Source organism: Atractosteus spatula, chromosome 18 (genome assembly GCF_055471065.1).
Source record: "Atractosteus spatula isolate fAtrSpa1 chromosome 18, fAtrSpa1.hap1, whole genome shotgun sequence".
Lineage (NCBI taxonomy): Eukaryota > Metazoa > Chordata > Actinopteri > Semionotiformes > Lepisosteidae > Atractosteus > Atractosteus spatula.
Genome location: NC_142723.1, coordinates 15650924 through 15853886, shown reverse-complemented (window position 1 = coordinate 15853886; position 202963 = coordinate 15650924). Strand labels below are relative to the sequence as shown.

Below are 202963 nucleotides of genomic sequence, written 5' to 3'. Positions count from 1 at the left end.
GGTGTATCCTGCCTTGTGCCCGCTGCTTGCAGAATAGGCTCCATCTCCCCCACAACCCTGAATTGGAGAAGCAGTTATTAAAAGTGATAAGATATATGATATACAATATACTTGTATATAACGTCTATTATTTACTTGCGTCGAATAAGATGCACAAATGTGGTCACCAGGTTCCAAAAAAAATACACTGCTGCTCTGGATTCAGTTCAAAGAAGAGTCACAAGGTTAATTCTGATGCTGAACACAGTCTCATAAGACAAGGAGCTAAATCTCTTCAGTGTTGAACAACAGAGGCTTTGCGTGAGTTTAAAATGGTGAGCTACATGGAAACAGTACACAACCGCAGGTGCCAGGGTCACAAGAGAAAATGGGAAAAATTCAGCATCTGGGTCCAAAGCCGGGAAGCATCTCTTTACCGAAAGGAGTGTGGGTGTCTGCAGTCCAACGGGACACATTTTCAAAAGATTCCCTGGGATCTTTTAAGAAAAACCTGGAAGAGATCTCCAGAGCCTTCCGCTTCCCAGTAACTCAAGAAGCGAAATGAGCTGTATCCTCAGACTTCCATTTGTAGCAGCATTTGTTCTGGAGGACAAATGTTTCTTGAGAGTTAATTGGTTTTAATCCCAACAGATCTCTAAGTTACCCCCCCCCAACTGGATAACTTCTAACCTGTTGCTCTGGAGTCCTCCAGGTCCAGGACTGGCCACTCCTGAACTAGACACCCTGGTCCTGGAAATCACAGCGCAGTTCTGAGTCTGAATGACTGAGCTGGAGCACCTGTGTACTCACTGACTGAAAGCTCCACCTAGGACTCGGGTTCTTCAGAGGAGGCAACGTCCCCTTCATCTCACACCAAGACAGACTGCAGACTTGTTAAAGAAGCCCGTTTAATTGCCAACTTATTTGGTTGACATGTTGATTCAAAATGACTTATGTTTGCACCCATTTAAGCAGCTGAGTAGTTCACTGGAGCAATTCCAGTACTTTGTTCAAGGGTACAACAGCAGTATCACACCTGGGATTTAAACTCACAACCCTCTATTTATGAGTCTAGATACTCACAGGTAATACAGGACAGGATGTTAGCAAATGTTCTAGATAGAAGAAGGAAATCACTTTGCACTACTGTGCACTGGAAAACCCCCTCCGAGACGGGTATACCACTGGATAAGATTCTGGGAGCAATTATCTACCGCCAATAAAACAAAAACATTAATCAAATGGCCTTCTCTCCTTTGTAACTCTTACCTAGTTGATGACTTAATTGTGTGACTTGATGGCTTAATTGTTGTCAACAATTAATGGTGAACCGTCCGTAGACAGTGTGGATTTAAGGTTTTCTTTAGAACTTGTAAATCCGGACGCCTTACATTTCCCCCGTATTCATTCTTTTTGACGGAAAGACACGGCTAACCTGCAGTACGTCTTTGTAGGTATCAGAGATCCGGCTCTATTTAGACCCAAGAACCGCTGAATTTAATGCGCTGACGGCAGTTTTCACTGCTACATTTTAAGAACGCAAGCGAGACAACGACGGGATATTTGCATCCTTCAAGTCAGCAGTGGTCCGTGAAGAGAATGTTTACAGTGTAAGAGCAACAGATACCAAACTAATAGAAAAACAAGATACACAAGGTGAACGTCGTAACTAAACTTCATCCTAGTAAGCAGGGCACAGGCTATAAAGGCTTTACAGTTTCATAACATGGCACGTATTATGCAGGCTTATGTCAAAAACCGTTTCATAGTCGTTAACAGGAAATAATGCTTTTTTTTTGCTATGCTACGGACAGCGTTTTTACTTACCTTGCTACGCCTTAGCTTAGGCGACTTTCAGTTATTTAAAACAATGTCCATAACTCGAAGCTTTAACACCGAACAATGGAGAAGCATTGCGATATTATATGTTTCTCGACACATTCTGAAGAAGACAGCTGGAGTACCAGTGATAGAAGGAATTTGTAACTGCGCTTTCAAACAAGATGTACTAAAACCACCCAGTCCTCCAGCCAACAGGAACGTGTGTGCTTTGTGATCAGTTGCACTAAAATATCTTTTGCAAAACCGCCCATTGTTTACCTAATTAGCTCGTTTTTCAGGCAATTTAGCCCAATTTAATCTCTTAATGTTTCTTTAAAAGAGCACCGCTGAACGTTTGCGAAATGCGTTCATTTCTCGTTTTTCATTACAATTTTGCAGTCGATACAGCATGAATTGAGAGATGAAGTCGAGACGCTCCCATTCCCCATCATATGTTGCATTTAAAGGTTATGCATTAGTTATGCAGCTTAGCATTGTTTTCAAAATGTAATAAGAAGAGCAGCTCAAGGTTTGTGCGCAGTTAGCCCCATAACAGTAACTCAAAACGTTACTCATAAGACAACTGTATGTTACTGAGATCAAAAACGAAATAGTTGAACAAAGTTTCCTGCTGTCCTCTTGCTCTGTTGACGCACAAGCGTCTAGATATCATTTTAACGACTCGAACTGCCTCAGCGCATTATTGGGCTTTTTAAAATAATTTAAAGCAAACCTAAATGGGATTCAGTGCGCCCCTCTCACTCTCCTTCGGTGCTTAAAATGACCCTTCTTTGAATATGCGAGGAGTAACTGTGCAGAAACGACGGATGAAAAATGAGGATTTTGTACAATGATTGTGAGCCCTCTTTTCTGCTGAAATTAATTGCCTCGTTTGTTACTAAAGAACGCCTCATAGCTTCAACACCGCTTGCGATTTAGAATCACCTCCACCTTCCCGTAAAAAACGTTCATGGGCTAATTCTGTTGAAAACCTATCAAATTATCTATATGCTACTGAAGATGCTGCTCAATACTACTGTAACCCAGGAGGGGAAACTGCGATCTCTGATGACTGGGAGCGCACCTTGTGAGCCCAGCTAAAGCACCGACTATAACTCCCACAGCGCCAGACTCAAAGCAGAGCCCAACCTGGATTTTGTGTGGGCACCTTTATTATTAGACTTCCCTGAGACCCTTCGTTATTGATTTTCTCCAGTTTTAAAAGTTTTATTTCTTTTAGAAAATAGCACCATCTTATCTATTCTTTCAGTTTAAAAAAAAAAACACTGGTTGTTTTTCATGTTTTTTATAGATTTACCTTGCAGAAGATCTTCCACTGGTGCACAATCATTCTGCGGATCCAATTTTGTGACCAATTCCCAGCCCCGATCTGGAGAAACTCTGCTCTTTGGGTTGTACAGCTGTGTGCTATCAGTGCCTTGACAAACCTTCACTAATCGAGCCAGTAATTAGTTAAATTAGTTAACTGAAAGCCTAGTTGGAATGACAGTCAGGCCATGCAGACCCTGTGACACCTAGGACTGGGGCACCTGTTCGGAAACATCCCTCAACCTCCGAAGCCGTTGAAGATAAATGAAAATCAGGCAGTTTAGTCCTAAGAACATGTTGGAATTCACTCGTCATCAGAAATCTGCTATTTTAAGACCATAAATACATGCAGGTGTAAAGACCTATAGATGCAAAAATTGGATCCATCCATTTTCTCACCTCTTCTTCCAGTTCAGGGTCGCAGGGGGAAGCTGGAGCCTATCCCGGCAAGCAACAAGTTGGGGTACACCCTCAAAGGGACACAAGTCTATTGCAGGGCACATACAGACACAAACACAGCCACGCTCACAGCAGGGCCAGTTTCCCCAGGAGCCAGTTAATCTGCCGGGATGTTTCTGGACTGTGGGAGGAAACCGGAGCACCCGGAGGAAACTCATGCAAACACCATCAGATTGCACCCCAGGAACTGCGCCCAGGGGCCCCAGAGCATCAAGGCAGCAATGACGATCACTGTGCCACCCTGCTGCCCAACACCTGAATCCTCTATGGAAAAATGATCTAACCCACAATGTGGGATTGGAATAGCATGAGGAGAGAGAACAGGCAACAGAGTTGACAAGGAGTGAAAAGACCACGTGACGTACTTGTGGGCGCAAACCCCAGCTTGGTCATGACCCACACCCACAAAGAGAAGGACAGATCTCCGCAGCTCCAAGGAAATGCACTGAACCAGAAAGCTGAAAAATGCAACAACCAAGATGAGCTGCCATCTTCAGCAGCCGTCACATCTGAGCTGATGCTCGAGTTACGATTGCTGCTATTGGTGCGTCTCGGCTGGCTGCGGCCCCTCCTGGATTTCCTTCCAACCCAGCTCTTTATGAAATAATTGGAACAATTAGTTGCTTAATTAATAGTTAACGCACTTCCTAGATCTCTGTGCGTTGGCCCTTTAAGACTCTCTCCAAACCATGGCAGCAAACCCCGGGTGAATATACATCCCCTCCTGCAGGTTAGCTGCTGGTCTGATGGGTTAAATAGCATACTCTACAGGGCAGGACAAGCAGCGAGCACTGAAGGAAGAAACACAAATGCAGATGTTAAAATGCAAGGCTGCTGCCAGTCCAAGGATTTGCCTTGCAGGCAACGAACCCATGAGGCCACAGCAATCCATCCAGAAACAGAAATGTAATGAAATCTGGATTTGATAAAAATGTTCTGCAACTGGCATCCATTTTTCATTAGAGCCACATTTTCATCTGAGTTTTAAAGAATTCAAGCAGCGATCTGGGATTATTTATTACAATCTCGGAGCTAAGAGATGTCTGGGAGCCTCTACAGTTAAACCCCTTTTCATGAGTCCTGTATCAAACTGTTTAACAAAGAACATTTTCTTAAGGTCAGTGAAGGGGTATTGTGCCATTACAGGGGCAGAGGGTGACTTCGGGGGGGGGGAGTGAATTCACAGGTTCGGGTGTAGCTGTGGTGATTCCTGTAGAAGCGGTGTGTAATGAGTATGTGTGGGTTGATGTCTTTTTATGGCACTGCAATGTTATATTTCTAATGTAAAGTAAATATGTACTGTCTGTTTTTTTTTGTATGTCTCTGTGTGTGTAAACTATAGCTGCTTGGATGCACCATAAATTTGAGAAATCTGACAAAGTCAAAGTGTTATCGTCTCGTCAATGAAGAAAAAGCCACAGCAAAATAATCCTGGAAGATTATTTTGCTATCAGCATTGGAAAGATCAGTGTCTGAATGCACTGGTGCTGTATCTACAGTGTGCTGTTGCTGTACCTGCACTGGACTGGTGCTACAGTATATCTGCAGTGCCCTGGTGCTGTACCTGCACTGGACTGGTGCTACAGTATATTTGCAGTGCCCTGGTGCTGTACCTGCACTGGACTGGTGCTACAGTATATTTGCAGTGCCCTGGTGCTGTACCTGCACTGGACTGGTGCTACAGTATATTTGCAGTGCCCTGGTGCTGTACCTGCACTGGACTGGTGCTACAGTATATCTGCAGTGCCCTGGTGCTGTACCTGCACTGGACTGATGCTACAGTATATTTGCAGTGCCCTGGTGCTGTACCTGCACTGGACTGGTGCTACAGTATAGCCCCAAGACGAAAGGTCAGAGTTTTCACCTGCAGCAAGACGACCTTCAGATGGAAGGATTTCTCATGCAGGCAGCTCTGGATGAGACGTAAAACCAAGGTCCTGACTCTCTATGGTCATTAAAAATCCCAGGGCTTTTCTAGAAAAGAGACGGGGTGTAACCCTGGCATCCTTGCCAAATTTCCCATTGGCCCTTACCAGTCATGGCCTCCTAATAATCCCCAATCTATGAACTGGCTTCATCACTCTGCTCTCCTCCCCACTGAGAGCTGGTGTGTGGTGAGCGTTCTGGCGCACTATGGCCGCCGCCGCATCATCCAGGTGGGGCTGCACACTGGTGGTGGTGGAGGGGATCCCCATTACCTGTAAAGAGCTTTGACTGGGGTGTCCAGAAAAGCACTATATACGTGTAAGCAATTATTATTATTATTATTGCAATAAAGCCATTGAAATTTACACACATTTACACTATCAGTTACAGATTATCCCCCCACACAGTCCAAACTACTTGCCATAGCCACAATAAAAGTGTTGATTTCGTTAAATAAAGGCAGAAAATAAATTGGAGGGTAACTGCCTCTTTTCTACACTCTACTCATCCTTGACACACATAAACCACACGAAGAAGTTTTCATTTTCTTTTTTATTTCTGTACCTGGACATTTGTTTTGGGCAAAAGGCAACAGACTAAACATTTAAGTGTTTTCACAAAATATGTTTTTGATGCCCCCTCCCCCCCCAAAAAAAACAATTAAAAAAGGCGGAAGAGCCCCGTGTCTCCGTTCCCTTCACAGTGCAGGTGGGTGAACGAGGGAACCTGTCACCAACGCAGTTTCAAGAGCTCTGCAGCCCACTGGGATGAGTGGAGGCTCTTTCACAAACATCTCAGCCATGGGGGGTGGTTGAATAAGCCTCCTCTACACTGTTGGGTGTTCTTAAAGTTAAAAAAAAAACATCAGATAATTCTTTAGTCTCAGAACCTAAGCTGTTCATTAGTTCAACACTTGCCACTTATCAGATTAGCTGTGGACAACACCTGCTGTGGTCAAAATCACTTTGAAGTACAACCACTCAGAAGGAAAGCTGCTTTAGGCTACAGTGCTGTGCAGCTCCCTGGACTCCCAGTTGTCCCTAAATATGTCTTTGAGGGGGACTGTACAGCACTGAGAAGAATGTGCCTTGTTGGATGAGATCGCATTAGCCCCATCTTTAGAATCTCATCAACGTGCAATGCGCTGAAATTTAATGGACCAACCCATTCCACACCCTCCTCCAGAACTGGGGTCAAAACTAACAGCACTAACTCCCTGCCAAAGGATTGTCACAGGTGATTGGACTCTTCTGGTGCTTGTTCCTTCCGAGTTGTAAGTTTCGCAGCTGAACTTGATGTCGGACCACCCCTCCTTCCTGCCTTCCCAGCTGCTGGTCTAAAACTGTGTCCCCCAAGAGCTGGAACTGGGAAACTATGAAAACCTACGTGCTTCTCAAACCCAGCACGCAGTGATGACCATCCACTGCATAGGTGAATGCTTCCCCTGTAAGACAAAGCTACATGGTAGATAGCCGCAGTATTGAAGTCTTGATTTCATCTGGACTGCTCTTTCTCTCTCCCCTCTCTCCCTTTTCACAGAGCTTTTGTTCAAACAAAAACAAGTTTAAATGGTTTCAGCTCTGAACAAGTCTGGCACTTGTAGTTTTCAGCACAAGTTTAGGTGGTGAACTGAAAGCTACATCCACTAAGTGCCGATTAAAAAAAAAAGTAACTTTAGTAATTAGTGATATGAAGTACCTGAAAGACCAGCTGGAAGAAAATCAAGAGGAAGTGTCCTTTAGGCTACCCGGAATAATCTGAAGCAGAATATCCAGTGATTCACTGGCCTGCATGTGCCAAGCAAGTTCCCTTATATACTTCTAAAGGATTGGCACTCTTCTACTGTCTTACACTCTAATGCTAAAGAAACAGTTGCTACAATTACCTTGAACTTTGAATGCAGTAATCACTGCCTTCTAATACAATGTACTGTACCTGTGTCCAGCAACAACCTTGGTTGCTGGAAAGAGGCAAAAACAAAACTCTTAAAACATGTTTGATCAGCAGAGTGAATTAAAAGAAGATCCTAAGGCATCAGGTTCCAACCCTGGTCTTGGAGAGCCCCAGCTTCTCAGGCACAAAGATACCTTCACCCCATGGTTAATAAGCACATCGATTTTGACTAGTTGAGCCAATAGTTGGTCTTGTGGATGTCTGAGCATTCCGCCAAGATCTCATTAGGACCAGGACTTGGGCCAAAGACCCATTTTCTGTAGCCACCATGGAGAGTTTAGAAACCTTTCCACAGTTCTGTGCAAAAGACCAATCAAAGCTTTTTAAAAAAAAAAATAAATCTTGCAATTCTTCTCTACTTCGGCATCCTTGTGTTTTACAAATGTTTATTGCTGCAGAAAAACTAGTTCTATACTACACGTCTACAGTACTGTAACTTGACCAAAGATATGCCTTTTGACTTCACAGAGGAGATTGTACTTCTGATTAAAATCGAATTCTGGACATCATTCGACCAGCCAAAAGTTCCGGGGTTTTTAGGGGGGGACCCCCTGACTAGCACTTCAAAAGAAACATTCTCGTCACCACCTCCCAACCTGAGAACAAGCACCAAGGGTTGAGCAAGACGCCAAGCGCTGATCGCAGCTCTGCTGGGTCTGAACGTCTTTTTTTGGGAAGGTTCCACCTGCAACCAAAGCCAAACCTGCAGCAGGCTGTGCAGAGAGCTGTACGCTCGGGACTGGACTGAACCCTCCCGCCAAGAGCACATTCCAACAAGTCACTTATTTTTTTGGACAGCTTTCCTCCTGCCTGGGACTCTGCTGGTTGTACTCCCTGGAAAGGTGCCCTCAAGTATCGCCACAGGAGCTTGCGATGGTGGAGTCTGGATTCGATCAGCGCTTCAGGATCAAAAGACAAAATCGAAAGCATCGATTGCTGCTAATGGAATATTTAGCTTCAGTTCCTATCGCAGCCACTGCATAGCACCTTGATACGACTTCCACTGTGGGGCTTTATATGACTACCCTGATTCTAGAGGCTATTTGTGTGAGGAAATTAAATCAGCACCTACATCCAGGCTGCATATGCACCTGGCTGGCACAATCAAACAATGGCATAGTGAAAACCACACAAGAGCAAAGACTGGTGCACATGGAGACAACGCACAACAGCAGGAGGCACTGGAGAGACTCCTGCAGCCACAGCACCTTGCTTCACCAATCCGAGGCGGCGATCCTTGGAGTGTACTGTCACTGCTCAGGTTTGCCTGCTGTACTGAGCAGACGTTCGCTCCCTCCTGCGCGTAGTTTTCACCACGTGTTCATTTGATTAGACCAGCTTCAACCTCCCCAGACAGAAGCCCAGACAAACGAGTCCAGCTTGGTAGCGTCCATGTGGAGTGTATGCCCACAGGCCTGGTGGATTTGAAAGAGCCTGTAGTCCAGCCCTCCCCACCACCCTCAAGCACACAATACCTCCAGATCACCATTGCGCAGAAGGTCAAATTCTGCACTGCTGGCTTCTCCCACGTCCCTTTTAATGGCAAACAGGGCAAGTGCATGTATAAATAATCTTAAAAAAAAAAGGCATGATATATATATACACACAAGGTGAGTACTTTGTGCAAATGTATACATACGTGTTTATAAATGATACATGTTGGTAAATGTGCACAAAAACAGCAAACGCACGCGCTGAAATGCAAAACTGAAATCTCGGACTCGGAACCATGCTCTTTGGTGTACTGCACGTCGCGGCGTCGTCACAGGATTGTCAGGGCACAGAGACACCAATGGCAGCCTGCACACACCAGAAGACTCACCCCGTTACAATTTCTGTTTCTCCCGATGGAGGCAAAAACAAAAAGACAAGAGGACATATTTTGTGGAAACACCAGGCTCCCCAGGCGGCGGCGGTGGCGGCGGCGGCGGCGGCTCCGTACGAGAGCAACACAAGTTTTCGAGCCGCCACGTGAAAAACTCCGCCGATTTCTGCTGCGTGGGTTTTCATCAGATCTAGTGAAGAAGAGTGCGAGCATTCTGCCCTTCACTAAACCTATAACATACAATCGGTTACAGACTGGTAGTAGTAAGTCAAAGATAATATGGATTTGTTATTAATAAATCTATGTACACATATAGCTTAACATTTCACAGACACTTCTCTAAACTCTTTAAGATTCTGTTTGACCACACAGCTAAGGTGCAGTATTTACAGATGCAAGTCTTGAGGAAACCCCTCTTCTTTAAGTCAAGTCACATGACAAGGGCGAAGAACAGGAGTGCCTTTACAGTATCACTGCTGGCAGCACCCATCTAGCACAGCCAGGTCAGCCCTGAAGCGCGCACATGGCCGACAGGGGCTTGGCATCCTGGCCTGGCTTTACCCCGATCCTGTGGCGCTCATTGCTTTACGGCAGCCCCGAGCTCTAGTACTGTCCAGTCTCAGTGCCCTTTCTTGAGATTCACCGAGCAATGCCCACGTGGACACACACACTCACACATACAGGCATAGACACACACACACACACACTCCCCAGTAGCCAGACAAACAGGAGGATGGAGTAGCAGCCAGATTCAATAAATTAGGCAAAGACTTCAGTGAGAATATCTTCCTTCCATCCTCACTTGGTAAATGAAAATGTGGCTTTGAGTTTTCACTTAAAGAAGGGCGCACCTTAAAGAACTGGGTAAGGACACTGAATTACTAGTTTCGGCATGATCTCTTTGGATTGGCCTATACGAAGCAGGAACTCTGTGTATATTTGGTAAAACAAAAAGTACCACGCCATCCAACTCCAAAAGCCCACAAAAAGGCAAGTGCAATTTTTCCTTTTTTTGTCAAAAGTCGTCCCTTTTTAAATCTTTTGTTCTCCTTTTTACATCCGATTCTTTTTTTTCCCCCAAAAAACTCTTTAACAGAGCAATTTTACTGACTCAAAAGTTGCGCTCAAATAGATTTCTGTGCTACGCAGAAAAATTCCCTTTTTTAAAGCCGAGTTACTTTCAGATTCCCAGGCACTGTCAGCTAGCTTCCTTATTGACCCTCTGTGGGGTTGTGCCCTTTGAGGAAATGCTTTAGGTAGAGATGGAAAAGATGGTGGCACCTTCAATATCTACCCGCAATAAGGCACACAAAAACGGCACCTTCATGGGATTGATCAGTGGCACCAAGCTAGCAATAATCTGAGAAACACTAAAGGTGCTAAAATCCATGTCGAAAAGCCGGCATTCATGTTTCAATCACACCAGACGTATCAAACAATATTGTGTGCACTGCAGAATTATTGCATGATAATTCACCTAAAGATGATACAATCAGATTGGCCCGAGAAGTTGTTCTGAGACAATGTAATACTTGAAACCCTATTTCTGCACTGTCGCAACAGTCCCTTGAAGCCTGGTTAGCGGCAACTATGATTTGATGAGATTTTTTTTTTGGCTCAAATTCTCAAAGAAAAGTTTTCAAACAACCTGTGCTTCGTTACCAGCTTTCTCCTCGGGTCAGTCAAGCAATCCAGCACACCCGTCTTCCTACAACTTCCTGATGTATCACCATGGAAGACATCTCTGACTTGGAACCCAAAACGCGTTTACCGTTGCTTTTCAACGGCAGACCGACTCGAGTCTGCGCTCTCGATTCATGAAAGATTTCGTTTCCACTTTGGAAACGAAGGAAGAAAATGGGGGGGCGTGGGGGAGAGGGGAGGAGCAGATTTCTCAGCGATGTTAATTGTCACAAAGGAGGAACCAGTCTATCGAAGGCAGTGCGTCTGTGTTTTTTTAAGTTGGAAATCGATTAGGAACTTTCCTCATTTCTCTGCGTTGCGGAACGAGTCACCTGCTGGCTACCCCACGGCTGAATCTCACAAGGCAGCCCCAGGGACTGCTCTCTGCTCATCTCATCCCCGTGTCCAGCACAAGGGTCTCCTGCCCCTCTTGTCAGGCTCCAGACTCGCACTTTGCAGCTCAAAACACTGCAAGGCCAGGCTGCACAGCTCCTCACTACGACAGCACGGCTGCCAAACTGGATTTAGAAGAGAAAAATTGCACCAAAAGGCAACACAAGGCTATGTTCTTCATTACTATGGGAATTTCCTAGATGCCACAATTGACTTAAAAGACTGTAGGGTCCTTTCTTCATCTTCTCTTTTTTTACAGCTGTGATGTGCGCTGAGGGTTGCGTGCCACTCTATTCACAAGGAAAACCCCACCTCTGGATGATCTACACAAACCTCTTAGGATATCCCCCCAAACAATAAATGAGCCTTTTTTATTGCGTTAGGACACCAGTCTAAAAACAAGACCCCCCCCCGCAGTTTATATCAGTTCTGTACAATACAAAAAATAAGCTATTAAAATAGAGAATTGTCCTAAAACTAAAAACTGCTGAGTACATTTTTACTATAGCACGACCGATGACGGGTGTGCACAGGCATTTAGATATGCACACACACACACACTATAGATTGGGTGATTTACAGTGGAAACACACTTATAAATTAAACCACAAAAAGGCTAAGAACCTTTCAGTCCCTTAACCACTTAAATCATTCATATAAAAATGTATAGTGCTCAAATTTATACAAAAACCTCCAAAGAATAAAGTTAAAGAAAATATATATCTATGTCTATTTATATATGTATATATATATTTATACTTATATTATATATTGTATACATGTGTATGTTCTGCAAGGGAATATCCCCAATATTTTCACCAGTAACTGTTTTACTGCAATTCAAAGCAAGTCAGAATCTGAAGAATGCAAAACATATTGATAAAGGCACTGACATTATATTTAATAACCTGTTGATCAACACTTTTTCTGAATGACAGCCAGTTTAAAATATTTTCTGTTTTACAGTAGGACATTATCCGAACTTGAACGTTAAGTGTCTTTTTTCCCCAAGATCAGAACCTGATGAGTCACTAATCCGACAAAAACAACCACAGCCACAGCCTACGAAGCTGAAGCAAATGATGACTAAAGAATTAATCGGATGTTCAGAGATGCCACTTGAATCACTGTGGCGAAGACTACTACACAGCTCGACAGAAGACAGCCACTGCGCCCCACAACCTGTGAATGAGGGTGACACCTGTGGCAGGATAAACACAATCTATTTAGGGGACATCAGATCTGGCCTTCATCAGCGAGACAGCACTGCATTACTGTGGCCGGTCAAATACCATTTTGTTGCGTTTTCAAAGATGCGCTCAAGCCTTTACTCACACCACAAAATCATGTGGTAACAAGCATTCCAACATCTTCTTCAGTCTAAGAAGACAGGAAAGGCCAACATCTGTGATACTTGCCATCTTCCTAGATTTCCAATTTTGGAATTTGGAGTCAGCAGGGACCTGGGAATTCGCTGACAATCCTTGAAGAGATAAAGGGAGCAGAAAGACTCAGGCCACTTGCTGCTTCAGGCACTGCTAGAGCTTGGGACTCATGCTAGTTTCCCCCCCCCCAAAAAAAAGTGTTCCAAACTGAGCGTATTGGGGGGAGAAAGCTTAGAGGATTCAGCTAAAGCACAAACAAAACAACACCAAGGTAGAACAGGCACAATGAGCGCTGGCCAATCAGTGCAGCATCGATGCAGATGCCCCGGTGAGCTGGCAGCAGCATAAGTACTGTCACCCACCTGGTGGGCACTGAGCAGAAGGACATTTGCAAGTCATACTTAACGAAGGCGCAAGTGGCCCCTGTCATCCACTCTGTACAACTCCCATTGAGAACGCTCTTCCATTTTAACTCATGCAGTGAACTAGGAGGTGGCTAGGATTGTCTAGTTGAAAACATGACGTAGTGCATGCAGCGCGAGACAGAAGGTATCGTCAACAGTGCAAAGGGGAGCAGTAAAGCAAAATCACCTGGTATTGAATGCGTTCATGAACAGTCCTCGGGGAGACGGCAACAGCCATCAATTGTTTTTGCACCGTAATCCCTAGACTCACTTATATCTTGGCACTGATGAGGACATTTCCCGAGCTGTAATAGTTGCCCACTGTACTGTCCTTCCCACTAGGAAAGCCGTGTCAGCCGGGAAGCACGTGTACGACTACGAAATCAATCTGATCAATATGCACATAATGTTTCTCGGCTTCTCTTAAGTGCCGCTCGTGAGGCGAGACACACATTCGACCCAGTTGCATTGTTGCCTTGGTGAAAGGAAGACATGCCAATGCATATGCTGTATCTAATAAAACACGGGGCAGTGCAAACATGCATTGACAAGCAGCTCTTAGATGAGCTTTCCACATAGAAATGCCATCATATCTACCGTTTCCACTGTTTTGATGTAAAAAGTGGCCTTTTTTTCAGTTAAATGCCGAGAGATCTCTGGTACCTGAAATAACTGTTGTTCCCATTCATTTAACATTACATGCTGAGGTCTACTCATCGAACCTTCACACCCACACTTTGAAAGGGGTGGCGTTTTCAAAAACAGTGGTTGCCTGAAAGACCACACTTTCAGCTGGTGCTTGCGTGATTTTGCTAATTACGTACTGCCACTGCAGACGGAACGGAGACCGTACAGCGTGGATTGGAACCTGCAAACCCCAGGCTGTAAGACTCATCGCACTCTCTAGTGAGAAGCTTTGATTTGAAGACATTCCAGGGAGTGCGGCCAAACGGATCTTTAAAGCTCTATCGCTACATGGGTTCGAACTGTCAGCCAGAGAACCAGCCTTGAGGTCACTAGAATGGGAAAAGCAGAGAAAAAAATAGCATCTGACAAACTTTCAACAAAACAAGTTCAGAAGCACTCCTGAAAGAGAGTATGACAATAAGTCAGTACTTAAAGTATGCAATGGTAAAAATCCTAAATCAAATGCAAAGCAAAATCGGACTGGATGTGAAATGTGGCACGCAACCCCCTTTTACAAATCACTCCTGTAAAAAGTCTTGGCTGTTGTCTGTTTGACTTCATAAGCCGCACGCTGGTGCAGTCTGGAGACACAATTAAGTATTTAAAACAATCACAACAACAATAAGATACTAAAACCTGCAGTGGGTAGCATTGCACCCAGTGACTAAAGTGGCACTTATGTAAATGAATACGATAGAACCTCTTTCACCTGACTAGAAGATTTGTTTTTAGAATAAATCCAGCCACAAGCTCCAGCAAAGATCCTTTATATTCTGAACAGTTAAGTATTGCTTTGTTAAGGGGCTGGACAGCAGCTGGAACACTTGATGTTCACATGTGACCTCCGGCAATATCGATTCACTTACTGCCAGATCTCTACCTGCAACTGGAGCACAGCTTAAATGTCTTAAATCAAACTATATCCTGAGCCTTTCGGCCTCTTTTAGTCACACTGCCTTTGTGTTGTCCCAGCTCTGTATTGCTTTTATGTAATATGCATCTTCGCTTTTACAAACGGTTTAATGTATTGATAATACCGGCTACATCCCACCTGGGCTGCTTTCTTCCAACCTGTACCTTATACAAAGTCGGGAAACCTCTTACTGAAATGGGAAAAGGGTAATGACTTTCGGATTCCCAGTGCAGCATGATAACCATTTGACAGGAGATGCACTTGGAAAAAAGCTTCTCAGTGCCGTCTTCCTGACTAGATGTCGGTAGTGACAGCCATTTCCTCTCAGCACTCCCTCTAGTTACACCAATGCTGATAAACCTCCCAGGACAGATCTCTAGGGCCCTTCACCGTCAGCGAGAGCTACAGAGCATCTTACCCTGCCTTGACACAATCTCTTCTGTCAACTCAATTCGCTAACCAGAAAACAAGACATTCGACTTCAAGACATCCCTCCTCGTTAACCTGAAAAGCTGGACGTCCACTGAAACTGCAAACAGCAGGTGCTATCCCTCTAGTATCATGTTAAAGCCAGGAAACTGTCTCCAATGCCAATGCAAAAAAACAAAAACAAACAGAAAAGCTGCTGACTACAGGATTAACTCAGCTGCTTGGAGCAGATTCTTTTCTTCTGATAAAACACCCAAATTTAAACGACATGATAGAGCCAATAAATACCCAAATAGTCTACAGATTGGCTCCACCTTCGACGGGACAAGAGCTGCACCACAGCGACACCACAGATGTCAGAGAGCAGCACTGTGAGGACAGGTTGAAGCGCCACTGTACACCTACATTACCGGCAAACGCCTGTGTCCACAAACTCTCTGCAGCTCCCCGTGACCCTGCAAACCTGCGAATGGGAACTGGTTTGACCAGGAGTCTTATTGCAACACTCACATCATCCGTTCATTAGCCGCACACCTTGTAATTAAGAACCGCAATGATGAGTTACTCCACGGTTACCCAAGACGCACTGATTTCTAGTTTTGGCATGGGGAGCTTCAGCGCAGAAGATGGTATGTCAACATACCTGGCTCTGAGCAAACTTCTGCTTTACAGAACAAACGAGACATGACCGAGGACGGACGTGAAACGGCCACACCCGCAGAGGAACCGTTTTTGGCTTTTTGTAAATGCTTTGACAAACGGGAAAGATGTGAATTCCGAGGGCAGTATGAGCAAGAAACGAAGTTCCAGGCCTGACTGGGCCCACACCGCGGATACAGAACACACCGCTTCAACGCAGAGAAAACCCCCCCGGCTGCTCATCCCAGAATTGGCTCCTCTCCCCCCTGACGCCCTGCCGGCACTGATCCACTGCAGCCCGCACTTTTCTGTACATTTGCTGTCGTCTCGCAGACGCCTCTCGACGGGGCTCAAAACAATATGCTAAATTAGTTACGACTGCATACGCCAAACGTGGTCTTCGCGACAAAATTATAACCCCAGCCTTTTCTGTCGTCTACGATGTAAAAGCCGTGCTTGGAGGGTTTTTCCTCCCTTACCCCCCGCCCCCCCCCCCCCCCCCACCAACCCGGCCTTCATTTCGATGCTTTTTTCTACCTCCATTATCTGAAAAGTTGTTCTGTATTTTTTTTTTCCTGAAGGCACTTCATCAAAAGAAACAAACAAAAAAAAATGAAGGAAAACAAAACAGACAGTGGCATTACAATTCAAAGAGACAATAAGGTGAAGGGCCACGGCCGGCTGGGCAAACTGAAGCCCTCGCCGGCCCACCTCCCCTCCCCATCCAAGCTTTCCTCACGGACTGCGATCCACACAGCGTCCCTATCCTCCCCCTTTCGTGAAAATGTAAGCCAAAAAAAAGGTAAAAAATACAAAGCCCACACTGATTATGATAGCGTCCATCGCTTCCATGCTGTCTCGGGAGAGGACGGCAGTAAAACCTCTCGGGAGCTTCTCCGAGGCTCCGCTCGGATCCACAAGAGCTGCATCATAGGCTCTCTGCCACTTTCAATTTCGTCAGCTCATTCACTTCCGGCTCTTCCTCCTCCGGTGGCCCCGGCTGGGGGGCAGGGGCAGATGGGACGGCTGCTGCCCGCGCCGGAGGAGGCCTCTGGTCTTCGCCAGGGCTGCCGGGTCCGGCGGGGGCCGAAGACCTGGGGGGCCCTCCCGATGAGTTCTGGGCTTCGGGTTTCTCGCCCGCCCCCTGGAGCCCGCGCTCCTGCCCCTGCAGGCTCGATGAGGGAACCATGCTGGCGATCTCGTCGGTGGGGGAGCGGCCGATGCTGCCGTCCACCTGCACGCGAATGTCGGGCGAGACGGAGAGCTGGTGCTGGGGCACCATCCCGCTGTCCACGCTCTTCGGGAAGAGAAAAGTCTTCATCTGCCCCTTGCCCTTGACGTTGACGGTGCCGCGGTAGTCAAACTCGTAGCCCATCTCCTTGAGCACGCGGTAGCTCTCCTCGCTCACCTGCACACGGCACTCCACGCCCGTGGTGTCCATGCGGCTGGCGATGTTGACCGTGTCGCCCCAGATGTCGTACAGCAGCTTGGTGGTACCAATGACCCCGGCAGTCAGGGGGCCGTGATTGAAACCGATGCGCAGCTTGAAGTTGAACCACAGCATGTCCTTGTTGAAGTCGTCGACCACGCGCATCATCTCCATGGCGAAGTCGAAGAGGGTGCGCAGGTGGCCGTGCGGGTGGGCGCTGTCCTGGCACTGCGAGGTGTTGAGGCCGGAGGCCGCCATGTACGTGGCGCCGATGGTCTTGATCTTCTCGATGTTGCTGAACGCCGGCTTGCGCAGCAGCTCGTCGAAGTCGCCGATCAGCTCGTTGAGCACGCGGTAGCACTCCTTGCCGCCCTCGTAGTTCTCCTCGTAGAACTCGCTGAAGTTGACGATGCTGGCGAAGATGACGCCCACGTTGTCGTGGTTCTTGGAGTAGCTCTGCGTGACCTTCAGCTGCTCGGCCACGTGGATGGGGATGATGTTGCGCAGGAGCCAGTCGGCTTGATCCCGCATGTTCTGGATCTTGATGCGGTGCTGGTCGGCCTCCACGTTACCGTGGTAATGCAGCCGGTAACTCACTTCGAACTCCCGGTTGAGAAACCACACCAGCAGCAGCAGCAGGAAGAAGGCCAGGCTGACGTCTTGGAGCACCACAGCTGGGGCGGACAAACTGTCAGAAGGGTTACTCCTGGAGGACGAGAGGGAGGAAGGGCAGTGAACGTCCCACACCTGCACAAGGTCTCCTTGTCACAACCACCAGGACTGACCGGGAATCGGGAGCTAACCCAGCCACCCCGGATCCAAAACTCAACACAGCCTTCATAGGCACATAATGCAAAACCCCCAGATTGAGGTGATCACAAATGATTGATAACTAATTTCTCTTGCAAGTGCCGAGTGAGATGTTGCCAGCTTTGTATTTGACACATAGTGAGGTAAGGTGCCTATCAAAACTGCAATATTGTCCCATTTTGGTGAAGCATAAATATTTACACTTTGTTATAGTGAATACTTTTAATCAAAATGTGAAACTAAATACTTTTACGGGTGAAAGAAGTCAAGAAAAACTGCAAAGAATAACCAATGGTCATTGGAAGGACATTGATACTTTTGTAAGACACTGTATTCAATCAGAGCAGAGCAAATAAAGCTTTAGAAATTCTCTGTTAACTCTCAGAATCAAATCTGGATCCCCTCCAACCCCATCTCTGCAACCTGGAGAGTAATTCCCAAATGATTTAACAGTTTCTGACACACATGTAGAGCTGAAAGAGAAGACTTACAAAATAACTGAGGACTGCAAATACACACAGGAAAGACATCCAGTTGTACACGCTATTACTTCATGTAGAGAGAACAGGTAAGCCTCTACCCTTCAATGTCTGCGTTTAGGCTGGGTCTACACTTACCCGAAGTATACCCGAACCACATCTGAGCTGTTTCAACAAACACACAAGGTATACCAGTAAAGTAGCACAGGTGGATAACGTCACATACACTAAAAGAGTATACAATCAAAATGATTAGAATGTGATGTGATTTGAAAAGGCTGGATGCTAACTTTAAAGTGGAACTGCTATGCTATTCTCATATTTCAGGGTTAGAAAGAATCACAATTTTGTTTGCAACCTGGAATTTGTCTAATTTTTCTACCCCGTCAGCGACTTTATTTTGTTACTGAGATTTAATAACCGGTCCGCGAACGCGGGGCTGCCGTCGGCCCTCTGAAGCGTGCGACCGAAGGATGAGCTCGGAGCGGGGCTGCGACTCACCCCTGAGTGCAGAGAGGCGTGTAGAGCACGGCGAGCAGCCCCGCCCCCACCACGGTGGCGAAGGAGGACCTCATCCAGAAGCTGAGCTGGCAGAAGTTACAGTACTGGATAATGGCGATGATGACCGCGCAGCAGATGAACATGGTGAACTGCAACAGAAGAAGCAGACAAGACGGCAGGATGAGGATCAGGGCTGGAGACCGGGGAGCAAGCGACTGAAAGGCTTAGGGAACCCTGCTGATTTCACCTCATATACAAGCACAAGTGCCGACACGTTTATCTGTAACTTTTCCTATGCGTCTGAATTTAGCTGGCCAAGCTCTCCTTAGACAACACAAGGAAATTCTTTAAGCATCTGTGCCAGAAGACTAATATTATATTGCAACTTTTTGACTTAAAATATCCACAGTTCTGTGGTTACACAGCCTACAGTGAAGAGCAGTTATCCGACAGGGGCTGTTGTACCTTTGCCATACACGCCAAGGCAGAGCTGCAGAGGGGTAATACGGACCACACAGGTGGCTGGCCGACTGCGGGGTTATCTCGCTCACCTGGAGGGACAGGTGGAACTGGCAGGTGATGTGGGTGAAGACGGACAGGGCGGGCAGGGAGATGAGAACGGCCCCTATGAGGTGCCGTGGGATCCAGCCCGAGATGACCTGCAGCAGCTGTCTGGTGCAGCTCATGACGTTGTCCAGGTAAAAGGCCATTCTGAGGAGATCAAAGCAACGCAGGTCTGGGGTTAGAGCAGAGTCAGCCACCAGGCGGGTCTGGAGCCATTCCTCGAATCCATGTGGTTTTATTTTGATTTCTACAGAGACTATTGAATCCACAGATGACTTTTTTCACTTGATTGCAGGATACAGTGTATTCACATTATGAAACGTGTTAATGTGCAGAGTGTAGAATAGGAAAGGAACCTACTGCCATCACAGTACAAAACAGCCAACAGGCTCGTGGCCCGAGAGTAAAATCGGACATACAGAACGGTTTCCAGACCCAAACTCCTGCGTTGAACTCGACCTGGATTATTTAACCTACAGCAGTTTGATAGCTCAATCAACAACTGGTCTCTAACTGAGTGAAAAGGAGCCAGGCACTTCCAGATACCAATGGGATACCAGTGTGCTGCTTGTCATGGGGTGAAGGGGGATCAGGGTAGGAGGCTGCCTTGGAGCTTCATTCCCCACAGATCAGCCATGGATCTTATCGACACCCCCTTGTCCTGTAGTCAGAACAAGGCTGTTTCCATAACCGTGATGCTTGAACATTTCAATTGAAAAAAAATGCATTAAAGTTCCCACATTTGTTTTATGCTCCAGGCACATACTCAACCTCGTGCTGAATGCCGCAATTTATTATCATCTTCTGATTCCAGGAGAGCATCCTGTTATTAAGTAGTTATTTTTGACCTTTTCAGATGCATCAGCCTTTAAACACCTGACTCAAACAGAGCCAAGGAAGGACCTGCCAACTGCATACTGGCTGCTGTTATGGTTACAACACTCAATCAGACAACTGATAATGATAAAAGATGGACTGACCACACACATGCATATTTGTCAGTGGAACATGTTAATACTTCATATACAAATGTACAGGCACTTACGCACCATAAACCTCACATGCAGTTACGAATACGACTGCACGCACTCCACGTTCTCCGACGCTCACTGGGGTCTGCTCTGAACGCGATGCCAGACCACTCAGAACAAACTACCATGCTGTTGAAAGTGATTACCAGAGGTCGTGCAGTAGCAGCTCCTTCTCATTTGTGATTTTTATGATCCTCCTGCTGTGAGGATCTACAGATACTGGTCCTCATGCACACAAGATCCCCCCCCACCCCCCACAGTGTCCCACTGCCACTCTCTCCCCCACCACAGCTGCGCCGGGAGCCCGTACCGCACAGACAGGACCAGGGAGATGCCCTCCAGCAGGACGGCCAGCACGCAGACTGCGATGGCAGCGGCGGGCGGGGGGCTGCCGGTGACCCAGGGCCGCAGGAAGCAGGCCACGGTGAGGGCGGCGAACACCGCCGAGGACAGCAGCACGTCCAGGAAGGAGCTGAAGGTGGGGCTGGCAAAGGTCTGCACCGGGGCCTTGGTTTGAACCTGAGGGCAAACCAGGGAGACGGGGAAGGAGAAAGACAGAGACTTACAGGCTTAGTCGACACTGCTAAGACACAACCAACTGCAGATGTATTACTTCACAATTACCACTAGAGGGCACTAAAGGACTTGAAGTCCCAACAGAAAGCTCAATGGGGCTGTGCTTTGCCGCATTGGTGACAGTATTCACCGTATTAGCCTAGCAGTTAATATGCTGCACAGCACTGAGGGACACCAGCAACACCAAGGGCTTAAATCAGAGCCACAGAACTGCACTGACGTTCAATCTGCTCGTCCAAAAACAACCCAGAGTGACTCCAAGTCTCTGATGTTGTGTCATTTTAAAGAAAACTGCATCCTTTGCAAGCCCTGCTTGTATTAACAGCTATCCGTACAGCCATCTAATGCGGATACAAAATAAGCTCCTAGTTCATTAGAAACTCACAGGACAGAAGCCACGCTTGCAATAACAATGATGAATCTGTACGGTCGTGTCTGTTGCAGTGAGACGTAACAAGGCATCCTGCCAAGAGGATGAAAGAACGATTTCAAGTGTGAAAGCATCCAAGAAATAAAGCAGTCAATAAAGCATGTCTATTAAGACCACGTACATTGAACCTTTCTGTGTTCCAGAGTCTCATGCACCAAAAACTGATCTATTGACATTGCCTTTAGAGGTCAGGAAGAACAGAATTTCCGGTTAATGTCTCCAGAACTCACATCACTTCTTCAGTCTCCCAACAAACCCCCAACAGAAATGGTTCGACCTTAAGTGACGCATTTGGCCAAGTCAGTAAAGCTAATTAACGGAGTCTCTGACAGGTGTTTTGAAAGGTTCTCTGAAATAAAAATTGAGTCCTGCCCTGCACAATTTCCCAAAACAGTGGTTATCTGGGGCTTTCTGATTGACCGCTGCAGTGCAGCTGAGCTCTGTGATCCAGGTGTCACGGGTTTGAGTCAGATGTCACCTGCAGCGCACAGCTGGAGGAGCATTGCGGATGTCAGGGTGAGTTTGTCTACCTGGGTTCCAATCTGTGGCGTGGCCAGGATTTTATATTTCTTCTAAAACAAGATGTTTTACAAAAAGGTTGACTATTATTCTTCTCTGCACCATAATTTATTTATAATTTAAAATAACAGAACCAACGGTGATTTTAAAGGATTGTCATTTAGCCTCTTACAGCTGACCCACGATCTCCATCAACTATTCATGTCCATATTTATTATGTGTGACTAACATCTATAAATAGTAAATCTGACTAAGACATCATGAGTACATCCAGCAAAATCAAGCATCTTAACATCAATGCACATATCTGTATCAATATCTATTCATTTCTGATGTCAAAGCTTACCTTTTCTAGCTCTCGAGTCCAAAATCACAAAAACATTCAAGACAATTTGGAGTTGTTTTCTACCTTTACGTTTTCTTCTGTTGGCAGACTTAATATGGGATTGTTGGACAATATAGGATTTTAGGTAACACCTAAAATGGGATGGCAGCTGGGGTGGAAAAGCCATATTTAGGGGCCACCCCCCTGGCTACGCCCCTGGCTCCCGCAGCTCTCAGAGACACCCCTGCTGCTGCCCAGGTGCCTGCAGGCCCATGCTGACCCATTGGTGAAGGATGTGCCTCTCCTCTAGGTGCTGCTGAACGTCCAGGACGGGGCTGTGTTGTCTTTGACGTGTTAATGGACTCGTTTCCCACTCTTCCTCATTTGCCGTGTGCGGTCACAGGGTTCATAGCCACCAGCCAAGATGCATGAACAGAACTGGCAACCCCATGTTGGGTTAGTGGTAAAAATGAGTAAAGAAATAATTTAACTAAAATGGCGGCGACGTTAAGGTAATCTCCTGAGACAAGAGTTATCTCGGGTCCATTTTGGGTGATATGCGTTGCTTTGTGGGAACACTCACTTTCAGAGCTAGGTGCAAAACATCACTTACAATGGAAAATGCTGAAAATTCTGGCTGTAGCACAGTTTATACGGATTATGGCAAAGTGACAGCACAGACACAGTAGACAGACTGTGGCACAGGAAACAGACTGATGCTAAGACAGGGATAGAAAGTTGCTGTCAGACGCACCTCCTCTTGGTAGCTGGCTCTGTAGGCTGATTCCAGCGGCTTCTCCAGGAAGTTCAGGCTCAGCTTATTGATGGGAGGTTTGAAGAAGTAATCTTTCATCAAACTGCAGGGGGAGAGAGGGAGAGAGTGAGTCAGACTGAGGCAGGCTCTGCCCTTGGATCCCCCATGGAGACCAGATCTTCTCGCAGGCGTACAGATCTGCAAGCCTTGTCTTGCATTTGCCTTCTTTTGCAACATGGACCTCAGTGCTGCTAGGAAACCACTAACTCAATCTTTGTGCCGACCAGCTGTAATAAATCTAAAATATATTTTGGTGCTTTAACTCAAAACGTACAAAAAAAGTAATGGCTTGTAAACTGCTGTGTTGAATTGTCCACATTAGTTCACATTAATTACAAGCAACTAGCCATCTATGTAATGTTCCTGACACAGGCACTGCTCTTGTTCGAATACACAGGGATGACATTGTGCTACCTATTGTCTGGAACTAGACTTGTATTACACTCAATCTTACACGGTTCATATAACATCATATTGTTAACCATTGTTTATTTCTAATCAAACAATTCATGTACTGGCTGTGTCCACTCAAGTCCATAAATGTCGCCTCTGAAAGTGGCTCCCGAGTGTCTCTATCAATAAAATAAAGGTGATCACTCCACACCAAGGTTAAGGTCTATGGTCCAGATGTCTTGTCATGTCAGCAGACTGATTTTGATTCCTCAAATTTAAGCACAGAATCAGCCGACTATTTCCACAAGCACAGTTGGGGTTAGTCAGCCAGGATCTGAGTTAGAAAAAAATAGAAGTTGGATGCAAACCTTCAAACACCGTGAACTATACAATCCTAAAAACCTTTAAAACTGAAAACTTTGAAAACTCCCTGAGTTAGAGGGAGGGGTGACCTCTAACTGTCATGGCCGCTGTCATCCAAAGGCTCAGAATCCCATTAGGATCACCAATGCAACAGGTGGTCTTGCCAATCAGACAACTACAACCCGATTCGGTAGAACACCTGTCCCACCCGTTCGCACTCAGATCAGGGCTTCAGACCTTTACAGACCTGCCTTTGCAATGCTCGGACGTCCAGTCACAGTGATTCGTTGCTTGTTTTGGCATTCTTATCACTGTGCTTCCACTGCGTTTACTCAACCCGTGTTCTGGATGTCCCTTGTACTGCTTTGCCGAGTTTCCTTGGCTTTGAACTTCGTTGGACTACCTCAATTCTGTCTACGGACTGTGCCCTGGTACTTTAACTTGTGTCCGCCAGTTCCAACCTCGGATTTCGGATTACAGCTCGGATCTGGGATGACAGCTCCAGACTGCGTTTTTTGTCGCGCCTTGCTTACCGCTCGCCTGCTGCCGTTTGCTTTTCCCCTGGCCGACTGCTTACCTTTGTCTGCTTGTGGATCCAGTCCACCGCTTCTGACCGCTGCACCTTCCCGCGCGTACAGAAATATTATTCTAACCAACTGAAAATCCTGAACACAAGGATCCAATTAGACCTGAGCTCTTCTGAGGTATAGAAAATGCCCACCAGGGATGTTTCTGCATCTGAGCCTGGGAGCTCTGCTATGGCGGCTGCAGCTCCCCACCTGTCCTCCTTAATGACGTCCACAAAGTGGGCGTCGCTCCGCTCGCGGAAGTTCTTGGAGCGCAGCGGGATGAGGGCCGAATGGTCCATGCTGACCCCTCCCCACTTCTTCTCCTTCTCCTGCAGCATCTCGCACAGGGACGTCTGGCTGTTGGTCATCTTGTCGTCCGCGGGTGGGCTCAGCAGGCCATTCTGCGCTTTGGGGCTCCGCCCTGGGGGAACCTGAGCAGGGAAAAAAATGGGCAAACTGATGTCTCGGCCTGTCCCTGATGGTCGACTGTTTAAGTAAAGAGAGGCTCAAGCTTTTGAAACTGATCAGGATGCCTCAAACACATACCTGAACTCAAAGCAAATATACAACACAGTGATGCTACCATATAGTTTTTGGATCATTATCAAATAAATCTCCTATATATATATATGTTTCTGATTTATATTGAATACAATTCACATTACTATTGAGATCACATTACATTTACTGTGGCCATTAAACGATAGTTTAGTACCTGGGCCATTTTCTGAAGCAGTTTTCACATTTTGCCAAGTAGATTTCACTCCGCTTTGATCAGTGGTTACATAAATATACCGTATCAAACGGAGCAAATTAAAATGAAACTTTTTTCCCCCTTTTATAGCCAATAAGAATGCCATGTCTAAATCAAATGATTTGTCTTGCCTGTCAGATGGCTTCCCAGCCTAACAAACAGGAATTCAGCTCTAGAGAAAAAACATTCATATTTACAGCAATGCCCCGCTTAGTGCTGAGGATGAGTTCCAGAGAAACATGTGAGAATCGTCACCAATAGAGGCAATTATATCTTGGGTTTTACAGCGCTGAACTCCCAGGAGCACTATTTCTGAGATATGAGCAACGTATCATATCTTCACTGGGGTTTTGGTAATGGAATTACTGACAGTTTTACCACAGAGTGTAATTAAAATCCATGTTATACAGAAAGGACAATTACAGTCGCAGGATAAATGCATGTCAATCGGCTCTGCACCCAAGTGTTCAGCGGGCGTGTGCTCAGACGAACCCGTGTCCGGCCTGGCGGTGGTGGGGGACTGCTGGGAGCTGCCCCATCTGCCCGGATCAGCTGGGCTGTGACTCATCCAGGGGGGATTTTAAGACTTCTTTCTGATGAGCCACTGCAAATGGGACTGGCTGTACAGTAAATATACGCTTCATGCCAGATTGCAATGTCTGAGAGGTCGTGTGTCTGTATATTGCCTTTAGCAGAAGGAGCAGCAGGACACTGCTACAGCCTGTGCTGAGTTTCCTCTTGGAGTTTCCACCTGGTGTGAACGCACATTACAGACACGCATTCTGCCTCTATACACCTGTATCTGCAGCAATTAAAAGAATGGCCACTGACTTACAGCTTTTTTCAGCTCGCCAGTTTAAAAAAAAAACGCCGTCATCAAGTCAAATGAAAACATATCAGGTCAGGGCTGGGCCTCCCAGCTGCTGACTCAGGAGTGCAGGATGGCCTCGCTCATCCAGGGTGACCCGCAGTAAAAACAGCCTTGTGCCTGGAGTCTGCCAGTTAGAATTCAGGCTATGCCTCTTGCTGGCAGTGCCCAAGCATAATGTAACGCTGGCTGCCTGTTATTTCACATGTGTGGGCTTCATTCCGAGGCCCGGCGAACTCAATAAAATCACAGATTTTTTTTTCAGTTTTCTGAGTGAGCACTTAAAACGGAAAAGAGTTTATGACTGAAGTGTAAGAAACTGTAGCAAATAAAACAACGGTTGAAGAATTTGTAAAACACCTCAGTCATCATCCAAGGATCTCCAATGCATCGCACAAGGCTTGCAGAGGCAAACCAAGGTCAATGTTTTGCATGGTCACCTTTAACACCAGCGGTAAGGTCTCTGCCCCTCACAGGAGCTGTGGTAGGGACTGGTGTTTACTGAGGGACATGGCACGACTCCTCTTATCCTGTGCCAGACGTATTAAACATTCCTTCTCATTAAGGCTATGATTAGCAATGTAATATACTGTAAGTGAAGAGCTTCACCACCCACTTAACGTTTGATGTGCTGAGTGTGTTTTATACCACCTATTCACAAGCATTTCGGAGATGCTGGGTCATTATAGTTTAGAAGAATCCCCAGCACTTGATTATGCTCATGATATGGATAATCAAGGCATCGCTGTGTGAAGAACAGATTTTATTTCAAATGAATTTAATATGCGGCTGCATTTGAATGCTGCTTTCCTTTGTCACTGGTTTTCATCTGAAAAACGTGACTGGTTGCAGTACATAACCTAGTTACACTTAAAACTGAGAAAACCAGATGCACAGGAGTGGAGCTGCTCTTGTCAGCAGGCACTCCGATACACAAAGGGGAGTGAGAGTATGGAACAAGCAAACCTGCCATGTTATTGAAGAGGATAGCAGAACAGCTCCCTCAGATTCAGACATGCTATGTTAATGGGATGGTACACTCATGGACTCATCGGATTTGTCACGGAGTGCAGTGTGGAAAAAAACAAACATTGATTCTGGGGCCTACCTTGGCGTTATTTTTGTGTTCCTCCTGGCAGCCATTCTGCACAGTGCCATCTTCCACAGGGGGCTCAGAGCTGGGGATCAGCACTACACTGCATGACGGGCACGGTACCTGCAACACAGGCAGAATATTAACTTACTCCAACCCCCTCCGTGCTGAAAGTAACACTTGCTTCCGGTTTATATTTAAATACTGCCAAGCAATAAACTAATACCATGTCCCGAAGTATTACAAATTGGTTAAAATAAAGTTCCATGCAACTTCAATTTATATAATACTGTTTTTCTTCATTTCTTCATTTTTCAACTATTATTTTGCTTATTCTAATGTGTGAGAAACACATTTAAGTCACAGGCAGGGCTCCAAATGACTCAGAGATGGCAAATAAATGACTCCTGTCTGTATGACAGCTCATTAGAGACGCGATCAACCCTGTTTGAACTGGCAATAGTGCGCTACCCCCTGAGGCCAGTAAATGCCTCCTCTCAAGCTTTAATGACAACTCCCCAGTCTGAGAGATGTAGGGGGTGCTGGAGAAGAGACTCTCGTTAGATGGATCTACCCAGTTAATTGCTGGTTTTCATTATATGGAGTGAAAAAACATGAGCATTTTGGGCATTCAACAGAGTTTTTTTTATTACCCTGTGCCAAAACTCAGCATTTCCAGCAAACCAAGCAATCACCCAAAACAAGAAATACACAGATATGCTACCATCATTGATAGATAATCACCTGGTAGACAACACTTCTGTTTACTATGTCCCTGTAGCATTTGTGAGGTGAAAAGGCATAACCCAAGTTAAAGAAACAGCTGTTACATTATGTGGTTTAATGCGTGTAATATGAGTGCATTTGCCACAGTAGTTAGCCTGGCTGCCTCACAGCACTGGGGCCCTGGGTTCAACTCTTGGGGTGCTGTCTGCGTGGAGTTTACATGTTCACCCCAAGTTGGCTTGGGTTTCCTCCAAGTTTCCTCGAGTTTCCTTCCACGGTCCAAACACATGCTGGTAGGTTAACTGGCTTCTGGACAAATTGGCCCTGGTGTGAATGTGTGCATCTGTGTGAGCCCTGCAATAGACTGGCGTCTCATCCAGGGTCTATCCTGCCCATTGATGGACTGCCATCCCATCCAGTCTTGTGCCTGCTGCTTGCTGGGATAGGCTAAAGCGATTAGAAAAGAGATGACTGGATGTGTGCTATTTACACTATATATATATATGCCACAGAACCTGTCTTTTTCGCCACCTTCAGTTTTACGCTGCGCGCGCGCGGACCGACCTTGACTCTGTCGGCCTGGCAGTGGGCGAGCCCGCTGTCCGGCCCAGCAGCAGGGGTGGCATCGGGGGTCTGCGCCCGGGAAGCTGCCGCCGGCCCATCCCCGGGGTCCAGCCCGGTCAGGCCCAGCTGGGAGCAGCTGCACTGAGAGTGCGCCACCCGCTGGCCCGAGATCAGGTAGGTCTTCAGCCCTGAAAACACATGGGGACAAACAGGAGCGTCAGGAGCCGGGCTGCAGGCGGGACCTCCGCAATGGCCTGTAAGCCAGGGCACAGCATCTCGGCGGGAACCACAGAGCCATTTATTACACACTAGATCGCTTAGGGCAATATAAAGGGGAGCAGCAAAAAGGTGGGTGACTTTCTAGACAGCCTCAACAAATTTGACAAAAGCAGCTCGGCTCATTTATACATTTTCTCAGTAGTGCAGCAACACTGCGGGTCTGATGCACTGCTGCACAGGAAGAGCAGTGGCACAGCTTTATAGAAGATGCTCTTCTGAGCGGGGTGATCGCTCACTTGGGTGTTTGAGGTCACCTGCAGAAACAGCAGAGCAGCCCAGTAAACACCCCGTCAGAGATACGGTGGTGATCGCAGTGTGGAGGAACCACAGTGTGAACAGTGTGCGGCGAACTGAGCTTCTTATAGAGGGGGCAAATATGAATCTCCCTAGGATGTCTGCAGCCGGACGGGCAGATTGAAAATCGATTGTCGCCACCGTTCCGTACAGAAGACCAGCAGAGAGCAAATCAAACCGCAACACCTTGGTTTTTATGAGCAAATAAAAAAACTTGAAAAAAAATCATGCATATCAGTCAAATGCATAGCAGTCTGTTTCAATATTTGACACTCTTACAAGGGAGCACCTGCAGGAAAGGAATCCCTTTGAGATCCTGAGTTCTTATGCCTGAAGAAACAGGTTGAAATAGTCAGAACCATTTTCCTTTAAATCAGAATTCCGGTGTAAAATCTCATCACAGAAACATCTCGCACACCGATGGGAGGATTATTGATCAGGAAACCGGTTTTTCACTGCACTCTATTCCTCTGACAGTTGATTTTTACAGTTAGTATATAGTGCGTTTACAGGTGGACATTCTTTAAAAGTGGGCACTTGGATAAAGTTCTGCTGGAATGACCCAACTTCATTGGTGTTGCCCTGGAGCACAAGTGTGCCAGTGAAAAAAGTCCACAAAGCCAGTTTTGCAAGAATCCGATTTTTAAAATAGTTATTTTCAAGCCAGTATATAGCAGGTATGACACTAATTAATTTGCCGGTTTAAATAAAACATGAATAGTGATATTGGGAGTTTATCAGGTACTGATCACTCCAATGATCTAATACTCCAAGATATAATAATCCGGCTCTCTGAGTCCCTGGAATGAAACAACTTGTCTGGCCTAGAGTCTGCATTTTATCAGCTTAAATCCATCTCCCATTTACTTACAGTAAGGCAGTTTCTTTCCTTAAAGAGGTACCATTTTAAATTACTTTCATATGATTCACAATAAATTAATGTCATACACATTCCACAAGTGCTTGATTTGAAAAAGACCGTTCTCGATCGTAAAACTGTCCATCAGCCTGAATTTAAGTTTGAAACCTAGAATTCAAGTAACCGAATACATTATGAAAGGTTATTTATGACCAGATTATAAAAGGCGAATACAAACTTTCCTCCAAGCCACTAGATGGCCCTATTGCCATTTAGACCAATGTTAATCTACAATGGTTCTGGTTGGCCACCCTCCTGGGCATAGATTCAGTTTTTGATGGCGAGATATGGACTATACACATGGAAGTTTCAAAACTATTTCAGCAAAAGTGAATACCTCTTTAACAATGCCATTTCCTTCATGGTGCTGCTGGGGGATCACGGATGCTTTTGGCAAAATAGGAAAGTTTATTTTGATATTATGTGGTTACGAGGGTGATAGCGGCCCATGCTTTGAAGGTAAACAGGATTGTTTGGCCTGCATTACATTGTCTGTTTCCAACACACTTCTTCCACCTTCTGATAAGGCAATGCCACAAATTAGATCGGCGTTCATCCCTCTCAGGTCTCACCTCACCGAGAACAGGTGTTGGGAAAGGGATTTCATGAACTAATTGTATACTCCAGGTCAGTGAGGGATCAGATAATCAAAAGGTTGCAATGACAGTTAAAGAAGGATGCTGGCTGTAAACCAGCCTTAGACAGACAGGTCAAAGCTCTATGAGCCGTCTCAGGTGTACACTGACAACACACAACAGGTAATAACGTAAGCTCTCCTTCGCCCATGTGTTGGCTAAGCACTCCCCAATAATGGAGTAGCGCGTGTTGTGCAACTAAACTGCACAACCGGCTGCTCGGTTCCACCCTGGAATTTCAATCCTTGCCCTCACAGACCTTACCACTGGCTGAGAGGACTGTTCTTTGAAATTGGCTGCAATACCAGCACCTGCAGTTATCCCATTTTTGGGACTTTCTGGGCTTCCAATGAATCCTGTTTCACCAGTAACGTGCAACTCTGTCTTAACCCTGTTTTCTAGCTGATGACCGATGATAGTCATTACAAACAACCTCTTCCCCACCCCTCCAGTGTTTCTTACCGAACGGCAACAGGTCCTCTGACCGGTCCCCCGTAAAGTAACACAAAAAGTGCAAAAGAACCGTAGATGCACAAGGCACAGCAATAGGTGAACATTAGATCATGGCGAAATCCCTCTCTCTGCCAGTGTCGTCAAGGCAGCAGTATGGTCTTGGGGGTCACAATTCAACTTAAGCAAGTCATTTATGAAATTATGCAACTGGTGACCTAGCTGTATGTACCATTAACCTAACATATTACTAGGTTAATTCATTAACATACAGGCTTTATCAGTCTTTAGAGAGTGGTTACCGATAATATTCATTGCATGGAGACCCCCCAGCTGTAAGGATGAGCTGACCAGCTCCCCTCCGCGTCACTAGATGGCGATGTTGCAGTTTACAACAACTTTCAACAGCAATAGTTTCTGATGGGCAGCCAAGAGAACAATGTTGTAGATAAGGTTGTTTGATAGCAAAATATTTTATATTTACAGGGAGGTTTCAAACATATTTCAACAAATTATTACCCGACTTTAAAAGATAATCATTTCCCTTTCCAGTGCTGCAATGGACGTCTTGGATGCTTTTGGAAAAATAAGTTTATTTTTATTTTTCACCGTAATGGGGGGACTGCGGGTAGTGGTTTGAAGGTAAACAAGAATTCTGGCCTGTACTGAACATCTGCTTACAAGCCACATTGGGGTTCTCCATTGCATGGAATCCTCACCTATCTCTGAGGAGACAGATTGTCAGAACTGTTTATGGGTTTCTGATCTCTTCATTTCTAAAAATAGTTATTTTAGTAGTTATTTCAAACAAAATTGCAAAGGCCTATGCACAGTATTACCCTATTGACTACACTGTCTGCTGATTTTCCATCTTTCTTGACTCTTGGTTGCTTAACTGAATCATTGAGTTAACTAAACGCTTTTATCTCTTTTTAATAGCATCTTTTCTTCCAAATTTAATCTCTACATATAAATTAAAATCTTTCACAGTTCCAGTTCAGAACAGATATTGCTGCTCTGGAATCAGTCTAGAGAAGAGTAACCAGATGCATCCTGGGGCTTAAGGGTCTTGCACCGCCAGGCTGAAGGAATGGCACCTGCTTAGTCCTGAACAGAGAAGACTGGAAGGAAATCTGACACAAGTATTGTAAATCCTCACAGACACGGACAAAGTCAACAGAGTGGACTTTAGAATAAAAAGTGAATCATGAAGGAGAAACGCCAAGTGGAAACAGAGGACGTGCATTTAAATCCAAGAACAGGAGGTACTTCTTTAACCAAAGAACTGTGGGAGTATGAAACAAGCCACCCAGCCACGTTGCTGAAGCCAATACCCTGGGTTTCCTTCAAGAATCAGCTTGATGAGACCCTTGGATCAATAACCTGCTAAGTACCAAACAGGGTGGTTGGGCTGGTTGGGCTGAATGGCCTTTAAACATTATGAAGTTCTTAACCGAAAACTACACTGAAAGTCTATTAAATTAAACTGTGGCTGATCCATCCATTAGACGAAACATGTTTACTACCAGTAAACATCACAGTAAATATGGGGTTAGCTCAGCTGCATCAAAAACTAAAAGATGCTGGTGTCAGTCTGAGCAGATTTTGGAATCTCTACCTTGAGATATTCAGGGAAGAATATGTACAGCAGCCTAAGCTGAACATTAATCATTATGGAGGGATTTCTTTCTTATTAGGCATTAAGTTGTGGCTACTGTATTTGTACCGACACTAGGGACTGGTGCACATCCAATCGTGATTGTTCTGCGTGATTATTATTTATAGTCACCTGACAACAAAAGGCTCTCATAACACACACTTTTACAGTTCATGCAACCAGGAGCAAATTAAATAACTTGGCAGTGTCAACTGACTATTCCTCAAGAGAAAAATCTCCTTCAGAAAGTAAAGAAAACAAGCTTTTGTAATGTTATCTTCCAAAATAATTTACTGATTGACTATTGGAAGGATTAAGCATTATAAATCAAAGGAAACTGATTTCTTAAGCATGGAAGTTTTTAGATGAGCATTTGTATTTTGAATGCTTTTGTTGCCCTTTTCATCAATTGATCACTGATGACAGACTGTCATGCACTCAGGTGACTGCTGCATAACCACTGAAACACTGCATTAGTGAGGAATGATGTGGCACAGATGATGAGGTCAATTAACTTCTCGAATGTCAATGTCAATGGTGAAAACCAAGAAAGCAAAACACAGAAAGGAACTGATATGCCCAGCTTCTCAACAGAACAACAATTTCATGAAATGGGTGAGGCCGGACTGTCCGAACATGTTTCTTTGCCACATGGGGTGTTCAAAACCAGACATTTTTAACCTGGCAAGACGATAGAGCCAAATAGTCCATCAACCATAGGCCCATGATCTGGGGGTCCACAAGTCACAGATCCACAATATGCTCCACTTTGTATGCCATGTGTTACTCTGATCAGCTCATGTTGACGTGACAACAGTTTCAGCGGACAACACGTCCTCATGCAGCTCATGTTACCCTGACTTCCCTGCAAGAGGAGAACACGACAGTTGTGCCACAGTTGTCCGGCCGCCCAAAGCCACACTGAACTGTTGTGGGATGGGCTAGGGTCACACGTGGGCACCTAAAGCTCAGGGAACTCAATTTTCTCCTCTTCATTAAGGTCTACAGCTGGGGTCCTAGTGGCCAATGTGTTTTCTTATGTTAAGTTCTAAACACCTTCACTGGGTCAGTCCCATGTGTAATTAAGCCTTTTTCTAGTTCCATTCTCAATGACTATTTAAGTTTATTTATAACACATGAAGAGAACCTTCAGTTTCAATGCAGCCGATTGTACTCACATTTGAAGTTTCGTATGCCAATTTTCCTAACCAGCACTAAACAAGGAAACATTCATAATCAGCATTTGCATTACATGCAAATTCTTGCCCACATGTGGCCTGATAGCTACAGATGTGTGAACAAGTGCATCGTTATGCCACGTCTGACTCTTTTGGCCCCAAAGGAAATGATATGTGAATGTTTTTCCAACGGGGCACAAACAGGGCTCTGGAGACAGGCTCAATCGGTAAAGGTTAGCAAATTTGACCCAATAATATTTCACTCCTACTCACTTTTGTACAAGAAAAAAAAGTATCCTTTTGCCAAAGTAAAGACAAGGTTATTCCGCCAGTGAGTCAGCACTCATTAGCAGGGCATTTGAGTTTGAGAGAGTGTCAGCTCTGTTTAAAGTCCACTGAGACCAGTGTGTATGAGTCACACTGAACTCTATAGTGCCTTTTTTTCTTCTGCATGCAAGTGTATGTCTACCACTGGCTAAGTTTCACCTTGGATGACTCTATTCGTATCAGAATGAATCACTGGCTACCAAACCAACCAACTCATGTGCATACTGGTAACACAACTACAGACTGCTACTACAGATGTAGACTGGTTTCAGTGCCTGAACCAGAGGAATCCCTTGAGATGAGTTTGAGGTTCGGAAAATCCCCTAATTAAGCACACAAATAAGATGGTGCCGTGCCGGCACAAGTCCATTCCGAAGGTCTTTTGACTGGAACAGAAGTCAGGGCACCTGAAAGCTGGGCTGCCTGAAGTCATGGAAAAACAAAGAGCTTTCCATCAACCTGTTTGGATGATGAGAATGACGAAAAAACGAAAAGGTACAAGTGCTAATATCCACACTCGGCGTTGCCAAGCCAACCGAAGAGAAATTGGTGACATTATCAATCACTGATGTGCAGCACAGATCTTGTGGAGAGTGGAGGGGTGCTCAGCATTTGAATCAAGGATGAACTTTGGGAAGTTCAGGTTGTGCAAGGCCAAAGTAGAATCTAGTTAGAACTCTCTGGTGAACACTTCTATTCTTATAACTAGTACCATGGGATCTGTAGTGACTACAAGCAGTTAGGTTAGGATCTTGCTTTAACACCTCCTCTGAAGAGACGTTATGCAATGTACACAGCTCATTTAGAAGCCACAAGATTTCTGAACGTCTGCTCAATTTGTATGCACCGCCAAACTTGACATATTTCTGTTCTTTAAGTCTCCTAACAGAGGCTCAAGAAGACATTTCCTGATGCGCCGTTGGGACTGCCTGCTGAACATCTCACTCCTCCCCGAGGTGCTTGTGATCACAGGCAAATCCGCAGGTGTAGAAAGGGGCAAACCTCACGACGCTCTGAGAGGCTGTCAAGAGGATGAAGGAATCAAGGCACAAGGCTGGCACCTCAACTACTTCAAATACAGCGAACTGGGGGGGAAGCTTCCAGTTTCACTCACAGGCGCCAAATGTTAATGAAAGCGTTTTGCTAGGAGGTGAGGCGCTGCTATCCCTTTAACACTGCGAGCTGCAGTTCTGCCCCCTGGCTGCGTGCTGCGCTGCGCTGGGAGTTTTTGCAGCAGGGTTTGCCTGGTGAATATTAATTGCAGGAGGTAGCCTGCGACTCGCTGCGTCGCAGATGCCGGTAATTAATTCAGGACTCATGCCGGCAGCAACAGCAGGGGAATCACGGCTCCTTAGAAAAGCACAGCTCCATAGCAGCCAGCTCCTCCCGGGGACGGACAGTCCGTCACCTGCTGCACGGCGCTCACCGCCGCGGGCTCCCCAACACTCCGCTCACAGCCCGGTCTGGGACGGCCGGTGGAGTCCTGGGGAACCGGCAGGACGTGCGAGTCTTCCGGAGATCAGGTGCCCTGCCCAAAGTCTGTGGTGTCGGCCTGGGTTCCAAAACAATAAACAGAAGCGGTGGCTATCCCGCGTGGGCAGAACAGAATTCCCAAGGGGGATTGTTCTGGGTCCAACAGAGAGTTAACCACCTCTCCCCAGCCTGCAAATTTCACACTTCAATCAGCTCTAGACGCACAAATTCCCTGCAGTGAATGGGAACAGCTACAGATTCTTCTATTAGAGATGCCTGGAAAGAGAAAAACAACGACACTAATAGACTGCAGATATGCATCAAGGAAAACTACAACTGTGTGACTCATGCAGACTTTATCCAGTAACTCGGTCAGGCAGCCGTTTGTAGAGTACGTGCCTCCTATATTGTGATGGAAAAACACCTGAATCAAAAGCAGGAGAGAATGACGAGACCTGAACACTGGCCCACAAGCCTGCTTTAAATTGCTCTAAGTTTACGGTTCTTTTCTTTTCACAGTACAAGCAGTTTGCCTTCTCAACTGCTATTACAGACTTTAAAACACTCCCTACTTCAAGGACTGGAGCAAAATACAAAATACAGGAATGCCAATACTTTTATCTGCAACTCTTCAACTTAGAATTCATTATTTCCCAGACTAAGATATTGTTATTTTGGATTTAGCCTGTGTTTATGGTATTCAATTAATTTGGATATATATATATATTATAATGAACCTTTTTAACACCTAAAGCAATTCAAGACTTTGTGTTACTAGTCCACATCGAATTTTATTTGCAATTAAGAGCAACCTGAATCATGCTTTAAAAGTCAAATACCAAAATTATGGTCTAACATTTTGTTGCTTCCATGTATTCCCTTAAAACGCGTGACAACTTTATCATCCGAGACTGTGTTGAAATACTTTAACAACTCTGTCCCCTTTAAAGCAGTTCTTAAAATTCAAGTCATTGAATTGCATGAGATACTGACTGAAAAGTGGCGCTCTATGTTTTCAATTACCCTTCTTCCACACTACACAAAGAACAAAGTGCATTCTGTGGCCATCTAATCACTGGCGTCTGATGACAAAAGGACAAAAACTTGAATGAAGAAAGCTGAGTTTCACAATAAAAAATCATGACAACATAGGACATTCTCCCTAGAGAGGTATAATGTCACTTAATGATGAGACGTGTGCTAAAATGCAGACGTATGCACCAAAACACAAAGAGCAATCGGCTGAGAAAAATGGGATGTTTCTCACACATTCTTCCTCTTTTCACACCATATGTTACATCTCTGTTCATCTACCGCTCACTCTGTTCATTGATAGCCGAATGAATAGCTGCATTCAGCTTTTGCCCTCCTAATGTAAGGGCACGTTCTAGACCTAAGGGAACTGTAACAATTGTTTGCTCAGACTTCTCATTTAGTGGTGATTTGCCCCATCAGGACTTCTTTTGGCTTGATTTATGGCTTCCTGACACTGCCTTAATGGGGGCAGGTTTAGCCACAGTTCTGCTTGTAGGCAGAATATACAGCAGTTGCCTTGAGCTCCTGAAAAACAAGCATCTCTGAAGACAAAAGTAGCACTGAAAAAGGCTCAGGCTCCCAATCGTCAGCACTCACATCTTCCTTCCTTCCAGAAAGCTGTCAGAGATATGGAGTGACATGGAAGAATGGAAGAGAATATATATATATATGCGCAGATGAATGCATATCTGTGATACATAAATGTCAGAATAAAAGTATGCATATGTGTAAATTGGACATGTGGGATTCTGCAGCCACACTCAAGTCTTGTCTTCAAGATTTCATCAGAGAATACTTCACCTTTGGTGGACTAGTTGAAGTCTGGCATGCTCAATTACTCCAGGAAACCAAATACTGTACATCCAGCACTGCTCTGCATCTAATTTGCCTTGGATGGGTAATAATTCCCACTAATTAAATAGCTGTATTCTTCAACGTACTGTGGTTTTCTTTCAGCGCACTTAAGTTGCTCACTCTTTGTTCGCCTTCACCTAAACACCCTTGTTTTGGAGATCTGGACTACAGTGAGATGCCTGCTTAAAAAATCATACAAAAAATCATTCCCACATTAACCAGTATTTAGTACAATAAGCGTACATTTTAAAAGTCCACAGGGGAAATTCAATAACTGAAATAACACATTAGTGGCTTGAAACGGGAAAAAATTAATTTAGCAGCACCTTTTGATCACTCCAGACTATGAGACTGATACTAACACTGTATATCCTCTTTCTGACCACATCAGGGCTGGAGGACAGCTGGTCAAGTGCACGGCATGCACAAACCGTTCTGCACCAGAGAAACACAAGGTGCCCCTTTCCTTTTCTACTGCCAGGTCAACGTGTTAGTCTGGAAATAGAAAAGCCCGTGAAAGACAATGGCAAGAAAGTGCACAGAGGAAAAGAATCAGCATCACGCCATGGTGAAAAACAGATTTCATTTACTTGCTCAATCACAGTTCCTTTACTTTGGCTTTTTAAGACTCGTTTTCTCAAAGCAGGAATAGTTAGTATTTTAAATTCAAGGGCAGAAGAATTACACTGATTAGGGCTTACTTGCGCATTCATATGCTACAAGAACTGAAATAAAGAGACATGGATAACTACATTTCCTGACAATCCCCAAGCCCTACACTATGAGGGGGAAAACGGAGTTAAACACCAGCAGTAATTCATTACAACCAAGGTTAATCATTTTTACAAGCTGTTTTTTTTAATAGTAGGCTCTGACTTAAATGCCCAGCCTACATGGTAAGACAACAATGCACAGACTGGCCTTGGGAACACACAATAAGTCAGCACCCATTATGCAGAGATGATATGAAGCACGTCAGAAATAAATCAGTCACCGATTCTGAATAATAGGGGCTTTTCAGCTCAAAGTATCACAGGTGATCTACAAAGAGGAGGGGGGATTCATCATCATCCGCCACTCATGCCTCCACCTGGGTGATGCGTGGTAGCCCCACAACCACAGCAGACACAGGAGAGAAGGGAGAAACTGCTGCAGCAACTTTAGGAAGGCCCGATCGCACAAGATTTTAACCAGGACACCAGTGTCAACACCCTCTGGTTTGCCAAACGGCAGCAGAGGATCTTTAAAGACGGAATGTGGACCTGTGTTTCACATTTCACATGAAGGATGGCACAGCACTCCTGACCATCACAGTTGGGCACCGGTCCTCGGGGAAACAGTACCACCTCCAGCAAGTGGTCCATCAACACCGTGTGCAGCAGTGACCTGGTCCTACCCTGGCATTCTCCCCTCCCAGTTCTGACCTGACCCCTTCTTCCTTAGCTTCTGTGAGCTGAACACAGGTGGTAATGCTGTTGCCATAATGCCACTTAATGAACAGGGCGCGAACAGGATGGCTTGTCAAATGTGCCCAACCTCTCACCAGGGAAAAAAACCCTATCCCAACCTAATAAAGATGTGAAAATACTTGCCAAGATGAAAGCATATTGTAGTTTGCAATGGCTCCTAGGATTTGCTACCTAAATTGCCCTGGCTTAACGCTGGTACTTCACTTACCATACCCTGCATTTTCCCTAGATGAATGTCCTGTCATGCTTGACATGCCAGACTTCTAGAACAGCAAAAAGTGCAGCCCTGCAATTGAACAAGCCACGTCTATTCTTTGAAAAATGATTCATTCGTGACTGCAGAGGGAGTGAACACGACAAGCACGAGAGCTACAATCCTGAGCCACACAGATAACAATATGCACGCCTTCAGCACGCCCCCGCCCCCAGCACAGCATCTCGAGAAAACACAAGCAGCTCACACCCCCGACCTCCCACCTGTCCCACTGCACCCTCGGTTACAATGTTTTCCCACCCCGGACTGCCTTGTCTAATGAAATGTTTCTAAGCCCGTTTACTCAGGAATTCCTGCTCAATGCCAGAGAGACTGGCCTGTTCTAATTGCTCAGTGTAAATCACTGCACCCTACAATGAGTGCAGACAGCAATATGCTTTTCGTTTTTGTTCGCCCCGTCTTCTTCCCCTGCCACCCACCCCTTTATCAGTATGCATTTCCCCACTTGTTACAACAAGATGAGAACGAGGACCAAGTCGAGCGCCGGCTCTTTCAAGACTCAGAGCACTTCGCCGTTTCTTCACTCTGCTCCACGCACACAAGCGCTGTCAGTCGGGAATGGGGATTCATTCTTGCGCCGGTGGTTCAAGGTTCTACAAGACTTTCAGGGATACTACATTTCGCGACGGTCACGCCCAGCTGCAAATCGGAGATAAAAAGCCGATTCCAATATTCTGCAGCTAAACACAACCAAAAATGTTATTTGTCACAATGGTTCCCCCTCATTACTTTCATTACTGACAAACGAGCAGCTACCCCACCTGCAACGATGCCTGGTCCTATCAGGTCAGCTATGGAAAGGCTCCATTTCATTAAGGCTTGTAGATTAAAAACACTTTCAGCCACGACTCGGGCAGTTTTCATGCCTCTTCACCAAACACAGCTCTCCTGCCAAGAACATTAGCAGATCAGCACGTTCAACCGGCCGTTTCTAGCCAACTTCGTGATTTTACATATTTATGACTGCCTTTTGTTGAGCTTTTTCCAACTCATCGGCCATGACTCAGCTTGGCTCAGCACTGAAACACCTGCCCCAGCACAGAAGGAATGTGCATCTGTCCTTTGCAATACGTGTTCACACCATGAGCCACGCATCGGCGAACTCGGAGTGAAACCCTCCGGGCGCTCAAGCTCGTAAGTGACCACTATGGCAATGCTGAGGAGACTGACTCAGCAAAACCCAGTTATTCTGTTGGAGAATGATCACCTAGAATGGTCACTTATCAACAATGTCCCACCTCTGAAAATGTAAGCTAAGCAAATCTGTTGTGCGCAAATGGAGAGTACATACTGTACACCTTTGTACTTTTTCAGTCTGTTAAACATTGAATCGTAAAAGTCAGATTGTTTGATTTCACAGTTTCTCCCCTTTAATGTAAATCACATGACATGCTATATCACATCATGCTGCTCATAATGTCCTCGTCATGTTTACAAACTATTTGTCCACATTCTACTATGCTGGCACACAAGATACTACATGTCCACACAAAACATTTAGAAGAACCTCATTCCTTTTATAGGAGGCAGTACGTTACAGGGTTTAGCTTCTAAAAAAGAGATCGCTGGGGCTGTAAAGTGCTTTGATTTTTTTTTAAGAGAGAACATCTAACTTGTGGCTTGTGTTACTGTCAGCAGTGAAGGAGCAAAAGGGTTTTCATGCAGGTGTGTAACCAAGCTCGCTGCTTCCCTAACTATCCCGAAACAAGCCGACTTGTCTTTAGAAAGGCTCTTGGAAAAAGATCTGCTGCCCATTACTTTGGCAACAGTCTACACATGAGGGATTCAAGATTTGAAAGGTTTCTGGATTTCCTGCAGGAGGTGTGGATGAGCATGACTTGGTGCTGAAGGACTGGGGGGGTAGTGGGTCACAGTGTGGAAACACAGCCCAGTCTCACACTACACATGACATTAACTGGTTCCAACGCGTCTCTCTGCTTCCCTGAACCCGCACAGACACAAAGCAAAACTTTCATTAAGAGTTTAGCAATCAAAGAAGGGGTTATAAAATGGACACCTCAAGCACTAGAATTTTTTAGTTTCTCGTATGTGAAATTGAAGTGCTATGTTTTTTGCTGCTATATTTTGATTTTTTAACTTACCTGAATGTATTTATAAAGACTATCATGGGTGACAGCCCCTTAACCCCCGTGAATGTGAATCTGCAGGAACAAGGTCTAAGCTTTGACATGATCTGGAAACTCCTCTGACAAGCCAACACTGGTCTGCTCACGCAATACAAAGGTGCCTAATATACACTCGGAGAGAGAAGCAGGTACATTTTCTCTGGCTAATTTAAATACTTAGAATGAAAAGAAAACCTCTCCTGTTCTAAATATAGAACAGTTTTGGCACAAAGCTTTTTCCCGTCAATTTTTTTTAAAGAAAATATTTTATGAGAGGAAACTAAACAAGCAAGATGGGTACTCTGCCATTTAAGGCAAAAAAAACAGATACCAAACAACGACAAGCTGGACCCAGAGCTTTCCCCAGAGACTAGAAAGTTTTGTTTTTCTTAAAGACACTTTGAAGAGCCAAGACGCTTCAGTATTCTCAGTCAATGTTTACCACACAATCCACAGCAAGTTCTGAGAAACGGACTCAGTCCAGTGTTACAGGGACCACCAACGCTACAATCAGAAAGCAACTTTGAAACCGACTAACTGCAACAAAAAAAAGTATTTTGAAAGTATTTCCAGCTTGACACAAGATTGAAATGACTATAATGGTTTTCGCAGTTATTAAGAAAAAGTCAGCTATTACAAACACTCTTGGCTGCCAGACAGTGTTCTCCACTTACATCCATTTTCTAAAGCTGCTTCTTCCCACTCAGGGTCACGGGGGGGCTTGAGCCTATCCTGGCTAGCAAGGCAGGGTACACCCTGGATGGGACGCCAATTCATCGCAGGGCACACAGAGACACAAGCACACTCACGCCAGGGCTGATTAAACTACCATTACTATATCTCTTTGGGCTGTCTGAAAGCTTCTCGGCTTTTTTTCCCCATGCATCGCCATCAGGATGATTTCGCTAAACATCAGTGAAGGAACAAAAATCTTTGAAGGAGGTGTGTAACTAAGCTTGCCCAAAGCTCTCTTCCATTACAGTTGGAGATATTCATGCCTTGAACACAAATTCAGGCAGCTTCACCCACTACAGCTTGGGGGCACCCAGTGTTTACAATCAGTGTGACTTCTCCTTCCTGCATTAAGACCTGGCTGTGTATAAAGTTCCTTTCAAAGATAATTATCCTGCTTGATTTGGATTTTAATTTGTTTCAAATGCCTCCTCCCCCAGTCATCGTGCGCGACAGTCTGCACACAGAGACCTGGTTTCCTGCTTCCCGAGTGGATCCCCTGATACAGGAGCTCTCCCAGAGGTGAGGCAGGTACTGCAGCTTCCAGTCTGGGTCACATCATCCGCAGACTGGGACCGCACACGTGGCCAAGCGCCGTGAAGGAAAGGGACAAAGATTCGTCAGCCAGGGTGGTCTTGATGGCACCATACTGCAAGCCCGATGCAAGTCTGCAAGTCTGAAGTCTGACAGAGCGCAGGCTGGGGCGATATCCTCGCTCGGATCTATGGCTTGAGTGTCTCTTTACAACAGTATGGTGAAGTGTACCGTGTTGCACTGTGTGCTCCCACTAAGTATTATCTCTACGGAGAGATCGGCATTTTCACAAACAGTGCTCCCTAAGTTAATTTTTTCTGGCAACTAATTTTTAAGGATTTGCAGAAAAAAAAGTATAGACGGAATCACACTTATCAGATGGCCTCCGTATCAATTTGCACTCTCTGCCTACAGGCCATCTGGGTTCTACTTTTTTTTGGGGACTGTTGGTGCTCGAATGAGCAAACGAGCAAATACAGCATAACACTGATTCTTAAAGCCTACAGCCCCTGAAAAAAGAACCATCCATCTCTCTAAATGAACATTTGCATTACGGCTTTCAGCACACGCCCCTGTGGGATGATGTTCTCGCGACTCGTCTTTCCAAGTTTTAGGGGAATGCCTTGGTCAATGTTTAATATTGGTTTTATCCTGGATTCTGATTCTTCTCACTGCTTCTCTGCATCAGATCTCCCCTCTCCCAGCAGGGCTGTCAGCCATGTGAGTGTGGAGCCACAGTCCACCAGCTCCCCAAGACAAAAATGACCTTCAGTCTTTGATATCAGTTGGTAAGATACAGGCTTTCTTAGGTAGGCAGCACTGTATTAGACCCAGACAGAGCGAGGACAGCATCTTCAGCAGCTCCTAACTGAAGAGTTTAAAGGGACAAGGACATGTGGCAAAGTCCAACAGAAAACAGAAAACCCACAACAGAAAACTGCCATTCAAGACATAAAAATAAGCAAACCAAAATGTAGGATTCTGATGGAATGTGTGTTATATACAGTATGTGGTCTTAACACCCCAAAGACAAAAGACCTAGAAGTAATTAAACAATTCATGAGGGCCAGCTGGAATCCAACCACAGGGGCACACTAAAGAAATGTGGTGCAAACCTAATTGGCTTCATGCATAATAGCATAAATGACAAATCTTCAGACAACACGAACATGGTTCTTCCAGTAGACAAGTGGGGACAACAATTCAATGATCAAAAGTTAACCATTTTCTGACCATTTTTCCAGATTACTTAAATGCCAATGATTCTCCCTGAAGAATCTACACGAAAGAAATTCAACCATTTCCACTCCAATTGCACTGACAAGGAATGTATTTTTTCCTATTATCGCTGTGAACCTGCAGAGGACGACGCACGATGATGAAGCCCAAGGGCCACAACCCCTCTCCCGCAGTTTGTTCCAATTAAGATTTGATTATGCTCTTTGGCTTCACCTGTACAGAAGTCCAGGTACTTGTGATAAACTGCGATAAAGCGTGGCAGGAAAAGTTAGGATTTGTAGCAGATGAGGTCAAAGTGGAGAACCATTTGCAAGCTAGGCTGTGCAAGGCTTTAGTGCAGTGTTATCTTGGATGTACTTCAAGTTCTCCGTTAATGTCCAATACGTTAAATGTATTTTCCTAAAACTGCTAGCATACACGGTACTGTCAATGTACTGGTAAAGACAGGCTATTCGCAGCACTTTAAGCGTTCACTGTTTTGTTTCTCAACTGGAAATTGTTGTAATCAGCCCAAACCCCAGGCACTGCACAGCAGTGATCAGCGTCTGCAGAGCACGCGAGCTGATTTGTGTGGGCGCAGCGTCCGTGTGTGAAAAAAACCTCATCCCCAGCGCTCTTTAATGGGCCCAGCAAACGCAGCAAATCATTCTGACCCAGAGCGTGCCCCGGACCTGCCCTCATACATCACGCGGGAAGCCGAGCTCCACGCCCCAGGAGCAGGCCTGGCGGGTGACTCAGGGCAGGAGGAGCCCCACGGCGCGAGGCCTGTCACTTCACTGCAAGGAGAGGGCTTGGGTGTGCACAGAGCCGGGACGCCTGTCCACACCAACGGCTTCTATTCCGGAGGAATAGATCCCCGACGCCGGGCCTTTTTCACAAGATGCCCTGGAAGTGGAAGATGAGACCTCACTGGAGAGCTCTGAGTGTTACAGTGACTGCAGTGAACCTGGGAACGAGTCGCTGTACAGCTACAAGTCCGGCCCGTCCCCGCAGGAACAGCTGACTGGGCATCGGTGCAGGCTGTCCATCGCATGTGCTATTACTGCACACTGCTAATGCTGTCCTGAACACTGGGACAGTGTCTAGTCATGCAGCACTGAACGAAGGCCAGCGAAATACCTCTCAATAGATTTGGCCTCTCTCACTCTTCTAACCCAGTACAGCTCAGTCAGGAAAAACGGCTTTATGGAAAAATTCAGGCACGCTTATTTTTATTTCAATTTGGATACATGTCAGAACTTTGCACTCGGTGACTGTTCTCGCCTAATGCCATTAAGGCAATTGAAGCATGCCGAAGGTGTCAGAGCATGCCAGTACTTGCCAGTTCTTGGGTATCTTTCACTTCCACCTTCATGTGATAAGTGCACTACCGTGCAAACAACCCAGAAATGCAGCAGGAGAGGGTTTGAGACGATCAGCCCTGAAATGGATGCCTTCATTGGGAAGAGCGATACGCAAATCATTCCTGACGATTTCCACACGCTTTAAAAATTCGTGACCCACAGAACTTATTTCACAAGCACGTGGCGATAATCTTACAGCTGTGCCAGAAACAAAGTGACCTCCAAGACTGACCACAATAAAGCTACAAAGAAAAGCAGAACTATGTCTGCTCAGCATGTGGAAAGGAGATTCAAAGCTGCCTGACCAGGACACATTTCCTTCTGGACTGCCCCTACAGAGCAGGGGTCAAACCATGCACAAACCAAAACTAAAATAGCCTACCGGACGCCTACCAATTTTAATTTGGTTAGGGCCTGTTTCCTTCTCTTTTACCAATCGGACAAAAAGACCTTACCCTCAACCAGGCATTAACAAGTCAACAGGAGATGACGCGCAACAGGAGATGACATGTTTCGGTTTCAGATGAGATCTTAAACTCATGTCCTGACTGCTTGGTTTAGAGACCCCTCAAAGGCTGCAGCAAGTCACTTTGGTGGCTGTTGTATGCGGCGGACAGAGTAAGTGGGTCTCCTCTCCTCCCGATAGGTGACTCACGTGGGAACCCTTGGGGATGTAAGCGACATGCACTCGCAGTGAAGAACAGGCACGTTCCAGATTTACAGACTGAAACAAAATTGGCGAATTTGAAAAATCAGTCTCTCGTAGCAGGGTGCGGAAAGACAAGGTGAAAGGGAACAGAAGACGACCATGTAGGCAGAGGTGTCTGGACAAACAGAATGGCGAAAATAATTAGGCCAGACAAGCATGACCTCATAGGAGAAGACAGCAGAACTCTCAGCGGAAAGGAATTTGTCTAACAGCCTTAATGAGACCTCAAAAGGCACAGCTTTGTCCCAGGGAACGATAACTGCTCTGAAATAATCAATTCTGCTCCCCTGGGAGTTAGCAGCATTGTGTCGTGGGAATGCAGCTCCAGAGCAGTATTTTAAGTATTATTGAAGGGGTGACAACACTCACACTGGTCCATAGGCTGCTAACACAGGCTCAGCCCAGTTCTCTCTGTGCCCAAAGCCCACTAATGCCCTAATCTCAGCAGAGCCAAGTAGATGGTCCAATCCATGAATCCATTTCCACCACTGACAAACAGCAGGTAAACATCCTAGAACTGAGCCCACAGTGAGACTGCTCCTGAAAAAAGTCACTTCTCATGGGTTTATCAATTTACAGTTCATCAAAGACGACTTCTTTGGCAACTAGCAAGGAGTGTGCTACAGAACACGGCGAAGAACTCGCATCTTTCAGGATCTCCCACCTTGCAGCTGGCTTCCAATTAAAAATAAGGACATTTGGTCACTGCCCTCAGTTTTTTAACCACAAGATTTTTAGAGCTAATTTTGTCTGACTGAAGGGACAAATTGGTGGCATATCTCTAACCTGAAGAAATGACCACATCTTTAATATCCACAGAGTGACTGACTGAATTAGTAACTTGACATATCTTAAATGGACAGGGAGACAAAGAGGACAATGTTAGAAAAAGGGCCATAGGAAGAATTCTGTTCTTGCTCTCTTTACACACCTCTTTTGCAACCAGCAGCAAAGCATTCCTGCTGCAGCCCAGCGGACGTCTCTCTTGAAGAGAAACGGGTCAGAAGAGGCCATTCCCTCCCAACATCTCACCGTGGCTGCCCCTGGCATGCCCACTGGCTCCCATGTGCATGTGCTGTCAGAGCTCTAGAGGAAGCCAGGAGTCCCCTGCCCTGCAGCCTTTCCAGTGACAATTCCAGCTGCTTGATCCCTTCAATCCACACAGGGCTGTCCCTCCCCCGCCCGCCCTGGAGTGTGAGGTGCCAGCGTGATAGCGCCAGGCTTCAATCAATCAGAAAGAGAAACAGCCAAGCCCTCCCGATTATCCGGCGTTGTGCAACATCCACATTAAGCCGCGGAGTTAGGAAATCTGTTTATAAGCCCAGTGTCTTTAAGACTCCAGCGCCTTTCAGTCGCCTTCACTTTTTTCAGTGAATCAGTGCTCAGTGAATCACTTGTTGCTCAGGGAGCTGAACACGATCTACAGTGCATCTTGTAAAGCTGGACTCGTAAGCAACAATGTTTTTGCTTTGGATAACAACATTAAACAATCCTCTCACCTGGCTTTGTTTTCTTTAGGCTAATCGCAACATCCTCCTTCCGAACATCAAACCTAAAACCAGCTGAAGTATTTGGGCTACGCAGCCCAAGAAGAATGGCCTGTGCTGGTGGTAGTGTGATAGAACAAACGGTCTGTGTGACCCATAGGGTAAGACCTCAGAGAGTAACAGCTCAGCTGCCCTGTGACAACAGACAACCCTCTTCCTGGGAACCAGGGAGCCATTCTGGTTCACAGTTACTATTTGAACAGTCAGGCTCAAGTCAAAAGCTCTTAACGGTGGGAGCACTTTTTACAGCCGCGATAAGAATATCGGCACCAAAACTGCTCTTGTAGCCCGATGACAACTCTGGCTTCCCTCCTACACACTCCAGCATTTGCTCTTCAGGCCACGTGGCGTCGGTAGTCCACAGGGCTGCCTAACACGACTCCGAGACGACAGCCGCCGCACCCCTGCAGCCACCCACACAGCGAGCGCTGGCAAGAACTCCCAAATCCCAAAGGAGTGCTGTGGCAGCAGTGCGGCAATACAACAGGTTTAACCCGGAGTTACCTTTCAGCCAGCCCCCCATATATGACAACCAAGGACACACAAACCAGCAGGCTCTTCGCCGACTCAAGACGGAGCAAGCAGTGCCATTGGATGCAGAAAGCGTCCGAGCACTCAGTCAGAGACCAGAGGCAGCATCATAGGAATGAGTCATGCCAAGGTTTTTGGTAACATCATAAATAACCCGGCCTGGTTTTCTCTTTTTTTTTCTTTAAAATTTAAAATCTCCAATTATGTTGCTCACCTAATTTGAAAACAGCCAGTGGTTTTTCATGGCTGTGAGGCTCGTGACTGGCGAGGACGAGGAAGTGCCAGCCGTCTTTCAACTCTCCCGCCCCTCGAGCTGGTCTTGATATGTCGAGAACGTTCCTCCGCGACCGCACCGCAAACTTGAAAGCAGCTGGGGTCACTGTTTGGCTAAGGGTGTTCTGGCCAACTAATGCAACACTACCCTCAGCAGAATTCAGCCAATCCCAGTCACAGTCGGTTAGTGACATAAGCCGGGGAATCCCAGTCACAGTCAGTTAGTGACATAACCCATGCATGACCTAGACTCAAACCCATAATTACAGAGCTCAACCAATGGTCAGGCAAGCACTTTTTTTGCCACACCACAATATTTAGTCCTGAGTACTCAGCTCTTAAGCCTGTTTCAGAGCAAAATGGCAAACCCACAGTAGCCATGTTGACACTGTGGGGATCCACAGCCATGCTAATTTACCTAGGGACAGCAAAGCCTACTGCTGCTCATCTTAAACAAGGGGAGATGAAAAAAGTACACCTAAAAACAAAGCACTTTATTTGACCTGTGAGGCTGATGCTCCAGTTCTGGGAAGGCAGAAGCTAAATGCTTGTTTATCTTATCTCCTTGCTGCTCGCTCTACACTAATGGCATATGTTTGAATTTGCAAGACTTCCTACATAGCAGAAAAACACACACCTTTGCAGTGTGCAAAAGCCAAGCATCTGAGTCCCACTGATAAGTACCAACCCGTCAGTCTCTTGAGGCTACAAATGTGGCATGACGCACTCCCAAAAACACAGCAAGTTGGCTTTTGCGAGTTGATGGGAAGAATTAAAACAGCTTCGAAGTCATCAATATCTCTCTAAACATTCTGATGATGTATAAAGTATCAGTATTATATAGTGTTTCAGGACACGGAACCGCATGTTAAGGTGTTTGCTGGTCTCCTCACAATAAACAGCCCACAGCTCTTGGTCACAGGTCATGCCACAGGAGAAAAAAAGCATAGAAATGGGGAAAAAAGCAAAATGGGTATTCATCTCAGTAAGATCATAACAAGAGGCAAACCTCTGCACTCCCAGCTTTTAATTCTTTAAATTCAGCCTACTGTCCCAGATTATCTATCAGACTATAAAAAGACAGCTGTCTTCTGTACTGTAATGCCAATACAATACACAGAGGATTGCTAACAACTGCAGAGAGAATTTTACATTGAAGACCAAGCTTCTAGGAAGACGCGTTCTTTGAGAGGGTGTTCTTGTTGTACCTGATTAAATGTGCCGAAGACTTTGTTTCCACACAAGCTTCGGATGGGGTTCTCACAACGCTCAACTAACTGTTTAGAGACTGTTCTAGAGAATGCAGTGTTTTTCAAATATGACAGGAAACCGGAGCTCTTGGGATTGTCTGCTGGCATGTTTGGAGTCGGGAAGGTGCCGTGCTCGCTCTGCTTAGAATCAGCTGGCTGGCAGCAGAGCAGGGGACACTGTGTCTGGCTCTATGCTGGCGCAGAGCAATAGGGAGGGAGGTTCTGCTTCAGAAAGCTGCTGCCTTGTATGGCCTGAGCTGTCAGAGGCACAGCCAGGACTTGGCATAGACACTCCCTGCACTATAGAAACGACTCTAGGGAATCAGGGTTTGATTTGAGAATATAGCTTTCCTGCAAGTAATCTCAAGATCACTTTATCAATTCACCTTTAAACTGACCTCCTGCAGTCCTGAGAGCAAAAAAGAGAAGCCTCCCAGGAACTACTGTGCTAAAGATCTTAAATGCATAGGTGAGGTCACTCATTGTGCTTCAGGCCAAAGAGAAATCCATTAAAGTAAGGACTAAGGCGTCTGTATTAACACCCCTGCTCTTCTTAATTTGTGGCAGTAATCTAGATTATGTGAGTAAACAGGTTTGCAGATCACACCTTGGAAGAGAAGGTTTAGCAAATACCATACAAGCAGCCAACAAAACTTGAAAAGATTTAGATAAAATTCAGGTCTGGGCAAACACCTGGCAGATGATCGCTAATATAGACAATTGCGGGGTTCTGCATGCAGGTGACAAAAATAATCTATGAATACAAAATTTGAAATGCTGAGTGAGAAATGATCACTTGTGCGGGGGAAAAGGGCTTTGGTTTTAATGTTAATGCATCATTTACATCTGCTAGACAATGTACTGTAGGAAAGTAATGGCAAACACGTTAGGATATATAAACGGAATTTGTGTATTAAACTGTATAAAGCACTAGTTAGGCCTTATTTATAACATCACACAATTAAGTCAACTAATTAACGTCAGGTAACATTAAGATCTGTGTTAAGCCTATTCCTTATCTACTCTGATTAACTTTTTTTGTTGCAGAAAAATTTCCATTTACAGTGTACAGTGCATGTCCTGCTCATTTTATTGTACGGTTTCAGTCACCATGTTGTGAAAATATATCATTGCAATAAAATCAGTCAACAAATGAGCATGCAAAAGCATTCTGGGGCTTTCAGGGAAGGCCCCAGACTGGCAGCACCTTTTTGTATTGTACAGAAAACACAATGAGGGCAACGGATCCAAATCAACAGCGTCCTCACAAGCACCGACAAATTCCAGCCAGAGAACTTCATCGGAATGAACAGCAAAACTCACAGCAGTGCACAAGGGGAAACAGGGAAGAGCATTTAACTCTGAGAGCAGGAGGTGGTTTACCCAGAGGGATGTGGAAGCCAGGAACACGCTACCCAATCGCATTAAAGCCAATTCCCTGGCTTATTTCAAGAAACAGCTGGATGAGATTCTTGGATCACACAGCTGCCATCTACCAGATGAGTCAGATTGGCCAAACAGCTTCCTGCCATTTGCAACCCCTCCAATACTCTTAAGCTAAAGAAGCCCTTTATTCTACCCGCTCATGAGCGAACTCAAGAACGGCTGCTCAAAGGCCTTAAGAAGATATGACAGAACTTTTGTTAGCGGCCATCAACAGAGGAAGCACAGCGCGCTAATTAACGGGCTGAGTGAAATAACCAATCGGGCCCGGTTAAATTACATTCCAATGTAAAAACACTGAGTCATTGTAGTCTCCTGCAATTTCTTCTCTGCTGGTTCGCTCCTGGTTATTGAACGGCTCACAGCAGCTCGCAGACACTAAACAAAAGATGATCGTTTTCATAGAAAAATACAAAAGAAAGTGCATGCAACAGGGTATAGGCCAACTGGTAGAGAATATCCTTTCCTAGGGGAGATGAGAGGTTTCTCAAATAACCTCCAACCTGAAGAGTGTTTTGTGTTCACGTCTCTTTCACAAAGGACTGGACCCCTAGCTCCCACAGCTCCTCAGACATAGTCCTCTACGGCTTTTCTGGGATGTCGCTGTGACCTTTCAGCCGTTTTCCATCACACTCCACAGCTGTAGCGTTACTCTTCACAGCCAGCTAACCCTCACATGTGCTCCTGCTGCCCTTCGTGGACCCCTGAGACTCTCGAGATGGGAGGTGACGACGGATGCAGAACCTCGCTTTTCAGGGCGAGACCGACTTCTACACCGGCATAACTGTACAGAACCGCAAGAAAAGACACAGCAGGGCAAGGTGGGGCGTTTCAAATACTCATCAAATTAAGGGATTTCAATTTATTATTATTCACCTTATACGTAAAGCTAAAAACACTTCCAATTTGTTCCAATAAACAAATAGGATAGAACGGATTCAAATCCAACAGTGGCGCAAATGCAGTTTTTTTGCCACTTGCATGAACTGAATATTTGAATCCCTTTGGATCCGCGTTTGGAACAACAGCGCAATCCGGAACAGAGGTGTGAGGCTCCCTCGGACAGATGCCCACCCGCTTTCGAACAAAAACACACACTGAGGTGCCGTGAATTCTTCAGTCTGAACGCCTCATCCTTTTAAAGTCGGCAACGCCTCACGAAAAAAACAACAATAAAGCAGCCAAAGACTGAACTGGGTTCACCGGGTGAATGAATCATTTTGGCCCAAGTAGCTCCAACACACGAGCATCTTCCATCCGAGGGTGACTGTCCCCCAGAATTCAATGTCTCTGTGATTCTTCCAAGAAAAATCACAGCTAGAATTTCTGCTAGAGGCGCCTCTACCAAACACTGATTCAAGGGGAGGGGGTGAATACTTATGCAATAAATTATTTACAGTTTAGTAGCATGGACAGACTTTTGCTTTCACGTTGACATGAGAGTGTTTCATGTCAATCAGTGGCAAAAATCCCAATCGAATACTTCACAGTTCCATATTGCAACACGATACAATGTGAACAAATCCAAGGGGATCAATACTTATGACAGCCACTGCAGCTCAATTCACAAAAGACTCCGAGACGCAAAAATTGGAAATGATCACTTCCCTTTAATCAGATAAGACCCAGGGCTCTGTGCCGTAAACTCCGTCTTCAATTGGTTAATTGCCCACAGTTTAATCAGATCATGCAGAGATTTAAGGCTATGCTTTTCTTACGTAAAATCAATGGCAGGTAAACTGCTGGCTCCAAGGAGACTGTTATATGGGGGGTATTCTTAACCTGTTCCCAAAGCTCAGGCTCTTTATTGAAGATGTCAAAGAAGAAAACAGAATAACTGAACAAGGTGCAAAACAGGGGCACACAATTCATTTATAATAAATGCACGTAAAAAACAAAACAAACAGTGGTGTTAAGGGCAGGCAGCAGGCAGCTTTTCCACAAAATGGAAGAAATCGATGACCAAGGAGGACAACAGACTTACAAAACCTCCTGGATTCACCTGTGCTTTAAGACGTGTGAATCCGCAGCTGCTGGGCCTCATAGAGAACACACGCTATCCACGGGAAGGACAACGTGGGGCGAGCAGAGCACATGTGCATTTTCTGAAGGTCTCTCCAGTGAAAAAGACACCCCCCCGTGCCAAAGGAAGCTGCACGGACCAGAAGAAAAACTGCCCTTTGCGGAAAAGATCCTGTACAGTCAGAGAACAGGCCTATTTCAGAAGAAGCGGATATGAAGGGCACTCGGTTTTTATTTATTTTCTGCTCATCATACATTCTTTCATACCGCCATGTGAACACTTACACAGGCAAAGAGATCATCAGAAGCCTTGGAACCCAAAGGGTTTCAGACTGCAGTGTTTGGTGACCTCTAAAATGAACAGGGGCAAGTATTGCTTGGCGATGCTGCTTCTTCCCCTTTGACTGGGAAGATTTTTATTTTTAGAGGAGAAGAGCCTGCCTCCCGTTTCACATTCTTAAGCGATCCTTTGTTAAACTGAGAAAACAGGAGTGAAGTACAGACTGGATCGCAAATCCTCTGAGAATCCTCAGTGAAGGCTATCAGCTAAGGCACCCCAGTGAGCATCTGAGCACTTATTAACTACACACATAAAAAAGGAGGTGGATCACATGGCCTTGTATGGTTAACTGTTGACTTACAACTTGCAGTGTGACAAGACAAAAAGCAATCTCCAATAAGCACAAAGCTCACCTTTTCATTTTTCTGGATAGCCACAGGTACTGTATTTAATGATCCTGGAGATGTTAAAAAACGCAAATGACATGACTCTAAGCACGTCTGCTGAAGCACAGTCTTCCGTCTTGCAAAGGCTGCCTGTGTAGTACCCAGCTATATTAGGACACTGCAGCTGCTAGGGTGCTCATCTGTTACCTCAATGCTGTAGCCTTGCAATGCCTCACTGGCCAGCCCCCCTAAACCAATCAAATTCCACAGGGTGGGGGCTAGACCCCCATGAAGGACACGCAGGATCTGGGCAACTTTGCCTTAACATCTACCGCTGGCGCACACAACTGTGAGAACGTTAAGCGGTAATTTGTACGCGGCATGTCAAAGGCAAAAAAACCTGGCGGTTTCTGTAGCACACACTTGGGATCAACCAAGTCATTCTATTCCTTCCATCCAAAACTCTGCATGTCCGCAGGCCAGCCGGCCCCAGGAGCCAGCCCACACCCCTCGCGGCCTTCAGCAACTCCCCAAGGTGTGAAAGGACATTCGTATCCCAACAGGACATCCGACTCGGAAACGAGAACGGACAGTACTGCTTTGCATAGCAAAATGCAGGCGTGTCGATCAAAGCAAGCCACGGTTCAGACCTCTGCCAACTCATTTGGATGCTTAAATAAACAGCACGGGCAAGTCCTGGGGACTGGTGACCCACCCCAAAATGCACAAGCAAAATGGACTGAATCCATTGTCACAAGCCGTCTATACCAAGGCAATCCTGAATGAGCTCTTCGGCTAAACCTCATACTTCAGGGCTAAAGGAAACTGGGCAGCAGCATGGAACAGCATGCATGGCCCTAGAGCAGCAAGAGTCCTGAGGCCAGGCTGGCAGTGTAGATAACACTGTCGCATCTTTAACCTACGCCATGCCAACTGGCTCCAGTTGCATCAGTGGGTACAAGCTGTGCTCAGCTAGGGTGTTAACCTCCTGATGGAGCCTACTTGCCCTCGAGGTGCAGTGTTGTAGCTTAGCAGTTCAAGCAGGTAGCTGCGTCGGCATGCGTAGGCTGCTATTGTACCTCAGGCCAGCTCGGCTTTTCCGCAAACCAGGACAAAGCTTCCGTTAGCGAGAGGTTTGCACAGTAAGAGCGAGAATAAAAACATAAGGGGGCAAAAAACGAGAGGGGCCCCTTCGATCCGCTGTACTTTGTGCGGTTGTCTGGTAGTGTGCCAAACTGACAATCCAGAGCTGCAGGCCATTGGCTTCAACAACACAGAGACACACAACAACCTCGGTGCAAACAAAGTGCCTGCTCTTCTTGCTCCCGAGCCCGCTCGCAGCCGCCAGCTGCTGCCTTGCGTTTAGCCGCTCAGTATTAAGTAACCCATTGGGTTCACCTTTTCACAATCTTTCAGGATGTTTAACGCTTGTATCAAAACCCCTCCCAATTTCCTCCAATGTGTATGGTATTCCTTTGGGACCAAAATATCCTTTGAACTTTCTACAGCAGCACTGTCCTTTTAATACTGCAAAGAGAAGAATGGCACATATTCTAGGTGAGGTCTAATCCGTGTATTGCGTAACTTTTTTTTAAAGCCTGAATGGTAATTTAACCTTTAATAGTCAACTGATTTCTGTATATAAACCTGAATATCACTGGTCTGTCACTGGATTTGTCCTTTATGACTGTCTAGGCCCTCAACACAACAGCAAAAAGCCTCCTTCAACCTTTGTCCTGAGCTGAACTTGAAGTCTGTCGAGTTGCATCACCTGCTCAAAGGGCTTTGCCCTCGAAAGAGCTCCTCACAGGGAAATCGTTCTTCTGCAAATTGGACACAATACTCTGGGACGCAGCTGCTTGTCTAAGAGCTTAATAAGCAGCCTCCTCAGTCGGCACCTCTACCTACCAAGCAGAGAAGACAGTTATAGCGAGAAGATTGCAAGAGAGAAACACTAGGATCTCGATCATGGCCAGACAAAATCCTTACTGGAAAAAACAAAACATTACAGTCTGTGCATTACTGGGGGGGGGGGGGGGTGTGGCACAGCATTTTTCCAAAACTTTGCACTACGATGCAACAACAAGGTATCAGTCTTTCAAGGGAGGGTTGTATACTCTGACACGGGAGGGTTAAAGATGGAATAAAGCCATCGGTGAAGGAAGGAAACTGACTGCATTAGGGGCTGCCTCTGGATCAAAAGGGGTTTCAAAATCCGGTCCGAGATCTCAGAGCCTGCATCTCTCACGCTGACAAACTGCACCACTCAAACTTACTTCCCGAGGCTCATTTACGTCAGTTTTGGTCTCGTATAAGCAGCCTCCCCACCCCTCCCCCCCACCCTTCTGCACCAGCCTGGGATCCAGACCAAGTCTCTGTATTTTGTGCATCACAGGTCAGGCCCATTAGGCAGCTCCCAGGAGCTCTTGTTGTTTTGTGCAGGATCTTTCCCACAACTCTTTAAACAATCCGGCCCCCCCCTCCGGGAGCGGGGCCGGCCGGCTCCAGCGGTTAACGAGGGCTGCGGCGAGAGCGCCCGCGCCGTAGTCCTGCAGGCGGAGCCGCCGGAGAGAGGAGGGAGGCCCGGAGCGCGCCCGAGAACGCGGGCCGGCCCCTCGCGCCTCGCCGGCCCGGAGAGAGCCCGAGAACGGGGCGAGCCAGAGCAGCCTCGCGCTGGGGAAGGGGAGCTGGGCGGGAGTGTGACCCCGCGCAATCCAGAGCGAGCTCAGGGCCTGTCCTTCCCCCTCCCCCCCCCACCACACACAGGCATCTATTGTGGGAAATCCTTGAGAAATGTTCAGCTATAAAACATTCAGCAGCAGGCAGCTGGAGTGGGGCCAGGGAGCCGCGAGCAGCAGTGCTGCTGGTTACCCTCCCCTCCCGCTCACCCACACCTAGTGCTCAAATACCTGCAGCATCTTTGGTCTCTCTGCTGAACACGGTATTCGAATTCCCTACTGTGCACACAAGCACACAACAAAACCACCTTTAAACACCCGCGTGCAGTGTACACTCAACTCTACAGATCAATCAGTGCATAAAGCGCAGGGGTGGTTTCCAAAAAACACGAGCAGGATGGGGGTCAGAAACGAGGGCTCCCCTCGTTAACCCCCCCAGAGGCACGCGTGCCTCTGAGTCAAGAGACACTCCTCCAAGATGACGCTGGTTAAAGCTCAGCAGTTTTTAGTGCAGCCACTGAGTTTCCATGCACTATTGCTAATACATTATTCATGTGCCCATTTAGCGGTCGTTTGCTCTGATGTGCACGTTCTAACGAGCACACTTAAACACCCTCAGTTCGGATAGTTTCTGGGCTACAGCCAGAGCTCGGAAACCACACGGATAGTTTGCATATTTTTTCTTTTGCGTCTTTCCCATACCAGGGCTTCCAGTCTCCTACGCACACTGGGCATCCAAAGAAACTCCCAACTTTCCATTCCAACTGCAACGCTCTTAAAAAGTTTGGAGTTTTCCTTGTAAATCTTTTTTTGTTGTTGTTATTGGGCCAACACTTCATTTTGGGCTCTTAGGAAGGCCACAGTGCTCTCTAAGGCCTTCTGCTCCTTTGATACTTTAGCTTTTACCTGCTCTACGTGGAGCCCGTATTCTCATTTGCATTTGTCAACAACCAGATCTGCTGCCACCTACAAGAGGACACGTTACAGGCTACTGGCATGCCTGGACACCGCTGGAAGCCAGAGTGACACTACGCACCAGGCTGCAGACACTGACAAATGGGATTTAGGTCCATTCCTCTCACACTGCCCGGACCAACACGCCTGTTCACTGGCCTCTGAACCGTAGAATCCCATGTCCTGCCAGCTCACCCCACAGATGTGACCCCGAGGATGTTAAATACAGCAACCCTGGCATCATCATCACACTCTCATCTCACAGGCAAGCCGCTGTCTCATGAGCAGCCAGAGGACATGCTGTCCTGTTGGAGTGCGGTCACGTCGGGAGGAAGTGTGGTTGATCAATGGAGCTGATTGATACAGCACAGTGCAGTCATGTTCCCTCTGATCACTGCATCGCACACCCCTGCACAGAACATCAGAATTGGTCCTCCCTATTGATTTCTCAATGTACTGTGCTGGACATCTACGCCACACTTGCTGAGGTCTAAACAAAACCTCGATTCGTCACTAGGGACTGCTGGGGAGCCTACCCGAGGTTACGCGGTGCAGCCTGGTTCAACACACTGGTGCCACAGAGCTGCCTGGGCCGTTTTTCACCAGGCCTCGCGTTCAACAGGTTAAACCACCTGTCCGCAGTCAGCTCTCACTAATGAGGCGATTCGGTGATTCTGCAACAGTCAAAGTCACTCAAGGATTCTGCCTCTGTATGCAGATCCTCCACTATGGACAGCTGAAACATGCATGCACAGAGTGTGAAGAGCTCTACATCCAATGGAAAATCCAATTCTCCCCTTTGTTTAGCAGTCAATAAAAGAGCACCACCATTTATCTCCCTCCCTCTCTGCACTTTTGATAATATTATTCCAAACCCAGAGGCTGCTGAAGAAGCGGATAGTGGCTTCTCTCACAGGGCTCCATCAGAAACCAGTGGAACCCAATAGGTTGTGCTGCAGGAACTGCTTGCCTAAATAGTGAGCATTAAATATTGAATCCTGAACAGCACAAGATTCGATATTCAATACTGAGCAAGACACGGGGAGCCACACCGCACTGAATCATTCTGGATTGAGTTTAACCAGGCCCATGCAACAACTTGTCAATTACACACCTCAAGGCCTACCCAGAGGTGCAGTAGATGCCAGTGTCTCGATCCAACACAAGCACTCGTTATGTATTTCTGGAGTCCAGGCGATGGTATAATTGAATCTACAGTGCTTCTACAATGCCTGGAAAGATACGATAGCTGATGAAATTATCCTATTAAGGAAAAATAACTCCCACTGAGGCTATCAGAATCAAAAGCATTCCCTTTAACTCAATAATGTCCCGAAATTATGAACAGCCTATTCACTGAATGATACAGAATACACCCCAGGCAAAGGAGTGTTTCCAAGGACTACACCTTCTGAATTCCTTCACTGCTAGTTTCCTCTACAGCGCTAAATGTCTTAGGAACGCACTTTGCTTTTGAAATTTCTGCTACAGAATAAACCACTATAGACAAATACCCTTGTGAAAACCATCAAAAGATTAACTTCTCCATATTACAGATGACTTCTTAAAAGCTGTACTTCCAGTGACCGGTATACTAAAAGACTATGAGGAGCTCATAGTCACAAACTGCAAAAAACTGTCAGTTTAAAATTGGGTCATCCATCTTTAAGAAAAACTGAATCAAATCACAGAAGATAAGTTGAGAAAGACAACAGACTACTAAATGGAAGGTGGCTATATTAAATACAATGCCAATATCGTTTTTGGGCTAGACTATCCTGCATTGTTTCAGGCTGAAGTCACACTGCTTCCACATTGTTGAAAAGACCTTGCAGGGAATTAGTTTTACAATTCTCTTTGAAGTCACTAGTCCATGTACAAATATTTGCAATATACACTTGTGAACTGAAAAGTACACAGGCTAACCACACACCTGGCAGACCTCAACAAGGAATCTAATCAAAGTGTGTATTTTCAGCAGTATTTAAACTGATACGGTTAAGCAGGGAGACGGAAAAAAAAATCTCTCACAGGAACAGGCTGCTGTTGAGAGGAGGGTTTCATGCAATTCAAAAACAAACCATGCAGCAAAATGTCAAGCTGACAAAGAAAGAGAAATTGTCTTGGAAACATTTATACCATACTTTTCCTCTCCAAAGCTCTTCGACTTTGAGCTCATGTTCTGGAAGGGCTCTCCAACGACATCGCTCAGCCTTCTTAATGAAAGGTTTGATACTTTAACAACGCAGGTGAGGCAGGAAATGTAAAAAAAAAACAGCCGAGAACCTTTTCCCAAAAATTTCTTACGGATTTTCCCACAAGTAGTTTCATAGTTTCAAACTCGGATTTTACACGGCAATTCTTGCAAACTAGTGGTGTATTGGAAAACTTTCAATTTCAGCACAAACCTACACCTCCAAAATAGATTCCTAACACTGTAATTTAAAACATTTTGCCTATAAAGGACATGAAAAACCCCTGCCCATGACTGCAACGTGGTACTGCATCTCCTCCACATAATTAGTCATAATCCATGTGGATTAATTATTAATACCCTGCCTATACATTCACAGTACTACGGTCAAATCTGCAACCCATGGCATTTCTCTTTCTATGCTTAGTTCTAAAAGTGAAAGTACAGTTTCTATCACTAAATGTGATCCTTACTCAAAATGAAACCAGCTGGGAATACAAATCTGATGAAGAACATAATAACAGGGTTATAGCAGACAGTTTGGTATTGGCTGCTGAGTAGGCTTTTTCACAGACTGAGTTCTCACTGTCAAAAAGGTAGAAAGCACTTGTGTCTACAATAAAATGCAGGCATGGTGCAAAGCAATAATATACACTGTACCGTAGAAGAGCTTTTCTTACACCTATATAAGAAGTATAGTGAGCCAATAACAGTGCAGAAAAGCATTTCTGACACTCAAGTAACAGCAAGGCTAAACATAATTAAGATTAATGATCTGGGATTGTATAACTCATCAGACCAGCTCTTCAGTCCTCTCTAATCCTAACCTGAAGATGACATGCCAACTAAAAACAAAAACACGTGGAAGAGATGAACACATTGTACAAACTGTTGGATTTCACGGTACAAGGTGTTCGCTCCCCAGAATGCGTGCGATCTCCATGAAGCGTTTGTCAGAATTCTGTAGCAAGCTATTCAGCGCACAAATGTTCCTAGAAAGACTCACAATACCTGTAATTCCAGTGCTGAGAGGACACAGAATTCTAAACAATTTCTCTGTGCTAAACACCGGGTTTCCAGTTGCACTTTCTTCAGAATGATACATGCGTGTGCCAACACCACCCTCTTTCATCGCCAGCGGTTCTTTAACTTTCACCACTTCATTTCACACAAACAACTCGATGTGAAACTACAGAGTACATTTCTTCTCACTGGTATCTTCTTGGTCCACTCTCGCTGCCTTAGGTATTGCCCCATCAGAAATAACTTTTTTCCAAGTATTTATGCTCTCGCGATCTGAAGATAACCCTACACAAGCTCCAGGAATGTGGCCCCACTGAGTGGGAGTTGCCAACTGATAAACTGCTCCAACCTCACTTAAGAAGAGCACTGAAACACCCAAACGGAAAATATCCCAAACCAAAGAAACGAGCTTCCACGACACACGACTAAGCAGGGCTCATTCCACTCCTGTGTCATTTGTCTTGTTTCATTACTTCCAGTCCAGCTGTTCACACGCTGCAGTTAGTGGATTTCAAATGATTCGCTTTGTAATTTGTAAAATTACCAGAATCATTCTGTCATTTAAGACGGGCGTTATCGTGGCCATCTGGGGTCATGAGACTATGCATACAGCGTTCCAGTCCGGCTCGTGTAATTGCAACCTCCATAAAACGGCTGGAGTAAAACTGCAAAAAGAAATCCAGTTAACGTCTAGGTTACAGTGAGCTTTAATTGATCTTTTGTTGTTGTGAGCGGTGTAGTCATGTTGTCATTAAAAGCGCTTTTAACGGACTGTAGCTCAAGTTAGCCGCCCCCCTCCCCCCTCGCTGCACTCAGCCGACGGCATAGCTTATCTGTTTGCTCCCCTAAAATAAGACCAGGAACGCCAACCGCACAACATGCCGATTTCGCCTTATGGCCGCGAGGCCGAAACATCCCAGACGCGCGACTTTGATCTCGCGGCGGCATGCATTTCAGTTTTGTTTTACACCTCGAAAAATGCCCTTGAACACACCGGGCAATGGAGACGAATGAAAAGTGAGCACATCTCGGTAAGTAAAGATGTTCTGCCAAGGACTGGAATGCTTCTGACCTCAGAAGATGAATTGCCTGCTGGTGGCTGCTGGCTCTTTTGCCAGCTAGTTACAGTGGGTCTTAGGAATGCCACAGTGCTCTCCACTGCCTTTTACTCCTCTTGCGCGTTGGCCTTTTACTGAAAATCCTGCAAATTGAAATATAAACCAAGAGAAGCCAATGACTCAGAGTCTCCCGGCGGAAAACCAGCACATTGTGAAATGTGTCAGGTTAGCCACGCATCCAGAACCCTGCTGGTTTGAATTACATCTGGCCTGCATTGCCGATCTTGGCTGGAGACAGGAGAGCGATGCAGAAGGCATCGATCTGTATCAACAGGATACCCGGACCCCTCCTCCTCCTCTCCCTGATGAAAGAGTTTCAAAGCTTAATTTTTTTATTTAAATAAAAACACAGGACAAACAGCTAAACGTAAATTTCCATTTTCTAACCGATCTATGCAGTACAAAGGCCCCTGGGGAGTTAAAAAGGTTAGAAAAAGTTTCAAAAGCTAGACAATTGTCGACAAGCTGCACCCTTTTTGAAGAAAAAATAGCTATCTCTTCTACTTTAGAAAGGAGAACAGGGATAAAAGGGATTTCTGTCAAACAGATTTTGTCATAGACCCCCTCTGGCTAAACACCCATTCAGAGTCCCTAAAAAGTATTACCCTGAGACAACCGGACATGGACAGGACTGCGTGACCGGGGATCCATTAAAGGATTTTGTCCCAGATCTCTTAATTAAAAGAAAGAAGTGTGTTGCTGGCAAAGGATGTTTGAAAAGATTGCAATGCGAAATAATATGGCAAATTGCAACTTCATACTCATTTCATATGTCACACTTCTAAGTTCATTTCAGATGAATTAAAAAAAACAGTACATTTCATTCATGTTAGATTGTCATCAAGCATGGCAAGTGAGAGATGACCTCAGCACACCAAGACCTACAGTACCGACTCACTTTGCGCTGCCCCCTAGCTGAATAGCTTTACTTGGAAACTCCGAAGAGCAAACAGGAGGCTCACAAGATGTCTGAATAAGCACCTTGCTGAAAAGAAACCACTTCAAAGAAGATCCCAGTATCCAGCACAAGCCTGTTTTTTTTCCCCAACACCGAAGTCAAACAAGCTCGGATTAGAGAGCAACAGCCTGCACAAGATGTCATCTAATGGTAATCCCCAGGATCAGCGCAGCAAATCGGTGAGCTCTTTACCACGTCCGCGGAATAAGCTTATGCGCCAGCTGCCACCGCGTCTAAAGCATTCTTGAGTTTCCCCAAGCTCTGCTTTGTCCTCTTTCCCTTCTGGTTTCCCACTATAGCTCCCACATGGATAAGAAACACATGGGACCGCTGGGGGTCTTCGCCTGCACTTCAAGCCCTTCTTCTTCCTACTTCCTGCCTGCTCATCCTTATAAAAGTTGAGATCACCCGAGCAGGAGATCTCACTTCCACTAATATTACTGTAGCACTGTCGAGCCCAGAGGTGTCTGAAACAAACCCTGTGGCTCTCAGCTAGCCAGGGGTTAACAGGAGCTAAACAATATAAAACTCAAGCTTTTATTAGTTCAACCAACAAGGTCAAGTGGAAAAGCAGTTTCAGTCACGCAACCCACAGGTGTTTCAAACTACCTGGAAAATTCAACTGAAAAGCTTCGGGACCTGCACACACTCACTCAGACTGACTGATGGACCAAGCAAGCAGTTTACGAAAACGCCTTTCTTCTCCACCTTTAAATCATCAATGGTACTGTTCAGTACTATTCAGTACTGTTCAGTACTTACAGTAGTGTTGGGTCAATGTGGAAACTAAGGTTTTGCATTAGGGAGACACTTTTTTCTCCTGGGCAAGACGTCAGAAGATGTCTCCAGCTTCATTCTTGCACAACACCGATTCTGTCATTTCTATTCAAGTTCGATCATTTCTGTCCTGAAGGAGTGTTGTTGAGTTCTACTAAAACACAGCATGCAGATCCAGATTTTTGTTCTTCAAGATCTTTTTCCTTCAAGATCAAGCGTTTCCCTCAATCAATAAAAGGATTTTACTCCTATGGCCTGGAGGAAGGCTGGCAGGCTGAGTGTCTGAGAACACCATCACAAATTCAATCTCCTGAAGAAAGACCAAGCAATCCAAACTGCTGGTAAACCTCATTTTGTCAGGGAATCACAGAAATGAGAGGTGCCACCCCCACCCTTCTCAGGGCGAAGAGCTGTTCTGGTTTTGCACGTGAAGAAAAAAGCTGAGGACACTGGCGCTGTCCCCTCAGTTCCTTCCGAAGAGACTTCTCGAAGCCCCTTCCTAGAAAGAGGTATCGCAAGCTCAAGAAAGCAAAACAAGAAAAAAAAATCCTTAAAGCAGTTTTACTCAGCAACGTTTCCGAGTGTAGAAAAACATTTGAAATGGAAGACTGGAAAGTTAGAATAAATACAACATTGTAAGAAAAAAGAAAGAACTGAAACGGGAACAGGGCACGCTGAGGTTAAAGAAGGTCAGATCACATGAACAAAAAACAAATCTCAATCACCCTGAACCAGCAGAATCGCGAAGGCGATCCCTTCTTTAATAACACCACCCCCACGGGGGTCCGGTGGGGGAAAATGCCAGAAATCAGAAAGCGCAAGGTGGTCATTTTTCTTTATCGAATGGCAGAAAACGGATTAAAACAAGTTAATTGGCATTAAAACTCAATTATGCTCAGAATAACGAGAGAGAAAACGCAGCCTCAAAGCTGAATTCTTCACTGAACCTCTGGCCGTTACCCAGTGATATTCGAAAATCAGGTCTCGGGTCCACAAGTCTACAGCTGAAATTTGCAACCCAAGACTGGAAGCAACCATTGTGCATGTTCGCCACTCAAGGCACCCTGATACCTGCTGTTATTTCATGATGGGGGTTTATCTTGCAAGACCGGAGCCAAAGGCATATTCCTGATTCAAAACATCAGAAATGAAAGGGCCCTATGAGTCGAGCAGCTCAAACCTCCCTCCCCTCCAACCCCTCTCTCACGTGTATTCAACATAGGGGAGATCGAGTGTCGTCTTTGCGTTCCGACACACAACTAACTATCCGGGCTTCGGAGCTCTTGAGCTCTTCCTACACACAAGGAAACCACAAGGGCAACACGCCATTTTCCTGGGATAAAAATAAAGACCTGTTCCGTAATGCGAGTTTTAGGTTCCTGACAAAAGAAAAGAGCCCAAACGTTTACGTAACTGACCAAATCCTGTTTACTACCTACTGGTGAGCTTCTACCTAATTTCTGACACAAGAAGGGATTCTCAGCCTCGAGCTCTTCTGCACTGCTGTAGCGCAGGACTCCGGGTGCAGCCGGCTCCAGACTTTATACCGCCTTTTGTTTTTCGCTGGCCACTTCGCTCCCACTGTGTGCTCAGGCTGTGCCCGCACTCGCTACCCAGATTTCTCCAGTTTCAACGTGCCTTCGGAGCAGGAGGAGTCTGGCCGCTGTCTGCCGACAGACCGAAGCCAGGTACTTTCCAGGCAAAACGATAAAAATAGACTTGTATAAACACGCACAGGTCGACATGAAAACAGTGCGGCCCTGGGCACTCGTCTCCACCGTGAAGCCCAGAAACAATCACCAGTCGCGTGGGGTCAGAAATAAAAGGGCCTTCCGCAAACTCAGAAGAAGCTCCTTTGCATGAGGTCCACACGCACACACAACCTGCGCCAAGTGGAGGCAAACGCAGAAACGGGCTGGAGATGAAGACTGCAATGTTTTTGTCATCTTTCCTTGACATTTCCTGGAAATTAAGGATGTCGCATCACTCTTGTATTAAATGACGGGCGTAAACGGTGAGGAATGCAGTAGGCAGTTTATTAACTGCAGGCTTTGCCACAGCTTAGCCCACAAGTTCTCCTGCTCAATGGAACAACCTCGATTTACACACAAGTCAACAGTCAAACCAGGCGTTGTCATCAAACTCCTAATCAGAGAGTTTGAATAACAGCTCTCTGATGTAGGACACTTGTTCTCGTGTGTATAAAACTTTGCCCCTGTAAAACCAATCACCAACAGGTCATGACATTACAGCGAGATACAGAGCAATTCAGACCACTAAAGCACAGTTCACAGGAATTCACACTCCCCAGAATTACAAAACCATTTTTCCTTTTCTGAGACGTGTAACATTTCTCCAGCATGAAGCAGAAGACAACTCCACTAACTCCCTTGGCCGGTTTTACATCTAACGCTAATTGCGCTGAACATTTCTTAGCTCTGGATGAGCAGGATAGCAACAGTATTTGCAAGAGACTTATTTTTTAATTTTTGCCTGTCTTCAGTGTTTGATTTAATCCTCCTTTTGGCATTACTTTTAGCAAAATTATTCAAACGGGCACTGCTGTCAGACAGCCCTTCCTCAATTCCAATACCAGCTCTCCATAACTTAAGCCAGTGCCTTAATCAAACATACTAAATGTCTCAAGCAAGCAAAGTTCGCAAACCCTCCATGGGAATTTCTACGATTCACAAATTACAGCCGACATGGCCATAAAAAACACGTTCTATTAAAAGCAAAAGCTTAAAAAAAAAGACGCAGCCTGCCATTTTCCATGACTTGGGTCTGACACCACAGTACGCGCAGTGCTTGGAGAGCTGACGTTTCTGATGACAGAGCAGCTCCCTCGCTTGGCACAGATCTGTCCAGAGTGCTTGCTCACACGAGCGGCCGGCAGCTTCAAAAAGCAGCCAGATGCTCTACTGAACAGCTGAAGGCCGAAGAGCCGAAAGAGAATCACAGAACACCCGCACACTCACCAATCCACCCTAGGTGCACATCCACTGCTTTAAAGGGAAGGGAAGGGTGGGAAATAGCCAGACAAGTTTCACATAACTCTCACCAGGCCAGGGTTTAACAAAAGCCTGCGTGAGATTGTGAAGATCATAGATTTTGTGGCAAAAAAATATAGTCTAGATGAAAGTGAGTTTTGACCAGGTATTACGGACAAAAACATTGATAATCACTTGTTCGGCACTTTTGCTAAACTGTTACGACTGTAAACTTCCTAAGATGACAGCACACGACAATCCCATGTAAAAGGAAACTATCTGAGCATTTTACGGCATGTCTTTCTGGCTCTGTCCGAGTATACTGTTAATGTTTAAGTGGAACCACGTTACGGCGGGAAAAACTGCCCTTCACACAGTTATGAATTCATCTTTCAAAAAAGACATGCCATTACGCTTTTGGTAGCTGCACCTAAGCGCGGGCACACTGAAACACTTTTACAGGAAAATTCAAAGAGGTAGAGACAGAACATCAGCTGCACTCTCAATCCTTATGGTCTAGACTACACACTTACCAAAAGCAGCTTTGGGACTTTGAGACTTTGCCTGACAGCATAGTTCACTTTTTCCTACTGTATTTAATTATGTTGGTTCATTCGAGCTTCTGGAATGCGTTACTACAAGGGCAACAAGCCAACACTGGAGTTTCTGCTCTGAAGCGGTCAGTTAAGTTACAGGTGCTATATAGCCAACAGGAAGTCTTATCTAGGTCTATGATTACCTGTTCCTGGAATAGGTTCTGCAACATGCATGTAGAAACAGCACTATACCTGCTAGTCAACAGCACTAACACATGGAACTGAACCAGCGATGGATTTTTGTACCACTGACAGGATTCTGTCACCTTATTAAATATTGGTCAGAGAAAACGGAGCATATTATACAGAAAACATGCTACACAGATACCCATGAATAAAACCTGATTGGATCATGTCTAACAGACTATAAGAGATTTACTCCTATTACAATGACTGACTTGCTATGCAAACGCTACATAAACAAAGATCTGATTGTTGTCCAAAGCTGACAAAGTACGGAATTCCCTTCTTAAGGCAGAAATGTTAAGAGGGGGTGACAGAATTTTCGGGTGGACGCCAACAGCTGTGGACAGAATCCTGTGCCCGTGTGAATCTGCCCAGGCAACTGCACCGCTATACTTGCCAATCCAGACAGAGTTATTCAAATGATGCATCATAAACCAGCAACCTTGTACCGTTTTCAGGCGACGGCGTGAATCACCTCATTTCACTCCGGTTTTTCAGAGACCCCAAGCGAAGGAAAGCCCAAGTGAAAATGAACGCCGCCTCCATCTGCCTCACCGTGTCAACCCCGAAGCGTGGAGTGCAGCCCCTCCCGAGCCCCACATACCTTTCAGCTGGTCAGCCACCACGTTCTGCCCCACGCGCTCCAAGACGCGGCCATCCTCCCTCTCGTAGCGGTCATCCAGGAAGCCGGCGGTGACCTCAGAGATGTGCACCTTGCCGGCCACCCCCAGCTGCTCCATCAGGTTGGCCAGGTTGACGTCGTTGGACCACACATCAAACTTGAAGCGCTTCATGCCCAGAATGCCGCACAGCACGGTGCCCGTGTGGACCCCCACGCGCATGTTGACCATCTCCTTCTTCTCCTGGCAGAACTGCTCGATGGCCTCGATCATGCCCAGGCCCATCTCGATGCAGCAGTAGGCGTGGTCGGCGCGCGGCTCGGGGCAGCCCGCAACGCAGTAGTAGCAGTCGCCCAGCGTGCTGATCTTCTCGCACTTGGTGACCTCGCAGAGCCTGTCGAAGCGGCCGAAGAGGTCGTTGAGGAGGCCCACCAGGGCGTGGGCCGACTTGTTGGCGCTCATCTTGGTGAAGCCCACGATGTCGGCGAAGAGGATGCTGACGGGCTCCATGCGCTTCATGTTGAAGGGGCGGAAGATGATCTGCCCCCTGGGGATGGAGGTCTTCTTCTTCTTGCTCTTGGGGCTGGAGGTGGAGTAGCGCTTGACCGAGGTCTCGCTCTCGTCGTCGCCCTGCTTCATCAGCTCGTCCGCCACCCTCCTGGGCATCACCGAGTGGATCATGCGCTCCTTCAGGGCCTTCTCCACCTCCAGGTCCTTGCCGTGCATGATGGCCTGCCCCACCTTCAGGAACGTGCTCCGGGACCGCACCTCCGACATGATGAACAGGTGGATGCCAATGGCGTGGGCGCAGAGGTGCAGGAGCCCCTTGCCGGGGGCCAGCCAGTAGAGCGTGGGGTGGTCCTCGGCGATGTAGACGCACCCAAGGGCCTCAAACAGCACAGAGTACCCCAGGCCCAGCAGCACAGACGCATACAGCCGCAGGTGCAGGACGCTGTACAGCAACAAGAGGACTTCCATGCACAAGGAGAAGGTGCCCACGGGCGAGATGCAGAGCTTCCCAGAGCTGGGCGAGCCACTCGAGCTATTGGAGCGGTTCCCCAAGGGATCCTCCTCCCTTACTTCTGACTGCGAGAAGGCGGCGGTCTGGACTTGGGGCGCCAGCGTCACCGCGAACGTGACCACGATGAGCAGCAGGGACACCTGGGGGTACAGCCGGGCATAGAGGCGCGTGAACGTGAAGAGGAAGAGCGCCAGGCAGAAGGCGAGGAAGCCCGCGGTCGGGAGCAGAAAGGCGAAGGGGTCACATCTGTCGTGGTTGACCCCGAAATAAACCCCCCACAGGAGGCCCGCCGCGGCCAGGTAGGACAGTACATATCGGAACCGGCGCTGCGTCTGGGGGAAGCACCGCTCCCTGCAGGCTTCCTCCAGGATCGGGGAGTCAAACCCCGGGTCCCACCACTGAGCGGCCGACCTCTCGAACAGCTGCGGCACCTTCCTCTGGCTCCGCAGCCCCGGCACCATCGCCCGGCGGACCCCCGACTCCCCCGAGCTGCAGCTGGAGGAGATGCTGTACTTGATGTGCTTGGAGCCGCCGCCGCCCCCACCGGCGCTGCTGCCGCTGCTAGCGGGGCCACGCTGCTGCGGCGGCGGGTGCGGCGGAGGCGGCTTGCCGCCGCTGCTGTTGACTTTCACCGCCACCCCGCCGCCGCCGGCGTCGCAGCTCACCTCCGTGTGGCGCAGGAGCAGCGGCTGGTGCCGCGGCGAGGCCATGTCGGAGAGGATGATACTACCAATTAAAACGTAAAATAAAAAAAAAGTTACTTCCTGCTATTTTAATTCCCCTGTTACATGAGGCATGGAAAAAACAAACAAAGGCAAAACCACTAAGACGTCTTCTGCGCAAGCTGTGTACTTGTACTTGAGAACCGAGTCCCAGGGTCTTGAACAGGTCATTTTTCTACCTCATATTGCGTCAATAGTCGCATTCCTGTCTCTTCAAGCACTTGCTCCGTGCACTGCCGAGGACTGAGGTCTGCCTGACCGCTTTCCCCCCTCCCAGGCTGAAAACATTGTCCTTATCATAGCGTGTTGTTTTTTTTTTTGAAGACCGAAATGAAACAATGTTTGGTTTGTTGTTGTGGTGGGGGGGGTTGTTTTTTCCCCACAGCAACGACAACAACAACAACGGCAACAAAAACAAAGGGAATAAAGTAACCAGCACCCCCAAAACAACCTCCTCCTCCTCCCTCCCCTGGAAAAAAAAATGAAAGAAATGCAACTATGTGTCGCCCCTGTCCATCAGTCCGCTTTGGGTTCTGTACAGAAGCCGGCTGCAGCGCCCGCAGTCGGGTCCCTGGTCCGGTCTCGTCTTCGCCTCTTCAGCCCGGCAGTCGATCCCTTTTGAAAGCTGGAGACGGAAAACAGTGACGGCGCATCCACGTCTCATATTCCGCCTCGGTTTGTGTTTAAGAACAGTGCGAGACCGTCTTTTAAAAATATTTTGTTTTTTTTTTTAAATACAATGTGTCAAACCAAAGCAACAAGTAGCTACGGCTGTTGTTCAGCTTACCCGCACGGCTGCCCTCAGACACGCAGGCATGGACACAAAGCAATCTCGCTTTCAGGTTCCCGTCCTTTTTTTTTGCTGTTATTAGAAGTTTGTTCTGGCAATACTTTAAAAAAACACTTATCCCTTTTTCTGACGCGCAGTGAAATCCCCGCCTTCTCCTTTAATACCACTCAAGTACAGCGTATGAAAACGCTGGAAACGGGTCGCGACCAAGTTAGCAGTAAATTCAAGTGAAAAACACTAGGACATTATTGCTCTCCGTTTTTTCGGCTGCAAAATTCCTGCTGGTTCCCCCCACCTCCCTTTTAATTCACAAGGGCCTGCTCCTGTAAACACAGCCCCGTATTTTCCTGAACCGCCACTCCGGATCCCCACCGCACCGATCCCAGGGTTAACCGGAGAGGCTGGGTGGGTGTCTGTGTTTGCAGAAAAGGGAGGGGGGAAAAATAGAGGAAAAAGGGAAGAGTTTGCAAAATAAAAAGACAGAAGTGTAATCCCACAGGTCAGGCGTCTCCTTAAAGCATGCACAGAAATAAGTCCTGTCACACAAGATTTCCACACTTATTCTGTATCTCCAGAACCAGAGGTGGACAGGGGCATCCTCAAACTTCAAGAATATCCCCCACCGACAGAAAAAGCAGTCATTCCCGTAAAATTTCCCTTGTCATGAAAGTTTTCCCAGGTCACCGTTCTTCATTAAGGCAGACTGGAGCGTGGAAAACACACTCTAATTACTACCATACCCTCCCCTTGTCTCTCCCTGCGGACAGCCAGTCCCAGGGAAAAGTACCTCTCGGTATCAGGAGTTTAATTCAATTACACAGCCGGAACACGAGGGGTGATATCTCTGTTTATAAATCCTTTATTTCTGGGCAGGTCCAGTTTATACTCCCGAGCAATATGTGGCCGTGCGCGTCTCCTTTTTCGTATGCCCGACTGCCTCAGAGAGCTGTCCTGCCCCGGGAAAAAAATAACGAGTTACGTGTGGGGGGTGGGAAAGGGAAGGGGGGGGTGGCTCCGTCTTTTCATGCCACCATCTTCTCCTCGTCCACAGAGCGCACACAACCAAGCAAGCAGCGGCGTGCGATCCGCGCTACACTAATAAAAAGCGAGCGAGCGCGCACGCACGGGAGGGGAGTACATGTGGGGTGGCGAGCACGCACCCAGGAGGAGGGGACGGGGGGGGCCTGTTTGAGAAACCGCAATGAGCGCGTCCGAGCGCGCCCCCTTCGTCTTTCTCCCAGCCGAGGATCACCTGTGGTCCCGGTCGGAGTCGCGGGGACGCGCGCCCGGGGGAGAGAGGGGGGCGCAGGCGGCGGCGGAGCAAACCGTCGTGTTTTTGTCATTATTGATCGATTCGTAATGGTGCCGTCTGTTTGTCCCCTCTGGATAAGAAAGCCCGAAAAAATCACTATTTCACTGCTCGCAAAGAACCCTCTCCAGTACGAAAAGTAAAAAAAAAATCTGGTTTATTTCCACTAAATAGACGGCTCTCTCGCACCCGAGACCCTTGTTTCCAATTGCAGTACGAAAAAACACAGCATCAGCGAGTCTTCCTTTAAAACTGTTTTGGCATTAATGGGGAAAAAAAGTACCGCATTGACTATAATTATGCACAGTGTGTGACGCTGACCACAGGCGTGCAATCTCCAGCACGGCTTTATATCTGTTACGTTTTAGGTCCCGTCTTTAAAACCAGCTGGTGTTAACCTGAAAACAATTTGGACTTTTCCGCTGTAAAATTGCGTTGAAAATAACGAAAACCACGCAGCTCTCAGTTGTAGCTGCTTTACCACAATCTCGGCGCCGATTCGGCCTGTAATGCTATACGTACTCTTTTTAGCCAAACCCGATCAGACCATAAATTGATAATCCCACTAAGACAAGAAGACCGAACTTCTATTCACTGTGACGCGTGTCTATCCCATGTGACAATCATCTGAAATACATTGTTAAATTAAGTGTATCAGATGCAGCCAGGCACGAAACTGTACACTGCTGCGAGTAGCCTTTCGTTACATGGGAAATCAACCTCTGATAATGAAGAAACTTGATGATAAAATCTATGCACATCGGACACTCTGTGAACATGTGCGCGCTTTTACAGTCCCCAGAGAGTGCACTGTATTGAAGCTCCTTCTCTCTTTTCAGAGTCCGGTAAATGCCACTCCTTGTCTAAAAGAACGTATCTAAAACACATTACCGGGGCAGTATCAAGTGGCGGTCTGTGCTCGCGTTAAACATTTACAGAATTCGACCAAATGTGCACACGCCATCTATTAACAGCTCGCAGTGCTGAAGAAAGTAAAAACACCATTAAACAAATACACAACATTTCAGGTATTTTCGCCGGCTAGACCTCACTTAAGTAAATAACGACGTTTTAAACCAATTCTCAAGACTCCTACTACTGCTGCTACTACTCAATGCTCCCATATGAAGTTTGGAATGCTTGATGCTTACTGAAAGACAACAGACTCGTGGGCTAAACTGCACACCTAAAACAGACACCCACCTGGTTAGATCTGATACAGACCTGCTGGGGCAAAGACCATCATCTTGGGCACAGTATTTCATAAGGAATGGTAGTAATAATGGAAAAAAAAACCATCTGATCTGTATACCTCATTTGTTTGCTAGCAAGTAAGTGATCCACACATCTTATGCAGTAATTTCTTCAAACAAGGTTTCAACTTCCCCTTAGTTTCTCCTCGTGTCCTTCGGTTCATGTTTTACTTATTGACCTTGAAAAAGGCCGACAGGCTGACTTTGAACACTGAATCAAATTCTTCTCCAGTCAATAAGCTGGCTGGGCTGTACAATCTCTGCGAAGGATCTGGCTAGGTGGTCATCATGACTGTCAATAAAGTTCTGGAGCCACATCGGGGTCCAATGGATGTAGATTTATTTCTTCTGTCAGTCGGGAAAGGGCACAGCCTACGTCAATGTAAGTGACACAAAGTTAGGATAAGAAAAGAACAGAGCTGTCACACTTGGTCACACTCTCTAGATCCAGTGATCTGAGCTGCCAGGTGTGGGATGCTATTTTCAGGACACAGGCTGCACCACAGCACGGCAAACCGTTACTCAGTGATGTTCGTGGCTTGATCTAGTCGGCCATTCCAGCCTGGACCTCTGCCAGTCTTGTTTGAGGGTTGTCTTGACCCAGCTGACTGCTGTTCTGAACTCTCACCCTTGAGCTGTCGCGTTCAATGTCCACGGTGTCTGTGATAGGGAATATCTAAAAGACTCATGAAAGGAAAGAAATGTGAGGGGTGTTGTAGCTCCACTGTTGTCAGAATGGCCGCTACCACAGTGAGAGAGATGGTGGTCTGTCTCTAGTCTAGTCAATAACAGAGAAAGCTTCTCACTAAATAAATCATGAGTAACTCTGAAACTAACATAGTCAGATCACATAATGGGATTTAAAAAAATAAATAACCCTGAGGCTGTAATCAGCTTTAAAAACAAAGAAAATGCATGTGAAGCTCACCAACACTTTACACACCTCTATATTTTTGATATGGACAAAAGCCTGGCCGATTGTTTGCTCCTGTGGGGCGTTCAGTCTTTGTCCGAGGCTGTGCTATGTACATCCAATCCTGCTAAAATGATAGCGTCACTTCAAAAGGGTGAAGGCTTATGTAACTGTTTTAATGGCTCTTTATCTACATAAGGGTCATTGTGGATTTCACACTGGCCTCGAACTGCTGGATCTCTTTGTCTGGAGAGCTCTGAGGTACACCTCCTCGTTGCCCAGGCTGGCTGAACCATTGTGCGGCACAATGCCACTCTCTGCCACTCGTCACTCTGAAGGGCGCCGCCTCCCTCAAGCAGCCCAGGTTGAAAGAGAGCAGGAGCCGCCCCCATTGATACAGAACAGAGAACATGTGCCTGTGTGCTGGCTGAAAGGCAGTCAAAAACATTGAAACTGAAATGAAGATGACGGCCAGAATATGCACAGTACAATCTGGGGAATGTTTTTAGATTAATAATTGTCTATTCCTCCTTTGCTTTTTAATCCATCCATCCATTTTCTAAATTGCTGTATCATATTAAGAGTCTTGGGGGAGCTGGAGCCTAACCCAACAAGCACAAGGCAGGGTACACCCTGGACTAGATGCCAGTCCATTGTAGGGCAGACACAGACACACTCACACCAGGGTCAATTTTACAGAAGCCAATAAACTTGCCAGCATGTCTTTGGACTTGAGGAGGAGACTGAAGCACCCAGTGGAAAACCACGTGAACAGGGGAAGAACATACAAACTCCACACAGACAGCACCCCTGGAGTTGAACCCAGGGCCCCAGTGCTGTGAGGCAGCAATGCTGACCGCTGTGCCACTGTGTTGTTTGTCTGAAAAATACACTGAAATATGAAAATTCAGTGGTCTCTAATGCAATATTGAAAGACAGATTTATAAACTATTTCCAATTACATGTCTATCATCATTGTTCCACCAGAAAGACATCAAGATTTCTTAGGCCTCCTGAGACCTAACTCTCCTGTAGGGCCATGCGGAGCTCGAACAGTGTCAAACGATTAATGGTTCTGAACGTTGGGGAGAACAGAGGCACATGTCTGTCCACTCTCGTTTTCAACCGTTCTAGTGAGAAGTAAAAATATCAGATAAATTAAATCCCATAGGCAAAAAAGAAAGAAAAACGCAAGATATTGTTCCGGCAATCAGAGGAGTTATTAGTAAGATCTTTAATCAGCTTGAGGTATGTCGCTGGTTCATGTGCAGTGTGGTCATGTCACAATTCTTTATGCTGCTATTTAGAAAGAGTCACAAGGTGACTCACAGGTACCATTAAGCAAAGGAGCGAAGACTCAGGAATTATGCCCGTGGAGCTGGTGAATGTATGGTTTAGAAGCTCAGAGCTTTTTACTACATCTGAAACAATGAGCCTCTCACTTAACTTGAAATGTGTTGTGGTATTGTCCTTCAGTGAAGCCCATTTCAGTAACTGAGAACCGGCTGCATTGCACATTTTGAAGATTTGTGCAGACAAGGAGCAGAACTAAGAACTGAGTTGCTCTTCTCCACCAGTAGTTCCGGATTCCCTTTAGGACTGTTCTCCTGTTATTGGTAGAAGCCAACATCCTTGTGTCACATTCAGGACTGTAACCTCAGCCTGCTCAGCGATGTAGAGATCACGCCATGTGACCCCACAGCTCCTTCAGTTCTTCGCAACACAGACAAAAATAGCACATGACAAAGGTGGGCTGTATTATTTAATGATCAACCTTACAAACCTGTTTCTGTGTAGAAAATAGGATTGGTCCACTGAAGCCGGTACAGATGATTAGGCCTCCCGAAAGATTAGGAATGATAACATTTACACTTTGGAGCCAATAAATGAAGTGGGTGGCCTGGGATATTACCTGCACTGTGAACACATCGAAAGCAACCCCTAGCAAGTGGAATGAAACCTTTAATCGGCAAGTAGCGTCTGGACTTTGCCATTCAAGGAGCACCGCCTTCCCAGGGCCAGGAAGTGTGTCGGGGAAGGCTATAAGCTCGGCATCCGGCTCAAGTGTGTAACAGTCCTGAGCTTCCCCTGCTTCTAAAGGGACCGACTTACACTACTTCCTCTGTTGCCTGAAGGGAACAGAAACTATTTTGTGGGTGCAGATCAAGAAAGCGTGAGAAGAATTCACCTTCTCAGCATTCTGCTCCAGAGCTCTTCCCCTGGCAGTCCTGTTGGTTGCTGCTGGTCTGCGATTCCATGTTTTGACCTTCGAAAAACACGCCGACTGTCACCGAAACCCGGCCGACTGTCTGCCTCATGGGTCTGCAGCGCCGCCCTTGTGACACGGCTATCTAAAGAGTCGGGACGCCTCTCGTTTCTCGAAAGCGAGCGCTCTCCAGTGGTGTTTACTCCTTGTCCCATGCAGTTACGCACAGGGGGCTCCGAGGCAGTGTTGAAGGGGTTATTTTTACAAGCAGGAATCGTGGCCACACCCCCCTAATCAAGCAGGAGGATAATGGATTTATTGAAGTTGCTGACCTTGTCTCCAATAATCCCTGTGTATGTCTTGTAGTTGCAGGATGTGCTCCTCCCCTGGGGTGTCCACGCTGATGTACTCCGCACCTGGTCCATTGGCTTGTCTGATGTGTCCGTGATGTGTACATGGCGTCACTGTGCAGCCAGGAATGGGCCCCGGAGAGGCTTCAGGAGTAACTGGTCCATAAGCTCCAGGGTCAGTGGTAACGTGCTTATATTCAGTTAGTCTGCACCTTCTGTTGTGTCTCTTCTGCGGGCCAGGTGTCGATCCTCACTCTTTCTTCCTCGGCTTGTCTGGTTTTTACCTGAGGTTGCTCCCCGCCTGGAGCTCAGACAGACAAAGCAAAGGGTGATGGGAAAAGGTTCCCAGGCCTTCATGACACCAGAGGATGAATCCCGTGAGTTTCGTAGCCTGTCTGAAATTTCCATAGCTTCTTCCAAATTCTCTCCCTTGTGTCCTACACACACACGTATGGAGACAGACAAACACACACATACATAATGAAGTTAAGCCATTGGTCACACTTTCCTGGCTGTGATTAGCTTATCGATTCCAAAATTGCAGCCAGCTGTTTCTTGAACTATCCCGGCCCTGTGACTTCAGGGCGGTGTGATTACACTGTAGGCGTCTGCAGAGGCCTCTAAAGAGAAAGAAATCAATGCGTTAAGATGTTATTATTGCTGTATTACCAGGAGGCATCATCATACTACGCATCATCCGGGAAATTAAAAAAAATAATAATTTCAATTTTATTGTCAGCATAATGAAGCTGATTTGCAGGGAAACCAAAAAAACCCATAATACTGATCAGCTGATCCTCTTTATTTTTATTTAAACATCACCTAAACATCATCACATTCCACCTGTATGCCTCTCCTGCATTGATCATAAATTGGTTTGCGCTACAGGTGCTTCTGAAACTTCTCTCTTTCCCATCAGTGCTGGACTTTTTGACCCATCAGCGTTTCAGCTTTTTCTTCAGACTGTGCTCATGGGTGTCGGAGTGGCATTCTGCACGATCTGCCACAGCTCTCGCTCGGTGGAGAGGGTGGGACTGCCAGGTCGGAAAATGAATCGAAGCTCTGACGGACGTTTTCACCACGAAAGAAACTGAGGTTTTCGTAAAGACACTGAATCTGGCCGCAAGAGCAAGTCTGGCCTTGAAGGAGAAGACTGACGTGGATTCGTAGCCTGTTAATACACGAGTATGGACCAGGATTGGTTATGGGCTTTCAGGTGATGAATGAGCTGGAGAATAGCTGTGGGAGCAGACAGGGATGCTGGGACAACTGTGACCTGAACTCTGTGGCTGACTGTCTGGGTGGCTCGGTTGAAGGCTCAGTTGAAGTTATTCAGCAGGGTGCAGGGGCTTGCACTGTGAAAGAAACAGAGTTTGGGGATCTGGCTGCAATGGACCTGAGGAGCTTATATAACGTGTTTTTTAATTAACATTACAATGCCTTAAAATGATTTAAAGGGTGACTTGTGGTCTTATCGCAGGTGGCATGTGTGTTGGTTGGATGCTGTGTTTTGGCCCCAATTTAGTCAAGCACAGCTTGTTTCATGTAATGCACTGGTAAGCAATACTTGAGAATGCCCTTTGAATTTATAAATCTGGAAGGTACAGGGATAATGGAATGTCTCAACACCATTAACTGGGTTTTTGGTTACATAAGAGTATCTAGTAAACCTGGTGGAAATGAGAATTTGTCAGGTTACGTGAACAAACTGGAAAGCACCCAGCCTACTGCTCCACTGGCACATCAGGCCGGTTTCTGTATGCTAACCAACATGCTGCAAGAAGGACCGCGGTTTGTGATGTGTGCTTGTAATTGATAGCGGCGTTGTTTTTGTTCTCCTAACGAATGTCATAGCCTGAATGTTGAGCAACATGAAAAAGAACAGACTCGCGCTCATGTTGGTAAAATAGCTTTTTGTTTAACCCTCTGTGAATTCATTGAGAATAGTACATACCCACACTATAGATCTATATGCATCTGTTGTAGATGTATATGAGAGTACACAGAATATATTGTACATAAGTCTGATTTGAGGAGTGTTCATTCTATTCTGGCAGTGCATTGTAGTCCTTTAGAATTGTTTTGTCTTACTAAAAACTGCTTTGTTTTTACAGCACAGTGGGAAAAGCGTCTTGCTTTTAAAATAGTCCTCTTATGAAGTTTAAGTCAACAACGCCGAACAGCACAATGTTGCAGTTTCCTGCTTTTGAAAGCAATTTCCCGGGTGGAGACGGCAGGGAGGAACTCCCTCCGGTGGCGAAAGGCTGCATCTGCAGGTTCCAAAACTCCGTCCTAATGCCGCATGCAGTAATCGCACACACGTAATGTACAGCACGCCATCCCCGGGCATCCTCTGGCTCTCGGAGCCGGTGCAATCAAAAGTGTTTCTGCGCCCCCCTTTTGCATTTGCAATGCCAAAGCAACGACAAGGTTTTTAAATGTGTTTAAAGAAGCCTTGAACGTGATACGTGTAGAACCAAATGTTCATCACAGTCTTTTTTTAACTCCAGAGTTTTGTCCACAGGACATATGCTTATTTGCTCCAGCATTTAATCATGGCATCCTCAGAAACAGTGCAATACACCACAATATAGCATATTGCCTGAAGAAGAAATGTCTGACTCTTGCAGAGGTTTCTATATTAGAATCTGCACAATACACAAGTGCCGAGTGCGTCGACGAACAGCTGGCATGACAAAGTCCGCGACGTTCGTCACAACGGGAGCTCACGGCACTTCCTGTTTCACAGACTGGACATCGGAGTCATCCAGGAAACAGGAGAACCAGGACTGATAACTGCTGAACGCTGTTTTTTTTCCCCCTTCACATTCCAAACGCTGCCCCGGCGTTTAGACCGAAGAGGAGTGAAATGACAACACAAGAGCCATGTCGCCACTGAAAAAGAAACCTTTTATTGAGATATTGCTGAGATTAAACAGTAAGTGGTTTGGAATTCTGGAGTCACATGCACCCGGCAGCACAGCCCAAATCTAAACATTGCCTTCTCTCCGGATTGAGTAATTTGACTTTCCCATAGGCCCTGCAGTGTCCCCCACGCCTCTGACTCTGGGCCCGCCCACAACTGGCAGCTTGGCACCCCCCTGGTGTATTGGGGTCACACCAATAAGGTCAAGCTCTTCCAATAGATCGAAAGGTCTGGTCTGACATATGAAAGTGGTCACCCCCCAGCTCCAGGCCAGCCGATAAAGACAGATGCACGCAGATGAAGGAATTCATCTTTTTTGTGAGGTCAGATTGTACTTCTCCTCCCATTTCAAGGATCTTGGGATAGCTCCAGCCCCATGTTTCTCCTGTAACCGAAGGAGTGCGTATCGCTGTCTTGGCGTCGACACTTTTCAGTAGCCCTAAAGGAACATAAAGGCCTAGGTTTGAAACAGGCCGAGGCCACTCAGGGCTGTAGGCACACACAGCCTGGGCAACGGTTTGTTTGCAGTCCACCTTCACCTCTGCAGAAGCTGGCTACTTTGCTTAGAAAGACAGACCACATTTCAGTAGAAGGCAATAGAGTGTTCTGTCCACAAAATATCAAAAAGGGCAACAGCATATTGTTCATGAACAGACCTGGTAGACATACGCTAATTTTCCATGTCAAACAGACATAAAATCAGGCAGAAAAATAAAGAATAAGGAATAAAAACAGCAGATGTAGGGGCGAGAAGAGTGTACTGCAAAGAGCATTCTTTGAAAAATCTGTTCTGCAAGAAGGAAGAAAGCACAAAAACAAACAAAAATGTCTTGGAAAAAAGTTTAAGTCACAAATAGATCTGTTTGATGGGACTGAATCACATCTTTGCATTTTCCTCACTTAAAAAAAAATAAAGTGTGCTTTTCAATTTGCCATCTACTTTTCAGAAAATACTTTTTGTTAAAAAACGATCGCTGTGTGTCTCAAATAACACAATTACGTGCCAAAGATTACAGTGCCTGCATTTCTTGTTGCTTGCGGTGTTGTATTAAAAATGAAAGTGGTGTAATTGGGAGAAGGACAAAGGTTTTATGCTCCCTCCCTCCAAAGGACAATTTTACTTGATTAAAGTTCCTCCACTCGGTAAAACAGCAATTCCTGATTTCTAAGACACCACAACTCTCCCCAGCAGCAAGCTCTTCGTCCGATTTTTATGGTTCTATTCTGCCAATCAGAACTGAAGAGCCATTTTATAATTTGCGAAACTCTGGTGACATTCTTAAAGAAAGACCGCTCCTAACTATGAGAAGTGGGACTTCTAAACACTATTACGGAGGAGTGGGTCAGGCAAATTCTTAAATTTTCAATCAGTGGTTTGAAAGCTTTGGAAGCAAGAACGCAAATTTTCACTATCTCGTCTCGTAACTACCCAGACATTTCAGAGAAGCTGTTAGGAATGAACATGACAAAAACCCAATTGGCACGTTCCTGGACAAAGCAGAGGTTTTATATGGTCTTACAGCTGTAGAAACTCCATTCAAACTGCAGACAGATTGGTCACAAAGAGATATCAGTATCAGTCGACCCTTATCAATACCTCCCATTTTTGGGCAGGTCTGGTATTTAAGCTTTTCTCTTAGATAGCTGCTTTATATATCTCAGAAGGAGCACCACTTACAATAGCACATAACATTCACATGCAGGTAACCCAATATGCTAAGCCAAGCACATTAATAAGAAAAGGCAGACTACATCATCCTGAGATCCGGGACCTGCACATTCTCAATGGCAAAATGGTTATTTGCCTTCCCATTCTGCAATCCCAGTTTTTTTTTTAAATTTACATTTCTGCATACACACCATGAAATATTTTCAAAACCAGAAGAAACCCGTAGCTCTGCTTGCACACAGAAAGAAACTTGAGTTCTGTTTTTTGTTTGTTTTGATGAACAAACAAAAGTAAAAGTCTACCCTATTTTCAAATTGATCTCAAGTCAAACTGCCATCAAATCCAATGGGATTGCTCCAGTAGAAGTTGGTTTAGATAGTACTTATGATCAAAGGTCTCCTCTAAGTCCTGTCACTGTGTTGGTGATGGGGTCAGCACTCCATTGCTGCAACATGTGTATCACGCATGAAGCTAAAGGCTTTGGCAGACTGAACTAAAACCTTAATGAAGGACCTACATGAGACGTTGTGCACTTTACTTTACACAACCCAGATGAACCGTGTTCCATGTGGATTCTGTGGTGTGCTTCCTGGCTCGATTTCCTGTCTTGGCATGGGAGTTGCTAAAAAAAGATCCTCAGTGGTAAATGAGCGCAGGTGGCATCCACATGCCTCAGCAACAGGGAAAGAAGGAAATGGTACAACGGTATGTTGCCCTTCCTGTGCACAGGACAAGACTTGGATTTGTTAACTAGCAAATGACATAAGCGAAAATAGCAACTAGAAACAGTGAGGAACAAATTGAAATGAAATATGCAAGAACAAGTGGAACTTGAAAGCTATTTCAGCTACTCTTTTAATACAAGTTAAACAGTTGAACAGCGACCTAAAACTACAGGTTCAGGTAAACTAGGACTCAGTCCACCTTTTAGAAATTCGTAGGAAAGTACTGGTCCTTTTTTTTTGGCTACAAGAACGGGTTTTATTTGCTGTTGATAAACCAATATTTTCTTTTCACAGATGAGCCAGCCGGCATCCACGGACTCTGCAAAGTAAAACTCTACAATGAAATGGCCAAACACAGATTTCACATTTTATTCACTTACACGGGGGCTGGTACTGACTGCAAAAGTCTGGTCTGAGGGAATATTTTTTTTGGGGGGGGGGAGAGTTTTGCCGTTTGACTTTTTCTTTTTTTTTAATTATTTCAACCCTTTTTTATTCCTCCCCCCCCCCCCCCCCGGACCGATAACGGTTCTGTGCTGCACGTGTAGGGAAAGAGGAGGGAGCCGTCATCTAATATTCCACCCCCCCACCCGTTTCTCTCCCTCCGCCCGCCTCTCCCTGCTCCAGTCCACCCTTTTCCACCTTTAAAAACCAGCTAAACTGCCCGCGTGTTCCCCCTCGACTCCGGAGGCCGCGGGTCTCCTCCGTGGCTGGGGGCTGCCCTCCCTCCTGCTCCCTCTCTCGCTCTCGCCCCCCTCCTGCTCCCCCCCCCACCCCTCAGTGCTTCCTGTAGCGGTTCTTGGGCGTCTCCCCGCAGCCGGTGGCTTCGCAGGAGGTCAGACTGGGGTTCTTCCCAGAAGCGATGCCCCCGAGCAGGCCGGGCAACTCGTGGGTGATGGCCTTCTCGATCTTGTCCAGGAGGCAGCCGCCCATGTAGGAGCACTGGGCGGACAGCTGCTTGAAGCTGCCCACGGGGTTGATGCCGAAGAAGTCGCGGTAGGCGTCACGGTTGGGGAGGTCGAACTTGCTGACGTTGGTCTTGGCCAGGATGGACTTGAAGATGTAGAACTTGTCGGGGTCGTCCACGATCTCCTGGAAGACCAGCTCGGGGTCGCTGAAGAAGGTCATCTTGTCGCGGAAGGTCTGCACGTAGCGGTCCACCAGCAGGGCATGGATGCGCACCCGGATGGCGTGCTGGCGGATGAAGGCGATCTTGTTCTCCAGGCGGTTCTCAATCACTTGGTTGAGGTCCTCCAGCAGGGAGATCTCCTCGCGCTTGAAGAGCTCCCGGCTGGTGTCCTGCGCGTACTCGTAGGGCCAGAAGGAGCTGACGTACACGCGGGGGGGCTCGGTCACGTTGATTAGCGGCGCCAGGCTCCAGAAGAGGGCGCCGTAGACGCGCATGAGGTCCTGGGTGGCCAGACTGTCGGCCTTGTTGAGGATGATGCGGATCTGCGACTCCCGGCCCTTCAGCTGCCGGAACAGCATCTCCAGTTCCAGCCCCACGTCCAGCTTAGTGGGGTCAAAGACCACGAAAATGAGGTCCGCCCGGTCAATGAACCACTGGCACACGTCGTTGAAGGGATAGCCTTTAGCGGAAGAAGAGAAAGGACTGGTGAGGGCCTGAGGATCTCCGCCACACCCTCTTAGACATTCGGCACCGAAGCAGGAACCACGATTGTTCTGCCATCCAGTTATCAGAGTATATCCCCAACAGCCAGAATGATTTGATTAACTCCAGATGTAAACAGCTCAGGTTTGCCATGCATTCACTATTTCATTCACAGATGATGTAGAAAAGTCACAGACTGACATCCTAATGCATGCCATTTTACTGCAGACGTTCAGTCTAATACTTTTTTCAGAAGGAATGGGGGTGTTTCACTGACAGAGCTCCTAGTTATTCATTCAAGGTAGAGAAGCAGCACGGGATCAGCTCAATAAGGGTTATCTAATTTCCCCACTTGTAGAGAAGTGTAAAGGAGGCACTTCTTGTGAGAAGTTCTAAGAGCCCTCCCACATTGAAATTTCATCTTTTGCCAAGCACATCGCATCCTGCCCAATGTACAAACTCACACTGGCACACATGGGTGTACTTGATCTTTTGTATGCTGGGTCTGCTTATTTTAAAGGGGAACTGCAGTCCCAATTTCTCTGACCAGCTATTAAGTCTTGGTAACAAAATACATTCATTGACAGTATAAAAAAAAAATTCAAATTAAGGACAAAATCGTGAATTTTGTGAAAGTGCTGTACGGTCGACATTGTTGTTGCAAACCCCTGGTCTTGCCCTGGGCGAGAGCGAGAGTTCACGAGAACTGTAACGTGATGCGGCCCTTCCTGCTCACTAGTCACTGTAATGACTGATGTACTGTGATGGACAAGCTAATGGGTACAGGTTGTGCAGCAGACATTTCACCACAGAAATGTTCCAACATGATCTGCGTGCAGTATTTGTCGGCAAAACCCTCCTGCCGTCGAGAGCAGTGTTCCTATTGGATTAAAAGTGATGTATTTACAGACCTGATTCTTTACAATGCAAAAGGGCCGCAACACATCACCGGAAGTTTTGATTCTTGTTCTGAATCGCAGAATATGGCACTGCGCATACTTGGTAATTTCCTCTATTTCGTTATATAAATTGGAAGCTTTAAAAGTTACAGTGTGCATTGTACTTTTATTATGGTTTGAAATGTGCTCAGTGTTGATTCTTTCTAACCTCAAAATATACAAATAGTATTGCAATTCCCCTTTAATGAATAAAGGCTCTGTAAACACCCTCAGGGTAAGGCGAAGGCCACAGCGACTTGGGGCCCATCAGTACCTCTCTCCTGCTGCTTGCGGTTCTCGATGATGCCAGGCGTGTCGACGAAGGTGACTCTCTCCAGCAGTTTATGGGGCATCTCGATGCCCACCAGCTTCTCCAGGAAGTTCTGCCCAAACTTCTCCAGCGGGGAGAAGGAGCGGGAGCTGTCGGCCGCCATGACGATGCCCTCGATCGAGCGGATCTTCTCGCCGTGCATAATGACGGTGAACTCGGAGGTGGTGGGTTCAGCCCCTGTAGAAACACACCAGAGCCTTTCTGAGCATCAAGGATGGAAGCAGGGCCTGAGACCTTTGTCCCATCACGTTACAAGGGTCCTTCAGTGCATGGGAGAGCTAGTTTGTCCACAGAAGGGGAACAAATGAAAAGGAAGGTCACAGCTCTTGCATAAAGCAGAGATCTCTCGCGTGCCAAGGCCATCATTGTTACTCTTGGCCTTCATGAGCTGGCGTGCACCACCAATGCTGTATTTGAATCAGGAAGTAGGAAAGTTCTCAATTTAAGCACACCTCTGTTCAGGCAGAATCCTCTGTGTATCTGACTTGCCAGCAACTTGGCACCAAAATGGACGATGCGTTCAGAAGTCACACAGGAAATAACACAGGTGTAACACAGCAAGACGATACGTTTGAATAGGAGCTGATGCTTGACACAACACTAGCGACAACTGAAGAGTTGGTACACTGGTACAGACACAAAGCACAAAGGAACATAGCTTTTATTGCAGAGATCTCAGAAATGTTGGATTGAAATTTGAGGAATTATTAATAGAAAAAGAAGATACTCTGTGTGGACCTTTTGTTATTGTAAAGTATGTGTATCAGCAAGGTTTTCCTTTATAACCTAACTGCTCAGTTATTGTAGATACCTTCTTTTGCTTTTTTTGTCATACTTGTTTGAGACAATAAGACTGTGGGGAAGTATAACACAGCTAACTGGCTGTGAGCTGGTGTATTATGAAAGGAAGACTTGAATGAGCGAAGGGGAAACAGTCGCACAACTATTATCACACAACAATGTTATAAGTGATAGGTCAGTGGCACATCCATCGAATGCTTGTGATTTTTTGGCAAATTTTAGATTCAGTTGGGAAATGTGTCAACCATTTTGGTGATTACCATATTGAGATGTAGTCTTCACTGCTCAGTATTAGTCATCTGGTGAAACTGAAAGTAAAACTGCCCTTTGCAAGCAGTTGTTTACTGTGTAAATACAATGGAAAGGCACGTGGAGACCAGAATCTTGTGTAAATTCTCTTGTTTTCCTTGCATTTATGTCAGTTGTGCAAATTTGCTCCACTACCAGTGTACATATGACTGTTAAATGGGTAAATTTATTCTTTAGAGACCATGTTTGTGAAGCTTTTTCAACCATATTACCTTTTGCTTGAGAAGGGGAAAAAGAGCAAACTGATAGAAGAAATGTTTGAACAGGCATCAGGGACTCTAAAAGGACAGTAGGGACAATAAACCTGCATTATTGGCAACAAAAAAGCAGGTGTAGACACCATTTTCAGGCTCTGCCTGAATATGTCCCAATGTGTGTAAATTTATTATTTGTGCTAGTTCCATATTAATATGTAATGACTCATTCGCGTTGGTGCCATGGCTCTGAAGAAGATTCCTGGGATCCTTTAGGAATCCAGCGAAGGAGATCTTCGGATCGCTCACTCCTGGCTCCTTGCCCCTTGTGTTGGAAATCCCTCCCACCCTTCCTGCTCACCTGTGTAGAGCTGGTAAGGGGTTTCCTGCAGCCCCAGCAGGTAGTTAATCATGGAGGACTTGCCGACACTCCAGGGACCCAGGAACAGCACCATGGGCTTGGAGGTGATCTCCCCGTCTGAGCGAGAGGAAGAGGAGAAAGACTGTTATAGCCACAGTACGGGACCGGGGACACCCCGAGATTGGAGAAATGAGTATTGTGACTCAAGGGGAAGCTGAACAGGATGGACCCAGAATAAGAGGAGGTTCTATAGAATTGAATGGGTGTAGAAACAGCACCACTGTTTCTATCATCCCACTGTCGTTCTACAAGCTGTTTTGTTACAGTGTGTGGGACTCAGTCTTTACAATATTGCCCGCTGCTGTTTGCTCCACAGGGAAATGTATCGATATGAATCAGAGCAGCAGTTCTGAAGACTGAAGTCGCCAGAATGAGAAATGGAATGCTACATAACTTTTTTTTGTCTGAAAATCAAAGCCGCTAAATAGAAGAATGATGAATGTAAATGTAGATGAATGTGTTCTGATATACTTTAGGCTTTTGCCATGCAAGCCCATTCATCTACTCCATTGAACATTGTGAACTGTTTAATTTATGATGAAGAGAGCTGCTTAATTAAGCAGCTGTTTTTACTAAAGATCTGCATTGGAAATGGAGTTGAAGGTCCACTGTTGCCTGGCTAGAACCCAACCTACATATATATATACAGTACAGTCCCAGGTAAGGGAAATGGACTTTTGCAATATACATATTTCTATATACTGGGTGATTTAACACATGAACAGAAGTTCATGCTAAGCAGTGCTTTCAGCCAGACCAAAGCAGCAGAATATTGCAGCAGCAGTTTGCAATCACAGGGGCTGGATTTGGGGGGGGTGGGCAAGAAATAATTTGCTGTTTGTTTGCATCATTGGGGATGTGTACAACACATTAAGCGACGTCTACACTGAAATAAGGGAGAGCAGCAACAGAACAATTGAAAGCAAATTGAGCCTCTTTTTGGGGAAAAAAATGATTTGCTGGAAAAAAGAAAAAATCCACAAGCATAAGCTCAAGCAAGGAGAGAGGATAAGCGAGGACAAAGCTGTGGAGATTGTAGGACCAGCAGCACTTGTCTGCACAGGGGGTCAGTGTTTGACTGGGCAGGAGTCAAGATCCACAGCACTGATCAGAGCCAGGAGGGAAAACTACAATAAGCAGAGCTTCCAATTTGCAGATTGGTTCCCCACAGATTTTACTTCCATCACATTAGGCAGGAGCCAGGCAGCCCAGATTGTGCTGATTTCAGGAGGAATGCACAGAGCCATCTCATGCAAGCAGCTATCTCAACTTTATTGTAGCTTGTCTCAGCAAGGAGAAGAAATAGCATGAGTTGTGAATGGTCAGAATCAGACCATTCAGAGAGATTTGTTTTTTATCAGTTCACACATGGACACTAACACTAACTTCAGACTAAAGAAAAATTGAGGTGAGGCCTGTTCCTTAGGGCAGTGTTTCATTCCTGAGCATCCAGCAGTACTAAACTATTTTAAACAGGGCTTAAGCGTTTTAGTTCAGCATTAGTTCTGGGACTGAGGTCTAGACTATATACTGTAATGCACTAATCCACATGAAGACTGTTTTGACATTTCTGAGCATTTAAAAAAAGCCAAAGTAGATTGACAGGTGTTGGGGCTCAGGCTGGGAACCGCTGCCCTAGAGCAGGACAGAGGAGAGTGACCAGCATGTCATTTCAAGTTGCTAAAAGACAAGCAGACCAGAGAACCCCCTGCCTCCACCCCTTCTCCTTCTCCTCCGATGGGACTGGGGTGAAATTAGAGATCAGAGGTGGGATTCAATACATAAATCGTCGTATTTTAAGAAACAAATCACATGACGATGACCACTATGGCCTGAGTGGTTTCTGGCACGGGATTGTCAGGTCTTTAAAGCTCAACCAGCACAGTCCAAGACGCCGTTCACCTGCAGTGGGGTAAAATCCAACAGGGAACTAATCCGACCAGGCTTTCCCACTGCTGCCCCCCTGTGGCCACAACAATGTCAGCACCTTGCTCTTCCATTGGCAGTGCGGAAGAGTGGAATTCAGCAGAACTGCGGATTGACAGAATTCTGGAGGGGAGAGGCACTCTGGCAGCGAGTGACAGTGACTGGGGGTTAAAACGTCAGGCAGTGTCATGCAGGGGGGGTGGGGGGGTGCTTTTATCATACCCACCTGTCGCCGAAGCCCCTAGCGTTCGTCCAGGGTAGGCTGTTAGAGGGTGTGAGCACAGGAGAACAACACAGGAGGAAGAATCAGGCAGAGTGAATGAAGAGATGGGTTGAGAGAGAGAGAGGAACGATGGGGAAAAAGGTAAACAATCGAGATGGCTGGAGAAGAGGAGCACTTGATAGAGAGGCACGGGAGAGAGGACACTCGCGTGTCTCGGCCGCTAAGGAATGAAAAGTGAGAACAAACAGGCCACTCTGGGGCCCTTTTCAGAGAGAGAGTGGACAGGCGAAGAGACAAACAGGCAGAGATGGATGTCGACACAACACAAAACACAGAAAACCACATCTAGGCAAACTGTCTAATGCATCTGGGGTTAATCTGGGGGGGGGGTTAGTCTCTCCAGCTGGTGCCGCGTCTTGCAGCTCAGCCACAGATGTGTGTTTTGTTTAGTTTTTAGTTTCTTCTGTTTTTCCGTTTACTTCTGATTAGTGCGACGAAGCTCTTTCCATGATTTATCATTTATCATCCCAGCCCTGCAAACCACACCTGCACAAGGAGGCTGGAAGGTGAGGATTCGAGCGCCAGGCCTTCAAGTGCCGCTGCGACTCAGTTTGTCCTGGCCTATTCTCCTGGCACAAACGCAACTGAAATGTCAGCTTTAAACCACCCCTACCCACCTAACACAGTACAAAGCTTTAAAACTGTGAACTGGCGAAATGAAGGAACCCTCCTGCTTCCCTCCTGAACTCCAAGAACACAAGCAGAGAGAGAGAGAGCTGTGTATTCGCCAAAGCGCTCCAGAGCAGCGTATTTAAGACAGTGAGTGGGAACTGGATCGCCATTTTCCACACCTAAGGGAAATGCGCTGCCGGCTTAGCTAAGAGTCTCGCTCCTTGAGGCAACCGACGGAATAAATGTTGGTTTTGAGTTTTTCCTTTCCCTAACTACTTCAGCTAAAATCTTCCTTCAGCAGCTCACTCGTGGGCCCAGACCGTTTCAGATTCAGTCTGTAATCCTGGAGTCTGTTCTGTGGTTTTAGCAGGAGCTGCAACTCATACAGGAACACGTAACGTCAGCTGGCACAGGTATGTATAATGGACGACTTTTCTTCCTATCTCACCGGACTCTCCGAGGTCTAGCAGTGAAGAGATAGCTGGTAAGCTGTATTCTTTTAATCAACCTTATGTCTAATGAACCGTCGCCCAAATACAGATGTTTTTAAAAAAAAACAACCAGGGCACTAATCCACAAATCCCCACGCTTTTTAATCCCACTACCTGAAAACAGTTGCTTGATTCCCAGTTTTTGCAGCCTGATTTTCAGAGTAAAAATAGAAAATTCTTGCCATATATTTAATTTCCTAACTGCTGGATGGTTATATTTCATCTGATACCTTTGATGAATTTTAGGTTTCAGTCCTTTACATTTATAATATAGACCACGCACATCAATAGTGGGCTATTTAAATCCTATCCTCTATGTCCATAGAATTCAGTCCTACTACCACGTTCTGCCTGTAGATGGCAAACTGTTTCAATAATAGTCTTATGGTGTTATGTGAAGGTTTATAATGAGATCATTTGCAAGATCTTTCCTCTAGGTTTACAGCTGTTTCTTGGCCAGAACACAGAATGAGAATGTTTGTGTGAGTGACTTTATTTTCTTATTTTTTCAGCCTCATGCTATAACCGTCAGTGCAACACGCTGGGTAATACTTCTGATTTGCTCTTCCATCCTTCCTGGGAGAGTGTGTGGTATAAATGTGTAGTCCCATGGGGCTAAAGATGACCCATCAAGGGTTCTGCCTAATTTTAGTTTGGAGCTGTAGCTGACGATGTCAGTTGACAACAAAGAGCAAAGCAGCTGAGGCAAGAGAGTGAGACCTCTGTCTTCACTGCACTGTCTCCTGTCCCCAGTCCCTGTGTCATCGCCTGCTCTGTCTCCTCGGGACATTCTGCAGCGCTGTGCCAGGGAAGTGACAACACTCCACTGGGCACCTGCTCTCTGTAGGGAGAAGTGGGCACTTAGTCGCACTCCAGTGCTGACATGAGCAGTACCAGCAGTACCAGCTGAGCCCTTGTGTCCTCTTTATCAAAGCAGTCCGCAGTCTAAAATACTAATGCTCAGCATGATGTACTGTATGGATTAACAAAGCTGGGGAAAGAGAGGGTTCAACAGTCTAAGCAACAAAACTCCTAGTATAAATGCTTTTATACTAAACAAGGGCATCTGCACTTTGTTATTCTAGGCAGCAATGCAGGGACTTCGGATTGGAAGGGAGTAGTTAAGGACAAGATTCTCAGTTGCTTTCCATGGCTCTTTTAACCCATGGGTTGTGAGAATATGGAACAAGCTACCCAAAAGTATGGTAGAGGCAGATACCCTGGCTTCTTTCAAGAAAAGGCTAGATGAGATCGTTGGTTCAGTAATCTACTAACTACCACACGGGCCAGATGAGAGGACTGGCCTTCTCTTCCATTTTTGTTCGGTGGATTTTCCTGGGATTTGGTGTGAGATATCAAGGGAAGGAAAATGCCAGCTCTAACTATGGTCACATGTCTGGTGAAAATGAGGCTTTTCGGCTCAGTCTGAAAAGCACCAGGGACGAGACAGCACGAGCTGCAGCTCTACAGAAATGTCCGGAAGCCTTAATCGCTTTCAGATGGGTCTGTCCTTTCCCTTCCTAGTTTGTTTTAAACATTTAGAAGAGAAAACCCGCAGTCACACTGAACACTTCCAGGTAACCAACCCAACCCCAGGACGTGTCTAACAAGCTCCCCGCGTAGCCCTCGTGTTAGCCAAACTGTGGACAGCACCAAACAGGTAAAACCCCCATATCAAATACTTTCTCTGCAAATTTATATTTTTTGCAACACACAAATGGGAAAGCATAGGCGCACGTTAGAAACAAAGAATATAAATTATTCTAAACTGCACTGTATTTATGTACTGTACACTGCCGTCCACATCTTACTCAATCTGCATCGTTCTGTTTTTGGCGGCGTTTTCCTTTATTTTATTAATTATTTTATTTCCGTTCTTTCAGCTCACAGGCATTTCTGACAGATCTGTATTTTGTAATACAAAAGACAGTTTTAAGCTCTCTGGATGGAATACATGCTGTTAATGAGTCTGACTGGTAAATGTAATGAATAAGCTACTCTATTCTGTCATATGGACAGCTGACGTATATTTTATTCAGGTTGTTGAAGATCCTGATGAATGTGGATTAAAGATCGTTAAATATGCTTTGTCTCTACTCTCAGACTAAGCTATATTAATAACCACTAAAGCCAAAACCACTATTATAACAGTCAACAAAAAACAAGTGGATTATAATGAAAAAATAAAATGCCAAGACCCCCCAAAAAAGTGCAAAGCCCCCTCTGCTGTGGGAGCACTAAGATTTAGCTTCACAGTGTCCCCTAAAAGACGACTAAATAGAGAGATTCTATTCAGGGTCTAAGCACGTTCTCCTGGGCCCAGGAGTCTGACAATTGCTGCTGGAGTGCAGTGTATGTGCCGAGATCTTAGTGTGTGTGGGGGGGGTTGGGAGGGTTCGTTTGGCTTCAGTCCTCCCATTCACATGCAGCACAGGAAGGTATGTAGTCAGATCTGCTCTGGGATTTCTCCCCAATGGATTGGAGCAGGAGGGGGAGACATGGGCCAAGGACAACCTCACTGCTCCGGACAGAGACACACAAAGCAGAGACCATGAGACTCGTGTCTTTCAATGGGTTTACCAAGTTCCAGCCATGGCCTGTGGAGTCCGGGACGAGACCCAAGGCTTTCGACTGCTTCAGATGGAGGGGAAGGCTGTCGACAGGGAGCGGATCAAACACAAAACCACGGGCTCGTACCTGAGATCTCGTGCTGCCTCAGCTCATTGTACTTGTAAGCCTGCTCCAGGGGCTTGATGGACGTGTGGTAGATTTTGCGGAGGCGCTGGAGAGCCGCTGCAAAGACAGGAGGTCCTCAGTGAAAGAGCACAAGCACATGGGATTCAGGTATCAACATCTGGACGCCTATCCAACAGGAGCCCTGCGGGGTGGAGGGTGACTGAGTCTCGGTCCTGTGAATTCACTCCTGTCCGATTTCTGTCCTAAATGGGGAACTGCAGTCCCGATTTCTCAGACCAGTTATTAAATCTTGGTTACAGAATAAATTCATTGATGTTATAGAAAGATTGTACACATTTTGAATTAAGCACGAAATTGTGAACTTGGTGAAGGTACTGGAAGTTGCCATGTTGTCGCAAACACACACTTGAGTTCCCACAAATTGTGACGTGACATGGCCCTTCCCGCGCACTAGTCCCCATAATGACTAATGTATTGTGCCGTACGAGCCAATAAGTACAGGTTGTGCAGCAGACATTTCACCGCAGAAATGTTCCAACGTGATCTGGATGCAGAGTTAACTAGCAAGTAGTATTTGTTGGCAAAACCGTCTTGAAGTCAAGGGCAATACATGTATTTTTATTGGATTAAAAGCGATGTATTCTCATGCCTGCTTGTTTACAATGTCACAGAACTGCAACACATCACTGGAATGTTTGTTGCCTCATTCTGAATCGAAGTATACTGCAAATATGGTGTGCATGCCTGGAAATTCCATCTATTTTGTGATGTAAATTGGAGGTTTTTCAAGTTACGGTGTACATTTGACTTTTATTATGGTTTAAAATGCACTCATTAAGGCTGATTCATTCTAACACCAAAATACAGTATAAAAATAGCATTGCAGTTCTCCTTTAAGTAATGGGAACACCGGAGATCCTGTTACGGTAGTTCATTCAGGACTCGTTCATGCCCTGACTAGAAAAAATCTATCGCCCCAAGCAAAAAAAGTAATCTGTATCCAAAGGCTAAGACTAGATTTTTAAATTCTGCACACGTAGTCATGAACACTTTCTACATTACGCAGGAGCGCTGAGTAATGCAATTTTGATATAGTACTTCTGTTGTTTTTATTTGGATTCTCCAATTAAATAATGTGTATGAGGTTGTCTGAGAAAAGTTCTCAAAAGCCTTAATTGAAGGAACAAGAGCTTTCTTTGTTATATCTGCAAGGTGTTATCTACTGGCGAAGTTTTGGATTTTATTTCACTTACAAAGGAGTTAAAATGTCTCACCTCCAGTGTGTTTAAAAGCTTAAAATAGTCCAATAGTTCAAATTAATCCCATTAAATCACCTGCATAACCGAGAGCTGGGCTGGATCAGAACCAGCACCTGTGTGGCTCTCCTGGACCAGGACTGGGAACCTCTGCCTCAGAGCACACAGCAGTTACAGGTGCTGAATGTACTCAAACAGCCACGTTTCAACACCCAGGTTCCTAGGATGCTTGATTGCCTGTTAATGCTTTGTCTTTGTACAGTGACATTCATGGATGAAAAACAAAGCCCTGCGCTGTAGTGCCACCTCCACAATAAGAATGAGTTTTTCTTTACAGTTCCTACAGATTGCAGTTACACTGTCCTCTCAGCCATTTCACTAGACATTTCAAGCAGCCGGGGCACAAGAGCTCACCAAAAGTCCTCCTCCCTCTTCCAGGGTTTCTGAAAAGAGGGAGCCGCAACCCCAGCCCCTCTCCCTGGGCGACAGCAGGGCGGCGACACTGGGTCCTACCTGAGTAGTCATTTGAAGGAGCATCTTCTTTGAGCCTGAGAGTCTGCTCAATGTGAGATCTGTCTCGGAGAACAGGGACCAATACATCCTCCACTTCTTCTGAAGGGCGAAGGAGAGAAAGGACACACAGTAAATATACAAGAATTGCATTTTTTTTACATTGCCAATCAATGCTGTAGAGGCGGTGTTGCTGGAGGACCCTAAGCAGAAGTCCTGAGGAGTTCTTGGATCATGAACATAGGAGCTTGAAGGGCTGGCCTCCACGACTGTGCAGCTCGTCCACACATGGCGGCACAATGAGTCCTGGTGGGACCTGCCTCTGTGAAGAGAACCTGCTCCCGGTGAGAAGGCACAATGTACAGTAGAAGCTGACAGGCTGATTGAAGAAGTCAGCTTCTCTGCCTGGTCTAACGGACATGGGCAGGGCAGAGACCTTTGCAAGCCAGGTTCGAAACACCTCAATTAATGAAATTGCAGGAGTCACGAGGGGCTATAACTATATCATAGAGAGCAATGTGAAACAGTTTTTCTGCTTTATAAGCATTTAAATGAACAGGCTGTGCTTTAAGCAGTGTTACAAAGGATGCTAAATGACCTGGTACTGCTGACATTTCAGGAACCTCATCTTAAGTTTACTGCGTATGGTGGGCATGCTTACTGTGGTATGTACTGTATCTAATGACAAAATGCTCTGATGAATGGTGACAGCATAAAGCAGCAGTGTAGATCTGAAGCAATCTGGAAAGGAATAACAGTTGACAATAGCTTGTAAATCTCACGTCCAAACTATGCCTTCAATTTTCTGGTGTTATGACAGGAGGAGAAGTGCACCTTATAAATCAGTGGTAAGGAATGACTGTTAACAGAGAGCAATTGGCCTTTGAAGGCCTTATTGTAAGCACTTTGGAGCTGGTTTATTTACGGTGCAAGGTTATTCTTGAGGAACAAGCAGCAATACAGTAGATATCATGTGTCTACCACAAATAGCTCAGCATAATAACACACGACCACATTGTTCACTTTTGACGAGCAGTTAAATATAGGCATTTTGGCCAAATTCGTTCTTCAATTTCTGTCTCAGAACTATAAATGTGGTGAATGTCTTGATTCATTGTAATTCTGTAGGATGCATAATTTTAAAACAATTAAAAGCACTTTGCATTTATATAGCAACTATCACTTCAATCCTGAAACACTTTTTCTCACAGGTGGTGACAGACAGCAACCACTCTGTATCACCACTGTAACCACACAACAGACAAGGAACAACAGAGAAAGTATTTAGCCAGTGAAATTAAGGAGGGAATCAAGGAGAATTCTGAGAAATCCCCTGGTGGAAATTAGGCAAGGACGAGGGATTTGAACTGTTCTCTTTTGAAAGTTATCTAGGGATCTCTATGAATTCATTGCTGTACTGAAAATGATTTTCCAGGTTTCTTTCAACAATGCTTTTTGCCCTGATGATTTTAGCAAAACGCTTAGTCTTTGCTGTGCTAGAGAGCATCTTCCCTTCGTTGTACAAAAGCAGGCAAGGCTGGAACAGGAACAGCATGTTGAATTCTTCACACATGTCCTTATAGTGGCAGGGCGGAATGTCAGAGCACACCATTTCTATTTAACATCAATCGCTTTACTACCAATTTGGATTAAACTAAATCTTTATCATCCATAAACATGGCGAGTTTGGTCAACCAGCCCAAACAAATGCAAACGAGGCTGGTTGCTTTTAACAGCGCCCACTGAGCCCTGCATACAGTTACCCATGTACTGTGTCGTAGCACACTTTGCTCTTCGAACATTGTCCAATGTCTGTCCATCACCAGGCATCCTTCACGAGTAGCCAAGACAATCAGATCTTTGAACTGAGGTACAAAGACAGCCACCATTTGGAGTTTCGAAGGATGAAAACAGTATCTGACACTCACAGTATCTGGACTTGTCTCAAATAAGTCAAAGTAAAACAGACTTTTTCCTAAAATGTTTCTCAAGTGCATTACCACTGACTGAGCCTCAGCAGATTTTATTAGGAATGTGTCCAAAGAAAACACTTCAATGAATGTAGTGTTCAGCAGAAAGGCTCTATTTAACACCAAACCATGAAGGGGGCAAAGTGAGTAATTTCTTCAAATACACAACCAACAAGTCTTATTAAGAAAAATAGCAAGATGTTTTGAATCAAAAAGTTCAGAGTCTTGTACCACCATTACTTTCAAATCAACAAGCACGTGTGGCACACAGACGTGACCCAGATTTAAGGCATGTTACCACTTTTAACAGCCAAAGGAAACTGCATTGGTCTTCAAAAACAAAAAAACATGAGTATGATTCATGTGAATTCAGCAGAGCTGCCAGAAATGTGTTTTCAGAGTGTTTGGAGAAAAGGATGTCCAGATGACCTAAATCACCAATCAAACAAAGCTAAGCAATGCTGTAAGTATGTTAATGACCCAGTTAATGAGTTACTAATTAGTTTACCAAAAAGTAAGACTTGTGTCTGATGTGATCTAGATCTAGCTTGTGAAGCACAGGTTTCCCTGGCAACGATTACTGTAGTCTTTGAGCCAATGAATTTACTCAATTAATCAACATTTACGCATGGCTTAAGGGTGATCTACTGTCTATGACCTGCGGACAGTGGCTCTCCAGGACCAGGTCTGGCCAAACCTGATCTAGACCTTCGGAAAACTATTATTAAATCAGACCTACTGAAGTGACACATGGTCAGCTCAGTCTACTGCAGCATGGTGTCTGAGGCCATGGTGTTGTTTAACAAGAGCAGGTTTCACACCTTTCTCTCCATGCGGCTCGGAGGCCTCTGGTTCTTCAACCTCTTTCTGAGGTGCTGTGGCATGTTCTTCACCGTCGTCCACCTCTGACCTGACATTGTCTCCACGAGGTTCTCCTTCTCCAGCACTCTCCTTCTCTTCTGACTTTGCCTGTAGTTCTTCACCTTCCCCAGACCCTGAACTGTAACTCTCCAGTGAAAAATCCATCTTATCTGCGCTTCCCGCATCTTTGTTCTCTCTTTCTCCTCCTTCTGTGGTGTCCAGTTCATCGCCATGTGTTTCGTTAGTCTCTGTCTTGAATTCAGCAGGTTCTTCAGTCCCTCCTGAAGATCCCAAATCCTCCCCGGGACCTTTCTCACTAGCCCCCTCTACAGCTTCTGTTCCTTCTTGATCTTGGTATTCCTCAGAACCTGGGCTTTTAGATTCTTGGGACTCACTGGAGCTTTCTGAATTTTCCTGCCCAGAATCAAGGCCCTCTCTGTCCCCTTCATTGTCCTCCATTCCGTTTCCCTCTGAAGAAAAAGAAGCAGCTTCCTCTCCTGCATCCTCCTCTTGCTCTCCTTGGTGGCCTCCACCCTTCTCCTCCTCCAAGGAACCCTGTAGGTCTTCCTCATCTTGATATCCTAGTTCCTCATACTGAACAAGCACAGTGGGTTCTGCATTCTCCTCAAGTAACACCTCGAGGGCCGGAAGATCATTCTCCTTCTGTGTGGAGTCTGACTCTGCATCGCGGCTCTCTCCTCTGTTATCCTGCCTTCCATCATTTTGGAATGTCTGCCTACCAGGCTCTGGTTCTGCGGTCTCTTCCTGGTCCTCCCTTTCATCTTCAACCAGCTCTTCCTCCAAAACAAGAGATGCTACAGGGACTTCACTTGTCTCTGTTTTCTCAACATCTTCTCTCTGTGGGGGAGACTCACTCTCTACCCCATCTGCATCTGTGTATCCTTCAAAGTCCTGTGATTTATCGGCTGAGGATTCATCTTCAAAAGTGTCTCCTTCTGTTCCCTTAGCTCCAGATTCAGCAATGTCTTCTTGGGATGTGTCAGAACCCCCATCTTCTAAACTCTGTTCTGTCAGGCTCTTCCCACCAGATCCTAAAGATTCTCTGTCTAAGGGAGTACCTTCTCCAGATTCCAATCTGGATTTTGTGTCTTTCAGCTTGGGTTTCACACATGCTTTGCAAATACTCTGCCCAGCCTTGGAGTCTGGGAAGGGTGGGTCTTCTTGTGGAGAGGCTGGTTGGCCAAGACCACTGGCGTTGGGCCCGGGGTAACCCGAGGGGCTGGTTTTTCTGTCTGCCCCATTGCATGTGCACATAAGCAAGTCTCCGCCATCCTGCTGGAACTGAAGTCGAACCAGCGACTCATCTTCACTTTTCGTGGGGCTGGGCGTCTCTTCTGCCGGTTCTAAATGATCAGAAAGGTTTCAGTCAGTGTCAGCTGTTCCCTGCATCCCACTCAGGGAGAGCAAGCATGAGACACATTGCCACAGCTGTTAGCAGCACACAGGCGCCTACCTTTTTCACTGCAGTTTCATCTCGTTTTAATGCCAATTAAAAAGGCAAATCGGTAGTGCTTTTCTGGAATCAGAAAAAAAAAGTGAGAAGGCCCAGGATACATTCTGGGGTTGAAGAGAATGTCCTACACGGGCAGGCTGGAAGAACTGCACCTCATTAGTCTTGAAAAGTGAGGACTACAAGGGGATCAGATACAGTAATTCAAAATTCTCGAAGGCATGGACAAAGTCCGCACAGCAGACTTCAGAATGAACAGAGAAACACAAACTAGAGGACACAAGTGGGAACTATGTGGAAGGGCATTTAAAACCGAGAACAGGAAGCACTGCTTTATTCGAAGGGTTTCTGGAGCATGGAAGAAGCTTCTCTGCTGTGCAAGTGTGTGCTTTGCAAAGAGAATAAGACTGTCCTTTATATTTTCATTTGTTTTACCACTACAGAGGAAAAAGTGATCTATTGAACCACTCAGATGAGCTAACTTTCACTGTCAGGCGGGGTGCTGTGAAATCTTTATTTTCATGATCTTTTGCCTTCAGGAAATCAAGAAGATAACATTCTTTCATTTGGCTTTAAATTGGACCGAAACCCAGCTTAAAATGTAGAAAAAAATACATTCTTAAATCTTTTTTGAAATAAATCTTACCCAGCTTGAGGGACCTTTCGTGAGCCTTGAAACCACATGGTTGTGCCCACAAAAGAGTCCCTGTCACTGAAACCTGAGACAGAATCTACCTTTTTTCTTATGCTGGAAGTATCAGATTGTACCTCATGCTATCCACTCATCTAGGTAAAGTTGTCCTTTTTTCACCAAGAGAAGGTGGGTTGCTTAAAGACCAAAACGTCCATCCATAACTGATTCATCCAGTTCAGGGTAGCAGGGGAGCCGGAGTCTATTCTGGCAAACAATGGGAGCAAGGCAGGGTACACCGTGGACAGGACACCAGTTCATCACAGGGCACACAGACGCACACTCACACCAGGGGCAATTCTCCCAGCAGCCAACTGACCTACCAGAAAGTCACAGGGCTGTGGGAGGAAACCGAAGAACATGGAGGAACTCCACACAGACAGCACCTCAGGTCTGGAATTGAACCCAGGGCCCCATTGCCTTGTTCAATGCCCCTTTATGCTACCCATATCCAAAACAATATGGCACGAATCTACACAACCACCAGGCAGCCTTTCATTACCTTCACTGGGCTGAACAGTCCCAAATCCTCTCGAGAAACATACAATGGAATGGAAGTTGGTAAAATTAAGGAAATATCAAAAGCCACACCGTGTGATTACATATTTAAAATCAATGAGGTACTGTAGAGGTAAGAACGTATGAATTTAGCAGCTTTTGTGCAAAAAAATACAAAAAAAAGTGCAACACATACATTCAATCTCAATATCCCAAAAATCACATCTGCTTAGATTTTCAAAAAACCTCCAGAAATGCCACCTAAGCCCTTATCATTGTGAAGAATTAAATGCATTTTAGCATGTACTGTAAATAAACTTAGAAATCCTTCTAGAATTAGTTAATTGCATTTTTGTAAATAAATTATTACATCTCAAAGCACTTTATATATAGGACGAAACCCACCTTGTAGATAACTGAAGTGTTGCCCCTATCAGAGTGACATCTGGCAACCATTCCTCCAACAGTGCATGCCCTCATGCAGGAAATAAAACTTATAACCAGGAAATAAACACCTCTTACTATTCTGCCCTGCTTCTTGTTCAGAGTCCAACAGTTCTACCGATCCACATTTGTCTCTTTACAGTGTATGCTGTGTCCCAAGTGATGTTTGCATGGTTGCAAATCAAACATGCTTCCAAAATGTGGAGTCCAAGCACTAAAGCGATAACAGTAAGACCTTTAAAATTCCACAAGGCATTTCAGTGAAATTTGAACTCTGCCATCTGGGGCCATCTGGGGTTAAAAATGATGATCATTTGACAACATGGGTGGAAATAGTGAGAAGCATGTAGAAATTGTCATCTTGCCGACAAATTAGAGCTGTAGGGCGGTCCTGAAAAAATAAGTTTGTAGTAAAAAAACACATCAAGAACTAGCAATGTTAGGAGAGGGGCCTTAACTGAATGGACATTTTTCTCCAAGGGTTGATTTCAAGCCTTTGGAGCTCGATTGAAAGTTCAATGACTTAACACAAAACACTACCGTTGTATGGTTTCACAAAGGTGTCGCCATGGCTTCACAACAGTGGTGTGGGAAGTCTCCATCTCTCCCTCCATAGAGCTGAGCCAGCAGCCCCAAGAGCTACAGTGTGCAAGGAAACACCAGCCCATCTAATTTTAACCCCTACAGATCTTAGCAGCCTACAAGAACTGTCCTTGAGAGCCTTGGAACATGCACCGGTATTTCTGCACTATATGTATGTGTGTGGTTCGAATTTCATTGCAGCATCATGGAACACTATATATAGGGGCAGCTCGCAGGCCTGGTAAATTCACACCTCTGATCTGGCATGGACACATGCAGATACACAAATGGCTTAAAGCACAGCACTGTGCTACACAGAAACAGCAGCCTCCTTTAGCTCTCCCCTCGGTCAGTGGGGTCAGCGGGTCTGACGTGCTGGGAGAGTGGCTTTGCCAGCCTGCTATTTTTCTACCTCCTGGACCCAGGTGGGGGAATGAGGTGGAACTGTTTTTTTTTTTGCAGCGCGTGAAGAATCAGATCAGTTACAGCAGCGACACCAGAGACAGAAACGCGAGATTCCAGCAACACGTAGTGACATTACGACAGGGAGGGTCAATACTGGCTCGAGAGAGGAAGGTGTGTAGGTTTCCCAGGTCTCTTTAAAGCAGCAGTACCCAATGAGCTGGGAGAAACTGTCAAATTGGTCTCATTAATAATGAGCTTGTTCAGGTGAAGAGCCAACTTAAAGAAATAATGAAAATCAGACAGGATCAGAATTCTCCACTACTGGTCTAAGAGAAAGGTTCTTAAAAAGCACTCTGTACACAGGTTATGTTTATTTTTATTATGATTTATTTTAAATGGCTAAAACTGAAAGTCTAAAAGACAAATGGTAAAAGCTCTGCATTGCTTGTTGCATTTTCTGCTTTAATGTGTTCATGTTCTCCCAAACTAAACTCAGTAATATCTGTCAAAAGTAGAAAGGGCTCTACACCCTACTGTTAATGTTCAATGTGAATTGGTTTACAATGTTTAAATGACAATAAAATATACCTCTAAACTAAACTGACACGGGTAAGACTATAAAAAGTCTTGACTTTAGTTTTGATCATTAACATGCAACTTTCAAAAGAACACAAAACCTCTTCAAATCCTGAGAGTCATGGTTTTGGTCCTCTAGAGAGTCAATCAGTACCAATGAAAGGGATTAACACTAGAGAGTGAACTAAGGCAGGGCAGTTCAAAATTTAGTAAATAAGGGGCAGTTCTCCCTGGCACAAAGAGGAAGAGGCGAACATGCTTTGGTATCTGAAGATTAAACATGACTTAAACATGTCCTAATGTTCAAATAAGGGTTGCAATGCACATGCAGTTTTGTGAGATTCCAGTCTCTGCAGTCATTTGCTGCTCTCTAGGGAAATACACTCTAAAAAGAAGAGTTACAATCTAAAAGGTACCAATTTGAACGAATTCCGTAATGAAATATGTGGTTAGGTTGCATGTTTCCCAACGTTCCAGATAAAAGCTGAAGACCTGCCAAAGAAGATGCCAGCACACAAATATTACTTAATGCCCCAGGATCAGCACACATACAGAGGACAGAACTACACAAAAAACAGCCTAGAAATATTCTGAGTTATTAATCGTTCACTCATTGCTCTTGTATAGAGGTTTTTTATTCCAAAAGAGGGGAACCCACTCATTCCACTGAAGAGCAGCCCCCACCTGAACAACATAGGCAGCCTTTATGCATCAGCATCAGCACGATACCAGCAGAGAAATAAGAAGAAATTGTTCTAACCATTCGAATTAAGATGCCATGGGACCTTTAGCACAGTGTCCTTGGACGATACATTAGGGACTCAGGATTGAAAATTACAAATGTAATTACAGAGGACCTCCTATAATCGCAAGCTTACTTACCTTCCGAGCTCAGGCCACAGGTTGGCACCACTCTCTGTTACACCTATTAAATAGGGCAGACCACTGTGTGGTACCTCTGAAACCTGGTAGAGTGCCACCAGTGTCTATTGAGTTTCATCCCAGCTGGCTGCTCACATACACAACTGCACTAGTTTGATCACACCTTTAGAATTGTTTCCAACTGCTACAATGTTGCAGTTTGTACAATTGATTTTTTAATAACTTAGAAGTTCTGACTGTTCCAAGAACTAAAAACCATTTTCAAAGTCTAGTTCGTTAAAATATTAAATTAGGGGTTCAAATACAAATCAAGAGCTTCCTTGATACAAAACCCAACAGACTCTGAATGCTGCAGGGCCCATATTGTTAGACTGTGCTGTACATGCAGGCAGTGTTCAAGGACACACTGACAACCAGAAACACACTAGTGGACTGGTGCTGGATACCCCAACTTTTCTAGAAAGGGAAACCTTTCTTCCCTCTGGCACTCACCCTCAGTTCTCTGGGCAAGAGCTGGAAATAGGCTCCCAGACCGCTTGTCCCGGCAGGGCCAAACTAAAGTGTTCTTTGACGGTTCCTAATGACATCAATCAGATCAGCAAAGACCTGTCTGTACGGATCTGTCATTACAGCCAAGTTCCTCACATCCCTTCCAGTGCTTCTTGGATGGAGTCCACTGACATAGTGAAGGAGTGGAGCTCACTCTGTTCTCTGGCTCTGTGTCCAAGTACTGGCCAGTTATCCTAAGGAGAACCTGTGAGTCCCTGCAAGTCAAGTAATGAGGACTGATCTTTACAAATAAGAACAAAGCTTGTAAGGTTAAACTCTCAAATCTGGTTACAGTCCTCAAATCACCACATCTTCTAGACTAGTAAGGCTAATGGTTTCTCTCATATTTGCTGTGTTGAGATCAAATCTCTCATCAGATGCTTTCCATATCGAAAAGCATTGAACATTGTGGAGTAGACTTCAGTACTCTCCAGTCAAGCGCTTGCCATCGGAACATTGCTCTCTGATCCCTACAGTTTGCCAGACTCCAACATGCTGAATTGCACTAGGAGAGCTGCATCTGAGAGCTGAAGCACTTCCACTCCTCCAAATACATCTGCATGTTTGCACTAATTCTTAACAGTAAGAAGTAACAGCACAGTGTTGGAAACCAGCTTTACAAAACAGAGGATATCCCTTCTATTATGGAATCTTCGAGAATCGGCTAATAAATCCTTTAAGCGAAGATAAGATTGTTTCACCTTCAGTTTTTTATCTGCGTTCTGAAACCTTGTACACCTGAGGAAATTAGTGTAAGCCCAAGTAAACAACTTGTTTTGCTGTCAATAAAAGAGGGTCAAAATGCAGATTAAAAATTCACCATACTGACAAGTGATTCCATGCTTAACACTGGCACCTTAAGTGCAACTAACATGCGTTGCTCACTCTTAGAGAAAGACCAGGATTATTGTACAATTGCACCTTTTGTTGCCGTTTTCGCAGCTGTACTTGCGCTACAAAGGGACGACATTCATTCTGACAGCGTCGGCTGGACAGAGACACTGGCTCTGTGGTAATGCTCTTAGAGTCACACAGCTAAAAATAAACCTGCGTCATGTCATACTTGATACAGAGGATGAACAGGAATGGCTACAAAAGACAGGTCATTCATCACCACCACACCCGGCCAGTTTCAGGAATATTGATCGTGGAACCTCATTAATACATGAATAAAACATAGAAAGTCTGCATCCCCAAATACTGACAGCAGCCACAGATTTCATGATCTGAGGTTCAAGAGGAAAGATGAAACTGAATGATAAGTAGATACTAGTCCCACACCTGCGAAGGAGCCTTTACAGTATAAAACAATAGCTGGTTATTCTTCCAAACCTCCAGTTTCCTCGAGGCACCTTCCTGACTGGCGGCCCATTCTGTTACACTCGGTTATCCCGACAGGCCCGCAGTGCTCTGGACAGGCCTGCTGTGTGTGGATGTCACAAGGCACTTGTCCTGCAGAGCCATATCAAAGCCCACAAGACCGCCGGGCTTGTCTGAGAGGGGGAGAATGGAGGAAACGGTCCCGTATCCAGACCAAGGCAGCAGAGGGCAGATGGGCATGAGGGGGAGTTGCATTTGACTACAGCCATTGGCACAAAGCGGAATGTACAGTCAATGCTTCGTGTACCTGCAAGAAGGAGTGAGGATTCTGGGCTTGGGAGGACAGTTTCCCAGGACTGGGAACAAGCTCCCACCACTCTCAGGTCTGCCCCATACCTTCTGCACACTGCGGCTGGAGTTCGAGATGTACAGTTTCTCATACTGGACATACTGGCAGATTCTCAGAAAATTACCTCTATTCTTAGCTGTAGCATGAACAAAGATGTAGTTTAATTTTAAAAATGAATTAAAAATGAATTTAATTTTAAATGAAAGAATGCAATCAGAATCCTAAAACTTTGCTTTCAGTCCCCATTCAAGCCTTTGTTAGGCGTTATAAAAATCTATGCTGAAAGGATAGGAAGCAAGACACACATCACAGAGACACCAATTAACCTAGCCAACATGTGTGTGGGAGCTGAGAAGAATCCAGAGCTCCTTGGAAAAACTTACATGAAGCTGAGAGCACGCAAACTCCACACAGAAAGAGCTCTAGCCAAAACCTGCAAGAAAGCAGCACTTCCCACCCCTCCCCTGTGCTGCTCTCCATTGCAGTTTGAGTTCCCTAACTCAAAAGGGGGCACTCCCAATTGCATTTTTAGTTCTATACAAACACTATTCCAGAAGCATTTAAATGCAGGCAAACTCCTAGAATGCCGGAAAACCTAAGCATGTTTGCACAGTAGACCAAAATTAGAACTTTCCAGAAGTTACATACTGAAGAAATCTAGTGTACATAAAAGCACTGTTTCAAGCACTATGCAAGCACCATTTCAAGGCAGAAACTCCCTTTAGAATAGGAAAAATAAATTGCTAGTCTCTGCCTACCTTATTTCAGTAAACTTCCTGCTATTTCATGTTTAGCTCTATAGATGTAAAATGCAAAAAGCCTATGAACATTTCCCTTGGAAATGTTAACATTTCCTCTGTGGACTTTTGCTACATTCAATTGCAGCGTATGACTCAGTCGTTTTTAACCCCAGAGCTTCCAAAAAGAAGCTACTGTACATCTGTCGGGGAAAGCTTGTGTCATGTGTTAACCTTGTTGCCTGGTAACTGCTCTCCGTTTTGAAAAACACTCCTTGCTGAACACCACATCACGCAAGCATGCTACTGGGCGACCAGCAGCTGTCCCTGTTGTCTGAATCGTAATCCTTAATTTTAGGAAATTTTGTGTCACTTGTGAACTATGATAGCGTGCACCCCAAGACTGCATGGAGCGGGTTGGAGAATCCCTGCTCGCACGGGAGGGAAGGTGTGATTCGACGGCCCATACGATAAAATACACTATCACTCCACAGTGATAGCAACACACAGAGGAGCAAGATTAGCGTCATTTTCTAGTCAAGAGTAACGGCAACTACAAATAGGAATTTAGACACAAGAGACTGTGGGGAGCATTTTGCCTTGATGAAATTTGTGGGGCACCAATTTCCTCCCACAGTTCAAAGACATGCTGGCAGGTTAATAGGCTTCTGGGAAACCTGGCCCTGGTGTGAGAGTGCATGTTGGTCTGCTTGGTGAGATGGTTTGGTGTCCCAACTAGGGTGGACTCTGCTTTACACCTGTTGCCTGCCAGGATAGGCTCCGGCTGCCCTGTGATCCTGAATTGGATGTAGCTGGTAGGAAATGGATGGATGGAAATTCTTGGGAATTACCTCTTCACCCTAGAGCTGCTGAGGTGACTGCTCCTGCCCGCCAGGCTTTAAAATTTCAGCAGGAGCTCCTTCACCTCCTGCTGCTTTCTTGTTATCCATCTGCGTTATGAATTCATGTTATTAACTGTCTCACTGATGTTGACCTCACGCCTGTGTGGAAAACGACTGGTGAATCCATATTTGCACTTGAGGGAAAATTATGATTTGGCAGCACATACAATAAACAATAGTATCTATCCATACCATGTAACTTCAGGCTTACAGGGGAGCCAGAGCCTGTCTCGGCAAGCAATAGGAACAAGGCAGGGTACACCCTGGACAGGACACCAGTCCATCACAGGGCACACACAGACACACACACACACACACACCAGGGCCCATTTTCCCAGAAGTCAATTAACCTACTGTACCAGTATACTGTATTAGGAAACCCAGTTAGAAAAGGAGAACATACAAAATCCACACTGATAGCACCCTAAGGCTAGAATTGAACCCAGCACACCAGCACTGCAAGGCAACCACACTAACCACTGCACCTCCATGCCACCCGAGAACAACCCATTACAGATCAACTTGTTTTTGAGCACAACTACATACTTTCCTCAACCTCATTACCTGTTGGCAAGTAAAGTATTAAGAATGGAGAAAGAACCATCTTACAATAGTTTGACTGTCATAGTGTTGATCACTAACATGCAGGTTTCAATGGAACAAAAAGCAAAGAACAGGGAGGATCAACGATCCAAGATAATAGATTTTTTTGATACTGTACACTGTAGTTTTCATTTAAGCTTTTCTGTCAATTTTAAAGAACCAACTGTATGCTGTACACAGATATTGGGGAAAAAAACACAAATTGGTCAGCAGGTGGACCTCTGCTTTGTGCTGCTCCTTCTCTTTTATATTATTTATGGCCTTTGTGGAGATGGCAGAATTCTGGAATCTTCATTCACAATGGTTAGTCCTCTCCGATACTCAGCTGCAACGACAAACTGCAGAGACAGAAAGGCTGTGTAATACTGTACGTTCACTTAACTAAGCCAAACCACGATTACGCTGCCTTTCGCGGAGATTCGAAAACTCAGACTCTGGGAAGTCATCAGAAGCCGAAACGATCGTTTCTCAGCTGTCTATTTATTTACAGACTTCTTTCCTTCTGTCACTTTAGTCTGTCGTTCACAAGCTTTTTTTTTATTCTCTCTAACAATCCTGAACCTGAAGGAGCTCTACATCCAAACCCCTCCTTCTTACTTTTAAAACAGGCACTTCTACTTGGTAATAACTGTACGTTTGCACTAAAGGTCCTGCTTTAACCAACACAGACCTGTCAGAAAAACTGACCTGTGGAGAGATACAGGTTAAGGTATTTTAAAACAGAAGCTTGTTCTCCATGTTTTGACAATTATTCAAAGATACTGGTCTAACGTGCTGATCGTCTCCCACTTCTTACTCACTTGTCAGGAAAACCTTGTAAATAAGGTACCGTAATGAAACAGAAGATATTTTAAAAAATAATTAATTAATTGTAAAATTAATATGGGGGTTAAAGCTGGTACAAAATGCAATATTTTTATCTTTCAGTGCATTCTGCCTGCATACCTTTAAGGTCTATGTTACTGGGAAGTTTTTGTATGCCTGCGTATAGAAACAATATGTTATATGATTTCTGCCTCTCAAAAGCTAAACTGGGTTATGACACTTAGGGCATTTCACAGATCTCAAAGAGACTCCGAACAGGACCCTGAATATTTCCTCATTAGGTGTCCAGCTGCTGATTCAAGTATTTCCATAGTATCACATTCTAGCCACTGAAGCCAAGAACAAATGTAATTAGGAGCTGGGCAGGACGGGGGTTGTGCTCAAGATGCATTCCAAGAATACTGTCCAAAGGGGATCTGAGACTATAGCCCACAGGTGGCAGGGGAGCACAGTGGTTGGCACTGTGGCTTTGCAGTACTGGGGTCCTGGGTCCAATCCTGGACCTAGAGTGCTATATGCATGGAGTTTGCATGTTCTCATATTGAATGGCCAGTGCTACACAGCCACACTTTAGAGCTTTTCAAGACAACTATAGCAGAGCATTGCAGCCTTTAGTAGTTCTATCATGTTTTGCATCATTTCCTTCACGTACTGTATGTTCCACTGTCCTTCTGTCATTTCCTCCTGGCTGGTGAACTGTCACCTGGTCTTTCCGAGCATTTTCCGAGTTTACCCCCTTTACAGTCCACGTGTCAAGAAGCACACACTACATCGGCCTTACTGTACTTTCAATGCAAAGCATGACTAGTTTAAGTTAAACACACCGTTGCTGGGTCACCACACTCCTGCATGGTTATGTTAGGGGGGAAAAAGGATCAAAGGCTTTTTGCTCTTCTAATAAGGGACATTGTTTTTCCAGAGGCATGCATGTCTGAAGCAAAACCACATTGGGGAGTGTCATTCCCTAGAAGCCACTCCTTTAAATGCTTGGGTAACACAAAAAACTACTTCTGCAGCCTTTTCAATAGTCTTAACTCCCTGCTCAATTTCTGTACAGCTGACCTGGGTTCCTGAAAGTCATAGTCTTCCCAGACATTCCACATGTGAGTTAGTGCAAGACTGAGTGGATTGCACATCCAGTGAATGGTAAAAAACAAGTGAAAAGGCAGAGGTAGGCAACTCTGGTCATCTGGTTTTAGAAGCAGCCTTCAAGAAGCACACGATTCAGACTTGAAAAATGGCCAATCTGACATTCATCTCAATGGTTCAATTAAGCCACCGGTGTCCAGAGGTGGAAAGAAACTGAACCAAAGCCCAGGATGGCAGGAGCAGGGCTGCCTGTGCCTGCCTTAATGCCCTCCTCAGGCCTTGAGTCCTCCTCTTCCTCCCCAGACTCCAGCTGCCCCCTGTCTCTTCCCTGCACACGCTGTGCTGTTGGTCAAGCTCTCTGGGCAATTAGTTAACCTCAGGACAGGATTACCTTCAAGTGTAGCCTAATACCAGAGGCCGGTACAAAGAATGTAATGGGATATTGTACTTTTGCTCATTTGTGCCAGTTACTGCACCAATTTCATCAGCACCACTGTTGCACTGGACTGTCAGCTGACTAACTGTAGACCGTCTGTTGATCTGCACAATTTGTGTCGGCCTCCTTTCACCTCTTTCATCAATGAGCCATTTTCAACCACTGGCCTGCAGTGCTGCAGTTCTTGACATACTCAAACCCTAGAGCCTGGCACCAACTATCATATCCGATTCAAAGGCACTTAAGTCCACGTCTCAGGTGCGTCAAGCATTAAAACTCCTTCTTTAACCTGTCTCTTCCCCTTCGTCTACACTGACTGAAGTGGATTTAACAGGTGAAATCAGTTAGGGGCCACAGCTTTCACCTGGATTCACCTGGTCAGTCTATTTCAAGGAAAGAGCAGGCGTCCCTAATGGTTTGTACACTCAGTGTACACTCTGACCCACCAAGGATTTCATGTAGTAACAAGATCTTTAAACTAGGCAGGTTTCAGGAAAACAGACACCAACACAACCCTAAGGTAGAAAGGAATGCAGTTTATTTACAGTGCAAGGGAAAACAATAGCATAACCACAGCAAAAGGCCAGCCTTTTTGTGCTGCTGTTTGGCTTATTCATTTCCTCTAATCTCACTGGGCAGCTAAACTGCAAACCAGATTCCAAAAAAATCATTCCCAGGCACTTCACAATACCTCAGTCTATCACAGAGACTATTCACACAAAAAAATCTCACATAATCTACAGTTACCTAGTAGAGCAGCCTCCTTCTCCCTGTAGTGAGTTTGCAGTACCCTCTGTCACAAGATGGATCAAATCAAACCAGAAAACCTCTGATTTCTGCTCTTTAAACTATCACCTAACCAATTGTCTTGCAGCAACTGGTCAGGTGACTGAGGGCAGCAGCTCATCCCACCATAGCATTCTGGGAAATGTGGTTCAGACAATGATCTCCATTTTACCTCAACCTACTCTCTTCTTACTAACCTTACAGAAATCTGACCAGTAATTTGTTTAAATGCTGAAATCTAAAATTACTGAAGCTGTAATATAGCAGTAAACAGAAGTGCAAATCATAAAACAGAAAAGAAATAAAATAATTGTAATAAATAAAAAAAAATAGAATATCAGACCACCCCACATCGCTATGTAGAAAACAGGGATCAGTCAAACTTACGAGTTAAAAGGGCCCCCTCAATAGCAACAAAGTAATGTAGCTATTACACAAGCCAGTGTCTAATACATTCCAAGGAGGTGGGTGAGAGAGCGAATTCTGGGACTTCAGGATGAGCCCAACTGGCTGCCCGCGCTGACCCTAGTTACTGCCCTGTCACGGATCCAGACAGGTGACGCAGCTGCACGAGCTACAGCCTGTCCCACTGAGGGGGGGATCCCAGAGACACAGGCCCAGGCTGCTTTAAACGTTCCACAGGCCAGGAAAGGGAAGAGCCACCCGTGACAAGGGGAGGCCGCCATGCGACTCTCCCCCCATTTTCCCTGACCATCATTCCCAGCTCCTGAGAGCACACACAGACAGCGGGACAGCTCACCCGGCAGGGCTGTCACCATAATGTGGGAAAAAGGGCGGTGATTCCTATATGTATACGCATAAAAACCCTCGAATTAAAGCTGACATTCTGCACTTTAACCTCATAGGCATTGTTTCATTTCAAATCCAATGTGCTGGAGTACAGAGGAAAACAACACAAATTCAGGGATCTCAGCTGGCTGCTTCTTGAACGAAACCAGGGTAAGGACATCATGGCCAAGCGTCTTGTTCCAGACTCCCACTACCCTTTAAGTGAAGTTAATGCCAGAGTGGGATCGGATAAGATAAATGTTGCCTGTTGTCTCAGCCACAAGGACATAAGCTCGAATTGGTCTGAAATTGTAATTTGTTGCTACGTTTTGCTCTGCATTTATTGTTACAGTATGTCTTTAAAAAACTGGACGCCAAAGTGGTCAGATACAAAGTTACAATTATTCTAACACGCTATCAAAGTGATCATCTGTTACAATTAGTTAAAAACAGTTCCTTAGCCAACAAATAAAGGCATAACCTTCAGTAATTTTGCAAAGACACTACCTTCCGTTACTATTAAAGAGATCCTTTAAGACCTTGTTCAAAGACAGCTTCAAATTGTGCTGCTAGCGCCACTCAGGCTCTAACTGAGTGTCCCAGCTGGGCTCTGACAGTCAGTGAGGCTTGACTTTTTGGCACTGCTGGTCTGGCAGGTGAGGCCTGCGCTTGGGTGAGGGTCTCTGCCCTGAATCCAGCAACTAAACTCAGCTTGTTGTGACAACTGGGTGACCCTCAGGGAATCGTACTGTCACACGGATCAATCAATCATGGGTTTTCACCATGCGTGTTTAGACTGTTTCCATTCTGGACTTTGGCTTCTGTTTGACCTCTTATTCCCCGGCTGGTCTTTCTCACCGTCCGGCTCCACTGATGCAGTGTGGCGATAGATATGGTACTGGCTGTTGAGCGGGGGCAGACCTGTCCCCACACTGTATATCATCCAATTGTCCGTACATTCATGACTACATATATTCCATGAGTGCCACTCGCAGTTAAAGAAAAACAGGAATGTTAAACAAGCACAGATTTTATTATTATTAGGTTGGTGCTGCACATTGGTGGTGGCCGTGGGATTGCCCATTAAAGTGTAAGCAATTATTATTGTTATTAATTATTATTCTGAAAACAATATCTGTGGATCCATGCAGCTTGTACTCGAGTCCAGGAATGGACAATTTAAAGTAGTCATTCAGCCCCAATCTGCAAGTCTTTGGACTGTGGGAGGAAACAGGACTACCTGGAGAAAACCCACAGGAACACAGGCAGAACATGCAAATTCCACACAGACAGGCACCCAAAGCCAGAATCAATCCTTGGGCTCAGGACATGTGTGTCAGAAGAATCAACCACAGCATCAGATGCATAATAGCTAGTGGACATTATTTGAAGAGGCTAAGAACAACCAGATGTGAGTGAAAATTATGTGTCACTGTTCAATGCTCTTGAAGGAGCTCTTGGCAGCTCATGGTATGCAATACACCAGAAGACATCAACACGGACCTGCCCCAGGCTGAGTCTGTTTAAGGTCAGTGAGTTCCTTGACATCATGTGAAGCTTTGGCAGACTAGATATCCTTGGTCTGGCTCCAAGCAGGGCAAGGAGTTATTAGCAGATTGTTATTAAGAGATAATAATAAATATGCATTAATACAGCATTACATACAGAAATAGAAGCCTGGAGCAGCACTTAGCCAGGACCCCGTAATTAGCACTCTGTTTACATGAACAGTGTCATGCGATCCTTAATGACCAAGTAGCCACAACTAATGTCTCATCTGAAGGATGGCACCTATTACTGCAGAGGTGTGGATATTCTGGTCCTGTGAGAACAGCACCGCCTACTGGTCCCCCAACACCACTTACAGCAGCAACCTGGGCTTTCCCTAGTCTCCCATTCAAGGACTGAACAAGCCCAGCCTTGCTCAGGCTAGAGCCTTTCCACTGGTATGGGTATGGGAGTATAACTGCTGACCTAGAGTACACAGGAACTCATTGATGCCAGATGAAGACACAGATTAGACGCCTGGCAAAGCAAGAGTCAAATCTAGTCATGGATAGACGCCTGCATATATTTAACAATTTGCCATTGTTGTCTTTCCCCCTTATAAACCGTGCCAATGTAATGAAGTACATCATGTGATAATTCAGGCGAAAATTATTTTATCATGTGAGTCCTGAAGCCTGCACATCACTGGACACATCTCTTCACTGATCTGCACTGATTGGTCATATATCATACAGATTCCTACGCAGTGGTGAAATCTAAATTAAAGAGCGAGAAAGGACAAAAGAACAGGTGCAAATTCCTTTAAAGTCTTTCCTTCCTAATGTCAATAGAAATATTGGAAATCCAGCAGCCACCCAACAGCAGAGATATGGCTTTCTGTAAACACCACAGCAGTTTATTTGTTCAGCTGTCTGCAAGCATTTACTAGCTCTGGCAGCACCTTAGAATTTATGAATAAATACTTAAATCACATCTTTGAAATTCCTGCTCAGGCACCTAGGGCAAAAATGACATAAATCCAGGCACTGCCCAAACCACTTGTGTGCCTTAATCACTACATTAAAAATAATCTTTCCAAACAGCGCTTTTAAATCACTTATCACCAACCCCTAATCTGTAAAAGTACAGTTCCCATTTATCCATCTCCCTTATACAGAACTGTATTCTTCAGGGAGCTACACATCAAGGTTTAAGATGTTGATCAAAACTGATCAACATCAAAGTGATGGTACCTTTGATTCAGCATTTCAATGCAGCAGACCATTACAAAATTCAAATAATTTAAAAGGATGTTTTGGATTCTGTCATTAGCCTAAAATCATGATCTTGCTATACCCTTTCACTCATGTAACGTGCTTCCTTATTTTGCATAGACTCCCTGCTCAAACATGCAAACGTTTTATCTAATGGGAATGCATTGGGGGGGGAACAAATAGCTGATCGGAATTATGCATTGATTCGTCTGCCCAGTACCTTGTGTGTACTTCTGCACACAAAGACCTGCCCATTGGAACGAAATGCAGAAAGAGATAAAACAAAATTAATCAAACCCAGAGTAAGACTCCCTGATCAGGATGAAAGGACAGATATTCCCATTGAAACACAATTGCACAAAAACCTACTGCATGCCATGACATTTGTGTAAATCTGATCGCAATCTAATCACTTTAACAGAGGCAGTCGGAAGTGAAAATCGGATTTCTGGTATTGCTTTTCATCGGACTTTGGAAATTGTGTCAGATATGGAGAGAAAATAGATGCTGAACTAAGATCCAAATGACAAGCTCGAGGTGCAAATCGGTCATTTTCTCTTTGAAAATTTTTTAGCTTTCAGTGATTTCAAACACAGAGAAATCATCGAGGTTTCAGAAAGCTAGCTCTACAATACCTAATGACCACACGACAATTAAAATAGCAATTGGACTTGACAAAGAATGATACCAATTCTTCTTATTAAGATGACCCCTGTGATTTCAGACTCCAAACTAACAAAACAAACACAAGTCTCTGTTGAAAGCACGAAGCACAGACCTCTTGCCTGGAGACTTGGCAGGCCTTGCCCTGCTGGACTTGGATGCTCTACTGCAATGGATGTTTGCATGCCCAATTTCTCATCTGAGCAATCAACAAGTAGTGCCTAACAATATCTCTGTGTATCACTGTCGAAACCCTCCGTGTTATTTCACTGAAGCATGGAAAACAGCCTCCAGCCAGAGGAGAGATTACTGGGGTCACACTGATGTTTGGATCCTCCTCTGATCCAGACCTCTTGTGCACAAAGGGTGCCCAAGCGTATATTTACCCTCCCGAAGCTGTAATAGCTAAAATGTGTGTTATCTTGGATCAGACAGCATGTTAGCGCTGTTTTATGGTCTTGTAAAACTAGGTCCTTATTCTTTAATGGAGTGTACAACATCTGTTGTCACAGGCAGGAGAATGTTTGACGGTCTTTATATAATTGCTTTTAAATTTCTTGCCCCCCCCCCATATTCAGGACAGATTGTATTTTTTGTCAAAGTGCTGACACCCTCTGTCTATACAACAGGTAGTGGGCGAGGTAAGATGGCGATGAGACATTCTCTGCATGGCCGAGCTTCGGAGAGTGTAATGCAATGACTCCATTAATGGTTACATTCCAATTCACAGTCAGTGTTTGGCACTGTTTAATATAGCTTCTGCTATGTGAAGGAGACACCACCCTTGTGTGTGGGCACATGTGGAAGAGGTCTTTGTGAAACACGCAGCTTGTGCTTCAGCAGCAGAGTGTGTGTAACTTTATTCTGTCCTGGGTGCATCAGTACTGCAGGAGACTAATCCTCTTGTGGAGTTAACACAGTTTATTCTTTGTTTTTAAACAACCTTGTGTATTTATCATTTTGCCCTCACTTGATTTGGGAATCATCTGCTCTTTTTTTTACATCTTAGCTCACAGCAACAGCTTTCTCACAGCCCAGCAACAATAAGGATGGGTGGATGGAGTCCTTCATCTTTTGACACCCTGAAAGCCTTCCTACAGTATGCCTTACAGAGAGGTTGACCTACTGGAGGGCTAGCAGCACATCTCTCACTGACCTTATGGCAGGCCTGCTGACACCCAGGACACTACAGGAGTTACAGTTTCATCACAGTCACAGTATCAGGCTATCTAATACAAATCCTAGTCCCAATGACACTCATACACATTGCACCTGCACAGTTGGCCATTATTGCTTGTTTCCACTAATCCATACACACAGAGAAGCCCACCTTTCTGAATAACATTCTGCATGCATTTCCCTCCAATTCTTACACATAAATGTGTAAAGGGAAGCCAATGAGCAAAAAAAACCCAACTGTTACTGTTCCATAATCACCAGACAGTGGTGAGCCCTGATGACTGGAGTGGTTTCTTTTAATCGTTCACAAATTTCTTTCCTACTTCAGGCGGTGGAAATGGTCCGATTGAGAAATTTGTAAGGCTGATGTCACCAAAACCGAAAGACTCTTTGGCCTCCCGATGAGTGGAGGTATTGCAGTCTTGCCATAGTGCGATCAGATAGCTCTGTTAAGACCGGGGCAGTGGGAGGCTCCGGGCTGGACGACTGATAAGGCTGGGCACTGCTCCTCCTGTTAAGATAATGGATCTCCTTATAAGGCCAGCTGCTGGGAATAAATTGCGATTGTGACAGTGCAGAGAGACAGCAGCTGTGCCGGGCGCTAAAGGGTAGGGGGTGTGCGTACAGAATGGTGAGGACTCGGTGTCCAGTTACAGCGCAAATTCCAATATTAGCACCTGACTGCAGACCAGAATACAGGGAAGAAGCCAGGACAGAAATTATCCCAAGGACAGACAAGGGTAACAACCCTGCCAGCACTTTGCGACCGAGGACAATGGAGCAGGGAAGACACGGCGCATGTTTCATGGTACATACTGAGAGGTGGAGATGGGGAGGGGTTCGTATCAACGGACACATGTTTAAAGTAAGATTCTGAAACGGTAACACTCCTCGAAACAGACCGATTGAATAATTGCCGCTTTCTGAAGAAATGGAATAAAAAAATAACGCTTCCCTTACTGACCACACTCGAGTTGTGCTTAATCCCTCCCCAACGCTAGAGATAAGACATATTTACCCATATGAGGGAGAGTGCATCTGCTTTAAAGGCGGAGAGCAGACTCAGTGGTAACTGCTCTCACTGTCCGCAGGCACTGTACCTCAGCACAGCTGACACTCACACAGCGAAGCTACCAAACCAATTTATGTGCATTTACTGTATGTGCAACTGTACGAATACAGATCTTAGCTCTAGGTTAATATGAAGGCATAAAGAAATAACAACATCTGTGCGTCTGCACCATTATTCAATCCAAAATGCCAATTTTTTCATTTGCATCAGCCTATTCTAACTTGCCCTTTTAAATCCCGCAGAATATAGTGGAAAACTAAACCCCACTGACAGCGGATGCTATTATAATCCTGCCACCGGACAATCGTCATTGAATCTCTCCTATCCCCCGTCTCACTCCACAATGCTCACAGGTCTGAAAGGAGCACAGATGTCTCCTAACCTGAAAGGAAAATAACTCCTGCTGTCGCCGATATTGTATTAGAAACCAACCTCAAGTCCCTGCCTTGGTCTCCATGTCTACTCAGCGGGACTTCTCACTCAAAAAGTTAACAGAGACTCAACCATCCTGCCTCAGAACTGCTCTTTAACAAAAGTAGACTGTTCTGTGCTGCACGTGACTAGGAAATGTTCTGCTAATTCTGCAACGACAGAATTGTCCCTTACCTGCTGTCCCCAGGACCAGCACAGCGAGAAAGCAGCAGACTGAGACTAGACCCTTCATTTTGGCCACCAGGAGAACTATGCCACTCAGCGCTGCTATATATACAAGGGGGAAAAGGTCAAAGGGCATGCTGGGGGGAGCCGGTATGTGTAGGAAAAGAGTTGGGGGGGGGGCGTCAAAACTGGAACACCACAAGAAACACAGGAACAAACACTCTCTTCTCTATTGAGACAGCTGCTCCCTTTGAAAGAGCACTCAGAGAGCACGAAAGCGAGCGGCTCATGTGCAGTTGGTTCTAAATTCATCTGCACTCTCGATACAACCCAGGGGTATGGATGAGCTGATCCCCCTTCTGCCAGGATCCTCACTGCCATTGCATCGAGAGTATGAATACGGTTCAGGTCTGCCACGTGTGTTTGACGGTTTATTTCCAGTTTTGCGCGGTTTGTTTTTCTCCCACTTGCTGGAATACACTGCACCCCATCATCGCCATTTCTTCCACACAGCCTGGATACGAATCAGGGCCAGATCAGGGTCCATTTACTCCAGAAACGTAGTGGGATCACTGACTCATCACCTCCTTGGCAAGGAAGAGCAGGACTACACCACTGGCCTTACTGGACCTGCCAGTTTGCATATGCTGTATTAGCATTAGGGGTGAGATTATATTTTCCCCCATAATCCCCTGTTACATGTCTTAAACTGACAGGCCACTTCAAAATGGAAACAAACGTGTTCAATTTTCTTACCGTTCCTTTACTTCCAATTTACACATGATTTCAGTGCCTTTTAATTATAATGGGAAATTTACAATCCATCTTGAATTAATTGCGTTAACCTCCTGTCAGGCACACACTGTCAGAAAATAACTTGCCTTCGTAACCTGATCCTGTCACTAATGTTGATGTCGCCTTAAATTAGTACCAGTGATTAGTTCTATGATGTTCTTCTGTGAGTTTTACCAGACAGGATATGAAACAGGTTAAACCACCTCATTACCTTTGGGCAATCAAATCTCTCACTGATGATTAGTGCTTATGCAACAGTCACTCACATCTATCAGATCAGTTAAGACTGATCAATTAATCACAATGATGTCAAGCAATATCAAAATATCGATCCATATAGCTCATTTTCCTCAAAAGCAGACATTTACTAATATGAATTAATAGACCGAGAGGCTTACTTTGCACTCTACCTCTCCAGAAGGACTTTGTCTTCTAGACGGAAGGACTGTATGGTGAATAAGACAGACCTACAAAACCCCAAGCTTCATACTAGAATCTGGTCTCAGTTATTTTCACCCTCCCTCCCAGTTGCCCTCACCTACAGAACAAACACACTGAGCATGGTATTGTATCATTATTGAAGACAGGGATGCTTGAAGTGGCACAGTTTTTCATTTTATCCACGAGAAGTTGTTGTCGTTGATGTCACTGTCGTGGATAGGTGACCCCTCAAACAAGAATTATTCCTGCTTTGTGAACAAATACACTTCCTAGCAATTATAAACAGCGCTAGGAACCCAATATACTTGCCTGTATATTCTGGGAGGTTCTACTCCTCTCCCAGATTCCCCAGTGCAGGCACAGACCAGCAGCAGACACTAGCATTGTTTAAGTGTCCTTTTTATTTTCTAGTGATCATAACAGTTGACACTGTCTGCCCAACACCCAGGACACATTATACAACACCAGCCCCAAAGGACACACATTCCACACCAGCCACAGGCACCCCGTTGGACCCCAGTTACCCAGCAACTGTCCCAAAATAATGGAGTCCAGCAGTCCAGTTCTGTCTCAGTGTAGTTCCTTAGGTGGTTATTAGGAATCTTCTGCGGTCCTGGGCAACGTGGGTCTCTCCTGCTCTCGCCCTGACTTTGATTTCTCTGAATCCAATGTGAAGTAGGGATGGAGGAAGATGATGCTGGGGATTCCTTCTCCCTGCACCGTCCCTGGTCCCGTGCTGTAATCTGTAAACCTCCCTGCTTCCAAAAGTCTCAGTTCTGCCCTGACTGGGGCTTTTTTAACAAGGGCTCCTGACTGATCCCCCGGGGGTGGCAGAACTTCCCTGCCGTGCTTGGGGTGTGGGCAGATCCGGCTGCCCAGAGCTCGTTCGGGACACGGGCTGTACGCAGGTGGCCAGGTGTCACAGTGCACTGTTCCATCGCATCCTGGCCGTATTCCATCACCTCGGTCACAGGCACCCCCAGAGTCACCTCCGAACGGTGTGGTAACTGTCCGGAGTAACGGTCAGGCTGAGAGGGCCTTTGACCAGGGCAGGAAACATAGAGAAGGCATGAAACTGCATCAGCCTAGGGTGTCACTGGCTCACCAATGCAGCTGAACAGCCATGATACCCGATACCCCCCCACTGCCATTAGTTCACTCTGTGACACCCTGACAACAAACAAAAGAGGATGATCATTATGACACCGACTGTCGGGTATTCGTCGTCGTCCAATAGTTTCTGTTCTCTTCTTATAAATGTCCTATGTTCCTCTGTAATATCCACACTATACCTTAACGAGATAGAATGAAGAGACTATTAAACAATAATCAGCAGAACAAAATTCACCAGAAAGGCACAAATGTGAGCGAGAAAGTGGAATCTAAGATCAGTTTGTGGGTACCTGAGGTCACAATGTGGCTTAAGCACTGTGGTAGTGAAATCACTTACCTCGCTTTATCTGATACTGCACAATTGTTGCCAAATAGTGGTCGAGTGAGTTATTCTAATGCTATGATAGCCTAAAAATATAAATTCTGCATTTAAAATGCAGTATTTCCTAGAGAGAGTGTACATCTGTATTACAAATGAAGAGGTGTGAAATATCATCTCTGTTGTTGGTGGTTCAAGGGGAAACCGTATAGTCGTTCACATATTTCGGGTTGTATTATGAACACAACATTCTATTCTGTTCTTTAAACTACTTTCTTATCACGTCACAGATGCAATGAAATGACTGATCTACACTCCAAGCCAGGTGAAGTGAGACTGATATATAATTACATGCCAACTTTCCCATCAGTCTCAAACAGTGGGAAGAGTTCCACTGTTCCACAGCAACATCAATTCAAATGCGTTCATTACAACGTATGGGTGCAATCTTGGAGGTGTTTTTGTATTATGGACAAATCCTATATACCTCCCTGTGGCATGAGGGGGTCTTACAGGTGTGACTCTGAAACAAGCGGGTCAGCAGAGAAGCCAAGCTCTCTGAATGAAGCTGTTTTGGCTCTAGAAACGGGGCAGTTCAGAAGACGTCTCCAGTTACAGCCTGGCTCGAGTTGCAGGTTAAATTTAACTGCGCTTGGTAACCTCTAACCCACAGGGTGCTCAGATTCAGGCCAGATATTGTGCTATTTTCACAGGGGGAACCCAATTCCCTCGGGAAGTCCGGCAGCCTGTCACTTGGGAGACGCTCATCTTTCTCACCTCCTTGCCACCGCAAGGAAACCTCTTTCGCACACTCGCTCACTGGAGGATTCCTAAAGCGGGAATTTCAGATGGTCCTTTCATGGGGGCAGCAAGTTTTTTCCAATGGAGTAAAAACTGTCGAGCTCTCTGCAAAAGAGTATGCAATTCCCAAAATATACAGTACACACAACATAAGCATAAGAAAAGGTACAAACGAGAGGAAGGAGTTTGGCCAGTCTTGCCCATTTAGTAGTTCATATCTAACTAATCCAGGGATCTTATCAAGCTGTTTCTTGAAAGAATCCAGAGTACCTTCTTCAACAGTATGACTGGAGAGCTTGTTCCATGCTCCCACCACCCTTTGTGTAAAGACGTACATCCTGTTCTTGGCTTTATCCAGTTCTCAGCTGTATAAGATCCTCTGACCATGCAAACGTTAGCAAACAAGCTATAATGGTCTCTTCTCATTTGTAAAATTTTTAGAGTCTCTTCACGTCTGTCTGCGTTTAAGAGCGTATTTATTTAACAAGACATTGCAAGTGCCGTTTAACTGAAGAGGAAAAAAAGCAAATCATCAAATCAGTAAACACTGGTGTAATGAACATTTGTGTTGTTTCTGAGGTTGTTGACTCCTCTCTCCCTCCCCTATTTAGGCAGACCGTTTGCAGAATATTGCTCACACAAAAACAGGTGTTGTCTTTCATCACACCCAACAATCCCACAGTGCCTCACAGCAAGCTTCTCTCTGAACCAGCCTGCTGTTCTAACTGCTTTATCCAATTCAGGGTCACAGGGGAGCCGGAGTCTATCCCAGCAAGGCAGGGATTCAGATACAGATACAGACACACACACAATCACAATCTGGGCTGCTTTTCTCAGAACCCACCTTGAGAGGGTGTGTTTGGACTGTGGGAAGACACCCACATGAACATGGGGAGAACATACAAACTCCACACAGACAAGCAGCCCAGAAGCTGAAACCCAGGGCCCCAGCGCTGTGAGGCAGCAAGGCTGACCACTGCGCCACCGTGCCTCCAACACATACAGCTCAAACCTTCAAAATACATTCAGTTGAAATGAAACTGTAATGGATATGGGATGTTGACATGTAGCCCAAACCTTAATTCCTTCTCTAAACTCACCTTTCAATCTTGTTTCCCACTTTTTGTCTTTTACATTTTGAAATTTGTAAAACAAAAATAGGAGGCGTGTGATTTATACCACATAAAATCTAAAATTAGAAAAGTCAGAAAAAGAATGGCACCTAACAAAGGCGTTGCTTTGCCCATCTTGGGAATACCATGGGGTTTAGCTGGTATTATTTCAGTTAGGAAAATCCTGAAGAATTAGGTCATCTCAAGATGGGGGTGTTCACAAAGTAGCAGAAGGTAGAATAGTAGGTAGAGATGGATAGCTAGGTTTTACTTTTAATTTAACAAATACCTTAACATAGCATAACAGCCCTGTCACAAACCCTAAAAGCACCACTGAGCCCAGTTTACAGGCTGTATTTATAGGTGGAATTTATATTAGGATTTTCAGCTGTGGCCATGGATGACATTAGAGTTGATCCTACAGTGTCTGAGACTAAATTGGGGTCACTCCTCCTAAAGAATGGACAGGAGTTAATCTTACACTTAGGGTTCATAGATTAATATTTTGGATAATGAAATCAATATTTACTATGTTGAACTCTAATATTGCAGACAGCATACTGAATATGTTAAACTCACATTTTCATGAACTGTAAACAGCTTCAATTGGCTTTACTGTTTGGCAGATGCGTGTATAGTTGTTTGTAATTCAGATTTTAAATTAAATATATATGAAAAAGAAACCATATCATCTTACACCTTTTGTGTGTCGTTACTCTGATGGTAAAGAAAGAAAATCGACTGTTTTATGTGCTTAGCTACATGTCAATTAATGGAGTCTAAGAAGTTGCTCATGCTTACAAATTATTTGAAATTTAAATAATTAAAAAATTTAAATTAAATTGAAATTTAAAAAAAATCGCACCCACAAAGCTAAATATGCATTTTATACTCAAAATTATAATAATAAAAAAACACACATTGTTTCTACGAACTGGCCTGGTCCATTAATCTGTTCTTACAGATCAAGACATCTGATCCTAAACTGCACTGCCCCCTACTGGGGAAGACTGCCCGAGTCTATGCCACCCCTTTCTTACAGTCAGAGTTGTCTAACATCATTCAACAAGTCAACGCTATGAGGTGGAAGGAATTCTACCATCCGAAAAGCCCACCAGTGTGGATTTCTGATTAATCGGTGAACAAGCCACGTCTCAAAATGAAGCAGCGGTAAATTCAAACTCCAGCAGATGCAAGCTGCTGAAGTCACTGCGGATGCTTCAGGAAAGTGACATCTCCAGGGGGGAAAAGAAAAACAAAATCTCCATGGGAATGTGGAAAATGGAAAAGGATATCCTAAAAAAAAACATTTTTTGAAATACTCAAGAAGGCTCTTTTTAAATGACAGATGATTCCGGAGCAAATACAATGCCCTCCGTGAATATTGGGACAGTCAATACTTGCTTACTGAGAATACAATACTTACTTAAGCAATTTGGATTGCAGATCAAGATGAACATGAGGCAAAAGTACAGTACAAAAGTACTATGTGCAAGAAAATGCCTTCAGACTCTTTGACCTGCGCTTCATCATGCCGCACGACAATGACCCAAAACATACTTCCAATGCAACCAAGGAGCTCATCGGGGGGAGAAAAGTCTCAGGCTGACCAAGTCGATCTCCTGATTTTAATCCAATTGAGCATTCATTTCACTAGCTGAAGAGGAGACTGAAGTCAGCCCCCCAAAACACACAACTGAAACAGACTTCCGCCGAGGCTTGGCAAAGCATCTTAAAAGAGCAAACCGAGAATTTAATGGCATCAGAGTGGTACAGGTTTTTGCATGCAAACTATTTGCAACCAAATAATACGTTTTATACTATTTTAAATTACTTTTAAGTTCATTTGTCCCAATACTTACCTAATACCTGAAATGTGACAGAATCCCATGTCTCATGTATACTCACTTGTTGATGTTATGCACTGTGGTTGGCTGTTAGCCACCCCAAATAGGACTCACTGTGGTAAATGCAAAGGCTCCTGGGAAGGACACATCACATGACAAGCATTTTAAAATATTTCGGTTGAGTGGGCAGCTGCGTCAGCATGTGTTGGCTGCACCGCTATTTCTCAGGTAAGAAAAACCGTGTGGACTGAAAGCTCGCAACTCAAGAAGGCTCCACAGCTCAAATGTTTCCTTTCCATTCTTCGGTGTGGAATTAACTTCCACTTTTTCCCCACATAGCGGCGCAGTGGTTAGCATTGCTGTCCTTTTTCTCCGGGGCCCTGGGTTCATTTCCGGAACTGCAGTGCTGTCTGCGTGGAGTCTGCATGTTCCCGCCATGTTCATGTGGGTTTCCCCCAGATGCTCCAGTTTCCAAAAACATACTGCTAGGTTAATTGGCTTCTGGGAAATATGGCTATGGTGTGAGTGTGTTTGTGCCTGTGTGTGCCGTGATGGACTGACGTCCTGTCCAGGGTATACCCTGCCTTGAGCCCATTGCTTGATGGGATAGGCACAGGCTCCCTGGAGACCCTGAATTGGCAGAAGCAGAAATCGGATGGAGGTATGTTCCCATATAGAAATCTAATTGTGAGCAGGTGAAGGATACTGCATGTGACTGTTTTGTGCCAGTCCTGGGGCTGGATCCATGAAACTGGCACTGCCAGTCACAGCAAGCGCTCGAGACAGAAAACCCGAACGTGAAAAGCAAAACTCCAAGAACCACAAATGTCTAAAAAACAAAGTACAAACTTTATTATCTTTCTTTACAAAGGCACGTGCCTCTTTTTTTTCCCAGGTTTTTTTTTTAAACAAAATATAATAGCTTCTCAACGACCACATGGACTTAATTCCATTTGACAAACAAAAAAAAAAGAACAAAACCAAACTGAGATTTGTTGTTTTTTTTTTAAAAAAAAAGTTCTGTAATAGACGTCGGGAGCGGGGAGGGGGAGGGGGAGAGCAGGAATGGAAATACAGAGAGAGACGCTGTACAAGCGAGCCTTTCAGACAGAATGATACACACAGGATCAAGGGCTGGGGACTCACCCACTGGGCTTTAACTCACAGCAACAAGCGCTTTAGCAACTACTATTTCAATTAGAAAAATATTCCTCCAGTATAAGTGCTTCAAAGTCATAATTCATTGCCAATGTTTCTTTCACCAGCCTTTGATATGTTTTTGATATCCTCAATCCTAAAAAAAAAAAAAGAGTTGAACCTCTCGGCTTCGGCAGGGGAAATGTTCTGTACTGTTGGTGGGAAACCGTGCCCCTCAAACACATCTGGAGCGATTAATCCGAGAGCTCGAAATTTCTCAAAATTACCAATCGGACCTATAAGCTAAACGGGACAAATTAAGCACTGCTTCCTTATCTCCTTAGCAAATAAGGCAATTAAACGAGATGCACAAAAAGCACAGCACTGACTCTCAGTGACCCTGGGGTGTCCACCCACTGCTATGCACAGAAGACCTTGTAAAGATGAAGGAAATGGTCTTCATTCCCTCTTTCTGCCCTGATTGGAAAGAGAATTCCCTTCAGCTCCACGGAATCTTGATCACAGTCAAGATCATAGTCTGTGGAATATTCTCACCGTCAGACCCGCTCACGTCTAGCAGAACCGGCCCAGAGAATTTGCCCCGAATTTTACAGGTGGGCCTGAAACTGGGTGGTCCACAGTTAATCACTGGGGGGGGGGGGGGGGGCACTGTTTCAAGAAGAGGCAAATTGTTCCCAGTCAGTTTATTGCTCACCAGTATATTCAAACTCCACGCCCACTAACCTGTTACCAAGTCAGGCAAGTCTGCACATACTACGCACCTCCTTGGCACAAAAGAGGACCTGTTCGGAATTCTAATAACAAAACCAAATCTAGTTCTTCAGACAAACTTTTCAGAGATACTTTTCAGGAATGTCGGGGTCTGTCATTCACCTCACTTTCCCACCTCGTTTCCCTTTAACAGCAGTGAGGGGCGATGAATGAGACCCCTTAAATACCACGACATGTAAAACCTGTCACCTACTGCAACAGGTGAGTGGATTTTGCCCATGGTCATACTCAAACCCCAAGTACTACAAGACCAGAGGCAGGCCTAATTGTACCTGTAGCAAACTCACTCAGAAAAAGACTTAACCCCCCAAACTGTCCGATAAGCGCTATACAAAAATTCGAGGACTGCAATGTGTCAAAGAGCTCTGGAGGAATGTTTACAAACAGTTCAGTCCTCCATTATCCATGTAGGCGGCAATACTTTTTTTGTTCTTTACTCCCAAGAAATTTGTAATGTCTCCTCAGCATGGATCATCCATAGTCCAACTGGACCCTAGCATCTACCAAGTTTTGATCCACCCGGGATATTAACCACAGGCTAATGGATTTCAATTTGCTATTTGAGACCTCCATTTAAATTTCCTTTCACAGCTTAAAAAGCTGAGTGAGATTTGGTACTGTGCTAATGCTTGTGAGTTTCTGCATTGTGATTATTCAGGTTTGCTAGCTGAATTTAACTTAACGGACTTGAGCAGAAGGAAAACCAGTGACTCACCGAATTTGTCCGATACAATGTCACCCCCAGCTTTGCTCATCATCAATCGATCACCTACTTAGAGCAGTTCAGTCAGAAATAAGGGGGCAAATTCTTACTTAGCAAGCTGAGAACCGACTGCAGAGTGTTCTGGGAGTGGAATAACACACTCTGAAGGTATTTGTGAAGGTACCTTCAGCAGGAATGAGCTGAAGAACACTTCCTAGATCTTACAAGTCCTGCCAATACAGTTCTCAAGGTCTGGGTGCAGAACAATCAGTCGATCAGTCACAGGAATCCATCAGATATGTTGATTTAGGGCCCAGTTGGGACAAAAACAACAGCAGAGACACTGGTCTTCCAGGACCAGGAGACCATTAAGGCAAGCTCGATTATGCCTGCTTCGAGACAGCTGATGTTCTGTGCTGCGAGGCTGCTGTCAGGTGGCAAGGAGAGTACAGACTCTTAAAGACTCCCTGCCATAGGTGGCAGGTCTTTCTCACCGATTTCTGTTTGACAAACATTGACTCCTGGTAAAGAGACTTATGCTCTCCTCTGTACTTTTGTACAAAGCACAATTCCACAGATCATTTGTACAAAATTATGAAAAGGAGAAAGAAAATACTCAGGCAGTGGAATCGGAGATGTTCTACAACTTGCATGCACGGAACATAACAAAACCTCCCCAAGCATCTGTTTGTGCTCAATGCTGTTTGTGTTAAGCATCGAGCTTGGAAAATAATATCATCATCCTTCAATTAACATTTATGTGTTTTCATTTCCTTGCAGTCCCTGTTTTCCCGAAAGGCTGGGAGAGAACTAAAGGAAATTAAGCAGGAATGAATGTAGCAGAGCTCTGCAAGTGACAAGATAATAAAAAAAAAACCCCAACCATGCCTCTTCTTGAAAACAGTTATCGACAATTAGCCCAGTTTCTCTTCCTGGACAGCCAAATGTTGTGTGTCAGTATGTTTGCAGACTAATTCTCTGAATCTCGTTTAGCTCGAGTCTGACATCAAGATTTTATATTCCAACAAACCTCAAGTTTAGGGCCGCAGGCATGAGACTAATGGGGATGGACAGATCCAACAAGGGACAGAGAAAACTGTATCTATATATACGCACCCAATGACCACTGTTAAACAGACCATATATGCCAGCATATTTACATTTAAGAAAAAGAAATAAATCTACATTAGGTTGCTCATAGCAGCACCACTCCAGGTTGCTGAGCAGGAGCATGTGACCTGACGACCAGCATGAAAAGAGGGATTGCTGCACTAGGATTCCAGTTGTTTGTCAAGAGAAAGACAACGATACATAACATCTACACACTAACGCACTCGTGTTACAAGAACCGTGTCACTTTCTGAGACGTGATATATCAAAGCGACCAATTATGGAACTTTTTTAAGGGGGGGGAGATGTGCTCGGGGGAAAAATTCCGAGGTCAAACAGAATCTCCAGCCACTTCCGGATAAAGGGAGAAGCTGGGCAGTCCGCGGCAGGTGGGCGCGTTTTTCGGAAATGCCTCTCGCCCCAGGGTGCAGAGGTGATGGCACAGCTATGAGAGCCCCAGGGGGTGGATTTTTTTAAAGCGATGATTGTGCGTGTGAGCATGCATAGATCAGATCCACCGACTCACGGGCATCAGCGACGGCACAGATCCCCCGCTTCCACAGTAAACATTCCTCCTTGCCAAAAAAGGGAAAGACTTGACTCAGGCCGGGGGGTCTGCAAAACACGGTGCCTGAGTGCGTATATATACATACACAAACACGTACAGATGCCAGGGACGGGCTTTTACAGATCTGCTGGGAAACACGCACCCCTCTCAACCCTAAAAATTGCCCAACTGGCATCGTGCAGCTTCATGAAGCCTCACGGCTGTAGGATAGCTTATTCATTGTGACATCGACTCTTTTTTACGACGACAAAAACGAAGACAAAAAAAAATATCAGAAGTGGATTCCACCGCGACTGGCATGGAGCAGCCCCACGGTTCTCAACCGCTTTGCTAACAGAAAACGTTACAGCGTCAGAAATGTAAACGATACACGGCGCAGTGGGAATCCTGGGTAGGTTACAGTCTTTTGGGCGGGAGGGGCTTTCCCCCACAGGAAAGATAAGTGCCCGTCCAGCCTGGCAAGAGCTGCCTTGTTACGAAGTGCATCCCAGATTTCGGGGGCTGGTTAAGGACTGCCGCTCGCTCTTACAGCACAAAGAAAAAAAGCTGCTAGCTGCTGGGTATCAGGACAGGGAAGAGTTTCAGACATGTACTGGATGCAGACTACTGTCATCTAACGGAAGCTACAAGAAGGTTATATTTTTTTATGTGGACACTTCCGGAATATTGCTCAGAGAAACATGTGGAGGTGAAGGTGGAGCCAGTCGAAGCACTGAAAGGCCAACAGAAATCTATGCAACGGTTCTCACTGGGGGCGAACTCTGAAGTGTGTCTGTTTTTGCTTTCTCACTAGTGGGGAAAGGCTGTGCGCAGCAGAAAACTGTATCTGAGAGAACTCTTCAGAAGCGCCCATCGAAGGCAGACTCTTTGGCAGTCTTTATATCTCTGCTGATAAAACTCTCGAGATTTTTTTGCGTTCTCTTTTTCTTTTTGTGATTTGCCGACGAGGAAAACCCTCAAGACGGACGTTGGCTGCTGGCTGGGAAAAATCGTAGCGAGACGGGCGCGGGGAGGCCAAGGCCGAAAGGCGATGCTGTTTCAAAGTGGGGACCCTTCCTCTGTCCAAAGCTTAAAGCTCAAGGTTGGGGGGGGGGAGCGGGACAGAAACTTTTCCGGTAAAAAAAAATTGATTTAAAATTCTCACAGTGTCAAGCTGCACGTAGCCTCCTTTGGACGTCTCGAAATTCAAAAATAAAAGGAAATTGCGAGGGAGGAGGCGGCGAGGGTGAGGGAGGAGGGGTTAGTGGCCTACTGATTTTTCCTCTTAAGCTGTACAGTATCAAAAGTGGAGGGCCAGCTGTGTTTCAGCTCGAGCCGAGGCTCCGGACTTTGTCCCCAGAAGAGCGGCGCAGCGGTGAGCGAGAGTGTGAGTGTGTGCGCGGATCCGCGCGGGGGGTGTGTGTGTGTGTGAAGGAAGATGCGAGGGGTCCGCAGGGCGATCTTTCCTCTCCCCACCATCACCCCCACCCCCACCCCTCCCCTCCCTCCGGATCAGGGCAGCTCCCCGTCCCCTGCTCCCCCCTCGCTGTCCGAGGCCGTGTCCGAGTCGGGGGTGTCTGGGAAGGTGCGGCCTGGCGTGACGATCACGGCGCGGCGCTGCTCCTCATCCGTGCCGGCCTTCTCCTGCGTGCCCTCGATGTGCTGGATGGCCTGGCGAGACAACGGGGACGGGGGGGGGGGGAGGGTGGGTCACAGAGCTGCCAACCAGGGCTGTGGAGCCAGAGCCTGCCGGGGCTCTCTGAAGAACCCCAACTTCTCAATAACCAAACATCCCCAGATCAGATCAGATCAGCCCCATCACTCAGATAAGAGCACAGGGAGAATGAATTCAATTCGACATGTCTGAATCTATTCATTATCCCTAAAGATTCGCACCACTTTCCAGTTGTTTCAGAGCCACATGCTCGCAGACTGCAACATACAAAACTCCCAGTTACTGCAGAATGAACTACATGCTGCTGGTTCAATTAGAGACTTTCCCCCTTAAACGTACTACTTACTTACACCCACTAAACCCACATTACTGCTAAAACATCAGCCTTTTATTCTCCTTCCAGCCTATGTTTCTTACACACCTATAGAAAAAGCACAAGTGCGTAGAGGACAGTTTTAAATTTTCTTCTACAGCACCAATCACAATCACTTGGTTGGTTTTAACTTTCTGTGCGACATTCCAAGAATATTTCGTTTTTCTCTCTGTGCTCTATTCCAGAAAATGGCATGTAAAATTTTCAAGGATGTGGTGTGGATCCTATACGTCACAGCAGGGAAAAAATGTTCTGGGACAGCAAATCCAGGAGTCTCCTAGTCTCTAAAGAGGTTTAATTCACCAGCTTCTAAACTCTCAAGACTGCAGAGGCCTTTGGCCAGCTTCAAAACCCTCAGCGACAGCAAAACCAAGGAGCCCTGCTCAACAGGAATATCAAAGTTTCTGGCTATAGGAGCATCTTCCCACAAGAAACGTCAGTAAAAACGGACCCTGACGGAGCACCACGAAGTACCGCCGGAAAAACAACATTTACCAAAGCCTGCAGTGATACAACCAAAACGTAAACGGTATGCAAAAAATTAACCTTCCGATGCTATCAGATGTCCCAAGCAGGGGAAGATTGTGCTGGTCAGCAATGCTCAGTGTCCTTGACTGACCTAGCTGTGCCCTACTGTCCCAGCAATTTACTTATTGACACAGGATCCTAATTCAGTCTTGCTGTCCTGCATGCTCGGAACAACAAATCTCTTCGCCCCAGTGAAGAGGAAGGGGGCGTTTTCATGTAAAAGCCCAGAATTTAACATGTTGCTTTTCCCCAGTATGTCACCCTTCATTTATGCATCAATCCACAATACTAATGAAGCAAAAATGTCAGGGACTCTGCTGAAATGGTAACACAGCAGAATCTCCAAGAACCAGACTGAAACTCTAACTAGATGTACTGTATGAAGCTGTCTCAAGCATCCACACAGAAGGCATTTGGCACAACAGCCATTAATACAACTAATAAGCACCTAGGAACAAGTAATAGGTTTATTCCATGCTGACATTTTTTGTTCAGCATGAAATAAACCTATTACTTGTTCCTTTGCAGCCTACTCATGCTGACACAGCTACCCACCTGAACTAATAAGCACCCAGAATACCCAAAATAGCATGTAATCAGAACACTCCCCTTAGACACTCTATTCTCCTCCCATAAAACACGTCAAATCAACTGGCAGTGTATGTATGTAGTTTAAGGTATTGTGAAATCAGAAAGAAGTTCAAGTAGGTTGCTATGTCAGCATACGCAGGCTGCAAAGGAACAAGTAAAGGTTTCTTCCATGCTGAGAAGACAAGTGACACAATGTGCCACACCTGAAGCCAGCCGAATCGTTGTCTCTCTTCGTTTCAACATGGAATAAACCCTTACCTGGTCCTATGAAATCACTAATACAACCTAACTTTTTTTTACTTAGTTCAGGTGGGTAGCTGCGTCAGCATGCGTAGGCTGCAAAGGAACAAGTAATAGGTTTATTCCATGCTGAAAAAAAGAAGAAAGAGAACACAACGTTTCGGCCGTGGAGCCCACACCTGAAGAAGGCTCCACGGCCGAAACGTTGTGTTCTCTTTCTTCTTTTTTTCAGCATGGAATAAACCTATTACTTGTTTTTTTTACTTATCTCACCTTCATGCTTGTTTTCGGTTAACGAGCCATATTGAGGGTGATACCACACGATAAAGAAAGCACCAGCCTGCTACGAGCTCTGTTCCCAAAGCGCAGGTCAGGCATGTGCCACGCCAGACTTGAACTTGTGAAACTTCCCGCAATATTTGAGCTCTGATTTACAGTATCTTTTCAACCACGTATACACAAGCTTGCATAAAAATATCAAGGTTTAAAACACGAGTCTACTCTACATAGCGATGGCCTATCCATATGCCGTAAGCAAAAATGAGAAGAGAAAGGGCACACATCTGTCCGAGGCTGGAACCTGGAACACACTGAAATCAACGGGCAAAGCAAATAACGACAGCTTGCATCACAGCTCCGAGGAAGGGCAAGGAAAGGCTCTTGTGCGGGGGCCCGGCCCGGCCCTCACCTGCACGATGGTGTCCAGGTTCTGCCGCGACGTGGACACTGTGTTGATGACGGAGGCGGGGCCCATGGTAACCACGGTGACGTGATGGGGCAGGGGCGGCAGCGCGGGGGCCGGCACGATGACCGTGGGGTGGTGGGTGGGGGCGGGGGTCGTGGCTGGGGGCACCACCTGAGCGAGGCACACAAAAGCAGAGCGGTCGGTCAGCCCCATGCCAGGCGGGTCAGGACCTCGGTTTTACGTCTCATCCGAAGGACGGCGCCTTTTTGTACAATATAGTGTCCCTGTCCCTATACTGGGGCATTAGGACCCACACAGACCGCAGGGTGAGCGCCCCCTGCTGGCCCCACTAACACCTCTTCCAGCAGCAACCTCAGCTTTCCCAGGAGGTCTCCCACCCAGGTGCTGGGTCAGGCTCACACCTGTTCTAGGGGCACTGAGCAAATCGACCTCACGGACTTCTCTAGAATCAGCAGTGAAACGTGAGCCAGAAGACACTTGTGGGAATTCTGGGACAGTGGTTTGAAGACAGGACAGGAGCCAGGTCTTTACACAAAGGGCGGTGGGAGTATGGAACAAGCTTCCCCAGCCATGTTGCTAAGGACGGACACTCTGGCTTCTTTTAAGAAACGTTTGGAGGATGACAACTAACTACTGAACACCCAATGGTTAAGAGCGGTCAGGTGGCCTCGCCTGGTCAGTGGTGGGAACTGACCTGGGCGCCGCGCAGGGACTGCTGCTCTCTCTCCAGCCGATCGTGCTGCTGCTGCAGGCGGAGCCGGCTCTGCTCCTGCTCCTGCACCTGCTGCGCGATCACCTTCAGCTTCTCCGGGTACATGTGGGCCTCCAGGGAGCGCATCTGCCGGAGGGGGGGGGGAGAAAGGGAGGGGTCACAGGGCACCGGCGTCAGACACACACCGCCAGGGGCTCCGCACCCACTGGCGCTCCATCCTGGGGTAACCCCACGAGTCATCACACAAGACTGAGCCCTTTCCTAATCCGTTTGTCCAGTACAGGGTCACACAATACAACACCGAAATAGGAAAAAAGCGTTGCGGTTACCCTTCATTCAAATCAAAGAAATGAACTTGCATGGTTCGGCCAAATCACCATTAAGGATGCAAACTTATGGGGCCCGATTACATTTCGGCAATCTGTTACGCACAGATGAACAAGGGTTAAAGTATTCAGGTATTCAGTCGAGTTAAAATGGCCATGAAGTGAACTTTCTGAAACCTTCATGATGCAGCCTTTAAAGGTCCCTCCCCCCATTACAGAACAGACAACACCAGGAGGCAGAAGGCGATTTTTGGGGGGTGTCGGAGATTAGGCCAAAAACCACCGCTTGCAATTCACAGCTCATTTTCACCGATGGCAAGCAACATTAAAATATAGAAGCAGAAGAATAAATAAACTTGAAATAACGTACAAGTTTCTGTATTCTGGAACTTTTTTCCTCTTTGTGGTTTGAGGAAGTTAGCAGCTGTGAGCTGAGATGTGAAGATTAAGATGTGCCTTTCAGTATAATGCCTCTTTGACAGTAGAGAGGCAAGTCTGGTTATTTTGTCCAACTGAATCACATGGACTTGTGCTTCGACCCCAGCCCCCGCGCAGCGCCCCCTGCCGCTCACCTGCTCCTCCAGCATCATGCGGACGGAGCGCTCCTTGTCCAGCTGCTGGCGGAGCTCGATCATCTCCCGCCGCAGGTCCTCCACCTTCTCGTCCTCCAGGATATCCGGCGAGCCGATGCCCTCGTCCTTCTCCTCCGCGCGTCTCCGCTTGGGTGACGAGCCGCTGAATTCCTGCCGGGGAGGGGGAGGGGTGGGGCATGAAGTCTGGCACTCCTGTCCCCAACTTACACACGGGGTCCCGTCGCTACACCGGGCTCCACAATCCATCTGGCCGTTTTCTGACCACCACGGAGCCAGAGCCTATCCCAGCAAGCAACAGGCACAAGGCAGGACACACCCTGGACAGGACGCCAGTCCATCACAGGGCACACACTCACGCCAGGGCCAATTTTCCCAGAAGCCAATTAACCTGCCAGCATGTCTTTGGACTGGGGGAGCAAACCAAAGCACCTGAAGGAAAAACACTTGAACACGTGGAGTGTGCAAACTCCCCACAGACAGCACCCCCGGTCCAGAATTGCACCCAGGGCCCCAGAACTGAGAGGGAGCAATTTTGGCCACTGCGCCGCCCTGCTGCCTGAAGTCCACAATCGCAAACACGAAAAGTGAGCCGAGATGAATTCTCCACGTCGCTGCTCATTCTAATCGCTGTGCTTCAGGACAGGACGGCCCCCCTACCGCTCTTAACCACCCCGAAAAACAGGCACGCGTGTATGACAGGGCTGCACAAAGGAAACGGGTGCAGCTGATTCAGGAAAAACAGGCAAAGCCCCCCTTCCTGCGCCTGGAACAGACCCACAGGAGCCACAGGACGCCCCTTCCTTACCTGTATAAAGCGCTTCAGTTGGGTGTTCTGCTGCAGCAGCCGCGTCTTCTCCTGTTCCAGCGAGAAGATGTACTCTGCCGTCTGCTGGAGAATGGCCGCCTGGCGTGGGGGAGGGGGAGAAAGAGAATTTCACAGGAGAGAAAACAGGTGTTGCGCCTGAGGGCATGACTCGCGTCCTGGGCCTGTCCAAGAAAGTTTTGTGCGCGAAAGAGACGGTCGTCTGTGCATCTGCGGACTCTGACCGATGCCCAGAGGCACTCCCCCACCTTCACGGACATTTAACATTTCTGCGCGGGCTGGCAGAAACATCACAGGCTATCGCAAAGGTCTGCAGTTGGAGACTAGAATTAGAAAGACCCTTAACCTGCTCCATCTTTACGTTCACTGCAAAGAAGGTGGCTTCTCAGCGTCTTGACTGCAAGCAAGGGTTTCTGGAGTGCCGACCTGCAGAGCTAGCAAAGTCTTCACTGTGCACTGACTTCTCATTGCTCAACTCCACGCAATGCACCCGAATGAAACTAAGACATCTAAGTTACCTACTCTTCTCCCACCCCAGTCTGTCTGCTAACAATAAAAGGACCACTAAAGAAACGCAGAAGCACAATGAGATCGGATATTGCCCGGCCCTGCTTCGGTGCGGGATCACTCCGAATCCGTGTAACCAGAGGAAGAGAGGGGCTGCTGTAGTACAGCTTGCTGTTCAGGTCTCTAGCCACTCAGCTCAGCACCCTGGGCTGTGACGAGAGCAGGCTTGGGCGCCTGTGCCCTTCAATGCCCTGGACGGCGTGTGAAATGAGATCTGCGCGGTGATTCTGAAGTTTCCAACGAGTTGCCCGTTTTCACACAGAACGAACAGTAGCACTCGCATGCAGCTGGTGTGCTGCAAACGCACCAGACAATTTCACAGCTAGACCTTCAGAACAACCATGACCAGTAATAAACAACCAGTCACAAACGCCTTCCTTTATGTTCTGAACTCATAGCAGGCAACCAGACAGCCGCAGAGAGGAACGTTCTTCTGGTGTTTTAAAAGGGATGTGCTGAATGGAAGCGCAAGACGCATCTGAAGTTCGCTGGCTGACCAGTAGGTGGCAGGCTTTCCCTCTGGACTAGAAATCCCTAACCAGCACCACCGCGCTGTGAGCAGCACAGAGCATCGTTCTTTTAACTCTTTTAATTTCCTAGTCCTGTACAGTGGATTTGAAAAGTCCCACAACACTGACTTAAGGCAGGAAAGGTAATCCCAGAGTCACTAAAAAGGGCAGTTAATATTAAGTTTAATTAAAATTTCTTATAATTTAAGGAAATGGAGACATATTTCCTCCACTCTCTCCCCCTTTCAAGCTCTTCCTTTGGACTGACTAAGATAAGATCACTTTATTAGCCATAAACAATTTCTTGCATTAGGAATTTGTCTTTTCACATACCCCAGCTTGCTCTCCATGAGACACACAGACAGGGAGAGAAGCTTGGGGTCAGAGCACAGGGTCTGCCATTGTACAGCACCCCTGGAGCAGCTGGGGTTAAGGGCCTTGCTCAGGGGCCCAACGGAGTAGGATTCCTCTGCCGGCCGCGGGATACGAACCGGCAACCTTCCAGCCACAGGCGCAGATCCTGAGCCACAGTGCCACCGCTCCGCCCGTAACTAGCATTAGTCTGAAGCACGAGCAAAGGAGTTCCACTCTTCAATTACCCACCAACAGTTTTACTGCAATCAAGGCAGGAGGTTTGCAGGAAAGGCTTTTAAAAATGTGACAAAACGTCACAGGCATTTGCAAAGTCCTGCAGTCGGAGACCAGAATCAGAAAGACCTGAAACTCGCTCCACCTTTACGTTCACTGCAAAAAATTGGCACCCTTATCACGCCCCCCCCTTGATCTTAAAAGGCTACGTGGCTTCTCAATACCGCCTCACGCCTAGCGAAACCAATATGCATGTCAGCACCGTATTCGGATCCAGACATGCTCCCAGAGTCACGTCAGCTGAAAGTGAACTATAACAGCGGCATTCCCTCTTCCACTCGCCACTGTCGCAGACTTATCACCCTGCCATTTCTTTTCATGAGAGAACGAGGCGAAGGCTAGGAGTGCAGATCAGCCCACAGTATGACAAGCCACGACGCCCAGGTTCCCTGCTGTAACCTTGGAGGAACCCCCTCCAGCCCCCGTTGTGCCGGTTCTGGTCCCATTTGGTTCTCAGGAGAACAGGAACTCGCTGCCGCACTTTCTCTACTGAACCGCAAGGGCCAAGAAATATTAAACGACAGGGCAGTTCTCTGCTCACGCTGGAGTAGCACATCAGGCACATCGCTCAGAAGCCCAGCTTGGACAGGTCTCCAGAGATCATTTAAGAAATCACTGGCACCGGATGGGAGACGGCATTTAAGATAAATCGAGCCAACTCTGGAGGTGCTGCTAGCAGGCCAGTAGGTGGCGCTCTTCTCATCCCAGGTAAAAAATCTCAAACCCAGCCCTCAATACGGCGACAAGGGCACGTAGTCTCACGAAGGAGAGGCTACCTTCAGGATGAAATGTTAAACCGAATTCCTAACTCTTTGTTGAATTAAAAGGGGAACCACAGTCCTAATATCTCAGACCGGTTATTAAATCTCGGTCACAAAATAAATTCATTAACGGTATAGGAAAAAAAACTACAAATTTCGAATTAAGCACAAAAGCGTCAGCTTTGTGAAAGAACTAAGTCGCCATGCCGTCGTAAACCCCTGGTCTCGCTACGGGCGAGAGCGAGAGCTCATGGGAAATGTGACGTGCTGCGGCCCTTCCTGCTCACTAGTCCCTGTAATGACTAATGTAATGAGACGTACGAGCGAATAAGTACAGGTTGTGCAGCAGACATTTTACCGCAGAAAGTTTCTAACGGGACCTGCATGCAGAGTGAACAAGTAAGTTCCACTTATCGGCAAAACCATCTCGAAGTCGAGAGCAATACTTCTACTGGATTAAAAGAGATGTCCTCACAAGCCTGCTGGTTTACAGCCTAGGGCCGCTTCACCTCACAAGATGTTTTTTTGCCTCGTTCTGAATCGCAGAATACGGCGCCGCGCACACCTGGAACTTTTGTCTATTTTGTCAAGTGGACAATGTGGACATGTGATATGACTGCGTTCTGAAATGCACTCATCAATGCCGATTCTTTCTAACCCCAACATATGAAAACACCGTTGCAGCTCCCCTTTAAAAGACCCCAGTATGCTACTCCCCAGAGCAAGGATGCACCCCCTGCTCCCCGTACTCAACCCCTACTCTGACGACTGCTGTCTGGAGGTGATCTGCCGCTCGGAGCGCCGATGCCGGTGGACCTGGAGCCCTGCTACCCTGGGACCCCCCTCCAAGCGAACGGCGGCTGTGATCCCCCGGCGAACCGCAGCGCGGCCGCTGTCCGGAGCTCACCTTGCTCAGCTTCTCCCCATCCGTGTGCGGGATGAGGGTTTTGAGGGACTGGAATCCGGCGTTGATGCTCTGCATACGGCGGCGCTCGTTGCTGTTGGCGATCTCCCGGCGAATCCGGCGCTCCTGGTCTCTCTGCGTCTCTGGGGTGAGGGGGATGTTGGCCAAGCTGCAGTCGCACAGAGAGAGCGGAGACATGACATATCCACGATGCACTCGGGCTCAATGGGCGGGATGACCCAGGACACTAGAGGCTGTTTTGCAGCATTTTAAAAGACGGTAAAAATCAAGTGCCAAAACCCCAGACGTATCTCAAGCTGTTCTTGACGCGAAAAAACAAGAATCTGGTTCTGATTCTCCAGCCACGTCAGCAACAAATTTTTCCCATTTTCACAAGGGCACCACATCTTTTTGCCCCCCACCCCCCCCAATTTAAGCAATCGTCGCCGACAGCCAGTAGTGCTTCTTTGTCCTGGATAATTGTTGCAAAAGTCAGAATGTTAAGGCCAGAAGTACAGCCAATGCAAGACGGAGTTTCATCTTTTTTCCTGCAGTTTTAGAATCGCCGCTGCCATTTCAAAACTTAGCGCCCATTGCCTTTTAGGATTTAATAATTTTCCTTTTCTCAGACACCTTTAAAGGGGATTGAAGCCACTCAAAATAACCACCAAAGCCCAGAGCAAAAGTCAGATGTTGCCACAGCGACTTCCTGTACCCAGCACTCCCTCGGGTACCAGTGAACAAGCCCCAGTCCGCTGTTCGGATGCGACACTTGTCATAGCGGATGGGAACCCTTTTGCCTGCTGTTCACATGTACAGAATGCCCCAATTCTCAAACTACTTGATCAGCTTGTGCTAGCTTGATGTAATGTTGCCGACAGGCCTAAAGCAGCCATTAACTATTGGGCTTGTAATTTATAACCATTGAGTGGGACAATATTCTTATTGAATCCAGAAATATCTTAAAATAAACTGAGTCACTACCGTGCTACGTTGAAATCCATTTCCAGCTGGTTGCCCTAATAGGAAATCCGCAGACGTTGGGAAGAGTCACACCAATCACTCAAGATGCAAAACTTTTTATTATTTATATTTAAGTTCTGAGATCTTGGGGCCCCAAAAGCACATTCAATTAGTTTGTGAGTAACTCTACACTTGAACAGTGTTTTGCTACATCTCTTGCTTTCACTCCAATATGAATTTATGAAAAAAAAATATTTTCATATTACAATCTGCTCTTCAGGCAATTTTAAAGTGCTTAGTTTGCGTATTCAAAACATCTTGCGAGAATGAAAGTGATGATGCATATCTAAGACCAATTTTTTCTAAAACTCCCGCCAATTTACAGAACCTTCCTAACTGCGATGGCTCCTACAAGACTCATGGAATTGGATAACAGTATATCTGAGAGATGATAAATTCAAATCACTGGATAACCTTTTAAGTAGCTGACATCTGAAAAGTAACGATGATCTTGAATGGATACGGCACACTTACATACATTACGAAGCCCTGTAACAAGAAATACAACTAATTCTCTTTCTGAGTCAAGTAACACAGACAATGTGAATAAGCTGAACGCAGATGCGAGGTTAAACCACCTGGAATAACGGAAAGCGCTTCCCGGACACTCAAATGGGGGGAAGGTTTTAAATCAAAGCAACAGGTAAAGGTTAACATGGTAAAAACATTGAAAATTAGAAAGAAGAAACAAAACATTCCTCCTTGCTGATCCTTCTCCACTCCACAAGAGGTGCGACTCATACCTGAAGAGGGCTCAACAGCCGAAAGAGTGTTTCTTCTTGGTATTTTTCCTTGTGCCTTTGCAGACAGCACCCACTGCTGCCGTTACCTGCGCGAACCCGGTTTTAAACCAAGCCTATTTTGCACACTAACTGAAATGGAGAGGAGAAAGTAAGGGCAGAGCCCAGACCCCAGGCACTGCAGCTCATCCTGGTTTCTGCAGAGGACCAGAGCAGAACATGACTGCCCTCCCAGATGGGACACTGGTCCCCACCGATACAGCTGGGTGGACTGGAGCTACTGGTGCAAAGTACTTCTCTCAAGATACAACAGCAGTGTCTGCAGCAGGGACTCCAACCCACAATCACTATGCTACACCGCCCCCATAATCCGACAGGACTTTGACAAAATAACCAACAAGTCCCCCTCAGACTCATTCTGTGAAGCCCACTCACTTCCAGTAACCGCTTATCCATTCGAGCCCCCCTGGCCGGTTGGGCAGCAAGCTCAGGACGGGCCGAAAATTGGAAAATGCCATCGAGGGGCGGGAAGAGAACACGGGACGCTGACCAGAGCTTCGGATGAGAACTCCGTCATGAGGAAAAAGGGAAACCAAGGTAGGGCAGGGGAGAGGTCAGCCTGGAGATCCCTCCCGCTCGGACTGTAGTGTCAGAGAGGGCTGGAGAGCAGTGTTAGGAAAGCAAGGGGGGAAACACAGAGTTTCGGCTGTACGCTCTGCAAACAGGGGGGCGCATCTCTCTCAGTGCTGCGCTAGAACTTCTCCCAACATCTCTGCCATCCTCATCAGCACCTGCACAGCTGGTTCACCGCAATCCTGGAAGGTAGGATGATAACCAGGCTGCTCACGGCTTCTGTGCTAAAGCCTCCACACAACAACACGGTCATCCACACAAGGCCACCCCCTTGCGCAGCTAGCGACAGGATGGGGTCTGGGCTGTACGGCACAGCTCCCAGAGAACTTCAGGACTTCCCATGACAAGAGCATCCCTGCAGCATACTCGAGTTCAAGAACGCGCTCACATTGGCTCGTCCGGGTTGCCTGCGCGTCTCATTCTGCAACGTGTTCGACTGAAACAATGGCCGGAGGGCCAGCTGAACGCCAGCGCGCACATACAAGGCTTTATTTACAGCAAGCATTCCCGCCCCCTCTCTCCGTAGTACACGCCTCTGCCCCGCCTGTCCTCTTCACTTGCAAACGCTTATTTCTGGGTCGAAGAAAGCCGGCCTGAAATGTGCTACAAAAAAAAAAAGGGCAGCAAAAAACAATCAAGAGTGTTGAAGAGTCGCTTCTGTTTCTGCTCTGGCAGCTAACGAGACCGGCTTTCAGACACAACAGACGGGAATATCCCGAACAGGCCCAGAAGAGTCATTACACAACAGCTTTACTCTATGAAAAAAACGCTGCTGTTCTGAACTGGTGGATCAGAGCTTGCAAGTGCCACACACAGACAGGATTTCCAAAGGTACAATACGGTACGAGGGAGTAACTCATTAATGCCAAAACAATAATAATAATTGCTTACACGCATATAGCGCTTTTCTGGACACTCCACTCGAAGCGCTTTACAGGTAATGGGGACTCCCCTCCACCACCAATGTGCAGCCCCACCTGGATGATGCGACGGCAGCCATAGTGGGCCAGTACGCTCACCACACACCAGCTCTCAGTGGGGAGGAGAACAGAGTGATGAAGACAGTTCAGAGATGGGGATTATTAAGAGGCCATGATTGGTAAAGGCCAGGGGCAAATTTGGCCAGGACACTAGGGTTACACTCCTACTCTTTTCGAGAAACACCCTGGGATTTTTAATGACCACAGGGAGTCAGGACCCCGATTTTACATCTCATTCGAAGGACAGCGCCTTTTTGTACAGTATAGTGTCCCTGTTCCTATTCTGGGGCATTAGGATCCACACAGACTGCAGGGTGAGTACCCCCTACTGGTCCCACTAACACCACTTCAGCAGCAACCTTAGCTTTTGCCAGGAGGTCTCCCATTCAGGTGCTGACCAGCCTCACACCTGCTGAGCTTCAGTGTGGGGCCAGTTGTGAGCTACAGGGTGATATGGCTGCTGGCTAAACTGTTAAGGGTTTGCTGCCAGGAGCTGTGTGGTGGGACTAACTTTCTCTGGCCATCAGGCTCCAGAAGAAGCAGACACCTAGAGTCAGATTAGATTGTTGCAGTTGCTCTCCCTCCTGAAAGCAATCAAGATGTTCATTCATGAGGCCTCATTATGATATTAGCAGTTTTCTCAGCTTAAAGGAATACTGATTGTATACCTCGTTTTACTTGCATCAACATTGTGAGGATGCATCAAGGTGACACCAGTTCTGCACAGGTGTGGTGGCTTCCAATCTGGGAGCAATGTGCTGCGGATGTCTGCAGTTTCTAGAGACTGGTGAAGCAACGCACACCACTTGCCAATACAGCTCGTTCCCTGAGTGCTATAGTGCAGGTGGATTGTTCAAGCCTTTAGAGAGGACCCCGAAAGAAGACCAGAGACTTCAGCAGTTCCTTCTGCGATAGATCACATCACATTTTTAATAACGTCACAGGGTTACATTTTATGAACAGCGAGGCGCTTTGGGTTGCAGAGAACAATACGTTACAGGTGGGGATCTATGTATTTCGCGTAAATTATTCAAATGTAATTTACCAAGCATACCAAGTGCTCCGTGCTTGTACCGTTTTAATTCCCTCTGCTTTTCAGTTAGCATTGAAGTGCTATCACGCATATTAAAAATAGGACGCGGCAGAGAAATGCTTGGCACATCTTAAATTATATCAAACCATACAGGACATCTGTTAACCCCAACGCGAATAATATGAGTTACACTGCACAGCATGGCAAGAGATATTTCCTACAGTTCCCAAGAGCCCGTTCGCTTAAGGACTACACTTCCCAGTGTCACCGCGAATGGCTCCCCATTACTCCTCCTCCTTCATCGAGAGGGCTGCAGACGCATTGACGGGCCTGCTGTAGAATACACACCCCCTTTTAATAAAAGACTGCTTAATAAATCTTAGTTCGTCGCCCAACCACAAAACCTTCGAGTTTCCCCCTCCCGAAGAAAAACAAAACTCGCCATTTTAGGAGATAAAATGACACCCCGCGCAGTTAAGAACTAATCCGAGTGCACCGACGACCCAACGCCATTAAGAACAATGCGACCCAGCTTCCTTTACTGTGTGCTAGCAGCATGGCTGAGCGACGGCAGCAGACGCAGTGCAACTCGGTAAAAGAGGTTGAAAACAGTGAAATACGGCCCGAGGGACCCAGACCTGGAAGGGGTGCACACCGGGCCACGCGTGTGGATTAGAATTTCAATGTATTTCGCACTCGGCGGGCGTACGCAGATACCCAAAAGAGACGCACAAAATCTCCAGTGCTTAGCGCACACCACAAGCATGGCCGCAGAGCCACAATACCTCCAGTCATTGCACACGGCGAAACAGTGCCCCCCCCCCGCCCCCAAACCACAGTTTAAGGAAATCTCCCCAGTGCAAATGCCACCCCTTTACAGTGGAAAAGGTCACTGTAACCCCCAAAGCTGAAACACCCCCAATCGGTGATGTAAAGCAGGGCTGCACACGCGGTGAAACCGCTTTGTGCTGGAGTATCTACAGCCGACCAGCCCCGCGGCTGCAGCGTGGTGTTGCAAACCACGTGGGTTATGTTTGTTAGGCAGAAAACGTTCATTTTTCACAGAAATGAAACAAAGTAACAATAACGCGGCGTGCACCCCGTCACCCCGCAGCGGTCCGCCGCCTAATTAACGCAATTAATCGCCTAATCACGCCAATTTCGCTGCCGTTCCTGGGGATTACCCGTTCACACAATAACACACAAATCAAATGAAGCATGCTGGAACACCACCGTCGCCCCGCCGGCAGGAATACCGAGAGGGGGATCAAATGTAGAAGGAAAACGAGCATACACACCTACAGAGACCTCCAATCACTTCTTTCTCCGTTTTTCTGAAATGTTGTAAAGAGGGCACCTTTTGAGTCGGTACCATGAAATACTCCATGCTTTTTTCTCCAGTTTCGGATCCGCGATTCTCTCCTGTACCCTAACTGCAGCCTCCGGATACCTCGCTTTTCGTGCTGCTCTTATGTATTGTGTGTATATGTATGTTTAAGAGTGCGAGTTGTAATGTTACTCTGCTCTCAGCTGATGGGGTTTCCTCAATGTGAGTGCGCCTTGCTCGCTCTCTCTCTCTCTGCATGTACGTGTGTGTATTTGCAGCTGATCGGATGTCTGTTTCAAGGCGGGAAACAGCTGGTAGGAATCACTAAGCACTACCAAAGCCTCCTTCCGCAGAGTAAGGAATTGCATGTAAACAAAGGACTATTTAAACCGAGCTACACTGGGGGAGACGCGAATGCAATAAAACTGCATTACTCCCGAAAAACACATTTTACGTCGCATGTGCAATTGTATCGCTGGGAGACGGCGAGGGGGGGGGGAGGTCGAAGGAGGGTGGCAGGTATCGGGCGTTTTTTTTTTCTGTTCTTCCTGTGAAAAATGTGAATGGGGGCCGGGTTTGCGCGTCTGTGTGCGAGCGAGCGGGTGTCTGGGTGCATTTGTCTTCATTCGCCACTATGAAGTGAACAGGCACCATCAGCTGACAATTTGGCAGGAGCTGCAAAAACAGCAACAACCCGGGAAAGGAAGAGGCGAAGGGAGGGGAGCGAGCGAGAGAGGGGGAAGGCGAGGCGAGACTGACATTGAAACAGCTGAACTTGTTGTACACCATTTTAGGGACAGGGAAGTTAGAAGCGCGGAGCTCTCGGTTCGCCGAATTGTCTCTCCTGCTTTGCAAAACCAACAAACTGCAAAATGGGAGCGAAGGCGAACGCTCTCGTATACAGCGTGCAATAAAAAGGTTGAATTAATAAAAAAAAATAGAAATGGCTTGCCTTGCGTTATGAAAGCTCGGTTGTTTATATGCATGCGTTTTTCATCCGTTTACTTGTAGTGGCGGTCGCCTGTGATTTGGGGGCGAATTTGCATCCGTTGTCTTTTCGAGCTGCCATTTAAACCCAATTATGGTAAGACTGAGGCGTGAGCGTGAAAAAAATGTCATGTTTTCAGCCGCAGGTCCAGCCCCGTCGTCGAATCCGACACCCGAATGTGCCATAATTTACACCAGGGGATATGAAACAAACGACGCAGACACGTGCTTTGCATATGAATCACAATGAGGGTGTTGCGCTGGGTTTTTTGGGCACGGTTTTCCTGAATGGTGTATTCAGAAATAGTTCTGAATTGCGGCGATTATCCTAACGATTCAGGGATGATTTCTGTGGTACGTTGTTTTCGTTCACGGCGTGTAGTCTGTAAGCACGCCACGCCACCAGGGTTTTTGTAGGGTACGCCCGGTTCCAGGCTTAATAATAAAGGGTGAGACTCTTCACTAATGGGTGAAGATTATTATTTAAATCCCTGTTACCTTTGCAACGAGAAGATACACTTTCTCCTATGCTGCGCTTCAAAAGAAACCACTGATGTCCGCAACTGTAACAAGTTCCCCAAGTTAACAATGAAGCCCCAGCTGATACCATAACCAGACATGGGTACATTTGTTATGCTGATTAATGTTTGTCACAAACAGGGTGGATCAAAGGGCCGTTTAAAGTGCGGGGAGACGCACAGACTTCGCACCAGGTTACAGATGCAGTCTTTTTGCGATCTGTCTCTTACAAACGGTCAATGGGTGGGGTTCAGATCTGGCGCGTGGTTCAATTTTCTGGGTTCAAACTCTCTGTGTGGAGTTTGTATGTTCTCCCAGCGTGTGCGTGGGTTTCCCTCAGGTCCTCCAGGTTCCTCCCGCAGTCCAATGGCACAATGGTAGGCTGCTTGGCTTCTGCTACAATTGGCCCTGTTTTGAGTGCGTGTCATTGTGTGTGCCCTGCGGTTCACTGGCGTTCTGTCCAGGGTGTATTCTGTTGCTTGCTGGGATAGGCTCCGGCTCCCCCCTGACCCTACATTGGATAAAGTGGTTAGAAAATGGATAGGTGGCTGAATTCCACTTGGCCCCACTGCTGGCGAGTCCACCTGAGATATTGTTCCAACGATCGTGGTACAAAGGCATCGTTCTCTGGATATGGTGGGGTTCGATTCTGTTTTTCCTGTCATCACTGCTGAGGCGTTTTTGTACTTGTGCAACAAACTACGCTCAGTATATTTCTATTACACAGCAACGCCCGAGAAATAGGCACCAGGTACATTTTTGCACGTTTGAAAAAGACTAGTCAAGTTTAGTTTCTAGTGTCTAGCTTTCTGTTAGCTATCCTGTTTGTTTATTCCTGATCTCCTGTATTGCAAGAATCAAGTGACGCGCCTAGATCAAACGTGGATACTAGAGAAAACGTGAAACAATGTGCACTATCCTGAGAAATCCACTGACGGCATGATACATTTTTTAAACAGTCTAGAAAACTGCAAGTTTTGTTTTTCAGATGTATTTAACAAGAATTCTAAGCAGATGAAACCCTAATCTTTGTATAGGCACAGAGATAAACCCTTATAATAAATGTGACCCTCTTCTCTAGATTATTGAAAGTTATTGATTATTATTTCCTCTTCAGCCAATTGTGCTTTTATTACCTTGCCCTCCTGTTAGCTGAACCCCATCCTGAAACCAGCAGTGTACTTGGAGAGAGTTGTCTTTTTGTCCTCGAGTGACGCCCAGCTGACTGGTTTGGGGAGCTTTTGAAGTTATCAAAGGGGCGACTGCGCCCCATTGAAATTTTCCTTGTGAGCATTTGTTCGGAGCACAACAATGATCCCATCAATTAGAGCGCTGTGTATCCCGTCCATAGAACCCATGCTGCCGGGAAGTCACTCCGTTTGTTCAACTTTGTACTTTATCGACTTTGATGTTTTTTTTTCCCTCCCCTTCGTATTCTGGTTTAATCCCTTGTACGTTCACTTTAGTTCTTGCTGCCCTTGGAGCACAATGTTGTATAATTAGTGTGGTAATTAATGGCCTGCTGTCTGCTTCCATTCGCTTCCTATCCATCCTGCAACCTCGCACTGCAGCTGTAGAGCAGGGAATGGCGACGCAGACTGAGATCAGATCCCTGGGAGCTGACATGAGTATCCCTGCTGTCTGCACAGAAATGTTGGGAAGAGAATTCACTTTAATCCAGCATAACAACCCCTCCCGGGTGGCAGGCGTTAGAATCCACACAGTATTCGTTGTGAATGAAATGGGATTGAATCTGCAAATTGACTCTCGCGTGAGACAGGGAGACCAGGCGGTCTCTGTGATGGTCCTTGCTGGAGGTCCTTTTATCGCTCTCTGCAGGGGTCGGGCACGTAGCTGTGTCCATTGTAGAGGGGAGGATGTGACTGAATTGCCAGTTGCCAGGAAAAAAAAAAAGGACGCCGAGATAAGCCTTTTTTCTTCCTGCATTGTTTTTTATTTGCCAGAGGGAAAGTGAAAGTACACAGAGCCACCCAGTCCTGAAGTGAAGAAGTTGTGAGGAGGACTGCCCCGGCTGGAGGCTTTGTCCTAAATCTGGTTTATTTCAAAAAGTCTGCCCCTGCTCGCACTGGTGCTGACCCCTGGGTCTCCACAGCTGTTTGATTATTTCTCCCATTTTTGGAAATTGGAACTGCTTCTTGTTAATCACCTTGACTCTTATTGCAATTGTTCAAGGGGGGCAGCAAAGGAACAAGTCAAGTTTTATTCCACACTGAAAAGTACAAGAAAAGAAGCCCAAGGTTTCGGCTGTGGAGCCTTCTTCAGGTGTGTGAAGAAGGCTCCACGGCTGAACCGTGTTTCCTTTCTTCTCTTTTCAGCATGGAATAAAACTTATCTTGCAATTACCCTGGTAACAACACAAGATGTATGAGGACCATGCACGCCGAACTCCAAAATCTGCTGCGCAGGCCTTATACCGGAATATAGCCTCAGGCGGAGGAAGAGATGATACTCTCACTGATCCTGCATGATCACAGGCCAACTGCAGATTACTGGGATCGCCAGTGAGTGGTACCACTAGGCACCAGTTGGCTCATTTCATGAATGACCTTCAGTTATTGCTCCAGAATTCATTTAATTCAGGATGAGGGTCTCCTCTTGCTCAACAGGACAAGTGTTTAAACCCATGTGTACAGAGGCCAAATATCCATCCATTCATTTTCTTATTGGCTGATCCAGAACAGGGTTCTGAGGGAGCTGGGGCCTAACCGAGCAAGCGATGGACTCAAGGCAGGATGGGATAGCAGCCCATTGCAGGTCGCATCCAAAGATACGCACGCACTAAGACCAGGGACAATTTTACAGAAGCCAATTAGCCCACCACTGTGTCTTTGGACTATGGGAGGAAACCAGAGCACCTGGCAAAAATCCACATGAACAGAGGGAGAGCAACCTCCACACAGATGGCCACCCAAGGGATTGAACCCAGGGCCCCAGTGCTGCAAGGCAGCAGTGCTAACCACAGCGCCACACACAGGACTGTGCTGCCCACCGGACAAATATTTTAAAATAAAAATCCCATCACATACACTTCATGATTATGTGGTGGCTTGGTCTCTTGAACCAGTCCCTGAGCACGCTCTGGTTGTGCATTATCTGCACTTTTGCCACCTCTCCACCAGGTGGCCCGGTGACAATGCTAGCCCTTGGCCTCTTGTGACCTCACATGGCTTGCTCTCGCTTTGTCAGATGGTTTTTTGACGTTCTTAGCAGCCTGCCTCTTGACTGACACCACTATTATTTCCATGTGAATACCAACTCGAATGTGAAGACTATCTAGACCCTCCAGGACCTAGCTCTTATGCTGTTCTGTTCATTGAAGTGCAGATCTTTTCTATCCTCTCAGTTCTTTTCCTCAGAATGTTCTCTCTCTCATATCCAGGACTCTTCCCTCTCAAATCAGCACACTGTTGGTTTTTCACACTTTAGAATTTTTTTTTGAATACCTCTGTGCCTAGTTTTGTAAAAAGTATCCTTCTATCCATCCATTTTCTAACCACTTGATCACAATTCAGAGGGAGCCAGAGCCTATCCATCCCAACAAGCAACAGGCAGAAGGCAGGATACACCCTGGATGGGACGCCAGTCCTTCGCAGGGCAGGCAGACACACACACACTCACAAAATTTTCCCAGAAGTCAATTAACCTACCAGCATGTCTTTGAATTGTGGGAGGAGACTGGAGCACCCAGAGGAAACCCATACGAACATGGGGAGAACATACAGACTCCACACAGACAGCACCCCAGGTCCACAATTGAACCCAGGGCCCCAGTTCTGTGAGATAGCTATGCTAACCACTGCTCCATTCAGTCTTACTCCACATTGCCTATCTCCCACTCTTCAAAATTACATCTCAGCATATTTTCCTTTCTGTGTCACTCCATCTGCAGCTGCCATTGCATTTCCTGGTCAATGCCAAAAATCTAGTCCCCTTGCTTCGGCAGCCAGAGAATGTGCTGCTGCTGCTTTGCCAGGCAGAGTCTAGGACCAGTGTGCCCCTGAGCCTGGCAGATGAGCAACAGTGCCACCTGCCTGTCTGGAGTTTGTGACGCTGCTGAGTTCCACCTCCTATGCACTCGTCTGGTTCTGGGAGGGAGTCTGATGCTGTGTCCCTGGCTCTCCTCTAATAAGCTTCTTAAATTGTTACCGGATGCATTTCTAATTTCAAGGGGGCCTATCTTGTGAAGCTTTCCTTTGCCTCATGTGGGATTCCACTCTCTCCGAATGCTCCACACTCCTTCAGCCAAGGTTTAACTACAATAGTTTCACACCTGTTTCCAATTACTCGGCAGCCATCTTGGCTCAAGGCCTCACTAGGGTCCGGCTTTGAGCCAAGATGGTGGCCTCCACCAGGAGCCTTCTCTCACTCCACCACAGGTCTCCTTATTTAATTTAACGTACCTTTTTATGTCTACACCACAAGCCAGAATATAGTATGGATAATAAAAATAGATTCCGTAATCTTACTGGCATGAAGCTGAGCTCAGTAAGTGTGCTTGGTCAGATAACCCATTTTATAAGTTACAAAGCTTAAATATGACCTGCCTTCAAGACGCAGAGCAAGCATAATGCTGAGAGTGACTATGGTATGAATACATAGTTAACAGGCATTCTTCTATCTCAATCAGGGATGGAGATTCTTTTATCATCTCGGCACTGACAGCCACAATCACTACAAAAGTTCTTCACAAAAAGCATGCACAGCTCATTGGCAGATGTTGGGCTTTTCCACAACCAAAAGTCTACCACCTCCAAACTGTATAGTATGACTCATGATCAAAGAAAAGTAAACAGTAAGATGGCTGGCGTGTGAGCATTTTCGAACCATCCTTGGACCTGCTGTAGTTTGTTTGTATGACGTGTGAATCTCGGCAGTTTTGCAGTTTTTAGAAGAGCAATGGTGTTTCTTGATTAAATTGTCCTCAAATATAAAAGCATCGCTGAACAGATTAACTGGTCCTGGTTTACATTAATTTCAACTATCAAAAACCCATTTTCTACTGTTGTATGAATTTCCTAATTCATCCGCATACGTACAGTATACAGGTGCATCTTTATTAAGATACGGCAACAACTGGAAATTGGCAATAAACAAAACTGGTTTCCTGTGTCTATCCTGGACTGAAATTCAGAAGACCATTAATTTAATTTAGTTTAATTTAATTCAAGAACAGTAGATAAAAAAAACATAGTTACAGGTTTGAAATACATGTAAATATGCGATTAAAAATATTGAAATAAAAACTACACTGAAAATAATACAGAGAAATGGACTGACTGTGAATGTATCGTTCAGTGTGTGGAAATGGCTTTTTTATTGTTCCTCTCCGTTTATAAGCTCTGGTTGTTGCTCAACACAGCTCACCCTTACGACCTCATGACTCCGTGTGTGTTGGGGGGGGGGGTCAGGTGCCAAAGCAAGTTCTTTTCAGAGTCCTTTGCCATTTTACATACCGCAGCCCAGGAACCTGCAGGAGGCCGTGTGAAGCTGATGCGTCTCCCTCTGGCGACGCGGCAGTGATCACAGGCTCCCACTGGCTCAACACAGGTTCGCTGTTGCATGGCAACCAGAGGATATTCCGGCTGACTCCACGGCTCTTGGCCCTGGCTGGAGTCTGCCAGATGTGCGCCGAGACTCGGGGAATCCCAGTCCGACTCAGCTAATAAAAAGGGAAAGAAAGACCACAAGCTGGATGGACCTTGCTTCACCCCAGCACCTCCCAACAGTACAGAGCCTCCCATCACTGTGCAGGAGGTTTAATCTCTGGTTTTCTGGGTACTGACCAGGTTCTCAGGACCTTTTACAATCGAGCTTCTGAAAAGATAAAGGTAGTTTCTGATTGTGCTGTATATTTAACATCACTTTTTTAACCCTTTACAATTTCTTGCATTAGGAATTTATCTTTTCGCATACCCCAGCTTGCTCTCCATGAGACCCACAGACAGGGAGAGAAGCTTGGGGTCAGAGCGCAGGGTCTGCCATTGAACAGCACCCCTGGAGCAGTTGGGGTTAAGAGCCTTGCTCAGGGGCCCAATAGAGTAGGATTCCTCTGCTGGCTGCAGGATTTGAACCGGCAACCTTCCAGCCACAGGCCCAGATCCTTAGTCACAGAGCCACTGCACTGCCCCATATACAGTAGCAGACGTGGGGCAAACAACCATCAGTCCATTTTCTGACCGCTTTATCCAGTACAGGGTCACGGGGATTTTTAAAAATGATTATAGACTCTGTGTTACCAACGGTGCTAAAAAGTCAAGTATGTTAATTTCCCAAATTAGTGGGCACTATATCACCCAACTTAAATTCTAATCAAAATGCATGATCCTGTAGGAGTTTCTGTGGGATGGATTCAGTTTTGGAGTATCCAAGACTCTGAGTCCCCTGGTTCATGAATTAAAGCCAAAAGAAAAAGATCTGTAGACTAGTCCAGTTTTAAGTTACTGCCATGCTTGTCCTGGTATACAAGTACAGAATGTGTTCAGAGTTTATAAACAGGGATGTGAAATTTAGCTCTTGACGGGTCTGGTGTTTTCTGGTTTCGGCTCACTCAAAATCTCTGTTAGACAGTTATTATGAGTATTTAATATACTACATAACTGTTATATCTGCAAGGTGTTTTTAGGTAACTATCTTTAATGGAGTGAATATCTGAGTAGACCATAAGTCCTATATATGTCTAAAATAATAAGATTTAATTATTTTATTGACTTGTTAGGTGGGAACAAAAAACAGATGTCTTTAGTTCTCCCAGGAACCACACCATCTCTAACTGCTTCATCCAGTACACAGTCACAGTGGAGCCAGAGTGTATCCCAGCAAGCAACAGGCACAGGGCAGGACACACCATGGATGGGATGCCAGTCCAGCACAGGACAGGCACACAGACACCCTCGCCAAAGCTAGGTTTGCCAGAAGCCAACTACCAGTATGTTTTTGGACAGCGGGAGGAATGAACACGGAGAGAACACGCAAACTTCACACAGACTCACAAAATTAAATAAAAGAAATTATTTCTTCAGAGGCCTAATCTAAAAAAAAAAGATATTTCAGTAACTGGGCTCGGATTTAAGCTCCTTCCTCTACATTCAATTGCACCAAGTATTTTAAATTTACTATAAAAATCAACTGAAATAAATCTACAATCAGACAATTAATTTTACAAATTAAAAAAAAGCCCCTAGACCATCTTAAACATTTGATGTACGAGCGGTAGAAATGTAAGTGGAGAATCTGGACAGATATTTAAAGGGCAGCAAGGCTACAATCTCCTGTTTAATGTCGCGTCAACAGCAATAACATATAGACACTGCATGCAGTATATAACATGCACGAAAAGGGCAGCGAGTCCAGGAAGCGAAATTGACGCGGTGTCCTTTAAAAAAAGAGAAACGGGGGGGAAAAGGGAGAGCGAGAGTACCTTTGGACCGGAGCCGAGCGCTGCGAGGGCCAATGGGAGGAGCGCGAAGCATGCGCTGAGCTGGCAGGGTCGGGGCTGGTCTGTGAGAAAAGCGAGACACGGGCTGGCGTTAGTCCGGGCTTGTCTGCTTCAGACAGCCGCTGGGAGACCGACCACCTCGCCACTCGTCTCCACACGGCGCAGACGGGTGGATCTCGGAGACCAGAAACAAGGGGCAGCCCCCTCTTCCCTCTCTCTCTCTGCGCGCCCCGCAAGAAAAGCCCGTGACCGCCGTCGCGAATAAGCGATGCACCTCCTTCGTCTGCGAAAATTATTGCGATAACACATAACTGGTGGCATATTGTTGCTACTAATGCAAACTGAAGATTAAAGTTTACATTCCGAACGAGGTTTCCGAAGGGCGAAATGATGGTCATATCCCTTGGAAACTGACAAGAGCTCTTGTATATTTTTTTTTTAAAAAAAGAAACCATCTCTCCCTGTTTTTCCACCCATTTTACAGAAATTACCGACAATGGTTCTCAATCTCCCTTTCTGCTCGCCACCTTAACCCGCAGTGCCTGTCATCTTCTGAGCTAAGGAAACCGAGTCTGAAGACGAAGAAGAAGAAAAGAACACTTTGCAGTGGAGAGGATTTGGGGAAGACGAGGAAAGGAAAAGTTTGCCCCGAAGGAAGCAGAAGTGCCCGAGATTTTCGGCCATTCTGAGGGACGGAGTGTTTTCTGAGGTAACCCATCCACTTTTCGTTTTATTCAGTCGACCGTGTGGCATGCGGACGTGACAGTGCTTTCTCGCGTACTTTAAACGTCTTATTATCGGTCTGGTTTCACCGAACGCCTGCATTGGCCGAGATTGTCCCACGGCTTTGGGTCTGGGGACTGACTGACCTATTTTCTGCCGCCTCGGAGGACACCCGGCTGATGCGGAACCGCCGGGCTCACCCGAGTGGTCTCCGGCGCTGCTCGGTCAGGGGGCTTGCGTGCGCTGGAGGCGACGCTGTAGCGGTTTAGCCTGGCAGAGCGACTTCGCCGTGGGTGCAGTGCGTGTCATTGTAACACGGCGACTTCTGTTGCCTTTGCAACTCGGGAGAACACGAAACGTTATTTTGTAGCGGGGGGCCTGCATAACTCAAGTCCTGAAGGCGACAGCCCCTCACTCCAGACGTTTCTGTTCGGTAAAAAACTGCACCGAAAAGTGACTGTTGTCGCGCCTTCGTTAATTGACCGATTGACATCTGTGGGTTTTTTTTTTTTACCTGTCACTAAGTCGTGAGAGCGAGAGAAACTTCTCAGTTGTGAATGCGAACAGCATAGGATTTTGGCTTTGGGTCTTGCGGAGTTGTGATACCTCGAATATGAACCGCTCGAAAAGAGCAGCATTGAAGTTAGCACTTGACGTTAGCCCGGAGCTGCCTTCTTGTTTTAAAGCCGCCGTTTTCCCGAGCCTGAGACATACGCGAGGTCTTTCCCATTCGCCCGTTTAAGACTGAGGGAGAATGACAAAGCCGTACCGTTTTGAAACGATAAAACCAGAAGAGCTTCAGAAAAGCGCGATTCTGCAGAACCAGCTCAGAGGAGAGACTTTCTGAGCTCAGTGCGACTCCGGAGAGGGTGGGGCTGCTGGCCTGCATAGGAAGCTGTCAGTTTGCTGTGACCCGTGTTTTGGACAAATACCAGATTTAAAAGCTACAGGGTTTCAGCTTTTGGGACAGTGGCAGAGGAGGAACATTAAAAATCCCATCCTGGAGACACCAAGACCCTCATAATTTACCCTCCGGCCCAGCATCAACATCAGCCCGACATCAGGTCCGGTATCGACAGGCACATACAGCCCCCAGTTTGAACAGCAGTTTGAAATCTGATATATTATTTCTCTGTGGTTAAGACTTGGCGTAAACAGCCACCCTTCTAAACTGGAAACAAAGGTTAACCCTTTTTTAAATGGTTTGAATTGGAAGCTGGGGCACCCAGGGAGTAAGTACTGTCCAAACTGCCCAACCAGAGTCACAGACCACTGGGGCGTTCTGTCACGGCATCTGAACTGTCACAGTCAGGTTTCTTCCTACAGAACACCGAGTACCCTGAATAGCTATTTTTCCTCTCCTGAAAATAAACGAGCACCCTGCACTTAGGATATGGCTGTAACAAAACACCTACCACAAAATGGAGTATCCACAAACACAGTACAAGGCCTGATACAGGATGGTGTACCTGTAACGTTCTGGAATGGGGACCCTGTGGGGAAATTGGTCAACTCGAGTATTTTACTGGGGAAGATGGGCTGGGCTCTGTGCATCAGATGAACATTTTGCAGGGTTACAGAAGTGTTAGGTGCATCATCATGGATTCTAAGTACAAGCACCTTCTGTTCTGTGGAGTATATAGTGAACAGCAGGCTTGGACACAGGCAGGGCTCGTAGTAAGATCCAGAAAAATGAAATAAAAAATAGCTTTGAACCAATTACTAAAAAATAAGTGGGAATCCACAACCACAAGATTCATTCACAGCTTTCAGCAACCATAAAATATATCTACACATGTTGTTCCAGTTCACATAGTAACCAGTAATTACAGTAATTGTTAAATGCTCGTTGTGTGAAGCCCTTTTTATGCAGCATTAAAGATTACAGAGGGACCGGACCCTTAATGAGCAAGAGAACTAAAATGTGGTGCTAGGAATGGTTTAAAAAATCATTTAAATAGCGATGGCACGGTGGAGTGGTTACCGTTGATAACCCAGGGCCCAAGAGCAGCGAGGTCAGTAATAGACTGAGCCACCTTCTGTAGGGAGTTTGCATGCTCTCCTAGCATTTGTTAACAGCTCGATTAACTGCAGTCTCTGAATTGTCCTCGTGTGTGTGTGTGTGTGTGGCTGTGACGGACTGGCATTGCAGGGTGTAGCCCTGCCTGGTGCCCTGAGTATTCCAGTTTATTTTCTGGATTCCCACAAATCTCGTTAGGACGATGTCACGGAGGCCGACGGTCGGAATCTGTTAAGTGTATAGTAATACCACACAAGTCTCACATCCAGTGTGCTTTGAGGTCTTTTCACATTGTTTGTGGTGGTCAAAATGAAACTGAAAAGCTTTCTGCAAAGGTGCCAGGGCTTCTCTGGGTAAGAATGACTAAGCAGCAGGGAGAAACACTGGGCCTCCTAATACTCCCCACCTATGAATCGGCTCAAAGGCTGCAGGTGGCATCATGATGGAGGGGTGGCCATGCCAAAGGGCACGAGAGAGGGCTGCTGTCAGCTGCCCCAGCCGTCTTCCTCCTGGGTAACACGGGAATCCAGCCATCCATTTCCTAACCCCTTCAACCGACCGAGGCTCGTGGGGGAGCTGGGGCCCATCCCTGCATGCAACAGGCGCGAGGCGGGACCCCCTGTTCAGGACGCCAGCCCGTCCCAGGGCACACAGCGACACAGACACACTCACATCTATGGCCAGTGTTCTCAGAGGCCAGCTAACCTGCCTGTGGGACTGTGGGAGAAAACCCATGTGAACACAGGGAGAACATGCAAACTCCACACAGAGGGCAGACCAACTCCAGAATTGAACCTGAGGCAGCGGCGCCAACTACTGCGGCACTGTGCTGCCCCCAACACAGCAATGTTAAAACGTGCCTGTGACATCACACCTCTTTTGCTCCCAAGCTGCAAAATAGTACATCTATCTAAAAAGGAAATCAAATTCCAGCTTCTACACTCCATCATGGTGATTTTCTATTTTCATCACAAAGACGGGCTTCATTTGGATGGGGGAAAAAAAAAGAAAGTGCCCAACGTAAGAAAAATGAGTTCAACAAAGTAAAATTTCATTACTGGGCAGCATTGACACCTATTCTGGGGCCTGTACAGCATTTGCTTGTGGTGAATAACAGGGTTAAGACTCTGTGGCCTGATCTAGCCAGGTCTGAGAGAGGGGAGGAGAACAGAGTGATGAAGCCAATTCGTCAATGGGGATTAGCAGGAGACCACGATTGGTAAAGGCCGGGGGGAAATTTGGCCAGGACTCTTTTCAAAAAACGCCTGGGATTTTTAATGACCATAGAGAGTCAGGACCCCGGTTTTACATCTCATCTGAAGGACGGCGCCTTTTTACAGTATAGTGTCCCCATCACTATACTGGGGCATTAGGACCCACACAGACCACAGGGTGAGCGCCCCCTCCTGGTCCCACTAACACCTCTTCCAGCAGAAGCCTTAAATTTTCCCAGGAGGTCTCCACTCCAGGTACTGACCAGGCTCACACCTGCTGAGCTCCAGTGGGTTGCCAATTGTGAGTTGCAGGGTGATATGGCTGCTTGCTGCTGTAAGTGGTGGTGGACCAGTAGGGCGTGCTCTACCCTGCAGACCAGGGTTTTCAAACCTGTGCTCCAGTACGGTGACTTGGCACATTGTGCTGTAGAGGTTGTCATCCTTCGCTTGAGACACAAAACCTAATCCCACAGCATTGTTCGTAATGGACTAAATTAGAAAAAAACAAGAATCCCTTTAGTTTGAACTGGTGAAGCAGGCTCTCTCTCCTGGATCGACGTGCGGTGCAGATTGGCTACCATGTGTCTCGCAGCTGGGCCTGCGCTCCAGTGCTGGTGGAGTCAGCCTCCTGTGATGTGGAAAGTGTTGAGATCCATTGGGATGCAAAATATTGTACAAATGCAAAGTATTCTTAAAAGTGCAAAAACTCTGGCATCTGACTCTTTTGGCACCTGTTACTGGGTCTTAAATAAACCTGTCAAAAGTAAGTGGTGAGGCCACTGTCGCCACTTGACCCAGAGTCCAGGAAGAGTACATTTTACTTACACTGCACTCTTCATTATTCTACTGAGGTATTCAAAGCAAGTATTAAATGATTAAATTAACAAAATGATTTCAGCTGGGTGGCGTGGTGGTGCAGAAGTTAGAGGGGCCCTGGGTTCAGTTGGAGACCTGGGGTGCTCTCTGTGTGGAGTTTGTATGTTCTCCTCCTGTTGACAGGGGTTTCCTCTCACAGTCCAGAGACACCGGCAGGTTGACTGGCTTCTGCGGCGAGTGTACCTGTGTCTCTGTTCTGCAGCGGCGAATGAAAAGTGGGTAGCAAATGGCTGATTTCAGCCATCGAGGAGCTCTTGTATGGTTCAGGGACTGACGGAAGTGCGGGTGATCACGCTGCAGTTGCAGAAATGCCATGAATACCAGCAGGACAAGGGCCTGGAAGACTGCGGGTGTGTGCGTGTGTGTAATGGGATTGCAGAGGTATGATAGTGGTGAGCGAGGGGAGGGTCCGGAATGCAGGTTTATCTTACTGGGAGAGGCAGGGAAGGGAAAGGGAAAGGCTTTGCCGAGGGATCTTCCAGCACTGTTGCAGGGTGAGGGAACGGAGCACAGCAGCACGCTCTAGAACAGCAAGGCAGTAGGACAGTGGTGCGTTTTGCTGTATCCGGAACGCAGTGTGCACTGTTCACTGGGAGTACTGTGTGGTGGGGGGGGGGGAGGTCTAGAGAATTTTAAAAAAAGGTACTGGCCCATTATGTTCTGTTCTTATTTTGAAACCTGGACTCTTCCCTGTGCAGTTTTATAGACGTGGCCTTGACAGAGTTAAGCTAAACAGTACTGGAATACCAGTGTAATCCCAGAGCCTGGTTTATGGCAGAATGCTAAAAGGAAGGAGGTGGCAATAAACCTTGCACTTTAGGTATTCATTAGCTGCAACCAGCTAACCTTTTTCTTTTTTTTTTTAAAGGAAGTGATCGGAATTGACTGTTTGCCCTTGGTTAGTAGATCCTGAAGTCACCCTGGTCCAAAAAATTCAAGTACACCATTTTATTTTTGGTCTTTTCAAAGGGGGTTGGCTTTTTTGTGCCTCGGTGTTAAATGGACCGGCCGCACAAGGAGTACAAGGCCCTGCTGCTTGCTGATAATGGCAGCAGCCGCTGTGGTGAGGGATGTGAGGATCGGTGTCTGGTGACCAAAACTCCTAAGAGGGCACGTGTAGTCCCGTTCAGGAGAGACCAGGCACTTGGCTGTTCTCAGCCTTCGCCCCCACTGCTCCTTTCACTTCTTAATGCCCCGTTTGCCCGCCCAGTGCCAGGCTCTAGGCAGGAGAGGGGCAGTGAGTCCTGCCACACAGAAAATAACGAAGGTGTCGAGTCAGGAGGAGACAGTGAGGCCACTTTTCCCATGGGCTATGTCTATCCATTATCAAAGGCTATTGAGGTCAGCCGTGCATAGAATAGACAAATACAGACTGCCTGATCAATTAGGAGCAACTTGCACAAAAGCGGCAACACAGATATTCACCGTCACTGAATCGTACCTGACTGAGCCAATCCAAAGGACTACACCTGTGAAATATGAAAGGGAGCCAAGTAGAAGTGCACTGAAATCTGGAAAAAAAAAAATGGGCACCACTTTACACAAAGGGTTGTGGCTGTCTGGAACAGACTAATCCACTATGTTATAGAAGTAGATTCCCTGGGATCCCTTAAGAATCAGCATGAATCCTCACATCTATTGAACTTCTTCACTACAAGGAAGGGCTGAATTGCTTCCCCATCTGTCATCTTTCTGACCTTCTCATGGGGTAGCAGTAAGGTATTTGACAAAACTGCATTTTGTGTGTAAAATAGAAACAGGTTTGGATGGACAGATGTTTTAATTTCTTGTCATTTGCAAAAGTGTTGACAGTTCTGAAAGCTGGACTTGCAGAAGTGTTCTTAATTTGACTCCCAAGCTAGCCAGTCAGAAAAACAGCCATTCAAACAGGCAGAACTAGACTGTTCCCTGGTTAACCTTTAACTTTCAAAGGCATTTTACTTTAAGGAGGTTGTTTAACATTGGTTTTGGGTGTTTAAATGTGCCTCCCTGAATCTGGCCTCTTCATTCATCTCTCCTCTGCAGGTGTCCACTTCCCAAAACAAACAGACACATTTTTGTGCCTCACTCTTTACTGGGCCTTGTCTATCAGAAATGGAACAGTTAGGAGAGAATCTGTTGATCTTTACCCTGAAACATTAAAGGAATCTAAAATAAAAACATCCATTCATTTTCTAATCACTTCATCTAAATGAGGGGCACGGGGGAGCCTATCCCAGCAAGCATCAGGGCAGGCAAGGCAGTTTGCTCCCTGGACACCAGTCCATTGCAGGACGCACACCTAGGACCAGTTTTCACACAGGCCTATCAACCTCCCAGTCTGTGGACCGGGAGAGGAAACCCACACAAACAGAATATGCAAACTCCACCCAGACAGCACCTCAGGAATGCTAACCATTGTGTCACCCCCTAAAATACACGTTAAAGTAACTAAATGACTAAAGGACCAGATACTAACCTGGGAACGAAAGTTGTGCCTGTCCAAATTCTGCTTTTGTTTTCCCCATCCAGATGAACTTTCCTGACTGTTTCACGAGATATTATAGCTCTAGTTCAATGCTTCTCAGCCCTAGTCTCCAGGGCAGTCTGCTGGATTTCATTCCAGCCAATCTCCACCTCTCCAGTGGTGATCGCAGACTTAACTGATCGCTCCCGAGGGTCGAAAAATGCATCAAGCGTACAGTTTCCATGCTCTTACTAGTTGATCAGTGGATGAACAGACAGGTGGGAATGACAGTCAGACTCTCCCACCATTAAGCTCATTTTCATCCACACTGGCCCAGTTAGTTACATTTCAGGTAACACACCTGCATTAGAGTTCCGACACTAAAATTGGATTACAACAGAGCAGGGTCTGAGTTCCTCCAGGACCAGGGATAGGAGCCACTGCTCTAACCAGCAGTTGAGCGTAGAACTGCACCCCTCCTGAAGCACTGCAGTTCTGCAAGTGTGTGTCTCTTTAATAGTCTGAGCCTGGAGACGCACCAGTAATGAGGAGTTGCAGTTCTGCGTGTGTGTGCTGGAGGCTTGGGAGAGAGAGAGAGTGACAGAGCGAAGGGGAGAGGCCTTCAGTTCAGTTTGCTTTCCCAGTGTGGGTTGGGCTCTCTGTCTGGGGCTAATTAATTCCTGTCAGAGGAGGTTCAAGGCTCCCCCCCCCCCCCCAGTGTTGAGGGAGGCAGCAGATGAAAGCCCTCTCTCAGTGTCAGGGAGGAGCCAGTGGCTCAGCTGAGCACACACAGGGAGAGAAGGAGAGAGAGGGAGAGAGACTGCTATGTTGACCTTGTCTGGCTGCCAGCAGTTGAGGGTGGGTGGGTAAGTGATGGTGGGGGGGTTTGCAGACGAGGGCACTTGCTCAGAAAGAACAGGCGCCCAGTCTGTTGTTTAGGAAGAAGGGAAGATCGCAGGCAGAGGTGCCTGGCGCTGTGGCAGTGGAGGGGGTGGGTCCCCCATTGATAAGATGCATGTTAAAGAGACGGCAGTGAAATACTGTGAAGGTGGAAGGTGTTAGATATGCTCCAGTTGCCCGATCAACTCGCACCAGTTGGATTTCTAATCTCAAATTGGTTAACCTCATTGCATTCTCTCTAATTTCTGCTTTATCGTTTCCTTCCAGTCTGCTCCGACCTTGTTTCAGTTTTGCGAATGACTTCCGCCCCCACTGCCCCCCGCCGTCAACATCTGGACAGCTGTGATGCTGCCGGAGAGCTGATGGCCAGAGACTCACAGATGCTGGAGTGATGACAGCCCCAGGCTAGCTCTTTACAGAGAGCATGAGCACCTGGCTTGTCACAGCACATAGGGACAGGGCTTTCCTGTGCACAAGAAAAGCAAAGCCACTTTCTCTCGATAGTGAGTATCATTTGCACCAACACTTTTATAAGGCTTCTCTAGGCCAAGATGCACAAAAAAAAAAAAAGCAATGTGGTAGCTTCCCAGTCCCTGTTCTTACTCATGCAAGATCCTCTCCATAGAATTCTCATCCTCCAACCCCTTTTACCTTTTACTTTTAGCTTAGACAGTCAGTTGTAATGCACTTTAATTCAGGAAAGCTGTCAAGGCAGCTGGACCAGTTTTGCAAGAGTCAGAGCAGCTATAAACTCATTGCAGAAAGCCCAGTCTTCTACCATCTACAGGCCAAAGGTGTACCGAAAACAATCAAGCAAATCACTAAATATGCCAATTAAAGATGACAGACGATAGTGCTGCACAGTTTATTGTAACAAGGTATTACAAAAATGAACAAAGCTTCAGTAAAGGGTGCCGACATCTTCAGGTAGATGAGCAACAGACATGGAGGAGGGGGTACTAGCCTGCTGGTGGACTCCCAGCCTCTGCTGCAACAGGTTTCTTCTAGGACCTGCTGGCCACTGGTCTGCTTGCATGCAAGAGAGCAAGACACACCTTGCCTCCTCTTTGGCAGCACACAACAAGGGTCCCAATTCTCCCAGTGGGGTACAGGACAGGGGCTGTACCTCTAACAGAGTTGAAGACAGCTGTAGCCTCACTTGTGCAAGTGTGTACAGAACAGTATAGTAGATGCTCCCATTTCCCCAGCTGTGGTAGAGCAAACATTCTGGCCACAGCAAGCTCCCGTTAGTGATCGAGCTAGGCAGCTGGAGGGGAACTCAAGCAGCTCCTGCAGTGCCAGGAGAATATTGCATCACCCTCTACATGCTGCAACCCCAGCAAGAGGGTCTCAATTGCATGAAAGAGCTGCAGCTACTCTCCCATGAGAGGCCCACAGTGGACAGGTACCCCACTTTCTCTCTAATTCAGGAGTTCCCACATTTTATCCTCTGCCCTCCCAATTTGGAATCAATGGTATCTTAACATCTTGGCTCACAGCAGCAGCAACCCCCCACCTCTCTGCCCAGGGAGGATGAGGGAGTGCAGATGTGCTCCATTGAAGTGCCCAGCCTCCTTTTAGCACCCTAGTCTCTACAGCAGTGTAGAGGAGGAACAGGACCAACTGGAGACATGTCCCTCACTGATGTCACTGTGAGCCAGCAGGAGTCAGGGAATTTGAGAGAGTTTCTTTCACTCAAGAGCCATGGCCAAGTGCTTCCCCAACCCTACCACTGGCCACAGTGAGCCCATTGTATACCTGTGGCTAGCAACAAAGAACCCCAGGCCTTCTCTCTCTTTACAGCATGCCCAATAGCCTGCCACAGCAGGGCTCTTTAAATAGGCACATCCAGGAGAGACACACCAAGCTGTTAGAGTCAAAAGCACCAGTGCTCTTTATTTACAGCACAGGGAAAAACAGCCACCACATTCTCAAAATGAAAGATCTTCAAGCTTCTGACTAACATTCTCACAGTCCCCCCCCCCCCCATCACAGCCAAGGCCTGAAATACTTACTGGCCTCAAACAAACAGATCAGTTTCTCCTCACAGTCCCCAACACTGCAGTCCCAACCCAGATGCCTCACAAACCAGCATTTTCAAAGCTCTCAAACTCACAATTCCTTCATCCAAAACAGTTCTTCTCCCTCTAGTGAATGGGGTGCACAGAGGTTCTGCATTCTACCCTCCAGCCCACATAAATCACTCCACCTAAAACAGGAAGCTTCTGCTTCCTGCTTTTTTAAACAGTAACCTGACCAATTGTCTTCCAGCAACTGGTCAAGTGACTAAGAGTAGCCATTCATTCTGCTAGAGGATTCTGGGGATTGTAGTCCAGAAAGGTCTGTGCTCTAACACTGCGCTGTATTCATAAAAAAGGACTTTATAATTAAGATAATAACATAATGATTTGCATGGCAGTGTGGTGTGAAAACAATGGAATAACCCATTTTTCTATGTGCAGATAATAATAATAAGTGGGTTATTTAAGTAGGTAGCTGTGTCAGCATGTGTAGGCTGCAAAGGAACAAGTAAAGGTTTACTGTGGAGCCTTTTTGAGGTGTGAAGAAGACTCCACTGATGAAACGTTGTGTTTCTTTTCTTCTCTTTTCAGTATGGAATAAACCTTAACTTGCTCCATAATAATAATAATAAAAAAATGTTTTTCTTGGGAGGGATGCAGTTTAGAGAAACTTATGGTTAATGCATTTCTCTCTTCTGGCACAGATTGCAGTGAAGAGCTTATTCAATTGCTGCATGTGAAAGAAAAAACTCTGCAGAAATCAACAGTTTTGCATGTTGCATTAGCTGGCATTATTCTGTGGGCAACTGTGTGGCAGACTGTACTGCTTCCCTCCTCGTGACCTGGTGTGTGTGTTAAGAGTGAAGGCTGATGAATGGCCCAGGACAGGTGTATTCAACAGCATCTGCTTAACTTTACCTGACCTGAATTCCAAGGGAAGCTGTTCCCCTTGGGGGGAGGGTGTAGTGTACTTGTCTTGTTGAAGGGAGTTGTTTCCTTGTGATGGTTAACTATATCAGCACCACGCACATCAGTGCTTCAAGTGGAAAGAAAGACCCCCTTCCACTGATTAAAAAAACCCTGTTGGTGATATATTTGGTGCATTTGGTAAAATTAACACAGGTATTTGGTATTTAACATTTGGTAAAAATTTGGTAAAATAACACAGCTCTGAAGCTCTGTCTTTGGCAACAGACTATCAAGATAGAAATTTGCCTGACTTTGTCTGGGATTTAGCCCTATGAATCGGGGGTGTGGGACAGATTCTTGCCCGCAGTCAGAGAAGGGCCTGAAATTCTCCTTGGGAACTTCAGAGTAATTGAACGAGAAAGAAGCTCAGGAATTTGTTTTATTGACTCAAGGTATTAACGTACAGGATTAAAAAGCACAGCCATATTAGAGTCCGGTATTGCAGATTATAATCAGAAGTGTTTAGAATCTGACCTGATTAAAACTGTAAATGGCAGAGTTACCAGGGAATTTATTTAGCTCTGTGAACAGTTACGCCGTGCCAGGACGCTACAGGAATGATGGTACGCAAAAATCAATAGGTCAGACGTGCTGTGCGGATGTGTAGTTTTGGACTGTTTCCAACAGTGGCTAGAGACTCTGCTGAAGTGGCTGGTCTTTCCACTGACATTCCCCCAACTTGGGTTATCTGACAAAAAGACTTGTGTTCATGTACTCTGTATATGCGTGAAGTTGTATATGTATAATGTAGAACATTCTGTAAATTATACACATACTTAGAGGTAGGGAGAACAGAATCTCAGAATTCTGCCAAGCGAAGACGGAGATTCATCCGAGTGACGTGCTGATAATTTTTTGACGGATAAAATACATCGTCGCTGTTCATCTGTTCAGTAGGCTGTGCTGATGGACTGGAAGATCTGATCTGTATTTTTCACAGTTTTTCCTCTCTGAGTCATGTAACCTGATTTATAAAAGGGAGGCGTTTTGTAAGGGCTGAGATATTACAAGGGGGGGGGGCAAATTTAAAACCCTTTTCTTCATATATGTATCGTGCTTCGTGAAACTGTGAATGCCCTGATACCGTATGCCAGAAATGATCTTACCTCTTTTTCTGCCTTTAACCTCCAGACAAAATTGGGTTTACCTTGATCTATTTGCAGTATTCTTCTGCTGCTATTTCACTCTGTATTCTCACTGTTGGGTTTTCTGTTTAACAATGTAATGATTCTCATTTACCCATGAAAAAGCTGCTGAATGCAGCAGTCTCACTGCAGTGTGCAAACGATCTGTGGCGTCAGAACGCGGGACTGTCATACTGCTCTGGCTCTGATGCACATGGTCAGTTCCCTTCCGCTGGCTTTCTTGACCGGTTATTGGTGGGAGGAAGCTGTCGGCTGATACAAGCCTAGAATCTGCAGGGAAGCTGATCTGGTCATACTTTATTTGATTCCTTTCAGGATTTTTGCAGCTAGATGTTCTTGTGCTGCTATGCTGTGGTGGTGAACTAAAAAATACACATCAAAGCACAGACGTCTACAAAATAGTGCAGCAAATTTTTACAAACCTAACAAGGGTCAAGCTGGTGTGATATTTACTGGTATTTGTACGTTAGAAGTGCATTGAAATGGAGAACAGGAGGCACTACTTTACCCAGAGAGTTGTGGGAGTCTGGAACAAGCTACCCAGCCATGTTGTTGAAGTCGATACTCTGGCTTTTTTTCTCAGAAAAGATGGATGAGATCCTGGGATCAATTAACGACTGGCTACCAAACGGGCCAGATGGGGTGAATGGCCTCCTGTCGTGTGTTCTTCTTGTTTCTCATGTCATGGAAAAGTAATAAACAGCTCTGCAGTACCATCAAGTTGTGTCTCTGTTGCTGGGCCCCCTGCCGCTATGCATGCCGACCCTACACGTCTGAGAGTTTGAGCTCTTATGATTCCAGTAAGACAACGTTGAGAAGCCAGGTTTAAGTCTCTGTCCTGGTAGCGTCTTGCTTCCAGGCCACAACACCTGTGGCATGCAAGACCAATACAGTTCAATTTGGCATGAAGTCTTGATTTAGCCATGCATGGTTCATCTTTGTAGAGAAGGAACAACAGGTTAGAGCACTATGGGAAGGTTTTGATGCCAGCTTGAGGAAAGAGACACGCAAGTGCTGATGGGAAGGGTGGACCAAGTGCCCTGAAAGTTGAGGGACCATCAGAGGTGTGGTTTAGGAATGTGTGGGTTGCCTGCATGGGGCAGGCAGGGTCATGTTTGTTGTCCCATAGAGACCTGGATCTTTGGCTAGATGGAGAACCTCACTTTTACTTCAGCTCTCACTGTAAGTCTGGATTTTAATAACATTTAAAAAGTGAAACATCAAGCCTCACTAATGCATTCAAGTCCTGTTGTAGACCCCCCCTCCCCCCAATCCTGGCAAGCTAGATCACTCAGTGACGAAAAAGGGAGAAGCAGAGAAATTCAGCGTTTGGGCTCTGCCCTGGCAACCGGACGGACCCCCGGGACGCGGCGGTGGGAAGCCCAGGAGGATCGCACCGATTCCCCCACTCAGCGGCCTAGTTTCTGCAGGCCCCGCCGCGCAGAAAGGCGATCCAGACTGGAGCAGCGATTGCATTCGGCAGCCTGCGGATTGCATCACTGTCTGGTAGGAGGCCAGGGCACGACTTGCAAACGAGGCGTGCGATTGGAATAGTGCGCAGGCGGAGAGAGCTCTGTTCCAGTTTAGTGACGGGGAGGCGAGGGGGGGGTTGACGGAGACTTCTTGCGAGCAGACGGGTAACTTCCAGGAAGGGAGGAAAGGAACAGGGGGCTACTGATGGGAAAGATCAGGACGGCCCAAAACACGTCACGCCCAGAATACATCAGCTGTGCCTTTAGACAGGGGCAGGGGGAGGTTTACCCCTTTTAAACTTCGGTACAATGTGTGCCAAAGAGTGTAAAACTATACCAACAAAAAAAAAGCTTGTATTAAAGAAAATGTTCAACATTGCACAACAGTACCACAGATCCCCAGTATCTTTAATCAAAGGTATTTCTATTGATGAATTGTTGAATGCATATTGATTTGATCACATTCGGGTGAAATAAGCGATCCAGAACTAAGAAGAGAAATTCTTTATTATTCCTGCAAGCACAGTGGTGTAGGCCTCCACAAGGCACCTCAGCAGAGAACACCACCTCTCCAGGTGCTCCTGCACAGGAAAGAGGGTAGCTGAGCTGTTTGGTCAGCCTGGTGCTTTTTCATACAACTCACCTTTGATTTGTTGACGATTGACCAGCTGTTCTTATTAGAAATGCGGTGCAGCCTCTTGGTTTTCAAGGAATCTTTTTTTAAAAGACTCTTGGCGTTAGTACAGTGGTTGATTTGCTTTGGTTTCATTAATTGCCTTGAGAAAACCTGAAATGCTGGGCAGCGCAAGCTAATGAAATCCTGTTTTCCTTGCGTGCTTTCTTAGGGAGAGTGCTCACGTTGTCAAGCTTTTTCTGCTGCCTTTGACCTGCGTAGCACTGCCTTCTCCCAGGGATGTCCAGTCCCAGATCAGCCTCTTGCCTGTATCTACTGCACCTGGTTCTGTACAGCAGCCAGCAGCTGCTCCTGCTCTTTCTATTAGGAGACAGAATTATTCTTCCTAAAAGACGTCAGATGTCTGGGCAAACCTGTCCTTTCAAAACGGTATAAAATTTGCACACTAGCCAGTCTACAAAGGTCTCTGTGCACCATCTTAATTTTCTTTTGATTGTGTGCATGCTGAAGTACTCATTTATACCTAGGTGGTGTCATGCTAAAACCGATTACGGTTAAATCTGGGAGATGCTAAACCCGTTTTTTATTATTAAAATCTCACAATCTCAAATCTCAAAATTATTTTCATGTTTAAGCAATCACCTAGTAGTTTAAAAGCTGGTATTAAAGGCAAACTTGTGTAACTTTGTAATCGTACCGGCCGCAATTTAAGATACACCTACAAAAAAAATAATTTTGAGACGCTCTTTTTAACGCTACATTGGTTTTTAAACGTCCGCAGCGTGCGCAAGAGTTAACAATCCCTGGCCGCTCTCTCGCTCGGCCGGGATAAACTCCTCTCCTTTTGAAAGGGGGTGTGGGTACCCCGATCTCCCCCGGGGAGGCGAGGCTCTCTGCCGCATCCAGCCGTACTCCCGGAGAGGGAGTCTCGGCTCCCGCACGCACTGGGGCCGGGGGTCCCGCAGGCCTCGCTGGCCACGTCAGGGAGAAGCGGGGTGGACCGAGTCGGCTCAGACGGCCTGGCCGTGATTTAGCGCTGGGGATCCAGCGGGGAGGGACGGGAGGAGGCGGGCCTGCAGGAGAGAAGGGGGGTTGGGGAGGGGGAATGTGGGCACAGGGCGGGTGGAAATTTCCTGGAGGTCTGAGGCGGCCAGACAGCCCGGGGAGTCTGCTGTGAGGAAGTGGCGGCGGTTTTTTTTTTGTCAGTTTCGTGTCCTCCGCTGTTAAACCCCATGCAGTGCTTAAATCTCGTTTTAACATTTTAAAAAAACAACAGAATGGGTGCACGCTAGTCCTTATCCGTGTCTCCTTTAAATTTACAAACAACGTTTGTCACGTCGCTGTTCACCAGAGATTCCTTCTTGCTGGGAGGGACACCGTGACAGTTGGAGAATAGTCACTTAGGCACTGACTAATTTCTGTATTTCCATTTGCACTTAACTGTTGCCTGTCATTTGTCTGTGTAAATGTGTTACTGTTGCCTTTCTTGGCTGGGCTTCTGTTGCTGAAGCGATCCCTTTGCGATTACCTTGTCTAATAAAGTTGAAATAACAGTAGCCAGCTGGTTTATAAACACGCAGTGTAGTACAGCAGCTGGTTATTTTGCAAAACAAAGGGGAAACCTCTGCCCACCGCCTTGATCAGAACTCCCTTGAGTCCAGCCCCCGCCCCAGCAGTGCAGCAGGTAGTGTTCGGGTTTTGCAGCAAGGTCACTACAGCACTGCTCCCTCTCTCCGGAGGCTCTCCAGCTCGGAATTCCTCAGCGTCTGAGACTCCTGGCTCCGTGCCACCAGCGGCACAGCAAACCCGCCCTGCAGCTGCATCTTTCCCGGCTCCTCCGATTTATTTTTACCCCAAAACACCCCAATCTCCGCTTTGCAGGCGTCGGAGGGGGCGGTCTCCGTGTTTTCTCCTTGTTCCTGCGGCCGAAAAGTCTTTTCTCCCTTTCCTTGGCGAAAAGGGTGCCTCAACGTGAAAGCCCTTTACCTCAGCTTAGAGGTTTCGCCCCCAGAGCAGGGAATGGGGTCGGGGGGCACGAGACAGAGGCTGACTGCCCGAGGAAAAGCAGCTTTCTGGAGAGGGAGAGACGCTCAGCCCCAGCGGAGCCAGACGGCGCAACAGACAGGGGAAAGGCAGGCCTGAGAGGAAAGCCACAGAGCGAGGGAGAGGGAGGGAGAGAGAGCGAGCGAGCGAGTGTGCGAGGAGAGACTGCCACAGGGTGAGGCCTGTCCCCAGCCCAGTGGAAACTGAGGTTTCCTGTCTGAAACGCGCCTGGCTCACAGGCCGGGAAAGGAAAGAATCCGTCCATTCAGGGTGTGCGCTGCGCCTGGGGGTGTGCGGATCGCGGGGGTAGGGGGGGAGGCTGTGGTTTGGGTGGAGGTGGTAGAGGGGGGAGGTGGGAGAGAGGGGAGGAAGGGCGACTGTATAGAGCCGGCCATAAAGCATGAGGCTTTGGGTCCAGAACAAAGTTTTCAACCTCTTGTTTTTGCTCAAAACCAGAGGGAAACTGACTTAAAGCCCCCCCCCCTCCACCACCAAACCATGAGGATACTCGAAGACCCTGCTGAATTTTGTGGCTCAGGGAGGGAACCTGAGATGTTTCTCGTGGCTGTGAATCTATCGGTTAGACTGGGAGGCAGGGGTAACTCTTGCACTATTGTGGAGCTGGATGTCGGTGGCGGCAGCATGGGTAATGTTCAACGCGAGGGTAGCCACGTTTCAAAACCCGCCATTAAAGCACCAAGGCCAGCGCAATTAAAGAATATGGCGGACCTCCCACTCTGTTGACCCCCGTTAGTGTCATCCGAACCTGTGGTACTGCTGTGCTCGTCGCATCTTCAGACTGTACTCAGTCCTGCTCGGGCACAATAAAATGGCAGTGGCCTTTGCAGAACCCCAGCCCCGTTCGGGCTAAAATGGCCAGTGGGTTAATGGCAATTCCATTTTATCCCAGGAGTGTCGTAGCTTTTGACATCGACGGTCAATTCCACAAGCAACATATGGCTGAGATTCCACCACCGTTTCTCCCTACACTACATGCATGTTGCTGAAGAGAAATTAAAATGATAGACAGCAAACTGAGGGGAGGCACGGTCGCACAGTGGTCAGCGTTGCAACCTTGCAGTGCAGAGGCCCTGGGTTCAGCTCCTGGTTTGCTATCTGTGTGGAGTTTGTATGTTCTCTGGATTTTCATGGGGGTTTCCTCGTGGTGCTCCGGTTTCCTCCCACAGTTCAAAGACATGTTCGCCGGGTTGATGAGCTTCTCTGAAAACGGGCTCTTGTGTGAGTGTCCATGTCTGTTCTGCCCTGTGATGGACTGGCGTCCCATCCAGGGTATATCCTGCTCGCCAGGTTGGGCTCTGGCTCCCCATACAACCCTGCATTGGATAAAGAGGTTAGAAAATGGAAGGGTGGACATCAGGCTGAAAGATGAGTCTACTTTTGAAAGAGCAGGGTTTGGATGAAGGGACAGAGTGGCCATATTTGAGGTCTTTGGGTGTGCCCAGGACTTAAGTGAAAAAGGAAGAAAGCAGTGTGTGCCTTTTAGCTCAGTCTCCCAGGTGAAGGAATTAGAGTGCTTTAGCAGCCAGGCCAGGACAGTATTTCCCACTGTGCAGAAGTCCCCAGAAGTGCAGTGTACACAAACCAAAGCAGTTTGTCTCCTTGACAACGAACACAGATTGCCATTGACTCGCAGCAGGCCCGTGAGCAGTCGCAGGCCTCAGTCTTATTGACAGGGCTTCAGCGGGGGTCTCTAATAGCACTATTTATGAGGCACGTAATTGAATAAGCTGTGTCTAAAATGGATTAGCGTGATTATTACATCTGAATTTGTTTCCGAGAAGAGGGGGACCCAATGAAAAAAACCCTCTTTAATAGCAAATATGCAGCTTGTACTGTGCTTTGCAAATTGAATTTTGTGCCAGTGGCCAACGTGCTGAAATGAGTTTATGATTTTATATATTTTCAGCTTAAATCTTTGTGGAAATATGTGCATTGAACAAATAAAATGGATTTACCAATGTCACTTCAGTCCTGAGGTACATGCATCTCGAAGTCTTAAAATCCTGGTTGGTTTCGCAAGGCATTGCGTTGAGTCAAGATGTTGCTGATTAGGTGCCCAAGCACTGTGTGAGCTCCTTAAAATCCAGGAGTCGTAGGTTCGAGTCCCGGTCACCGATTCCCCAAGCCAAGGTGGTCTCAGCGATACAGCGGCCCCTGTGGCCTCCTAGAGTCTTGCTGGTGTGCGGTGCTGCTGTACCTTCTGCCTTTCCAGATCTCGGACGCCAGTCAAGGTTGGGTCTGGTCAGTGCTGGGAAGGGAGGTGTCTAAGGACAGCCAGCTGACTGTTACATGTGGTGTTGGTGGTCATGACCAGTAGGTGGTGCCCTTCTCTCTGTTTCTATCTGAAAAAAGGTACATTTGAAGATTATATCATAAATACGGGCATTTTACCGGCATGGTACCTTGCTCAAGGGTTCAACAGCTATGCCCGGGTAAGGATTTGATCCTGCAACCTTCCAGTTGCAAATCCAAAGTCACAGCCACTACCCCACAGCACCAGCTTGTTGGACATTAAAGACCCAGCCATGTCGTTCCTAGAAGTGTGAACCCCAGCGTCCTTGCCAGATTCCAGATGGGGCAGCTCCTGTACGTGAGGCACATTAGGGTGAAAGTCCCCACATAAATGCAAGCAAATACTGTACCATTTCTACCTCCATCTATCATTGCATCATCCTGGCACCGTGCGGGCTGTGCTCTCCGGGCTCCAGGACAAAGCGGCGAGTGCAGTACGACACACGTGGGCATGACCTTTCTCAGGCTCTGCCCACACCCTCAAGAAAGAGGCCTGTGCTCCCCTCCAGAGACCTCACTTTCCTCTTGGGACCCAGCCAGCCTCTGCAGATTATAGGAATTAAAGGCTCCACCAAATGACAGGCTACGCAGGGAAGTTGCCAGACGATTTCCAATTAAGGGCTGCAGGCAGGTTGAAGTGCACTACAAATCCACGCATGAAAACCACTGATCTCAGACACTGAGCTCTGTAGGGAAGGGGGGAGGATGTGTGTGTGTGTGTGTGTTGGGGGGGGGGGGGGGGGTGTTGGCTAACATCTTTTTCTTGTGCTCCCTGGTTTTTTGAGATTCAAAGTGACAGACGCTCGTTTCTCATTTTCACTGCTTGTAATAGACTGGAGATCCTCCATCCAGCCTTTGGAGATCCTGTGTGTCTTTTTGTTACGTCGAATTGCTGAACCTTTAGAACTGAAAAGACAGTATCTCTAAATGCGGATTATTTTCAATCTTATCTGCTCCCGGGACTTGCTTCCAGATGTATCCTGCTCAAGGTGTATCGCTGCCAAAAGTCTAAGCAAACAGAAACCTTTCGGTCTGTCATCGATGTATTTAATAAATTGTTGCTCCCATAAAGCTGTCCACACAGCTCTGAATAGCTTACCAGTTAACAAAGTACAGTCACAAGTGGGAATGTCTCTGTATTAAAAACACTGCTGTACTGAGTCTGCTAAGTGTTTTGTGAACCCGACTTGACTTACTGGACGCCTGGCATTTAAACAGTACATTTAAATAATTTAATTGAAGAATCCCACCTCACTTTTAAGAGCAGAAGTCCTTGTAGTCAGCTGAGCGTTCATAGGCTTTTTGGAGCTCCATGACTTAAGTTCATCAGGTGTGTTTTTGGACTCAGCATTTCTCACATGGGCTTACTGTTTCCACAATTCCTGTTTCCAGAAGACCTGGCTTCTGCTTAGAGAAACCTTCTCAGAAATCATATTGCCCTGCATTTAGCCAGTGAGGAAGGACCTGAAGGTCATCAATCATATGACTTTGCAACATGGCAACTGCACAGAAGATCTGACCGGCTCTCTTGTCACGAAGTAGGAACCAACCCCCTTACCCCTTACCTGCAATATTCCAGAGCAATTGTACAATTCTGAGCGCAGCACTGCTCAGTGCATTAAAGCTTGGAGGAACTGTGAACAGTGTGACAGGAGCGATCAGGTACAGATTGGAAGATATTTTGAGCAGTATTTCCTGGTGCTGTTTCCCAGCAGGTTTTGGAGAAACAATATTGCAGACATACAGTATGGCTCTTGAAGCAGGGCTCAGAGGCTGGCATTGCAGCCTCATAGTGCTGGGGCCCTGGGTTCAGTTCCGGACCTGTTGTGCTGTCTGTGTGGAGTTTGCATGTTCTCCCTGTGTTCATGTGGGTTTTCTTCCAGGTGCTCCGGTTATCTTCCTAGGTCCAAAGACATACTGGTGGGTTATTTGGCTTCTGGTTTGAGTGTGTTAATATCTCTGGGAGCACCTTTCCTTGTGCTGCAAAAGCACACTTTGCAGGAGACACCCAGTGAACATCAAGCGTCTTGTTTTTCTAAAACAATTGGAAGTCATCAGCATCTCTTTTTATTAGACACGCATTCGTGTCTGGTGTCAGAAGAGCTGAAGTATTTGGAGCTTGGTAGTAAAATATATTGGCATCCCTGTTGTGTTACAGTGATTGAAAAAATCAACACTGGGAGCAGTTATGCAAAGTAGTTTTTGCTGATGTCAGGGCACAGTTTCTTGTTTGTGTGTTAGTTATGGAACTTAACAGCTTCCTTGTAAGTTTAATTAAAAATCTGAAAGAGCTGATGACAAGCTAAAAGTCAACAACACTCATTTATTAAAGAACAATAGCACGGTGAAGCAGTTTTAGTTTTGATTCGGGCTGGATGTTTATATTCTGAAAGTCTTTGAAGCGTCACTAAAAAATGTTGTTCTCTGGTGTGTTACTATTTACGTACAAGTGTGATTCTTGAGTTTTATGTAGTATGAACAATGTGGCCTTTAAAACAGCAAATAAAGTTAACGAAATTCAGACATTAAGTGCACAGTTAATGTGGATGATCAGACTTGATTTCTTTGTTTTATGTGGGAGAGCTGAAACATGCCTTCCCACTGCATGGCATTGCTACCTTGTATCATTTAGTTTCCAAGTTTAGCAGTGGATCCCTTATAAATAGAAAGGTTTCTCCATAAAAACTGCAAGAAAAATGTCTCTACAGGCACAGCTTGTGCCCTGTTCAGTGCTTTCCACTTTCACTCTGATGGAACTTAGAGCAGATTGTAAATTGAGTCATGAAATATTGTATGCACGCCCACTATAAATATCACACAATGCCCTCTATCTGATGCAAGCTGTGCAGTTGAATTATTGTAAATCACATTACAAGTGGGCTAAGTTTTTGAGCCAGAGTAGTGCATACACTTAAATTGTTAGTGCAACTGAGACAATCAGAGCAAAACAATCCGATACTGATATTCACGACTTTCTCTTCCACTTAACGCTGCAGTCATACATCTCTAACTCCAACTCCCCACGGGTTAAAGGAATTCCAGTGCAGCACATCTTTATGATTGAGTGCACCTGTGCTTTCTGTCTTCCTGACTGATCCAGATTCCAGTGTGTGCACAGCTGGGTTTCCAAATAAGAAAACAATAACATGTTACCTTAATCTATACCAACCTTATAGGTTTCGTTTCTAGAGTCTTGTGTTTTTGAGGGAAAAAAAAGAAAGACTGTTTTTTGTGACCAGCTCTGGATAGATAAAACTTGATAAAAAAAAAATAGATAAAAATGAGCGCTCCCTTTACACCCGTAGTGACATGGCTGTGTACAGCCAACGCTGTCCAGGAATGATGTAGTCTAGTGTCCTTGGCCTTTTGTCTGAGTTCCAGAGTGCTGGCCTTGCAGTGTACATCTGAAAAGATTCTCAGTTGATTGCCTGTTTTCTAATGGCAAATTATTCACCCATGCAGCTTATCTCCCTGACTTTCCTGCTTTAGAATGAATGTTGCGCTTATGCTGTGAGGTTTCAGATACAAATCACATACACATGTATGTATAAGTACACATATAGCCATCCATCCATTTTCTAACTGTTTTGTCTAGTACAGGGCTGTGGGGGGAGCCAGTGGAAACAGGCACAACGCAGGACACACCTTGGACAGGACGCCAGTGAATCGCAGGGCACACACACACACTCACACACTAGGGTCAGTTTCTTAAAGGAGAGTTAAGGCGAGTCTTTGGACTGTGGGAGGAAACTGACATGAACAAGGAGAAAACATGCAAACTCCACACAGATAGCTTCCAGGAATATAACGCAGGGTCCTGGTGCTCAGAGGCAGCAATGCAACCATTGTGCCACACACATGTGTATGCATAAATATGTATATGTATATGCATTCAAATTAAAAGACCCTGAACCATTGTGTTACAGTTGTATTGCTGGAGCCAACAGCACATGGCTCTGATTTGCTCTCCTGCAGCCTCTTTCACAGCAGTCCTGTTGAAGAAGCCTGACTGGCCCGTCCTTGTTGTACAGAAAAACAGAAGGGAAATATAATACCATCGTGAATATCTACGAATACATGAGCACAGTTGTGTAGCAGGATGATTCTTTCAGATATTACAGGACCTCACATATAATAAACACAGCATTTACTTAAGCACTGCAAACTGTATTTCAGGAAATTTAAACCTATGCCTTGCTGTTAAATTCCCATTTTCGATGTAAATCCAGAGAGAGGCGTTTCCTTTGGCTCAGGAAGCCTATCGCACATCCGCAGCGATCTGCAGATGTGAGCTATGGCTTCTCACATGTGAGCATGAGAGGACTGGAACATGAGAAAGCCGTTCTGCCCACCGAGCTGGTTCGGTTTTTAAGCGGTAAATTGATCTGCGGACCTCACCCAGCCGCTTCCCGAAAGAAGCTAGGGTATCGGTTTCAACAACAGGGCTGGCCAGCCTGTTCCAAACCCCCAAAAAACCCTTTGTGCAGAGAAGTGCCTTCCTTTCCCACAAACATTGTTCGTGTTTCACAGTTGATCATGTCATTTCTTTTGCGGATTTTGCATACTGGAATCAGGTCGCCTTTAGTTTTCTGTCCAAGACCAAAGAGAACGAGTTAGGAAAGTGCAGATGAATTAGAAGGGCCTATAAAACATAATTAATTGTGACGACACCTCCTTAAAGCACATCTGGTGAGTCAGCACCCATTTCCTCAGCTCTGTATTAGTGTACATCTTTCTGTAAACTTGACACTATGTGTTGCACACATTGTTGTTGGTCAGTTTTGTTATGCAGTTTTGCATGTTAGTCACTGGAAACCTGCAACACATACTCACAAGGTGCATACATTGCTGATGAATACTCACATTACCTGCTATTGCTCAGGTACTGTACTTAGTGCTTCACTGTTTTGATCTGTTGTTAACGTGCAGTGTTTGCATTGCTTTTTTCCTTGCTGGCATTGACGTCCTCGCTCTTATTGTATTTTAAATCGGAACCAGACCAAGGTTTGCAGACAAGGGGAAGCCCACGGATTCATCCAGCCTGTTTGGTAGGTAGTAGCTAATTGATCCAAGGATGTCGTGCAACCAGGGTCAGTAGCTTGTACCAGACTCCCACAACTCTCTGGGTAAAGAAGTGCCTCCTGTTCATGGTTTTCAATGCACTTTCAATATAAATATAAATATCAGTATATAACCTTCTCAATTGCTTGTAATCCTATCAGATTTTTTTTTTCACTTTTGTAACTTTGCCAACTGTGAATATCTTCCTGGGTAAGGGCATCAGCTAAGCAAGGTAATCGTAACTTACCATAAACTCTCTCTGAATTGTAAGATTTCGAGCCCTTAAGCTCTGAAACTCTGCATCTCTTTGGCGGGTGCCTTGCGCTGTGGGCATAATGGGCATTTTTGTGGCACTTCACCAGGGTCTCTTACAGCAACACGAAGTGCAAAAATTCCTCGGGTCCAAACCCGCTCAAAATCCAATAAGCGAGACTGATCCGGCACATTTTGAAGGGTGCTCAGCACAGACCCCCCACGATTTGAGAATTCGTAGTTCCTGTGTGTGTAAGAGATAGCCTTCCTGCCCTCTGCATGAAGGAAGATGAAAGTACAGGAGTCAGACACTTGAACTCTGACCTGGGCGCGGGGAGATCTGCTCACACACCAGAGAATCCCAGCAAATGCAGGTCTATAGATAAGAGTCCGTATCCTTTCTGAAAAACACTTAAAAAAACTTGGCAGAAGATTTACTAAGTCTATGAGGAATTCTTTCCATAATAAAAGTTCCACTCTTCCTATGTGCTGTAATTGAAGAATTGACTCCCTTATTTGCCTCATGTTTCCACAGCAGCAGCTGGCCGGTCCAGGGGTCACTCCAGGAGTTTGCTCTGCTGTTGGTTCCATAAAAAGTGACCAGGATTGTGTTGTTGTTTTTTTTCATCCTGCCAGCAAATTCTGATTCCGTGACGGGCAGCTTCTCTGTACCAGCCAATACCCACTACAGCGCTAGTCATTTATCCAGAAAACCGTATTGAAAATGTTTCCTTGCTGGTTTAGGAGTCGCACCAGAATATCTTTTGTTTGTGGAAGGACTTAATAACTAAGCTGCACCATCCCCATTGCCCTACAGTAAAGAAAAAGAGAAAAGTGCAGGCTGGTTTATGAATCAGAGAGGACAGAGCGATCTTTCTGAATTTGCACTGGGTGCTACAAAGGTTCCATAAACATTGACAGCATTTGAATGCAACTGAAATCCGTTAGGGGAACTTCAAGGGCATGTAGCTGTTTGTGTGGGTCTTGGGCCAGGTCAGTCGAATAGCTCCTGTTGCTTCCCTCAGCATGCCTCATTGCAGGGAATATGAAGAGCCCTTGGGCTGGGAAGAGAGCGTGTGAGCACAGTGCCGCGGCTGGAGAGACACATCTCCGCTTGAAAAAGGACTTGCCATCTCCGAGGTGAAAGCCTGTTGCGTGTGCTCTGCAATCTGCTCCTCATTTCAAGAACACAGTAGAAGGGCTTGGCTCCAGCTAACAGTTTTAATTGCATCATTTGTAACTCGTTGCAATTACAATGTAATGGGAACTGTAATGATGCCACATAAGCAGTAAAACTGAATGAGCGCTGTTCAGATCCAGCTTGATTGAGTCATTCACGCTTCCTCAAAACTGCGGGACTCGGGTAACGTGCGACCTTCTGCACAGCAGGGGGCGGTGTGCTGGGGTCCGGTACCATTCTCGGCCAGTCTTTCCCAGTACTGATAAATGTACGCTGTTCTCGAAAGTAAATCGGCGCGGCTCCTCCTCCTTTTGATTCCCTGCTCCCTGCAGGAAGTGGACGATTTGGTACCTTCCTGGGGAGGAGACCTTTTTTGGAGAGTTTGCCCTAGAAACCTTCAGCTGTGGCCCAGTCTTCTTGCTTGGCCGGAGGTGTTACACAAAGGCATCTTTGACAGACTGCTTGCTGATTTCACAGGGGACCCTGACCCCGCGCTTGTCTGAGGAATCTTGTATGATACACGCCCCTCCTGCCCCCCCCCCCGGGATCAGGCAGGCTCGGGCTGTCGACGAGGCCCGTCAGCGTTAGAAGTGCAGGCTACAGCTCACATCTGGCAACTGACGCTCAGCAGGTCTGAGCCTGGCCAGTGCCTGGAGGGGAGACTCCTGGGAAAGCTGAGGCTGCTGCTGGAAGTGGTGTTGGTGGGGCCAGTAGGGGGCGCTCACCCTGCGGTCTATGTAGGTCCTAATGCCCCAGTATAGTGATGGGGACACTGAAATAGCTGGTGTGGCCCCACGGCGTTCCCAGGTGCTCTTCCAAAAGCTGCCACACACATTGTCAGCTGAAGTCCTCAGGTCCAGCAGTGACGTTCTTGAGAACCGACGAGGTTGGACGTGTGAGTTTCACAGAGCTGAAGAATCAGGGACAGGACTGCCAAGGACATCCCGTGAGCACTGTACAGATAGGATTAAAGAGTCCTCTTTCATTAATCTAATACTTAAGACATTTGCTTTTCATCAATCTGCCATTCACATTGACTGGTATAGTGCTCTGGGCGGTACCTATGGGTCTGAGCACATGCTGTCAGTCTGGATCTCCGTTATTTCAGGCTCCTACAAGCAGAGCTCAGTACCGAATCCAGTTTATGACCCTGTCAGTACAGATTTACTAAACAGCTCTTTGGGGGAGTTTGTTTTTTTGTGTGTTGATTTTGTATATATGTAGAATTTTAGCACAATTGATAATGTAAGTGTAAATAACTCCTTCCTATAGTGTTTCTTTTCACAAAGGACCCCAAAGCGCCTCACATCCAGTATGCAAGGGGAGCCACTTCATCCACCATAGTTAAGGCTACAGACAGACGGCAGCCATTCTGCTCTCAGGTCAGGTGGAGACGTGAGCCAATGCTCTGTCAAGTCAATTGAGAGGGAGGTTTAGGGGGCCACACTGTACAAGCCCTAAGTTGAAAGGTCAGGACCCCAGTGTCAAAATCCCTTACGAGCAATGTCATGGGAGTGTTGATGACCAGGTAGTGAGGAAGTTGATTTAATGTCTCATGGGAAGATGGGATTTGACGGTGTGTCCCCAGACTGGGGCCCTGGCAGTCCCGTCCAGAGGGAGTTGTGCCACCTAGTGGTCTACTGGCAAGGCGAGACTATGCGGCTGAAACAGGCTTTCTTCTCAGCGTCGAGCCGTGCTGGGCAGGGGACTGCAGAGCGCTGAGGTCTGGGCAAACATCAGAGCCCGGCTGTCTGAGCCGAGGAGGAGGAGGTTTCTGGACTCCGTCCTCCAGGCCACAGGAATTCCGGCCGGCACGGTGCTGATGGGGTGGAGGAGGCTCGGTTCTGGTCAGGAGCTCGGAGGCGAGCTGCTGAAGCCCAGCCAGAACACACCCCGGAGGGGGATCAGTGGGCGTGCAGCGAGTCTCCCTCACGTGAGGCAGGCTGGCCTCCCCTGGCCTGCTCCCTCTCCCTCTCTCTGTTGGAGAGCAGGCAGGCACAAAGCAGAGCGCACAGGCCCTCCCGGCACTCGGTGTGTGTGTGTGGAGCCGCAGCCAGCGTGCCTGAATAGAAACGCTGTGAGGTTCGAGCCAGACCCCAGGGTGGGGGGGCCTTTATGAGTGTGTGCACTGTGTAGTATCTTAGCAGGGGGTCTCCCGCCCCCCCAGCACACACACACACCTCACAGGGACCGCTGTGAGCATTCCAGCGTGTTCATTTCCTCCACCCCTGACACCGGCCTGTACCGAGGCAGCGCGGTCCAGGGAGGCAGGGCCGTGCGGAGCGGGGCTGTGTGGTGGCCAGGGGGAAGCACGCTGAAAGGGAGGGGATGATTTATTGCAGCTGCTGCTGGCTTGCACCAATAATTGTTTACACATGGGCGGACGGGAGGGGTGTGAGCAGCCTTTTGTTTCGGAGGCGGGGGCGGCTGTCGAGCGCTGAAGGGCAGGGTAATTGCGCTGGAAGGAGGCCGTGAGGAACGGGCTTCTCTTTTGGTGCTTTATGAAGGTGACCGCAGTACAGGTCTGGGGCGTGGAAGGTTTTTTAAAGAGTTCGCTTTTCCAGAGAAGGGTTCACGTTTCTGTAGATAATGACAGGAGATTGAAAGCTTTCTACTGGATGAGTGGGGTGGAAAGTTGACGCTGTAAGAGAAGGTAACGTGCCGCGTTCAGGATGTTCGCACCAAAGTGCAAATCGCTGTCTAACAGAAAATTATCCATTTATAACACCTAGAAGCCTGTGGACCAAAGCTCTGGATTTTGTTAAGCGTTCATGTAATGAATCCAGCAGAGTGCTTTACTGTAGGATTCGTGTCGTTCGTAGTCGTGATTTCATAATAAGAACGTGACTTCATCATGTTGTGACGGGTGTCCTGCAGCTGTGTACTACATTGCAAACATAAAACATAAATGATTGAAAACAATTGCATGAATGGAGACCTGTTAATGTGTTATACACAAAGTAGAAACAGAAATATTGTTTTTCGGCTGCGTCTAATGAAAATATTATTTTTGTTTTTCAACTTCAGGACAAAAAAAATGTACTCGTACCTCTTCGATAGTCGTGGTAATTAATCTACTGTGATGAAATTTAAAATGTAATTAAAATTTAGAAAACAAAGAGCTTAAATTAGAAAAATAACCGTAGCATTATTTTGCATTACCTGGACTGTGACCATCAGTATACATTAGTCCAAAATTAAACTTGAAATCTTGTCCAAAACCATCTGAAACACCACGGATATCCATGAAATCGCTAATCACATGAAAACCAAGATCACAAACACACGTGCGCTTGGGAGATTTGCTTCAGACTGCACTCTCTCGAAAATCAGTTCCCACAAAGGTATTTCCACACTGGGGCCAGTTCAGACCAGGCCACATTTCACAGCTCAGTGCTGCAGCTGAACAACACGCCACCGGGCTTTCACTCTTGACATCAGAACGGTCTCCACATTCATGTCAATCTGTATTTCACAGGCGCTCCAGCACGGGGCCTACTGTACGAGCAGGAGAGCACAAGTGACGTGCAGCTTAATTTGCCGAGCTGAAGTTTTGTTTTTTTTCAGCGGCTTTTTTTTTTCGCTATTCGATCTGTGAACTGGATATGCCGAGTGTGAGTGATCCCGCACAAATGCATGCCTGGCTATGGCAGCCGTCCGGAGGTAAAGATGTTCCTGCTGCACTTCCAGAGGAAAGAGGAGAGGAGAGCAGTCCCAGTGCATGATGCGAACTCCTGGGTCAGAGATTCTGTCGCGCATTGAGATCTTTAGCAGCAGCTCTGCATTTTGCAGCACAGTCCTGGAACACTGCTAGAAGTTTCAGCAGAAGTGTAATATGGCAGAAGGTGCCATTTTTGTGATGTTGTGAACGCAGTAGTGCCCTAATTCTCAGGTTTCAGCAGCAGCAGCAGCTGGCTGGTAGGAGGTCGCAGCACAAGTTTGAGTCGCTGCTCCACCTAAGGGTTAAGAACTCGCCGACCTCAGCCCGGCGTCATGTGGAGCGCCGCCAGCGAGCGCTGAAAGGAGGCGATTGAGCAGGGCAGCCTGCGGGTGAGCTCAGCTCTCACGACAGGCCCGGGCCTGGATGGACCAGCTTTCTGCCGCAGCGTTTCCCTGGCACCTCAGACTGAGGAGACACGTTTGTGCTCGTGTGGAAAACCGAAACGTTTTTACTGTAAAAGAGCTCGTTTTTGAGGTACTGCAGCTGACTAAGTGCTGTAGCCCAAACCTCCAAAGCTGAGCCACAGAATACACCACAGCCCAGCTGAACACTCTGCAGTCCTGCACTCTCTCCACTGAACACTCTTCAGCCCCGCACTCCCTCCACTGAACAGTCTGCAGTCCTGCACTCCCTCCACTGAACACTCTACAGCCCTGTACTCTCTTCACTGAACACTGCAGCCTAGCACTCCTCTACTGAACACTCTGCAGCCCTGCACTCATCCTACTGAACACTCTGCAGCCCTGTACTCTCTCCATTGAACACTGCAGCTCATCACTCCTCCACTGAATGCTGCAGCCTAGCACTCCTCTACTGAACACTCTGCAGCCCTGCACTCTCTCCATTGAACACTGCAGCTCATCACTCCTCCACTGAATGCTGCAGCCTAGCACTCCTCTACTGAACACTCTGCAGCCTGGCACTACCTCCACTGAACACTCTGCAGCCTGACACTCCCTCTTCAACTTTGTTTTCTGACGGGGCACAGCAGCCCAGGGATCTGCATACTGACGTCATACTGAATATCTGAGGTGAATGCAATATGATGTGGTTTGCTCTGGGCACCAGAGGGTTAACGCTGGAATCTGGGTGGCGCTGGTGGTAGTTGCTGAAGGCTGTGGTGGTCTGGGGGGTGGGGGTTGGGGGGGGGGTTACCATCTGGTTTGAGTTGGAGACATTCCTTTCAATGAGTGTGTGCTCAGAGGTCAGGAAAGGGGGTGGTATATGGGTGATCTGTCTTTATTTTTCACCGGTTTGTAGGAAACAACGAGAAAAATGCATTACTCACACCGGAGATCTGGGCTGTGTGATTGTTTTTTGTGTCTGACTTTTGGCTTTGTCCATCCTTCTCCTGATTGTAGCTGTTGGCCTCCCCCAGCCCAAACAGTTGAGCTAACCTCAATTTAGAAGCAAAACCGGTCGTATAAATTTCACTTTTCTTTTTACACACCGCAAGATCTAAATAGAAATAAAATCGCACATTGTTATTATACACTGCTTATATAAAGCGGAATTCAAGGTTTTATGTGTGTATTTTTCAACGTGTAACCCTATGATTTAGACTGAAAACAGTAATTTAAAGGCATTTCAATATGAACTGCTCTCAGCGCGAAGCAAACAGAATCTGCTTGCAGGAGGTATGCTCTCGGCAGAACCTGTGTCTGTGTGCAGAGGTCCTCGCTGGCCAGAACCTCCCAGTGTTTTTGGTTTCTCAGCTTTCCAGGCAGATCCACTGTATCTGAAGAGGCACAGACTTACACTGCATACCCTTGCAAAAATGACTTATGAATTGTCATTATGTTAAGCCTGCATGCTATGTTCGAAAAGCTGTTAAAATAAAATGGAACGTACCCCAGATTTCATGCATCTTAAAGTCAGATTATTGTGTGATTTATGTGTTTTTTTTTATGAGACCAAATGTTCTATCCCCTTATTTGCGACGTGCATCTGCTCTTTCTCTGTGACGCATGCCTAAAAAGTGTTAATATTCACTACAATGTCGAGAACAAGACTGGGTCCCCCAATCACGTTCGGCGCCGGTTGGCGTCTTTTCCTAGCGCTTGGGCTGCTGGCGATTAAACAAGAACTAGAGACCTGCAGGCGCAGGCCTTACTCCCTTAAAATCTTTCCTTTCTATGAACTCTGGTAAGGCTGTTTTCATAGACTGTGTGTTTCACCCAAGAGGAAGGAATGCTGTTTGACAGTTTGACCTACTGCATTCACTTTGTCTTATTGTTTTCCTTTAAAAATTGCTTTTCATTCCTATGGCTTTAATACGCTTTCACTGTCCTACACTGGACTGGTCTGGCTTTCAGTCCTTAAGAGGGCTGGGCTCTACTGAGCTTGCGAACTATGACGATTTCATCACTGTTAGGTGCAATCAAAGCGAAAGCTGCATCAGTCTGTGTGGGACAGGTGAGGGTAAGATGAATTATTGCCAGGTGTAGGGGAAACTCTCAGAGTGAGATGAAGAATGAACTGAAGGCTTCCTGCTCACATTATTGCTAAGATCTGGTCATGGTTTAGTATCAGAGTGCCACAGATCTGCTCAAAATATTGATGGTTTTTGTTTTGTTCTGTCTAGAACGAAAGCGTTATCGAGATTGTGGTTTAGCTCCTTGACTGATTCTGAAAGTTTCGTCAGTGTGCACCTCTCCTCAAGCCGTTTTGGGCGAGGCGTGAACCCGATACGCCAGCGAGGGTCTGCGGGCGACGTTCTCAGGAGGGGCCTGCCCCTCTGAAGGGGCGCAGGGGTGCCGGGTGAGGGCCGTGTTCCTGATGGGCTGCCTGTCTCCACAGCTGGGCGATCGGCCAGGCCCCCGGAGCTGCCCGTTGCCACGGCGATGCTGTCCCTGGACGAGCCGCTGGACCTGAAGCTGCCGCGCGGGCGGGGGGGCAGGGACAGGGTGGCGCGGGCACCGCCCCCCCCCGCCCCCGCCGCCCGGCCGCGGCAGCTCCGGATGGCCGACGACGGCACGGCGGTGATCGTGCCCGCCTCCCCCGCCTCCCCGCACACAGGTGAGTGTGCCAGCAGGGGGCGTGCTCCGTCTCTCCCCGGCCGCCTTTCTGACCTCAGGTGGCCGCTGACATGACCCGGGCCTCGAACCCGTGACCCCTGGACCATACAGCTCAGCCTGTGCTTGTGCTCATGCCTTCATTTGCTGTGCCACACCTTGAAGCCTACCGTCTCCACAGCTTGTCTCTGCTGCTGCTCCCGAGCTTTAGAAATCCCAAGCGGCACAGATTGCGTTGCAGGAAAGCCTGTTCTTCAGGAAGCCCGGATTTGCCCTGAGCAGGAGTGTGGCTGTCCGGTGCTTTTAGTCACCCGGCGCTTCTCTCTCTCCGCCCCCGCCTGTGAGGACAGGTGTGCCAGTTCTGCCCCAGGAGAAGCTGGAGCCCCGGACTCCCCCAGCTGTGGACCTCAGCCTTTCCCCGCCCCCTGGGCCTGCCCCTTCTCCCTCCGAGCTTCCCAACGGGCACGGGACACCGCCGCTTTTCCCCGGGGTGAGTATCCGGCAAGGACAGCTCTCACACAGACTGATCCGCTCACGCGTCTCTCTGCGAGGTCTCTCATCACAGCCGCCCAGGAGGCGCGATCTTACTGATATAAAGTAGCCCAGGCGTGTGGAGTGCGGCCGCACCCAAAGCAATTGTAGGAAACTGGCGCCAGGAGTAGCGTAGGAGCAAGGTGTGTTGTGGTTTCCGCCGTTTAAAAACCCGAGCCGCGTCCTGAATTTGTGTGACGGCCTGCAGGTCTGTGTGGAGTAAGATCTCCAGCCCTCTTGCTCGTGCGCCCCGCCGCTGATCCGCAGGGACAGCAGTGCTGCGTTTGCCTGCCGTCACGTCAGTTCCAACTTTTCGCCTTTTAAATGCCAGACCGTTTCAGTAAATGTTGTCCAGGTTAGTCTCCAGTGAGCTTCGAGCCGGGATACTTCTGTCGCGGTAAGCAAGGGTTTCTGGAATGAAAAAGAAGCTAACCTTTTGGCCAGCTGGCTGTGGATTGTGACTGCGGATTCAGTTGTCATCTGCTGCTGTGATATTTTGAACGGAGCACAAAAGGGAAGGGAGCTGAGAATATTGTGTTTTTCCTTCCCGGCTTGGCAATGAATGGTAGATCATTTGAAATTTGTCTCCAATTGATACATGCCATGTGCTTTTCATGATGGCGAGCCCTGATCAGGGAACATGTGCTTGCATGCTTTCTGCCTTCGCCTTTCCCCACTGGGTTCGTTTCCACTGCTTCAGACCCCGTGGGTAGCTTAGAGTCTGAACTGCATCAGTCAGCTTTTCTGGCTTGGACACGACTATTGCAACAGCTGTTCAGGCTGTTTTGAAAGCAAATTCCATCCATCCAGTTTCTGATTGCTTTATCCAGTACATGGTTTTAGGGGAGCTGAAGCCTATCCTGGCAAGCAACAGGCACAAAGCAGGGTACACCCTGGACGGGACACCAGTCCATCACAGGACAGACACAGACATGCATAACCTCCCATCATGGCCAGGTTTCCCAGAAGCCAATTAACCCACCAGCATGTGTTTGGACTGTGGGAAGAAACTCACACAAACACAGGGAGAACACAGCTTCCCAGGACTGTGACGCAGCAATGCTAACCACTGTACTCCCTTTCCTCCCAAAAGCAAACTAATAGTTTAATATTGATATTTCTCCTATCACTGACATAATATGAAGTGCAGCAGTACATGAGGGCAGCAGATGGCCAGCAAATTATTTAAAGAATTGCCACTGGTCAGATCCTTCAAGGTTTTGGGTTAAGTGTGAGGTCTGTGCAGGAGGGCTAAGCTCAGAGGAGTTCCTCCAACATCTGTTCGCGCAGTGATTCAGAGCGTGCCTGTAATTCTGGTAACTTCAGGGAGGCGCTCCTTCTCCTCTGCAGTGGTGACTGTGGGGAACAGGACTGTGCTGGGAGACAGCACTCTCCCGTGTTCCAATCTGCCTCCTTATTCAGGCTGCACATTACTACATTACTTGTGCATCGTTAGGACCAAAGTCCAAAATATCGCTCGGTGCCTTTTCATGTTTTCTCTATAGCGGTAATTTAAAACGGCTTCGCGCTTCATTGAGTGTGGCGACTGGTTAAAAGCTCTGAATGTCAGGTGTCCCCAGCCTTGTTTGCGAGAAAGGCGGTGCTGGAGCTGCTGTGGAAGGAGAGCTGGCCGGGAGCCCTGAACGGCTCCATTTCCTAACCGATGTGGATGCGAATCCGGCCGTTGGGAAGACAGATTGGATATCCAGATGTGGCAGCTAATCCCCTTCTTCCCAGAGCAGCTGATTTCTGCACAAACCTCTTTTGTGTTGCCACGAACAGCCCCACTCTGTCATGGGCATTTTTGTAGACTAAATCCGAGTCACTGCTAGGTGTAGCAATGAGGGCCTCATGCAGGATAATTTAATTCCGGCCTGTGTTTATTCAGGAGCCTGCTTCTTTCCAGATGTACTGTTTCCCCCTAGCTGTCCTGGATTGAACTTTACAGTGTGGTGGTGGGGGAGAATTAAATATATATCTCCAGTGATCTAATTACTGTATATCTGGACTCTTTTAAATTGCAGTACAGTATATGAAAATAGTCTACTAAGAACAGTTACCCCACTTTGAAAAGGCTCTGCTGGAAACGTGCTCTCAGATAGGAAAAGTCTTTCTATGGACACCTGATCGATCTTCAGATGAAATCAGTAAAGGGTAATACAGTTTCCAAGCTTCTCTGCAGTTGGGATATTCCTAAATCTTTTCTAAATCTTGTGTAGAAAGAAGAAAAGAAGTCCATTCTTCTCACGTAACTGAGGAGGGTAAAGGCTGTGATGTTCGGTTTTCCTGTGCAGGAATGGTTTTGCGTACAGTGCATTCCTCCTTTATTAGTTTAACACTTTCAGGGGGGGCTGAAAGAAAAGGCTGGTGCTTTGCAATAAGCGTGACGGAGAATTAGCTGCAGATCCTGCCTGTTCCTGAGCCCTTACAGCAAAAGAGAAAAAAAAAGCCCTGAGAAAGCAAACATGGTGCAGAAGAAGTTTAAGTACATCTGTTCTGATGTAGCCTGTGTGGCAATTTACCAGATAACCTTGAACATCTGAATTGCGGCCTGATTCCGTTCTGCTTTGCGCTGGTTAGGGTGCTGTCTGACAGGGCCTTGTCTTGCTCCTGTGAATCATCGCCCGTTGCCCTGGCCTGATCCGAGAGGTCAAGTGGTAAAGAGCTGTACCTGCAGGCACACACACCCGCGCTTTGAAGACTGTCAGTTTCCATGTGCAAATAGTGGCCCAGCAGGGCAGGCCGTATCGTCCGGACGCCACTCCCTCTCACATTCTTGTCCTCACAGCCTGCGATTTGCAGCTCCACTCTTACCCGAATTCTTGTTTTTGCATTCCAAAACTTTTCTTTTGTGGATTTTCTTTCACAGTCCCGGAGAGCTCTGTTAAGCACGGGAGACTAGTGCACTTTCTCCCGTATCGCACGTCCTCTCCAGAGGCTGGCAGCCAACCTTGAGCGTCCCTGATTGCCTTAGGTGGGGCCGGCTGTTTCACAGGTGGATGAATCATGATTATTGTTCTCTGTCACATCCTGTTCCGGAGATCTCTTCTCAGGATTGTCCAAAGACAGTGCCTGCTCTCAGTCGGATTCATTCGGCATTCGTGTGCTTCCCGGCTCCTGTCCCGTGGAGAGCGCTCTTGCTTTTCCTCACTGGGATTTATGCTTCTACTGGAGCTCCTTTCCTTCACGTAACGGATTTCTCCAGTCAGGAGTCGGGGCCCTTCCCAGCTTTCCAGGATCCCAGCTTTCCGTCTTTTCTCCTCTCGGGGGGAAGAGATCTTCCAGTGCCCCTCCATCTGTACTGACATTAGGGGAGAGGAAAAAGAAGCTGCCTCTCTCTATTTCTGTACTCTGTGTGTCTTCTCCCTTCTCCCGGCCTTCCTGACGGAGCTGAGCGGCAATATATTTTGTAGCCTTGTGAATTATTATATTGTTAACACCTGAATCTAGATACAATGGTAACACCTGGGATGTTTGCTGAGATGTAAGTGTCCCAGATTCAGTGATCAAAGCAATCAGGAAGTTTACCTTGGTTTATCTTAAGTTAAGTTCTGGGTAAATGATTTAAGTGTGGCGCATTAAGAATGGTGCAGAATGATATCAGAAAAGAGGCAGGTACAGGATAAGATAGGGCAGAGTGGACAACAGAGGGTAAAGGAACAGAAAGAGGAAGATATCGAAGGCCGAGAGCTCCTTATTCCCACCATCAGGAGAGACCAGGCTGGTGTTAAGTATTTGAACCCTGTGAAGAGAGCTTGCTATTCTACTGCTGTTAGGAACATTGATTTCCTGTGTGAAGAATCCTTTCGTTAGAAGCGGCTTTTCCTGGTTCGTGGGTGCATTTTGAGAATAGGGAGATCGGTTCCCATTCATGTGGTGGCATCTGGGTTTACAGAGAAAAAGATTTAACTGCAGGTTGTATTCTATTTAGTTTAGAAGGCATCGTGTCTCTTATTTGGGCCTTTGTAGGCATTGTTTAAAAGTCGAATACTTGGTAGAGGTCCGGGGTTTTTTTGGGCTGTTAGGATGTGAAGCCTCTTGGATGCCTTATTTGTAAAATTGTAAGTAGCATAACGTGCGTGTTGTATGTTTGTCGTGTGTAGTTTCATGTGTGTATTGTCACTGTTAACAAATATTTGTTTAACCAAGTGTGTCAGGATTATTACTCTTTTCACCAAAGCTGTGCCAGGGAGCAAAGAATTCATGTGCCTCTATTTATACCAACTGCTTGACCACATAATTTACAAGTTGCATGTTGCTTGCCTTTTTCCTACAGTATATTTATGATTAATATTCATCGTATTATTGCATTCGGTATTGTTTAAATGGTGATGAATCAATGTAAGTGCCTGGATCCTTCTCCTGAACTGTTTGCAGCTCATTACCATCAGCCTGATATTTGACAGCCATGATCTTGGCTCTCCCTGTATTACCAGCATGTATCCAGTTTCATTCGCATTGCCAGGTTTCCACCCTGTCCTGGATTATGTCTGAGTCCTCCTGTATTGCTAGTTCCCATGTGAAAGTATTTGCATCTCCTCCTCTTTTTCATCAAATCGTTTTCAACAAACCTGATGTTTAGCCACACAGTCTAGATCACTTGAAATCGATCCGGAAGAGCTGTAGTCCAAGCAATGACCCATGTGGTACCCCTCTAATGACACGTCAGCACTATAAGCTGAGATAACTCCCTTTGTTTTCTTATTTTTGACCAATTCTTTGTCCGTGCACACATTACTTTGGATTCCTGCAGCTTTAGGTTTGGGGATAAGTCTTTGATGTGGTACTTTAGTCAAAAGCTGCAATTCCGACAGTCCTGGTATATTATGTCATATGTGCTAGACTTGTAGTCAGACCAATAAGGCACAATCATTCTCCATTAAATCCTTGCTTTATCCTTAAATTTACTATTTATTTAGATGCTGTTTTAATTTGGTTCGTACAGTTTTGTGTTGGAAGTGTTGGAAGATAGGCCATTGTTAGATGTGACGAAGGGAGGGCTGATGGGAGATGGTCTATAACAGTGACACAGTGAGTGACCTCTCCCCGGTACCGGCGTGTGCAACTCAATCAATTCCATTCTTCAGTTCAATTCAAGATGCTTTATTGGCATGACCAATGAGTAAAATCAGTGTCGCCAAAGCAAAACAAATACAATTAACATAAAACAAAAATCTACAGACATTTACAATAAAGACACAGTCATACGATATTTACATATAAGGATATGGAACGTTATTGGGAGACAGGCTCACTGCTCCTCAGGCTGGAACAGGAGGTCACATACTGGGCTGTATCGATCCCTCTCTCCCCCCTCCCCCAGGACTGTCCGCAGATCCGTTACCTGGATGGCGGAGCCTCTTCCCAGGCCTTCCAGTTCTTCCTGCCGATCGGCTCGGGGGGCGGGCTCCACCTGCCATCTTCCATGTTCATCGGCCCGCCGAAGGAAAAGCGCGTCTCCCCCGACCTCTCGGCGGATGAGCAGCTCGCCTGCCGCTGGGTCAAGGTAGGGAGAAAGAGATCTGTTTTCTGTCGGGGAGCCCCCTCGAACACTCCTGCCAGGTTCCCCGTAGCTCATCGAGAGAAATGACTGTCAAAACAAGAGGGACCATGATCCCTGAGGACATCTGTGTCACCTCAGGTCCCTGTTGAGCCCAGAACTCCAAGTGAGACCTGTAAGGCTTCGAAACTTGTCATTGAACATCAGGAAGATAATCAATATTGCAAGTATCTGTCTTAACGTAACCTGTAATATGCTTAATTGTGGTTAATAGGTGATAGTGTGACAGTAACATTGAATTTACTAGTCTCGTGACTTGAAGTTGCTGTTCATTTTCATTTAATTGACACGTAGGCTACACTCACCTTACTTCCCCCTCACCTGAAATAAACCGGGATTGGGAGATGTTGAGATGTAGGGTCCCAGCAGGACTAGGGAACTGCTGTACTATCCTGGATTAGAACAGGCTAGCAACTCCTTGTCTTTTAATCTTTAATTAAACAATATGAATGTTTTCAGTAATTTGTTGGCTATTTCAATTCCTTTGCAGCAGCCTTTAGTGTTGGGTCAGCCACTTCGCTGTGTCATTGTTCAGGTCTCAGTGACACAGCAATATGTAAATGACAAAAATGAAAAGCATTACACCCCAATTGAAAAAAAGTCATCAAAGAGAAGAGACATGGAAGAGACACATGGCCTGGAACTGTCAAATAATTTGTGGGTGTTGTTGGTGGCACATTTATTCTGCTCCAACACCCATTCTGCAATCCCTTTAGCCTCAACTCCCTGGAACTGCCTATCTGTTTGAGGTATCCAAGGCCTAAAAAATGAAAGAGTTGAGTGACTACTCACTGATCATCTTTCTGCAGTTCTGCATGACTCACTTGACCTCTGCCCTTCTCCTCTCTCCCCCCACCTGTCCCCCTGGCAGTGCCATCTGCTCTTTGACTCGCTGCAGGACCTGGTTGACCATGTCAACGACTTCCACGTCAAGCCTGAAAAGGATTCTGGGTACTGCTGCCACTGGGAGGGCTGTGCCCGGAGAGGGCGGGGCTTCAATGCCAGGTAGGCCTGGCATTTTCTATCTTGACAAAATTGAAGAGCAGAATGCCATGGACAAACAGAAAAACACAATCTAGCTCTGTGATCCTTTCAATGTTATTATTGGGTACAGCTGATCACCTGTGGTTTGGTGCTTGTAGGTTCAAATCCTACAGCCTGTTGCCTGTGTTCTAGAGCTCCCAGTTTCAACTGAGTATGAAATATTTGTATTTTGATATTTAATATTGTGTTTCATAGAAACCATTAGCCCCTCACGAAACAGTTAAAGCCAAGAATTATGCCCTACCACGATATTAACCACAAAGTTACAGCTTTAGGTGACCAAAGTGTCTCTGAGATTTTAGATAAAGTTTGAGACACTTAACAGAGTATACACTTCTAGCTTCAAAGGATGTTTGCTGAGGTCTGGGTGGTCCCTTGAGCAGCAACAATTATAAAGTTTACCTTAGCATACCTAGGTAAGGTGTAGGTTAATGATTGTCAAGGAGCAGTACAGACACACAATATAAGATCACATTGAGAGCACAAAGGATCAGAGAAGAGAGGAACAATGAAGGAGAGAAGAGTCTGAAAGAGTTGGGACTTGAAGCTTGCACCAGGTAGGAGCCCCTACTTCATGATCATCCAAACCAAACCTGACTGGAGCTCAGTATTTGAACCTTGCTATAGAGAGTGTGCTATTCTGTGTAGTTAGGGAACTTGGATTTCCTGGGTAAGTCAGTTAGAAACGTATTTCCTGCCTAGGGTGCATTTTTATGGATAGGGATATAGGCTCCCATTTATTTTGTGGCATTTGGGGTGCAGAGAGCGAGACTGCAGGTTGCATTGTATTTAGTTAGAAGGCAGCTTATCTCTTATGTGGCCTCTGTAGACATTGAGAGTTTAATGCTTAGTAGCAGTCTGGGGTTTACTGCGTGACCAGAATGTTAGGCCTCCAAAACATCTTGTTTATAAATACTGTACATAGAGTAACTTGTGTTGTATATTTTGTTGTGTGTAGTGTAGTTTGTCTTGTGATCATTACTATTTGTTTAACCAAGTGTGTCTGGAGTATTACTCCTCTCACCAAAGCTGTCAGAGAACAAAGAATTCACATGTCTCTAATTATACTACCCTCTCGGGTATATTGCTAGAAATCACTTACAAGTTGGGGGTTATGCATAATTATTTCACTTATTGACTTAACCACTCTAAAACTAATCCTGATTTTCACAGTTTTGTGACCCTCCATTTGTAACAATACCTTATTGAATAGCCGTGCTGATCTAAGATGATTCAGTTTCACAGGATAGCAGGCTGTGCTACAGGCTGTGAAGACCGCAGAGGATCACTGTCTGATCCCTGGGTGTGCAGACTCAGTGAAGTGGCGTACATGTTGGTGGGAGACTCAGTGATGGGTGACCTGGCTCTCCACTGTCTTGTTTCCAGGTACAAGATGCTGATCCACATCCGCACTCACACGAATGAGAAGCCACACCGCTGCCCCACCTGCAACAAGAGCTTCTCGCGGCTGGAGAACCTCAAGATACACAACCGCTCGCACACGGGTCAGTGCACACAGCGCCTGCTATCCTCAGTCACGCTTCGCACTTCGGGATGCCTTTCCCTACTGTGCCTGCATTCCAGCAGGTCTCAGCCCATGGCACTAGCAATATGTAATCGCCTTGTCTGAAGGTGCTCAAGGTGGGACAGCGCAGCAGACAGACACAGCACAGGGACAGGGGGACTGTCTAGGAGACGAGGTCAAAGCAAGACCGCATCCAAGCCGAGATAAACACTGTAGAAAGTAATCAGCACAGGGGTGTTCCGAGAGACTTAGCAGAGCTCAGGAATGCAAAGCAAGTACAAACTCGGGAATACAGGAACTAGAGACGCTTCTTGTCAAAATTCTATAACAGGGCCCAGAGCATTGTCAGAGCAGATCTTAAACAGCCTGAGCCACCTGAGACAGGAGTGGTCGAATACTGCCTACAGGTGGTACCGATCTCCTGTCTGAGCGAGTTTCTTTGGCAACCGGGACTGACAGACAGGTGAGTAGAGGCGTGGCTGGCTGCTGTGGCAACACTAACTCACTCTACAGCTCTCCAGCCTGGATGAGACTGACAGTAACGGACTTTAACCACCTTTTTTTTTTTGCACATTGTAGAATGAAGGCGATTATTCAAAACTGAAATTGCTTCTGAAAGCCGGTGGTATGCTTCTCTCCTTTGTGTCTGCAGGAGAAAAACCCTACATCTGCCCCTATGAAGGCTGCAACAAGCGCTACTCCAACTCCAGCGACCGCTTCAAGCACACACGCACGCACTACGTGGACAAGCCTTACTACTGCAAGATGGTGGGCTGCCTGAAGCGCTACACGGACCCCAGCTCGCTGCGCAAGCACATCAAGGCGCACGGGCATTTCGTGGCTCATGAGCAGCAGGGGGCGCTGCTGAAGGGGGCGCGGGCGGTCCCGGGGGGCAAGGGGGCGGGGCTGCCCTACGTGAGCGGGGCGCACATCATCATCCCCGGCTCTGCCACGGCGGCCGCCATCCTGGGGAGCCACGCGCTTCAGGGACTCGGCGCCTCCCTGCCCCTGCCGCTCAGCCCCCGGCCCCTGGACCTCAGCACGCTGGGGTGCCCGGCTATCGGCTCCTCTCCGCTGGGCAACCCTGTCCTCTCCCTCAACGGTACGCCCCTGGGCCTGGCCAAGAGCCCTCTGGTCTCCCCCGGCTTCCCTGCGGCCGGCCTGGGCCTGCCAGTGGTCTCCGTGCTGACCTCCGAGAAGAGCCCCGGCAAGCCGCACTCCAGGCACGCCAAGGCCCGGCCCAAGCCCGACAGGGAGGAGGGGCTGGCGGGTCTCCCCGGGGCTGTGCTCAACCTCTCCACGGGGGCTGCGGCCCTGGCCAAGCCCGACGCGCTGGCCCCAGGCTGGGTGGTCATCCCTCCAGGGTCTGTGGTGCTGAAGCCAGCCGTCGTGAACTGAACCACATTCCCGAGGGAGGGAGAAGGAGAAGGGGGTCGGGTGGGGTACTGGGCGGTGCAGGGCAGAGAGGGCCCCCGTTTCAGGCTCACAACAGAAACGCATCTTTCCGAAAGGAGGCGAGCAGCAGCCCCTGTCCCAGACAGGGTGTCAGTCATCCATTCCACTGCCTGTCAGCCCTTGTCTGAAGCTCTCGATGGGGTCTGGAGTTGCAGGAACAAATTTCGTACAGCTCCGGATTTGAATAATTTGCTATCCAGCAGAACACTCCTTTCACCCAAATGTACCAGACAACCTCAAAAAGGAAAGAAAATATTTTCACACCTGAAAATCTTTGGTCTCCTTTCAAAAATACCCCTTTCCTTCGAAACGGAGGCCTCTGTCCGTTCAGCACTTCCTCACCAGACCCAGACCCACGTTTCCTTATTATGTAGTTTTAAGAACACTCTCATGTATTTATGTACTTTAACGACAGCCTTGAGCTCGATGCCCTTGACCAGATTCTTAATGATGTTAACGTGCTGCTTGGATTAACGTCCTCTGCTGCTGTCTGATAGTGTTCCAAACCAAAGCCGTGTAGTTTCATTTTAGGTCTTTAAAAAGATGCTTCAGGTTGCATTGATAAGCCATTTGTACTAAATACTGTGAACTGTACTGGAAGTCCTTCAATTTTAAAAACTTATTTCTTGATCTGTATTGCTGGAATTATATGGGAAAACGCATCATCAGAAGCACTTTTTGCTCCACCCTGGCAGAGTGGGGGTAGAAGAAGGTGCTAACTGAATGACAAAACTGCCTGCGCAGCCCTTGTTGCAGGCAGCAGATTTGCACCTACTGTATGAGTGCCCTCTGCACACAGAGCCCCATAATTCTGATCGGCAGCACAGAGCAGCATTATGGGAATTGCCCAAAACAGCCATGAAATCAGCCATGCTGGTTTGCAACTTTGGATTTGAACTTAGTAGTTTTTGGCCTGATTGTGCAGAGCTCTTTGGAGTCCTTGAAGCTTACTGTTGCAGACCTGTCCCTTAGCAGGCCGGTCCCATGGGTCTGCGCGCACAATAGCCAGTGAGGTCCAGCAGGCTTTATTGTAAGATCTTTTAAGACACTCAAAAACAGCAAAAAGTCCGTGCTAAAGGAAAACCCCAGCTGACTACTTGCATTATGCAGAGCCTGTATTAACCAAACTTAAAGCTTAATTGCACCCAATTAAGGGAAAAACCCTTTACCGTTTCATTGAAATTTGTACAATTAATCCCTGCTGTGGATATTTAAAAAGATAAGAGGCTGTGAAGCGGTCTCTGGTGGTAGGACAGTTGCAGTTACACCCCTTTCGCTGGCCTTGAAGAGCAGCTGTCTCACCCTGTTCTGTTTGTTATAACCTAGAGCTCTTACCCTTCACCCTCACAAGTCAATGCAAGGTAAAACTAGATTCCTATTATTCTGGCTGTTGTTATATATTTGCAACATCATTGCAGTCTTTTTTATTTATGCCATATAATTTCACCACAAGACTGAGTGCTTCTTAAAATACTTCTGAATTAGGCAGTGCAGCCTATCATCTATATAATGGTCTATAAAGACATTTACTTAGACTTGACACAAAGGCTAATAATACTGTCTTAATATAAAGTAAAAAATAGATACAGTAACAGCTTTTGCCCTTGTTCCTATACTTCTAGTGTTACTTTCATAATGACTGGTTACAAGGCATTTGACCCTGAACTCGATTCAGTTCAATTCAAGATGCTTTATTGGCATGACTGATGAGAACTCTCTTACTGTGATGTAATCTGAATCCATGTTTCAAGCAATTTGTCCTGAATTACTTTTCCAAAAAATAATTTAAAAAGAAATCAAGTAAATGAAAAACAATATTTCTCATTCTGCACCATTAATGCAGTTAGTGGGGCTAAAAGCTGAGGGTACTTGTGAGGTTAAAGGTTAATTGCGTTATGAGACAGCAGTCAGGCTTGTGACTGGAAGGTTGTGGGTTCGAACAGCCAATGGAGTGCTGCTGCTGTACCCTTGAGCAGAGCACTTCACTTGGAAGGCTGCAGTAAATCACTAAGCCAGGCTAAATATTAGCCAAATACATTAATAATAGGAACTAATAAACCTTTTTTTATTTCCCAATGAATTCGAGCATTTGGGAGTCCCGAAAACCTTTCATTCGCCTAAAATTGTCAGTGTTTTAGGAAGTGAAAGTGACTAAAATGTCTAGTTCAGCAAATTGTCAGTATTGTGGTGAAGTGACAAGAGTGCTCTTTGGATTCAGGATCCCCCAGTCTTAAATGTATTCAAGCACAGGGGCTGTTGTGCTGAAGAAAGGTGTGTTAGTAAGGTTTTACAAATAATGTTGTAAATGCAAAGTCGAGGTTTTACAGATAATGCAGTTTCTCCACCCTGGCCTCTAGGGTTTTGTGGCTTTCATCCTAGCTCGATATTATTATTATTATTAACTATATAAGCACCTAGAACAAATGCTCATTTAAACCATTACCATCACATTTGAGTGCTCAACTCAGTGGGAACAGAAGGCAAGATGCTGTCTGCTGGATTCTGCCACTGTGCCTCAGTGATAAAGGGGGAATGGTGGTCAGACTGACCAGGCGCTGTTGGGAAACAGGTAGGATTTGGCTAAGGGTATCGAGCTGAAAAGGTTAAAACAGACAAGTGTGGACAATACCATGCAATGGCATTCCTGATTTGCAGATCTGTACAGGGCTGGATCGGAGCCCCCTGGTGGTCACTTCTAGTAGGACATGCAAAGAAATGTTACGTTTCAAAACCAGTGTCTAGGTGTTTTCAGACTGTTGTTACAGAAACCATACAACTTGAAACCTCTAAAAGCTTGGAAAAGATTTCATCGGCAAGATGATGTGCGTCAGCCACTGCGGTCCAGTTCTAAAGGATATAAAAATCATCCCTGTTCAAAGTCTTTTCTGAAACAGGGTGCATGATGTTCAATTGTGTAAAGGTAGGCCAGCAGATAGCTTAGGAGCTGTCGCACCTTGAACATTTAGATTTGATTACGGCAAAGCATGAGCAACACTCTTCATTGAAAAGGATCCCAGAAAGTGCAAGAGGTGCTTTTCCATCAGGGCTCACAGACCCTGTCAGTGGATCGTTTTTCAGGGCTGGGTGTCATGAACAAGCATCCTGTCCGCCTGAAGGGACCTATAAAGAAAAATAGATCACTGGCAATTAACGCACACGTCTTGGGATACTGGGCTGAGTTCGGCCTCCGAAGTTATTGTCCACCAGGTTCTCCATCCAGTCCTTTCTTTCCTCTAAGCCTCTGGTGGCCGATCTTGAGCCAGCAGGGCCAGGGTCCTGCAGGATCTCCGAGGATCTTGGTATGTGCTGTTCTAGGGCTAGAGACCTAGAAGAGATGCTGAAATCGCGGATGATCCTCTGAGCCTCCAGGACCCAGGCTGGCCATTGCTTTTTTTTTGTAATCCAACCTCCCTCCCCTCCAACTCGCCCCATCTCCCTTCCTCCTCTCCAGTAATGACCAGGGAGATCACCGTCTCCCGCCGTCCAGCCCCCGGGCCGTTCGGCGCCTCTGAACTGTTAGAACCTCAGGTGCTTGTTGAGGAATCCGTTCAGCATCTTTGTGCAGAGGCTCTGAGATGGGGTTAGAGAGGGTGAGGGAGATCAACACAGGGAGCATTCCCTAAGAACACACAGACACCTGCCTCTTTGCTTCTTGTCATGATAGTTCTCTTATTTGTTATTTTGTTCCTAGACGAGACATTTCTTCATGTTGAAGTTGCTTTTGCTTGTTCCACTATCACTGCTTAACTTGGCTTCTCTGGTAGAGACGGTGCTTCCAGCTCCAGTGCTTGGCAGGCTGCTGCGGGGGGTTACAGTGGCAAGTCACGTGAATGGATGTGTTCAAGGCCGTGAGATCACACTTGTCCGATACCTGTATTGTAAATTTGTAGAATGAATTGCCAGCCCCATGTGGAAGATGATCAACTCACTGGCCCATTTGTATGCACCCCACCCAGAAACTGTCCATCTCTTGTGATGCAGTGTTCGGTTATGTCTGGGTTACACAGCAATCATCTAAGACTGGAGTTGGAGTGTCCTGCCTCAGGGTTTCCTGTATGGATGAGGCTTTAGTTTGTCTGTGACACTGAGCAGTTCCAGCCCCAAAAGTGTTTAAAGAGACATGAAGAAGGATGGTTTTGGAAATAAGTACCTGCTGCTGCACAGATCCCAGGACAGCCTGATACTGTTGAGCAGTATGTTGAACAGCAGAGCAGTCATTTGCTGTAGTATAACAGGGTCATTGGCTTATACGGTCTTGATTCTGGAAGGACAAGTGTATCAGCCAAATATCTCAGACAGGTACATAAAAACCATCTAGATTTTCTACAGTCTTTTCCTGTTCTGTAGCTACCAGTACAGCAGTGCCCATTGGGATGAATGTTAATTTAAAACCTGTTAGCTGCTAGCTTGTAGCTGAAGTGATCGGACGGAGATCCTGCCCACACGCTGTTTTAAGTGTGAAGTGTGCAATGATCTCGATGCCAGTGCCGGAATCAATCACAGCCTGCGTAGATGAGTTAATTGAGCCTTGGATCATCTCCAGATATCCGAGCTGTGCATTTGGCTTCGGTCCTGACAAACAGGGTTTGAGTCATATAGCCTGCCTCAACTGCACAGCTGAGGGTGATGATATCCTTCCCTGTGGCTCTTCAGACGTTCAGCTCAGGAGAAGATGCCATGTATGTAAAATGTTTGTAAAAATAATTAATGGGAGAGCATTGAAAGCATTGAGCACAGGTGGAACAGCAGACCAGGTGAAGCTCTGAAAGCTTGCCCTTTCAGGACCTGCCGGCAACAGAACAACTCTGACTTCATTTAATCTGGAGAAACAGCGGCAGGGACATTTATCTGGCACTTAAACACAAGCAGGGTCAGTTGGCTCAGTACAGATAAAGTCACCCTTCCTGTGTGATTTTAGGTGAAAAGACCTGAATATTCTCAGATGGGGCTTTTTGAGACTGTGCTGCAGCAGTCAAAATAAATAAAAAGAATAATTCGAAACACTTCCAGCAAAACAGTTCTGTTCGAGCGCCACAGTGACAGTGGGCAGGCTGTCAGATGGAGGTAAAAAATAAACACGTTCCTTTTTACTGTAACAAAGATCCTATATACTAGGATAAGCTGTCTACTACAACACATCTGAGGAATACGCGACAAACAAAACTTCCCGAAACCAACTGAAGGATTTTAATCATAATAGGAGGATAAATTCTCCACATGGACAAAAGTTTGGACTGCAGACTCTATTTGCTAGTAAAAATAAGGTGTTCTATCTGATTTAAGGTGCTGACGTGCACAGCCATGGATGTATATAAGGTATATCCTAATGAGCAGCAGAACTGGGAGGTGCCATGGACAGTTAAACGTATGGGTGGTGACCACCCCCCCCACCATTTCTGCCCCTGCCCACCCACCTGTATCTTCCAGTAGGACTGAGGACCGCTCAGGGCTAGCTTCTCCTGCTGCCGCTTGGTGCAGCTGGGTGCTCCAGTCCAACAGGCGATCAAGTCCTTTTACAGTCAGGAGGGTGAAAGGTGCAATCTGTAACCCACTCCTGGCCTAGCGAAGCAAAGAGGCTATCCCAGGCTGCCGAGGAGAAGATCTTTTATCTGCTCCGCTAGGACTGCTGTCAAGACAGAGAGGGCGCTTGGCAACTTGTCTCTGTGTACGCGCCCACTAGGAGGCGCTGTCGGGGGGGGGTCTCTACTGGAGAAAGCCAAGACTGACACAGACCCTCCAGGGGTCCACACAACTTTCAAATGTTAATAAGCTGTTTGACGTATTAACCCTTTGAGCACTTAAAAGGCATGCAGGCAACCTCCCGACCTGGAAAGATTCAACCCCACCACCACCCCCAAGCCCTAGATTGCAGAAGAAGAGAGACAGAGGTGCCTCTCGACTTTACCTTGCAAACGAGGAATCGTTTGATTCCCGTATCATCAGATAAAGGCCTAAGGTACTGTAGCTTCATTGTACTGGCTGATGTGAAGAGACACTTTAAAGATGTGGCGCAAATCAGAATTCTCAGAAACCTGCGCTGCAATATTCAATAAACTTCAGTTTAATTCCTGCTTATAAAAGCTTTCTACAGGCTGGTGTGTGCTGGCTGTTTCACCTCCAGTGTACACAGCTCTCTTTAAAGTTCCTTGTCACCTAGCAGGCAATACAGTTCTGTTCGGAGATCGAAACAGCAGCTCTTGAGAGCTCTTTTATGTGCAACACAGAAACCTCCAACCATTATCTCCACTGTCACATTTACATCTAATCTGGCAACTTGGTTTCTCTGGTGAACTTTTTAATTGTGTTTAATTTTAATATTTAAGAACCACTAAAATGGTTCTTTATGGTTCACCCTGGTATTTTCTTTCACACGGGAGTGAAACAGCACACCCAAGGTCTCATTTTAAGTGACTGCTGAGCAGCTGTCTTATCTCAGCAAAGCCTTTGATCCAAAGCAAACCAAGATAATCTTAAGAGATGGGGTGGGATCACATTTTTTCTTTCTCCGAACACAACTTGTCTCACTGTACGAGTTTACTGCTCTATAATGCATTTGTAGTGATCATTAAAAATGAGAAGCAAAGGCCATGCTGTTGCACGGCTTATTGTAAAACACTAACTGAGGCTGCAGTACAATATTTAAGAAGGGACACCATAATTTAATGTGCTGGAGAGGTGCACAAAGGGTTAATAATAATAGACTAAGGCCTGAGAAGGCCAGTATCAGAGGTTTTTTGTTTTTGCACATTGAGATATTTTAATATCAGTATTTTTAATGGTTCTAAGTGCCTTCTATTATAGTTGAAATGTAGAGGATATACAGTATATTAAATATAAATATATATTTTTTCTCCGGCTCCAATATTGAAGCCGCACGTACAGAGTTGTAAAAGTCTTAAATTGGTACAAGATAGCAGTGTGCTCCTGTTTTAGAGGAAGTTTATTATGTCGACGAGAAAACAAAACAATTTAATAAAGTTGCATTTGATAACTTTACTGTGTCGTCCTCTGGGTTTTTTGTTTTGTGAATTCAGGAGCGAGAGAACCCCAATAAAAAGTTTGACCCTTGAAGACCTGTGTGTGTAAGTGACTTGTGATCGTGCCAGTGTCCGTAGCGTTCCAGGTAATTACTTTAATGACTAAGCTCCCGGGTGGCGCAGTGGCAGGGCAGGTAGTGTTATAGCTTTGCAGTATTTCGGTCCCAGGTTTCGTTCCGGCCTGCTGCACCTTCTGCGTGGAGTTTGCATGTTCTCCCTCGGACTGCTATGGACTTTGACCAATTACCCCCGGTCCTCATTTCCCACTTGCTGCCCTGGTTAACTGGCATATCTGAATTGCTCCTTGTACGCGAGCGAGTGTTTCCTTCAGTGACCTGGCATCAAGGCTGTAGTCCTGCCTTTTGTCCTGTGCTGGTCCAGATTAGCCTCACTGCAGCCCTGAAGGATAAATCCCGGTCCAGAAAATGGACACTCCATTCCCAAAAACCACCGGACAGTCATTTGGAAGACCATGGGTCACGTTCCAGGTTAAAACACACGTCACAGCACACTGTTGCTAAAACGCGCCAGTGGGTATGAGCTCTGTGAGGTTGCCCCCCCCTCCTCCCCCTTCGAACGGCACAAACCACTGCGTTTGTGCAGCTGGAAGTGTTGCTTTTGTTTCCGAGCTATAACGCCTTATTCCTTCGGGGGGCGTGACGTCACTCTGCCCCCTACAACAGCGCAGGAGAACCGAACCGGTCGGGTTCGTTAGTGATGCGTCTGGACCGGTTTGTGCCCTTGCAATCAGTTTCCCAGCTGCTCTTCTGCCTTCTTTTTCTGGTGATCACATAACCAGGTAGGGTGACTTTGACCGCCAGCTTCCCGTCTGGAAAGTCCGAGCGCTGTATTACTGGTGCGGAGGTAAGGATATCTGCAATTTTGTTTCGCTGTTTGCCCCCACGGGGAGGGGGCGGCGGTTGAGTTTGCATTTAATACCACTATTTTCTGTGAGTTTATGCGAACAGGAAAATTAGGTTTGTCTCCAATATCACACCGTAATCACAGGAGTTGCGGGTTTAGCCTTAAAAATCGAATATTATCGAACAACTGTTCTTAGAAAAACGCTTCAACTCGCGCGTCTTTAAAAAAAAACGTCATCGTCCCGTTATCCATGTCTTTGTACTGAACTTTTAAATTGAACAT

General features: G+C 46.5%; 4 protein-coding genes across 7 annotated transcripts; 1 reads left to right on the top strand and 3 right to left on the bottom strand.

Moving 5' to 3' along the window:
- Nucleotides 1–16379: 16379 nt before the first annotated feature.
- LOC148818690 (adenylate cyclase type 9-like) lies at nucleotides 16380–71458 on the bottom strand. Its single transcript, XM_088936285.1, has 9 exons — nucleotides 67972–71458; nucleotides 28634–28821; nucleotides 27359–27466; nucleotides 24839–25059; nucleotides 23244–23346; nucleotides 20950–21158; nucleotides 19596–19755; nucleotides 19045–19193; nucleotides 16380–17960 (listed from the first exon to the last, which is right to left on the bottom strand). Exons 1-9 carry the CDS (start codon nucleotides 69716–69718, stop codon nucleotides 16754–16756), a joined length of 4092 nt encoding a protein of 1363 aa, XP_088792411.1. The 5' UTR covers nucleotides 69719–71458; the 3' UTR covers nucleotides 16380–16753.
- Nucleotides 71459–79444: 7986 nt separating this feature from the next.
- Nucleotides 79445–117358, bottom strand: LOC148818689 (sarcalumenin-like). 2 transcript variants are annotated; one of them, XM_088936957.1, is made up of 7 exons: nucleotides 117300–117358; nucleotides 94256–94354; nucleotides 92487–92582; nucleotides 88630–88665; nucleotides 86418–86534; nucleotides 84696–84929; nucleotides 79445–83460 (listed from the first exon to the last, which is right to left on the bottom strand). In XM_088936957.1, the coding sequence occupies exons 1-7, from the start codon at nucleotides 117355–117357 to the stop codon at nucleotides 82649–82651; spliced, it is 1452 nt and encodes a 483-aa protein (XP_088793083.1). In that variant the 5' UTR covers nucleotide 117358; the 3' UTR covers nucleotides 79445–82648. The 2 variants fall into 2 exon arrangements, with proteins under 2 accessions (XP_088793083.1, XP_088793085.1); XM_088936959.1 differs by having other exon boundaries at nucleotides 94256–94351; nucleotides 117300–117357.
- Nucleotides 117359–124548: 7190 nt separating this feature from the next.
- Nucleotides 124549–143927, bottom strand: tfap4 (transcription factor AP-4 (activating enhancer binding protein 4)). Of its 3 annotated transcripts, none has more exons than XM_088936789.1 (7): nucleotides 143671–143927; nucleotides 137967–138132; nucleotides 134557–134655; nucleotides 133731–133901; nucleotides 132815–132958; nucleotides 132103–132270; nucleotides 124549–129678 (listed from the first exon to the last, which is right to left on the bottom strand). In XM_088936789.1, the coding sequence occupies exons 1-7, from the start codon at nucleotides 143757–143759 to the stop codon at nucleotides 129520–129522; spliced, it is 996 nt and encodes a 331-aa protein (XP_088792915.1). In that variant the 5' UTR covers nucleotides 143760–143927; the 3' UTR covers nucleotides 124549–129519. The 3 variants fall into 3 exon arrangements, with proteins under 3 accessions (XP_088792915.1, XP_088792918.1, XP_088792916.1); XM_088936792.1 differs by lacking the exon at nucleotides 143671–143927 and adding an exon at nucleotides 143011–143138 and having other exon boundaries at nucleotides 128957–129678; XM_088936790.1 differs by lacking the exon at nucleotides 132103–132270 and having other exon boundaries at nucleotides 129384–129678; nucleotides 143671–143880.
- Nucleotides 143928–152753: 8826 nt separating this feature from the next.
- glis2b (GLIS family zinc finger 2b) lies at nucleotides 152754–201776 on the top strand. Its single transcript, XM_088936999.1, has 9 exons — nucleotides 152754–153370; nucleotides 158363–158392; nucleotides 161108–161343; nucleotides 184451–184669; nucleotides 185016–185155; nucleotides 190520–190702; nucleotides 191628–191761; nucleotides 193187–193305; nucleotides 193978–201776. Exons 3-9 carry the CDS (start codon nucleotides 161265–161267, stop codon nucleotides 194721–194723), a joined length of 1620 nt encoding a protein of 539 aa, XP_088793125.1. The 5' UTR covers nucleotides 152754–153370; nucleotides 158363–158392; nucleotides 161108–161264; the 3' UTR covers nucleotides 194724–201776.
- The last annotated feature ends 1187 nt before the right edge of the window (nucleotides 201777–202963 follow it).

Bases quoted from the DNA above. Each gene is read 5' to 3' on its own strand.
- LOC148818690 (XM_088936285.1), bottom strand. From the start codon at position 69,718: ATGGCCTCGCCGCGGCACCAGCCGCTGCTCCTGCGCCACACGGAGGTG. The intron at 28,822-67,971 runs GTATGTGGGGCT...ATGTGTTTTCAG, and splicing joins GGTGGCTGACCAGCTGAAAG to GGCTGAAGACCTACCTGATC. The intron at 25,060-27,358 runs GTAGGCCCCAGA...TTCCCTGCTCAG, and splicing joins AACACAAAAATAACGCCAAG to GTTCCCCCAGGGCGGAGCCC.
- LOC148818689 (XM_088936957.1), bottom strand. From the start codon at position 117,357: ATGAAGGGTCTAGTCTCAGTCTGCTGCTTTCTCGCTGTGCTGGTCCTG. The intron at 92,583-94,255 runs GTAGGACCCAGT...CTGTCTTTGCAG, and splicing joins TCCTTCAAATGACTACTCAG to CGGCTCTCCAGCGCCTCCGC. The intron at 86,535-88,629 runs GTGGGTATGATA...CCTCTCGCTCAG, and splicing joins GCTAGGGGCTTCGGCGACAG to ACGGGGAGATCACCTCCAAG.
- tfap4 (XM_088936792.1), bottom strand. From the start codon at position 143,138: ATGCTTGTGGTGTGCGCTAAGCACTGGAGATTTTGTGCGTCTCTTTTG. The intron at 138,133-143,010 runs GTCTGGGTCCCT...GTGCGACTGCAG, and splicing joins CCGGTGTGCACCCCTTCCAG to CTTGGCCAACATCCCCCTCA. The intron at 134,656-137,966 runs GTGAGCTCCGGA...CCCCCACGCCAG, and splicing joins ATGGGGAGAAGCTGAGCAAG to GCGGCCATTCTCCAGCAGAC.
- glis2b (XM_088936999.1), top strand. From the start codon at position 161,265: ATGAGCACCTGGCTTGTCACAGCACATAGGGACAGGGCTTTCCTGTGC. The intron at 185,156-190,519 runs GTGAGTATCCGG...CCCCTCCCCCAG, and splicing joins CACCGCCGCTTTTCCCCGGG to GACTGTCCGCAGATCCGTTA. The intron at 191,762-193,186 runs GTAGGCCTGGCA...TCTTGTTTCCAG, and splicing joins GGGCGGGGCTTCAATGCCAG to GTACAAGATGCTGATCCACA.